General features: G+C 40.4%; 3 protein-coding genes across 9 annotated transcripts; all 3 read left to right on the forward strand.

Moving 5' to 3' along the window:
• The first annotated feature begins 14,141 nt into the window (after window positions 1-14,141).
• Window positions 14,142-21,970, forward strand: LOC129205085 (sulfotransferase 6B1-like). Its single transcript, XM_054822121.1, has 7 exons — window positions 14,142-14,480; window positions 15,975-16,114; window positions 17,034-17,123; window positions 17,766-17,892; window positions 18,697-18,791; window positions 19,311-19,467; window positions 20,030-21,970. Exons 1-7 carry the CDS (start codon window positions 14,210-14,212, stop codon window positions 20,158-20,160), a joined length of 1,011 nt encoding a protein of 336 aa, XP_054678096.1. The 5' UTR covers window positions 14,142-14,209; the 3' UTR covers window positions 20,161-21,970.
• A 3,082-nt stretch (window positions 21,971-25,052) lies between these two features.
• Window positions 25,053-33,700, forward strand: LOC129205344 (sulfotransferase 6B1-like). Its single transcript, XM_054822704.1, has 7 exons — window positions 25,053-25,340; window positions 28,151-28,296; window positions 28,758-28,847; window positions 30,969-31,095; window positions 31,529-31,623; window positions 32,041-32,197; window positions 33,352-33,700. Exons 1-7 carry the CDS (start codon window positions 25,139-25,141, stop codon window positions 33,480-33,482), a joined length of 948 nt encoding a protein of 315 aa, XP_054678679.1. The 5' UTR covers window positions 25,053-25,138; the 3' UTR covers window positions 33,483-33,700.
• Window positions 33,701-75,358: 41,658 nt separating this feature from the next.
• On the forward strand, window positions 75,359-224,891 carry SMOC2 (SPARC related modular calcium binding 2). Of its 7 annotated transcripts, none has more exons than XM_054821699.1 (13): window positions 75,359-76,003; window positions 120,150-120,321; window positions 134,074-134,180; window positions 135,278-135,377; window positions 142,881-142,928; window positions 147,298-147,381; window positions 148,234-148,308; window positions 174,971-175,157; window positions 182,254-182,336; window positions 216,553-216,655; window positions 217,580-217,854; window positions 220,367-220,478; window positions 223,243-224,891. In XM_054821699.1, the coding sequence occupies exons 1-12, from the start codon at window positions 75,926-75,928 to the stop codon at window positions 220,456-220,458; spliced, it is 1,404 nt and encodes a 467-aa protein (XP_054677674.1). In that variant the 5' UTR covers window positions 75,359-75,925; the 3' UTR covers window positions 220,459-220,478; window positions 223,243-224,891. The 7 variants fall into 7 exon arrangements, with proteins under 7 accessions (XP_054677674.1, XP_054677675.1, XP_054677676.1 ...); XM_054821700.1 differs by having other exon boundaries at window positions 220,367-220,410; XM_054821701.1 differs by having other exon boundaries at window positions 217,580-217,827.
• Window positions 224,892-288,358: the final 63,467 nt, after the last annotated feature.

Consider the following 288,358-nt stretch of genomic DNA (forward strand, 5'->3'; position numbering starts at 1 on the left):
TTTTATGTTATTTTACTCTTTTAAGCATGCAAAAGAAAATACAACTGGATAAAACTTATATGAATTATACCACGCCTATTAAAGCTCTAACTACAGCAAGGCTTGAGTCATGACTTCAGTAATTAAGTCCTAACCATTATGGCCGTAAAAAGGAGGGAAGAAACTTTTTTCCCAACCATTTTTCTCATACTTAGAAGTGGCAAGATCATTTTCACTCAAATTCTCATAAAAATATAGCCTTTGGCAACAAGTCAAATTCTTAGCCTGAAAAGCTTTGGGATGATTGACAGAATTGACATGATTCATTCTTCATAAAATAATACAAACCCATACTCACAGACCCTAAAAGTTCATACATCTAGAGTAGGCTAAACCCCTCTATTTTTAAGTATGATTGCCAGCTAAGCAAACAGAACAGTGAAATAAAAGACTGAAAACTCATCCTTTCACCAACTGTAACCTGAGAACAAGCTTAACTGTGTACTTTAAACAAACATTGCATAATATAACATATATTGAAGCTCAAGCCATATTTTAGATCAGATACTTTATTCTTCCATTACAGGATAAATATTGATTCTGGCTAGACTCCTGTGACATGAGGCCAAGTTAAAAGGACATTCTGATAGAATATGAGACCCTAATGTCCCATCTTAGAATGGACCAAAGGTGCATTTAGCTGTGTGTCCTATGTACAGATGTGGCCAACAGAAAATAACAAGAGAAGAGTATGGGAACATCCAGCATATAATAATAATTCCTCAAAATAGTTTCCGATTCTCCAACAATTTGTGAACTAAGGACATCCTGAATCTGGAAGAACTTGTATTTAACAGCCCTCTGAGAATTTCTCTTCCATGAGGTTGTTGCTGCCCTTGGAAAGCTTCTTAGCTTTCAGTACCACAGTGTCCTGCAGCAGGGTTTTGCTTAAACTGGTTAGATACTTTTAGGATGAATCCAGAGCTATGGCTCCTCTTGATTCTAGCGTGGCAGTTCTTCATTTATGTAACACTTGGAATGATAAAATTCCAGTACAAATTGCTAGCTCACCATTTAAAACACTTATGTATGGACCATAAACATTTTGGGTTACCTTTGAGATCAAAGTACTGCTGCTGATACACTTACCCCATCTTTGTATATCAGACCTGCCAGCACCTTTCCGTGCCAAGCAGGAACATTTTATTGCCTAAGTGGCAATAAAATGTTGACTAGTTCTTAGAATGGTTTGGGTCGGAAGGGGCCTTTATAGATCATCTAGTCCAACTCCCAAGTTGTTCCAGCTGATCTTACGTTTTAGGGAAAGGCAGGTGTCTGGAAAAGCAAACTGTGCACTTAGAGCCCATTGATCTGCTCTCTTTATCACACTGAGCCCATTGATCTGATCCTCGGTGACGATGCAACGAGTGTCCAGTCTATCAGCCATCAAATCTCTTTTCAGCGTCCTGGCAACATGCTGATATTCCTGCTGCATTCCCTGTCTACCCCACTACTCTTTGCACTTCTGAAATACTCAAAGCTATGGAGCCCTCTGAAGCCAGAAGAGAGAATGTTATCCTAGCAAACTTTCCTAAATTGGGTAGGTTTTTCTTGCAGCACAAAGAATGTTGCCATAATAATGCTGGTAATCAGAACAGGTATAACAATAGCAAAACCAATAACAAGAGCACCACCACCACAATAATATTAATTGCTACTAGTAATGTAATTCTGGTGTTGCATTTAGAACTATGAAATATTTATTTCAGGTTTTATTTGAGATTAGTAAGAAAGGCAAGTGACATTCCTAATTACAAATTAAAAGAAAAAGCACAAATTTTGTCATAAAACTATCTGATTTCTTTTCATGTGCAATACTGTATGTTGTAGACCTTTTTTCTCCCCTTCCTATAAACTATATGAAATATTTCTATCCTACCAAAATACAAATCTTAGCATTTTTTGTCTTAGGAAACCATAGATTCCACAGGAACTCAGACTGAAGAGGGACATGCACATGGATATCTGGCATATCCAGAGTTATTGGAATTAAATGAATAAATATTTTTGAAGGACATCTGGTTTTCCAGAAGGTAAAATACTATCCTTCATTTTTCTAATTGCTTAATATTGCATATCCCACGACCAGAACAACTTTCCAGTACATACGTGTGTGTAGGAAATTAGTGTAACAAAAATCAGTGTGAGACCTCAGGGAGAGGAAGATGATATCCATTTTAGAAAAATTCAAAATAAGTTTATTCTATGTATTTGCATTCATTCTCTCATACCTATATATTTTCAAGAAGCAAGGTGTTTGCATTTGAATGGTGTATCCAGGGTCACTTACGGTGTGTGACATGAAGGATAAGTTGAGTTCTTGTTATACGTCTTGGTTTGTTCTTGATTAGTGGTGACAAGCTGGTTTTTGGACAGCTCTTTTTTTTACCTTATAGGAAATGATGTTTAGTTCAGCGTGATGCTTTTCGTTCCAAATTTTGCTTATTTCAGCCTCTTTATTACAGAGGCAAAAGGACAAGAGACAAGTGGACAGCTCAATCCCCAGGTTTAAAGAGACCTTGCTGTGCGAGCTGTTCACAAGGAAGTTAGATACAGATAGTGCCAGTCAAAAACTTTTGTTATTGTATGTCAGAGTTCAGATCCTTGCTCACAACTTTCAGAGGCATTCCTTTTTCCCCTATCTTTCTGCATTGTTCCAACTTTTCTCCTTCCCAGTCTAATCTCATCTTCTTCCTTCTCTTGTTCACTCTTCTTAGTCTCAAGAGGCTCCTACATTTTAACTCCAAAAGGATGCATCCTTCTCAGCTCCCTCACCAAGATCCCACCCATTACTTTTAGGTTTCTCTCATCACATAAAGAGGAAACATGAACTCATATTTTGAAATAGATCAGAGGACAATTTTTCTCCCTAAAAAATTATTAAGAGCTTTTAGGTTAGAGTTACTGAAAACAGACAGTATTTGGTCCCAGGAAAAAGCTTAACAATTTCTCCTCTCCCAGATGAAATTTTTGCTAAGGGTTTTGAAACCCTTTGCATAAGCAAAGGATTTCAAAATATTAATACCATGTTAATTATACTTTATACTTTCTCTCTTCTCTGAATTTTATTGATGTGGGTGAAGAAATTACACCCAAGAAGACTTGTATGTACCTATATAGCTCCTCAAAATTTACCTGAGTCCATTTTCAAGAACAAAACTAAAGTGAGTGCTTTTTAAATGATTTATAGACCTTCTGAGTTCGGTGGATTTTAAAGCCAATTTAGATTTTTTTTTTACTAGTCTCCTACTGGGACCACTTAATTGTGGTGTTGCAAGAGGGTGGACTCTGAGTGCAAGTCATCCTGCAAAGAATACCAGCATTTTACCCAAATGTGACCCTTCTTGATCATTTTATTGTTTTATCTAGTGTATTTTAATAAAACCACTATTCACCATAAATATCTGAAAGACTTCATTTTCCTTCTGTAAATATTAGCTGAATACTCACCATTTACAATGTTGAAAAATTCAACAGATTTCCTAGCTTTAAGGGTTATTTCACAACTGTCTTATAACTGTCTTGGCACACAGCTTTTTGGACACCTTTCCTCTTTTAAAACTGTGTGCATCTGACTCACCAAAGTCACCTAATCTGAGACAGGGAGAGCCAGACGGTTAGTGATGTGGTAATGAGCTCTTTCCTCCTCTGTGGCAAAAGGACATTAGATATTAGATGACAGCATGACAGAGCTTGTCCAGCCATGAAGACCATTAAGTCCTTCTTCCAAAGAGGCATTTGCTTTTTTCTTTTTCTTTTTTTTTTTTTTTTTCTTTGAAGAAGCTATTGGAGATTTTGAGGAGCCATTGGCTTTCTGGAAAGAAAATATTTGGGTATTGCTGAATGTCTGTAAGCCTTTTCCTCCAGACCATCAGTACCAACTTATACTGAAGTAAGTCTAGAGTTACAGCCTTCATGGCAGGAATAACTAAGCAGCTGGTGAATAGTTCTTGAAATGCAGTTGTTGTCCAGCTGGTGTATTATAATGAACAAAAAATGAGGCCAGTTAACTTTTTTTCACCCATGTAACAACCCATGAGTTAGTCTGTGGCTCTTCACCCATCCCTGCCCCAAGACTGGGACCATCTACTGGAAGCCAGCATGCTGACCCAAAGCACATGTCTGTGTTCACCTGCTCTTCTGAGGTCCTCATGCACATTGGAGTCAATGCATATGCCTTCCCTGGGGTGTGAAGAAGCATCTCTGCAGCCTTATGTACCTGACAGAACTCAACATGTCCTGTGCTCATGCAGTGACTGAGCAGCACCATTTTCCTCCAGACCAGGATTAAAGGCTCTGAGACAGACTTTTTCCCTGCTACTGGCTGCTGCAGACTATGATAGGACAAGGCTCTGAGCCTGAATATGGGAACTCTGTCTTGCCTGTAGTCCCAGGAATGCTTTTCTCCTGCTGGTTCCCAAGCAGTGAGGGGACAAAATTGCATAGCTTAGATATGGAGAGTGCAAAAAATACCCCAACAAAGATTATTTGGAATATCTTTTGAGCCTCCAGACTAGGAGAGAGTGCTTCGAAGAAATCTGCAATGCATTTATGCAAATTTTCTTCTGCAATAGTCAGTTCCCCACATAGCAGATGACCTCTTTTGCTACCTGCTCTTTGCAGGGGTTGTATTAACATTTCTGTGGAGTAAATACAGTTCACAAATCAACTAATTAAAGATTCAATACTCATAAAAGTATTGATTATATTAATACTTATAAATATAAAAACAGTTTAGTATTTAGCAGTTATTGTCTCTCTCATGGGGGCATTTCCTCGGAGCAGGTCTGTATCCCTCTCTTCAAAGCAATGTTCTCCATTTCTCCCTCACCCTGCAATTCTCCAACCTGATAGTACTCAGGTTTGGGGAAAAAGATATTTTCTGCATTTCTACCAGTTTTCTTCCACATCTTGCTTTTACTCAGTATGTATCACCTTAACTGGAGATCACTCTACTCTTTTCCAAGTCAACAGCTACCAAAGGTTTGTAGGTAAGTGGGGGGGTTAAAACCTAATGAGGGAAACTATTGTTTCCCACAATATGATCTGATCTGTGTATAATAAGGCCTTGACTAAAGAGTTGTGCTATTCAATCCAAACTTCTTTGTATGATTTAGTAATTGTTCTTATTCTAAGTATCCTTCAAGTAAAATCCATTTATAAACTTAAACCTTAAAGATGTCATCAATGCATTGAGGAATAGGGTGATCCAGCAAAGGTAGTCTTGGCGGCCTCTGGTCGGTGTCCTCACTCCTTTCTGTAGGGATTCAAGGATCCTAGTTACCAAGCAGCTTCTGCTGCTGATCACAAGACAGAGACTAAGTGTGGGAACAGCACTGGAACTAGTCAGGAGTGAAAAATGATTTACTAACTTGGCAGTCTACACTAGCAAGAGACTTTATGTTGTCTTGTCGCACTGACTTTTTAAATCCCAGCAATTCTGATAAAGTCTGCAGTTACAACTGTTATAAAATTGCTATTAAAAATGGGAAGCACAGGTTACAAGCCATGTGATGAGATAGATTTGAAACTGGACCAGTTCAAGGTGTCTACCCTGTCTTACCATCATGAAGGACTCCTCCATCTCTGGCTGGAGGTAGTGGGGGAGACAAAGTAAGGCTCGGAGGACTGAGCTTCAGAAGCAGTTCCTGAATGGTATCCCTGGTACGTCAAGGAAGATACAGTCAGTTTAAGAATACTTTAAATCAGGATGGTAAAAGCTGCGGTTATTTAGAATTTTTGTTGTTAACTATGTTTTCACTCTTCAAAGGCAGCAACTGTGGGGTTACTATGATGTAGAACAGCCATACCTTTTGGCAGGAAAAGACTTAAATAAGATAAATTGCTGACCTAAAAATGAAAAGATACAGAAGTTTTGCCTTTTTTGAGCCACATGTGGAAATATATTTCATGAACAGATTAGTAAGTCTGGTGAGCTGTGCTACTGCTGACTATTTTATCTTGTTTTGGATGTAAAATCCCTTCATCTTTACACAATGAAGCAAATCTCAATATAGGGAATGGACTTGACCTAGGGAATGTATAAAGAAAGATGAAAGCTGAGGAATTGTGTTAGGATCAAAAAGGGGAGTGGTGAAGATGAGGGAGCCTTGAAACTAAGAAAGAAATAGGGTGAAATAGAAAGAGGGAGAAGCTTTCATGTTTTTGTATCTGTGTTCTTCCTGAGATCAAAGGGGACTGTGTATTTTGATTAATTCTAAGCTATAAAAGTTCCTCAGATTGCAGATTTGAAGAGACAATTGTCCAGTACCAGGTACATCAAGTGAAATATGAGTTCACCTTTCCCCTCTAAGAATGTATCTGGACGCACTGAATGGAATCTAATTACGGAAGATGAGAACCAAACAGTCCTGCTGGAGCTCAAAAAAATTAATTGGCAAAATGAATCAAACCTGCTGACCACATGAAAAAAGGAAGAGGAAAATCACGAGGGGATAAAAAAAAGGGTTTGGGTTTTGTGTTTTTTTTTTTTTTTTTTTTTAATGGATCAAGAAGGTGAGAAAATGGTAGAACATGGAAAAAGGAGGATGGAGAGAAACTTTATGGTGACAACTTGACATCTTGCCCATGGTGAAAGCTCTTCAACAGAGTCCCTCAGTAGAAAGTAGCGGAGCAGTCCCAGGAGACAGACCAGGAGGTGAGCAGCCACACAAATGGACTCACTGCTTGGCTCTAGGGTTTGCTCCCTGGTTAAGGCTGATGCACATTGCCTGGGCACTGCAGGGGAACATCAGCTAGTCTGGCACATACATCTTTGCAGAAATAGCTACTTATTCATGAGCACTGGGTTTGCTTGGGAAGAAAATGCAATGCAGGAATTTTGTCATTTGTAAGCAATGAGGTGCTGCATGAAGCAAGGAAGGAAAGCCAGGCAGTTATGATATATCTGTGTTCAGACTGGGAAAGTCTGATTATGTGGCTACCAGAAGACATACTGGGAAGACCGAGACAGTGGCTTTGTTAGCCTGCGTCTTGAAGGGTTTGAATTGCCTGTTTGGCGTCAGCTTGGTCCCTGAGGAAGTGATTAGGTGTCTCTGCACTGGACTCTGTCTCCATGTGCTTCTTCTAGCAAAAATTATTTGCTAATGCTCAGTGCAGTACAAATGCTGGAGCCAGCCTGGGTCCAACACTGCACACAGAGCACTAGGAAATGCAGCACAGACATCTGGAGAAGCTCTGCATGGAGCCATCTTGTGTTTTTCAGGCTTTGTTAGAGGTGATGCTATCCAAAAGAGCTATGCTGCTAAGTTTACCCTGGAAGCAGCAGCAAAGCATTTATCACACAGTAGTGTCTGAGCTTTTAACTCTTATTCCTGCACTAGCTACCATTAATCTTCAGTCTGGCTAAGCTGCCCATAGATGGTTGTGAACTGGGTATTTCTAGGGAAGAGATGCTCAAATTATTGTTTCTCTCTCTATTCCCTTACATCAACTCATCTCTCCTGTACCCTCATCTCCATAGCTTATGAAGGTAGGAGGGTATGGATACAAAGCCTTATGTCCTCCTCCCATGTCCCAACTTTGCTTCCAGCACTACACACTATAGCCCTTGTTCTCCTCCACAACACACCGTGTGGAGCTCAGTCAGCTCTCATAGTCCTTCAGAGGGCAGCAGGAGGTGAAAGAAAGTGGTAAATCATGTGCCAAGAGTAAATAGGTTGTTACTGGTGGTGCCCACATTGGCCTGGTAGCTAGCTAGTCAGCATCTGAATTAGCCCACAGGCTATTAGCTGGCAGTTCTTCTTTAAAATTTCTAAAAGATTAATTTACAATGTCATGACTGGGACTCAACAAAATCCATGGAGAAACACATTTTGAAAAAAAATCAGAGAAAAACACTCTGTAGTTATTTTTCCCTGACTTTCCAGTCCTAATACTACAATATTTGAATAAAACTAAATGGCTTTGATAAGTTAAAAACAGTTAAAATATGATCTTCAGACAAGGAATTAAATTATTTTCTCTCTGTGAAAATACACAGTTTTGACTTTATGCTTAAGACCTGAGCTGCATACTTCCAGCTCCTATAGGTATATATCCACTGATGTCTCATATGTTCTACTGAGCAAGTTGCATTTGCTTTGATAATCCTGATTTGTGCATTCAAATTCATATACTGAGAATTAAAATTGCAATTTTTTTTTTTTTTTTTTGCAAAGAATGTGACAGGACTAATTTTTTTTAAAGCAGCTGGATAACCTGTTTCAAGATACCTTTTAATCAGCTTTATTTAGCATACTTTACATTTGCATTTTATATTTTGCCTCATTTGTATTGCCACATTACACTTTGTTTGTATGACATAATTACTTCTCTGCTAAAGACTCCCGAGCTTTGACTATTTCAGGGGCATAAACCATAATGGGATTAATGGCAAGTTTGCAGGAAATAGGACATTTAGTGCATTAGAAAGAATCAGAAAGCCCTGTTTTCAGAAAGGTCAGTGAGTGTTTTGTGATATTCTTCTTTGCTCCCTCCTTCCTGTTTCTTCTGCTTCCTCTAAAATTTTAGTGTCAGGTTGTATAGATACACAGTGAGGCAACAGGTGACTTCTTGAGGTCACTGGCTTGAGTCCTCCAGCTGCACATTTATTTGGTAACAAAGTTCTAGTCAGAGACTCCAAATTTTTAAATTAATTTCACCAATACAGTTGGGAAAGATCAGATAAAACAAACAAGCAAGGAAATAAATGTCTCTTGGTGATGGTTCGAGGAGTTTGTTAACACACAGCTGACATTTTCAGATTAGTATAAGAAGATGATTTCTCCAGCACTGTGTGTCGTGAAATTCTCTGTATTTACTGGTGTCCTGGTTTTGGCTGGGATAGAATTAATTTTCTTTCTAGTAGCTGCTATAGTGCTGTGTTTTGGATTTAGGATGAGAATAATGTTGATAACACACAGATGTCTTTAGTTGTTGGTAGGCAGTTGTAGTGTCTACGCTAAATCAAGAACTTTTCAGCTTCCCACACCCTCCCAGGTGCACGAGAAGCTGGGAGAGCACAGCCAGGACACTGACCCAGGCCAGCCAAAGGGACATTCCCTGCCATGGAACGTCAGGCTCCGTACAGAACTGGGGAGCTAGCTGGGGGGCAGATTTGCTGCTCAGAAACAGGCTGGGCATCAGTGTTTTTCTTTCATAGGTGGTGGGCAATTGCATTTGTGCATCACTTGTTTTTTATTAACAATAACAATAATATATTAATTATTAATTCTTATTATCTTCCTTTGTTATCCTATTAAAGTGTCTTTATCTTAACTCACAAGTTTTTTTTTCCATTCTCCTCCATATCCCACTGGGGAGGGGTGAGCAATGGTGCTTGGTTACCAGCTGGGGTTAAACCACGACAACTGACATTTTCTTTCTTATCATCTAGTGGAGTATTAACAGAAGGGAGAGGGCAGTTAACCTTTGCATCTGTATTTTGGCAACTAGCCAATACATTAATAGAGATGATGAAAGCTGTGGAAAATTGCTTATTTCCTACCTTGTTCCAGAGAGGGAATTAAGAGAGTGGAAACTCTCCAGAGACAGAAAAGTTGAGGCTGAGAAAAAACTGAGAGAGGAAAGTTTAGAAGAGACGTGAGAAATTTTGGGTAGGAGAAAGACAGAGCTGGGTATACTTCTGCAGACTAGGGATAGCGGTCTAATCTGATGTTGTGACCAGCTTTGTCCTGATCAGGGAGGGTGACTGTCAAAAAGAAGACTTTACAATGCAAGAGGAAAAGAAAAATGAAGGAGGATCCTAGAAAATTTTACAACAGATCAGACCCTAGCTCACACAGTTTTTTAGAGTAGTCGAGATAATGAGCCTGGATCATAGAATCATAGAATCATAGAACCATAGAATGGTTCAGGTTGGAAGGGACCTCAGAGATCATCAAGTTCCAACCCCCCTGCCATGGTCCACTAGACCACGTTGCCCAAAGCCTCATCCAATCTGTCCTTGAACACGCCAGGGATGGGGCATCCACAGCTGCTCTGGGCAACCTGTGCCAGTGCCTCACCACCCTCACAGTGAAGAATTTCTTTCTAACATCTAATCTAAATCTACCCTCCTTCAGCTTGAACCCATTACCCCTTGTCCAGGTACTCCCTCATAAACAGTCCCTCACCAGCTTTCCTGTAGGTCCCTTCAGGTACTGGAAGGCCACAATTAGGTCTCCCTGGAGCCTTCTCTTCTCCAGGCTGAACAACCCCAACTCTCTCAGCCTGTCCTCATAGCAGAGGTGCTCCAGCCCTCTGATCAACTTTGTGGCCCACCTCTGGACTCTCTCCAACAGCTCCATGTCTCTCCTGTGCTGAGGACCCCAGAGCTGGATGCAGTACTCCAGGTGGGGTCTCACAAGAGCGGAGTAGAGGGGCAGGATCACCTCCATCGACCTGCTGGTCATGCTTCTTTTGATGCAGCCCAGGACACGGTTGGCTTTCTGGGCTGCAAGCGCACACTGCTGGCTCATGTGGAGCTTCTCATCAATCAATACCCCCAAGTCCTTCTCCTCAGGGCTGCTTTCAATCCATTCCTCGCCCAGCCTATAGTTGTGCTTGGGATTGCGCTGACTCACATGCAGGATCTTGCACTTGGCCTTGTTGAACTTCATGTGGTTCGCACAGGCCCACCTCTCCAGCCTGTCAAGGTCCGTCTGGATGGCATCCCTTCCCTCCAGCATGTTGAGCACACCACAGAGCTTGGTGTCGTCAGCAAACTTGCTGAGGGTGCACTTGATCCCGCTGTCCATGTCACTGACAAAGATGTTAAACAGTGCCGGTCCCAGTACCAACCCCTGAGGAACACCACTTGTCACTGTTCTCCACTTGGACATTGAGCCATTGACCACAACTCTTTGTGACCATCCAGCCAATTCCTTATTCACCAAGTGGTGCATCCACTGAGTTCATGTCTCTCCAATTTAGAGACAAGGATGTCGTGCGGGACAGTGTCAAATGCCTTGCACAAGTCCAGGTAGATGACATCTGTCGCTCTTCCCGCGTCCACCAATGCTGTAACCCCATCATAGAAGGCCACCAAATTTGTCAGGCACAATTTGCCCTTAATGAATCCATGTCTTGGCTGTTACCAATCACCTCATGTACTGAAGATTAATTATTTTTTACCTCTGTTTCAGTATTTGTGTATTTTTAAGTAAATGACAATAGTCTCATGCAGGCTGGTAAGTAATTTGTTTTATGGCAGTTTTCTCACACCTGTCATGTACTCCTGACATAATAAGTCCTCTGCAATCATGAAAGGCTCTTCCCCTGCATTCCTTAATGTGCTTATACTCCCAGACAGCAGCCTCTGCCTGTCTGCAAAAGGTGCTCCAGCACTGATCATCTTGTTGGGTCATCTTCACACCTGGACACTGGAGCTGAAGGTCACCTGGGACAGCCCTGGAAGGGGCCTGGATAGGGTGTACCTTTGAGTCCTTAACTTGAGTTCCTGCCTGTCTCCTTGTGCTCTTCTGGGCTTGTGTAGACAGGCCTTCGATGAGCTGATGGCCACTGTGGTGGGCCTGGGAGTATCTTGGCAGGGTATTATTTGGGATCCCCCTCCATTGTTTCTCTGTGCTCCTTTGTGGGTGTACAGACCAGCTTTTGTCACATAATCTAAGACATCCTACCATCCTGGTCACTGTTTGGAGGGTTTGATTTCCCTCTGATCAGGCACATGCTACGTTATTCAAAGGGAAAAATGCCACATATGACATTTCCATTGTAAAAACAAATCTACTTTAAGCCCTACTTTTCATGGATTCATTCATAGGATCCCAGGGAATGTCCCTCTCCCTGAGGTTTTTTTTGCAGATGGATGATCAGGGGGATTTAGAGTACCTTCATGGTAGATCCATCTTAAATCTTACTAGGTCATTTTGGAGGACTGATTTATGGAAGCCTTCTCCAGAGTTTTACTGAGATTAATGCAGATCATACGAATAGTTATAGAAACCCACCTCTTCTCATTTACCACCTGAGAGCACAAGTTTTGGGGGTATTACTTTCTTGATTCATTTAACAGGGAATGGATCTGCATAAGCAGATCAGTCCACTAGGCAACTGTCAGCTGCAGTGTCTTGCAGCTATCACAGAAAAGGTGACCAGCCTTGTTCTGCAAAGCTCCACAATCAGGAAAGATCAGGTCTGATAAGTATGGGAAGTCAGAAACCTTTAGAGGCACTGTGGTGGCTTGAACAATAAATACCATTAATCTGGAGATTAACAAATCCTTTAATCTGTTTTTAATCTCCATGTTTTTAAAGCTGTTTCTTAGAAACTTAAATCGACTGATGTTTTCTGTCAGTCTCCCAGCTCACTATGTGGCAGGATCAGAGCATCTTGGGTAACGTGTACGGTGCAAGGTATACTCCTCCCATCTCCCGGCTCAGGTGTCCTGGCTCACATTGCTAAATCTTAATCCTGCTTTTTTTTTTTTTTTTTTGCCAAGAAATTTAACTCCCCTCAAAATCCCTCCTCATGACTTATGTCTTCTAATTGGTTTTTCTCCACTAATACTCTTTTGGTTTTGTTTTTTTTGGCTCTGAAGGATAAAACATGCCTCCAAGGAATAACAGGCCTGACGGCCCTCTCTGGCAAAAATACAATGGAAATCCTCTGGATTTTCTCTATCAAAGTTTCTTTGGACTATTCTGTGATGAGTGAAGTGTAGGAGTGAAATGAGCTGTCTTTCTATCATGCAAATCCTATTCCAGCACCATACTATTGCATAAGATGCATTAATAATTTACATACCATTTTCCTCCTTTTTCCTTCCTGAGGGAATGCATACTGTCCCAGCCCTTTTTTTGTCAGCAGGTAAAAATAATGATTAAACACATTTTCTTAGCTTCAGTCCATGACAATTTAATGCCAAGGGAAGATAAAGGAAAAAAAATTAAGGCAAACTGCTTTTTTGTTTTGCTGGGGTGGCTGCTTACACTTCAGAATCAGCAAAGGTGCTGTTTCATGGTACAGCAATTTTTAGCTAACGTCAGTGAAGTGATGCAGGTGGTGCTAACTGGCTGCACTTTGCCACAGATCTCATTCAACAAATGGATTGAGGAGGAGTCATATGATGTCCACTTGGTTCAGATGACACCTGTACATAGGTGGTCTTTCTACATTGACATAGTTTTACAGAAAAGAGGAGATGAAGGCAAAAGCAAAAGGTTTACATGGACTGGAGAAAATTGATGTAAAAATGTAGGGCTAGGTCATCCCATGAGCACTGCAGCATGCCTCAAGGTCCAGGCGTGAATCCATCAGGGCGAGCAAATGGCAAAAGCATACAGGTATGCAGTCACTGGTCCTCCTGCTCCCAGTGCCCAACAGGCAGCATTCAAAAGATGGAGATAAGAAAGAATGATATTTAGATGCTTGGCATGAATTTTTTGGGGGAACTATTTTCTTGTTCCTTATGATCCATCTTCTTGCCAGAGACTTGAATATTAAACCTGGGCGTAACTTTTTTCTGCTGAGGTTAGTGCAGTCAGAAGCTCGTCACCTGAAGTGCACTATAAATGCTGATCATTGTAGCTGAGGCTATGTTATTACCAACTCAGTAATGACTGATCTGTTGTTAAACAATGATTGAGCTCATTAATGAAAGAACACGTATGAATGAGTCATTTCCGTGTAACCACCAGAAAGCCAGAACTCTGTACTGCAGTCCAAACGACGGCCAAAGAGCATATGTGTCTACGTGCCCTTCGGGGCACCAGCTGGAGGGGATGGTCCACAGTTCAGTCCCTAGCGAGTGAGAATGATGAGTGATATAACAGTAAAAAAAATCCCAGCAGCGTGAGTACTGAAAAGAGCAGAACTGCCATGAGGAATGTGATCGTGCTGTTTAAACCCCAGCCTGCAATTCACGTTGTTCTATTTTGATATATTTTATGAACTCTGTGCTGTAATTACAGATTTTTTGGCATGATATTTTAACGTTAGTTAAGCCATTTAACCTAGAAAGCAATTGTATTTTCTTGTTTTTCTTGTTTGCTTATGTTCAACTTCTGTTGATTTCAAAAGGTTCAAATGACTTAAGGTCATCGACTGGAGTTGCGTATTTCTTTACAGTTTCAGAAATAGTAAATTATTGCTCACAGGGTCAAAAAAAACCCCAAACCCAAACAAACAATAACCCAGCCCCCATTTAATGTGCTTTTTCTGCATAGCATTTCACACTGTGACAGAGCCTGTGTGTGTGAGAGAGAGAGAGGGAAGAATGGAGACACCCAGGAAAAAATTTACTGATATCATAGACAAGGCAGTCATTGCTGCTAACAAAATGGATCGTGACGAACTGCTTTTTTCTTACAAGGGGATTCTTTACCCTGTTACATTTTGCAGTGCTGAAGTATTCAGAGCTATGGAGTCCCTTGAAGCCAGAAGTGATGACATCATTTTGGCAGGATACCCTAAATCTGGTGAATATAGTTTACTTTCTTCATAAATAAAGTTATGTAATGACAAATAAGTAAGTTTGCACTAACTTTATGTAATAGATTTATATGATATATGATATATAATAATATATATTATATTAAATAATAGTATTAGAATTTTCACAAAATTTTGTAGAACTAATTTTGTTCTTAAAAAGCACAACAAAGTTATTTATGAAGATTTTATACAGGGAATTTTTCAAATTACTAAGAAAAAGACATCTGATTTTCTTTTCTATAGTATGTAAAGGTTGTTGTTATCTTTACTTTTTATAGTTATGAAGTTAAATGCAGAAATTAGAGAGAATTAAAGTACAGTTCTCACACCAGAGATAGCTAGATCACCTGATATTGCAGGATCTGCTCTCACATTTGTATTTGTAAAATTAATAGCTTTGTATGTTTTACACACAATGGAGCTTTTGGTACCTTCGCATGCCATGCTGCATATTCTTTAGTTTATTTCATATAGATGTCAAGAATATCTGAAATCCATAACTACCACAAAAATTATTTTTGTAACAACAGTTGAAGTGATCACACTGATCTTTGACTATTGGGAAATCAAGAGGCAATCTTTGCGAGGGTTGCGAGTTTACCCAGCATCTTTGCTCCTTCTGCCTGAAAGCACCCTATACTGGCCCATATCAGAGCTATACATTTGGATTAGATGTATCTCATATCCATTTCAATGTAGATGTTTATCTCCTCCAGCAATTGGATTCACACTGTCTTACGGTAGATAGTCACAGCTGTCAGGATTGTAAAGTTTTTGCTTTTCTAACATATTTTCTTTTTGAAGAAATGCTATGCACCAGAATGCAGTTATTAAGACTGTAGTGACAAAGATGTAGGAACCCAGTGTCCAGAAGGCAGGAAATGGTAAACTAAAGATGGGAGTTCTCTACAGTCTCTTTTTAATGTTTGTAATAAAAATATAATAAATCTGTATAGGAAATGTCACTTCAGAGAATTTTTGCCTATTGGTAAAGAAAATGAGCACATACAGCACAATTTTCAGATCGAGTTCTGCTCCTGTGTTGAAGTTCTGTGACCCATCTTTCCTCCCAAGATAATCTTGTGCAGCATGTCAGAAAACATATATAATATACCAGGGTTTGACATACAGGTTTACCACCCCAATCTCCCTTATATTTGTCACAATAAAAAATTATTACATTAATGCATGTTTTCCTATGTAAATCTTATTAGTTCTTCTCCTTTATTAGTTAATTTACAATATACAAGTTAATTTATGATGTACTGAGCTGTACGAGTTGGAGAAATGTATCCTTATAAAGAGCAAATGTAGTACCCTGAGATGCGACTGTCCAGATAGTCAGCTGTGATTGTATCATGTGAAAGGAGACCAGGCAACTCACCTGGTAGTGCTATCTGCCTCTTGGCTTTCCTGGCAAATCCATTTCTGTTTATTCTAAATGTTTTACAAACAATTCTGTATTTTTCCCCTTTCAGGCACAAACTGGTTAGGTCAAATCTTAAGTGATCTGGTAGCCATATTTGAAAAGAAAACACAGAATAAAGAAAGCAGCATGAAAGATGAAGAACTAGAAGAATTCCCCTACCTTGAAATTGGAGATACTGGGAAATATGAGGTAGGCACAGAATACATATGAAAGTTGTTGAAATTTTGTGCTTCAAATATTGAACACATGGTGTGTGAAATATTCCACTGTTTAATAAGAACTCTCCCACTTCTCTGTATGTGGCATCTGGACAGGAAGAATTTCAATTGCATCGCCAAATGCTGAGGCATAAATGGACACTTCAGAGGGCTTGAGAATACAACACGCTCATTAGATATGCAGAAATTTACTGTAGCGTGTTTTGTATTTAAGAAGAGTTTCATGGAATTTAAACTAAAAGAAGAGGGTAGATTTAGATTAGATGTTAGAAAGAAATTCTTCCCTGTGAGGGTGGTGAGGCACTGGAACAGGTTGCCCAGAGAGGTTGTGGATGCCCCCTCCCTGGCAGTGTTCAAGGCCAGGGTGGATGGGGCTTTGGGCAACCTGGTCTAGTGGAGGGTGTCCCGGCCCATGGCAGGGGGTTGGAACTAGATGGTCTTTGAGGTTGCTTCCAACCCAAACCATCCTATGATTCTATGATTCTATGAAATGTCAAATCCTGAAATACTGGCTTTTGTCTCTTTTGTTAGCTCTTCCTCCTCACTCCTTCTCTCTTTCCTTGAGATCCTTCAGCTTTCACATACCCCCAGGTAAAGCCTGCATCTTACCTTTAGAGTTGATCCTTTGTCTAACAGAACACGTTAAATTCATTATCACTGAAGAGAATTAGCAAAGCATAATCTTTTTCCAGTCACTCATTCTCAGGGGCTTTTGAAGATTAGAGCTACTCAGAGCAGTCCACTAAGATCCCAGGATAACACTTGCAAAAAAATAAGTACTTCTATCAGCTGATAAATTTTCATAAGTTTAGCAGGGCAATATTTTATCATAGGGTGATGAAAAGAATACTTGTACTAACTGTTCACTTTCCTCCTTCCAATTCTTAAAGCGAATGAACAAATTACCTTCTCGAAGAGTTATAGTCACTCATCTCCTTCCTGAAAATCTTCCCAGGTCTATCTTCAAAAGTAAAGCTAAGGTGAGTGCTGATTTTAATGTATCAAAAGCAAACATTCCAACAGATATTTTTTAATTTAGTACTTTTCTGCCAATTTTCAGAATCATTCTTATACTTAAGTGTTTAGCCTGGCCATTTCTACATGCCTGTTTAAGTACTGCCAGTCATCTCACTTAATCTCAGTTCATCCTTATTGACACCTTTGTGTCAGTCTCCACAAGTGAGATGGGAGGGTGGAACAAATCCTCCAGCAGTAAAATGTATTTTGACACAATTTCTCATGGGAGGCATTTTATGGGTTTGTCACATGCGAGGGCTTCAGTGTGTCAAGTTTCAGAGAGAATTTGTATTTTTGTGATTTTTCCCCACTACCTAAATAATGAATGGTGCTTGTATCAAGCAAAACATACTTAGATTCTGCATAATTAATTTGATTAATCTGTAAAAGATATTTTAAAAATTATAGGCAATCATCTTCACAAGGTACTGAAGCAAAGTGAAATCCTTCATCTTCTGAATTTAGAATGAAAATGCTACTTCTGCAAGTAGTATACAAGATATTAGAAATTTCCCAAAATGCAATTATAAAGTAGATTATTGCTTTCTTCATACTAAAATCTGTTATGTCTTTCTCTACAAATAAAATATTTTCATTTTTTCTAGATATTGTTGCTGATTCGCAATCCAAAAGATGTAGCTACATCTTTTTACCATTTTTCCAATGGCATATCTACTCTTCCCTCCTATGAGACCTGGGATGATTTCTTTGTAGCTTTCATGACAAAGAAAGGTACAGTATATTCTTCTGTCTGTGTCAATTATTCAAATGCTTTGACTTTGTCTAAAAACCTTGCACTTTGTAATTCAGCTTCACTAGGATTTTTTGGTTTACAGTACAAAAGCAGAGATTAAAGACAGAAAGTTAGAAATTTGAACTAAAGTTTGCAGTACTTGTCTTACTGCCTGAGGATAAATCCATATCAAAACTGCACTTCCATGATCTGCTTTAGCTTGCATAAACTGGTGTTTTCTCTGGAAGAAGCAGTTCCTCCTTATCGCTATCTTGGATGCCCTTCACCTCTCCTTTCCAATGTCCATCATCTTGCGCCCACATAGACGTCTGAACACCTACATGCCAAATTGGACCAGAGGAATGATTTGGACTAAGTCTAGTGTATTAAAAAAGAAAGAAAATAATCCCACTAGTTTAAAATTATGTAAATTCTTCAGTTTGGCATATCACATGGCCAGCAGAAGGGAGGGTTAAACAAGGTTTTAAACTGGATTAAGGGAGTCTGCAAAATGGATTGAGTACTGATAGCTCTTTGGTGGACTCACATCTGTCTTGAAATGCAAACAGGTTTTACTGTACCGACTTACAAACTGTATCATATGCCTGAGTCATGTGCACGTGTCAGAACAGCCTGGAGCAAAACCCCATAATTCTCACAGAAGGGTGTAAACTCTGGCAAAGACATGATTAATAATGCCTATGGCTGAGGGATCAATTTAAGGAGTAAAAGTTGGTTTATTTCATAGGAGGTTGTCTAATCTTCATTTATGCTTCATCTTAGGATTCTTTTGTTTTATTTAGTGCCCTGGGGATGCTACTTTGAATACCTTTCCAAATGGAACAAATATGTTGATGATGAAAATGTTATGACAATAACTTACGAAGAGCTAAAAGAGGTGAGGTTACCAATAGTTACACATATTTTATACTTCAGAGAGCATTTGTTCCAAAACCAATTAACCATTATATTCACGTAGTGTATTCAAACTGTGTGATACTGTATGAGATGACAGATTCTTGTTTTAAGGGAAGGAAAGGTGAAATTCAAACTTAAAAGCCTTTTTTAGAATTTTGTTTGTGAAAATGATTCTTGTTTTCTCTTTAGCTGTGATATAAGCCAAAATCACTGTAAATCAAAATACCAAGTAATTTTTTGGGGAGTTATTATATATTCAACAGTGTAGATTTTGCTCAACTGTAAATAACGTACTATCTTTTGTGATCTATCAAAAGACAGCTCATATCTCCTCTGAAATAATTATGGAGAAGAGAAACGCTATGCACCACTCCAGTCCTACTGAACTCTATGAATATTCTATATACGTAGCCAGCAGAGATGTAGGGAAGTGCAAACACCTCAGAAAGCACTGTAATTTGTTTGAATGTCATGTGGTATGTTACATTCCTCTCTTCAGAATCCAGTCCTGGGTGTCAAAAACATAGCTGCTTTCTTTGGGATTCCCCTGACTGAGAAAGAGCTTCAGAGCGTGGTAGAGAGGAGCAGCTTCCAATCAATGAAAAAGAACTCGCAGAAGACCCATGGGGCATTTGGCAGTGTTTTCTTCCGCAAAGGTAGGAAGCTCCAAGAGGTCCAGAAGTAGAAATGTCACCCATGTCACTTGAGCCACCCATCTTTTGCTTCTTATTTGCACGCATATTAGCATTACAGATTAGTATCAAGTAGGTTGTCACTGTTACGCTTGAGAAGACTAGTCAAGGAGCGCTGGTGAGGAAGAGACCCAGCAAGGCTCTGGCAGCAGGCTGCAGCCAGCACAGGAGGAGCAACTGCACAGAGCAAATTTTAGAGGCCCACAGATGACTGGCAGGAAGGAGGAACTGTCTTGTATCTGAACTCCTCTCCATCTCTGTGCCAGGATCACTGATTCTTCAGCCATGAGATGTCTACCTAAGCCAACAAAACTGGGCCAAACAGCCTGAGTGGTGTGATCACAATTTTAGGAGAGTGTAGGATCCCCTGACTTCACGAAATTATGTTGGTGCAAAAATGAGTGAAGTTTTATCTTGAAAAATGGACCAACTCCATTTAGGGTACCATGGAACAAGAATGACACATCTATAGAATAATAAATAATACAATTTCTTGTTTTTCAAGAGTTTCTTTGCTTCTTTGAAGGTGGTGTAAGTGACTGGAAGAATCTTTTCAATGAAGATCAGAATGCGAAAATGGACAAAGCATATGAAGAACATGTAGGAGGAACTAAACTGGGAGCAAAGTTAAAGTATGAAGTGTACTGTAAAGCCTGAAGAGTAATGAAACGTGGTTAGAGCAAGAGCTTTCCAATGCACTCTCAAATCATCTGAATGCTATATACTAGAAAACTATATCAAATGATCGAAGCGCTTTTGAATTACTGTAATAATCACATTGCAGTAGCCTTTACAGTGACAATGATGAATAGTGGGCTTTTGTTTTAAAGGTGAGATCTTTGGCTTGCTTGGGCTACACTCATTTGCTGAATAAGATGGCAAGTAACCATATCCAGATAAACTTAACAGCCCTGTTTCAGTAGCTGTCACCTGGAAGGAAATGCCCCTTTTCTCTTTCTAGTCAAACTCAGTCTTTCTAGCGTACATATAATTATTTCATACGTAGATTTTTTTTTTCCCCCAAAATGTTTCAAATCAGGCAACATCTTCACAGAAAAGATCACTAGCAAAAATATGGATCTGACACAACCTTAATTAATAAGAAACTATTATCTTCCCCATGACTTCAGCATGGATCAAAGCTAGAGGGAGGAGAATGAAAGGGAATGGAGGGTCAGCATTCTTAGGTATTTTAATCTCTCTGAATCATAATTTCAAGATGGATTTCAGATTATGGGCTGGTGTTAACAGGCAAGATCCACTCAGAGGCACTGCTTTCAGAATCATAGAACAGCCCAGGTTGGAAGGGACCTCGAAAGATCATCTGGTCCAACTTTTCATGGAAAAAGGGGCCAAGATGAGATTATTGCACCTTGAAAACCTCCAGTGATGAGGACTCTACTACATCCTTGGGGAGGTTGTTCCAGTGAATGATTTTTCTCACTGTAAAGGATTTATTTCTTATATTGAGATGAAACCTTTCCTTGTGCAACTTGTACCCATTTCACCTTGTCTTCTCCATGTGGTTCCTTGTGAATACAGACCCTCTGTCCTCTTTGTAGCTGCCCTTTAAGTACTGGAATACTGTGATGAGGTTCCCCTTGAGCCTTCTCATCTTTGTGGCCCTCCTTTGGACCACTTCCAGTCTGTCTATGTCTTTCTCAAATTGTGGTGAACAGAACTGGACGTAGCACTCCAGGTGCGGTCTGAGAAGTGCTGAGTTATGTATAATCATGAATAATTCTCTCTTTGTATCACAAAAATCCCAAATAATTTTCTTTTTAATATCATATAAATTTGCACTTCCTCCACTGAAGACCATGTTTCTACCTGTATAAAGGTTAGTAAAAAGCAAAATCACAAAGTTAATATCTTTTTCTTGTGTTTGAAGAGAGTCCTTAATCTATACACCTATGTGCCACTTCTAAGAACTGCTTTTCCATGCTCCAGCCATAAAATAGGAAAAGAAAATGTAGTGAGTACAGAAGATGATGTTTCTCACCATTAATGCCAGTGGAGTGCTCTTACCACAAAACTACAAGTAGCATTCTCTCTGTTCATTCTTGATTTACGTATGTGTCTACAGTTAAGCTTTAACTTAAATTAATATTTAAACACTGAAATAGATTAATTTCCATAACTGGAAATTCTCTGAAACTTGAAGATGCCAAAGTTCGCTGAAACTGGCTCTACTGAGAAAATGGGATTGCTAAAGGTGATGGTGCAAGACATTACAATACTCAGCTGGTTTGTACCAGCATTGGTATTTGGCACTGTGAACACAGTGTTTCAGACCTGTCCAGGGACCAACTGCACTTCAGCTACCTGTTCTAGAAAAACAGCAAAATAAGGTTCTTTAAATATAGTTGAATTAAAAACAGGAAAAAAAAACCCCACACCCAATTTATAGATACATCACTTAAGCATATAAGAAGTAAAAATAAAAGATACACTAGAAAAGAAAAAATATTCAATGACTTTTTGCTTCATTCTACTAAAAGTGTTTAATTCTGCCTGGACGTGTAGAAATGCAGAGTTCTGCAAGGAAATAGGAGTGCTAGAAATAATACTTACAATATTTAGAAAAAATGAATGAATTCAAAAGCAGAGCGTCTGAAAGCCCTGACACGAGCCATCTTCGAACAACTAGAAATTATCTGTAAGAACCCAGAAAGGTACCAGATGCCTGGAGGACAGTATACATAATAGCCATGTTTAAAAATATGAGAAAGAAGAATCAAAATAGAGCAGTTATGTTAACTTGATACCTGGAAATTTATAGCAAAAATGACAAAGCAACCAACCATGAAACATTTTGAGGATAATAAGGTGGTAAGTATGAACCATGTCAAAGCTATTCATGTTCCTTTGAAAGATAACTTACCTCTTGAATAAGGCATAGATAGAAGATACAGTACATGACAGCATCAAAGAGGTTCTGAAATTATATGACAAAAGAGACACAATCTAGATCAACAAATTTATGGCTTCATATATGGAGATGGCAACTTACAAATGTGGTTATAGAAATTAAGTTAAAGTACTGAGAGTAAATTTGTGTTCCCAGGAATTCATACAACAGTGACAAAAGGCATCTGGAAGCAGGGCCATCAGCAGCAATACTTGCAGCAATATCCACTTGTTTAGATCACTGTGCACTGATACTGCACACCTAAACAGTAGACACGCCCTTGCTCATCTGATGGAAAACCAGACCATGACCTGTTTCTGAAGCTAATCCTGTCCTGTGTCATCCCAGGGCTGTGGGTTCAGTCCCTTTCTGCCCTTACAATCCTTTGCCCTGAAGGACAGAGCTATTCAGAGCACCAGCACCTCACGTGCTTTTGCTCCATTAGAGACACTCTGTGGGCCCTTGTATTCTGTGGGGTAAGGAGGTGGGAGAGGGGAGGATGGAAAAGGCAAGATGCCATGTCAAAAAATGAATGTGGGCAAGGAGACTTGATGAATGAGGAGCATTTCGAGGGGGTGAAAAGTAAGAAGAGGTGAAGGCAGTGAGTGTGAGAATCAATTCAGAAAACCTGGGGAATCTCTTTTCAAGGTAAGACATAGTCGACTGACACAACAGCAGTGATTTTCAAACTTTATCACTGCTAAATCCTTACCAATTGTCCAAAAAAAAAAAAAAAAAAAAAAATCTTTTTTTCTGGTCTAGTCTTTTTTGTTACCTATGATTCCCGAAATGATATATTTCCACTGAAAATGATGCTTACATTGTATTTCTGTCTATTTGCTTTAAAGATGATGAAGAAACCAGAAGAATTATACTAACCCATATCCCACCTCAGGTCTTTCCCCAATCCATTTTCTGAAACAAGGCTAAGGTGAACCTTCTCTTTCTGTTGTATTGCAAATGCTCCTGCTAACAGCACTTCATCCAAGGCAGATTTTCATGTAGATGAACAACTCAGAGTTTTCCCTGGGGACCATGAGAGCAGTACCTCAGTCATACAGCCTCCTTGCAGGGTCACCTGCTTACCCCAAGATATTGGGCTGCTAGGCACACAGCGCTGGGACTGGGACTCCCGACAACCTCAGGACTCCTGGTTCCCCTGATCCTCTCCAGAGAGACAGGGCTGCTCTGAGCCCTCACCTCTGCAGCTCCTGAGCAGCCTGCCAGGCAGCTGTGACAGCATCGAGGGCCTCGCTCATGAGCAGAGATCAAGGTCCAAGGGTTAAAGGACCTGGAGGCACCTGTGTCCCCAGTGGCTCAGGTGACAGGTTGATAGATTTCATATTGAGGTGTTACAGTGATCTGGCTCCCTCAGGATTCAGGCAGCTGGCTCTGGAGGCAGGAGGAAAACTGCTAATTCCTTGATGCTCTTACTCTTTAGTATTGGGAAATGGGAGGAGATTTTCCCTTGCGACTCAGAGTAAACACATGGACATAAAACTGAAAACAATAACAAAGCTGGCAGAAGGCATAATATATGAATGGTGTCTCCAGATTTTATGAGTAAAATAGCACTGCTAGAGAAAATATTTCCAATAAAATGGCCTATTTTGATGGTTCTGCATTTTGGGAGACCAGAAAAATAATTTTAAATGATTCTTTGTAAGTAACTGTAAGCAATCTTCCAGGTCTTACAGTTGTGCTTTTGATTTGACACATCCTCATGCTTAATTAAGCTTGTGTATAGCGTCTAACATCCATTTACGAAGAAACAGACAAGGTTGTGATGCACAGCAGTGTGGAGCGCTTTGTGTGTTTGATATATGGGTAGTGAATGAGACTCATGCTATAGTCAAGGACATGAAAGAATAATTCAGGGTTATTCAGCCTTCCTATATTGCATGTCTTTGTTGGGATGCTCTGTGGAGATACCTATTTCTCCGTCTCAGTACTTCTTATCTTCTGGAAAGGCATCAGCCAGAATACCAACTCCTCCCCCATTAAGAACAATTTCGCCTGAAGATTAAATTATGGACATGTATAGAGAGAAATAGAACTGAAGTCATACCAGTAGGATTTGATTCATATTAACTCAGAACCTAAATATTAGAGCTTCACATGAAAGTAATTGTCCTGTAGGATTTGGTGAAGCAAAAGTGTCAAATGTGAGTATTTAATCAGGAGAAGTATGGCTTAGGTGGTGCTGTCCTTAGCTCTGGAGATATCGCCTGAAGTGATGATGCTACAGTGATTCACTGCAGGGTAGAGCCACCGTCTGGAAGGAAGTTGCACCCTTGGATGTGTATCCATCAGCGGAGTCAATAGCAAGCTAGGCTGAGATCCGCTATCCACACCTGCACTGCATGCTGCTTGTCCAGTTTGCAAACTGCACTGCATTGCTCACCAGTTAAAAATATTTCAGGGAATATCATTTATAGGTCTTTCTTTGGTTTCATTTAACATTTTGAATGCTGTTAGTTGTTGCCCCAATAGATTCCTGTTCTGAGTATCAGCTGCAGCAAAAACTCTATGTCACAACTGTCAGTCTCCAGTTCTGTAACTTCAAAAGGAGTTAACAGAGTACAGAGTTAATCAGTGACTTGTACCTTCATCCCTGAGTGAACGCCCTGTCTGAGTTGCTGATATGTTGCATAAAATTTTTCTGCATTGTGGAAAGACAGCCTGTATCTGTTTGTTTGAAAAGAGTTCCACGGGGATACAAACATGAGCAGAAATAGAGAAAGAGTAATCGAAATAGTGGAAAGTTCTTTTTCACAGAGTGACAAGATTACCCCAGAAGACATGCTGTTTTCCTACAGAGGTATATTATACCCTGCTACACTTAGCAGCCCAGAAACTTTGGAAGCTCTGAAATCCTTTGAAACCAGGACCGATGATGTGATTCTAGCAGGTTATCCTAAAACAGGTGAGTGGTGTTTTCTTGATAACTAGCCAAGTATACAATGCTGCAATCCAGAAGTTTGTGCCATCATTTAACACAGCACTAATACCTGAGAAAAACTTATGGTGACACCAGACTTCATAGGATGATGAATTTAAGTTGTAAGGCATCTCTGGAGGTCAAATAATACAACCTCCTGCTCAAAGCAGGGGAAAGACCTGACCTTCAAAGTTAGGTTTGGTTGCTCAAGGCTTTGTCCAGAAGATTTTTAAAACTTTGAGGGTGGAGATTCACCACTGTGATGGGTTGACCTTGGCTAGATGCCAGGTGTCCATCAAGCTGCTCTATCACTCCCCTCCTCAGCAGGATAGAGGGGGAGAAAATAAGATGGAAAAAAACCTCATGGGTCAAGATAAAGGCAGCTTAATAATGCAAAAGCGAAGGCCAAATGTGCAAGCAAAGGAAAACAAAAGATTTATTCTCAGCTTCGTATCAGCAGATGACGTCCAGCCACTTCCTGGAAAGCTGGACTTCAGTACGTGTCGCAGTTGCTCTGGAAGACAATTATTGCAATAACAAATGCCCCTGTTCCTCCTCTTTTGTCTTAGCTTTTCTTGCTGAGCATACGTCATGGAATATCCCTTTGGTCAGTTTGGGTCAGCTCTCCTGGCTGTGTCCCCTCCCAAGATCTTGCCCACGTACTGGTGAAGGAGGGGGGCGGGGGGGGGGAGGAATGTTGGAGAGACAGCCTTGATGCTGTGCCAGATCTGCTCAGCAGCAGCCACAACACTGGTGTGTTATCAACACCTCGCTGGCTACCGATACACAGCACAGCGCTCTGAGGGCTGCTGTGGGGAAAATGAACTCCACCTCAGCCAGACCCAATGCAACCACGCACTGGAAATCTATTGCAGTGTTTTCCCACTATAGTGTTTTGGGGGGGGATTGCTTTTTTGGTTTGTTTGTTTGCTTTTTCACTTCTATGCAGTCAGACATCCCCTTGTTGTGATTTTTAATATGCCCCTTTTGTAATTTCCTGGCCGATTTTCAGAAGATTTGACTCTGTCTTCATTATAAGCTCCTGTAGTGGAAGACTGCAGTGAGATTCCCCCTGCCTTAACTTTTTTTTCTCCAGCCTGAGAAAACCAAGCCTTTCTATGCATTTCATTTGCTCCAGCTCCCAGTGATTTCATGAAGTTCAGCAGGACTCTCTCCAGATTCTCAAAATCACTTGTGCTTCAGTGCAGGAACTGCACACAATATTCCAGTGGTGAACTCACCAGTGTTGGATAAAGCAAGATAATACTTTCATATTCTGACCACTCTTGGTAATACAGGAAAGTATGTTCGCTGCAAGGGCAATACAGGGAATAGATCCTGCTAATGAGGGCAGAAGAACTGCTGTTTCCATAGACTTACTGCATTGCAGAATGCAGGTGATTCCCATGTATCTTAAAGGAGGGAAAGATATGAATGCCACCAAGACTTGACTATTTCCTCTCTCTCTTTCACTATGGGCATTTTAGATTCCTTCATTTTTTCCCTATTCACTTCAGAGAAATATCTTAATAGGTCATTTGCAGAAAAAGAAGAATTGTTGATCCTTATCACATCCTCTTTGTGTGCAGCCTGTAGAGCTGTGCACACAGAAATGGTTTAAAGGTGTGAGGGTCCACCTGCACATCACAGAAGGTATTAGTTGAAAATTGAGACTCAGGTCTTCAAGCCCAGTCCCTCACACACCGGTTTTACCATGTTGCAGAGGCCAAGACGGCTAAGCCTGGTGCAAAGACGGTGACAGGAGCTTGACTGTCTGGTGGTTTGGTGGATGACCCCTTCTGCTGCCAGTTATGGAAGCCTAGCTGGGGGCTGGGAATGAGGCCAAACTGTGTTGATCCTGAAGAGACCGTAAACTGAAGCTAGTTGGGAGGAGGGAAAAGAGTGTTCCCAAAGACAGCGCTGTGGAAGGAGAGCAGAAACAGTCAAGGGATGATTCAGTTGGTCCTGTGCTGGGATCACCACTGCTCTTGAATAATTTCTGCAAGGAGTAGTCTGAGGTGACCAAAAAGTGCCAGAGCTGGAAAGAGCAATAGAGGTCTGCTTCTGTTTCCAGTGAGGGATGGAATGTGCTTCTAAAGCGAGCACAGTAGCACTCCACAACGTCTGGCTGACCGCTCTGTCCCTGATAGCTTTTGGCATGCCCTTATTGATTATTGCCCACTGTTGTGGTTCAACCCCAGCCGGCAATTAAGCCCCACACAGCCGCTTGCTCACTCCCCCTCAGTGAGAAGGGGGAGAGAAACACTCATGGGGTGAGATAAAGACAGTTAGATAAAGCAAAAGCCATGCATGCAAGCAAAGAAAAATAATAAATTCAGATGTTCAGCCATCACCAGGAAAGCAGGGCTCCATCACGCGTAGCAGTTACTTGGGAAGACAGCACCATCACTCCAGACATCCCCCCCCCCTTCTTTCTTCTTCCTTCTTCCTCCAGCTTTTACTGATGAGCACAACATCATATGGTGTCAAGTATCCCTTTGGTCAGTTGGCGTCAGCTGTCCCGGCTGTGTCCCCTCTCAACTTCTTGTGCACCCCCAGCCTACTTGATGGCAGGGCGGTAAGAGAAACAGAAAGGCCTTGGCTCTGTGTAAGCACTGCTCAGCAAGAATGAAAGCATCTCTATATTATCAACACTGTTTTCAGCACGAATCCAAACCATAACCTCATACCAGCTACTATGATGAAAATTGACTTTATCCCAGCCAAAACCAGCACACCCACCTGTTGACAGGCTAAGGTACAACATAATGCTACTGGCGTCTTTATCTTTTCAGGAACCAACTGGCTTGACCAAATGGTGAAAGAGTTGGAATCAACAGATGCCAAATATACAGAAGAAGAAATGAAAGAGAGAATAAGTGCTGAAAAGAAGCTAGAGACATTTCCACGTCTAGAATTTGGAGATCCTGGGGTATATGAGGTTGGTAGAGACTGAAAATATTAGCACTGCTCATCTTATAGGTAGCAATAGCTGAAAGACAATGGCTGATCTCAGAGGCAATGGAGAGCCTAGAGCCTTAACAATAGCTATGATCTGCACAAGTGGCATGTGCTATTGCCCTTGGTGTCCCAACACAAGGGCCTTAGAGCACAAACAGTGCTGAGGAGACACAGGGAGTTCCAGCCCTGGACCCAGTGAGTTTGATCAGTAAGACCTTTCTCTTGGGTGTCCTGTCCTCAGGCCAGTCTCATGTGAAATGGTGCTCTGTGGCCGAGGCTGGCAGACGCCTCCACCACCAGTGCATCCCTGCGGGTTTTCCAAGGGACAAGATCCTTCTTGTCTGGTCTCACCTTTTCTTATTACCCACAATTCCTGAAAAGGCACATGTCACTGAATAAGCTACTTCTGTCCTGTCACATTTCTTCCCACTTGCTTTAAAGAGGATGAAGAAACTGCCTTCCAGAAGAATTATACAAACCCATCTGCCACCTCATCTCCTGCCCCCGTCCATTCTCCAAAGTAAGGCTAAGGTGAGTCTTCTCTTTGCATCACACTGCAAAAGCTTTTCCACACTAAATTAGCTTTCCTCTGTCTGTGTGAGATGTGTTTTCTGCACTTTCACCTCAGCTGGTCAATGCACAGACCCATTTCCAAGGTTGAAGGGGCAGAGTGCTGTGTGCTAAGACTGTGAACAAACATCCTCTCCCAGCAGCAGCTTTGCTGACTCGAGAGGTTACTATCAGTAGTAATAGGTGTCACTGCCCCTTCAGTTCTCCTTCAGAAAGATGGTTCCAGGTTTGTGTCAGAAAACTGAGCAAGGCAAACAGTTATTCTATTTGCTTTAACTTGCCTCCAAGACCAGGGTACCTGTGGAAAGCCCACCAGAGGCTAGAGCTGAGATAGTCTTCAGTGGGAATTGCTGCAGAGAGAAGCAAGGGTGCACTCACAGCCTGCTTGTGTCTCTCCTGTGCAGTAGCCCATGAGCTCATTTCTCTGGATTGGAACTAGCTCAGAGCTATGTCCCACGGGCATCATTGACAAACTTCTAGATTTCAGCCTCAAGTTCACATCAGCAGCAAGTGGCCTGCCAAAGCTGTGATTTCTTGCTCAAGAAGAAGAATTAGACCAGCATTGTATGGTCTGGTGGGTGGTAGTGGACAAGTAAGTTTGCAGACAACATCAAGTCAGATGGGAATGTTGATCTGCTTGAGGGTAGGAAGGCTCTGCAGAGGGATCTGGACAGGCTGGATTGATAGGCCGAGGCCAATTACATGAGGTCCAACAGGGCTCAGTGCCGGGTCCTGCACTTGGGTCACAACAACCCCATGCAGCGCTACAGACTTGGGGAAGAGTGGCTGCAAAGCTGCCCAGTGGAAAAGGACCTGGGGATGTTGGTTGACAGCTGGCTGAATATGAGCCAGTAGTGTGCCCGGGTGGCCAAGAAAGCCAACAGCATCCTGGCTTGTGTCAGAAATAGTGTGGCCAGCAGGACTAGGGAAGTGATCGTCTGTCACGGAACCACACAAACTAGGCCAGTCCAGTTAACAAACAATCAAACAAAAAATATTTATTTTACAAGATGGAAGGGGAAAAACTAAGTTTTGTTCTAACTGAAACGACTCCGGCTCCAACAGACATTAACAATTCACAGGTTCAGGATGTTGGTTGGGAAATTAGTACTGCACCGCTGACTTAAGAACTCCTAAGGTTTATGGTGGATGACCCAAAATGCACAAAATCACTCACCCGTGTAAGATGAGGTCTCTCAATCTGTACAGAAGATGAACCGCAGGTGGCATCCCAACCCATGGGGAGAGCCTCTGACCGCAGACCCTGAGGGAGACAGACTCAAGGTGTCCCCCTCGTGGGACTCCATTTATACCCAATTTGAATCTGACCTGTGGTCATATATGGTCACGTAGGTCCCTATTGGCCAAAGACGTCAGCTTTGTCTCCCGTCAACTGAAACTGCCAATGCCCTGCAGGCATAATTCAAACTGTGGCAGGAAGGTTTTCCCACGGGCTTTGTCGGGGCGGATGCATCTGCCACATCGTCCCCCCGTACTTGTCACTGGTGAGGCTGCACCTCGGGTACTGTGTTCAGTTTTGGACCTCTCACTACAAGAAAGACATTGAGGTGCTGGAGCATGTCCAAAGAAGGGCAACGAATCTGGGGAGGGGTCTAGAGAGCAAGTCTTACGAGGAGTGGGTAAGATTGTTTAGTCTGGATAAAAGGAGGCTCAGGGGAGACCTGAAAGGAAGTTGTAGTGAGGTGGGTGTCGATCTCTTTTCCCAGGTAACAAGTGATAGGACAAGAAGAAATGGCCTCAAGTTGTGCCAGGGGAAGTTTAGATTGGATATTAGGAAAAATTTCTACACTGAAAGGGTTATCAATCATTGGAACACGCTGCCGAGGGAACTGGTTGAGTTAAATACCACCATCCCTGGAGGTATTTAAAAGACGCATAGATGTGGTGCTTAGGGACATGGTTTAGTGGTGGACTTGACAGTATTATGTTTACAGTTGGACTCGATGATCTTAAAGGTCTTTTCCAACCTAAATGATTCTATGATTCTATGTGATGTGTTGAGTAGATGGTGTTTTGGTCAGTCACCAAATCAGAACCAAATTGTGTGTTTTCTTCTTTCAGATCCTTGTGCTAGTTCGGAACCCCAAAGACACAGCTGTCTCCTATTACCACTTCTACAACAACATGCCAGTGCTGCCATCCTTCACCTCTTGGGATGAGTACTTTGCAGCCTTCATGAATGGGAAATGTACTTTGCCCTGCATCCTCTGGCATTTCTCCTTACATGAGGGGCATACACAGGATCCTGTGCAAGGGAATCCTATTCCAAAATACCATAGCAAGGCACTCCCAGGACAGGCGGTTAGGCCCATGTTATGGCAGAAACAGGGAGTACCAGAGAATCATTTTCTGTTGTATCTAACTCAGAGCAGAGAGTTCATGAGAAAGCTTTAGCCTGACTTTTCCATTCCCGCAACAGAGCTTGTGGTTCAGTGGTACCTAGTGGTCAGAGCTGGGGGATCCTGCGCTGATCTCAGCCGAAAGAACGAACGTGTTGAGCCAGTCACCACTTCACCATCCTGGGGCCACACTTAGAGAGCTATCTGGGCTGACGACTCTGATTTGGTAAGGGTCTGTTTTGGGGAATACTCTACCCAACTATGGCTCTCCTTTGTCTACAGTGGCCTGGGGATCCTACTTTGATCACTTAGTGGAATGGAACAAATACATCGACCATGAGAGGATCATGATGATAAGCTATGAGGAACTCAAAGAGGTGTGGCATCTCACCCAGTTCTTCCTTGATGAGTACCTTGTGCACCCCTCCTGATATGTATGGCTATGGGGAAGAAGAAACTCTTGGGTCAAGCCTGTTTGCCCCTTTAGAATGATGTGCCTTTCTGAGCTAGTCTTTTATGTTTGAGGGAGGCCTGTGGGGGTTAGGAGGAGGATGGCCTTGCCTGTTCATGGAAAGAGTCGTATCTGGCACAGGTGCAGTTGCTTTTGGGAGAGAAGAAAAGGCCTTGAAGCTGAGGCCACCATGTGTGGGTTCTGTCTCTGTTAGAGCTCTTAGAATTCCTTGGTGACACTGTGGGAGACGGCCTCCTCTGCTGGGCTTCCTACCAGATGCTGGCTCCTTGCCACAGCCACGGTGTCTTTTGATTTCACCTCTGTGCTGTATTCCTTTGGTCAGGACCAGATACTGGGAATGAAAAGGATTGCTGCCTTCTTTGGATTCTCCCTGTGTGAGGAAGATTTTCCCAGAATTGCCAAGAACACCAGTTTCCAAGCTATGAAAGAGAAATCCAAGGAAACCCATGGAAAGTTTGGGGACATCCTCTTTCGGAAGGGTAAGTCTCTGCAAATGGAGACTCTGCCTTCTAAAGTAGAACTCCAGAAGGAGTTCTGAGTAGGTTTCCTCACTTAGCCATGAATTCACTAGACTGCATAGGAAGGACAAGTGTGGGTGAGTTCTCTCCTGTGGCATCCTGTACAACAAGCTTCTGCTGTTGATAGGATTTAGGGGCTGTTTGTGAGAAACATACCAGAGTGCCAGGCTTAAGGTCCTCAGCCATTGCTTCCATGTTGCTCTGTTTCCCTATGGCAGCCCTGGTTAGTTAGGCAAATGAAGTGTAAAGGTGGGGGGCAATGCTGGTGTACGTTATACTAACAACTATGGCCCAAATCAGCTTGGGCTGGATGATTACTCTTTACAAAGGGATTGTGGTGTGGCTGTTGCCTGGCGGACAGGTGATGAGGCTGATCCTGGATTATGGATCCAGGCTGCATGTGTCACTTCATGAAAGTACCCTTTGGGAGGAGGAGTGCTAATGGGACAAGAGTCTCTTGAACCTCAGGGGAATGCATTGCTTACTGCTCTGCTGTCCACACAGGTGTGTTCTTGTTACGTTCTCAGTGAGAGCTGAGGAATAGTCTCAATATGGTTCCTCTTAATGGACATGTCAGTGGTGGCCTCAGAGATGGTCCCTCACAGACCTGGGGCCATGACTGGAGCTCTGACAGCCCAACTGCTCCTCATGGCATCAAGAGTCTTTGGTTTCTGATTACTGTGGGCATGGGCTTGCTTTAATCCCTTTCCTTCACCACTCCTTGGAGGAAGAAGGATTTAACTGCTCTCCTCTCTACCACTTATTTCCCCCCAAAATAACTTCCCCCTTCAGAGGGAGGCATTTTTGAATGAGCTTTCTCTTGTGACAAAACCAGGTTCCCCTCTCTTTTGTAAAAGCTTAATGAAACAACCTTGGAAACACTCTCTGGGGAGGGAAGGCATGCAGGCAGCCCGCCAGCAATGCTCCTTGTGGCGTGGCTGCATCCTTCACTTATCTTTGTCACCTTGCCTCTCTCCGGCAATCAGACCTCTCAGGGGCATAAATCAGATCCTCCCTGCCTCATGTGGGCAATGATTCTCCCCCATTGCTGCCTAGGTGTTATCCTCTCTCAGGAGCAGCTTCCTTCAGTTTCTGGTACTTCTTGTTGTACACAGGGGTTGTTGGGAACTGGAAAGATCTCTTCTCTAAAGCTCAGAATGAAGAAATGGACCAAAAATTTGAAGACTGCCTAGGAGGAACGAAGCTGGCAGCAAAGATGAAATATGATGTGTACTGCAAGGCCTGAAAATAAGCAGATGAGCAGCACGACAGCAAGTCATGCTCCAGATATGATTCTCCAAAGGTGGACAGTCCCCATGTTTCCTCCCCATGAGGAAAGAGAGAAACTCCTCAGAGATCTTCCTGGCACCTCCAAGCATTTGGTTGATAATTCTTAAGTTTGTGATGGTCCTAAGGCATGTGCTTTGCTTGATGCAACGCAATAAAACATGTGTATGTCTCCAGTGAATGCCTGGCATCCTTCCAGGAGTGAGACAGTGCACAGGCATCATAGCACCAGTCTGGTGGTTTCCCTGTGGCTGCTTCATGGCCTAAGATGGTGAATGAAGCCCCTACAGTGCTCAGTGGTGAGGCAGAGGGACCAACACAGAGCCTCTCCTCCTGGGACACAGTGGGCTTGACATGGATTTGTGGTGTGGCTTGGAACCCTCAGATGTCTGTGTATGGAGAGAGCATGATAGTCTGGGTTTAGATCCACCACAGCTACCATGATGTTGACATTTGTGCAGTGAGGTCAGAAAGGCCTTTGACACTTTGGCAAACTTCTCACTTTGGTGCAGGGTGGGACTTCTTGAGCTCCTACTGACACAAATTCTTCAGTAATGAACAGCTGTATGTTTTCTGGAGTGTTTTGGTCCCATTGGCCTCTGTGGAGACCATTAGGTAAATGGCAAGTGGGAAAAACCATGACTTTTGAATGGAAGGATCGGGGAAAAGAAGCCCCTTGGTGACCCTGTTGCTGAGCTAATAAAGCTGCATTTGCTTGACAATAAATACATTATGCTACATAGGTAGGTATGATTTCTACACCATCATTGATGGCGTAGATGTCCTTGCTACATCTGTGCAGAACATAATGCACAACCTCTTGACACAAACAGTCTTTGGTTCTGTCTGGCAAAGGCAATTCTGTTCTTTGGAAGAGGGATTCCTCTGCTGTATTCCCAGATACGTCTGCAGGACTCTCACACCACACTAAGATTAAAACCTGAGCAACCAGCAAACAGAAAAGTAATTAACAAAACTGGGCAATTCTCAAGGCCCTGTCAAAGCCCTTACTGTCCCTGCCCAGCACCCAGAGCTCTTCCCACTCTGCCCATAGCCCAGGACCCCGTGTCAGCCCCCTGGGGCCCATCAGCCCCTGCCCCAGCAATGTCACAGCAGGGCCGGTCTCCAGGTCCTAATAACCCTGTCCTGTTTGGCCATGGGCGCTGCCAAGCTGCACCCATCCACAGGCCCACGTCTTGGCCCATCCTCAGCCCATCACCGTCCCCAGGGAGGTGCCCAATGCCTGGGGCTGGGGCTGCCCTTTTTCCTCCTGGAAGCCCTGCTCCTGGCTGGAGTGATGGTATTGGCCCTGGCCTCCATACCCTGCCCCATGTCTCCCTGACAGGAATAATGAGGAGTGTTGCAGATTTGGCTTCTGCTTCTCCATCAGATTTTTTAAACTTCTGTGCAAGATCTGCCCATGTGCAATTGCTCTGCACAAAGAGGTGTGTTTGTTTGAACCTGATGATTCTGGGTTTGTAGGTTTTCATTCCCAGAAGAGTAGGACTTAATATAACTCTGGGCTTCCATGGATGAGAAGAGACAGGCCACCATGCCCCATAATTTTGGAATTAGCAACATTTTAATCTGTTCCTTAATACCTGCTCTTTACTATTTCCTACATGGTGATATCAAAAACTATCTAGATAACAGAAAGCAGTGTGCATCTCAGTGTCTGCAAGGAGTTGAACAAGCAAACAAGCCTGATCAGAAATGGGAAAACAGTCACTGAAATATTCAAAAGGCCTTTACTAAGATGAAAAGATGGCTTCTCAAGACCTGTTAGGTTTTTTCCTGCAAAGGCATTTTGTAGCCTAAGGGCTCTTAGCAGCCCAGAAACTCTGGAAGCTCTGAAGTCCTTTGAAACCAGGAATGATGATGTGATTCTCACCATCTTTCCTAAAATGGGTGAGTCTTTCTTGCTCGATGGAGTCCACTGCTGCAGTCCAGAAGTGCATGACTACACATAACACAGCAATAATGCCCACAACAGGTTGATGATGACTTCAACCTGCTGTGGAGGCACAGTAACAGGGGTTGTTTCATGGAGGAAGGCAGGAGGACTGGTGTTTCCACAGACTTCCCCCGCTGCAGGACATAGGTCATTCCTGTGTTCTGGGCACACCTGCCACCCAGACTCTTGGACCTTTTTCCTCTCCCTTCCCATGCCTTTCAATCCCAGCATTTGGGATTACTGAATACCTTTACATTTTGTCTTAATCACTTTGAGAAATACCTTAACAGGTCATTTGAAGAAAAAAAGAGGAAGTGATGTTTGATTTGCAGTACATCCACTTTATGCTCAACTTGAAATTTTTTTTTCTCAGACAGGAAAGGTATAAAATTGTGAGGCCTCATGTAAATATCAAAAGTATTTTAGATATCATTTGACATTTGAGTTGTAACATCTCGAAGTTCCAACTAATCTTAACAGAACTGTGTTAGAAAATGATTAATGTGACTCATTTTAAATGTGATGTGGCCAAGATTCAACCCACTTAATTAGATGGTGTGGTGGTGAATGATGAGTAAACTGAGAGAGATGCAGCCTAACTTTCAGCTCGACAGGGGGAAATGGCTTCTGGCTTCTAAACCAACATTTCTCACAGAAATTACAGCAATGTGACTTGGAGAGATGAGCTCAGACTCTCCTGCTGGTTAAAAGGCTGAAACTGGATTTGGTCATTAGGAGGTAATGTAATGGTTGCACACAAACACCTCTGAAAAGCAGTAAGATCCTTGAATGGGACCTAAATCCTTTTAGCATATGAAGACTGTTACTTTTGACTGATTCCTCCATTTTTTTTTTATTTTCTTTACAGAAATTAATTAATTATATTTTCTTTTGACTGTCATCATTCCAGACTGTTTTGCATTTGTTACTACAGATAGTCATCAACCTTTTCTGCTTTATGATATTTTATAGTTTCCTAACTGATGTTACCCAACTCTACTTAAAGGATTTTCTTTTCCAGAACTCTCAGTCTATGTATGCTCATGGGTGTACAATCTGGAAACCTTGGCTATAATAAAACAGCCCTTTCCTAAGATACTGTGGTGGGTTGACCCTGGCTGGAGGCCAGGTGCCCACCAGAGCTGCTCTCTCACTCCCCTCATTCACCAAACAGGGGAGAAAAGGCATAACGAAATGCTTGTAGGTCGAGATAAGGACAGGGAGAGATCACTCACTAATTGCTGTCACGAGCAAAACAGACCGAACTTAGAGAGGGAATTCATCTAATTTATTACTAGGCAAAACAGAGTAGAGGAATGAGAAAATAAAATCAACTCTTAAAACATCCCCCCCCACCCCTCCCATCTTCCCGGGCTCGACTTCACTTCCGGCTTCAACCTTCCCTCCCCTCAGCGGCACAGGGGGACGGGGAATGGGGGTTACGGTCAGTTCATCACACGGTGTTTCTGCCGCTTCTTCATCCTCAGGGGAAGGACTCCTCTCATCGTTCCCCTGCTCCAGCATGGAGTCCCTCTCATGGGGTGCAGACCTTCAGGAGCAAACTGCTCCAGCGTGGGGTCCCCCACGGGGTCACAAGTCCTGCCAGCAAACCTGCCCTGGCGTGGGCTCCCCTCTGCACGGGTCCACCGGTCCGGCCAGGAACTTGCTCCAGCGTGGGCTTCCCACGGGCCACAGCCTCCTTCAGGTGCCTCCACCTGCTCCGGCGTGGGGTCCTCCACAGGCTGCAGGTGGAATCTCTACACCCCCTCATCCTTCCTCCATGGGCTGCAGGGGGACAGCCTGCTTCACCATGGCCTTCACCATGGGCTGCAGGGGGATCTTTGCTCTGGTGTCTTGAGCACCTCCTCCCCCTCCATCTGCACTGACCTTGGTGTCTGCAGAGTTTCTTACATCTTCTCACTCCTCTCTCCGGCTGCAAAAGCTCTCTCTCTCCAAGTGTTTTTCTTCTTCTTAAATATGTTATCACAGAGGCGCTGATTGACTTGGCCTTGGCCAGCGGCAGGCCCGTCTTAGAGCCGGCTGGCATTGGCTCTATCAGACACAGGGGGAGCTTCTAGCACCTTCTCACAGAAGCCACCCCTGTAACCCCCCCGCTACCAAAACCTTGCCACGCAAACCCAGCACAGATACACAGCTCTTAATATTTTTTTCTTGCTTGCTTTTTTAAAGTTTTATCTATAGTCCATGGAACTATCTATTTCTAGTGAAAGGTTTATTTTGTATTCATTTCCAGTACCATTAAAGAGAATGAAAAAATTTTCTCATGTCCTGCCCCACTTGTGCTTTTACAAAACGAGGCTAAGGTGAATCTTCTTTTTGATTTAATCTGAAACTACTGTTATTAATAGCATTTGCAATACAGATTTTCCATTTCCCATGTAAAATGTCTTTTCTGAGATTGTATGTAGGCTTTAGAGGGGCAATTATATATTTCCAAATGTGAACTGATCAAATACTGTTTACACAGACTGTGGATACATGTTCTCTTCCAGCTGCAATTATAATGGCTTGGTAAGTTATTGCTGCCTTCTGCCCATCCCTGCCAAAGACAACTGCTCTCTCAAATTTCCTGGGGGAGCTGCTCCCTGGCCTCTTTCATCCCAAATAATCCTGACCAGGATCTCTTTAAACTAACTGTGAAAGGACCTTGAGTTGTCCATTAGAGGTGAGCTTACCTGGACCTTTTATTTACAGGGGACACACAATAATCACCCAAAGGGCTGTAAACATCTAAAAGCTACATTTAAGTTTAGCTAAAAAAGGACAATAAAAGTTTAAAGTACAGAAACTCAGTGTCTTCTGAGTGAGAATATAATAATATAATGGACCTTTTAAGCAAATCTCCTTTATCCGCACATTTTCTTGTCTCAGTCCAACAACACTTCATGGCATTTTGGGTTGCAGCAGGCTCCACACAGGCTAGATATTCCTGAGAAATTTGAGCTAGTGGCTGCCCCAAAGGCTAGGCTTACTTCCCTCTTCTGACTGTAGTTGTCTGCTCCTTCTTTGCATGAGCTCTTGTGCTTGTCTGACATCCCAGCTTTTTGAAGCAGCATGAAACACTAACTTTTGGTGGCAGCAAGCTGTCAGATTGTCCCAACTGTCTTGCACAACCTCATCCCTGGTGCCTCTGGGTCTCCAAGAATAATTTTTTTCTGTTGCTTCAGAGGCTTGGCTCTGTCATTTTCTGTATCTTTCAGGCATCTCCTAATATCTGCTCTTGCTGCGGGCTTCCTGCCTGCTGGGTCATGCACCCACTTTGCAGACAGCTTTCCCAGCTCAGGGCTCTCCTTCACCCAGAGAAGAGCAGGCACAGCACAGCAAACGGGCAACCCCCCTGCCCGGCCACGGAAAGGGAGCAGGGTGGACACAGCACTGGGCACACACAGCAGACAGACAGCATCCCTCTCCCTCGTACCTGGAGAGGGACGGCAGTGCTGACCAGTTGTAGATATGCTAGAAGTTATAGCCTTCTAGGCTGTGGGGCAAACCGGGCACATTTCTGTAAAGGGAACTTCAGACCTAAAATCATTTAAGGTTTATTGCATTCCCTCTGGTTGTTTTAGCAAGAAACTCACCCACTATTTGAAAAATAATGAATTTATACCTTTACTGTCAAGAAACAGCTTGCTAGCAAAGGTATACATTCAGTATTTTTTCAAATAGTATTGATAATTTTAGTAAATGTTAAAAATAGGTATTTTCTGAGTATTTAACAGCTTTGTAACTGGCCATTCAGTTGCATACTTATATTTTACTTCAGATAATATCCAAAACATCAAAGATGAAGCCATCTTTTACTTCTACTCCTGGGATGAGTACTTCACAGCTTTATGAATGGGAGACATACTTTCCATTATCTAGAAAGATTTTCTGTGTAATAGTGTGTACAGGTAAAAAAAGTGGCAGCTAAAGTGAGCCTAGCTTTTTGACAATTAACATGAAATTAGAATTTCACCTTGTGTTTGGCAGATACTCCATTTTCGGACACTGTTATTTATGTCTTCCCACCAGAAAAGTAGTTACGCAAAGACTTTAGCCCTGATTTCTCCTAGGTTTTGAAATAATTCTCATGTATTATTTTTAAGGTTCCAAAGAGACAGATGCAATGTGGTTCTGCAGTGAACCTCTCTTAGCAAATGACTGAACCAATGTTTAATAACAGGAGCAGTTTTTGTGCAAGTCTTGGTGCATTTGGCCGCTTCTCTCCAGCTAGTGCAGTACATGTTGGCTGCTGCACCTGGAACCTGATGAAGGGAGTTGTTGGGGGAGGCCACTGTACCCTCTTCAGCGATTCCTGTGCCCCTCACTACCTCTCACCAACTTTCTGATGGCTGCTAAGAAGCAGATCTGGGTTGCCTAAGCAATGTTTGTTCATCAGAGAACTGCTCTGCCAAGAAAAGAGAAGGCTGGCCTGAAATGTCAGTTCAGGTGGACATAGTCCTCAGACTTTTTGTTGGATGGTGTTTCCTAGGCCTTATTTATTGAGGACATGTAATCATTTACAACCTGTGCAAAGTACAACATCACAGCAATGAGACTGCTGTAATTGCTTGAAGACTTGCTTATATTAATAAAAACAAAAAATAAAAAACAGGTTAAAAACATGTTAGTTATGTATGATTCAGTACAAGCATATTAAAGCCCTGGTATCAAAAGAAAAAATTTCACCAGCTAAGATTGGTTTATGGTATGCACAGTTTAATTCATTTTTCCTGCTTGCGATATGGAGAAAATATTGATTATCTATGAGGCTTTGTTGTTACTATTTGTAAATATTCCAAAGACATGTTGAGTACTATATACTGCATAAAATGGAGCAGTAAAATAGTTGAGTGGCATTTTTTTGAGGGGAAAAAGGGATAACATGACAATGAGAAAGACTGTTATAATGAAAAAACTCATGTTCAAAAATGCTGAGATCAAAGGTTCTGACAGAGCATGTACTTAAGGACATAAATGATGTTAATTATACCACAGACATGCATGCTAAAACATTTGCAGAATTCAATTAGAAGGTTTTTCCAGAATTGAAATTTAATAAAGGACCTCTGAATATCCTCCTGCTATATAGAATATCTGCCTTCTATCTTATTCCTCCATAGTCAGCTTACTGTAAAGAAAACTAAATACAGCCAAGGAGTTGGGAACAATTCAGAATTCAATCTGTTATTCCCCCCCAACTAGTGCATGGACATTATGTTTCAGTGCTCCTCTGTTCCTTAATCCTTGCTTGACAGTCCAGGTCCCACAGTTGAATATAAACCTAAGGTCATGAAAGGAAGGTAATGGTGAATAATAAACATAGAATCATAGGATGGTTTGGGTTGGAAGGGACCTCAAAGATCATCTAGTTCCAACCCCCCTGCCATGGGCAGGGACACCCTCCACTAGACCAGGCTGCCCAAAGCCCCATCCAACCTGGCCTTGAACACTGCCAGGGAGGGGGCATCCACAGCCTCTCTGGGCAACCTGTTCCAGTGCCTCACCACCCTCACAGGGAAGAATTTCTTCCTTGTATCTAATCTAAATCTACCCTCTTTCAGCTTAAACCCATTACCCCTTGTTCTGTCACTACACTCGCTGATAAACAGTCCCTCACCAGCTTTCCTGTAGGTCCCCTTCAGATACTGGAAGAAACCCTTTCTTCTTTACATAATGCATCTTTACTTTCACTGTTGCTGAATACTTTTTTTCTCTTCAACAGTGGCTTGGGCAGTTAAATGAAATAGGCATTTCAGTGATGAATATCTAAGTCAATGTTATGAGGAATCAAAGGAAGTGGGGTTAATTTTATTTAAAGTAAAGCATATTTCAACTTTTAGTCAGCGTGTTATTGAAATCATGTCCAACAGATCATAATGACCGATTAATATCAGTTCAATGATGCTTCAAACCAGAAATGGTCAGAAAATTGCTATTCCTACAAGTGAAATTAAAAGAATGCATATTTATGCAATATAGTGGCTGCCTTTTGCTGAAACCTGAAATACCGAAACATATTTTTGGAAAAAAAAATGGAACATTTTACATAAAATTTTCTATTCAGTCAAAAAGCCCTTTTCCTCTTGGAAAACATTTTGGCAAGGGCTCTTACCATATACATTGAACTATATTTTGAAAGACTAAAAATTGGGTTTGTATATGACATAATTCTAATGAAATCCTTTTACAAAGGAGGAATTTTGCCAACTTTGAACAAAAATGTGCTAAAGAAGCTTGTATTAACAAGCCATATGTCTAGTGGTCTCCATAATGATCCTCAGCACCCAAAGAATGCACATCTACACATAGGTGTAAATCCCGTCTTTCGGCAGAATCAGGACAACTCTTAGAGGTTCACTTTCATTCCTAAGTTGTCTGGACAATGTTGGTCATACATGAATACAGTCAGTGGCCTCATTTTCAAAATTACAGCTCATTTATTTTCTGTGGGTATCAGTAGATGGTGATAGTATGGAATAGCTCTTAAAATCAGACCAGCTAACATCATTATAAAGATACATAAAGATACTTTGGAGGGAAATTTTGTACAATATGGCAATCATTATTATTCTTTTTTAAAAGGTCCAATATGTTGTCATGGAATTCAAATTGCCTGAAGAGTTAACTGCAAAATATATATCCTGTAGGTGGAATTAAAAACTGCATCACAGCAACATGAAATGTTATATATTTGGCGAAAGCATTTAACTACTGCTTACATGTGTCCTCTCCCATTGGTCTTACTTCAGATGAAAAAGGTCTTCTAAGAGTCTTCTTCAGAATGTCTGAAATAGATAGGCACGTAGGGGACGCTACCATGCCGTTAGCCCGCCTGCTTCCTAGCTCAGTATCTCCCCGTCCCCTGGGGTCAGTTCCCTGGGAAGCGTGCTTTCTGCTCATGGCCCTGTATCTTCCCAGAACACTCACTCTTAAAAATATGGGCTCATAAACTGCATCAATGAACCTACCAGAGTTTCCTGGAAGTTAGTGGCAATGCAGTGCATCCTACGTGCATCATTTTGTATGGGCAAAATGGCCTTGCATGAGGAGGAACCTCTGCCCACTGGTTCCCTACCTCTTCCGCCTCCTTAGATTTCCTCAGACTTTCCTAAAGACTTTTCACAGCAAGTCCACTCAGGGAAAACCGTGAAGCCTACAGAAACACTGTTGTAAGTCTGCCAAAGGTACAGCCAAAATATAATTCTGTACAAATTCTGTATCGGAATCAGATGCTGGGGATGAGAAGGGTAATTGAATTCTCTGGGTCTGCTTGACTGACGGAGATTGAAGCAGCTGCAAAGATGACCAGTTTCAAAGCTATGAAAAAGAAACACTCAGAAACCCAAAAACATTTGGGAATATTTTTTCAGAAAAGGTGAGCTGACAATTCTTTGTAGGCAGCTGTAAAAAAATCTGTTCTAATTCTTAGTACTAATAATATCAGAATTGCGCTTAGATAGCTCATGTTATACAGAAGAACGTATGGATTCATTGACAGAATGATACAAAGTAGCATTGAGGTTGCCTAGGTTTAGCTACCTAAAAATTAGGTATCTAAGTTAGGCTTGTGGTCCAGGTATCTTCCTAATGGAAGGGAAGTGCTTCCAGCGGAAAGTTCATTATGCTATTGTTAGACCTCTCTCTTGGTGTATTACCTTATGGGGGTACCCATTCTTCCCTGAGACTGTTTTACCCTCTGAGGAAGACTTATTGAAAAACAAAACAATTTATTTATTGCTTATTAAAGAATAAATTATTGGAGGGTTATGTTATGGGAAAATGATCCATATTTAAAAAAAAAAAAAAAAGTTGTGAATCATAGCTTGTCAGCTGAGCAATACTGATCATTTACTGCATACTCCTCACGATATTAATTATAGTTTTTTCTCACCAAAGCTAAGAAAATGGGTGACCTGCTGTATTTGAGCTCAGCAGAATGAGCTGGAGTCTCACAATTTTGTCTACTGGTAAAAATGACACAAAGTTTTTGTGAAGAAAAAAAAACCAAACAAAACCCCAACACTTGGATTTTTATATCCTGGTGACAAATTCCATTAAGTCCATGAATGATATGTTTGCTTTTAGATGAAGCTGTATGTGACTTACTGGACATGAAGAAGGATTTAATATCTTGAATTGAGTTTAAGCAAGAATTAAAGTACACAAATGTAATATTTTTCATCCTGCAAACCACAGCTCAGGTGCTGCCTAACCCCAGAGGTGAAATGACTCCGTTTTTGTCTTAAAGGTCTCTAGACACCCAAACTCTGCTTCAAGACATGTTCAGGAACTATTCTGTCTTAACAGGCTGTGAGCCCTGGGGCTTCTTGAAACTATGCACAGCTCATTCGAACTTCACAGTTAGATCTCATCATTCCCTCATAGTCAGCACTTTTGGAATACGAGTGCTCTTTATGAGCCTCCATCTGGGCCTCTCCAGATGGAAACAGCTGAAAATGCTAATCATTTTTACAAACCTTTTGCAAAGCTAGAGCATGTAGTGTTGATTCTCCAGAACAGCATTCAGTACAATAAAATACTTGCTAATACTGGTCTGCCTACACAAGCCCAGAAGAACGATCTTGGTTTTACTAAAATTTTATTTTTAGCCTGTCACTTTTAAAATGCTTTCTTCACCTCAGAATTACTTGCAGGCTGAATGGCTCACAACAGCTCTTCTGTTAATTGCAACCCGGTTCAAAGTTCTTGGCATTGGTCTGAGGAGATATGTGCCAACCTGGGAAGCAGGGTCTTCTGGTGGCCTGAGGGGGAACATTGGCAGGAGGCTAAGGCACTGTTGGGAAGGCATTTGAAAGCTAATGGCATATGAAATAGTGTATATGTCCTGGTTAATATAGCACAGCATAATTATCTGTGTTCTCTGCAGAAAGACTCGGGGAAAAAAAAGAAATTCCTGTTTCTAGTAGCTTCTCTTCTCTGAACCTAAGTTTACAGACTTCCCACAGAAACTTAATTTAAAGGCCACTTAAATCTTTATGACATTATGAATGCCAGCCTACATTTTACAGAGAGATGTGTCTGAGCACAATTTTTCAGCTGCTCCTTGTCTGGCATGCCGAGAGGTGCTGGGCAGTTCCACACAGAGTTCCAGTTTCCTCCCATTTAAAGATTATCTGAGTAATATGCACTTGGGGCAGCATCCTAAGCCCTCTCTGTAGTTACTGGAAAGCAATAAATCCCTCTGAGTGGCAAAGGATGAGTCTGATTTTAGATGCATTGAATCAACTTTTAGTCTCCACTGGCACTCCAGCAACTGTGTTCCTACTTGAGATGATGCCGATGCGGATGAAGATGGGGATGACTTGTGTCAAATTGTGCTCTGTACTAGCACTGGACTTCCCCTGTCTTCATACCACTAGGAATAAGCATTCCTGAAGTGAGTGGGTTTAAACTGCTGGATTGAAAGGGAAAGCAATCAAGCCTCACATATATAGAAGGGCAGATCTCTGGGTATTTTGCTGTCAGGAGACCAGAGGTCCAAGCTGTATGTAGCTGTAAAGGCTACACCTTCTATACATCTTTGGTTTTCCATCTTCCTGTGTGCCTTTTGCTGCAACTTACCTCCAAGAATACATCATTTTTAGAGCAAATCTTATCATTCATATGCTTGTTCTCAACTTCTCAGGCAGTATGGACCTGTCCTGCAGCAGCATAGAGTCACTCTTTCACCAGCATCCACAAAGACATTTTAGCTTACCATTAGAAATGTTCTTGCCTAGTTTTCTGCCATATTGAGAGGAAGAAAGGAACAGGTGAAACATCCTTCAGGCTTCAGCAGGTGGTCAACAATGGCTCCCAGCTGGGGGGGTCACATAGTTCAGCCTGTGTGATATACATACACACATGCATGGAGCAAAAAGACTGTCAAAGATGAGTAAACTCAGCTGAAGAATCAGTTGGAACATATTACCAGAAGAACCTTTCAAGATACAGGCAGTTTTTTGCACTGCTGCAAAGCCACCCCTGGTAAACCTTCTTTGAAAACATTTAGTGTATTTCCAGCCGCACTTGTGTTGTCAGTTCGTCTGTGCTTCATTCTGCTTTAGGGCCACTTAATCTGTACAACCTCTGAAAGTCTGCTTGTCATGCGTGCCTAGCCAACAAGGTGCATGAGGACCTTGCAGGCAGTGTATTCTGAGAGAAAGGGCTTGTTCCCTGCCCCAGACACAGAAAATCTCTGCTGCTGTAGCATCATTACGCCACGGGCAAGATGACTCGCCCCAGGACATATAACCCCCTGGACATCACTGAACAGTATTCAGCAAGGCATTGAATTCTGCTGGAGCTTGTGCTGGAGCTGAGTTGGTAACTTAATTTTATGTGGTTGAACACGTCACTTGGGACCCCCAGCTGGAATCAAAGGTCTGGGAAGATTCTCCTAGCCTCATGACTGTTTTAACCTGTTCTGCAATCCCACATATGCACAGATAGGATGAACCACACTACATAGTCTCTACCCAGAAGGAAAGTAGTATTAATATTTTTCAACTAGTTTTAAAAATACCTCTGATATTATATCCTTTCAATTTTTCCAGGTGGATTTTGTTTTGTGGGTGCTATAACTAAGGTTTATCAGTTGAGGGCTTTTATGGTACTAATAAATCAATTTATAAGAAGGGATGGATGGAACATTAAGGCAATGCAATTTTATTTTATCCCAGTTTTAAAAGATGATGGTACTGACAGAATATAGAAAATGTTCATAGAATTTAATAGGTATGAAACTAAAAGGGTTTCCTAAACTAAACAGGAGAGTTACAGGAGTTATTGTAAACACATAGAGAAATATATCCTCTCCAGAGTGTTTTTTAAAAAGTGAGCCCTATTGAATTCTGTAGCAAGAACAGAATTTCCTTGGAAATACTTGGAGAAAAAAAAGGACTTTCTTAAGTTAGACAAAACACAGAAAAGTTGTGCTGTGCTGAGCATATACGGCTCCGACCAACACTGACAGTAATGAGAGCACAAGCACACTGTGGAAACAAGCCCATTAAAATGGCTAGCCCAAGCTTTCAGTCAGGTGTTGGTTATTGAATCTAGTGGGTATGACTCTTGTTTCTACTCTACCAATAGACAATGCTCATTTGTGTCTCAGGGATCTGCATTACTTTCAAAAAGGCAGAGACAGAGGCCTTTAGTGTCACCTCCAGATCCTTTCATAAGCTGCTGGCATTTTGATTTCAGTAAAGCCTTGCCTTTGCTGTGCTCCAGCAGCAGCAAAATAACCATGCACAGCTGTCAATGCTTTTAAGACACATTCCTGTGTTCTAAAATCGTTTGCTGCAATGTTTCAAAAAGGACACCAGAGGGCAAAAATTACCAACTGATTTTCAGAGCAAGCAAGCCGTAGTGGGGATGCAGAGCCTTGCATGTCCTTGTCCCGGTGTGACCTGTGTTTTGGAAGAGGCTGACGGGGCCAGTGGAGTTGCTTTGCATGGATGGGCCTCACTGAACCTGGTGCTCCGGGGTCCTTCTGCTCCATTGCACTGGAGACCGGTCCTCGTCCTCCTGACCAAACTCAAAACAGATGACACCTTCCAAAGTGAACAAGTGCTTCTTTCTTTATTTAGCACAAGGGTAACCCATACGAAATGTTAAAAATGCAAAATACAAAAAGTGGCGTGATAAATGTAGTTCCGTGGCAAAGGAATCCAGTGACTATGAAAAGGCTTGTTAGATACATCTTGATAAACAATCAGGCAGCTTTAAATAGCCTGACCAGGAAAAAAGAAAGGAGGAGTACATTTTTCCTTTGAAGTTTTGTCAAGTGTAGCAATCACAAATTGCACTATTTTTACTAACTTCACTAAAAGTAGTTAACTTTTTTTTTTTTTTAAAATGTTTTCTTTTTTTTCTTCAAGGCAGCTATAAACAGACAGCATAGCCACTCACACTTTTGGGTACTCTGCAAAAAGAAATCTTGGAGAGGCTTTTGGATATATCCTCCCATTGTCTTCTGCATTGCAGTGCAACATGTGGGTAGGATTTCCTGTGCCAAAAGAACTGAGAGGACTCTTCTGTGCTATTATTATCATCAAGAATGACTGATTCTGTTGTAGCAATGGAAAATGTAAAATATCAGCCATGATGGGTCTGATTTTTCAATCTCATACTGGCGGGTACATGTGAGGAAAAATCATGGCTGCATATGATTATCTTATCTAGCACTAGATGACAGAAAATGCAGTACTTTATAAATCCAAATTACCTAAACCAAGGGTTTTCTTGGGGTGAAACCAGTTTCCCCCAAGTCAGACTTGTACCCTTAGCGGCTGGTGGCTGTCACCCCATAGATGGAGCCTGCCATTTGTACAGCCCCTTCAGCCAAGAGCTGAGAAAGAACATCATGGATGTTGTTTCATCTCCAGATGGTCTGTGTGACAAGTCCTCGCCACAGCTCAGATGAAGCCCTTTGAGGCCAAAGCATGACAATCTAAAGGAACACTGCCAAATGTATGAAAATGCTCAATGTATTTTACACAAATTTGAACACCTGTGGTGCTCAAAGAACATTTCATGGAGCTCTGTAAATATTGTTACATGTAATTAGCTTCAAGGCATGGGTACATTATTATCCCTGGTTTATGGCTAGAGAGATTGGCTCAGAAAAGATAAGCAATTAGCCCTTGAGAAACAAAAATATTTTATGCCCCAGAGGGAAGCAGAACCCAAGCAAGTCAAACAGTAAACCTGTCCACACCATTTTGTGGAACTACTATTTCTCATTTGGAGGAGATGGCAAACAACAGTTCATGGTTACAAAGTAGTGTTGTGTTTTATGGCAATAGAATGAGAAGCAAAATACATTTCTTATCAGATCTCCTTTTCACAGGTATCTAATAGCAATTGCCACTTCCAAGCACACAAGGTATAAATTCATGTAATTCAGTATTCGGGCTTCAAAAAGGAGATTGTTGTAAAGGCTGTGTGCTTCCTTTTAACAGGGTGTTTCTCTCTTTTGCCTTCTAGTTTCTGATTCTGTATGATACACTTAAAATATATTTTCAGTTTTTCTCCACAACCACTGGAATTAGAAGCATCATTACTGTTGAGAATGAAATCTGAAATCCCTTTCAGAAAGGACCTGGGGTTTTCTGAAAAAGGTGATTTTTATGAGGCTCATCATAGCTACCTGGCTCAGTATCATTTTTGCTTCCTTTGGTTAGCAGAATAAAGTTTTAAAACATCCATATCTGTTCATGAGCAACATGGAAAGAGAGAGTGAACAGGATCTATCTCCTGCTCTCAGATCACATATCTGTTAACACTTCCAGCTAGGATGTTCGACACAGGTCTCTGGGTTGTGGTCTGCTGACTGACCAGGCTGGAGATGTCTCCCATGTACTTGGCAGCCCACCCTGGCCCTGGCCAACACTACAATGTTCAGGGGGCATTGATGGCTGAAGAAAAGTTTCCCTCTGATATGGCTTGGGTACCACATTCAGGAAGTCCAAGGCTTCCCAGTACCACCATTTTTATGTATTTTATGTGACTTTAGTGAAGCAATTGGTGCTGTTTCAAATTTAGAAGCTGTGCCTTATCACACCTGTGCAACCTTCACTGTTGCCTGGAAATGCTCGGAGGCAACCAGACACTGAGCAGTGCCGGTTAACATGAGAGCAGCGAGTGCCCTGCCAAACATTTAGGCAAGGGAGTCCCAGGCTCAGGGGAATGCAGTTTGACCTCCAGATCCTAGCCTGAGCTTTGAGGCTGTTAAAAAGAAACAGATTTTTAAAAGTATCATAATAACAAAAAGGCTTTCAAATTTATTTTGAAACTTTTGACACCTGAAACAGTGTCAAACATCTGTGAACAGATGTGTTGGTCTTCCTGCATGGCAAGGAGCAGTCTCATGGATGTGTAGAGGTGGTTTATCAGTTGAAGGTGAAAGACGTGGAGTATCTTCACACAGTCCCATTCAATTTTACCCTTGCTGCAAGGGTGAAAAGCAGTGGGGCAGGGTGGTGGGGGATTTCTGTCTGAATCAAGATACATCTCCATACATGTGTGGTGGGGGAATAGGCAGCTGAGGTGAGAGGTCCCATAGTCAGGCTCAGAAGGATCATGGCAGTGGTGGATGGGCTCCAGGCCCCCCTTGACACCTCAGAATAACCATGGTAGGCCAACAGTCCCCCAAGTCCTTCTCCAGTTCCACCAGCAGCAAACAGCACCATCTCAAGCTGAGAGGAGAAGGTGGTTACAAACCCCAAACAGCTTTCTGGAGCCAGTAGTCAAAAAGTGTGGGGCAAAAATTCCCTCCTGAAGGGCTGAGCCCTGTTTTGGATGTGAGTTAGTGTGTGCCCTTCTCACAGCGTTAGGGGTGTGAGCAAATGGTCAGAGCACAGGTCAGTTTTACAATCAATAACAGGCAAGCATGGTTGCTCCTAGGAAGTTTGGGCAGGTAATGCAAGAGCAGATATGAGGTTCACGATCCATTTGGAGGCACAATACCCAATTTCTGTATACTGCAGTGTTATCAAAAATTGCTAATTAAGCAAGCTACCAGTTATGCCAGTTCTTTAGGGGGAGCTTTGTGGGAAGGAAGTGTTTGTCATTCCAGAAAAACCCAACAGAATCAGAAGAAATGGCATCTAACCATTGGAGATAACATGTTAGGCTGAGATTTGTTTCTGTGGAAGCGAAGCCTTTAAATGTCCCTTCCAGCCCAAACTATTCTACAAACTATTCTATGAAAGAGGCAGAGCTTGGTAAGTGCCTGCAGTCCCATTGGGAAAAGACAGTGCCCTGCAGACCAACTTTCCAGCTCTGGCAGAAAAAGATGCTTGCTATGGATTCTCTGTGGCTATATGATTTTGCACACAGGCTACAGTTCTCATGCCTTACCCATCTTTAGGATACCAGCCAGCTGTTAATCCCAGTAAATAAAGGCAGCAAGCTATGGGGGGGCTCCTGATTTTGTTTGTGGTGGTTTTTGGAAGAAGACTAGAGACACTGCTGGTTTTTGCCTGCTCTGGGCGGATTCCCGGTGGCTTGCACAGCATTGCGTGGTAGCGCTGAGGATATTGCAGAAACAGGCAGAAGGAAATTGCAGAAATGTGCGCTGCGGGCTGGAGCGGTGCAAACGTTGGTCTCACTGCACTGAGGGCTGTGGTTGCTCGGCAGTGCTTGTGCATTAGAGAGATGCGAGGTAGAGGAGATCAACTGATTAGTGGTGTCCTGCTTTTTGTGAGGCTCCTTCTGACTGGCCAGTGTCTGACATACATAGTGGCAGCAAAGTCACGACCAACCACACAGTGAATCCCACTGGAGCTACTACTTTGTAAACTACATGATAAACTGAATTAGGGCTACTCCGAATACTTCATGTTATTAAAGATTGGTGTGGCAGACTTTGAAACGTATTGGACAAGATAAGCCCTGCATTCAGGACTTTATCCAAAGCCATTTGGAAGGCTAGACCTGGGCAATGCTGTTTGAAAAGCCTCCCTAAGACAGGAACCCAAATGATGCTTTTATATTGAGCTGAAACGTGGCAATATGCCAGCTGTGTGACAAAGCTGCTGTTGCCCCTAGTCCTCCTTAGACCAGCACTGCCCCAACAGACCATCATACGAATGTTCATATTAAAGGGACAATCCAGATCCAAAAACCTATCAATACAGTGGTGTGACCACATTAACGATCTTGGCACTGTTATTCGGCATTGCGTAATAATGAGAACATATTCCCAGCCTGACAAGCCAGAAGCGGGGCGGCTCCTGCTCCAAGGCTACGAGCGCTAGGTGTCACTGCAGCCCAAGGGAAAGGCAGCCTCGCAGGGGCCCCGGCAATGGCCGGGGGAAAAGGTCGGGTTTATTTTTGCTTTTGAGAAAAAGTAGGTTTTGATGGTGGCAGAGAAATAAAAGAAAAAGACAACCATGTTATAAAGGCAGCTATATATACTATAAATTTTATGTGGATAGCATCTTTTATTGAGAAAGGAAACATAATTTGTGTGGCAATATGCAGTTTATTCCAGGATCATCTTTTTTAGCAGATAGTGATAGAGCCCTCATCTTGTTTCAGCTGAAGACTACCATCTTGAAAAGATCTGCTGTACTGAAAGTGCTCAATGTTATTTCCCTAATTAGCAGCAATTTTAGATAACTGATATATTCATTTCACACAATTTAGGATAAGTGGGGCACGAGAGATTAGGGAACACCAATACGTAAGTACAGAGCATACTAAAAAGAAACAAGCTTATGGGAAAACATCCATACCTCTCCAACACCTTAAATTTCCTTGTTCACTCATCTTAAACTTTTCAACCTTTTCTCCCTATTCCTTTCCCTCTGCATCCTAAATATCCTTATCTCCTCTACTCTTCCAATTTAAATGTGTTCTGAAAAAATTGCGGAGGTTGTGAGTTGGAAAAATGAGAGTGATGGGTAAGAAATACAAATTTATACTCAGAGCCAATGAATCGTTGTTTTTCTTCATGTCTGGATTTCATCATTTGCTGATTTATAATGTAGAAGAGCAGCGTGAATGAGAAACAAAGTTCTGGCAATCTTTTTTCTATTTTTCACCCTGTTTTTTAACAAATGATGGCTTCTGTCAAAATAACCCCCCATAAAACCTTACATAGTTCCCTTGTGAGTTCTTCCTATGCCAATTAAGTTCAAATGAAATATAGTGGCTTTTTATTTACTTTTTTATTTATTAAATTTGTCCAGACAGCCTCTGGCTACCATTAGAAATTTGCAAATAAAACAGACGGCTTGTTGATCTGTGTCAACTCAGCTCAGAGTCCCCTCCAGGATAAACTAGACATGTTCACCACCATGTCCTCAGCAAGGGCCTGAGCAAACAGATGAGCCATGCATCCTGCCCAAAAAATCAACAGGCTGGGATCCTGGCAGACCAATGGAGGAAATGAAATTCACAGGTAGACAGATCTCCAACCAGTGAGTAGGTAGGAGGCATTTCCATGCTGAAATGCCCCTGCAAAGAATGACAGGTAGAAGAATATCCCTGCTGACCTTTTGCAAAGAAAGAGAGGAGTCAGGAGGTAGTTTGGTACCTGCCATACCTTCTCCCAGCAGCGGGCTCAAAGCTGACAATCACCAACTGATAAGAGTACTTTCCACTGAAATGGGTGGGTAATTATGCATCCACAAAGGTTCCTTGCAGGGGTGAAGCTCAAAGGATGGGGCTGTTGATTTTGCAGTTGCAAAGGAAAGGATACAGATTGAAGGCCGGGTGAGGTGCTCTTTACCCTGGTTTGAGTAGGGGAGTTGAACTAGAGACATCTAGAGGTCCCCTTCCCACCTCAGCTATGCTATGATCCAGAAAGACTTTTCCATTTCTAATTGCTAGGTTCATAGCTTATGTTATAAAGACAGAGAAGTTGTGATTCTGGTTTACACCTTTGCAGAGGAGAAAAAACAGTGAGTTCAAAGATGTTCTGGCAGGATCAAAGCACTCCAAGAAAAGAATGTGACCTCATGGTGGCCTACCGAACTTGCTCTAGTTTAGTTTAGAAACTTAATCTGTTTTCACCCAGTTACTTCAAGTGCAATATTATCCTGTTAAGAATGGGTGTTAGCACGTTAAAGAGCTGCAGACTGATAAATGCAGATCTCCTCAGTCAAGCCTGACGAGAGGCACTTCCATGCCACATGAGCTGCCAACAGGACAATCTATCAACTCTGTAGGTGTCCAGACCATAACTGAGGTAAGCTGGCAGATGACAGGCAATTATTCATAAGCTGTGAATAACAAGATGTATGACACACAGCTAATATCAGATGATCTTTTCCTTATCGATGTTAAAAAAAAAAAAAAAAAGATTTAAAGATGAGCTGAGATAAACTGGAAAGTTTTGGGTTATTGGATTTTTTTTTTTTAGGGTCTCCAACTGTGCACATAATTACTGGGAGAAAATATCATATAGGTAACATGAATTTAACTTAAAATAATGTTTTTGATGATTAGTTGTGCTGTTTTATGACAAGGCCTACATTAAGGGTCCAGTTACTTGAGTAAGATGAATGTCTCACAAACCAACTTGAAACAGAGCATTTTGCTGAATTCTCCTTCTGACATCAATACTATTAAGTATGGATATGCTGCTTTCTTCTGACTAACTCAGTGATAGCAAGGTCTACTGTTTGTACGTCAATCCTCATTCTTTTATTATGTTTGGTGCCATCCCATTATTCTCCTTCTTCTGGTTTCTGTCCTGTACTTCCTCTCTTCTCAGCTTATTTTCTTTCATCTGGTCATGTTCATGTCTTTTCCATAAACTTCATGTGCTTTCCTCATTTTTCTTCTTTTCTTAGGCACAAGCTCTCCTTCACTAGGGCCAATTCTGTAAATATCTGAGTCTTGCTGAAACACTCATTAATATCATCCCCACAGACTTCTCTTGAACAACCGTTTCCAATAGCACATCAGCACATCATGACTGCCAAAGAAGGCATTCAAAGGGAAACACACTGTCACTCAGCATGCCCAGCATGACACCAAACACATGTGATGTCATTCCACAACCACAGGACTTGCTGTTATTTTGTTTTGATTTTCCCCAGCCACTGGTACTGCACTAGGAACTTCACAGAGAATGGTTATTTCATGGCAGCTATATAAGCCAGAGATACTGAGCTAGTAGTTTTAGAAATCTGTGGTTTGATTTCACCCTGCCCAGCCTGAGAGTTAGTGTCAAAGGACCTGACATGACACAAGCCTAGACAAACAGAAGACGTAAGACAGGGATTTCATAAAAGGATCTGAGCTTTTATAATAAGCTTAGGGACCAAAAGTTGAAGAGCAAAGGTTAAAGAGAGCATGTGGAAAGACACTGCCCACTTCTCTTTTAGGATAAATATTTGTCTTCTTTCTTCTAGCCTGGAGCACAACAGAGCTCTCTCCTTTCTTATTAGGTAGGAAAATCATATGATGAATCAAAATATGGGGCTTGATTTTGGCTATAAAGTAGTAATCCAGATGTATAGTCTCTTCCTAGCCCTCAGCCAGCAGTCACTTGAGCACTATCATGCATTATACATGGTAGAGTATTTAACCTACACCTTTTCAACAACATATAGCACAGCAGCTAAGAAAAGAAGATCTAGATCAAGTGGAGTGAGATAGACATGGTTGTGTAATGGCTTCTCCTCTAAAAGAAGGAATGAACAGAACCTGCTATGCTAACTTTCCCAACAAAAAAGACACTGTCATTAGTATTACCTGCTTGAGCTAAAATTCAGAGGAGATAAAATTGCAATCTCAGCACATTCTTCTCCGTGGCTTTCTGTAAAGGAGAGGTGCTAGAGAGCCCAATGAGCTCCAAAGTGAGCAGGCACTAGCACATACATGTGCCGTCTTTCCATTGACTTCGTGTCAGGAAACACCTCCTTCCAGATGCATCCTTGACCATCAGGTCACCAGACCTAGATCTTTACCTTGCTTACTTGAATCCATTCTAAGCAACATATGGAAGGTTTCTTATGAGGCACTTGGTCAAGAAAAGAAGTCCAAATAAGACTCATCTAATGGAAATATGACAGGAAGTGTTTAACTCCCCATTATTCATCAAATCCTAGTCCTCCCTAAGAGCCACAAAACTTTTATTTGTGGTACATGCTGTGCCATAAGGCTTTCTCTGCTGTTACTCATACAAATTCTATCTGTTGCCTTGTCTTGCCATGGTGCTTTTTGATGAGTGCTGCAGGGAAAGGTTAGGAATGTGCACTAACCCCATGCCTCCACCATGGCCAAACATGATATTCCCAGTGTTTATGATAGATTGAAACTACATTGACTGGTTTGCACATGTGCTCCAGGCATGCATGTACACGCATCATGGAAAGGCTCTGAAAAAAATTCCTATTAAGTGTTTCCTCTGTCACTCTGTGTTTTGAAAGACCCTTGCTAACAATTCAAAATATAAAGTATTTATTGCTTGGCACATCATCTCCAATTCTCAGACAATCCACAGAAATACCAAGGTTTTCACATTGATACTTTCCCCTGAATACACCTTCTTCAAAATTTGTATTCCATAAATTGTCTGTCTGCAAAATTTGAGCCTGGTTGTGACAGGTTTGTGGCATTATATGATATAATTTCTGTTATCTGAGTTTGATAAACAGGAAAGCATTTCCTGCAAGCACCATTGCACATGCATTCAACGAACTTTACTAATTCCTTTTCTCTGGGCATTCGTGCCAGTGAAATGTGATCACTTCAATGTTTAAGGAAAGATTGAAATGTCGAAGGGAAATAGACAGTGGCATAAGCGTATATATTTCCTTGCAGTTATAGAAGCTTCTTGGATTATTTTTTCAGTTCTGATCTTCTGGAATTTAAAATAGATTCATGAATTTGTATATGCCCACAAAGAACAAAATCTCATTTTACTTTCTCACACAAATGTAATTTATCCTCACAGATTTCATTGGAGCTTCATATTTCAGCTCAGGTTATCAGCACTAGAATCTGTAGGACAGAAATAGGAATGCCATGGGTATTTTAAAGACTGATTTGTTTTCTGCTGAGTTCACTAAACGTACAAAGAAATATGCCAAACATCTCTGCGTTTTAACCACAAATTTGCATTTTATCATTGCCTTGTTCCAATTTGCTTATTTCTCTTTCTTTCTAGAGTCCAAATGACAATTTTCTCTTATATGCACAAGGTTCTCATCAGAGCCTTTTATAAGCCATCAAAAGAAAGAATTCTAATGATAATATAAAAATACCTGCTTTGGTTAGGGAATGGACTATCACCTGTGAACAGGATATAAGGAATTGGCTGGATGGTCGCACTCAAAGAGTTGCGGTCAATGGCTTAATGTCCAAGTGGAGAACAGTGACAAGTGGAGTTTCTCAGGGGTCAGTACTGGCACCAGCACAGTTTAACATCTTTGTTGGAGACACGGACAGTGGGTTCGAGTGCACCCTCAGCAAGTTTGCCGATGACACCAAGCTGTGTGGTGTGGTCGACATGCTGGAGGGAAGAGGTGCCATCCAGAGGGACCTTGACAGGCTGGAGAGCTGGGTCCATGCAAACCGCATGAAGTTCAATAAGGCCAAGTGCAAGGTCCTGCACGTGGGTCAGCGCAATCCCAAACACAACTATAGGCTGGGCGAGGAATGGATTGAAAGCAGCACTGAGGAGAAGGACTTGGGGGTATTGATTGATGAGAAGCTCAACATGAGCTGGCAGTGTGCGCTTGCAGCCCAGAAAGCCAACCATGTCCTGGGCTGCATCAAAAGAGGTGTGACCAGCAGGTCAAGGGAGGTGATCCTGCCCCTCTACTCCGCTCTTGTGAGACCTCACCTGGAGTACTGCGTCCAGCTCTGGGGTCCTCAGTACAAGAAAGACATGGAGCTGTTGGAGTGAGTCCAGAGGAGAGCCACGAAGCTGATCAGAGGGCTGGAGCACCTCTGCTATGAGGACAGGCTGAGAGAGTTGGGGTTGTTCAGCCTGGAGAAAAGGCGGCTTCAGGGAGATCTAATTGTGGCCTTCCAGTACCTGAAGGGGCCTACAGGAAAGCTGGTGAGGGACTGTTTATGAGGGAGTGTAGTGACAGGACAAGGGGTAATGGCTTTAAGCTGAAGGAGGGTTGATTTAGATATTAGATGTTAGAAAGAAATTCTTCCCTGCGAGGGTGGTGAGGCACTGGAACAGGTTGCCCAGAGAGGCTGTGGATGCCCCCTCCCTGGCAGCGTTCAAGGCCAGGCTGGATGAGGTTTTGGGCAACGTGGTCTAGTGGAGGGTGTCCCTGCCCGCAGCAGGGGGGGTTGGAACTAGATGGTCTTGGAGGTCCCTTCCAACCCAAACCATTCTATGATTCTATGATTCTATGAATCAAAATAAATAATGAAGAAAAATGTATTTTAAAAGTTCACTTGAATTTGATAGCAATTTTCTATCCAAGTCAACATGTAAGACTCTTGTAGTGTTGTCAGTTCACACAACTTAAGCTTTAAAATTTCAGAAGTGGGTATTCTGCTGTGAAGCTTGAAATTAGCCCATTTGCAAGTCTTAGGCTGAAATATCACCATCACGTTGAGAAGTGTCCACTGTGTGAGCAAGTGCAAATTATACAATTTCTTCAGGGACACAAATCACCCAGCTGAGAACAGAAATGTTATCAGATGACTAAGTTTTGCACCAAAGAAACCCAACAGTCAACATTTACAAATTCCTAAACAGAGAACCTTTTGTATGTTAACATTGAAAGCAGGAGCGTTAAAATCACTGGGCACAGCACTTGCCACAAACATGGAAGACTGATGCATAAAAGAGTTAAAAAACCTCTCAGGAACGATTGCTTCAGAGAAGTGTGTGTGTGATCTATGTCTTTTCCCTCTGCAAGCCAGAGTGAAGAGGGAAGTTAGCACAGGGCTATTGCTATCCTTTAGTATAAAGACACCCACCGCTCCTTCCTGTAGAAGGTCCATTACTAGAGCACGACAACAGCTAATGCACCTATATATTGGATGTTGTGTTATTAATGGCCCTGCTAATAGCTGGTGACAGTGAGAGAGTGAATTTCCACAGTTCACAGCCCTTTGTAAGACTTCTTCTGGAACATTTCTCTCCACTATCATCACCCAGACTCCCCCTCTGACCTCTTTATCAGTCACTGAGTGGTACCAGAGGCTTAAGACACATAATCACAGCAGTGTGCCATGTGTGCTCTGCAGAGCGCCACAATGCAGAGGGAAAAATTTGGAAAAAAAAAGCATTGCTTTAAAAAATACCAGTTCCTCTTAATTCTTCATGAGATAATGTCATTTAGTTTCACCTTTTCCTGTTGTGCTTACTAACTTCACATGAATTTTCGTACTTCATCCTCAAGTGAATCTTCATATTTTTAGCTATGTAACTTGATCTAAAATTCACCATGGTCAGTGAAAGTGCTGCCATTGACTTCAATGGATTTTGGATCAAGTCCGTAGCTACCTTAGGGCTCTGGCTCCCTTCGCTCCTACCCATGAAACCAGAAGCTGAACCTGGCTTATCTACATAGTTGAGGAATTTAAAAGCAACATTAAAAGAAAGCACTATTGCGTTTGCTTCTGCTTCTGCCTCCCTTCCAAAAGAAAGAGAAGTAGCTGCTCCTTTCTATACATCCACAATGAAAGGTAAAATCAATAGCTACAGGTAACAGTTGATGTCAAACATGCTTTGTGCTCAGTAAACCTTAGAAAGTGAAAGCCTTTTGCTCCTGTCTTTTTGCTCCACAGACCAAGTGGTTGAGTGAATCCCAATTGTTTTGTTCAGATAATGTTACACAGATGTTGCTGAAGCACATCTTGGACTGCACTTGGTGTCTGCAGGAGCACCTGGAGTTTTCCAGGGCCTTCCAAGCCTTGCACTTGGCCTTTCACACGAACGTTTCTAAATGTGGTGACGCTGCTGGTGGCTGTAACAGGAAGGGTGGCTGTAATGTGCTGCTCCATGTGAGATAGCAGCGGCATCAAATCTCACTACTCCCTCTCTTGAAATTGCCAAAGCTTCTTTGACACTTCATTTACTGTTTGCAGTATTACTGGTTACTGTACTTCCATGGAAAGCCCAAGTTGTCAGGTGGGCAAACCCATCCTGAGTATCTTCTCTCTAAGAAAGTATAATAAAACAACAATGTAAGTACTTGACTGTCAGTTCTTAGTAACTCAGACTTTGAGCATGCATTTGAACTGTTCAAAGAGGTTTACAATACTCCTTTTTTTCAGGAGCATCAAAGAGTTTGTATTGCATAGCAATTTCCATAATTAAAAGATCAGTGAAGCTATTTTCAAGTCTGCTTTACAGTAAAAGTAACTTCAATATTTCTGTTACTCTTTTTGCTGTTTTTCAGCCTGCTAGAAGAGCACTTGAATGAATCACTTAGGGCATGTTCAATTTTTAAATTAAGTTCTTCAAGGAATCTTTTAGTTGGTTTGTTTCCTTAACACAAAATATGTATATAATCCTTATTCAAACTCAGAAAAGCTGTTCAATTATCATAATGCAAAGAACTACCCTGGTTTGCACAGTATTGCTGAGGCCTGGTCAAATGAGAAGAATCTATATACCTTTTTCCCTCTTTGTTTTGCTTTGCTTATTAATACTAGTGGTACCTTTCAGCTTTCTTGGGAGGCTTGGGGAATTGAGGAGGTACCCTTTTCCTAGTTTTCTTTCCCAGAAGTCCCAGGTCTAAGAGTCAGGTCAATGCATGTTGCACTCAGATTAAAGGCACACAGGACCTAGAAGTTCTTTTGAAAGCGCTAAGGCTAATATTGCCTGGCTCCCCAATAGCATGTCATGTCACTGAAAGTGATTCAGTATTTCAGCAGTTGGAGGATCCCTTGGCTCTTTCTCAGCCTCTATTTCTGGCCACCTACTTTAGTGAATTTGGAGTATCTTAATTTTCTCAGAGATTGCTATTCTTCTATCAAATTGATCGATTCAGAGGAGATGGGGCAGGAGGAGAAGTGAGAAACAACCATACATATGCCGATCGGGATAAATGTCTAATTTCTTTAGGAAATCAGAGTGAAAATCAGCTACCATGTTATATTTTAAGAGTTGAGATTTCCGCAGATTTTGCATGGGTAGCATACAGCTCCTTGGGCGGGGCTGGCAGGGAGAAGCCTGAGGTAAATGGTGATTTTCAAGCCCACCTTCTCAGCAGCTTCATGGAGAGGTACGGGCAGCTGCTCTGAGCCAGCCCCTCCTTTGCCCGGGACTAGACCTTTCCAGGTGCCACACATACTGGCCCCACTCCAGCAAAGCACTTAAGCACAGGCTTAACTTTCAACACATCAATTACTCATGGAGAAGTCAAGCCTGGAGAAGCTGCCGCTGCAGAGATAGCAGTGAAAAGGAAATGGGGAGGTGGTGAACTTATTGCCTCTCTTTCCCAATGGACCTGTCTACAGACATCATTTAGGGCCTGAGGTAAAATGATTGCAGAGGCTAATAGGTCAATGACCTACTCCTCTGTCGTTGGCCTAGCCCCAACCTTTGCAAAAGAGAGGGGAAGGGAGAGGGGAAGATCTGTACAGTTTGTCAGATGTTATCACACTTGGTAGGACAAAGCTTTGCTTTCAGGAATTTTTCTTTCCCAGTTTGCTATGAAAAAAGATGGCAACCCAGAGATCTGTGGTGGCAAAGAGGAAACTCACAGTCTTTTGTTCTTGCTCTGCCCATCACATCTGTGACAGGTTTCCTTTCTCCCTTAAGCTATTCCAATTTCTGGCTCTGCATGTGTCAAAATAAGTTTCCAAAGCAAATCACAAATGCATGGGGTAATTAGAGCTGTCATTTCGATGTCGGGGGAAAGTGCTCCCCTTCCCAAGAAGAATACGCCTCCTGGTCAGCAGCATATTGTAGTGATGATGAAGAATTTGGCATTTGTCTCTTTGGGTTTTTTTTGGGGGGTGGTTTCTTGGTTTTGTTTTTTGTTGGTTTTTTTTTTCACTTGGGAGATGGAGCAAGTAAAAAGAGAATTGCTTTATGCTGCTGCCATACGAGCCCTTCTCTGTTTCAAAAACTCTCAGAAAATGCTGCTGAGAGGTAGACAACTATGCATAACCACTGAAACACACAAAAGTGACCCTAGAGTCACCTCTTTAGAAATCTGGACATCTAGCTGAATTTAAAGAAAATTAAAAAAATACATATTCAAAAATAAAAATAAAAAAATTGAAGCACAGGAAATTGAAAGATAAGGTTCATTCCTTCAGATCTCTAGCAACATGAAAAACTCTTTCTACATGTTTGGAGGGGTATCTGTAAAAAGTCCTGTGACAAACAGGCACGCAGCCTAGATCCTCACTCTTCCAGAGAGACCCTCAGGGATACATCTGAAGCTCCCTTCACAAGACCGACACAATAACAACATTCTCCCCAGGAATCTACTCTAGACTGTTCTCATAGTTTGTTTTTAATGTGAGCGTTTTGTAATAGTGGCAACATATATGGAGATAATTATTTCAAAGACTCCTCCTTTTCTTTGTGGGAGTTTAAGTGCACAGAAAAAGAAATTCTTTTCCCAGCAAACTGCCCTGCTTTAGTTTCTGTACTCCTGTGCCATATATGACTCCCTGATCTCTGTAAAATCACAGCTTGCTCCCCAGTCTTCTCTAGGGCACCTGCAGCACCTCAGTCACAGGAAATTTCAATCAGAATTGAGTCAAAGCTATGTTTTACATGTGGAAAGAGTGAAAATTGTTGGAAAGGCATCTAAAATGCATACTGCAAGATGGGAAGGAGAATGGGCTTTCTAATTGAGATGCAGGACACTTGCACTCAGGTTTTGCTCCCTTACTGCTGTCTGATCCAGTTTGGGCGAGTTGTTCGCTTTCAGTGTCTCTGGGTCTCCAGCTCTGCAGAGGGGTTCACTGTGATTCCTTTCTCTCATCTTTCATGCATATTTTGCAATGCGGCGTTTCTTTAGTGTGCAGGGAGGTACTACTGTGAAGCACTGAGCATGGGGAGGGCCTTCTCTGAGGTGCAGTTTCGTGGTTTGCTGGTGACATCAGTTTAAGGACTCCTGCCCATCTCATCTGCTTGTCCCTGCCTGTGTACTGCAGTTCACTGCCCTGTCAGTTGTGCCATTCTGAATTTTACTGAAAGATGCTGAAAGCAGCTCAGGAAACTTATCTAGTTAAAAATAAGTCTCCCCTCACCAACATCATTTCTCATTCAGGTCAATGTACTGATTAGTGCAGTGTGGTCCCATCAACAGATCCTAGCACAAGCAAGTGGGCTGCAAGATATCATACAGGGGTGGAAACAATGACTTTGGGATTTCTTAAATTAGTTTAGTCAGCATGTCATTTCACTGCATCCTGATTAAAACTTTTTAGGCTGGAGAAGCATCAAGTATGGTTATATGAGTCTCTGCTGCAACTCCATTATGAAACTTTGCCCTTCTGCAGGATTTCTATTCAAGTGCCACAGCAGCTCTTTGCAAACATTAAGTGCTGTGTCCCTACAACACACCTGGCAGGCAGATACAGTATCCTCTTATCAGATGGGCAAAATGAGCTGCACGGTGATCATGTCTGGCTCAGCCACGCAGCGCAAGCCAACGCGAGAGGCAGCAAGAAGCAGAAAGTCCTGATTGCTGGACCGACGTTTTAATTACTAGGCTTCTGCTGGAAACCAGTGGCCACCGATAGAAACTGCCAATACAAAGATGCTTCAAGCACCAGTAAGAATGGGTTAGGAGTAACAATGATATGACTTGCAGATGGCTTTCATTAAATGGAGTTTTTATTGGATTAAAGACACAATTTGGAGTCTACAGTAGAACTGCTCGAAATACTTTAATCGAATCTTGGAGGCTTTTTGACCAAATCAAACATTCTGCTGGGAATTTTTCAACTCCACTGAAATTTCCTGGGGTATTCTTGGTTTGAAACAAAAGAAAAAAATCATTTCAAAACAGTCAAGTTTGTTAGTTTTATCACTGAAGATGAGATACATTTTATAGAAAATATATGTTTATACTTCCAAGAATAATTGTTACTGTTGCCAGCTCTTGCCAGCAGAAGCTTTGTCATGGATTATCATGAGTGACTGGGCTGCAAATACTGTTAAAAATGAAATGGTTCTGTATGTTAAAGCAGTAACGAGAAAATACTTATTTCAGTGACGAAACCAGCGATGATTAACCTCTCCTGAAAGAAAGCTTCCTTCACCTTATATTCAGTGTTTATATTCAACCTTTAAAAAATATCCCTATTTTCATAGTAAAACCAATTATCTTGTGGCATTGTTTTGACTCAGGTGTTTTGGGAGCAGGGGCCCAGTATACAAAGGATAATTGTATTTAGCCATTTGTTACCATTTTCACATATCCTAACAAGACCCTATCAAGGCACAAATTACCTTGATCTGCAATGCACAATCCAAATAAAATTAAATAAATGCTTATGACTCTATTTCCTGCTATATTCTAGGCCACTAACATAAGCTTTTCTTTTCTGGGGGGCAAATCCACATAGGTAACCTCACGGATAGGTGCTGAAGCTATGAGTGCACAAGGTAAGTAAAAGTTTGCCTTCTTTGAATAGTTTAAGGAAGTAAAAGAATTGCCATACTAGGCTTTTGAGCCTATCTGTGATTGCTTGAAAAACCAAGCCAAGTGAAACTTTAGATGCACTTTCCTTCTAATCTTCAACTGTTCATAATTAGCTGTGGACCTCAGGTTCCAGTACAAACAGACACCCAAAACCCACCTAGGCTGAATCCTCAAAGGCCAGAGAAATCCCTTTTGATTATGGTTCATAAAAAGAAAAATTGTTTATAAGCATGGAAAATAATATCCATATTTTCGTAACTAATGAGAACAAGTGGTGAGGGAGGTTAAAGGAAGGGATGCAGCTTGCAATTCTAAACCAAAGCAGCAAAAAACAAATCCAACAACCCCCTGAAAGGTTCAGAAGTCCCATCAGACCAAAACCAAATGTTTTCAAAATCTGCAAAAACCTTCTGGTGTGAAATAATTTCAAGTTTCAATGAGAATGCGGTTAGCAATAAACTATAAATCACTGCACATAGAGGTTTCTAACTGGCAAGTGGCAAACACATGAAGGCTCTTTCTCCATACTTTTGGCTTATTTGAATACAATTTTTTGAAGTTTTTCATAAGGAAACAAGATTTATATAATATCACTGTATTTCTCAGCCCTTTCAATCTCTCTGCTGGCTAACTCCAGCCCAAGCTGACAGACAGCTAGAGACTTGGAGAGACTGTGCTCCTAACTGCCCTGTGAACGTCACTACCCAGGTACTGTAGAGAGGCTCAAAGGGAGGTACAGAAGAGCTGTGGCGGGCCACCAGGCGCTGGCGTCACTAAAGAGGTGAGACCCGTGGTGCGTGTACCGACAGCAGGGAAAGAAGTGGCTGGAGCTCACAGCTTGCCAGGCACGGGGCGCTTCAGCTGCAGAATCCAGGCCAGAGGCAGAGTCTGCTGCTCACTGAACAGGTTCGGTATCTTGTCATTGGTGATATTTGGGGAAAGAACCTCTGATCACTCTCAGGTCTTCTCTTATATTGTTGGGGTTTTTTTGTGTTTTTTTTGTTTGTTTGTTTGTTTGTTTGTTTTTCCCCACTTTGCTCCCCTTTAGCTTCATCTTGAGAGAAAAGTTAAAGAACAGGAGCTGAGCGAACGCCCCTGAGTACTCGGGGATTTGGGCAGCCAGATGGTTTTGTAGCAGCTGCTGTATTGCTTTCTCCTTCACCTTCCAGAAATTCTTTATTCCATAGTGTTTACACCCATGAAGTAAAAAATTAAACATATTCCCAGTGTCTGCAGAAGTCACTGCTTGGATAGTATCCCATAAGCCCAAGTTTCACTGATTCCACCTGGGGACCAGAAGGCTCCTAGAAAAATGGTCTTCATAATCTTCCTCTCTCTCAATCTCCTGTGATAGCATTTCAATCACAGGCAGGAAAAGACTTGCCTTCCAGCAGTGGATCCATACGTGATAGTGGCAGGAATGGAGAAATGTGAATGCATGAAGGGCAGTAATTATCTGCATTATATGAGCCTCTGAGCCTCTGAGGACCCTTCCATAAGGGCCCATGAAAGTTGGAGTTCTCCCATAATATCTGGTGAATTAATTTTCAGATACAACCTGTACATCTATGTCACCGGCACTCCAGTTTGAAGTTGTTTTGGTTGCCACCTGCTGTATGGTGCAGACAGGACAGCGTTCAGCGCTGGCTAGCCATCGGAGAGTTTAACAGCTTCTCAGCAGGTTTTAAAAATTTTATACAGATTCAGGTTCAGCCTGCAGCCAGTGATATGCCTACCAAGTCCTGACTCCAGCTGGTCAGGAGTCAGGAGGTCCCTGAAATCTCACTGCCACATGCTATGGGTGTGACTGTATGGTCAGGCGTGACTTTGGGATGCTGGTAGTCATGGGCAGGCATGGCAAAGCCCAGGAACCTGAACATTGGTTCAATCCATAATGAACTTAAGAGGCTGTTCAGAAAGGGTCTTCATTGTTTTGGAATGGGAATTAGCTGCACAGAGAAAAAAGGATGACAGGGTATAGTGATGCAGAATTAAATGCAGGCAAAGAAACAGGCAAGAGAGAAGGGATACTCCCCGGGAGCATTCGACTGGAGTTCTGTATTGGGGGACAGAAAAGAAATGAGCCAGCTGAGCTTGATGTTGGAGAACAAATGTGATTCGCCTTTTATTAATAAAAGAGGTCTCCCCACAAAGCAAATTCCCATCTTGGCCTGATGATGTAGCACTAAGTGGAAATTGATACATGAAATGCCAAAGCCCATAAATCTCTAGTTACACTGGAGTAGACACTCTTTGGGGCTTGTAATTACAGGGAGTTGGCAGACAGACAGATTTCATCTTTGAGAGAGAAAAGGACTTTCTGCTCTCCTGCCAATTGGGATGACTAAGCTCAATGCCAAGCTGGCCATACCTTCCAGAGCATTTGCAAAGCAGTCTTCAGTTCTACCTCAGATTCTTTCGTTCTCTGTTTCTGAAAATGAACTAATAAAATATTTGTAATGGCACCTGCAGCAGTGAGGTATCTCGGAGAGAAAAGCCAAGTCTTGCCTCCCAACCAGAGAAAGGCTCAGTCAAGAAACAGCAATAGCTCAGAGCAGCGTAGGAGGGAAACAGGAAAAGTTTCGTAATGGCCAGGGCACAAACGATGGCTCAGGGACAGCTGATATTCCCGGGCACTGCCCTGACTGTGAGCACGGGTTTGCTCTCTGGAGCCATCCTAATGGCGTGGATCAGGCACTGATGTACCGAAGTTTCTCAGGCACTCCGCTGCAGGCAAGCTGCCCGTGCTGCCAGGGGACATCTGTATAGTCCAGACCTGTTGTAACGACACCTGGAAAGCCAGACCTGCCCTCTGTTGCTCTCTTCAGATTACCTCTGCACTTTTTCCCTCTGCTTTGTAGTACTAACATCAACCACATCAGGTCTGGCCTTGATGATCTATGCTGGCTGCCAAGGTGGCAGATGATCAGCTATCTGATATTTAGTTAGACATCTCCACATGAAATATGCAAAACTTGTGGGCAAAAGAGCAGTACTAATACTTTTTGGCCAAATTCTGCTCTCAGTTACACCAGAGGAATGCAACTGAAGTCAATATGATTTACAGGAATTAAGGACAGCACATGGTTTGTTTTTTGGGTGTTTTTTTTTTTTTTTTTGAGATGACATTTAGATTCTAGTTGCAGCTAATAAGGCTGGCCACAGTAACACTGTTGTTATGTTTTTCCTGCCTAACTCCACTGTCAGCCCCAGTCTAACAAAGCACCCTATAGTATTTGCTTAGGCACCAAATTTGTTAGCCTAACTTATTTTTACTGTTTATCCCGTGTTTCTGTAAAAATGTGTGAAAAAATAATCTGTTAATGCCAAATGTTCTCAAATACTCTTTTTCACAGGCATAGTGTACACTAGGAAGATCTTGCAAGTATAGCTATGCTGGAATTTTTATATCAATAAACCCCTGAGGGGTGGTGCAACTCCCATCAGCGCACCGGTTCCAAGGATGAAATAACACATCCTGGCAACCCGAGCGGTTTTTGCCAACAGAACTGCAAGACCTTTTTTTGCTGAGACAGAATACCAGTAAAAGCTTCTCCTGAGAAACCAAGCATGGACTCCACGTTAGCCAGCTGCTTGGGATGCTCCCCTGGCGTGCAGGAGACAAAGGCGCGCGTCCCCGCTCTGCCCAAATAATCTCCATCAAACCTGAGTTCCTCTCCTGGCGAAACATTCCCCCAGCCCTGGCCCTGCTGGCTCCCAAAAGATCCCTCCGCCCCCCTGTGCTCATCTGTCAGAGCTGCTCCAGGACAGTTCGATGAACTGGTGGTTGGGATGGGAGGTGGGAGAGCTGGGTATCGGTCAGGCAACACAGGAGCTCGAAGAGGGGTCTCCTGTACCTCCGGACATCTCAAACACCAGCCTTTTGGCTAGACTCGGGGGCACAGCTTTGTCTGTGTTTCAGCAGAAGCACTTGCTGGGGCCCAAGAAATCTTTCCTGACAAGGATTTTGTTGCAACTGATGTGCATCTGTGAAGAGAGCAGCTTTTTAAAAGTTGCTGTTTTCTGACACGAGGACCTGCATAATCGTATTTCACTGAAGAATTTCTGATCAGCTCTTGTTGTGAGCTCAGGAAAGGCCAAATGACCTAAGGGTTACAAGGTGCCAGTTACAGATAGTGTTTCACATTCTTTCTTAGAAAAATAGTTATGAAACTACTGGATTTTCTTTCCCTATTTTTTTCTGTATGTCTTCCAATGCAAAATACTTTGTTCTCCCAGTGGAAACCAATCATTTACTAAATATTTAGTGTAATTCATATCTCTGTCTCTCAAGTAGGCCAGTGTTTATACTTCAAAAGCAAGAATGTTTCTTCACATGCCATAGTCACTCCATAGAAATAAATACAAACCACAGAACCTGCACAAATCTTTGCTGAGGCACAAAATTTTAAACACCTTATGGATTAATGTTTATGGAGCCTGTCAGAGATTTAAAACCGCAACGAGAAAGAAAGGTTTTCTTCAGCTCTGAGAAACGGACTTTTTGTCTAACGTCAGCCCTACACTGAAAAAGCCTTGGCAGGTTGTTTGTCTAAGCAGACAGGTCCTTATTCAATTGTTCGTGATGTCTTTCCACTTAGCTCTTGCTATAAATTTGTCTCTTTGCCACCCTCTTTACACTTTACCTCAGTGTGCCTCAGAGACACGCAGAGCCAGCAGCTCACCACGAACTCAGCCTAAGGGGAAATGCTAGTAAGAAAGACCAGCCTGCCAAAATCCATAAAACTTGCTGCTTTTTGCCTCACTTTAAAACAAAAAAATAATATTGCCTTTTCTCTAAAGTGGTAAAGCAACACATGCCCAAATGAGTTCTTGACATTACACTACAGGATTTTTTAAGGGTTTTGAAGAAACCTTGGCACTTATCAACATGTTCTCCAAAATGTATGATTGTTAATTGGTTTAGTAGCCGGCAAAAGTAAAAAAAAACGTGGTGGCACGAGGTGCAACCAGTGGCTTTTGGTAAGGCAATGGGAAGTCCATGAAAATCACAGCCTCTGAAATACTGAATAAATCCAAAAGGAAAGAACTGATTGAAAGCAGAAAGGTAGTGAAGTCCACTGCCGTGATAACCTGCTGTTTGACTGCTGCCACTGTATCTATGGCAATGTACCTGTACTTACCAGCTGGGCAAAACCAGCTGCTGAAAATCATAAACACAAAGAGAAACGGGCATTTTCCCCAAAGCATGGTATTTTTTTCTTGAAGGTTTAACTGAGCTTCTTGCACTATTTGTCAATTTTTTTTCCTCTTTCTGAAGGGAGCTTGGTAAGAAAAGATGACTCTCAATGGACTAAAAGCCACTGCTAGCCATTGTAAAGCAGAATTTGGCTAGGTCAAGCATAGCAATTTTTGCACAGACCGCAGCATGCCGATAATGCCACTTTCCCACCAGAAGTGCCTGCTCAGAAGCACTCGACCACTGTCTGAGGGCATCTGCTGCAGACCTGCACCCCCCCGTAAGGCTGTCGGGCAGCCGTTCCCATTCTCCCCCAATTGTAGGGTCCTCCTCACCCTCTTGCTCATGTTTCCAGTATTTCACCCCTGCAGATGGGGCTGTTGTTTGTAGTCATGAGTTATGTTTTCCCACCTAGCACAGAAGATTTTTTTCTGGCTTTCCTTGGACAGTCAGTGAGGACAGAAATGAGAAAATACACTTTTCTTCCCTACGTGCCCCTTAAGAGGAGTGGGTAGGAAGGAAGGGGAGAAGGGGTGAGGAATAACTAACCTATGCCTGTTTGCTTTCTACTTCCTAATTTCTCAAAAGGCAGCAATCTCTGTGCAAGGTGCCACAGTAACAGCCCCGGAGACCGAAGCCCTCTGTTTATGTACGAGGCAGGAACGGCGCAGGAAGGGACAAGGGTGGCTGCCCTGCACGCTCAGGCAGCTTCGCCTCCATCCTGTCCTGGGCTGATCTCTGTCGGTGGTGACAGCGTGGCTCTGGCACTGGGCCTGTTTAGGCTTTGGCATCTGGGCTGAGATTGCTCGGTGTGGTGAAGGCTTCGCAAACACCTCGTGCCCACAGGAGGCTGGCTTCGGACCACGGAGCTCGCTTTGCACAGGGCTGAGGAAGAGGCATAAGAACGTAATGGGTTTTGGGTTACTATAGGTTTACAAATCTGAAATAGCAAGCCAGTACACAACATAAATGTCAATGCTAGTGACTGGAAATAAGAAATATTCATGCACTTCACCCAGCTTTTTACTCCACAGTTAGGCTTGCATGAAATTTCCACTGCTAAAATGCCACACTTTTCCTGTGAAAGCATTTCCATTTAACTCCACAGCAGATCTCTTCTTCTACTTCTGGGAAGCAGTGCATATGGGATGCTGAAGTAGCACATCTCTGGCAGCTGCCCAGGATCTTCCCAATAAGACTTCCTACATCTTCACATCAAACTGTTTGCTCCTTCTTTTATTTGTCAGTATAAAGAACTTCCTCTGGAAGATGATGAGCCATACAGCAAACAGGTAGTGATAGCAAAATAAGTCTGGTCAAGGAAAGGGAATAACAGTAATATGAGATAAGCACATTCTACTTGTGTGCCTAATGATTTCAAAGCTATTTTATGACTCACATCTTCTGGTGTTATTTTGTGCTCTGATTTTCTACTGCATCCTATGTCACTTTCAGCTACTCCACTAGCACTCAGACAAGCATTTTACAGCCAGTATTTAATTTCATGTAATAGCTGTTTTCCTGTATGATTTTCACAGGTAGTGTAAATCTAGTTACAAGTATTGAGGATGAATTTATCTCACCCCAGACATAGCTCTTCCCACTGATGCACACTTCTCCACACTATGGTTTGTTCCAAGGCTCCAAGAACGATGCAGAATCTCATGGCTGTTTCCAGAGGATCAGGCAGCAGACTGAGTTTGCCAGCAACATTTCCAAAAGGCTACTTTTTTCTTTTTTTTTTCCTTCCCTCTATCAGTGCTTACATCCTCCTTCCCATCCCAGGTGCTCCTTTAACTCAAGAGCCGGCTGGTTTTTCAGACTTTGCTCCTGCTCTCAACCACACCGTCCCAAGTTCTACACTCGGGCGAAAGAGGAGCGCCTCCGGCCACAGAGCCGTGGTGATCCGGGAGGGTGATGTAGCTGTGAGGTGAGTGAGTGAGTCAGCCGCGATCCCTCTCTGCGTTGCAACAAGCAACCTTCCTTCTGAGGAGCCTAAACACTGTGCTGGCGTCGGGCGGGGAGAGCGTGGCAGAAATGTGTCTCTGCCAGGTGGGAAAGGTACTGGCACTGCTCTGCTCTCTCACCCCACAAGACGCAGAGCAGGGTTGCGTTGATGTTGTTGCCCTGGAGGATTAAGTCCTCTTCCTCATACTGACTGCTCCCTAAAGTGTGATAAAACTCCACGCAGTAAGCTCTTACTGTGAAAAATGCAACATGTTGAAATTGGAAAGTCTAACTGAAGGATGACGCTTTTCAAAGGTATCTGTGTTTCCCAAGCACAACCAGCCACACACGGGCCTGTTCCTCCACAGTTCTGACTTTACCTCTACATTGTGTCCCCTTTCTAAAAGGCTGGTTTGATAACTTTATTTTTCATGATCAAATAATGCGTGGGCCTTGGTGGTTTGGGTTTTACACAGGTTTGGCTCACCTGTGTAGCTCTCAAAAACCAGGATCTTGGCCCCTGGTTCCCATAAACACTTTTAAAAATTTCACCCCGCGTTTCATGTGGGACAGAGCACAGCTCAGTCATCAGCTGCTTGCTCATAGCTGTGTTAAAACAAACTGCGCATTAAAGAAGTTTGCGAAGACCATTTTCTACGTTAAAAAAATAATTAAATTAATGAGTCATTTTTATTTTTTGATTAAGAAGTCTCACAACCTCCTACTTAACACCTTGGGCTCCATCTTCCCTACTACTCACAGCAAACACAAGGAAGTAAGACAGCAGAGGGCTTTATTATTCCTTTAAACTAAACATATGGTCTATATGGGTTATCACCCATATCAAGTACAAAAATCTGTGAATACAGTTTAATGTTACCGCAAGCACAGTAGGGCTAGAGTCTCAGATCGCTGTTTGTGAGCTTTTCATTCATATTCATATTAAAGCCATGGGAGACTTGCCATTGATGTCAGTTAGTTTTGATTTAGTACCTTTGTTTATAAGAATCTAAGTGATAATGCTCTACAAGTAAAAAACCTAATTACTTTTGTTTTGTTATTATTTGCTACAGACCCAGTCAGTCTCTGTCACTGACCAGGACTTCACGTTGCTCAGTAATGTAGAAACCTAGGAGAGGAAGCCACACAGCATAGGAACAGCTGTTCTGTTCTTGTTTACCTGTGTGTAAATGCCTGTATATTCTCTAGGTATTAGAGGAACTGCTTGCTTGACTTTTAATATTATTTACCATTATTTTTTCAAACTTTAAAAATGAATCAAGCCTTTCATATACCTCAAACAAGGCTGCAGAATGCATTTGCTGCTTGAGAAACAGTGAACTTGAAAAGCAGGTAAGAGCGCGGGGCAGTTCTTTAAAAGAGGGTGCCAGGAATCCATAGGAGAAAAAGAATCTCTAAGAATTGCATTATCCTCTGCCAAGCAACACCTGATCCTGCTACGAGAAGCAGACTCCTGAATACTTACATACCCCAGCCAAGTAAGACGGCTTGGATCTAGCAGTCCATCCCTGTCGTGACAGTACCTCATTGAAACCTAAGAGGATTTACTTTCTGTAGCCTCATTAGTTAAGAGCCAGATAATTCCTCCTTTCTCACAGTTAGAATTTCCATGATCGTTATTGGAACAATCCTGTTGAATTTAATGCAGGATGGTCAACCGTCCACAGGATTTTAAAGCCTGCACAGTTCTATAGCAGAGAGATAATTCCCTTTTGCTTCTTCTGGCCTAATTAAAAGCATGAAAAGAAAGCATTCATGCTCTAGTAAATTCTGTATTTCCTGTATATTTGTATCCACTGTTGATAAACTATACAGGATTGCTCCATGAGGCTCACTCCTACAACAGTTCTAGAAATACTTGGGGGAAGAGGAGAAAACGTGGGTCTCATTATTAGAGCAGGAAACTTGGGTACAATTCCTAATGTAGCACAGATCAAGTCTGGACATGGTCCTGGTGTGAGGTGGCAGCTAGGTCAAAATTGACCCCGACGCATGACCCAGAACATGTCTGGGTCTGTATTGTTGTGAACGGACCTATGACTCCTTCTGGAAATCTGTCTCCTTTTTAAATGGGAGATCAACACCTGTAAGGAATACTGATGTGACTCATAGTCCTTCCCCAGCTATAATGAGCAAAACCATTTATTTCCCCTTTTATATCCCTTATCTAATCAGACTGGAAGTTCTTGGAGGTAGGTAGGTTTCTTACCACCACGGTGCTGGCTAGAAGCTCTGCCTGTTAAAATCACTCTGTCTTTTACATTATAAAACACTATTTTCAGTTGCTCAAACCTTGCCAGTTTTTTATCACTTGGTTGCACATTTTCCTTTAAAAATATTTACTTTAGACTGAATTATCTTCTGGGTTGGGGGGTAAAGAAAGGGAAGAAGAAATTTTAAGCGGCATAGTCAAGTCTCTTTCGAGAAAAAAAACTGGGGAAATGACAGTGGACAAAATAATAGTGTATATTTTGGCAAGTCAATCTTTGTTTTAAAACCATAACGCCACCAGTTTCTGGACTCCAGACTTCCCTTCGTACAGATTTTTGGCCTTTTGGCTATTGCCAACTCTGAAAATCCACTCAAATTTGACTAAGTTATAAACTCTCAAGAACCTGCAGCTTGTTTTTATTAGATAAATTTCTTATCTATCCTGAGCATAGATTTTTGTCCTGCAATGTCAAATGCAAATTGCTGGGTCATTTTGTAGGTCCTGACAGATAAACTGAGAGCAAAGGGACTGTCCGCCCTGAATCGCCTTTTCCCAGCTGCGTGCCGGCAGCGCACAGGAGGACACTGAGCTGAAGGTGAAGGGGCTGTGGGCTTGGCAAGCTATAAAGAGCGTGGCAGAAGGCAAAGCAGGCATGGGGCTGTAGGGCTGCTTGGTGATGAAGCGGGCCCAGACCCGAACTGGGAGACAGACTGCAATGGACTGGCAGAGGAGGAAGAGGACTGGGAAGATGATTCTGGAGAGGTGAAACTGATTGCATTGACAAGGCAATGGGAATGAGAGGTTTGATGAGGGGAAAATGGGACGAGGTACATGTGGAGAATAACTTAAAGGTATGAAGGGGGCTGGAGTCACAGTCACAAGAATAAAATCTCCTTCTGGCTCTGACAGAGAAATCAATATTGCCAAGTTTCACCACGTCCCAGCTGAGAGGAAAGGACTGTGAAGCCCATGCTGGCAAAATGTCCTGCTCTGCCTGCTGCAGCAAATGGCAATCTGCTGTCTCTGTGTGAGATGCTGCTAGTTTGAGACTGATGGAGGTCTGTGTGGTGCAGTGAAGGGTCTCAAACATGCTCTGACCTGGGCAATGCCATATGGTAGCTTTATTATATTTTCTTTTTCCCATTTAAAAAGCCCAGGAGATGCTATGGGCCATGCATGCACACACGCGTACACACACACACACACACTCTCACATACTTTGTGTCGATCAATGAGTTGTTTAAAACCAAACTTTTTGAAAAGGAGTCTTGCCAAATTCTTGTGACTCAGTTGCTCAGTTGAGACCTGGAGAACCTGAGACTAGATTTTTGGCTGCATGCCTTGAGCATCGTAGGATCTGGAAAAGTCAAGCAGTAGGTGTCTCAGGTAGGGCACCCAAGTCTGTCTGTAATGGATTTCTACTCCTCTCTGCTTTGGTTCACTGTGCATGCTCCCGGAGAGCGCGCTCCATCCATCCCGAGCTCTGGCTGAGGCAGTGTGTGACTGCCAGGTCGCATCTGGGCGCTTGGGGAAATTGTCGCTTGCGTGCTGGGAGTGTGCCACTTTGCAGCCTCCCTAAAGCCCTTTCACGCCTGGGTCCTCTCCCACAAAAGCGCACACCCTAAGAATAAAGCAAGCTCTGATAGCTTCAGACTCCCCGGTAGCACCACTAAACCGTGGGGATCTCTGCAGGCTGGCAGCGAACTGCGGGTCTCGGGAGGAGCGGGGGACTCCTCCATTGACAAAATTGCAGTAAAAGGGTTTCTTTCAGGCAGGGGGGAGGATATCCTCTGGCGGTTCACAGCAAGGAAATAATAAAATTCCTCTATTTGGCTCCTAAAGATAAGCGAGAAAAGCGCAAAACTGTCGGCAGGAAGGTTTCACCTGGCATTCACCGCACGCGTAGCGGCAGCCCCGCAGCGACCCGCGTCTCCCCGGAGTACTCCGCACCGGGCAGACAGTGCCCGCTCCCCGCCGTGCCAGAGGGCCTGGCAGCCCCCAGCGACGCCCGGCTGCCACCCCCCGCGCCGCAGGGCGCTGCTGCCTGGCTTTTACCCCCGCCAGAAATCTGGCTGCCTCGGCCCCGGCTCCCCTCCCCGTGCAGTGCCCGGCGGGCGGCGGGGCGGGCGGCGCGGCGCACCGGGCGGGCGGCAGGGCCAGGGTCGGGGCGCACGGGGAGGGGGTCGGGGTGCACCGAGTCGGGGCTCGAGGCGCCTCTCACCCTCCCCGCCAGGGGCTGCCGGTATTTGTACATGTTGATTCAGCAGGAGGCGGGGGTTGGGGGGGGGGGGGGAAATGAGCCTTACGAGGGGAGCAAGCCGGCGTCCCCCCGGGAGCACCGGGGAGGGTTAATCGGCGAGGATCTGTGGGTCTGGGAGGAGAAAGAGGAGGCCGGGCTCGGGAGGGGGGAGGATAAGAGGAAAAGGGGAAGAGCGGCTCGGTGAGGTCGCACACCGCCAGCCTCCGCAGCCGCGGCAGTGCCTTCCCGCGGCCCCCCGCCGGCGGCGGACACCGGAGGGGTGGTGTGGGAGGGTCCTCCCTTCCCGTCCTAACCTTTTCCTCCCGCTTCCCCTGCCACGGGGGAGACGAGGCTGGAGAGGAAAGAAAGCGACCCCCTAGGGCTAGGCAGCAGCCCGTCCGAGGCGGAGGGAGGCCCCGGGGGAGGCGGCGGGGTCCGGCGGATCCCCCCGGCAGTGCCTGCGCGGCGGGAGGGCGCCGGGAGAGGAGAGGCTGGGGGAGCGTCTCCGAGCCGGGGCTGACTCTTCAGGAGCGAGAGAGGGACAGAGAGAGGGAGAAACTGCCCTCAGCCTCTCAGCTATACCGCCGTCCCCAAATTTCAAGGGGTGGGGAAAAAGAAAATAGAGGACCTAAGCTGGGACCTCCCAGCGGGAGCCATTGAAAAGGAGCCAAAGCAGGCGTCGGGGGGGGGAGCGACATCCCAAGGAGAGTCCCCCTCCTCCGCTTCCCGGAGCCACTGCGTGCCCGCCGCCGCTGCCGCCGCCTCAGGATGTGGGTGCCGCTGCTGCTGCTGCTGGTGCCGGAGCTGTTCCCCGCCGTGCCGGCCCAGAAGCTCTCCGCCCTCACGGTAAGGCCGCCCCGCCGCTGGGCGATGGGCGCCGGGCGCCCGGCGGGTCGGTCCCCCGGGGCGCACCTGAGCAGGCTGATGCGCTCCCCACGGGCCCCACGCCCCTCAGCTGCCGGGCAAAGCGCTGCTCCCCGCTTTGGGCGGAGGATGGAGCCCCCAGCCGAGGTGGGCAGCTCCGCCGCGGCTTGTCCGGCAACGCGGGGCGCGGCGCGGTGAGCAGCCGGCACCGCCGCCCCTTCGCGTTTTTTCCAGGGGAGAGCACGGCCCGTGGCAGCTAAGTGGAGGTTTACTGTGGGTCTCCGCAGACCTTCTGGCCAATGTTAATGTCCGTGTTAATGCTTTTATATTCCCGAAGAGGAATAATGCTGTAGTGAAGTCTGCTTTTGGACCGTCTTGAGTTGACCGATTTTACTTTATTTTTAATTATAAAGCGACGTGAAACAAGCCTCTTTGGCTATTCCAGGCTCCGTGATGCTAAACATGGAACTCTGTGTAGAGATGGGTGAGCCAATTCATTAGGCTTGCTAAATAAGCCATAACCACTTCTTTAGCCAAGACCTGAGGTTTGCAGCTAATAGCTCAGTTCAGTCGTCTTGTAGAGCTTGCAGTGTTTGCAAAGCTATAATTAATGCAATCTGTAGAAATAAAAACATTTTCCTTAAATGTGTTTTTAAACAAGTGCTTGAGTAAACATAACGGGCGGCGAGGACCCCTTTCAAGCTGTTTTTAAGTGTTTTGGTGAGGGCTGTGCCCTTTAGAGTTTATTATGCTAAAGTTACAGGCAAAGTGAAATAGACCCTATTTTTGTCTCGTTCTTTCAGAAAATTTCTGTAAAATACTGAGAGTCGGCTTTTTTCCTTTTTTTTCAGGGTTGTATTTTTTTTCTTTTCTTTTCTTTTTGAGTTGGGGGGGATAGGAACAGCTCAAGGAGAAACGGCGGTGGTGGATGGCTGAGCTGCTCATACCTGAAATTCTTCAGAAAAAGTTTTGCCTTCTCGTCTAGTTTTTTTTTTTGGAAATTACTTGTAGATTAGAAGCTGCTAATTGAAAACTTTAAAAGAATGAATTTTCTCCATGAATTTTATAGTGTGTGGCATTTGAAAGTGTGGGACAGATAAAGTCAAGTGATTCTCATCTTTTGCTTTTTAAGAACCACATTTGAAGCACCCATTGACTGCCAGGTGGTATATACTATTCTAGTTAACAGGTTAACATTGCAATTTAATTCCAAGTTCATTTTCACAAATGTGTAAACAGAATTTACAAGAGATTACATGTTATATTCTTTGTTCTCTACATAAAAAAAATCTAAATACTAGCATGGAAGTAAACTGGAAATGCTACCAAAACTTAATTTGTCCAAATGTAAAATAAGAGTGATTGTGACTTGTATCATCTGTAAAAGATTTGTGACTCAAATGATGCCAAAGCCTTTTAACAGATGTATATAAATCACTGCTGAATGTAACTGTCATTCAGTGAGTGGTTGCTTGCCTCACAAAAGGGAAGAAAAATCTGGCCAAGGGCACTTGGGCAAACTCTTTAAAAATTAACTGTCATAGCCTTATGCAGATGCATTTGACCTCACTGTTAGCTGAGAGATGTCTGAAGTCCCTCTTGCTCCCTCTTTCACCCATCCAAAGTGTGTATTGTTTGTTTCTCTACCTTATAGTAGTGTGCATTTTTATAAACCATGACCAGAAAAGTTAGTCCTGGTGGAATCCCCACCCTCTGCTACCAAAAAGATAATGGCCTTGGAGACTTTAAGCTTTCGGACGGAATTAAACTTGAACATTTTGGTAAGGGTAGCTAGCCTTGTTAGTAGGGGACTGTAGGTAGTGAGCCTGTGCTAGTATTTCTTCTGCCTATGCTCTTCTTACAGGGATGGCTAGCCCATATGAATACTAGCCTACATTAGAAATCCTTCCATAAAGTGGGTAATGAACAGTTAGACACCTGTAGGAAGAAACCAACACACAGACGGACTCATGCACACCTACTTTTTACATTTTCCCACAAGACTAAATTTTGAATGAGGCAGGTTTATTTCTACTATTTGTGTACTTCCCTATTTAAACAACAACAAAAAAAGCAATGCTATTACAGCAACAAATACCACAGCACTAAATCATTCTTTACTCCTACAGTCATTTTGCTTATACACTCACAGACTGTATAACCCCTTCCCATGTCTACCTATCTCAAATATTCACGGACAGTATCTGCATAATTATAAGGAAAGCCAAACCCAAGCTGTGTAGAAAGACCAAGAAAATACAGGACTTTTTTTCATTTGCTGTTCCATTGTGTGATGACAGAGAACTACCATTCCTTTCTACACATCAGATTAAAATTTTCTTTTTATTTGTGGTTGAAAGAATAACAGACTGACATTTTCATAAATAACCAGAGGCCACAGGGACAGAGCATGTTTCACTGTGGACCTGAGTTTCATGAAAACTGCAGGATGATTATGGGGAGAGTGTGCACATCCCTGATGGTATCACACTGTCATGGGTATATGCAGCTTGCCAGGTGGTGGCAATATCAGGGGCACAGTCTCCTTAACTCCTCCTTACCAGGGGTAAATCTGCCATAAGATGAACCTTAGCAACCATGTGATAATAAAATTAAAGTTCCTTCTAGCAAAAGCAACTCTAAAGTTAAGGTCATTTTCTGAAAGATGACTACATGGATCGGAATTTTTTTCCTTGCCTCGGTGTTGAACAGCTCTGAGTTCTAAGTGAGAAACTGGATGATGGCCGAGCAGGGAGGTGGGTATCAGCGTCTGGCTTTACGTTTTTCATCTGTCTAAACAGATTTTTGGGCTGTTTTAACTTTATGTCCTCACTAGCTCCAGAAGCAGAGCAAGTATTACTTTCAGAGAAGACTTTCAGTAGTTGACAGAGCTGTATCCCCATGTAATTGGGAATAGCATTTTTGCATTTCCCTTGGGCAGAAATACCCACAACAACCACTTATGTCTATAGGTGAATATGTGGTTTTTCAGATGTTGGAAGCTTTGCAATAGTCCAAAAGCAAGAAATCACACAGTTTTCACACAAATAACACCTCCAGGAGATTTCTGATTGCCAACAGTCATATGATGATGGCTTCCTACAACCTTCATAATAGCCATCAGGACAATTTCTGGCAGATGGATGCATCAGAGTAGTCAACAGGCAGTTGAGATACCTCAGGCACTCTAGGGTCTGGTCCTCATGGTTACATCTAAAGTGAGTGTATGAGTGTTTTAACATGTCTCTCTCTGCCCAAACTGTGGACCCAGCCAGAATGCACTTGGGTCCCTGGCTGTGTGCCAGGGTAGAGGAGGAACATGAGGGATGGCTGATGCACACTTGAATCTTTACTGGGGAGCCATGATGTGCACCAGGGTCCAAGAGTTTCAAAGTTCTTGTGGGTTAAAGATAGCCCAAAGCTACTTTGGATTTGTAGAAATCTTGGCCTCTTGTGGTCAAAAAATACTCTTTGCTAAAGTTGCTCCTGGACCCATGTCTCCTGAGTAGGAGCATATTGCAATAACAGACAAAGTGAGGGGAAACATAGTATTCCAATTCTGAATTGCTAACTGAGCCACAGGGATGCATGAGGGAGGAGAATATTATTTAGTATTATATTTACTGTTATTTCAAATAAACAAACATTGGCAACAGAACAATGGCTTTCATTCTGGGAAGGTAGTCTGAGAGCTGTCTCATAAGAAACCATGAGATCTGGAGGGACTGTAGCCAATTTGGCTGCTCCTGGTTTTTCCTCCCCTTGTGTCAAATATTAATGTAAAACATTCTTACTTTCCAGAAGATATCGTAAGTAGTCTTGTTCTTTTACCTTGTTTATGGAAAGGCAGGTAATAGTCTGCAATTCTTGTAACGCATTGTTGGAACGTTTTTGCAATGCTGTATTTTTATTCTGCTCTGTGCGATGTACCCATTCTTTCTGGATGTATGAAACCAGTTGGACTTGATGATCTTAAAGGTCTTTTCCAACCAAAATAATGATTCTATGATGAGAGCTGAGCCCTATTGGCATATTGTATTAGGGGAACAGTCATATCTTGAGGATGTATTTGTTTTGAAACACAGTGTTTTGAAGAAAGCTCATTTTGTTCCTCGAATAAGTAAGTTTAAGATCCCTGCACTTATCACCACACTTACTTTGGCATTGTTTATGCTGTATTTTTGGAACCATCAGCTTTTATCTCAGTTGCAGTGTTGTGTGTGTGCATGTACTTGTACAAACAATAGGACACAAGTGTTTCTTATTTTAAAATTTTGATGACTTATACCACAAACTAATTTTAATCTTTCAAAGCCTTGCTGAACCATGTGTCCTTCTCAATACAATATTGATCTTAGATCTTACAAAGGAAGAAAGTTTGCTTGAAATCGCTTCTTGAAATGAACACCTCTGCCTGTTAAAAGTTCCTTTCATCAGAGGCTGAGTATTTCAGGGAACAATTGTTTTCTTTTTCTCCCTTGGCACATGCTTTGTGAGTATTCAATAGCATTTAAAGTGCTGGATAGCTTCCACAACACTCACCAATATAAGATGGACCACTAAGGTAGTTCAGTAAAGGGAAGCTAAACACAATCAAAGCTTTCCAAGTTAAGGACCCATTTAGATGGCGCCTGCAAACCCAAACATTTGGAAAAGTTACTCTAATTGTGACTCAAAACCCAAGCCCATAAATAAAACTGTAAGTGGCTCCAGATCCTAACAGCATTGTTACTGCAAATGGGCATTGGTACAACCAAGGGTACATCAGCTCTGAAAATAAAACACTTTCAACAATACTTCCTTGCAATAAACTCTCAAGACACTTCTCACTAAAGAAACAAAAACAAAACCTATGAGGGTTATTATTGAAAGAGTCAGCAAAACTTTTGATCAGGAGTTAGAAGTAATTTTTCTGCTTGCGGCCAACATAAACTCCACCTTATAATGTGAAAGACATAATGGCGATGGCAGGTTGACTGCACACCCATAAGATTTTAAAACTAGAAGCGAAGAGTAGAAGTGAATGTGGGTGGGAAGGAAGAGCAGGATAGGGGAAACAGAAAGAAGCAAATCATGCATATTTTGGCCAGTTGTGATGCTTTCGTCCATCCCCTGTTGCCCACTGAATACTTCGAGGAACGGCCGTGTGTATTCCTTGACAGTTGGCCAACTGCGGGGCTTGGTTCATTTTGAGATGCCTCCGAAGGTTTAGCTGCTATCCAAAACCTATCTGAACCGTATTGGTTTGGAAATCGGGCTACGAATCTTTTCAAGATCTGGCTCGCTCAGGACTTTGCTAGTGTTTCCATTTCTTCAGCCAGACCAGCCTCACCACAGGCGCAGCCATTTTCACGGTATTTTGGTACTTCCATTTCCTGTCAGGCCTGAGACCAGGAAGTGCAGAGGCGCCTGAAAATTAAAAACTGAGTAAGTAAGAGTTGGGATCAAAGACCTATTTTTGAACGGCAAATGAAGGTCTGAGTTTGGTTCAGGAGTGGCATTTTTTATCTGAACAAATTCCTATGTTCTTGGGGAAGCTGCATAGTGAACAGAGGTTACATTTTGCAAAGGAGTCAGGGATTTCCAAACATTTTGTGTTTTCTTTTGGATCAAAACCCACAAGCTTCTTAATTTTCTGTTTGATTCAATATTGTGTTTTGAGGTAGATTTTTAAAAAGTTCAGATGAAAGATTCACGATGAAGGTCATTTCACAGTGAAAAATGGGAACACTTTCTTCAGAAAGAATATAGTCAAAATAGTTTTTGACTGTGTGAATACTGCCCTCCCCTCCTCTGCCCCTCTACTGTCTTCTACAACAAAATTCTTGCGATGCTAGTCATTTTGGTCTTAATGCCCTGCATATTGTCACGGGGTATGCTTCTGTTGACATTTCTCTATGCATTTCTGGTTATTAATTGATAATCACTGCCTTCGTATTTATCTACAGTTGTAGATAAAACACTTTCCAGTACAATGTCAGCTGAGAGTCTGAAAAGACAAAATGCTTCAGGAAAAAACTTACAGTTTACAATATGCTGATGTTACACAGAATAATTTATGTCAAAGGAAAGGAGGGATAACTTAAGACGTAGCAAGAAACTGGCCATAAGCAATACACAGTAATTCTCTTCAGGAAAAGGACTGAGCAGAGGGGAGCAGGTACAGCATAATTAACTGCATTTTTTCCTGCACTTTTTCGATCTTTGCATAGTTGCCCCATCTATATAGGGAATTGATCTGAATTACCGCCATTGGTGTAATGCAATGGTGTGCCTGGGGTACAAGGGTACAAACTTTGGTGACGGAGAGGTGAAAGTTGCCCAAAAGCATATGGACTAGTATTTAGATTGGTGTGGTAACACTTTGTATCAGATGGTTTCTTAATATGACTTTTCCAAATTATGAATGGTCTTCAAAGAAGCAAAGTTAGTGTAGTGTCACATCTTGCCACAGAACCCGTGAAGTAAGTTTGTGTGGAGTCAGTCCCCCAAACTGAAGTTTTAGCCAGTCCTTGCAGAAGAAATTACCTTGATGAGTTAGTAACTGCCCTTCAGTGAGTTCCCCCCCCCCCGCCCCCCGCTTTCAAATTTATTAGCTTTTAAGAATGACCACTAAGTATTTCATCAGCTGCTGAAAATCCAGGCTAATAGAGAATACATCCTAGAATTCTTGTCGGGACGGAAAGAGAAAACATTTCCTGAAGGCAATCCTTTCCAGCTCTCTCCCTGGCTTGCTCAGTGTGCCGCTAGAAAACTTGCTCAAGAATGTTTACCTCATACCTATCCAAAACCTAACTTTTTTTCTTCATTTACTTTAGGCTGCTTGTTCTGTCATCTTCTGAGGCACTGAATAAAAATCCTTTTTTCTTTTGTGTTACCTTAATTTTGTTCTGAGGATGTAATAGTATACTTTCCTGTCTCTTAGGTGTTCATTTTTAAACGGTATACAAATTAGCTGTCATACATATGCTATAAATCTTTGACTTTCTGTCCTAGAGCACCTAAAGAGTACTTACATGAAAACAAAGAAAAATTCCATTGCTCTGGAATGCTCTTTCTTTATTTATGTCATGGCTGCGTGCTGTATTTTACAGATTTTTTAGGATACAATTGCTGCCATAAAATGCTCACAGTCTTTTGGTTGGGCTAGATTTGTCATACATTTATCAGTATTCTTTGTTCAGTGTTAAAGCAAGATACTGTCAGTGAATAAGCAGTGTAAATGGTCAGGAGAGGTCTATACATTTTTTGAAATTAAAGTAATGTCAGATAAAGAATCATTTTAATGGTACTCAGGATGGACTGACTATCATCCATGTAGCAAGCTGCAGTACAGAGTTTTCTCTTCAAATCGAGGGCATGCGTGGATGTCAAGGAGGGAAGGCAATGACTCAGTTTCATTATCTGTCTCTTGCTCTTATCTGGAGTAAAGCGGAAGAGTGTTGGAGTTTAGTCTGAGTAAAACTCTGCCACTGAGTCTCCTTACTACTTTGAAGGAGGGAGAGAAGGGAGAGTGACATTTTGGTGGACACATGAACCATTTAATCATATTTCGACCACAACATGACTACGTGAACAGAAATACTGTGAAACCAGACCACATGTCCTAAAGTGTCACAGAGCACAAAGTGGGTGATCTGCCTGGGATCTAGATCATGCAATCTAAAGAACTGATTCCCAAACTTTTTTCTTTGCTAGGTGCTGCTCTTTACAGTGGCATCTCTCTGCTAATGATAGAGTTTAGGGTCTGGGACTCATTTTTGGAGAATACAAGGTAGAAATATGGCATTGGTAGCATATCAGAAAGGCAGTGATATTAAAATGTGAAAATCTCTTCTCAGTGAGGCTGCTATGTGTGTGCCATGCTGGCTGCAGGGGGCTTGCCTTCATCCTGACTTACCATTGGTATTCAAACACAGTGGATTCCTATTTGGGACCATGAGGTGAACCTAGGGGTCTTAAAAGGAGACAGGAGGCCAGTATTTTAAGGACACGTTGAGCATGGCTTCCAAACTGGCTCTGACTCAGTTGCTCCAGTTAATGTATTTGTCCTCCTATCCGTCTGTGTAGGTGAAGAATTATTTAATGCATTTAATCACAGAGTTTTAATCAGTTGTCATTCACTTTAGCATCCACACTGATGCCACTTAGTGCAGCCAGAGGGGTGCCCGTGAAGCTGACCCAGGCTCTCCAAGGCTATATTTGCAAGTATTGTGGTCACTGTGAGCCATTTTTTTATGCCAATAGTGCTGTATAGCACTGCTGAAGGCCAGAGAGTAGCCATCATGTGGACTGATGTGCCTATTAGAGTGAAAAATCACTGTAGCAGATGTCATTTTTAAAGTAAAAAATTCTATGAAATAAATGAAGTAAGTGAAACCAGGTCCCAAGTATGCTACGTTGTAGTGGAGGATAGCACATGTTCTACAGACACCTTTGTCTCCACAAGAGAGTACAGAAATGAAAAAGACTGGCAACAAAGAAACTAAAGAAGGCTTTGACTTGACCATACATTTATTTGTTTAGTAAATTGTCTCTGGTCTGTAGGATGGCTTACTTTTGGGAGGCAGCCATCAGAGACTTCAGAGATGTAAGATAAAAAGCAGAGAGGGGATCTGTACAGATATTTCTCCATTTGTCCTTCTGCCCATTTCATTGCAAATACAGTCCGGTGGCACCACTTCCGCAGCATCCTCAGGGGCAGGGAGGTCACCTCTCTTCTTCTATGACACTTTAGGGATCCACCACGGGAGGGAGTGCAAGAGCAGCGCGGTCTGCTCTGTCCCCTCTGGGAAGGGCTGGAAGTAGGGGAATCCCTTGCTTCTCTACCCAGCTGCCTAAGTCTGGAGGGGAGGAGGGGGAAAACTGGGGGCTTTCTTTTTTCAGCACTTGCCACTCACTTGCCCATCAGATAGACCCTCAAATGGGAAAAATATCAAATGGAAAAAAACCTCAACAGAAACTATTGAAAGGTAAAATACAGTTCTGTAAAAAGAAAGTGTCTTCAATGACATAAATTGCCTTGACATTAATTAATCAGTAGCACTGGTGAGAGCTCAGACCAGGCTGGCATGGACAAGAGGGGAAATATGGCCCAACGTATGAGCTGCTCTTGACTGTGGGACACCAGGAGGGGTTCAGCCTGCAGAAAGCATATGGCCTGTTCATTTCATTGCCTGTATCCATACCATTTCTTTTTGCAGCATTTATTACAGGAATTCTGGTGAGCAAGACAAAACAAAGTGGACAACTTATTTTCCACACTGTATTTAATGAGATTATGTTTCAGACTGTGTCCTCCTGGGAAGGCAGTTTTCAAGCACGTCAAATTTTTGATGGATTTCAGCCTAAGTGGATTTAGTTGCAAATCTGAACTTTGTATGGGAGGTTTTATCTTTCCATCTTGTTTCCTCCTTGAAAGGTTCCATAAATTACATTTCTGAGAGAAAGGGAAAGATTTTTTGAAAGAAGTGTTCATTTGGTAAATTGCTCTTCTGTTTGAATTTCCCCTTTCCAGGTGCTGGATGACTCCCAGAGCAAAAGTTCTGTCATTGCTTGGTGATGGACTTCCATTAGTTTGCGATAAAATTACAAGGCAATATTCATGCACTGATAAATGATTTCTTTCTGAAAGAAAAATGGCAAAAATCAGAGCTCAAATGTCTATTTGTCTGCACCTAGTGCAGTAATTTTCTCCAGTGCAAAATGGGTATACAGTGATCTGAAGTGTCAGTGTTTTACATTCACTAGACACAAGGCCAGAGAGATGCAAGGCAATGAGAGAATCGGAGTATTGCCTACTAGATGGCAAAGTCAAATCTGACACCAAGATGACATGGCTTGAATATCGCTGAGAGATTGCTTTATGCATCTGGATGGTTGGTGACAAACCCACAGAAGCACAGCAGACACAGCACTGCTGATTTGATAGAGTGACCAGTGAGGTAATCACAGATTCATAATACATGTAGTGAGGTAAAAGAGCTAGCAGAAACCCTGCTGGTAGGAGGAAGCCCAGAAGAGCTTGAAGATGGCATCCTTTGTGACTCATGGTTTTGACTGGGCTGTCTCTGGCCTCTGCAGATTTTGCTCCAAACTGCTCCTTCCCCATACAGTTGATCTTCTCTCCTTAGTACATCTTCTTCCCCAGTGCCTTGTCTATTTATAGACTGTAAACTCTTTGGGTTTGTACCATGTTTTGGGCAAAAGAGCCTCATTCTTGGTTAGCCTTCTTGGTCTACTATTGTTATCAAGTTCAGTAATAAATAAGAGTAAATCTTGAATGACACCTGCTTACAGACAAGGCTGAACACACTGTGCTGCCACTGACTGTTGCAGCTGTGGCCACAGTCTTGTTCTTTACATCCTCTGCATAGTATCCACGCTGGCTACTTTTGTATAGACTTTCCTGTTTTGGGTTTGGGTTGGATTTTTTTGTGGAGTGTTTTTTTTTTTTTTAATCTTTTGTAAAGAATTGGAGCAATCAATTCAGCACTACAGGAAGAGATGAGCAAAAGGGTCTATTCCCTGGTCTTGTCATGCTGCTGGCCAAAGGGGATCTGCATAGTGCAGAGGGCCGAGTGTCATCTGCTTGGTATTTCCTGACTTGTGAGAACTTAGTGTTTCACTCTTATCATTGCCCTAAAGCTGGGGTTCTCAGGCTGTGGTATGTGTTTCCTCTCATGGTGCAAAACTCCTTCTCCCCTAAAGGAAAAAAAGCCCTAAACCAATGCAGCCTGGTCTTTCCTGCAAAGAATAAAGGGAATGTTTGGATGCCTCTTCCTATTTTTCCATGTAGCTCAGCATGGAGCTGGGAGCTTCTCTAACCACTGCCCTTCCCTACCTTTTCTTGAGGGAGAAAAGAAGATGGATCTGGATGCAAGATACTTCCATTCTGTGGATGCAGACCAAGGAGCTGAGAGCTGTTCTTGCTGCTACGTTCACCACCTCTTAAATGTGCTCTTTTTCTATGGCAGCAGCACCAAGAACCCTCTGGGAAACGTGGCCCAAAGGGTCTCTTGACAACCTCAGAAAGGCATCAAGCATTATCAAGGAGCACAGATCTTCTTCCTATAGGCTACCTCGTGCTTCAAAATGTTATCCATCAGCTGCAATAAATTCTCTAGATTGCCATCTCCTATCTTAAGACTACCCATGTCGGTCATATCTGTGTATGCAGGGGTGAACTGTATACATTCCCATGCAATACTTTTCTTCCTTTTGTTTTACAACAATGATTGGAAAACCCCAATAAATGTCTAAAGTTCTCTTGGGGCTAATAACTAGAATTTCAGATTTTTTTTTTCTTGAAGTTTATGCAATTTGATCTGACCACTTTGATCTGATTTTTTTTTTTGCTTGTTTGTGTGTTTTTGTCTAAGAAAGGGGATGATGCATAGGAGTTTAGTGTTAGCTTTCATTTGACAAGATTTCTAAGTTGCAAGGTTTTGACTGTGTTGGAGATGCTGCAGGGCAGCTGTGTTTGGTGGTTGATAAATCTGTGTTATGTAAAGACTGAAAAGAACACCATCTCCCTTGAAATTTCAGATCAAGTCCACTTCAGGAACTGCCTCAGGTGATAGTTTTATTTTAGTAGCTCTCTTGACTAGCATCCTAAATTATGAGCGAGTAGAGAGAGCTTTTACTGCTTGAATTCCTCATTATGACAGGAGCAATCAAAAAGTTACACAGTTTCTCTCCTTGACACAAAAGTAACTTATTTCTTTAAAACTGCTATTCTAAATCTTCTCCACACACCTGCGGGGTGAGGAAACTCCAAGTGAGATTCATTTTACAACCATGTCAGGAAATCATGCTCATTTAATACAAGTAAGAAGCAACCAGAAGCGTTCAATGAAATTAGGTGGTTACAAATAGGACTAATCACATGTAAAAACTCACTATTTGCACCTGACAGCAATTAAACTAGTGTCAGAGATGCAATGAAATTCCCTCAAGGGATCGTCATATAAATGAGTAAACATTAGAAAGAGTGTGCATGATGGATGGAAAAGCTTGAGAGAAATGACAAGTCTATCAAAGCTGAAGGGGTCACAGTTCATATTCCACTGCTATTTTGTGGTATGCAGGATGTCTCTCAGGAAGAGCCCCGCAGCTATCTGCTCTCAGCAACAGCAAAGCAGGTGTGCGCGTGTGTCTGAGGGAGGTAGAAATAGATGCTTTCTATTTCCCAGACCTGATGTTTCTTGTTTGAATATAGGTCAACACCTTTTAAACCTTTGTGATTATTTTTTATTGTTTCTGGTTTTGCTAGAACACTACTGTTTAGTGGAGTGACATGTAGAAGTTGTTAACAAAGTGTAACTGGAGCTGATTACTTAATTTCATATCAGTTTTTTGTGGCTGTAAAATGGCCTGAGGGCTGCAAGTGTCACGTCCACACATTCTGTGTCCTGCGTTGTTTAAAAAGCGGTGGGATGTGTGCCAGGTGTCTGCAAGGCAGTTCAAGTAGTGGAGAAGCGTGGGTGAGGCGAGTTGAGATGGTTTGCCCCCCTAGTACACCGTTTTGAGGGATCAGAAATAATTGTGCCTCACCATGCTGCAGTCCTTCCTGATGAAGGGGGGGGGTGTCACAATCACAGCTTCTATCCTGGCCCTCTGGAATATCAGTTTGCTTTTGTACACCCTCATTTGTCTTGGAAAGAAGACGTGCCTGAGACTGGCACTCAACAGAAGTAAGTTTGGAGCTCTCCGATCATGTCACGTGCGTCATGGGTAGAGGAGCTGCAGGTGCGGCTGTACATGGGTGCCCGAGGGTTTATATGATGGCAATGCAAATAGTCCACCCTCTTTGTGATGGATGCGTCCAACCTTGTCCATTACATCCTCCTGAGTCCAGTGTGAGTTTGAGCAAGGCAAAGTTGGACATGTGTCTGCCCTCCTGACTTTGGAACAAGGGAAACATTATTTGCTCTCCTGAAAGGAATAAAGGAGAGTTAACTTGACTATGGGTCTCCCCTGTAAGGGCAGGAGCATGCAGAGGAGCTTGGAGATGATTGCAATATCTGAAACTGATACTGTCAATGAGCATGTTTTGATGTGAAGCCTCAGATACGTGATAAAATCTGTCACGTACATGTCTGTCCCTTGAATAAAACAGAAACACTCAAAACTGGGAGTGCTAAGGTGGCTGTTATTCGTTCTGACTGCATTATACAGGCAAGCGCAATCAGGGATCATTGATTTCATGAAGCACTTTATTTTCCAAGCTCACACCTCTCCATCAGTCCTGCTGCTCCCCCCGCCTCCCCGTGGCCTGAGCTGGATTAGGATATGTAAGGTGAGGCTCCTCTCAAGCAAGCGTGCTTACCTGCTACTACCTTAGCTGAGAATCTGCCTTGTTGTCCAGAAGTGTTTGTGCATTGTGTTAAAACTCCTTCTGCAGATTGCATATGGAAGCGTGCAATGCGGGAGTTTGCATTTTCAACAGCCAACCTCCGTTTTAGTAGCTGTATGATGCATGAAACTGGTTAATGCTGTTATTTCAGTTAATGTGGCCAGTACTCCCTCCTGTCCATTAACTCGAAGCTGTGAATGGTGTTATGAAGTGAAGGGTCGGTCTTTCAGTGTATGGGTCACTTTACATTGTTGCAGCACATTAATCAAGGTTTCAAGCTTTCTCTAGGGCAGAGATCTCTTTGCTTTCTCAAACAGCTGTTGACTACATGCTGTCTCTCAGACAGACGTTTTTCTTCATCACGCTTTTTCTGTCAAAGGTGAACACCATTGCACTATTGCTATTTCATTTTCCAAGTTGCATTAGGATCTGTGCCATGGGAATCCATTTAACTGTTATGATGTTGTTCAAATACACTGCAACTTGAATCGAACACTTGGCAGATTTAGCCTGATAGACTGTGAATCCAGATGTTATCCTTCTGCTCATCTCCTGATAAAATATGTACCCAGTACTTTGTTACCCTAGCGATAATTTGTCAGTTGCACTCGGCTTCATTATGGACCCTTCCCTTACCCTGTGGAGGGTGGCAGATCTGCCTGGTGGAGAAGTGTAGTTCCAATGTGCTTAATAGGTCATTTGGGAATTTGTCTGGGCACCCCTTCCTCCTAGAAAGTGTACATTAGAGCTTGGGAGCTAGTCCTGAAGCTCTGATAATGGCCAAATGAGTGCCAGTGTGCCTACAATGCCTCTCAGAAGCAAAGGAGACAGGTTTGATTAAAAAAAAAAAAAAAAGATTGGGCAGATATTTCTGCTTTATTCCCAGGTGACTGGTAAATCACTGCTGTGTTTCCGATTGAATGGCTAAGTCTAAGAACAAGCTCACACACAAAGCGCAGTTACAGTTGCCCAGTTGTTCCTGTTTATTTACCACCATCTCTGTAAAGCCTAGTTCTTTAGGAGCCAGTGGAAAGAGTTGGTGAAAAGGATGGTTCCCTCACCTACTAAAGAAGCATTTGTGAAAGGCCAGAAAAGATATCAGCTCTAAGATGGGCTGAAAAAACAGGGAGAGAAGAACCACATATATCCAAAGATAGGTGCATATATATTCGAAGGATCAAAAAAAGAAAAGCACAAGAGAAGAATGTTTTAATCAATATCATATACAAGATAGCCATCTAGCTCCAGGCAGCCTAGAGAAAATGTTCCCCTCTTGCCCAAGTCATGTACATGCATGTACTGACTCCTTTGGGTTTTTTTGTTTTTAACTGATTTCCTTCTTTAATGGATAGATGGCTTTTCATTATCAGAGATTTAAAAATAATTGTTATCAATAACAAAACAAGTAAAACCTCTGCTAGCCAATCTGATTAGCTGAATGGCAAAATGTTTTCTTTCATGATAAGAATTATGTAAGCAAAGCTACAAGTGATTAAAAATGGTATTAGCATAAAGAGGGAAGGAATGGAGAAATTTGGGCAATTTTTTTATAAGTTTTTTTAAAAGGCAATTTCCCTATGAAATGTTGCATTTTTAAAGAAACATTTCTTAACAAACAGCTCTTCTGTTTGAAAGTTTTCTATAAACTTTGTGGATTTTATTGAAATCCTGGGTTTATAGTGCTGATGTTCTGAAAGAGACAGAGAAGTAGTCATTATATTGTACTCTAGAAATACGTAGTAATGCAAAGGAGTTTTGTTTCCTAAAAAAGCTGAGAGAAGATAAAAGTGCAGGAATTCTAGCAGTTTTTCAGTAGAAGGGGGTTTTAACTGGAAAGAACTTCAAGCAGCTATAGTATTTCATGTAACATGGAGGCAGCTACAGGTTACTATAGGTATGTGTATAGTTTTGTGGTGTATCAGTAACCATAGCTAAACAGGAGTTAACACAGTTTTAAAAGTTTCATGAACTGAGTCCACTTCTGTGAACCTTATCTAATCTGAAAGGTATTCTGCAAAATTTACAAACTCTTCAACTTCTCTGACTTAGCTCCTTATTAGCGATCACACCAGCTTATTTCGATATTGAAGACAATACAGCAGTACTTAGTGTTGCCCTTTTTTGCAATTACCCTTTCTCCTTTTGAGAGTTCCTCTACCATTTTTAATATGAGAATATACATTTCTGATAAAAGATTTGACATATGTCAAGGATGCGGCTCATTTAAAAACCAGTATATCAAGCCCTCTGTTCATAAATCCATAGCTTCAATACAGAGTGGCAAAAATGTCCAAGGATTTTGCAGATTTTACAGAATATTTTTCAGCCTTGACAGAACCTATAAAATGAGGCTCAATTAATGAAACATTTGAAGGCATAATAAATACTGTTTAATTGTCATGTCAATACAAGTAAACCTCTCGGGTACATCTGAAGTATGGGCAAAATTGACATTTGAATTTTGAATCATTATTTAGCATGACAAGAGACTGAGATATGACAGGTAAAGCTGTTGATCGTTACTTTTGCTAACTTGTTTTCTGATCAGACGTATTAAAATGCTCACAGACAGCTTCAGATTTATCCCTGCAGAAATAGGGGAAAAAGATAATATCCTTATACAACTATCATCAAAGACAAGCGCTTATAAAATAAAAGTGTTTATTTTATTCTCACGGATTTTTTACCTGTTTCATACTCAGTCATCTTTGCATGGCAGATAAGATCATCTATAGAAGTTTAAAGATGTGATTTGGGGGATGTCCCCAAAAATCCATTCTTCAAACATGCCCTTGAAAAATCCCGAGCTATTTCATTTATGTATTTTTAAAGATATTTTTGGTGCTATATAGAAAATTAGTTTTCAGGTTGCTTGTTTCACTGGGTAAGCATAGTTCCTTTACATTTATATCACTTGCATGATCTTAGTGTCACAGTGACCTTACCCATAGTAAAATCTTTAGTGTCAAAATAGTCCAATCTTACAACTGTCTTCTCTAATTACCCTAATTACTCAGTGTCAAAACATCCCTACAACCCAGTCTAAATACATTTGAAGCCAACAAATTAGCACATGCAAAGCTTTTTTCTCATATTATTCAATTAAAAATGAATTCTCCTTCCTCAGTCCAAAGCAAATCATTACACATCAGCTCTCAGGGGACCAATTCCTTTCTACTTGAACCACTACAACTGCCAAAAACCTCTTAATATGGTAAAAAATGTAATGTGAAAGGCAAGCAGTCTACATTGGAGTGTCAGGCGCTGTGAGGACCAGGAAGTGGGAGCGGTGGGGGCTTCCCAGGGGCAGCCAGAGCCCGTCCCACCCCCAGCCAGGAGCAGGCAGCCATGGGGGACTGGGGCAGCCCCAGCCCCGCGAATCGGGCACCTCCCTGGGGATGGGCTGGTGTCAAGGTGGGAAGTCACCCACAGGTTGGGGTCTGGGTCTGGATGAGCAAAGCCCTTGGCGAAGCTGCAATGTGGTGGGAACAGTGGATCAGGCAGAGGCCAGGCAGCAAGGGTTTGGCTGAAAAGCAGCTCCCATGGGCAGGGGCCAGCCCCAACTGGGTTGTCCCCCCACCCACCGCTGGCCTGGGAGCCTCTCCCCAGGCACACCAGGAGAAGAGGGCTGCTGCAGTTGTGCTGTCTCTCTGTTGACCCTGAGCCCAGGCAGCCAAACCTTTATGAGGGGCGTGCTTTCAGGACCCGTACACCGAGATCCAACATCAGGTTTAAGTGCTACAATCCAGGAGGCACCCTAAAAAACAGCTGTATAATCTGTGAAGTAATTCTTCCAATGAAAAATCCTAGCAGCCAGATTTTTGATCTGGAAAAGGTGACAGAAACCAACTTAAGGCAAGCAGAGGCCAAGCTGTTGTTTCCATTTTTACAGGACAGAAGCTGTGTTGGTTGGCTGCGGTGCAGGAACCCCAGTAAACCACCTCTGCATTCTACTTCGCACTGTGTAGCATTGTACTTTGTATAATACAAATTGTATAGCTTTAAATTGCTATGAAATACACGGGCAATAGAGAAAATAAACTTCACACATATGTTATGCTGAAGTTCCTTTGTTATTCGTGAATGAAGGCTTTTCCCTCGGAGAAGAATAATCACAAACAAGAAGATAAGCACAATACCAAACCTAAGGATTCCATCATCCGCCGAGTAATGAAAACAGACTGAAGGGAGACCCTGAGGAAATGAATCCCTATGATCTGGGTGTAAGAAACTATAGAAGAACGCAACCATCTGCATAGAGGACTGTCTCCGACAGACTGCGGAAGCAATGTGTGTCCAGCAGTCTTACAGCTCATCACCTAGTATGTCTAGGGAGCACTAGTCTTTGTAGGTTCCCACATCATATTGAATATTTTTGCAAGACAGCAGTTACCAGACTGTTGACCACTCATGTTAATATATCTGACATGATAGCCAGCATGCAGATAAATGTCCCCCATCCACAATATCCTTGGGTGTGAGCTGGAGCAAGCTATAACAGGAATTGAATAAATTGCTTTCCACATTGCTTTCCCTGCTTTCCACACCATGTAAAGTGAAAAGTGCAAGCAAACCTTGTGAAAGCTTGGGTAGGCTGCCAGAGACAGAAGCTGCAGAGGGGACACGTCCGTGTCTGTCTGTGTGCATGCCTGTGTACGTGTATATGGGCGAAGGAAGCAGGAAGGATGCTTTATGACTGTTTTTGCGCTGCGCAGCTGAGTGTTGTGCAAACACTCCTGAGTTGTAGGAGACCGCATAGCTCAGTGTAACTGTGTTATCATGGCACAGTGCCCAAGCTGCTACGGCTTGCAGAGCCGTGCAGCATTGAGTAGACGTTACCCACCTACAACAACCCTAATGTGGCAGTACAGTTCTCCACCAGCCAGTGCAGGGATGCCATAGATTACTATGCTTGTAATCATCAGATACATTTTTCCATGTTTTCAAATTTCAGAAGACTAAACTGAACAAGCAAGTTGCAGGTAACTAACAGACGTGATTTGCCTTCAAATGTTCAGCCCGGAAATGCCTTAGTGAAATAATTTTCTATTATCTTGCAAAGCCTGGTCAGAAATAGCTGTGGGACCACAAGAACTGATCTCATGTTGACAAAAGATCAAATTTCGTGCCTTGTATTTGCAGTTATGAAACAAAAGGTACTTGCCAGCATCAGCTTTTCTGAGACAACAAGAAAACTCTGAAGGACACTTCCTCCTCACTGAAGAAAGAAAAAAAAGAAACAAGTATTCATTTCTTGCTCTAACAGAAATGATATTTTTACTTTTGCATTCTTAATTGACCATATCAGGATTTTTTTTCTGGACTTTAGGAGAAATCTTTACACTGAAAGCATTTGCAAAGTAATTTGTGTTACTGTCATATCTGGCCATAAGGGTGGACACTAAATAAAACCCAGTTTTAGGATTTGCAGAAGTTTTTCCATTCATAGTTAATCTCTTTGATCAACTTGAATGAATAAATGATAGGAAGAAATCTTACAGTTATCTTGGAAATTTTCATTGCTGAATGATTTTTTTTTTTGGCGCAGAAGGCTTGTTTGACCTCCTTTGATGTCTGTCTTGGGGCTAGGCATTAGCTCTTGAAATGATTAAAGGTTTGATACAGGAGCTACTTGGTAGGAGTATGTGTGGGGAAAAAGTTGCATCAGTAAGTGCTATCTGCCTTCACAATAAATGTATTAACCTTGAGTGATTCATCCAGTTCCTCACTGAGATTCTCTGTAGGTAGTGCAGATTTTGTCACCTCATTGCAATAGCCTTGTTTTTTAAAATAATGTAGTTAGACTTGCACTTTTTTAGCAACACATACTTTTGAGTAGCATATCACATGGAGTGATGGTATGGATTTAATGGGGGAAGGGAGGAATAAAACTTATTTCCCATTTGCACCGGTTCCATTTCATGGAGATCAGCTGCAGCTGTGCAACTACCTAGCCCTCTCCCCAGCCTTTTTACAGCTGGTGGTGCTAGGGAGCCTGGTATATTAGCCTGGGAGGGGTCTGGGTGAGCTCTTGGAAGAGCTGAGGTGTAGGGAAGGGGCTAGTTTATCAATGCATGTTTGCCTCAGTACTGTATGGGCTGTTGGCTCTCGGTTTCTCTTTTGCACAGTGCTGCTGGTGACAGAACAGACTGGGATTTCTCAGGTGAGCTTTCAATGGGCTGTTTCTCTGTGACTGACAGCTTTTATCTGCTAAGGGAACAGCTTCTTTTGGTGCTTGTTACAATATTTGATATGTTCTGCTTTGAACTAAATGTTCAGGCTAGAAACAAAATCTAGTGGTGAGACCATACTTAATGAAGGCTGTTCTTAAGGTGATGGCTCTTGTTGAGGTGATGTTACAATAGTTTTCTGCCTTGGTGCTCAGAGCTTCGTGGTTGCTCTCAGAAGATGGAATTTTCCTGCAGTAGTGCTGTGTGGGATTTGTTCCACAGCTTAAGGGTTGAAGGGCTAAATGTCACCCCCCTTTCTGGGGATGGTGGGAGGGGGAGCATGTGAAGAATGTTGAAAAGATGTTCCCTAAACCACATAACAGAAACAATGGAAAAAGGAAGAGTAACAGCTCAAGCCATTATGTCCCCTGTGTATGTCTCTGAGTTCACCCAAAATTGCTGTGGACACAGTGTCAGTATTCTTAGCCTAAGCTACTGCTGTGTATTTAAGTTGTGTAGTCCTTGTTGAACCCTGGAGCGTCCTGTATTAGTGAATTTGCAGCACATTTCCCAAAAGGGTATTTCTGCTGAATGCCAACCCCCCTACACCCCGCAATCCCTCCACCTTTTATTTTACTGTTGTGATAAAAGCTGCTGTATATGTACAGTAGATAACATGAGGAAAAAATATTCCCTGTTATAGCAGTGAATCTTCATTCAAATGAAAGTGGTTGCACAGCTGCAACTTGAAAGTTTGACCTATAGTATTTACAGATGGAATCACAGTGATGGCTTAGTGACATCTGCTATTTATCTTTGTCTTCTGTGAGATGCTGCTGTGTTTAGTGATGATAGGCAGCATTTCTCAGTGATTCTTGATGTGCCCATATTATTCAGCTAGTAGTCAAACTGTTCAGCTATGAGGCTGAAACTAGAACAATTAAAACACGCTAGAAGATCCTATATTAAATAGGGACTGTCACCATAGGAAAAATTGTACAATATTCTAAGGCATCTCAGGATGAAGCACACATCTTTCCTGAAAGGAAAAGAGAGGTAACACTTTGCAGTCTGTGCTCATTCTAGGATTGGGAGAACAAACCCTACTGAAGGCTGTATTACAAACAGGTCCTTGCAAAAGTTCCTCTGTTTTCTTGTCTGTTAATAACAGAGGAGATCCACATCCACCTGGCTCCTGAAATCATGAAGATCGTACCTATCTGAGAAGAAAGGCACCATTGTTAGCAGCACTTTACTGACTCCTGTAAACTGGATTGAGTTCACTAGTTCCAAAAAACGCAAAGATTGTGACCATGGAGCTTTTCTATTAATAGAATCTAAAAAGCATAAAGCACAGGATAAAGCAGTAGATTGTTTCTTAGCCTTTTAGGTTGCTAGGAAAATTCGTGAAGCTGAGCATTTTCAGCACAAATTCTATTACCTGCACTAAAACACATAAACTGAAATGCTGTAATATAGTTTAAGTAATTTTCGGCTTACCTGGGTAGGCTTACAGTTCATAAATCCTAGGTGATGCCTGGCTCTTAGAAATAACAAATTGCAAAATAAAAACAAAGAGGATTTTATGATGAGTTATTAGAAAAGTAACCGAAAGTGGATGGGGATGCCTTCCTGTGCTGAATCTACAGTTCAGAGAAGGTTTAAATCTTGATGTGAGAAGATGTATAATTCATTGTGTTCAGGTCTGCTCCTCTGCAGGTGCAGTGTGTGTTGCTAATGCTTTTCTTTATTAAATATAACAAATAGCCATTGGCTGGACCAAAAAACCTTGGACATGGATCTCACCTGGAAACTTTAAACTCCTGATCTTGGGAAGCGATGTCCTTGAGATACCAGTGCTGTAAAAAGGATGTTTATTTATCTTGTCCCATGAACATACTGATCAATCTAGCTAATGATTTATACTTTAGGGAGTCAAATGAGTTTAAAACACAAGCTGCAAATCTCTCTAACTGTATCTGGTAGGTAATTATATTTCCATTGAGACAATAGCATAGGGAAGGTTGTCAACTTACTGGAGGAAAATAACCCTCTGGACTTGAGCAAAAGTACTGCTCATCTGAATTATGTACCTTGCAAGAAAAAGCAATAGCTGCATATGCTGATGTAGTTTACAATGGCTTGGTGCAGAGTCTAAAAACCAGAATTAAGAGAAAACCTGAAATTAATCAGTTACTTGGAAAAATATTTTTCCAAATATATTAAATTCTTGGGAAGTTATCTTCTCTGATGACAAATAGCCAGAAAGATCACTGCCACTTAGATAGAGATGGGTCTTCTGAGTCTAACAGCTAGCTGTGGTGTATAAAACTCTTTTCCATGCCAGGTAACACAGATGGACTGTTCTGCTTCACAGTTGTGTTTTTGCAGATGGCACACTGACAGTTTTGGGGAAATTGTGTTTTGTGCTCATCAGTCACAGACATAGTTGGGACTTCAGTTCCCTGATTCTCTGAGCCACAATAACAGACTGTAGAAATTTTTGTTCAGCTGGTTACTGCTAGTGTGTGAATTCATCACTGTAACTTTATTCACACAAAAGCAGTTAAGAGTCTCCTGTCTGTGCCAGAGTGAAGAGTCATTGCAGACATGCTTGGGTTTTCATAACAAATGCTTATCACCCTTAAATGCAGAAAGAAAATTCCAAACAGCCAGAGGTCAGAAAAATCAAAACCAACTACTTCCAGAAGCCTGTATTTTATCTGTGTGTATTCTCTTAAGATACAGCTGGGCAGAGAAAGGGTCACCTAGTCTTCTTGGAAACAGTTGATATTTTCCCACTTATTTCAGTATTGGCTTGAAGTTTTTAATCAAGCTCTAAGTAATACTTGCAGCTATGGGTCAAATATAGGTGAATTTTCCCACTTCTGCCTAATGGAAACAAAGTTGCTTCCTACTTCCTAACTACCTGTTTGAAGAAAGATACTGGTAATTAATTCATCTTACTGAACACACTCTCTGGGCAAAAAAATACTTTCCCTCACTGCTTCCATAGTGAACAGTCTTTTCTTTACTGGAACTGAACAACAGCATGCTGAAGTCACTGAAATAATCTTTCTTTTTTCTATGAACCTAACTTTATATTCTTTTCTTGTATAGATATACAGAATATCTGTAAGATATAAGAATCACAGTATGAGCAGTAGTAAAGCAAATTTCCCGTGCACTTCTTTGGCAATGTGACCTTGACTCAGATACCCTTTAACTGAAATAGTTCAATCTCCAGATCTTTCTGGGCTCAGAGTTTCTTGATGAGGTACTCAAAAAGGTGACTGTAGCAGGGCATATAGTTTGTACAAAAAAACCCAACTTCAAACAACAAAACAAACAAACATCTGGTTTCATGTGTAAGCTAATTCTGAAGAGGTAGATATGTATGCAGATATATGCATAAACAGACTGATGTATCAAAATCCCCTATTTAAACAAAACCACCAAAACAGTCTTCCCAACTTGTGAAAGCATTGAGTTTGCTGCTACAAAAGCAACCAAAACCATCTGGATAGGAGAGGTATTGCCTCCGAGGCATCAGAGTTAGTTTATGGATGTTTGGAAACAAGTACAGCTTTGGTAGTTTTAATCTAATAAATGATGTCACTGTTGATGTGGAGACTCAAGAAACCATATTTCTGTTCACCTTCTTCATGTTTAGTGCTCAGATGACAGTAAGAGGTATAGCACTACTTGGTTTTCATTAAAATACATACTTTTGTCATATAAGATTGTCCACTGGGGCGGACAAAATCGGTTCATGTCCCTGTAAGGGATGCTGTTTTTCTGGCTGGCATGAGGTAAGGCATCCAAGATCTGTTTTGGAGGTTGCTGTCTTACCCCCAGACACTTGTTCCTTTTGCTACCCCAGGGAAATCTATGGCAATGGGGTAAGTGGCTGGATGGGAGCAAGCGGACAGGATATTCTTACGTTAGGAGAAGATGAAATACTGACTAGTTGTGAAAATGTGTTGAGAAGCAGGCTGGCATCTTGTAACTGTAAGTACTAACAGCCAGCATTGAGTTTGAATTTTGCATTTTTACTCTTCAGTACTGCTTGCTGAAGAGGATATGAAACTGTCTGACTACAGTGCTATGAAAAATCTTCAAATTACTAGATTGCCATAGCTCAGAGTGAAAGGGGAAATGAAGGCTTATTCTGCATATTCCCGATATTTCTGAATTGTCAGCTTGGTTGGCAGCATATACCAGCTCTGAGAGAAAACATCTGTGGCTGGAGTCAGCAGACCTTTGACTCAATTGGAAAGCACTTTCTCAAACTTGGGATTCCCGGCCTAGACTCTAGGAAAGAAACCTCTTTCCCACAACTAGCTGCATAGTTGATTTATTTTGGTTTGGACACTGCTTCTCAAGAGTGGGAAGATGAGTTCATTTTATTAGTGGGTTAATTACTTCTTATACAACTAGTTTCAGTATATACATTTTAAAAATGTACACTTTCAAATCCAGAAAAATATGAGGCTATTGGTTATTAGAAGTATTGAGTATGTACATAATCATAGATGGGTTACTCTTGTTCTCATTCTCATACATACATAATGAGTATGTAAATCCATCTGATAAACTACCTTTCTTATTAAAAGGTAAATTTTATTTGTATTTTGAATTTTTCTAACTTCAGCTTCAAGTGATTGGATCTTTGCCTTTGCTGGAAGTTAAGGCAGACCCCTTGAATGAGGAAGGTATTTTGCTTGCTTAATACTTTCTTTAAAGTTTGTTTGCATTTCAAATGTTTTCAGAATAGGTAAGTTCTGATTTCTAATGTATAAGTGATCAATGACTTGTCCTATGGAAGGAAATGAGATTGCTGCTGTTAATGACATAAACAGAGTTCAGTCCCTCCCACAAATATTTGAGCAAGGAAACAGCTGAGGTTGATGGATAATCTTCATGGAAATAGACTTCTAACTTTAAGCAGAGACTGGTTTTGGAGCTATAACAATTTTTTCATGCTGGAAATTGTTGGGTTCTCTCATAGGTGTCCCTACTACTTAACTCAGGTGAGTTCTTCTAATTATCACATATTTGCTGATATAGCAAATCAATGCTCACATCTGAGTCATGGACAATGGAAATTATTATTTCAGTGGAACATCAAGTCGGCACTTGCCTGTTAATGTGTTTATTTTCCATGTTTCTCTTTTGTTCTAGACCAGTCCTCATTACTGTTCATGTTCCACAACTTAATTTACCAGTTACCACAAAGCCTGTAAAATCCAAAGTAGGTGCTGATCTATTCAGTATGATATATTAATTAAAAAATCACAGCAAATTGTGAATTGCTACAATTTATATAGACAAGGGTCTGAATAAAAATCTTGGACCTAAAACTCACTGTGCTTGAGGATGATTTGGATTCAGATCTAAACTCTGTGGTTTGGGTTTTTCTTTAATCACATGGTGTTACAAACATCTATTTCATGTGTCTAAACTGTCCCAGCTGTGCAGAGTATTTCCTTGAACACATTGGACTTATTTTTTTACACAGATGTAAATCAGGAGTAACTTTGCTGTGCCGGTGGATGATGTGTGAGGAAAGGTCTGTGCTTTCCATATGATGTCTCTGTATGCTAATAATATAGAAATGATGTGTATTCTTTGCATCAGCTTTGGGGGAAAAAACCCCAACTATTTGCAAGTCTTTGCATGTGCACGAACATCATGCAGATATGCTAGCAAACACAAGATATAAAGGAGTTGGAATGCAGCTCTTGGCAATGGCCATATGAGACCTTTCTTTTAAGGCAGGCCTCAGTGCCATTGCTGTATCCTCCTTGCTGTCTTCCCCCTGCCTCACTGGTTTCTTCCAGGCGCTGCTACCAGCAATGCCTTCCCTTCACACTTTCTGTAGCTGTGTCCTGCTGCACCCTGTCAGGTGTGCCATTTGCCTCTCACCTTTAATGCTGTCACTCATCAGCAATTAGGAATCAACATTATACAAGTATTTGAGGTAAAGAGAATATTAGATCTGGATCAAGTGTTGATTTCCACTCCAGCTTTCCCTATTGAATTGCATAAAGATTGCAACTGAACTTGAGCTGTAAAGAAATCCAAGCTTTTCTTTAGGTTGGACACAGCTTGCAAGAGTCTTGTGTTTTTGTGTTTGTCATTCCCCACCCCCTTCATTATTCTTGCATACATATCCAGTTCCGAATTAAACTGTGGCTGTTCTTGTGGTATTTCTTGTCCTGGCCAGAAGCAGGAACTCCTGGAAGCGTTGCTGCAAAATCCTTTTGTTGAGTGTTTCTGTGTAGTTTGCCAGGCTTGCTGAACCTAATCTTTGTGTCTTTTCAGATTCACACTGGCTGAAAATGAATCACTATTCCTTGTGTCTTTGTTTGGATGCAATTGCTGTTTTTCCTGTTTCATCAAAGGAATGGGCTTGACTTATCTGTCCTAGTAATGAAGTGGTTTGACTTGCCCCGTATTACACTAGCAAGGAGAAACTGCCTTACAGATTTTTTTTTATTTTCCAAAGATGATATGTGGTCTTAGCACAGCTGCAATTCCCCTAGAAGAGGATGGTCAAACTTCTCCTTGGGGGTTGTTCATTCTTACCTCATCTAGCCAAGAATGATATAAACCATGGTGAATCAAGAGTAAGCTCTGTGTAGTTACCAGTTCAGTAATACTTAGCATGAAAACATAATCTACTAAGGGAGCAAGAGAGAAAACAGTGAGGCCCATGAAACCTCATGTTGCATACTCTATCAGATAGAAGAAACTGGTACTTCAGATAGCTCTGGGCTGGCAATAAAATAGAGTGCAAGAAGATGATTAGATCTATAGGCTCTTCTTCAGCAAAGTATTAGGTCTTGGCTAAGGAACATACAAATCCTGACACCTCCTTTTAAGTTGCCATTCAAGTTTGTAACTTTGAGGCAGGCAAGCATGAGCAATCATAGACTGCCTCCCCTTGAGAACAGCAGTATTTCAAAGCTTGCAGACAGTGTGAATCCTTTAAGGAACAGCAGGGATCTTCTTTTCGTGTACATAAAATACATGACTAGTTAAAGCCTTTTGAGAACACAGGCAAACTTTGTAGCAGTTATCAGTTGTTCTTTCAATCTCTTGAGAGCAGCTTAAACAGATACCATAGAAAAAGCAAGTCTGTCTTGGCTCTAGTTTTTATGATTTCCATGAGACATCATATATGGATTGTCATGATTTAACCCCAGCCAGCAACTAAGCACTACACAGCCACTCACTCGCTCCCGCCAGCAGGATGAGGGGGAAAGAGAATTGAAAGGGTAAAAGTGAGAAACTTGTAGGTTGAGATAAGAACAGTTTAATAATTGAAATAAAATAAACTAATAATAATAAATTTTAATGAAAAGGAAAATAACAAAGAGAAACAAAACCCAGGAAAGACAAGTGATGCAAATGAAAACAATTACTCACCACCAACTGACCAATGCCTAGCCAGTCCCTGAGCAGCACTCCTCTGGCCAACCTTCCCCCTAGTTTATTGCTGAGCATGACGTCCTATGGTATGGAATATCCCTTGGGTCAGCTGTCCTGCCTGTGTCCCCTCACAACTTTTTGTGCACCCCCAGCCTACTTCCTGGCAGGGCAGTATGAGGAGCAGAAAATGCCTTGATGCTGTGTAAGCACTGCTCAGCAATAACTAAAACATCCATGAATTATCAACACTGTTTGCAGCACAAATCCAAAACACCCTCACACTAGCTACTCTGAAGAAAATTAACTCTACCCCATCCAAAACCAGCACAATGATTCATCAGAGGCGGATCATATTCAAACTGATACCTGTTTATGCTGTGTCAGAACACATCTTTATCTAAAAAGTGTTCAGCTTAATATATTAAACATAAAGAAAAGAGGAGCAGAACTGGGGAAAGCTCAAAGGTAAAAGGAAGCACAGAGTGATTGGGGGAACTCATACAACCCTAAAACTTTAAAGCTAGGCAGTTTTATAGTGGTTAGATAACAGTGTGTATTATCTCACACCGATAACTAAGGCAATCCAAGTTAGGGCTTAAAGGTTTAAATTAGAAGACTGTTCATTGCTGAGAACCACGTTTCTTCCAGACTTATCACTCACTTTCTCTACTGGAATTTAATGTATGTTTAACAGTAGATAACTTCTGAAATCCATCTTCTTTCTATTGGAGGCACCAGGTCACCTGCTCCTTTATCTGTAGTTCAAGATTCAGCTTAAAACCTCACATTTGTCTGTACTACTACAGCAGGAATTGTTAGATATAGTCTTAAAATTCACTAGTTAACTTTACTCGTAATACTTTTCTCTAGTTTAAATAGTTCTCTGTCATTTCTAGAGTTTAAGCTTTGATATTTTCTGGATGTGACTTTACTATAGCCAGATAACAAGATCTTAATTTGATTCTCGTGCAGGGTTATGTCAGCCTTGCCAAATGGGCTTGGAATATCTCTTGATTGACGAGATTTTTAGGTTTAGAAATGGGAAGAAGAAAGAAGAATGTACGGTAGCAGGCAGCAACGCTTTATGAAGCTGTGTATGCAATACAGCTACCATATGAAAAAATAGTGCATTTGTCTATTGTTTCTTTGGGTGTTCTGTGCACGTGAAAACACAATATTATGTTTCATTTCCATCTGTACAAGGCTGTTTTTCTTTTGAGCTAGGGAGAAAGGAATCATATGATAAATGGAGCTTTCTGTGCTTCTTTGTATTTGCCTTTTCTCAAAGGTTAGGGTTGGAACGTTGTTGTGAGAAGCAAAACTTTGACTGGACTTACTTAAGTGGTAAGAGTGAGCTGTTCTTTATCATATTAATTTCAGTTGACTCATGTCATTTCACCTCCCAAAACCGATGATGGTTGGTTAAGATTATATCCAAACCAGTCATAAGTTACCAATGAATCAGTAACAGAATATTTTGGGCTGGTATACAAAAACATCTCTTGCTCCATATTTAGTTAGCTTGGATCCTCTTGTGGTTCAACTTCAAGCAGAGTCCAGTTCCCTTAATAAAACTTCTAGTGCAGGGAGGGCAAAGAGTTTAGCCGATTTACAGCTGCATTCCTCTTAGAGCAGCTAACAGACATACATCTTGCATACTCTATGTGCAAGACTTTCCACTGTCGTTTATCTTGATTATCTGATAGATGTCGTGATATTAAAAGCATGGTATGCAGCAGATAAATCATCATATCAATTCCTTTTCATTCTAATCCTCTCTGCTTTTCCAACTGGGAGAAGAAAAGATTGAAGTATTTGGCTATGGAAGCTATGCTAAGGGACATATCCTTCTTGGGTGGAGTATTTGCTAATTTTCTCAGGTAAACATGTAATTTGGTTGAAATATTGCTGTTGAGAAGCACTATGGTACAGCTTTTAGACAAATTGATGGTAAGGAAAAATGTTTAGAAAAACTTTGAAAAATATACCTCTGTCTTAACAGTAACAGTTATCTATAGAAACATTAATGTATCACACCTATTTTGTGTTTTGATGGATATGTTAACGATGCTGTCATTGTTTCTACATGTCTGACAGCTACATCAAAGAAGTATCTGAAAACTGAGGTGTTCCTAAAGCTAAAAAACCCATAACTAAGTAAAACACTGTGCTAAGCTGTCATAGAAAATCCAAGTAATACATGCTCAGCAATAAATAAGCCCAAGAGAACTAAAGTGAAAGTCAAGCCTGTGGCCTCATTCAGAGCCTGATCTTGTGGCTTTGGCACTTACTTAATGTTTTGCTCTTATATTGCATTTTTCATTCATGGTTTATGAAATGCTTTACAAAGACAAGTAATAATAGTCTGACTTTTTGGATGAAGGCTAAAGAAGCATCAAGAGGTAAAATGGCTTGTCTGTGATTTAGTCAGTTCATTGTAGATAGAAAGGTCAAAGTTCTGACTCCAAACATTGCCTTGAATTTTAGGTAAACTTGGTTCTTTTAAGGAAGGTACATTGCAGGTATATGCCTCTTACAGACTAAATGTGTTATTGCTCTCCTCTATTCTTCTAGGCTCAGAAATGGAGGAGATGAGACCTTGAATTCAGGACTTGGCCTGAAAGAGCTAAAACACCAATCAGTACCACACTGTTTTTCAAAGCTTGAGAGAATTAATGACGTGCAGAGCCAAAACAGCTCAGCCCATGCTTTTCCCTTGGAACATCATCCTAGATCCCATTAAAAATGACCTTCAGCAAAGATTTTTTTTTAATGGAAACAAAGAAGGTCATAATTTAGTTTACAAAACATCCTCAAATGTTTTTAACAAGAAAATCCACATGCCAGTTTTAAAGGATTCATAGAGTTTCTCTTGCTGTGTCCTTGCTTTGTTAATGAGCCGGACCTTTTTCAGCCATGACTAAATCATTTTGTAGGAAAGAACGTTTGGAAGGATGATGCATGTGGTTAAAAAACAGGAATGAGTTTCTGGAGTCTTGGGTTTAATTCCCAGCATTGCCACAGACTTCCTCTGTGACTTTGGACAAGCTACCACATCTATGTGACTAAATTCACTGGCTGTAAACTGATGCGAGTGGAATTTATCTTCTTCAGAGGCAAGTTGTGAGGAGAATGTATACTTAGGTATCGACTGCAGCTGCAGAGGACTTATATTTTTAATTGTCTAAAACATGTGAATCCAAAAGAAGCATTTAAAGGTGTGACCATTTTCTATGGATTGTGTTGATAATGGGAAAATGCCACAAAGTAATTGGAGTAATTTGTATCAGCAATCTGTGGTACTTTGGAACCTCTTTCTGTTGGACAGGTTCACAGGTGAACATACTTCCTTACTGGGAGCATGAGTCCAAGCCAGTGACAGCAAACTGATGGCAAATGTGTCAGAGTCAGCTAATGACACTGCTCTGAATAAGTTGTGGCTGGAGCTGTGGTGTAGGTGGCCGTAGCGATGGACCTCAAGGAGGTCCACTGGAAGGTCTGGCCCTCAGGTGCTGTAAGATGTGACTAGGGATATCGGTCTCGAGGATGGTCATCCAAAAGGTCAAGTGATAGACTGTGCAATGACAGAAGAAAACTTAGCTGATGTATCAAGGCAATCTGTGCTAGATTTGATGGTGGACAAATTCCCAAGCCTGCACCTTAACTAGAAGAAGGCGTATCCAGTGGTAAATATGGATATACTGAATTCATGTAAAACCTTTACTCTTCTGTTTTCTGAACAGTTAATCAGTGAGTTACGCTTGCCAAGGAGCCTAAAAAATCCCCTTGCTCATCTAGTCCAAGCCATATTCATGGCTGAGTATGTTTAAATTGACATTTGTGTTATTTATCCAGGTTGCTTTTTAATGTCGTCATATACTGTCCACAGAAAGCATGAGTAGCCTGTGGTGGACAGCTTGTAATTCTGTTTAGGTGCTTGGCCAGCCTTTCCCTAGAGAGGAGGAAGGTGAATGAGCAATTGCCCTTAGGCCAGTCACCTAATGCTCCTTTTCTTCATACACGTTGCCTAAGGGGAGGTGAGAATGCCTTAGCAACTACTGTGGCGTCTACCCTTCCTCCTCTCTGAGGCAGATGGCAGGGAGCAAAGATTAAACTTTTTAAAAAATGGCTTCGCTATTTCTTTTCTTCCTCCCACACCAATGAAATTTGGTCAAAATTAGCCATCTCACTGCTGGCTTTCCAGGCCACTACACGCAACAGAGAAACAAAGCTGTGGCTGCGGTTGCTCTGCTTGAGCTCGCAAGCAACAGAAGACAAAATATGATTGGCAAGAGCCGGGTCCCAGACTCCAAGAGAGACAACAAGTTGTGCACAGGGGAGGAAGAGGATGTGGAATTGGTGGGATCCGTATGTCTATTAGAAGCGGATAGGCTGTGTTTTCAATATTCTTCCAAATGCTATAATCTGTGCAAAATTTATCAGGGAGCTATTTTCCGCAGTGAAAATAGGAAAATATTTCATAGGTGCCACCCTGTCCATATTTTGCTAGTTGGTCAGTTCCATTTCATATAAACAATATCTGTAACATGGAGTAATTATATGCTCCCAACAAAAATAATCTCAGAGGATAAGATTCTTTGATTTTTCTAGTATGACTAGAAGCCACAAATATAAAATATTGCATCACAGAGTTTGAACTCCAGAAATCTTCATCCTTGCATTGTAGAAATATGATGTTTAGATAAGTTCTTGGTAAGAGCTGGAACTTGCTGGGCCTCAATTCTTCTACGTTAGGGGGTGTGAGAAAGTCTGACTAAAATAAAATACCTGTTCTTTAGAGCTCTGTTTTTTTGTGTTGTATTTTCAAAGTACTTGGAAGAGTTTTCTTATCACTAATACAAAGAGTGTCTAGGCTTCCTTTAGCGTGTAAGAATTGGTTCTGATTGCATCCCATTTAAAAAAAAAAATCTCAAAAAATATACAATATAGGTGATTTTTATCAAAGGATCCCAACTGACTGATATAATCTTCTGTCTGTTCTCAGCTCCACTGTCTTTAGAAACAGCATTTTTTCTTTTTTTTTTTTTTTTTACTTCTGGAGTGCAGTAGTCTCTTCTATTGTTGATTCTTCATCCATAATACGGTATGTGTGACTGCCATTACAGCTTCTTTGAGGATTTTTTTTTGGCACAGTGCCTGCTGTGGTGGGGTCTTGGGTCACTGAACTCAAATGGAAACTCTGGAAATTCTCCTTCGTCAGGTTTCTCATCCTTAACAATTCCTTTCGCTATCAAGAAATCTCATATATAAGGGTCCGTGGTGGAAAGGGATTAATGGATTGAACTGGTAGTATGATGATTCTTTAACATTTTCTGGTATTGCTGGATAATCTTTTAAGACAAATTTAAAAGCTACTGGCCAACTGGTGTGTAGAAGGCAAAGAACAGCAAGGAAAATGTGTCTGCTACAAATAAAGCAGAGGCCACTTAAATTGTGACACAGAACTTGGAAAAAAATCTTTTTTATTCTGGTAAATTGCCTGGTTTGGATCATGGTTTGTTGATCCCTCTCCACACTTTTAGATACGCTCAAAATTTTGTTTTTCATATTTATGGGTTTTTCTTTTGCAAAAGTCCTCATAATAATTACAAATAAATGGCTTCCTAATGACTTTTTTCCTTGGAAAACAATGGTTTAAATTAAAGGAAAAATGTTTTTGCCCAACATACAAATAAACATACAAGAGTTCCATAAAACCCCGAAGTTGGGAGGAAGCAGAACTGCCAGTGGTTTGAGAAAACCACAGCCAGGTTCTTCTGTCCCTATGGAAAGTGTTTTTTTCTCATTAGACTGGCTTGTTAAACCCTTGTATATTCCAAATGTGTACTACTTAACTGTTTGCTTTTAGCATGATTTCTCATTTTAAAGATGACAATATTTAAACCTAGCAACATGCTGTGTTAAGATCAACAGTTTAACAAGAGCAAAATCTGCCTCCCAGACTCGGCTGCCTGCCTTTCTTCCAAAATACTTTGTTCTGAAGAAGCTGATGGCAGTGATAAATGTAAGAGAGTTAGAGCTCTGCAGTTATTGTCAGCAAGTTAGCTTTATGGGTTAGGGATTAGACCTTTGATGTCTTATCGAGTTTCTGCCCTGCGTGAATCAGTTGCTTACTTGATTTAAATTATAAAAAGAAATGCTCTGTTGTGATATTGTCTCATACTGTGTCTTCGTCATTTGAGATGCCCTCTGTGTTCTTTAGTTCCCCAGGAAGAGAAGGCAACCAGCCATATGGAGAGTGGCCAGTTGCCTGCTGATCACGATAGGCATTAAATAGGGTTGCATAGAAACTCAGATATAGAAAAGCTCTGTTTAGCTGAGCTCTTCTGTCCCCCCACAAAGGGAGATTGTTCCCTACAAGTCTGTAATACAACATGCAGTACTGTTTCACGTTAGCTTTTGGGGGGGTCCCCCTGTTCCCTTAATAAATGATTTCCTTTTCATAAGAAGGTGTTATGTCAGTGAAGTTGTATTTTTGACATCCCCCAATGTAATTGCTGCTGGACTGGTATGGAGAGCTGGTGACTGCCTGGGCGTGTGGTAGGAAGAGAACTGAGGTGGGAAGGAGGACTCCCTTTTGCAATTCCAGGGAACAATGAGGATGGCAATACCTTGCCCTGGAGACAACAGTTTGAGGCCATGTAGAAGATAATTTTCAGGGTTTTGCATGTCCTGTGTGCTCTACTAGGATGAGGAGATTTCTGGCCTTTGACAGAAGTTCAACCTGACACTTGTTATTTTGAGTTGTAGGTCATTGCTGTTAGTTTTATTGTTTTAAGCTACCTCAGACACTTTAAGACCGTGTGTGGATATTCTTTAATCCTAAAATAAAGCCCTCAAATATAGAAATGTTGATCTGGCTTAGATTTTATTTGCATTTTAAAATAGCTTTTCAACATTTTAGAAGCCAAAATATTTTTCATATGAGCAGCCTTTGAACAAGATTAAAAAGTAGAATGTGTCTATTTTCCCAAATTGTAGCTGTCATTATTAAAGACGCCAACCAGGCAGATTAGCTCTGTGTGAGGAAACTGGCTAACAGAATGGTTGTGCTAGCCCACTTGTATTCTGAAAGTTGGGTCAGTACTCATGAAAATCTTAAGTAAACTAAAGGATAATTCAATACGTAGACAATGCATCCCACTGTTTCTCTGTTTATTTTCTCCCTGTGCGACTTCTGGCAACTGAGAAGAAACACTATAAATGACAACAACCCGCCAAAGAAAAGATTATGAATAACAATACCACAAGAATGAAGGGCATAAAGTTACCAGTGACTTGGGAAAAATGCAGAACGCTGGGCAGATGACCCATGTAGAAACTAGTGGATGGCAGTACATACAGAACAGAATACCTTCAGATTAGAAACCCTTGCAATTTGAGTTTCAGTATAAATTTATGGTAGACTGTTTTGTCTCTGGTAACCCAAGGTCTATTTATCTGTAGGTGTTTTTTGACTCTGTTGAACCCCTATACTTTGCTGGTAATACTCTGAAACCAAAAGAAGTAATGTCACTGGACACAGAAAAAAAACTATATATTTACTGAAGAAGTAAAAAGGCTGAGGTCTCTAGCAGTCATACATACACAAAAAGGACACCACCTTCCTGACAGGAGTTGTCTTTTTTTTCTTTACCACGTTTTTAACGTGCTGCTTTCAGCACTGTACTTAAGACTGTCAAGCTTTCCATCCCATGCTTTCCATACCCAATCTACAGTTCAATTTTCAGGCAACTCATACTGCAAACTGATGATACCCTAAGTTTGGATACCATTTAACTTTTTTTGATTGTGCAAAATGAAAGAAACCAGCTGTTTATGTTAATCTGGAGTTCAAAATAACTATAATAAAAATCACAAGAAGATTTTTTTTGATCTCTGGAAAGCCAGGTAAACTTTTTTAGAAGGAAAAAAAAGTTGCAGTCTATTTGTCCTTGTTCTGGTGCACTTTTATTACTTCTAATATCTACAGTATTAAATAGTGGGCTGTTTTCAACTCTAGTGAATGCACTAGGCTCAGTTTGCAAAAATGAGTGGTTTTGTGAAACATGGAGGACTCCTAATCTTGGAAGTGAATGAGTGTAGTCAGATAATAGGTGTTTTAGTGTCACTGACAGTGTTCGTCGTGTCTTAATTTTCAAGACCATTACTTCATCTTTAGCTATATGGGGTCAATGCCAGCAAATTGTTCATATATTGTTTCTGTTGCTTAGACTTGGCAGCTTTGGGCATGACTCATTTGGAGTGAGTGCTTTGTGCTTCCAAAGACCATATTGTAGGAGCATTCAAATGAATCAGTGAAAGGTCCTTCTGAAAGGGTAGTTCACCAGGGCTGAGTGTTACTCAATAGGAGCCCAAACCTGCTCCTATTGAAGTCTGTGTATTTACTTTAGTAGGGATGGAACCAGATCCTAGAATTAAGCTATTCAAGAGACTAGCCCTTCAAGAGGTATGACTGCACTACCTTGAAGTTTCTTTTCAAGACAAAGCCAAGTGGAGAGAACAAAGAGAAGAGTTGGACCCCTTGTTCTTGTAGTGTTTCATCAGATTTCCTGGTATACTATACTCAGAATGCTTAAACAGCACAGAATGCTCTTTTGCTGTAACTTCCCTTATGCCTCCAGACACCAAAGCAATTCAGTTCATTTTTGATGAAAACTATAATAAATAGAAGAAAAATCTGCTCAACTGGTACTTTTGAACTCCTTACAGTCCATTCCCTCCTCACCTCCCAACCCTTCTCTAAATTGGTTGTTGTTCCCTGCCTCCCTAGCCTCCAAAATAATTCCTTCATAGTAGATTAGAAATACTGAAATAGTGTTGAGCCATGCAATCACCTGAAATATCTTTAAGTTGGTGAGCTGTTGGAAGGAACTTTTTTGTGATATGGTAATGATGAAACTTGGGATTGCATGTATAATAAATTGATGTCCATTCTTTCTTCAAAGCAGGAACAAATGTGTATCACTCATTTTGCTTCAATTTCAGCTCAGTTATGCAACCATGTAAACTAGGAAGGACTGAGATGTTTTGCCTTTAGTCATTTGTGAAGCAGCAGTAAAAGGAAGTGATGGATGTGCTGACATTCAGTGCCACCATCCCTCCATCAATACAGCAAAGTAGAGTTCACTTAAAAAAATACCGGTTAAAGCAACAAACATTTAAAAAATAACATGCTAAAGCAAAGCATATTAATCAAAGCACAACCCTGTTTAAGAGTCAATTTTCTGTGCTGGTCATAACAAGATGATACTGTAGTTTTGGCAGTGAGTCTCCAAGAGCTCCACTGCCCTGTGGGCACTGAGGGAATAAGGGACATCACTAATTGATAGGTAATTTGGAGCTGACTTTGGGCACTGACGTAAGAGTAAGTAAAAAAAAAAAACCAAACCACAAACAAAAAAAACCCCAAAAAACCAAACACCACCACCACAACAAACTCCAACAAAAAAACCCAACTCATACCTTCCCACTCAGGGAAGTTGCATACTCTACCTGTTTTTTTTTTTTCAACCATCCTTGTTAAAGTTTACGTGGAAAGAGGTCTGATGTCATAAGTTACACATCAAGAGTTTAATGAAATATAATGAGGCAAAGGGGTCGTCTGCATTCAGAGATTTAACAGGGTCCTTTTCAATAAAACAATGTTTAAGCAGGTACTAGATGCAATTCTCCCTCCTGTGTGTCCCTGCAGATGCACAGAGAGCTCCTGGAGACCTTAAAGTTCTTTTTGAAACCTAGAGCCCACCTCTGTTTTAGTCATCTGGAACCTGGGAATGTTTCTTCCCCCCCCCCCCTTTTTTTTTTTTTGGACACTATGGGCTGGATTAATCTCATAGGACTTCAACCATTTACAGGAGAGCTAGTTGATCAAACTCTGCAGTTCATAAAGTGGAAGGGATATGTCTAGGGTATGATAGATCTTATTCTAAGTCAGGTGAATCTTATCCTTAATGTGCCAATTTCTAGTTTCTCTAGTCTACACAACTAGCTCCACATTATGAAATCATGATCAAGGCTTGCTGTGCTGGAGAGTGCTGCAGCATTGTGGCTGGAATACTAATCTTTTTGTGAATAGGGATAAATGAACTTTTAAGAACAACTGTTCATTCTTAGATGCCTGAGATAACCTTACTGAAGTCTGTTTGCTCACTTGACTGGTAGTGGAACATAATGGAAAGATTCTGATTTACACTGAGAACCTTTACCATTGAGAAGAGACAGGGAGATATTTTGATGTGGTAAGTGCAAACAACTGTGCCCACTATATAGCAGGAATGGGCACATTCTAGCTCATCAGAATGGTAACTTATTAGTCCCGTGTGTGATGTCTTTCTGTGTAAATTCTTTCATGCAAACTTAACCTTAATGGTGATGTCCTGTATATTTGGAAAAAGGAGGTCGTCACAATTTAAAGTTGGCAGCTCTGGGCTTATCATAAAAGAGTCATAAAGGACTGTTTTGCTTCAGTGGGACAGTGCAAGGTGAACTAATCTGTTAAAGTTAGGTTAAATACAGCAGTTATACAGAGTTGTCATTTTGAAGGTATCTTCTGGTACTGTTCTAAATAACTCAATAATAAGGATAAGGAGAACTTAGGTTTTCCATACATTTCAGTACTAGAGTTGGATGCTTTTCAGTAGCATTGGGATGAGACTTGGGTTTGTTCTGTACATGTATGATCTGCTTCATTCCTTCACAGAAGAGTGATTAAATAAATATTGAAAAAATGTATGGTTTTTTTAATAAAGCATTTTTAACTGAGACGGGCTAGCTGGTTAGAGTGCTCTCTAAGGCAGACCGTAGCACGTTGATGTTTAAACATCATTGCCTTTGAAATATAGATATGACTTTACATCTTATAGCCTGCATGTGTGGATATAGATACAGTGATGTGTGTGTATATATACACATGTACATACATGTACATATACACGCACACATATGTATTACTATTGTTTAACTCTTTTTCCCATTGTAGATGAGTCCAGAGGGAACAAAATATTCCTAGCTTGGAGATTTCCACATCTGCCCTTCAGGCAGCTCTCAGACAGGAACAGCATGGCTACATAAATCACTGTAAATCAGCACATTTTTCAACAGCACAAAGCCCTAAGCACAGAGCCACTTTAGAGCGTGCTGCTCCATAGTCTGTTCACAGACCTCCCGTGCCAGCGGCAGGGAAGTCAGACTGTTCTATTCAACATCTTACAGTAACCAGATGCAGGATAAAGAAATTGCTTTTCAAAGCTATAGTCTGCACTAGGCTTTTCCAAGCAAAACAGTGATGTCTAGCATCCATCTTTTCTCTTTTGCTTGTTTTTCAGGCCTCTTTGGCCTTCAGCCCCCCCACGATGAGGTGTTATTTTCCTGTTTTGCAAGCAGGCTTGAACTTCGTTGTAGCTTCTGACGCAGTAGTTATCATTTGGTCAGAGGGAAAGTCCGTATATCAGTTATACGGGGTCCACAAAAAGCAACAGAATAAAAACCTGTTGTCAGTATGTTTAAATACCTACTGTCAGTGGAGGGTATATAGGTCTAGTGGAAATTGAAGGGGTCTGTAAATTGAAGAAAGGTTGAAAACCTCTGATGGACAATCCAAATCTGTAAACTTCTATCTCTTTCTTTTTCCTAGTGCACAGATTCCAACCTGATCTCACAGAAGAGAATGGAATTTCTCTCTACAGATAGAAAAGAAGCAGTTTCTGAGTCTTCAGCTGTAGTAAGAAAACTTACATTAGGCCAAAGTTAAACCAGGTTCAGCATAGGGTGCTTTGAGTTATGCTTTGTGTGCAGCCTGTTTGTGTTAAGGATGTCACTGCAGGGCTGCGAGTAAGCTTTCTTAGAGTTAAGCTAGCCCAAATACAAAAATAAATGAAATCAAATAAAACAAAACCCAAAAAGAGGTTGTGGAACCCTCCCCTGTCTTGCTTAGATTAATCAGACAGTGGCCTCTGACCAAAGGCAATCCACAGCTGTGCACTATATTGTGACATGTAGAGCAGAGCGTTTCCCATTACTGTTTAAAAGGCTGTGAGCCAGATTTAATAACTAATCTTTACACCTCAGCCTAAGTGCATCTGTCGTCAGCTTTTGCTCCAATGGAGGGAGATGCCTGTGTTCTCCGTGACCAGACTGTAACGCTCATTTCCACTCTTCTGCTTTCTGGCACTGGCAATTGGGCTTGTAGATGTATCTAGTTGTTGACTCTCTAGCCATGCACCATTTCTCTCCCAGTGTACTCTGTGATCTGCATAGGTGGAGAGTTGGTCTGCACTATAGATGGTTGGATCCCAGATTTGTGCATTGGGAATGCACAAATGTCCATGTGACTCAGTTTCATCTGAAGACCTTCTCTGTCCTAGCGGTGATGTGGCAGCAGGATGTAGACCAGAGGGAATGACACTGAATCCATGCATAAGAGTGGATAGCATAAGGTAAAGAGAAGATAAGTGTTATGCCATAGCAATGAACAAGTTTACGGACATGTTATTTTGATAAATGGTTTAATAGCACAGTAAAGAAACCATCAAATGCCTACTCTTGAGGTACTGGAAAAACTTTCTCATGGACTGCAACATGTTGCTTGTGGTTGAGGAAATAAGCATCCTGACTATCCACAGCCCAGATTTGGGACCAGTGACAAGATCAAAGCTGAAAGTAAAGCAGAGCAGAAAACAGAGTAGAAATAATTTTCCCCAGTATAAGCAAGGTTTCAGGTATCTACTGCTTCATACTCTGACGATTCTAGTGTTACCAAACTCCAGTAACAGAGGGATGAAAGGTTGCTGGGACAACAGGGGGGCATGTTTCAACCAATATTAAGAGCCTTTAGTGTGTGACATAGGAAGGAAAATACTGGAATTCCATGATGCCTGAAATACATGACAGTAAATAATATTTTATCAATGCTTCTATTTGTCAAGTGAGTACACGCAATTTATAGTGACTTTGGTTTTATTAACTGAGGTAAACTTAATAATCAAGAATTTTTCTGCTATAGTCCCATTATTGTTTGTTCTTCTCAGAAATCTTACATGAGATTTTAAAGCAGTAGCTAGTAAAAAATTTTATGATATTAAAATGTAAAGCAGAAGATAAATTAAAGCAACTACAGTTGAGGAGTCATGCCTGTTAATCTGTAGCATAAGCTCAAATTTGTAGTTGAAAACAATTTTCTGAAACTTGACTAGGCTGGTTTCTGTGTTATTAGGGGCAGGAACACCTCTCTGTTAAAAGTGGTTTGCTTTTTAATAGGGTTTAACCATAATTGTCCGGTTTTTGCTGGTTGTTCAAAATTCTTCCATGTCAGGTTGGTCAACTATTGGCTTCATCTCAGTTGCTACCAGCATTCAAAAAAATGCTTCCTTAAGCTTGTCTTTCAGTGAATCACATGTTTTTACAATAACAGATTTGTTTGTTAAATGAACTTAAAGACAGAAATGGATGAGCTACTATTCAGGGTGAGTCACCTTCTGGTCCATCTAGAACCATCTTTTTCTCCCTCCAAACTGTCCTATTTTAATCAAAAGGAGTATTTTCACAGTAAAGTACAGCTCTAAGATGAGTATCAGAATGATCCCAGTTTTTGTGTCACTGACTCTGCTTGTTTCTGTTTAAACAAATAGTAAATCCCATGAGAAATCCCATAGCCCTTGCTTATTTCAGCATTTCTATTAGTTTTGACATATTTATCTATTCCTTTGGCTACATGTGAGCAAGCAATGCTGATTTGGACTTGTATTATCTTGTGCTGCTGTAGTAAAGATGACAATGGAGTTTTTTCTAAATGTCAATAAAATACTGTCTATTTTTTTTAAGTACATTTGCTAGTCTTTCTTTTATGCTATCTTTTCTCGCAGTTACTTGCCTTTTTGTCCTTCCTGCTCTTAAATCGCTCAGTTACACTAGCTTGGTGGAAATTGTTTTAATGTACAACCCAAATTCTCCAGTGAGGTTTGGCTAACCAACAAGCTATTCAAGTGGTTTCGTCTCCCGGGTATGTCTTCATCCTCTGCTTTTCCAGGTTGCTTGAATATCCTTGAACCCATAATTTACCCTAATCTCCTCTAAGGCTTTGAAATAATAAAATACTTAAATAAAACTCTTTGGATAAATGCCCTTTAAAATATAGCTTTATCTGTGAACTATCACACTCTCAAGGGAGTGGATTTTGTTCCTCAGACGATTAAGGGGATTTTCTGTCCACCGTGTTACTGTGGTTTGTCCACTGCGATCAGGCATACCCATCTTAACTCGTGCAACAACTCAAAACACAAAAGAGGAGAAAAGTCTGGGAGAAAAGTGGGACAGAGGCTAGACTGTTGCTCTGTGTGATATTTTTTTTTTTTTCCTGATGCCTGGATTCAGTTCCCTGATCTACCACATGATTTTCTGTGGGTCACGAAGCCTTCCTGTGCTTTTGAAAAATAATTCTCCGCTCAACGGGGATGTTGCTGAGGATAAATTAAGGGTGGCAAAGTGCCTAACCATTACAGAGGGATAGTCTTATGCACACAGAAAGGCTGTACTCAGATCAGGCTGTACTCAGATGGGAATAGGGAGGTCACTTGACTTGCCATCACGAAATCCACAGGGGAAGTCTGAGGCAGAAGCAGGGGCCTGGGTCCAGTTTTTCTGCCAGAGGCCCCATGTGGTCCATTTTTCCTTGAAATGTCCTTCTTGGAGTCCTGCAGATGCTTCCCAGGCAAGAAAGGGAGGCTTGGAGGACCTCACTGGGGGCTCCTGCGCTGCAGCTCATCAGGGCACCTGGTCAGGCCCTGGACACCAACGTAATTTGGAGATTGATCCAAATCATGGAAGCTTGGCTTCACTGTTGCTCATTCTGCAGGTGAAGGGAGATAACTTCAGTTTTTCTCCCTTCCCACTCAGTTCAGCTAATTATTAATTTCTGTCAGCAAAAAGGATCTGCAAAATAACACCGAAGGGAGGGAAGGAAGGAACATTTCTTCCCCACTTCTGAAGCTCTATAGCTAAATTCCAGGACTAAGGGTTTAGGGTTTATGTGCTAATTATTGTTAAAAATGAAAAATTGCTCAAAAACATCGGGAAAAGGAAGCTTTCCTTTTTATGTTACTGTGCCAGAAAAACATAAAAATTCTGGTCAAAATCCAACCATGTGACTATTATTTTAAAGTAATACTTTTGAGGTTGTCTCTCCATTTTCAGGCGTAGTCTCCAGAAAGGCATCTGTATTTCTTCACATTAAGTGATAGGAAATGCAAATAGACCACAGTTTAAGTATGAAGATTACAGAGATTTATGACTCTCTTTATACATTTTTTTGTGTAATAAAATGCAGGGAAACTATATGTAGCAAATATTTTCTGAATTTTTTAGCATGTACTACTCTTTCCTGATCACATACTACTCTGTCCTCTTTTTTTGCTTGAAAATTTCCTCCTAGTGTTCTTAGTTTCTAATCCGAAGTTCAAAATTTTCTGTACCCAAGGTTTATGATGATGAAGTGGCACCAATGAAACCAATGCTTCAGCTGGATGGAGACCTTTTCTCAGGTGCCTCCTAATGCTTAGGAGAATTATTATCTCCTGGTAGCTATATGCCTTGCTTAATTTTGTGCTTATTCAGAAACAGCAAAATGATAGAGAAATGCATCTGAGGACTGAGTTCACCTCCTCCCCAGTCCCTGCTTTTCAGGAGCTCGTAAGATAAAGTAATATCTTTGGTTTTGGCCGGCATGCAGTGGCGTCAGAATCAATTAGTTTTTTGGCAGCGTGTTTCAGGATGAGCAGCTCCTGCTTTTCACAGATCCAAGGATGATGCCAAACTCATCAGCTGTGCCTGCAGTCTTGGGGTGGAGGGATGAACAGTTAGACCAGGTTCAGCGTGACTTCGTGGCAGAAGTAGAAAGGGGAACATCTGTTGAAATTCATAATGGGAACAACCTAAATTACTTCTGTCAGCCTATACCCACTCACTGTCTTCTGGAGATGAGATTGAATTTCTGATGAAGGGAGAATGCGTGCTGCAGTGGGCAGAACTGGCAGGGTTTGAGTAGCAGAGGCCTTGCAGGGTTCTCCGGTGTGAGAGGAGGACACGAACTGCCCTGTGCCAGTCCAGAAAAAAAAAAATACCGTAGCCCACAGGTGATCCACACTGGCCCGAGGAGAGCCCCCAGGGACTGTGGCCCACAGGCAGCCCATGCTGGGGCAGGGACACGCCTGAGGAGTTGCAGCCATGGGCAACCCATGCCAGGGCTCAGAACATGCTCAAAACAGCAGTCAGAAGTTTTTGATGGTTGGTAACAACTTAAATAAAATTGACTCCAGACTGTTTTGCACACAGCCTGATTCAGGTTTTGTCTTTTCTGCTTGCCCATGGTGGGGCACTTTGGAATGGCAGCTGAGACTCCATCATGTGTGTTATGAGTGGTGTCGGTGGAAAAATTGCAAGCTATAACATTTCCCTCTTCAGTCTTGGCATATGTTTTTATAGGCAAGCATATGCACAAATACAAATATTTTTATAAAATGTATCTGAAGTTTCTGCTTTGTTGAGGAGTCTTTAGATTTTGAATATAGGCATTGCAAGAATAAACAATTGTTGTGTTTCATAATGTGCTTCATAAGGTTCTCCTACCTCACTCATTTTCTCTTCCGGTCTCTTGCACTGCCACTATTGGACATATTATGGGTATAATTTTAGATTAGTATTGATGTTAAAAATCCTGTTTGCATCTGAGAACAGACTTTTCAGCTTGTTATTGTAGACTAGTTAATGTATAGCTAATAAAATAGACAAGTTTCCATTGCTGTCGTCTTTTCGTTGTGAAGAATGTTTCTGCCATCACTGGTTTTGCTCTAAAGACTCCAACCTGCAGTTTTCAGCTTTGCAATGGTTTTTGCAAAGGAGATTCAGAGATTTCCCAGTTGTGATAGTGGAATTAGTGTATGTTACAGAAATGTTGCAATCACTACCATTTCAAAGCAGCAGCTGAATAACCTCAGATATAATGAATCAACTATTATTTGAATAGGCTAAAAAAGCAAAACTTTCTTTTCAGTTTTGGGTAATATTTATCTGTCTTCCCTGTGGAAAGGGGATCACAGAGCAGTCTTCACATGGGAATAGCATTCCTACAGCATTAATTTATTTTTTCTAGTTTTTGAGAGTGGACCAAGACAAAGACAGAGAATGCAGCCTGGACTGTGCAGGTTCCCCTCAGAAATCACTCTGTGCATCTGATGGAAGAACTTTTCTGTCCCGGTGTGAATTTCAGCGAGCAAAATGCAAAGACCCTCAGCTGGAAATAGCCTACCGGGGCAACTGCAAAGGTGAGCAAATCAAAGTTTCTCTTGACCATAATGAAAAATAATAGACTTTAAATAGTTTTTGAATATGTCTGTGTATTGAAATCTAGGAGTGCTGTACTTGAAGAGTTGTCTAAAAACATGTAGATTGAAATCCATCCTGTTAATTCTGTAACAGCAGCTACATAAAAGATAAATGAATCTTTATCCATCAGCAAAAATGAGACTCCCGTGCTCACTTACACTATAATAAATCACTGTTAAGGAAATTGTATGGTCTCTGTTCTGAAAGACCATATCAATGATATAGGATCAGAGTAACTCTCAAGATTGTTATCTCCCTTCAGTTTCTTGTCTACTGCAGTTTAATATTTTGAGTTAGAGATGGTCAAATTCAGTCTTGTGTTTCCCAATTGCAATCCTTTAGTTAGAGGGGGAAAAAAAAAAAAAGAAAAAAAATCTAACTGGTTCCTGTTGTTTTGGTTTTTCAAAAAAATATAATCCCCCAACATAAGTATGTAGACTTCACAGGATTTTTTTTTCACATAACTGAAAAACTGAAAGTTGTGTAAAACTTTCAGTTTTACCCTCAAATGGTGTAATTCTGAAATTCAGTGAATTTGCCCTCACAGAGCAGTCCTACCGACATCATCTACTCTTTTACCTCACAGTTTAGAGAAACTGTGCAACACACAACCCTAGCACTTCAGTTCCAATACATATAAAGGGTTCACAGTTAAGTATTTTCACTTTTAGAGTAGCCCGGTGCAAGTGAACACAGTTCCTTGTTGAAGTGTAGGGTGATTCCCAACATAATGATCTTCTTTCTAAAAGGTAAGAATAGCAGTGGTCATAAAGATTTACTTTCCCTTTCCCTCTGTCCGAAAGAGAGGGGCAGGGGAAGAAAACCCCAGGGACCACACCAATTCAACCTCTAGGAGGCAATTTTCCACATCATCTCTCTCCATTAGCTCCAGTAAACCTCTGAAGCATCAAGACTGCTTCAAAGAGACATTCTGTCTCATCTTCTGCCTAGATGAAACACTATGCTCATTCTTCAGCACTTTCATAATAAGCCATTGTATTAGCTGATGGATCTATTTACTTTTGCGAACAAGGATAACATAATGAAGCTACCTGAGCCAAAGCTTTTGTTACACTCATGAACGACAGAGAGAATTATCATGCACTTTGTATTTGTTCATTTTATACTTTACAGCATTATACACTTTTATGAAAACTTGCGTTACAGTGTTTTTCTTTATTGTTTTTTCCTCTTACCATATTCACAATGTCATCTGCAAGGATTTTTTTTCCATAAGGATGCATTGAATTGCCCTACTGACCATGTTCCCAGCAATGCTGGCAAATTTTTCTGCAGTCAACAACTACTATTTGGAGAAATGCTCATTTGCCGTTTATTTATTAATGGGGGGTGTGTCAGTACAATTGCAGACTTGGAATTAGACACCAGAGGCAGCTTAAGTATTGCTAATAGCAAGTAGACATCATGCCCTCATCAATCAGATGCTTTTAATCTTTCAATTAAATGAATGCAAACATCACTCTAATGTTTAAATATTTTTTCCTTTGATTGGCAACAGACGCATGATTGCCAATAATATACTTGGTCAATATCAGCAAGAGACCAGTGCTCTTTTAATTTTACATTTTCATAGTATTTCTTATTCAGTCAAATCAGTCTTAAATTTTGAAGTGACCAGTGTCTTGTTTCCTACCCATGGCTGCAATCGTCAAAAATATTTCAAGCTGTAAAAACAGGTTTTAGAGAAGAAAAAGATGATTTGCTGGCCTAGCTGCAGTTTCAATTTTAGCATTGCTAGAGCTGCTTTTGATAGTCGCATCAAACATTCTTCTGAAAGAGCTAAGGAAGTCCTCAGATTAAGACCTCTTTTGAGCCAGTTGCTTTTGAGTGGTGAAATTTGTTGTTGCAGGTGATGCTTGACCAAAGAGAAGAGGGTTGTTTTAGTAGGGCTAGCCAAAAAGTGATGGTTCCATTTCAGGGCAGCTTTTAAGGTTTCAGAACTTATTTTTATTCCGTGTTGGAATGAAAGCAAATCCTTTCGGATGTGTTCATCTGTCCCCCTAAAAAACCAGACACCCCACCACACCCCCACTCCCCATTAAAACATGGTTTTTGAAGCAAGTTTTGAGGTTGCTAATGCAGGAAAAAGGGAAAGAAACATGCATGCTTACGTGTGGAAGTTATGAAGGGAGAAAAGATGATTCCTGGTATAGGATTCACAACTTTATATCTGTGTCTGAACTGTGATTTCTTTTTACATCCATAAGGGAGTTTGAACCACCACCACCACCAGACTGATGGCTGCTTTTTCTGTATCTTTTTTCCTGAGAAAGTCAAATTTAGATTGACTATCTTCTCTCCTCCTCACCTATTCTCAACATTTGTCTCATCTATTTGTCTTTGATCTCTTAAATACTAAAATTACAAAGGGATAGTTTGCTTGCTCTCCTTTCTGAATTTAAGTTTCGTTTACAGCAACAGTGCTCAGTCCAGGTAATTCTTTAGCGTTGCAAAGGAAACCATTTTTAGATCCTGGATCTTAAAACTAAATGACAGAAAACTGGCAGAATTTAGGCCTTTTTCTTTTCTCACACTCCTGTCCTCCTAGTTCCTGATGGCTACAGCTGACATCAAACCAGCTGAAACCAACCTGAAAATGAATGGAAATATTTTTCAGTTCTGAAAAGCAACTCACCTATGTCAAAATAAGCATCAGAATAGACAGTTCTGATAGTGGGCTTTTCTGAAGACATTACAAAGGTTTATAATTTTTTTTTTCTTTTCAGTCCGCTTCCAGGCAGTGCTGGAATCCATTGCTAAGCTTGGAAATGCTATAAGAAGTTACAATCTTGTAAAATTTACAGCCTGCTTTTGCAATTTCAAAGGTCTTAAATAACCTGCATACACTGTAGGTGAACATTCACATTTTTAGACAGTTTTTTGAACAAAATCTAAACTCTGATGTTCTGAAGATTTGCCGCTTGCTTGACCCAGACATTTAATGTGCAATAAGATTATGAATCTTATAAATAAATGTATGTTGACAGCTGAGAAACATTAGTTGTGTTAGGAGGACTGTTAAAGTATCACCTGTAATGGGGATGCACCACATACACATGCAAATGCTTCATAGTAAATCTGACCCAGCATAGTCAAAGAAACAAAACATACAAGAACTGGAAGAGCAATATGATTGCTTTTAAGCTGGTCAGAAAGACAGAGAGGCTACAGTATGCACAGAGCCACCTTCTTTTAGGGGTTTAAGGTATTTCAACCTGAGAACTGAGCCTAGTTACTCTTACAGGACTGCCCTGATATGTGTGAGGGTAGATTATCTCATGATAATGAGACTGCCTGAAACAAGTTGGTTTGGTTTTTTCACGGAGCATCTTATACATCCCATATGAAAAAGTCTGGCTGTTTTGTTTGTTTTGGTGTCGTGTCCCGCCCCGCCCCCCCCCAAAAGTGTTCAGAATTACTCTGTAAAATTTAGTCTTATCACTGTAGAATGGCATTGTAGAAAGAATATTCAACTTTTCTATTGTCATGAAAATTTTGCATTATAAATACAGAAACAGGAGCAAATGCTTCAACTAATTTCTGCAGACTCCTATCAGTTTTGCCTATGCTAAAATCAATAGAATTTTTCTATCAGGTTTGCTACCCTACTTATTCCCCATTATTGAACAAGATTTTTCCCATGAACTTTGAAAATGTGAACTCATATTTTTTCCTGCAGCAGTTTTCAAATAATTTTAGGCTTTTCAAATAGTTTTCCATGACAGTAAATAACATGTATTAACTTTTAAACCTGAAATTATGATGCTGGGTGGAGGCGTGTGGCATTGAAATTTTTTTTTTTTCAATGAAAGTGTGCCTTTTTTGGACATGACAACAAGCTTTAGTCCTAGCTAGGTTAGTGGAAGATCTTCCTGCGGGATCGACTGAGTTTTTCAGAGTTCCCCTTGGACAGCTTTTTATCTCCCATCTCAGCAGCTTCAGGTCTCAAGTGTAGAAAGTCTGCTAGCTGCTTGCGTCTTGTTCAAAGCGAGCAGCATCTGTAGCAGGAATGTCTGGTGGAACAACTGCAGTTTTTCTCTGCAATGGGCCATCAAGCGAACAGTGACTATTTGCCAGCAGCAGTTCAATTCGCAGTTTGGCTACTGGTGTAAGGGTGAATTGGAACAGGTGGCACTGTAGTTCATCTGGGGCAATCTGAACTTTATTTAAGCTCTTCTTGTAAGGAGGAAGGTGAAGAGCATGTGCAGTGCCTGTGACTGAATTTTGGACGTCTGTGGCTACTGGGAATCTTTCAGCTAAACAACAAAGCCTCTATCTCCCATGGAGATGTCTCTCTTAAAATTAGCTAAGAGGAGTTCCTGTTGGTTTAACTAGAGTTTACCCTGAAAGTGGTCTGCGAGCATTGCAGGATAATGCACTCAATAATACCTTTTTTTTTTCTTCTTTTTGTCATCTTGTTCCTTAAATAACATTAAGAATGCTTGTTCCCTTTCTCAGTTTGTTTTTAAGTGAATGTACCAGGCCCGTAATTGGGGTGTTGGAGACTACTATTCTGCATGTATTAAGCAAGTGGCTCAGTAATAATATTTGGTATTCCGACATTGTGATCAATGGAAAAACAAATTCACATGTACAGTCCTGCCAGCGTACCTCTGCCCTAACCTACAGTTCTTGAAACGTGGCAGCTAAAGTGCTTGGATTTCTTGGCTTCTCTACCAACACTTCACTAAAATACAATTTTTCTAATGGCTGGAGGTTCGATACAAATTGTTGATCGCTGTAAAATTGCAACTGCCAACTCGCATCACGTTTCCTTACTTCACTGTCATTGTGTAGCAGCAACCTGGGTTTACAGGTAAATTTTAAACTGGACTTGGGACACATCTCGGAGCGGTTCGTACTCAAAATGGCGATGTAAGGAGCTTTACACAGAGCGATATGTCATAAGTCATGAGAGGCTTGGCGTTTAGTCTGGCTGGCACTCGGGGTATGTATTCGGTATTTGCAGAGGTGGCCCCAGCAGGGCCTTGCTGCTTCGTGAGCACACCAGGGATAGCCATCACACACAGTAGTGTCATTGTTATTCTATAACTATGTAGATCCCCTTTCTCCATTGGAAACCCTAGATAGCTCATGTTTAGTTTAATTCGTTTATGGTATCTTAAAGAGCCTGGCTGTTTAAAAATGCCATTCTTTTATGGGCTATCATAGACATAACAAAAGGTACTATCTTCATTCTCACGATTCACATAAAGAACTGAAGCACATCAAAATATGAGTGGAATTTCCCATAAAGAGGTATTTTACTATTTGCTAGTTACTTTCCTTAGAGAAACACTCAGCATTTGCTTCATTTAAATGAGGCTTTCAGCAATAGTGAAAAGTTTCACTCATTTGAACTATTTGTACAATGAGTTAATGAATGAATGAAGGACATGCTTAAATAATTTCAAATGGTATGAATTAAGGTACCTTTCTGTCCTTGGATAAACATGCTGATATGATTTTTTTCCCATTGCTAGAAGAAAGGAGGACGTTACTGGGCAGTAGTTGTTTGGGGCTCATAGGTAATGAACCTAAGCATACTTTGGGGAAACGTTGCTGTTGCCTCTTAGATAAAGAACTGGTTTGTAAATGCTGGACGTGGTTTCTGAGCGCACACCTTGTCCTGTATTCCCACAGAGGCTGCCCTCAAGCTCAGGTTTGCCTGCGAGCCGGGTGTGAGCTCGACGTGTGCTCGCAGCGCCTGAGGATGTCCCTTAGGTCAGCGTGTGGGCAGTGACGTCGGCTTGCCAGTGCACCTGCTGCTGGAAGGCAGCCCTGTGGACTGCCTTTGGGAGGCACAACGTGCTCCCAAGATGTTTCCTTTGGAGAGAGAAAGATGTAGTGAGTAGGTTTGGTTCTTCTCCTAACTGAAATGAGTGAAAGGTGTCAGTCTATAAAATAATCCTGAACGCGCATTGAGAGCTTACACCATCTGCAGACTGAAAGCAGAGAAGTTTTCACTTGTCCTCACCTCTCACTTTTCTCCTCTCCCTTTTCTTCTTTTCTATTTTATGAGGAAAAAGGAAAAAAAAAAGAGATGCAGGGATTTTTTATTATTTGGGAAAAAATATATTAAAATGAGAATGTATTGAGAAGTGGTATCAGTTTGGTTTTTTTTGGAAAAGAAACCTTCTGGGAAAAAACTGAATATAGGGCAGATTTTTGTCTTAAAAATACTTCTAGCTAGGAGGCTATCCCCTCCTTTTTCAGACATATTTTCTCACTGTAGAAACTATGTTTAATCAGTAGGATGAATGCACGTTTCCAGACTGTAATGCTGGCAATCCTGAAACAAACACTGTTCAGACCCAAGCTCATTTTGGTTTTGAGTCTTCATTTATGTTATGTGTCAAGCTGTTATGTATCAAGCCACTGTAGTAAAAGTGTTAATTTGAGAAACAAAATATTCATCTTGGTGAAGAAAAGATATCCGCATACAGAAGTTATAATTTATGTAGTCTCTGAAAGCAAGAGGAGTTGGCTTCGATTATACTTTCTAGTAGTTATTTAATGGGGGTGGATAAAGTTTTAAGTACGTTTGGAATATTTTTTTGTGGAATATCCTTTGCTCTCTTAAATGTGCATGCTGGTACATGGAACAGAACACAAGTAACACTGAAATAATATCCACAGTTTGCTGGAGGTGGATTTTATCTCTTTTTAAAATACTAGATTTTTCTTGATATATTTCTGCAAGCAGAATTTACTAAAGCCAGACTAGACAGAAACAAGGCACATAAGGGCATTTTTAGGAAAAAAAAAAAGGTATCTTTTTAGATTCACATATGCACTACTTCAATTGAATGAAAGTAATCTTTTTTTTTCATTTTGTGGAGTTTTCATTTCTGCTCATGTATTTTCAATTTAAGTTTCAGGTTTAATATAAAATGTACATCTTAAAGCAAGTGAAGTAGAAACTACTAGTGCTAAAGCAGTAATACTGCACTGAAGACTAGGAACCACAAATAGTTGCAAGCCTTCTCAGATTTTCAGTGCAAGTATTATAAATCGGCCCATAGTAGACTTCTCCAAAATATCAAATCTCTGTTCTGCTCAGAAGGCCTAGTTTGTCCTTTGGTATGTAAAAAATCAGAAAGCTGCAACTTTAGTTTTTTATTATTTGGAAAAAAAATATTAAAATGAGAGTGTATTGAGAAGTAGTACCAGTTTGAATTCCTTTGAAAAGAAACCTTCTGGGAAAAAAATGAATATTTGATTCAGTTCTAGTCAGACAGTATCTCTCCAAATGTGACTGTTAGCAAATCGAGAGAAATATTATTGTACCAAGAAGGAATCTGGCACAGCATTCCTTAGTTTATCTTAAAGCTTAGCTATCTAAATTGCTGGGTGGTTGCAAAATGTAAAAAAAAAAAAAAGGGGGGGGGGGAGGAAAAAGAAAACAACAGAGAAACCCCACACTGCCTGCCTGTTAGATGCCAATAAAGGAGAGTTTAGGCTAAGATTGCTCTGCTGTTTTGTTTGAATCCAGAATGCAGCAATAAAAATAAATAGTGAAAGGCTCGGCCAGCCCTTGTCACGAAGCAGCAAGTCTTTATTTTACGGCTGTGTCAGGCTAAATGTCTGTACTGACATCCTTTCCAACCCAAGAGGCTAATAATATATGCATCTTTGAAACTGAAACTTTGAGCTCGTATAGCTTACTGTGTGTTTCCTATCACTAGAGGCTGTGGCTATTTATATGCTTTGTTGGTAGACATGATCAGTTCTTTTGAATATACATTGACCTAGGTCAAATATCATAGAAAATATTCGTGTTATGAGTAGTTTATACCATATAAACCAAATCGTGTCTTGTGCTCTGAATAAAATATTTTTGTGCTAAATTAACTACAAATTAAGACCATTTGACTTATATCGCTACCAGTTAGCAAAAGGGTATAGCAGCAGGAAAGAAACAGAAGGAGAAAAAAAATCTGGTTCATTGTTAGGACAATTCAGTAAAGTGCTTAGGTGGATAGCTAACTTTAAACAGCTTGATGCACTGCATATTTCTAAATTTAAGGGCAAGTAAGTGTGTAGAGATATTCTGCCATAATGGAGGGGCAATAAGGGAAACCTACAGAGAACCAGAGAGAGGTATTTGGATTATGCATGTCTATACTAGGCCTGCTTGTTCACATCTATGTGACTTTAGAAAAACTTTCTTTTTAGCGTAAGAACAGCTAAGTATCTGTGGAAAGCCCTCAAGGGAACTTTTTCTTCAAATTATTAAGTTTAACCACTTTATAAGTAGTTTTAACAAAGTGGTAAATGTTTCTGATCTGTTCAGTGGGATATTCCATCTATAATAAAATAACTAAATAAACTGTGAAGTGCATTTTATGCATAAATACATAACAAGCCTGTGTCACACACAGTAATCTCTTTGAAAGCAAGCAAAGTCTGCTCAGTGTATTGGGACTGGGAAAGGTACTTTTATTCTTACTGAAATATATATCAAACCAAGAAATACCGGATGAACTAAATCAAAATCTTTGCAGGAGATTTATCTATTCTTTTGGCAAGCTGTTTACTTTTCCATGAGAGAATCTGGGTTAGATCTCCCTGTGGAGCCCCGAAGTTGCTGTAAATTCAATTGTATTAAATGTCACTTTAGAAATGGTGTTTACACCCTTCATGAGTTTGTGTCATTGTTTCAAAGATAAACTTCTACTTTGCAGTAATAAACTTCTCTCTGTGTGATATATTATTCAAGGATTAGCTGGCAGAGTTGAAGTTGATGGATGTTTTCTTTCTTTTCCCGAAGCTCAGTCTTTTCAGTGCCGTACTGTTGGAAATAAGGTATAAAATGAGATTAGTTCCAAGTCAGGCCTGTGTGTTTTTGAGGCTAATTCTGTTTCCAGAATTTCCTTGGGTACTGAGTTTAGCGCTGTCGCAGGAAGTCCTGTGCTCCCAGGTGCCGTGCCTGACAGAAGCTGGTTCGGCATACTGCAGCAGCGTACCGGTGCCACTTCATAGGTGAAAGTCTTCCCTGTTGCGTATAGAAGCTTAGTACAGAATTAAGATGGCTTTATATTTCACCTGTGGCTTTCCAGACACTGGTCTCCTCTGGAAGCCAGAATTGTCACCAGGGCTATTCAGAAAGACTTGCCCAAACAGCTACAGCTCTGTAATCTCCTCAGTTCTGTGTATTTCTGTCCGCTCCAATGCACCCATTTTTGTCTTCTTTTGTTTTACACCCCAAGGTGTACTTGTCGTCTTAAACCTCTAGCTGCCTTTGCGGTCCTGGTGCTAATTCACAGTGGTATAATTAACACACTGGCCAACATGCTGTGCTAAAATGCATCTAGCCCTGGACCAAGCCAGTTTTGTAGCTAGCTAATACAGTCCAAGTGAACTAATTTAAGGTAAACTCATGCACCTTCATGCTCAGTTTCTATGCCAGGAGAACTTTTTTCCCCACAAGCTTCTGGGACATAAAAGCCCATTTCCCTGGAGTTGAGAGGATAAAGTCTCCCTGAGACATTGATATAATTCAAAATTACAGCTGGGCATATGTATCTGCAAAATTAGTTTTTGCCATTGTCTGAGTATAGGCAAATAAGGCCTCGTTTCAGCCGGCTTTTTACAGGTCTTAGAACCAAAAGATCTTTTCACCAGGTCACCAGATTCCGGCTTGAGCCTGCTGGCTCCCTTATTCATACTTAAGCTAGGGAGAGAAGTAAAGTATAGTGGGAATTCTAGTCAGAAAACAGTAACAGTTTCAAGCCCCTTATTTTTCCACTAGATGGTTCCAAAAGTTTAAACAAAAGCAGATTTTAAAAAAAAAAGCTGCTTTTTTTTTTTTTTTGAGCTAGAATCCAATATAACAACAGTGAAACAGGGCTGACTTGTTCCAGTGATGCACAGCATTGCACAGTGCTTTTCATCCTTCCAACACCTTGCAGACTTGGAGTCCCCTCTGCTCTCAGGTTCCTTGTCACCAGTGTGACACCATTCACCCCAAAAGAGTTTGGCCTGCTTTGATCAGGGTCCATGAAGATCAAAATCAAATTTGTGGACTGATCAATTAGAACAGAGGTACCAGGTAAGTCCCACCACCTTTCATTATCAGTCTTCATTTCAAAATAATCAGGGTCCCTCCTGATCTGAATTATTCCTGGTCTAGGTGAAGAGGAAGGTTGAATCTGTATGTGAGAGACTTCACTGGTATCCCCTTAGATGTCATTATTCCTATAAACCTCCTTCTGGCAAGCCACTTAAGCCCAGACTCATCCTACTAATTTGAGATTCACGTCAGTTATCTTCATTAGTTACGCTTGTGCAAGGTGCACAGGGGGGCCTGTAGACAAGAATTGTTTGGGCGCGCTCGCAGGACTTTGCACAGTGCTCCCAGATTTGGCTTCAGTGAGTGAGCATGAGCAGTGGCCGTTGGAAGGTTCATTTTCCTGTGGGTTCGGACCTCACCCATCACTGACTTTTGCCTGTTAGGAGCTGCAAGGTCTGTCTGCATCCATATCTTGTCTGATACTTTTATGTGAGCTCATGTTTCAGCCTTTCTCCCAAACATGGCAAGAATTAATTTTCTTGTCCTTTTTCAACTGTTATTTTACATAAACGTGTAGCACTTAAATCTCCTGAATTCTTCTTTTCCTTTAGAAAATTTGTTTGAAATTGCACAGTAGATTTAGAAGGTATTGAAACCAGAACACAGAGGCAGGTGGTGTAATCTTACAAATTTATTATAAAATGTATAACTTCTTTTGCCTTCACTGATTGGAAGTAATCACTTGGTTTTACTTGGAAGGAATTTAGCTCCTCTGAATCAATAATTTAATGTTCATTAGTATTCTGAGGAAGAATGTTTTTATATGACTTTTTATCTTGACCACACTATTACGTTTGTTCTGTCAGGTTTGGACCACATCTCTGTGTCATAGTTATTCCCCTGTGGTAATACCTTGGTGAAACAAAAAACCAGAACTAGGAATGATGTTTTGACTATACACAGTTTCAGATGCTTAACTTGATAAGAGGTCTTCCTCATGGGTTTATTTTGGGTGTACTGAAGCACAGTAATACCCAACAGCTTTAAAATGTTTCCATGGTTATATAATACAAAATAAGGCCTCAAACGTGAATTTTATATTCCACTAAATTTTGTCATTGTTGATTTTAAAGCATATTAGATCATCCACAAATAGGAGGCCTTTAGAGCATCAGACTGTTTAGGAACAAGTGGTGGACAGTTTTGGAGAACTTCTCTTTCTCCTTGGCATGTTTTTATGATAATTCAAATATTGGAGATAATTTACAACGTTGCTGGTACCATACCAGAGACCTTATGTGGTGGAATTTATATCACTTTCCTTTTAGACATTTAAACCACATGTCATTCTAGAAAAACGAGGACAGAGGTCCAACAAAGGAGTGATTTATTTTCAGTTAAAATACTAGCTACATTAAAACCACATGTTATTAAGTACTGTATAACCAAACCATACTCAGAAGAAGGCTTATGACACTAAAGCTTGCTTAAAATGTTTCTTTTTTTTCCCCCAAAAACAATCTTTGGCAGTGCATACATTAACAGACTTTACCTGAGCTGCACAGGACATTGGCTATAATTTTCCCTTGATGAAACAAGTTATTAAAGTACCAGAGTACAAATTAATTCAGTTCCTTATTATTTTTGTCACATTTCTAGATGGTTGAACTTTTCTGTCCATTTTAGGTAACATTGCATCTCTGTGAATACCCCTCCTGAAACAGCATACTAGGATTAAGGTTGTTAAGACGGAAACATAGTTTTTCAAAGTGAAACAACTTGTATTTTGGGCATTTTACCAACGTGAACTCTTATAATGCTCCTGTGAGAAGAGTAAACTAATGCACAGAAGTAGCGCACGCGAATCCAAGACCAGAAGGTAAATCAATACGAAGATTAGAATTAAGGGGTCATGATTTTGTTTTCAAGATGCAGATGCTGAGGACCAGTTTCTGTCCTCATTATGCTACACTTCCACAACAGATTGCCTAGGACTTGAAGGGAATTTTTTACGCTAATGTTCTCAGGTGAGTTGTCCAAAGCTTAGTGGAGATGACCGGTGGATTCATCCTGTACAAAGGACTTCTGCAGTTGCACCAAGCTTCCGTGCTGGTTCTGTGCATGTGTGCCTGGATAATACTGGCACGGAGAGGGCACTTGAGGGGCTCACCCGTATGCTCCTGGGAATTGTTAGATGACAAAACCCTGTCAAGATATGCCGGTAGCAAATGGGGAAGTGTTATTGCCTCATTGTTCAGATTCTGCTTAATGTGCAACTGGCATGGACGAGAAAGCCCGTCCCCCCCCGTGCTTTCTAAGAACTGTGCGTTCATGAATCAGCACAGCACCCCTGTCCCACAGGTAATCGCTGGACAGTTTTAGCCCTAGAACGGATCTAGCCAGTTACTGTCAAACAGTCTTTAAACAAAGCAGGGACCAGAAGCAGCAGATTTCTCTGCTTGTATGCTTGAGATCATTGTAATTCAGATGTTACAGTCACATCTTGAAATCATTAATATTACCTTAAGCTTGCCTGGTATTCTCATTTGTCCTGAAACTGCTTAGCTCAAGCAGATCCTGAAGCACAGATTTTGCATCAGCAGCATGCTAAAATTTGTAGCGGCTTTAAACAAAAAAAAGTATATGGTATGTGACTTTTCTCACCCCTTGGCTGCCTGATTGAAATGTAGTATATGTATTAATATTATATGTTAAACTATAGAAACTTTACTGAATTAAAGCTGTATAGTTTGCTACCTTGTCTTGGATGGAGAACAGCACCAAGTAACACAGGAGATGGTGCAAGAAACCACACAGTGGACAAAGGACTATGTGGTAGGCTTTGACTTGTGCCACGTCTAAATCATAAACTGTGATAGTAAATTTTAGCATAATATGAATTAAGCATGTCCCAAATTATTATTGAATCACCTCCCCAACAAGCCCCTCTGCTATACAGTTTATTTTATTTTTTTTTTTACCAGCCTGGTTGGCACACCTGTAGTCACAGCTGAGATAGCTACCTAACTGAAGTAAATGGTGTGTAAACTGACAGTAGGAAATACAAGGCAGCTGTACTCCTGCCGCCTGCTTTGCCTTTCCTGAAGCACTAGAAAGCCGGTGCTGCCACTAGTACTGAAAGAATATTGTGGGGTACCAAGTGGCAGCTTGTTCGGGCTTCTGTCCTTTGGCAGCAGTTGGAGCAGCAAGGATGTCTCTCCAGGCATCTCTCCATCTCATCTCCCCTCTGTGCTTCACTTTGTGGCCTCTTCTTTGTGGTGGCAAAATTTCAGTTTTGTTTACTCTGCTTGGCAGCATGAGCACATTTGGGCGAGCCGAAAGAACTTACAGGTTGGACATTCAAAGGTTGGAGGAAGAACATGATTATACTAGTGATTCACATATGATACTCAGAAAAAAATGTTATTATCATGCAGGTGAATGAGGTGAATTAGGACACTATTGCCCAGAAGTTATTGTCATCCATAGGTTTCGTTTCCTAAAAAAATGCAAGTGATTGTACATTTTCCTGATTATAATTCCAATTCTCTTTACATGGGTCTCAGGGCCTTCCTCCTTTTTCTTAATTTAGGTTATCATCTATCTTTTCTTTATATTGCATCATCCAACTGACTTGTCTTCTCCCTTTCTCTAGATGTTTCTAGATGTGTGGCTGAGAGGAAGTACACCCAGGAACAAGCTCGCAAGGAATTTCAACAAGTGTTTATCCCAGAATGCAATGACGATGGCACATATAGTCAGGTTGAAAATTTTTCATTCAGTATGTTGCATGGCTGGAGAGTCAGACTATGTGTGTTTGCAGAGGATGAAGACAAGACAAATGTAATGAAGTGAAATGTAATTTGAAAATGAAATGTAATTTGTGCTAACACTGACGTTAAAAAATGGAAGGAAAATTCATGTTTTGTGCCGAGTCCTTGTTCTTTTTTTCAGAGTTGGCCAGCAAAAAAGCCAAACATTACTGTTGTTCATGTGATACACTCCCTGTTCTTCTAGGCTGAGGCAGCTGAGTCATTCTGGTAGCCCCCTGAATACTCATCAGATGGTAAAATGCTTGGAATTTCTGATCTGTTCCTGATCCCAACCAGAAATCTTATGACCAGAGTCCATATCTCAGTCTTAAAGCATGAATCATGCAGGATTCTTCCCTATTCTCAGCTGAATTTCTGCAGGTCTGAGACTAATTTACTTAGGTTAGATCATGGAATTCAGAGGGATGCAGTTAGAAGCTTGTCCTGTGATATATATCCCAATCAAGATCACCTTCTGCTGCCTCTGTACTGCATTTCACTTGTGAAGTTGTGCAGAAGACAATCCTTGGTTTAAGGGAGATGATATTGGCCCTCAGGAAATATAATGCAATTGATTTCTAAGAGGAATTCCAAGAGTTTCCTTTCTGACAGCTTGGGATATGAATAATGCTGGCACAATCACTCTGTCCTGCTCCTTCAGTGGGTGGAACAATATGTTCTCTATGTGGAAAAAAGCTTGAGATTGCTTGCTTCAAGAACAGTTTATGTGTCCCTCGAGGAACTTCACTGTGAGGTTTTCATAACACCTGCACCTCACTCTTCTGAAATAGGATGTAAACAACCACATATTTCAATAGTTTTCTCTTCCATTGGATTCTGAAGGACCTACCACACTTTGCTTGAAATAAGCTCTTCTTTATGCTAAAAAAATCATATTTAGTACTGAGATTAGGTCCATTATGGTTTATTGTTCTAGGTTTGTCAATGTAGTTTGCTGGACTAGTCTTTTACACTCATGTGTCATGAATGCTGTGGGATAACAGACACATCTGACAAACTGCATGTGTTTCATGTAATTTCTGACAGGTTCAGTGCCATAGTTACACTGGATACTGCTGGTGTGTCACTCCCAATGGTCGCCCTATCAGTGGTACTGCTGTGGCCCACAAAACTCCCCGGTGCCCAGGTAAGACTTTGACTGCCCAGGTTATAGCATTGTCTCATGGACAGTAGAGTTTATCTGTGGCATCTGGTTAGACTTAAGGAAAAAAATTTCTTCACTGGAAGAGAGGTTCAGCACAGAAACAGGTGGTGGCTGGAACTGTGGATGCCCCATCCTTGGGGGTTTGCAAAACTCTACTGGATGAGGCTCTGAGAAAGCTGGTCTGGCTTTTAAGCTAGCCCTGCATGAGTTCTCAGGTCACTGCCACCCTAAATCTTCCTGTGATCCTATGATCCATCTACTTTATTTGTACTATAATCTAGCTATTGAAGGTGTTTTTTGCAATGATTATTTGTACAATATTTATGTGTCAGTATATGAAACCATGCAACTGACTTGCTGTGGTAGTCCTTTCTTTATGATGAAACTCTCTTGCATGTAAACTCATTGCAAAAAAATTTCAGAGGGCTTTGCCTTTTTGATATTTTAAATATTTAGAGTATAGAAGCCCCCTACCCCCCCAAAAAAAAAAAAAAAAAAACACCTGTGTAAATGTCCTGATTTGTAACATAGCCCAAGGAGAGAACTCCTACAGCAAACCCCATGAATCACCAAATCCAGAGGAGAAATAAAAATGAAACAAAGCATTAAGAACATCATGGAATCATTGTAGTAATTAATTGGCAAATCAAACTCATTTCCATATATTCTGCCTTTTCTCTTTCATCAGGACAATTAACATGTTCACTGTTTTTTTAGGAAGTTGTTTCTGACCCTATTTCATTGATATTGATAATAAATATAAATTCCCAGTCTATGAACAGTTGCCAGAATTGCTATTCACCTTCCTTGAGGCTGACAGAATTGCACAGAAATAGCTCTAAAAATACTTGAGTTCTATGTATTGCGTTTCTGTTTGTGCTGCAGCACCATTGTCTGTCAGAGAATGGAAGAAATAGCTTTAAAATGTTATGTAAATGGAGCTGGGGAAAAAAAAGTGATTAGGGCCTTTGAGGGAATTCACCTGGTCTGATCTACTTCAGTCATTCAAGCACAGTATTGATGTTTTTAATAAATAGATGGAGAAAGGAAGAAACCACTGAGAAAGTTCAACAAAGATGATAAAAAAAAATTCCACTTTTAAGTTTAAATAATTTGCAGAATCTTCCATGCATCTTGTCTGTAGGTCCACTTTAGCCAGAAAGTACTCTTCAGATTAATCCTTTGATTCAGTCTGAAAAGTCACTGTGGAATGACAGTCAATTGTGAAAAATAATATAAAATGTTCAGAAGCCTTAAAATAGAGAAAAATGTGCATTCGTTTAAATGTAATTATTAATTATAACTGGATCACATTTTCAGAAAACACATGGTTAGGATAGCATTTTGGTGCTTCAATGTATTCTTGAACAGGGGTGCTTTTGCACGTCCAGAGCCAGGGCTTCTCTGAAAGCGTACCTTCACTGCTTTCTCTGCAATAGCAATTTGTAGCTTCCTCTCTTTCACTGACATCAGTGAAAAAGGGGTTATGCTTATGCTGAAAGTGCAACAAGTCGTTGTCTGGCAGATGTGTCACAACATATGGCATTATGTTTGGCTCAGAATGTTGCCGAGTTAGTTACTGTACTTTCATTTTTTCCTATTTGAATTCAGTATTATCAAGGGGAAGCTGCAGTGTAGTTCCAGGTTAATTAATAGATTAATATGAGAATTATTCTATCTCTACAGGAACCAAACCCTAGTTCCTCTTGATATATTCATGTGCCTATCATATGAACCGCCAGCCTGCTTCAGCTCATTTTTGCAGGAGTGGGAAGGGAAGTTAGTTTTACAGAAATGCTAGGAGAAGGTGAGAGTAGCACTTGATTTTAATTTTGTAGCTCAGAGATAAATAGACTGCTCCAGGGCCCAGGTGAATACGCAGAGTCTGATTTTGCTCCATGGAATATCATGGGTAATTTTCCAATTGTTATGAGACCCGTTGGGATTTTCTCTGCACATTTCCTCTCCTGCTTGTATCGGCGCTCTCATGTTTTACGGCTCACCACTTCTCCTTTGTCCTTCAGGAAAGAAGTCCAGCTACAGCTGAGTTTGGAAATAGATTTGAAGTACTAGGGTATTTTGCAGTAGTAGTGGCTAAGGGCTCAGTTTTAAGAGGTCTGGAGAAACCTTCTCATTCAGCAGAGAAGGCAGCTACAGATAGTGTCAGAAAGTTATGTGGTATAATAAGGCAAAATTTTGCTCTTACGTTGGAGAATGAAAGCCTGAAGCACAACTACACCCCTCTCCCATTTCCCAATACGTGTTCAAAATTGCCATCTGTTTAGGATAATAGAGTTTTTTCTCCCCAGAAGGACTGTTGATGTTTTCCAGATCACCACTCATTCTCTTTTATACTTTTTCTTTAGTACCACTATGCACAGGAATTGCAATCAAGATATTAGTGGTTAAAATGAAGTTAAGTAGATGTACTCCTGTCTTAACTAGTATTTCAGGGATGCCATTTCTTCCGACACACTTGCTAACCTCGTTGTAGGATTAGCTTGCTGGTTTTTGATATTGCAGGCAGATCTCCTGTAGCGGTGGCATCCTGACATCAGCATGTTTATGTATTTTCACTTAATTCTGTGTATTCTGCAGGCATGATGCTATAGCTATTCTAAAGACATTAATGCAAATTTCTCAGTTTGCATGTGCCAGACTTTCTTCTCCCAAGATCACTTTTGCCACCTTTTCCCTTTAGAGCAGAACGTGGACAGACAATCAAGATGGCAGGTAGAGTCAATTGTGAACGTGCTTTTGTAATTATTTTCTCATAGGAAATGTGATACCATGGAATGTGTGAAAATTTTTCTTTTTAATGAAAATTTTCAGTGTTTCTTTTCAGTCCTAGGTTAGTTCTTCAGTAACTTCAGATAAGGTTTGAATACTTGCCTAATCAACTGTTCCTAAATTATGATATAATTTCTTACCTTTCATTTTCTCCCAGTAGAACCACCTTTGACTTTGGTGAATATCCAGAAATAGGAAAGAAGAGCATGGCAGCCTGGAAGAAGTTGGATTTTATTAGAGGAAATATGGAGCAGAATTTAGGATGGGCCAGTTAGGAATTTGGTTTCCCAATTCCATCCCCTATCTGTGCCTCACATTTACTATGTGATATTGGATAGGTGAAACAGCCTCTAAGTTTATCTAACTGGTAATATTGGTTAGCTGCATAACATGATGCTATCTCAGGTCCTGGGACAGGAAAGTGTCACATGTATATTTTTTATGTATCTAAATAGCTATATGAGCCATTTTTTACTCATTGTGTTGTTCTGGTTGCTCTTACTGAAGCTATCTTTTTCACTAAAGACACGAGGTGGGGAAGGATGAAGGTTATAAGCAGCATTAAAAAATGCAGGACTCTCCAACCGATATGGTTTTTTGCTTTAATTACTACATATTTACCTGAAAGAGGATCTTCCATCCTTCCCAGTTATTCCCACACCAACACTTGGTACTGCTAAAACACACATGATAAATCTCAGAATGCCATTTCACTCCATAGAAATAATCTCCACTGTTGCAGAAGCAGTGGTGAGAAGGAAAGTAAATCAAACACATTCCCATGACAGCATTAAAAAGAAAGCTCCTTAAAAATGATGAATGTGCCCCAATACTTTCACTAAAGAACACCAGACATAAGACAGACATTTTTACAACTCCCCATCTCTGTTATCAGCACTGCAGGGAACTGCAGAAATTCCACAGGCACAGAGTCCTGGGAAATGTGGCAGAAACTGAGAAGCAGGTGTTAAATTATCATTGGAAAATACAATGTTCACCTATTGTAGGGTTTTCATGCCATATTAACTCTTCTCGGTTTCAGCCAGACAGATTTCAGAGGTATGGACACATGGTTTATTATTCTGTGAAGTAGTTTTACTACCTTACAATTAAGATGCCATGATCCTCTTTTAAGGCCAGAACACAAGTACTTTTAAAAATTCAGGACTCTTCCTGTATCTATAGTCTTATCATCAGATAATATGAAAATGAATATATTTGGGAAGGCAATACATTTTTTTAGTTTACATTATATTGCTTTTGTTAGCTGGGAAAAATATCCATCCTTGAATTATCTAGTTCTTCTGTCCGAATACATAGTACTTTCCCTATAAATACAGTCAGACACACACGTTTCTGAAATATAGAACAGCATGGGAAGTTTAGTGTCCCGTCTCTTGATATCTGCATTCAGTGATTACATATCAAATATTCTTTAGGAGGAGATCAGAAATCATTATGTAAACTGGATAATAGTAGACTTTCACCTTCTCTTTTAAAGCCCAGGCACATATGATCAGAACTATAGAAAATGGATATGCTAAAATCATAAACTACAAAACTTAACATCAAATTCCCTGGAAGATTTATTGTGCCTCAGAAGTTGTTAGACTGAAACTGGGCAGAATTGTGGGGTTTGCAATAAACTAAGGCATAAATATTTCTGCTTTTTTCTTTTTTTTTTTAATTCATCAGACTCATAGATGTATAGATGGATAAGGAAATGTGCAAGCTAGAATGGTACTAAATTGTTCTTGTTAAAATAATGCTGCTGAATCTAATATCCCTCCTTGCCTTCTCCCCTTCCGTAAATGTATTTATGTGGTCATTTGGCTGTTTACAGTGCACTGGAAACTTGGAAGCTGATTGTATTGCATAACTTTTAGATAAGTTATAAGTTGCTGTTTCTGTTTCTTGCCTAGCTGAAAATGCGGGCATTCGTCGTGAGTATTGAAGATGCAACTTCCTAGAAACTTGCAAACTCAACTTCCTATCGCCATTTAAGCTAGAAGTATTTCTACCTCAAATATATTCAGAAAATGGTAGAAAAAACTGTTACGAGCTCAATAACCCCTCCTCATGTCCAACTTGGAGGCAACAAGAAAAGTTTCTGCTGCATAAATTGAAAATCTCAGGTGAAACTATTTGAAGGGTGCAGATTTCCCTTTGTAGGAAATTCTGTGAATATTTCTGTTAGCTTCCTAAGACTATTAAAAAAAAATAATGTTAGCTGAGTGAAACTAATCTTCCTAGCATTCATCTAATTTCACAGTGAAAATAGATTTCACTATGATAAACTCGGCCTTTGTGAATGTCACTGTCTCCCTCTATCCATCAATTTTCCATCAAAATTCGGGGTTAAAAAAAGCAAAGCATAGAAAAAAGAATTAAATTCTCCCTGAGTGTACATGAATATCACATAGTCATTATTCCTCATAATTTTACATACAGGAGGAGTAATCTGAAGGAATCTTGCTGTTAATGAAATCTGGAAAGATTTTTCTGCTTTTGGTTTAAGATGAGGAATATTCTGTAAATTTCACCAGTGTGTTAAATTACTTCTGTATAAACTGAATTTAAGTTAAATTTTTAATAGTGGTTCTGAATGTACATAGAGAGACAACACTGGTGTCAAGCTGAAGTTTTACTGAACACTCTTTTGAGTGCAAAGAGGCTATCAGTAGCAGTTCATCACACGCATTCCCCATGCTGAGACCTCATTTCTATTCAGAAACTGGTGGTGTCATCCACGCTTTATTGTGGATGACAATCAGACCTAAAATCTCTATATTTGCAAGAGAATTATAATTATACTCCTGTGCATCAAAATTAAATTGAGAAACTACAGTGTTAATTGTAACTGGATGAAACTTGAGGAAAGATTGGATCACTGCTATTTAGTGCAATTAGGAAAACCTATAAATTTATATGCAGTACTTCCTAAAACTGGAGCATCTTAATCTGAGTTCAAGCTGAACCTCTTACCAAATTCAAGCCAAGCACCAAAAAGCTCAGATGTTCTGGCTTCAGCTAGCATAAATGCAAGAATCTGCCTCCTCTTCATAGTGAACAGCACAGATTAGTACTGCAGTCCATCTAGAGCAAGGTATCCCAAACAACCTTGGATATAATTCCTACAATGATAATGACGTTGTTTTTCCTGTCTGAATTAATACTGATGCATCACTAAATGTATTGAATTTCTGGTGATTCAAACATGATACAATAAAAATATTCTACCACCAAAAAAGGAAACAAGTCTAAACTAGAATATTTTTTATATGGATCTATAAAACCTGAATCCTTCAGCAGGTAATATCAGCTTGGCTGCATTATCATGATTTCTTTTATGCAGGCTTTAAAATCAGCGTGCCAGATTTGTGAAGTTAGCTGTCTTCCCTCTGGCAGATTCCTGTGTCTAAACTTGATGCTGATGTAGCCATCAGTTCAGCATGGTAAACAAGACCTGTGATTTAATGGGTTCTCTTATTTAAATTATCCTTTTAGAACAGATTTATTGTGCTGCAAGGATTGGGTTTTTTTAATTATTTGTTTTAAACCCAGTGAATTTTGTTACTCCAGAGGGAAATAAATTAAGAAAATTAAGGCCCAAATTATTTCACACACTTCTGAGCATCTGTCAGATGTGGATTTGGTTTTGGGGGTTTGGGTTAGGGTTTTTTTTTCCCATTAATACAGGTGTTTGTAAGAAGAGAGGATGTGGTAAGAATTGGTAGACATTATGCTTTTTAATTTTCTCTTCCGAGAGAAAAATAGTGCTTTTAAAGATGTTTTTTAATGTGTTGATAAGTGGCTAGGAGCTAGAGTCATACAAACGGTTGTAATAATGAGACATCAGTGAGCAATAAGGAAATATTTCTATTTGAAACCCTGTGGACAGCTAGCTCTTGTAAAAACTACTGAGAAACCCAGTGGATTCTCTGTTTCTTGATGACTTGGAATCAAGATTGGGTGCTGGGTTGGAGTCCAGGCTGGTAGAATAAACCGTTAAAATACATCTCCTGCCAACTTCCTAACTCCTTCCCCGCCACTGCTGTTGTCTCCTTTCCTAAGGGCCACAGCTCTGAGGACATCTCCGGCAAGCAGCTCAGGCTCAAGTTCACAATAAGGCACCGTCCCTGCCTCCCCCAACACGCACACTTTTCCACACCAGCACAGGGTTTCGGGAGGGCCTTGTAGGAGGTATTTAAAGCATAAAGGGGCAGTTTTTAATCTGAGCCAGGACTGGGCTAGAGGTTGGAGAAGCCCCACGGAGCAGCTGAGGTGCACGGGCAAGACTCCGTGTGTAGGAAGGGTGCTGCCCTGCATGAGGAACCGCGAGGGAGCGGTGCTGTGGCGATGCATCTTACTGCAGGACCTCTCCTCGCTGGGTCACTGGGGAAGGGACACGTTGACTCTGCAGCACGTGAGCATGTTCTTGCACTTGTGTCTACGTAGTGTTTAATGTTATCTCTTTGTCAGGTCCTGCGGTGGCCAAGAAGTAGCATCTGATAGTAAATTGGTGGTACACAAATACAGAAGTCGGGCAAAGCTAAAATCTTTGGTTTGCAAGGGAAGAATTTGCTGATGTTTATTGCTGTAATAAACAAAAATGAATCATTAAAGCTGAACTTAGAAAACATATTAAAAGTGAAAATAATATTTTTCTGGTTAATTCCTTTTTTCCAATTGCAGGTTCAGTGAGTGAGAAGCTGCCACAACGAGAAGGTGCAGGAAAAACAGGTAAATATCTCAGTCGGCCTTTAAATAGAAACTAAAATAGCTGTGGGATACACCACTGTGATTTTCCACAGGTTTAAATTATCAACATACATTTATCACATATTATATATGCATATATAATATGTATACATGCATATGTGCTATTCATTTTATGTCTGCATTGTAAATAATTAGTAAACTTATGAGTATAAAGTATATGTACGTGTGCATGTATTTGTCTATATATGCATAGACATTATATTTTGCTATTCTCAGCCCTACAGACGTTGCTATTCTGTGCTCTTTGGAACATAACTTTTCTTCCCATAGCTATACTCTGAAATATTTTCCCATACTGTTTGCTTGCCCTGGAGGACCGATTATTCTGTCTGTTTGATAAAGACAGCATTCTACAGTCCCAAAACCTCGGGAACTGGAGTCCTTACTTTATTTCCATAGCAATCACTGCTTGAGTCATCTTGGACCCAGCACTATGCTCTATATTGTGATTAAATCATCTGATGGCTTACATTTGTGGCCAGATGATTGTTGTTAGAGATAGATCGTGGTGTATATCTTGTTGGCAGGACAAAATCCAATGCGACTCTAACATAGCTGGTAGATTTAAATGAGGGTGATGTCTGTGCTTTAAACAAAATTAAAGCTAACACTCTCCAAACACTTAAAAGAATTTTAAATTCAGCTGAAAATAACATACTAAATGTTGCTGTCAGTTACAGTGGCATAAATTAATTTTAAAGTTATTCATATTTGTGCTAATGTTAATGACTATCTGTTTGGCCCACTGTAAATATAATTGAAGTATTTTTTTTACAGGAACTTTTGCAGCATTGTAGTATGCCACATTTAAATAAACTATTGTGCTGTTAGGTTAAGAAAATCAGTACTTCTTTAAAGGCTAATAATTACAAAGTACAAAGGAAAACTGTTCCTTCATGTATTTCCAGACAAATTGTGGGTTCCACTAACCCTAAGGTACCCATTTGCTTTAGGTCAGGACTTTCATTTTCATCTTTGAACTGAATGAACTATCCCATATATACAACTTGTCTGGAATCCTTTTTTTTTTTTTTTTTTTTTTGTGACTGTGGCGGCTGAGCTGCTGAACCCTGAACGAACAATCCTAGAACAAGAAGCTTAAATGTAGACAATTTATGAAGTCTCCCTTTGCCTCACATGTATTCTAAAGTGACACGGTTGCATTTTACTCAAGCCTTGTTTTTATTCTCCAGCACAAGCCTGTGGTACGAAGGGCCGCTGACCTGGTTCCCAGTGGTCCCTGCCTCTTCTCCGATGCTGCTAACTTCCCCTCCCCGCTCTTCTTCCAGCCAGTCACTGCTGTGTGCTTTACATAAAACAGCGTTGTCAAACACATCACAACCTGTTCAGAGACCGTCACAGAGTACTGAAGAGGATCAGCTATCTGAGTTAAAGAGCTGTGCTTCGGCTTCACAGTCAGTGTAGTAAAAATATTTTGTAGCTCAGTTTGAAAGAGCACAGCAGTAGTTTTCAAAATAACCATAAAACTCCCTGCTCGTCTTTCCTCTGCATGTTCCTGTGGAATAACCGGGGGTGGCTGGATGGGGGTACCTGCCCGTATTGTAACCCACCAAACTTAGGCAGGTTCACCGCATTCTCCCTGCTGCAGAGGACATGCTCCAGACCTTCAAGTGTGGTCTTGAGGACTCTACTCAAGAGACAGCGTAGCCTTAGCCTGAGACAGTCTCTTCTTCCAAGATGTCCCACACATACTCACAGGAGAAGATGACCTGGCAGGCCGTATCTGTTGCAGTTGTGCAGCTTGCTTTGTCTGGGTATTCCAAAACTGAAAGAAAATTTCCAGCTGCAGACTTTGGAGGTCCGGAGCTTTGTTTGCAAATTTGCACATTAAATCAAGCAGGAATAAAGCTTAAAAGATAATTCCTAAAGTCTCTTCCCCGGCCCCCCAGTTCCCTCCTCTATCCAAGGAAAATATTCAGGCTATCTGAAAAGCACAGGCCTCAGAGATGGGATCGCATCCCTTTTTTTCGGATTTTCAGCTGACTGCAGGGCTATGTTCTTGGTGACTTACCTCTGATAGAATTGTTTCTGTTTAAACTGGTATGCATGCGCCAGCAAGGAAGGCTTATGAAGTTAACCTGTAAGATAGCTAATTAACATGAAGATGAGCTGCTCTACAGTTGTGACTCTCTATTGAATGTTGTGTTGAACAGTGAAATGCCACATGCCTCTTCATTCTTAACACAAAATGCTTTATGAAAAGATGATGTACCTGACAGAGTGCAAACAGAAAATGAATGTGGATGTTTTCCTGCAGATTAAGGGTAGTTCAGGAGCTGTTGTAGCTCCTCCAGTTCTGGAATGAAGTAAATACCTTTTAGATTATACAGATATCCTTTACCAAATGTTTGGTTTGTTGATGACCAAAAGCAAACTTCTCTCTTTTGGGTGAGGGACACCTGAGGACAGTTTTGTGACTCAACCATTAAACATCTGTTGAGTTTAAAAAAAAAAAAAAAAAAAAATTGATAAACTGTTTTAAATGCAGCTTGAACAAAGTTCAAAAGGCTAATTTTGATTGGGCTGATAACACTAAAGTTACAGCATTGTATCTAAATTTCAGGTGAGAACATAAGATCAAATGTGTCACAAACTGAAATTGTGTACTAAAAGATGATTAGAAAAATGTCATTTAAACTCCAAACCGAGTTTCTGGCTGGGATCTTGGTAATATTTGCCTACTGTAAGCTATCCTCTGAAATTCTGGGCTTTCTGAATCACATACTGATTGATGATCTAAATGTATGTCTTGATTCTCGGAACACTAGGATACTTGATGAATCCCCTCTGAAATTAATCAATGGTCTTATTCCACCACCCAGAGGACACCACAAAAACGCCAGCAAAACTAATGAGGAGTGACAATCTCTTATGGCATTGGAACAGAGTATCCTGTCATTGTGTGGACATGAAGAATGAGCGTTCTTAAAAGATGTCTCCTTATGCTTTGGTTAAAACATTTTGCAGTGAAAACAAGTTTCTATTGCTGCTGCTTTGGTTTTGTGAAAAGCATGGAGGTTAGTGTTCCATGGCTGCAAATTTGGTTTTACCTCCTATCAGTATTTACTTGGTATCTGTATTTGCTGTGAACTAGGCTGTGGCTTCCAGAGGGGAAGGTCAGAGTGCCTCCAAATCCTCTGCATGATTTGCATAAAGACAATACAGATTTACACACACACACACCCCGTGATGGTGACGACAAAACAGGAGGAGGCTGTTCTGAATTGCAGTAGCAAGAAGAAATGGAAACAGGTAGCGCGTTAGCCTTAAAGCTGCCGCTCGCTGTTACCCTGGTAGGGCTTCATGCAAGAAGAATCTTCTCAGTTACCTTCGGTTCTAGCTTCTATGAAAATGCCAGGAAAACAGTCTGGAAACTATGTTGGTCTGAGATCCAGTTGTGAAACTGCAATAAATGCTAATAAAACCCTTGCATGGAAGATGCTATTTACTGCAGAACGTATTGGTCTTGGAATTAGCTCCATGATACAATGAAACAGCAATGACTGGAAAGTATGTTCTAGCAAGGCCTACTAAGTCATGTTTACCCAAACAATTACCTTAATTTTAAAATATGAAAACGTCATAAGGTAAAGATAGGCCTTTGGGTACTGCTCCTTCTCCCAGAATGCTAACTTGAATAATTTTTCATATGGATTTTTTCTTTTCCAGCACTACTTCCACTCTGTTTTACCGAACCTAAAATTACCCACATTCTCTTACCATTTCTGTAAATTTTCGTCCCTCTTTTCTTGCAGTAATGGCTGGTAGTGGATGGATGGAGATGGCTGACTGGAGGATAAGAATTACTCAAACAATATTCTGGTTCTTTAATCTGTGAATCTTGCTTATAAAGTCAACTCGACTCTTAAATAGATCCTGCTGTGCCAAAAGAAACTTTCCTTTCATTTTAAGGCGTCAACATGTCTGCAGCCACTCGTTCGCCCCAGACAGCTTTTGCTTTCACAGGTCTTGCCCCTTTTATTCATTTCTCTACTAACTTCTTTAGAAATTCTGATTTAATCAGTTTTAACCTATAGGTATCCATGTGCAGCTTTAAAAATGAAGAATTAATGTCCAAGGAGCAGCCTGATCACTTCTTGCCTCATCAAAGACCCTGCAATCTTTTCTTCAGCCATAACCTCAAAAGCCATCCATTTATAATCCATAGTCTGTAGATGTAATATATCTATGCTGTGTAGTACCTATAAGTAATGTTTAAATTATTGTTTGTTTACCGGCCGGGGCTATGTGCAAATCATTAGCATCAATCATGTATGTACACTTATTTAGCTTACTCTCATAATTGTAGTCTCCTTGCAAATCTTTTCCATTCTGAATTCAGATGATGCCTCAGCTCCCGCGCTGGAGACTCAGCCTCAAGGTGATGAAGAAGGTGAGCATCAACAGGGATTTAACAGTGCGGTACTGAACTATGCAGTACGGACCGTGTACCACAACGTAAAATGCTACCTTAGAGTTAGGGCAACTGCTGGAGCAGTTGGAAGAAATTGCAAGAAATTGAAAGCATCTGTATCTTTTTTGCAGATAAAGAGAGCAAACACAGTAGAGTCTTTACTTACGAGCAACAAATTTTCTGTGGCAGTTTCGAGATGACACTGTAGCTGCGCAGTCTGACGTTAGCGATTTTAATTGTCACTACTCAGGTCAGAGACAGGTTTTAAACTTGAGCCAGAGCGCAGATTAAAACTGTACAGCTAAATAAGGAAGTTAAAGGGTAAATTCTGTCCTTAGCATATTGCCTAGTAATGTTAGAGTTGATGCTTTGTCAGGCTTATTTGCCTCTGGGGAAATTCAGTGCTCGGTAAATGGAAAGCTGAAGGCCTACAGGGAATGATAGTCCCGTACTGTGGCTGCCTTACCGCTCACTGCAAATCTCACGGAATCTGATCTGAAGTTATTACATATTTTGGTTCCACACTGGGAATTTTTATTCTGATTAAACATAATTTTAGTCTAAAAGTATTTATTTCAACCTTTCATATGAATGGGATAAGGAAGGAACTATTCATGACTTTGCACAAGTGCAGGTTGTTACTGTCCCAGTACAAACCAGTGTGCCTTTTTCTTTTTTAGATCCATTTATCTTTAAAACTAGCCACTTACTTTTCAGCTGCTAGTAACTTGGAACATTTATTTATTTAATTTTACATTACATATAAAATTGTAACATTTACAAACTTTTTTCTGTTGTTGGTTTTTTTTGTTTGTTTGTTTTTTACCCTAGATATAGCTTCTCGTTATCCTACATTATGGACTGAGCAAGTAAAGAGTAGACAAAACAAAACCAATAAAAGCTCAGGTAAGAACTTGTGTTGTCAGTTTGCAAAGCTCCTGTGAAGGCATGCATTTATCCTTGTTAAAACTGAAACTGTTTAAGTGAAAGCCATTTTAGTAACCACTGTTTCCACTCTTATATGACAGCAACTTATTGATTTGCTTTGTGATGGTTTTGTAGGCTCACGCATTTTACGTGCCTTTTGTATGGAAACATTTTTGGCCAGGCTTTATTAGGTGTAAATTGCCATTACTGCACTGATGTCTCTGACTCACATCTGTTTGCATCTCTGAGTGGATCTGACATTTATTTTTTGCATCCTCTTTAATTCTCTATCTCTTTGTTATCTACTTGTATTTTCTTTTTCTTTTTTTTTTTTTTTTTTGGGTGATGTGTTGCAAGAAGATGCTTGGGAAATGACAGGGTGGATTACATGTGTTTGGTGGTAAATCTTAGTAGGCAAACCTGAAAAGCAGCAAACTCCCATCAGAAACCAGCTATCAGTTAACAGGAAATTGGAAGGACAGTGTTGCTGCATCACTCACCTGTTATTTACAGACTGATCACCAGTTTAGTGTGGATTAATTACGTTGCCTTTTTTATAATTGTTAAATTTTGGCTTTATTTTTTTCACAACTCTGAAGAGTTGAGCTTTGTAAACCTGGACTAGGCATGTCAGGTGAATGTCTTAAGACTGAAGCCTCTAAAATATTCAGATACATTCAGTGCTTTGGTGGACTATAAGTTTTGATGCCTTCCTCGCCGTTCCCTCCTTTCAGTGGAATAAACTTCAGAAAAACTTTCTGAGTTTCCTGGTTTCTTTTTCTCTGGAAAAAATGTTTCGTGTGAAAGGAAGCATTAATGATACAGCCTATGACTTAGTAAATCACCCAAAACCACACTTCAGATCCAGTGGAAATTGAGGTTGTGCTTTACATTAAGTACTGTGCTTAAGTATTTTACTGAATTGAGACCCAAAAGGATTTAAAAAGACAAGCGATAATCACAAGAAAGAAAGAAAGAAAGACATATCCTTACTAAAAGATTTACAGATTCCTTTACATAAGCTATTTTTAACATCAAAGCAATAATTGTTAATACTTTTTCCTCTCCTTGATTATCCAGTAGGCACTTAAGGGAAGGACCTTAAACACAGTATAGGCAAGAAATTGGAGCAAACGCTTTGCGTGCTGGAGATTTATTCTATCATTTCTTTAGTAAGTGCTAGCAAAACCAGAATTCCTTTGTGATTTCTGCCATGTAAAGTAGTGTATAGAAAGATGTCACTTTTAAGAGTGTTTATTTCATTTTTACAGTGCTAGAGAGTAGCTAGATCTAAAGCGAGAATTCTTGAGCTTGCAGTGCAGCTGCTGGAAGTGAAAGCTTAAAGACATACACAAAAAAATTAGGAAAGCGTGTAAGAAAAGGTGTGTTAATTACTGGGAATTTGTAACCTCCAGTCCATCTAAGGACATATTTACAAAGGAAAAGAAACCAGGAGCATAGTCTACCTGTTTTATGATTGCTAGTCCATGGTGCATGAGCATCAAAAGCATGACCGCGTTGGATTTGCTAACAACAGGACTTGCTCGCTACCGTACTGTGTACAGAGGATCTCTGGAGGGCTAGGACAATCTGTGTTGCTGTACCCAGACTAGGAGGAGTAAGTCAGCCTTGTTGTATTTTGTTGTAGCCAGCCCTGCTGTATTTTGTAGGCATACCTGATGCGCTAGAATGGACCACTGCTCTCTCTGCTGTAACTTCTCTTATATATGTAATATGACATAATCAGCCAAGATGAATGTAGATGCTAAAAACAGTGTCTTCACCAGGCTGTGCTAGGCAGTATCTCTCTTCTAGACTCCAAAAATAGAATGTGTGGAATGTGACCATATATTTCTAAGTTTTGAGCCTCACTCATAATCAGTAAACTGGTCTTTTAAGGTCTTGAAAAAACTAGGTTATGTTTTCCCCTTATTACTTCTGAGATTGGTGCCAAGGCTTTTGGGAACATCCACAGAGAATGAACTCTGGGCTGCTATGTGTACAGAATAGGAAGGACCTTGTGACTGAATCCACTGGATTGTAAACTAACCACCTTTGGACACCCATGCTTCAATATAAGGGATAAATACAGATGTCTTTACTCAGTTTGCTTAGCAAACTCTGATTCAGACTTAGTCATACAAACACCAGAAAGCTTATTGAAATGTATTTGTCTGACTAAAATAAGGAGAATTTATGTCTGCATATGAACTGTGTTTATAAAACAAAATATGAAACCAAATTTATTGATAAGGGACTAATTTTTCCTTTGTTGTTCTATAGTAACCCAAGTGCTTTCAAAGAAATTCTTCAGGTGCAAATAACACTATGACCTAGCCATGCCTGTAGAAAATAACTAAAGAAAAATAATAATGCTAAAAATTTCAGGTAAACTCCAAATATCCTACTTAAAAGCTGGCTATTTTAGTATGTATTGTTTTTCGTGTTTTTTTCTTCTTTTTTTTCCCTCCCTAGCTTTGACCTGAATATATGGTCATGGTCAACAAGTCATGGTAATAGAGAAACTTGTCTCGACCTGAGAAATCAATCTCCTTAGGAGAACGTTGTTGTGAATTAAGGAACACAAATGAATACATTAAATTTATAGTACTCATCATGAAATGGTTTGCTTTGCTACTCTAAAAATGACCTGCCAGTTGCAATTATCCAGTAAAATCAGCATAAGATTTTAGGTTTTGGAAGATAGAAAATAATAGTTCAGGAAATTCTAGTTTATATTAATTATCCAGTGCTTTCATTTGATTAAATCAGCCTAAATTAACCTAGCACAGAGTATTGGCATTTGGGAGACTTACAGATGCAGGCATGAAATTACTGGATTATGTATCCGTGCTCTATAATGACTTCTAGTGCATATTCTTTTTCTTGGTTCAGAGAAATAGGCCTTTGCTGCTCGCTACAGACATCTGTAGAGTGGAATTTAACCTATTAGCTTTTGATGATAAGATGTTATTGCAGGCAAAATCCCCATAAACTTCGGATCATGTAAAAATGGCTCTGTTTAGCGTGGTGGATTTGGGTAGAAACATCTCCATTTTAGCTCTTTTTGTACATTGAAGATGATTTTCAAAATTTTTGAAAAGTCTTTTTCCTGCTAAAATAACATAGTGTTTGCTGAGATTATGTTTTATACATATGCCTTGGTGCCTTTGCAGGTATTTTGCAGATTTTTTGTTTCTTCTGGATTTCTGTTTACCCCCACACTCCTCATTTCTTCCTCTGTTTCACAGAAAATATTGTGGGTTTGCCACATCCGATTGACAAAAATAAGAATTATAACAGCTATCAAAAATAAACAGAAATGCATTGAAAACACTGAACATGGGACTATATGGGTTCTGATTAAGACATCAAAATGTAGCAGCCTACACGCTGCTGTCAGTACGTGACCTCAGTGCCTGAACTCCTGCTGTAGTTTGTGGTGGAGATGGTGAGCGCGGTCGGTGGAGCCTAGGGAGCAGCCCACCTCATCGTAAAGCCAACACCTGCACTTGGCCAGCTCACTAGATAGCTGGACCTCACCGAGGGCGGTGGCTAGTTTAGATCTCTAGCCTACATGAAGATATTTATACTTTAGAAGAACTTTATCCCACCCCAGTATCAGCTGAAAATCTAGGTAGTATTCTGTAAGAGCTTTTGTATTTTGTAAGGACCACAGGACAGAAGGGGGTTTTGCTGTGAAGAAAGTGGGTATGTTGGACTATGTCCTCAGCAGTTGCCAGTTACTGTAGCTTCAGGGCTAGGTGCAACCTTGATGTGGGTGGAGAACACTACATGACAGTGCAGATACTTTCCTATCACCTAACAGGGAAAGTACAGTTCCCTGAGGAGAGCTCAGGTTAGGCTGCAGATCTCTCAGGTTCTCCTTGCTACATCTTCTCTACCAGCAGTTTATATTCCTGTGGGATTCTTGGGAACGAAATGTGACATTTTTCAGAGGATGTATGCCCTTTTTTGAGTTCGAGTATAAGCAAAAGAAAGATAGTTTAATCCTTTTCACAATGGCCAGTGAAGCTTAGGATTCATTTTGTTAGCTTGAATTTAAGAGCCAAATTTTTCTAATAGTTTGCTGTTGGAACACTTCCATGAAAAATACATAGGGTGAGTTTAACTGATAATATTGTTAATGTTCAAAAAAAATCTTACAGTACAGAGTAATTTCTAAGTACAGTCTGTACACCACACAAATGAGAATAAATAATACTCATTAATTTTACAAATGCAAGGATGCAAAAAGTCATCCATATCTGAAATATACTTACATATGTGCTTCAGGTCTTTAGAGATTCTGATGATAATATAATTCAAGTTGAAAGAGCCGGGGTTAAATACTGTATCATTGGCTAACACACAAAACAGTTTCACATATTTACTATTCAGTTCTATTCTCTTATTATTAATAATTTTGTATTCTGTTTCCTTAAAGACTGAATAGGATGGCATTATTAGCACTAATGATTTATATGTTCATTGATCAGTTGCATATTTCATTTAATGAGCATTGTAAAGTGATTGAAAAAGCGGTGTTTGTTTTGTTGATAATCCGGCATGACAGGCAAAATAGAACCCAGGAAGAAATTGTTGCATTTCTCTGTACTTTACTGAACTTGACTTTGATTCACGTGTTAAATTTTAAACGCACGAAATGAGTGGGTAGAAATTTAGGGCCCCTGGCAGTCAATGGCAGAACTCCCAGACAGCGGCTGAACAACCATTCATACTCTGACTACATGCTACTAGTTCACCCTGTAGTTCACATTTCATCTGGATCAGGCACAGACACGTGATGTAGTGCTTGTGCCAGCTTCGTGCTTCCTGCCAGCTTTATGCTTATATGCTTTAAGCAGGTGCTAGAGGACAAGCCATACATGATCCAGCATAAAATAGGGTCGGCCCAGAGGAAACCCTGTTCTAGCATAAAACCTGCTGAGGCAGGGTCAAGCTGTCAAAATTCTTAACATATCTATGCAAAAAGTAGTGGATCATACGATTATGACATTTTTTTTGTTCAGAACAAAGAACCCTTATTAGGAATTCATCGTCTCCTTAAACTATGACTTTGGTGACTTCAAGAGTGCCCAGATTTCAGCCACTGCACCTGGATATTCTGGAGATGTAGAATCATCTTTGATTGCATTTCTGGCTTTGGCTGTGCACACATGAAAGGAACACGTAGCTTTTTATTTAATTTTCTGACACAACGGAGTAGTGTTTTATTGCTGCCATTTTACTACAGACCATCAGTTTCAAGGCTTTAAAAATCTGTTACAAGATTTTATCAATTAGCCGCAGAGGGCTCGATCCAACAAGAGTTTAATTCTCAAAACGCCATCTGGGAGAACACTGGAGTGTACATACAGGAATGTAGCGTAGACTGGCTGCAAATGTAAATGAAAACAGTTAGTATAACATCTACTGTAAATACATTCTTAACAGACAAAAATAGGGCATTTAAATTGATAATGTAACCAGCAGTTATGTGTCTCTATCTATACCGAATATCTGCTTGCATTTGTCTGTCCATATAGTCTGAATCTGTTGGCAAAGTCAGCCAGTGAGACTGAGCAATGTGACAGAGTGACATTCTAAGATCTGAATGCAGTTTTTATTGCCTTGTCATCTGAATGCTTTAAAGCATTTGTACATATGAGTTTTTCTCACACGGAAACTATGTTGGTTGTCAGTGAAGTTTCTGTTTTGTTAGATTGCTTTGTTTTGTTTCTCAGAGGCAATTGTTCCAGTGGGATCCCTGTGCACTGATCATTCCCTGAAAGTCACCTTTTTAGAAAGGACCAAGACAAACCTTGTTCCATACTCCAATGCTTATGTTCATTCCAAACTGAACCTGGCTAATGTCCTCCTGCTATGCTTATCCTGGCAAAATTCAGCCCTGAAGTTAAAAAAGCCTGCATGAAAAAAACCAAAAGTAGCAGTAAGAGTTTCTGTGTCTGCCCAGTCACATTAATTCTAATAGCCATTCCTGTCTAAGCATAGGACAATGAGTAACTTACAGACAGGAAAATGAGTAACAGCTCAGTGACTTTGTATTTATTCTAATTAATTGTTGCATTTTCCAGATGTTGCTTTTACTATTAACTGAAGATAAATTACATGCAGTTGAAGATGTGCGAACTAGCAAAAGAAAAATAAGATCCAGTTGCGTGTTCCCAGCTACATATTTATTACAAAGCAATTAGAAGTTTTCTAAAACTATTTTGAAGTAGCCTTATTTTGCAATGTGAAGATTTGAGATACGAAACCAGTTATAACAGAAGGAAATAGAAATGGATATCATAATAAACTGAGAAAAGAGGGGGAAGAAAGTGTTTTAAAAGCTTGTTGCCTCCGTTTTGCAGCAGGGATTCCTGGTGAGTCATGTGTTGACCTGCAGAACCCTGCCCAACCTTCTGTTCTCAAATTTACTTGTTTTCAGCATTAAAGGAGAGGCAGGTGAGGACTTTAGAGCAGAATATGCACCTATGTCCAAAGAATCCTACTCCCTCTGAATGCATTACGCCTATACTGGACACTCAGAAATTGAGTTTAAATGAATACATAAAGTAGATTTGCATAGGACAATATCCTGATTAGGAGTGGTTCATTAATTGCAAACCACTGAATTACATAGGAAAACCAGTGTTTTTTTCCTCATTATTACTTCATTTCAGCCCTGAAGACACTGTTTCCTTCCAACAATTGGTGAGATGTCAGCTACACTCAAAGATAGGATTTGCATTCCCAAACTTGTGTTGTAAATACAGCCATTAGCTGTAGCTGGAGAAACCAAGATCATGGTAGTAAGTTGCTGAAACATAGGCATCTCATGCCTTCATATAGCCTAGGGTATCTGGTGTCTGCATGGGCTAGGAGACATGACAGCCTCCTGGAAATCTGTGATGTTGTGGCATGTAGGTTTGATAGAACATAGTACCTGAAATGGCATTGAATTAAGCTCTAAGAACCTCAATCCAATCCATGAAAAAAAAGTGGAAGGAAGAACTATTGATTTTAAATAACTCTTGAAATGTAACAATTGGCTATTAAGTCCACACGTGGATTCTGTCGATGGGAGCTCAGTCCATTACAGATGGGCAGTCAATCTCTGCTAAATTTTGGACAAGTTCAAATCCAGATATTATTAATGTGAACCTTACAGCTTGGGCTTATCTGCAGGTCAATTCCCTACACAAGAAAAGGCACTAGCATTTTTTCATGACATCTACAGCTGAAGTCTGAATGTTTTGTGATGGCTGCTGATCTGGCTTTTGGGCCTTGTAAAATTTGTGGGTGCTGGAAGACATCAGCTGGTAGAATATTTGTTGTTTGGCCTGTTATCTCAGCAAGTTGTGCACAGAAGATAAAGAGAAAAGTGTTGTAAGGAAAAGTAAGAAATACTGATACAGAGGAGGACTGGAAGCTTCCAGGCCAACAGTCTTATGGCGTCCTCAGACTCTTTGGATTGGCTCTGGTTGCTAACTCATTAAACATTCCCTTTAGAGTTCCTGAATGAACTCAATTATTTGGCGTGAACTACAATTTGTGATTTGTATTTTACTATAAAAACAGCATTGTTAAGAAACTGTTGGGGAGGGAGATGTGTGAGGTACTGTCACGTCTTGTTATATCCCCTACTGTTTTATTTTTAAATATTTTGAACAGTAGGAGGTAGTTCTCTTTTCTTTATTCCATTTTTTGTTATTTTTCTGTCAAGAAAAAGAATAGTTTCAAAGTAGTATTCTCTTAGAATACTGGTTTCAAGGTACTCCTTGGCAGCTAAAAAATTAGTGGCTTTGAAACCACTGATTGTTCACACCATCAGGGCCTATCAATAAATGGTTGACTTAGTTCCTAATGGAGAACTTTGTCTTACTTTTCAGTAACAATTTTTAATGATATCCTAGTCTCGATTTAGCTATGACACAGAGAGAAAACAGTACTCTTCACCCTCTTCACCTGTGAAAGAAAATTACTCTTCATCCTCTGGTTCTCTTGCCTTGCCTAGCCTTTACTTGCCTTGCCTTGCCTGTCCTAAATTGGTAAAGGAAAATTACAGTTTTCTTTCAGTTCTTTCAGCCTCTTCCAAGAAGATAAAACTGTCCAGACCTCCTCACAGTGCTTGTATATTATGATACATTCTTTATTTGCAGGCTGCCGGATCATGCTTATTATAGTACTGTCCTATCTTTAATAATCCTTTTCACAAGCATTTTCATTTATCTTCATTTTAATTTTACATATTAGTTCAAAACCTTTATAAAGATCAAGCACTGACATTTCCAGTTTTTTCCTCCCACTACAGGGGAAGATCCTCCCATCCTAAACCATTAAAAAAATAGAGTTCTGTTTCACATCCGATTGATGTTCTTTATGCTCAGGATGTTCCAGGGTTTTATAGGACCCCCACTGTGTGTGTGGGGGGGGGGGGGGGGAGGGTGGAGAAAAAAGAAAAAAGAAAAGAAAAAGATCTGTTTTCTGCAATGTTGATAATTTCTATTTTACTGCATGTGTTTAAATTGTATGCCAAAAGATAGTAATCTTTCCTGACCATTTTTAATTGTATCACATTACTTTCTGCAGCAAGTAACAGTCCTGCTTGAAGTTCTCCTTTAGTTTTCAGACATGCACTTCCTCACCTACCCATAGCTTTCCACAGTTTGCCAGACATCAGATTGCATAATCATAAAAGCATCAATAAGCTTCATAAATCCTAAGAGGGATGTCAGGCTAACAGTCTATATATTAATGACAGATGCAAAAACCCCCACATAAATCATGTTAATGCACAGAAACATATTGGCCTGGATCATATCTAAAGACATAATCTTTCTGGGAAATAGATAAATCTTCCAGTCAAGACAGTCTGGATCTGGCTATGGCTATACTATGATTGTCGGGCAGTGTATAGACGATAGGTCTTCCAAATTTTGCAGGCAATTAGAAGTTCAGCAGGGTTGACCGTAAGGCTGCCAGGCCTTCTGTCATCATCCCAATGACCTGATAGTTAGCAGAAAATGTCTATGTGCCATGCAGAGATGCCTTCCCTTTCCTGTCTCCCCACAGCCAACAACCATGAAAGCAATGAACATAGACGGTAACTTTTGCATATCTTTTTCAATACAGTAAAGGCAAATTTTTTTCTTGGTTCCAGTGCACTTTCATGTGTAAGCATATAGAATTAGGCATCTAAATTTGCAAACTGGCATCTAAACAATTGTCCTGTTTTTTTCTGAAATATTAAAAATCCAATACTACTCTTGAGATCAAGCCAATAAAAAAAACATGGTACAAAATGAAAGAAACACCTGCAATGTCAGAGAGCTCTGAGACTCCTATTTCAGTAAATTGGTCATTGTGCTCCTGAACAAGAAGAAACCCTGCTTGGAATATAGATGGTGAAGAAAGTTATCCCATCACTCCAAGGATATACATCAAGCTCACTCCTACATTTTGCAAGGTTAAGAACTCTTTATGCCTTCATCTGTGAGCTGATAAAACCTCTTGAAAATGCTAACATTGAGAAAACCAAAATTCTAAGTTTTGCTCTTAATTTAAATCGAAGTCATCCAGTGAGCTGTTCTGGCAAGTTTATTCTTGTTTTATAAGACAGACTAGACTGTTCTGAGGAAAACAATTTTCTCTTTCTTCCATGAGGACAAGTCAACCAACTGTCCACCGTTCCAATAATTGAGTGTTTTAAAAAAAAAGCCAAAATAATATCTTATATGAACTGTGGAATTCCACTGCTTGGTCTGGCCACATTTTTCACAAAAAAACCTCTGACTGCTGTTAATGGCAGTACGGACCATGGAAGGACTGGTAGCCATGTAATATGAATCAGCCCTGGTGGCTGGAGTCAAAGTTTTACCTCAGTTTCCTGACATGTACATTTCTAACAGTCTCAATTCATTTCTAGATGTTCCCTGGTGGATCAGGTTATGGGCAGTCACAGTGGTTTAAATTCGGAGGGACTTTTAATGGGATTATTTATCACTTGTGACTTCTAACTTACTTATTTGCTAAACCATGTATCTCTGAACAAATTCCCTGAAAAGATTGACAGCTTGTGTTACAGTTCATGTATTGATTAACTATTTTCCAATAAATTCTTGGCTTTTTCCTTTAATTCTTGAAAACATTGCTATGTGATGCAGCAACGTTTCGAGGCTTCATCAATAATGTTAGCATTTTCCATTTGGTACGAGAAATTAAACTCCTACAGGGACTTCTGTGGGAGGAGTAGAATTCACTCCAAAACCTGTGTGTTGGCTATGTGTCTGCAACGCAGCTATTGCATAAGTCCAAGCCTTTACTTCAGCATCTTCTTTTATGGACTGTTAAGGTCCCAGTCTAATGCTGTCATCCACGGATCCTTTCCCCTAGCCTGCCCTTAATGCAATACACTGGCTTTTCTGTTTGGGACCGGTGTAGAGTCTCCTTTCCCTGAAAAGCCACACCAAGGGTCATAATAGGCACAAAGGAACTTGTTCTAGTCAAATTACATTGCTAAAGTATGTAAAACCACTTTGAGATCGTTTCATCTGCAAGATGCTGTATATACCCCAAGTATTGTAGTATTACTGGCTTGCTTTCCATTTCACCCTGTCCATCATGTTCTGTCCTCTGTCCTAACAAACTGTTCCAGATAAATGCTAGACACTATGTTTCTCCTGCATTCCGCACTGCCTAGAAATAACATTAACTATTGTTGCCATAATGCACTAGATTTTTGTGTTACTGGAGAAGAAGCAGTGGTTGAAGAGACAGACCACTGTTTTTCATTAAGTTATTTTTAATACCTGTTTTAGTTTAAGAACAGCAGGCCAAGTATCTGCATTCAACCACAAATAAAACTATGTTTAAATAAGATTAAGGTTGTAAATTAAATTTCAGATCTTAAATTTTCTTGGTGCATTACAAAACACAAAAGAGAGGGCAAAGCTTAATATACCAAACTGGTTGAAAAAGCAGCCTTCTAAGGAAAAAAATGACTTCTTAGGGAATTTCTTTGAAAATACATGCATTTTCAGCTACAAAATTGTATTTTCAAGATAAAAATTCAAATAACAACAACAACAACAAAAACTTCAAAAAGCTGAATAGTTTTAGCTCAAAACTCAGAGTCTTGATTGGTCATTGTAATGCCTTGTGGGAGCTGTAATTTTGAAACTTCATTAGTTCCTTCTTTTTCAGCTCCTTAGGCTGACTATACATGCAAAATATAACGGTCTCCCCTTTTTAAAAACTCAGAGATACCTCAGAAAACTGGTAGGCATCTTGGATTTTGTGGTTCTCTGGGAAGTTCGACAGAAAGAAACAACTTGTTGTGGGTTTTTGTTTTGTTCTTATTGAAAATCGCAGTTTTTATGAAAAACAAACACTTTGCATAAAAACTCCATCTTTTCATTTAAAGACCTGGTTTTGCACCAAAGACAGTCACAATTAAATTTTTCAACCAATCCTGTTATAGTCATAACAAGCTATGAAAAAAATATATTATCACCACTTAAGCAATGGGTTACCTTGTTCCATTGTTTCCCAGTGAGATCTTAATGTTATTTTAAATTGCCACTTGTATTGTCCTTCAGTGAGTAAAGACAACTTATCAAAATGAAAGGACTTTTATTGTCCTCTATTTGGATGACTGCTTAGATACAGATTTTTTTGGACTAGAATGCATTATAAATACATAAATTCCTCAAATGTGGATGACCTGTAATGCCCTTGAATTGTTTTCCAGTGCACGCAGTTAGATCAGGGCAACAGACTGGTTGGTGTTTGGTCTGGGAGCAGAGGAGTATAAAGTCAAATTAATGCCTCTTGTGATAGACAGGCTGATCCTGTCTGAGTATGTTTACTTGTCATTTAGTGAATTCACCCACAGACTCCATTGCAATGGAGACTCTTAACAGAGGCAGGGGTGTGATTAGTTGCAGAGGTTCATTACCATCACACGTTGTCGTGCTGCGGTTCACCCTTCTTTCACATTGCTGTGCCCAGTTACTCTGGCTGGTGAGGAGGAAGGGACCCTTTCTGTTGGTTTTTACTTACCTCATTGGTTTGGGGACCGGAACTGTAAGTAACTTCTGATCTTGCATATTTCTCCTCTGACTTTCCCAAAACTACCACCATGTAGCTAAAGCCATGATCTCAGTAGCCCTTACTGCCTCAAGGTAATGAGAGAATCATTATTCTCATTGCTCTTCTGTTTGGCTGAAAAAAGGCTACATCCCACCTAACTTAAGGGACTTACAATTTTAGTGTTCTTGCAGTTTCTAATCAGGTTTAAAAAGCAATTTAAGATCATTTTTAGGACATGAGTTTTAGTTCCTTTGAGTTGATACAACAGAGAAGCAGCAAAGCCAAAAATATCAGTATAAATGTTAGTGGTTTGAAAAGTCACTTCTCCCCCTTTCCCTACCAACATCCCAAGTATGAAGCAGTGACTTCTAATGTAGTCACGCATCCTGTAGTTCATCCCTTAAACTAAACAGTTCAATATAATAATAGCAAATGACTGTAGGAGGAGATGGTTTCGTTTCAGCAGGCATGAAGCCTCATTTAACTCAGAGCAGTGTAAATAGGAGTGACTCCACTGCAGCAGGAAGGGTAACACCACCGGAAGCCTTATGAAAAGAGAATCAAGCCTGGAGGTTTTTTTTTTCAGTTTTCTTTTATTTTTCCTCTAAACAGGGACTTTAGTGGTACAGGGCTGATGATGGTGTTATTTCCTCTCTTGGAAACACAGTGCACAGTTATTTCTTTAAGTAGCTAGTATGTGGTAAATCAGTCTGCTGGATCAGTGATAATAGGACAGTCCACCCCAATCCTGCCGCTATTGCATAGCTGGAATTCCTCTCGATGTTAATGGATGTGCTGTCAGCACAAGGGCTTAGCTACTCCACTTGTATTGCCAGCTGAAAGAGTGAACAAAGTATTTCTCTTTACTACCTTTCTGTACAACTTCATTCTCTCCAGATAAGGTGACATGTTTTGCACGTTGAAGTCATATTCAGAAGCATTGAATATTCATGAATACATTCATGCATGTCTGAGAATATAATAGCACATAACTAACCATAGTGTTAGCCTCAAGGATGTCATGGTGCAGTTGCCTTTTCAATACACTCGTCAAAATGAGCCTGTGTGACTTTTATGTGGAGCATCCACTGTCCACAGCAAGGCTAGAGGAAAAATGCCTTGCTTCAGATCTGTTTTCCCCCCGTACAATTGAGTAAGAAAGTTTGTGGGTCAGAACACTTAATTCACCTTTTTTCACACCTGCTTTTATTGGAGCCTTATTCAATTTTATCATAGTCTCTGTTATCTCTAGAATGATTAATCATCCTTACTGTTGGTTGCACACACAATTCCCTGTCCTATTTCCAGTCCTTTCTTTGCTTTCTTTTCTGTCAATAGCTGATCTTCACTGCATATTTCTCCATTTTTGCCTAGGTATCATTCTGCAATCTCAAATGCTGCTGTTTAGGCTTTTCTTGCAACACTGATTTCTCATCTCTCTATTCTTCCACCTTCTCTTTTTGACAAAGGCCGGATTGGACACCAAAGAATAAAGGCTGCAGATCATGCTATGAATTTGCAGGCTGTGTTCTGAAAATGCAGTAACTCCAAAAACAAGCTGAGAGTTCTTAGGAGCAACCAGTTGAACGGTGCAATGGATGGGAGTGATAGTTTGATTCCTAGATTGAGTAAGCATGGAAAGGTGTCATTACCTATCTGTGCAGGATTTCAGAGTCTATTTTAGAGATACCTTGTCCAGTTGTGGTATCCATACTGCAGCATACCAAACTCAGGGAGCAACTAGGAGTTTGATCCTAAAGCTAGTGGAGTATATGCTCAGCATTAATCCAGTGCTTTTCTAAGTAAGCATGTTTCCATAGTCTGTGAGTTTTTTCTGGAAGTTCATTTGTATTTTTCAAATAAAACTCAATGCAAGTGTCATAACATCAACACTGTTAGTCTGAATGACTAGCGCTATCAGATTCTTGGCCTATATTCTGTGCCAATTTTACTTCCTCAGGATGTCACTGGGGAGACTTAACCAGCCTACAAAGTATTGTATGCGCAAGCATCTGACGTCAGCTGGTGCAGAGAGGCAGCATGCTTTCATTGCTTACATTCGTGGCAGCTGGCCAGGATCTCCAGGGCTCTAACCCTGGTGGCTCAGCTTCTGGGAGGGCTGCTGCAGTCTGGACACATCAATGCAAGCAGAAGCAAAAGTTTCAGCAGAGAGATGGTTGAGACAGCGTCTAGTACAGGACTGTTGAATACAATAAGGAGCTTTACAGACTTCCATAGTATAGGAGGTGGAAGCAGAGAAAAATATGTTGTACTGACCAGTTGAAATAGTTGCATTTCTCTAAATGAAAAGGCACAACCTAAACCCTTTCTCTGTTTCAATTTTGCATCTAGGCTTTTGCATCTTGCCTTTTGTTTTATTTGTTGGTTTCTTTGTTGTAGTCGCGTGAATCATGACATTGGATTTTCACCCTTTTTCCTTGGAACTGATTGACAACTTCAAAGATTTCTCCCCTTCTTTGGGCAAACTGTACGTGCCATTGCATGATTGCAATATATATTTTTATATATATGTAGAAGACAAGCGAAAAGAGGATGCCAGTGACTTTGGTGCAAGGGAGGGCCTGTGTCTTCACCTCCATATTCTCTTTATCTAAATGAGCCTACATGTATAAGGCAAAATTTCTAGTACTTGCTATTCAATGGTACTTGCTATGGGACTGTGCTGTAGTTATTCACAAGCGTGACCCAAGGCAAGCAGGTTTGTAAATGCACAGGCTTTTCCACTCTTCTTTAGCCTGTGTTTCTTCCTCCTGTTTGATGAAAACAAGTCCCACTAAAGGCCCTTGTAGACTTCATTAGTTATGCCAGCGGTTGATTGGTTTGGCACAGAATGCTTTATAACAATAGACAGATTTAATCAGCAACAGCTCCGGTTGCAACAGCTTCACAACCTCCTGGGAGCATCATGCACTGAGCTTCCTCGTGCGTTGTTTTCAAGCCATCAAACAACCTTTAATCTTCCCAAATTAAAAAAACCCCAAAGCATACAATGTATAATACGTAGAAAGAATAACAGAACTGTCTTCACATAAGCGATAATAAAAACGTTTCCTTATTAGGTGACTGAATGCCAACATTGCTGTTTCCTGTGATGCTGGTTATCTGGAAAAGTTAAATATTTAGAATCTGTTTTATTTGAACAGTTCTGCCAAAACCAGTCCTTTGGATTTTCTCTGTTTGTCGTAGAGAGCTTCAAAATAAATGAGGCCTGAGGTAGATGTGCGTGTGCATGTGGGGAGACAGGATGGGAGCAGGTCTGAAAGGGTTGAAAATATTTGTGTGAAACAAGCGAAGCAAACATTTTGAAAAATAACACTTTCTGAAACCTATTCTTTACTCTCACACACAATGGATTGTTGGGAAGTATTTATGCGAGGCTTATTCCATTGATACAGGTCATTTGTGTGGTACGTTAAACACTTTAATAATCTTCTGAGCACTGAGAGTAACCTTGGGTTGTAAAGGATTAAGGATCATTAGTCACACTTTAAAATTCTAATTTTACTGGTTCAAAAAGTCTTTAACTTTGCTACTATGCATCATCTAAAAAGCCTTTAAAATTGTTCTGGATATGCTGGGAACTGACTCTTATGTTGGTGATGCCTACTGGTGATTCCAGTTTACAGGAGCAGAAATTGTGGCCTGGGATTTTCAATAGGATAGGGAGTCTTCCATCCTTCAGCAGCATAGGGACGTTTCACTATCACACCGTATTTAGCATTATCTACAGTTCAGAGAACTATTTCTTTTTGAAAACAGAGATGAAAGTGGAATGGAATTAGCATTTTTATTTTTAATTCAGATTGCTCTTGTTTTTCTCCAAAGTTTGAATGTAAAGCCAAGCCAAAGATTTGGCTTTGCTCTTGAAACCAAAGCACAAGCTGAGCTGTTTAACCATGGCCATATGAGAAAAGAAAAAAAAAAAAAAAAAAAGAAAGTGCTACATAAGAGTATATTAAAAAGTTGTTGGAGCTAAAAGAAATAGTATTAGAATATTCTTATTGGCTTTTCTTCTTCTTTAGCTCATCCTCTTTATTGCACAGAAACCTTGGCCAAAATCAGTAAACAGTCTTCTGTCTGAATCCCGTCCCTCTCCTGTTGAGAATACTGACTTCCTATATGCTATATAAACAGTGTGTTTCGGATATAAAGTGCTGGCGGGGGGAAAGACCTGTACGGCATTTAATCTAAGATGAGCCTTCGGATTTGTGCGGGTTAAAGCAGTGCAGTTACCTTTCGACCAGATTTCACGTTCATTTCATTTGTTGAATCTTACTGAAGACAAGAGTTAATGCATTCCGGGAGCAGCGTGACTCAACAGATGATAGCGCTTTACTGAATTTGCTTCTTGCTCTGTTAAAAGACCTTTCATTGCACAACACAGTTCTCGTAATTAGAGACATGAACAGTAATGTGTGCATGCTCATTTTCCACCTGCTTCCTGCCTTCTTTTTGACAAGATAAAGAGCAAGTCAGTATAAAAGTGGCCAGGTTTTGATTAATCTGTCATTAATTAGCTTTTAAGGGTGCAATTATATTCTTAGCGTTAGTACAAGTTTTAAATGTTGGGATTTTTTAAATCAAGTAGGTTTGAAGGGTACGTATCTGGGAGCCCTGGGGGTGGAATCATTCTGCTTAGTCACAGAGGAGGCAGTGGGAATGACGGTTGCATAAACTTTCGCATTATGGCTGTCAAAGTAACACTCACTGAAACACTGAGGAAGAAGGAATTTGTTTCAACAGCCTGTTTAAGCTCTGTATTCCTGCCCAGTGTCAGAGAGCCAAATCCTTACCATTCTGTATATAATGCCCATCCAGTCTGCTATGAACTAGACAGAGGTGCCTATTATATTGACCATTTTGTAGGATACTCTGAGACAAGTAAGGGAGAACTACATAAATGCAAAATAATATTCTCTTATTCTTTGAATATATCTGCATATTTTTTAACTCTGCATCTCAGATCACATTCCCAGAAATCAGCCAGAAGTCCTCCTGACTCCTGCTGGCTTCTACAACAGTAGTCAGGGTTCTGTCTGTAAGGTGGCTGGAAATGAGTTGATATTTAGAAAATAGAGCGTAGATGGAGTGCAGCCACCTCAGGCAGGAGTTAAGCAATAAGGCTGGAAAACACCGCGTGGTGCCGACAGTATCAGCAGTGTGGACCAATGGCAGGAACTTGGCACAAACTGCAGCCAGAGGTGCCACTGTACACCTCTGAAATGAAAATTACTTGGATGCCTAAGGTCAAGTATCCAAAGTCATATCCAGGCACTGATGTAAGTATCTCAGTTTCCCAAATGGCGAACAGAGACAACTCCTGTTTCACTGAGGGGAAGCGCTGGCTTGAAAAACATTCCTGTAAGCTGGCTTTATTTAAGTGCCAAAGTATGAATTTAGGCACCCCAGTTTGCACATTTTGTTTTGTAATTTTTAGTAGAGCTATTCAAACAAATACTTACCCTCAGCTTACCTGGCAAAGACTTTCATTTTCACAGCTCTGTGGAAAAAGTGAACCAGCTTTATTTTCACTTCAAATATTTCTTTAAAAATGAGAGATTTTTCCACTGGCAGAAGACTAACATTTGCTGGTCAATATACTCATAAAGCAAGAATGGCAGCTTTGCGCAATTTTATTTAATGAATGAGCCTTTAGATTGCTATAGCAAACTGGCCAGCTAGCCACTGTTTGGGAAAAGTTAGTGATTTTAATTTGCTATAATTTTGGGTGGCGGCTTTTTTCTTTGGTTGGTTTTGCAGTTTGAACGCTATGGTGCTGCCCTGCTTTGGCAGGGTGAGGCAGCCATACCTAGCAATAATAGGAACCGATGTTTCCTCTTACGCAGGAAAACTAGTTTTCATCCCATTTGGCAAAAAACTGCTTTCAGAAGTATCCCTGCAGGATGGGGCTGTGTTTTGCACAGTATCCTCTCTCATTTTAGGGGAGCCAGGTTAACAAGGTCAACCAAGAGCACCTGGTGATGATAATCCACCCTCTCTCCAGCCTTGTAATTGAGTGAATGTCCTCAGCTCATTGAGCAAAAGGGGATGAGGGACCTGATCTCCTTAGAAGACCAGAAGATTTTTCACTCTCCTTGTGAAGCCTGATGTCATGTGATGGACCAGCTGGCTTAAAAGGATTTTTGATTTGTGTTAAGGTTGCATTCAAAAATCCATTATAGAGGTTTGGGTGTAAACAGTCCTTGGATCAAGTCTGGCCAATGCAATCCCCTTTGCAAAGGCTTGCTATCACTTTCACGCACTGCTGTTAAAGATTTAACAAAAATGTGCTACTCTTGGTTCACTGCTCTCTCACATTTCATAGATATTATAATAAATGTTTGACTCAGGATGTTCAGGGTATACATTTTGGCGCTAATGCAAAATGCATCTTTGAAAAAACTCAGATTTATAATCTAATGTATACTAAGTTCATGTTTCTCTGTCATTTATCTACAGCAGGAGTAAATGCTAATACTTAAACATTTAGAGTCAGATTCTGTCATGCTTGTAAGTGAAGACTAGCTTCTCTGTGATTTTTCATCAACTCAGTGGATTCACACTACTGTTTTATTCAATCTAAATAAGAATGGCAAAATACAGAATTACATTTTGTTTAAAAACGAATAGCTAGTTTGACCCCTTATACTCTGTACAGTGGCAGTGTGAGAACTCAGTAAAGGAGAAAAAGGAGTACAAATGAATAACTGAGTAATTTAAATTAGTTATAATTCTGTGAGGGGAGAAATTTGAATACTTGCATAATATTTCTCATCTCTTTAACCAAGAAGTTGGGCTAAAAATTAAACAAACAAGCAAGCAAGCAAACAAACAAAATGCTAAAATAGCAGGCTTTTGTGGCAAAACAGTTCTTTTTCTTTTACAGTGTTGTGGTTACAGTCTTTCTCACAGTACTCCTAGTATTTCAAATTCTAAAAAAAATAGAGAGTTGCAGAGGTATATGCAAAACCTTCCCTAAACCAGAAACTATTTTGAAAATTCCAGTAGACAAGTAGGTTTGGATTTTGGTTAAAGAGCAAGTCCTATTTTCATCTGAGATCTTTGTCTTACAGGCCCCCCAAATTTTCGCCTATTGGTAGAACCAGAATTTGTGTATTGCAGAAATCTTGATCTGACATAATGCTACTTGGCTATTCAAACCCAGCATGAAAGCTGAGAAAATCCTGGTGTATACAGGTAGATTAGATTGTCTGTGATCATGTTCTTTTCAGGTAAAGCTAAATGGGGGCTGGTGGTCTCTGTGTTTTGGATCTTTGTTTCGATGGGCTCAGTGCATTTCCAGATGATCCTCCTTGTGTATTGCAGTGTCTTTGCATATGAAACCACATAGATAAATGAGAGCATCTGTCTCTGATTTATCCTGCTTTGTTCAGTAAAGTACATAAATTAATCTTTAGGGCTGTGTTGAAGCCATGAGCTTTGTGTTTAGCCACAGTCATCTACCCAAGCTCCAATAGTGCAAAATAGTGATCAGCTGTACATTGAGAGCGCTCTGCAAATACACTCAAGAGGCCTGAAATATTTGGTTCCCACAAGTTTTCACAAGCAAGAAAAAACATGAGTAGGAATGTTGCCAGCTTTCTCCAGGCCTTGAGAACCCTCATGCTGATGCATATCTGAACCTAACGTAAATCAAAACATGTGGCGCCAGATGAGCATTAATACTGTAATTTAGTCTTAGGTTTTGGTTGTCATCTAGATATTGGGACTAAGGTTGAGTGTCTGTTAATGTTACCTACTCCTTACAATCAGTACTTGGTCCATGAGCAAATACTAGGCTTAACTGGAAACATACGTGTGTGTGGATATATTCAGCTGAGGCCTGATTGAATTTAGTCCATTGAATTTAGTGGGTATTTTTCCATGGATTTCTACTGGAGAAAGATTGGGCCACATAAATACTCTTCATTTGAATTAGGTTAATGAATAGTCTTTATAAGAAGCTAGTAGCATAAGCAAATTAATTCCTGCATTTGTTTGTAGCATTGAGCTTCACTTGATTACTGTTAGAGTTGAGTTTATTTGAAACCATCAAGAGAGGGCAGGCAGAAAAATTCTTGGAAGAACAGGTCTTCTTAAGTAAGAGTAATGTGAGATGCCCATACTGTGGCCACGAGGGATGAGGAAATAAAGGGTATGAAGTTGGCATCTTAAACTGCATTATACCACCTCATCTACATCTTCAGAGAAGGAATCTGTCATGCTAGAGAAATGTCTAAATGAAAGCTGGAAACCCTGAAAGAATATGAAGCCATGGAGTTGCACCCTCCTTCACTAGAATGAAATCATTTAGGCAATTTTTGTCATTTGTATTAGCTGTGTTTATAGCAGGAACAGACATGATGGATTCTGGGTGATAAAGTTGGTCAGCTACAGGTAAAGAACCTGCTAGTTTACCTGAAGGTTCATATTTGCTGGAGTTAGGAATAACAGGGCTACTGCTGTAATGGATCATTTTGCCATCCTGTCAATGTAAATCCCTCTGCAGGGAGAGCATAGCTTGAATAAAAATTATCCCACATCCCACTTTCTAAAGTGAACGTTTTGGTCATATGTGGAAATACAATTTGGTGTAGTGTAAGTGGAAATCCAGTCAATGAAATTTGAAGACTATGAAAACTAGTTGAAAATATAAAAACACATTGTAATCGGTTTCCTCAGGGCCTATTAACTTCACTGGTTCAAGGAGGGTTCATCCTAAGCAAATGGATCAAATTCTTATCCCTGTGAGAAGCGAATTTGTTTGAGGGTTGCATGGGTGACAATGGGAAGATTATTTATCCATCCTAATTATTATGGGTTTGAAATAAACTAGCCAAAAACTTGTGTAAATCAGTGTTTGAAGTATTCTAAAGGAGTACCTAAATTAGGCTTAATTAACTAGGACAGACAGATGATTTGCATAACATTTTGATTAGCAGAAATTGTCATACAATTTAAGTCTCTGTATATTGAAATTTGGACATTAATATATTCTGTCTGCCTGCCTGTCCTCTCAGAAACATGGGAGAACTTCAATATTAACTGTCTCTAATGTTACACTGCACTCCTCCAGAGCATGCGTATCACTTTTCGGAGTATTTTTGTTACAGGTTTCTTGTTACCTGCTTTATATAGAGGACATTGAGCTTCAAGCCCTAATAAAAGATCCCTTTACCCTGGAAACCAGGCTGTCTAAATTGTCCTTTCATGCCCCATTATGGTAATGAGAAGAGGAGGGAGAAGGAACCAACTGAAAACAGAATTTCTTGGAATGGATTCTGTTTGTCATATACACATTGTGGGGTTAAGGAAATTGGAAGGAAATGTTTGTATAGTGGCAGGAAATGTTAAAGTAGCATACAGACGCCTTTGTAATTTTCTGCAGATTTGGCAACTTGTTTCTGCAGAACACTGAAATTTAGACACAAATATAGCGATTGACATTTGAGCAAAAAAATTAAATATTTGTAATTATGAAATTCCACATGTTGGGAGAAGCTGTGATAAGACACAGCACAACTGCCAGAATTTCTGAAACAAGGGACTAAAACATCTCCTGTTACAAGACTAACAAGATGATTATCATAACTTACATAAGGCAGTGCTCAGTGTTTTAGATGTGCTACAGACAAATGCAGTTACATGGTTTGTTCAGGATGACTTTTCCATAAAAGCCACCTCTTTTCTTCTCTAGGACATCCCCTAGTAAACATTAATTAACAGTTTAAGTAACCCATCAGAGATGAATAAATGGAGTCTTTCATAAATAAGGATTTAAAGTGTTATACCCTACTACTATTGAGGTATTTTTCTGTTCGTGTAAATTAACTTGATTTGTTAAAATTCAGACTTTCTTAGGGATAACTGGCAACAGGAATTGACTGAAGATTTTATATGAAACATGAAATTTATCTACAGAGTTTGTCATTAGCTGTAGTATCTTTCTCCTTGACAGAAGATCCAGCATTTCAGCTGATTGGTTGTAATGGACTATGAAGGCACCTTGAACCAGTACAGGAAAAGTATATTTAGTAACTAATATTTAAAGTAAAAAGAGAAGAAATGGAATAGCAACGTGACATGGGAAGAGCAACATACATTGCATTTAAAGCAGGTTTTTAAACTCATCCGCAGTGGTGAGCAAGAGTTTTACTTCATCATTCCAAAATTCCTTTCTCAGAGCAAGTAGACAGCCATTGGGTGGTACAAAGGCTCTTGGTATAAAACTGGGCAAAAAGGTCTATTTCCTTACATGATTGAAATTTGTGTGTTGAATCACTAATAATTATGACCCCGAAGTAAAATATAGTTTTGGGTAGAAACTGCAGGAAGTTTTATTGGCCTGAAATTAAAGATCCCAACTGAGTTACTGTGTGGCTGGCTAACATGGTAGACTATGTGGAAAGCATTTTTCAGCTATGTTTAACTATTTTATTGAACTAGCATGCTTGGAAAAGCCTGTCTTTTTTGCAGCAGGACAAAAATGAAGAAATTAAGTGAAATAACAACAGTGTTACTTCATATTCCCTGAAAAGAAGAAGCTGGAGTGTCAGTGCTTTTCTCTTCCCAGAAGGAATGTTATTGCAGTAACACATTCCATAGACAGTCTGATGCATTGTAATGATTAAGGTGTTTATCCTACTTTTATTGTGGCATAGATCTTTTTCCCTACTGTTCACTTTGTGAACTTCGGGCATCCATCTGTTATGGTTCCAGATCATAGTTGTTGTCAGATTGTTTGGACAAACTGTCAGGCGTTTTCTAAGTTAACAACATTTATCACTGGTTCTCCTGGCAAATGAATGTTTCTTGACCATGACTCTTCTGACATTACAAAGGCAGTTATTTGCAGCGGTATGTATAGTAGCTCTGTCATAAGAGCGCTTAGTCATCACAGGGCTACAATTGCATCTTTCCAGCACTCCTGTTGTAAATAATTGAAAGAAAAGTTTGAAAGGGAACGAATGGTTCCCTCAGAGAGGAAATTACACAGACGACTAATATTCTGGTTCTGGGAAAAGCAGGCAGGATTATAGGTAGGCACTTAGAGCAGTTTGTGTAGGAAGAGGGTTCTAGAGGGGAAAACAAATAGGGAAGTAGTAATGGTGGCACAAATGGTCATGTCAAAAGCATTGGACTCTGCAGAAATTACTTTCTTGGGCAGTCACTAAGCAGATTGCCTGATAGGAAACGTGCAGCTCATTAGCCACTGTGTAAGGGAGGAAATTAATAAACTGTTCTGCACTGTTGGTGAATAAAATGAATGAACTGGGTTCAGCAGATTTGTAATAAGGCTCGGTCATTTGACACATAGAGACCTGACAGACATAGTGTCCATCACACTAATTTCTAATTTTTTCCAATTTGTCAAAAATAATCTACATTTTATCTGACAACTAATTTCGGACAAATGATAAATTCCTCTTCTTGTTACAGTTTCCCATCCATAGGGGAAGGGTAAGAAATTCAAGGTTCCAAGAAGGGAAAGTCCTTCCTGAAAATACCATAATTTCTTATACATATATATATATACTTTTTTTTTTTTTTTTGGTCTTGTATGCCTATGCTGATGCTGCTCTTTAAAGGTAGGCTTTTCATCACTAGGGAGTCCTCTCAGTTACAGGACTTTAACCTTGGTGTTTGGTGTGAATCCTGCTTTTTTGTCAATTTTTCATAGACTTCTGCCATTAAGAACATTCCTATTTAACTTTAAACCTTCCTTTGATTACTGTCATTGCTTGTCCTGTTTCCAGTCTCACTTGCAATGTTAAGTTCCACCAGCCTTCTGACTGTCTCTCCTAAAGCCATAAGCTGCATTTACAACCCTCCTTTGACGTGTCTCCCATAATACTGCTTCTCTGTACCTCTGAGACTTTAAATCAGACATAAGAGAGAAAAAGGACCAGAACAAACCTGACATAGGGCAAAAGAGACAAATTTCTATCTTGAGCAGCAGCTCGTAGAAAACCTTGCCTCAGCAAGTCAATCAGGAGAGTAAAGACCGTTTATCTAGGTCTGTAACACCTGCTCCTAAATTACCACAGTGCAGGTGACTGCACTGGCCCATGATTCCAGTGGTTTTGAGCCAGCTGTGCAGTCCTTTGCTGGTTGTTTCAGCTGGTGGAAACTAGAGCTGCCCAGAAATTAGGTGGTGTAGCTCATGCTCACAGCTGAAACAGCCCGTATCTGCTTCTGCACTGGGAATTCTCCATCACACCCTCTCCGTACTGTTACCTTTTGTCTATCCGGATGACCCGACTACGTAGTCTCTATATGCCAATGTATTTTCTAAACAAAGCTGAGACCATGAAAATGTATCGCTCCTCTGGGTTTGCAAGAGATAATAATACCTCCACGTCTGCCAGACTATGTTGCTAGTTACAAGGATGTAAAATGAGAGAAGGTCACAGTAGCTAATGGAATGGTCCCAAGGTTTATCACTATGAACGAGAAAAGAATTTAGTGGAGTTTAAAAAGGAGTAATGATTTCCTCCCTCTCACTGCAGCTGCTTCACCCCATTTGCTCCTTTTTGCTTGATTATATACAAAACATAAAAAGTGAACAACTAAGCAAAGTGATGTGTTTTCCAGGGTTGTCGTACCTTGTAACTTGATAATCATCACAGGCCAGATTTACCGAGGGAAAGATTTATTTTGGCTAGTCTAAGAGGATGCTGGTGATGGAATTCTAATTTGTGAAACCATAGCTATTTCTATGAAGGTTTTAACATGCAAATAATTAGCTATTTCCCTCTTTTAAAGGAGCCTTTCTGTCCTCACTACACAGATTCTCTATGTACAGTTTATTATCTAAATACTGCTGCTTTGAGAGCTATACAATCTTTGATTATGTCAGTGGATAGACAAAAACATGCGAAATCAATGTTTATCTAGCTGTCCTGCTGAAATACTGTATGAAACAAGAGGCACAGGGAAAAAAAAAAAAAAGAAAAAAACAACCAAAGAACTGAAAAACCACTCCATCTGTGCCTTGTAATCAAGTTAGCAAGTGATATGCTTGGTTTTTAAACCTTTTACATGGATTGAAACAAAATACGTTGTTTTGGAAACCAGGCCATTGTATATATGGAATTGTGTGCCATTTAAAGTATGAAGGTGTTTAACTTCCTGCCACCTTTTCCCCTGCGCCAGAAGTCTTACTGATTTTAGTCATCTGCATTTGCAAGAAGCTAGCAAGGAGCAGTAGCATTCTGGACATAACTAGGGACTTTCTGTCAATTTTTGCCTACAATTTGCAAAGCATTTTCTGAACCCTGTGGATAAGAGTAAATGAGATTAGACTGAAGCTGAAACTCATTACAAATGCACTAGAAAATCCAGTCAGGATTCAGCTTGTTCTTCTGTGGGTTGAACTGTGAAAAATCGAGAAGTAAATCCTGCTAGAGATTCAGAGAATAAGCGTGTCACTAGTCTTTAACTGACTTGAAAGAAGAGCAAATATTACCCATAGATTTATTTTGTAATATTAAAATTATTTTTCTTCAACTGAAGAGAATCTTTTAAAGATTGAAATTCTAGAAACTTGACATTTTTCTGTCAGTAATTTATGTGTTTGTAGAGTGCTTATTGTTATCAACATTCTTGGTTTTCAAATATTTAATTTTTGTTCACTGGATTAGTTTGGGAATTATACAGAAGCTGTTCATCTAAATTTCACATGATAGGAGACTGACTTAAAAGTTCCTGGAGAAATAATAATGGCGTGAGCAAATATCATTTATTATCTCTGTGGTGCCACATATACCAGCTTAGTAATGATCAAAAATCCTCAGCAGAGGTGTTTTTTTACTGATTGGTGTGAACTGACTGGCATTCTCAGACCCTGGAGTTTCTACTCGTTGCCCCCTGGTTCATGGATTTCACATAAAGATGTGAAGACATGTGTAGACATGTAAGCTTTTCTTACATCCAGAAGTGATCTGGGACATTTTGTTAATGCAGAGATAAAGGTGTAATACTTTTTCTTGTGGGTTTTTGATCTCCAGAGCAAATGATACATCACCAATACCTGAATCACCAGAAAAGAAGGTGAAGAATTTTCACTGTATTAAGAGGTTGTTTCAAAACTGGAAAGAAAGAGCAGAATATAAACTTCTAAATCAATATCTAGATGGATAATTCATATAAGGGATCCTAAGTAGTTGGATTTTTACTGTTCCCTCTGAAAAGAATCAGTGGTTTAGGGACTGTGGAATGGGTGAGGATTTTTTTTTAAGGTGGCAGAGAGAGTATTTGATTATCCATGGATTATATCTAGTATAGGAAAGAAGGTGTCAGGATATTATTAGGACTGTATTATGAAGCAGCTGCATGAAAAGGAAACTAAAGTTTCTGACAGTGTACAGCATAAACCAATGTAGCTAGTATTTGAGCTGCAGCAAGCCTCTTCAAATACATTTCTTACATGCAATCAAAGAAAGATATAAAACCTGTTTGATAAATCTAGTAGCCCTTTTCCATATAACTTCTTCAGTATTTTCTGTTTTCCTTCCAAAAGCATCATCATGTGATCAAGAACTTCAGTCAGCCCTGGAGGAAGCCAAACAGCCCCAGAAAGACAATGTGTTCATTCCAGAGTGTGCTCAGGGCGGCCTCTACAAACCAGTGCAGTGCCATCCTTCCACGGGCTACTGCTGGTGCGTTCTGGTGGATACGGGACGTCCCATCCCTGGTACATCAACCAGGTAAGGGAATATATGTTCAGTGCTCAGAAGTTGTAGTGAGAAGATGCCTTATTGTGCATGTACTAGCATCCAGATTTCTATTGCTGGTGGAATTCTATCCTATAGGTTTTTTCCACTATGAAGATGAAGTGAAATATTTCTAAGAGCCATCAAAGACCATATAGCCAAAGACTGTTTCCCTGCAATGTCACAGGCAGTTTGCTCCCCGAGTCCTCTTTTTTACTTTCTATTTTGTGCTGGGAAGCCAAGGCTCAGAGCAGATAATGAATAAGCCCAGAGGAAACCTCACACTCCTTAGTCTGAGTATAGCAGAACCAAGTAAGATGGTCTATGACAAAACCCACGTCCAACCTCAGAAATGTTCAGTTATTTTTCCAGCAACCTCCTCAAATATTTCATATGACTCGCTTTGATGGAACAACTGCTTGGGAACCCATAGAGAGGAAATATCATTTTAGCGTGTTATTAATAGAAGCCTGGAGTTCAGTCATCTCAGCTGAGCCGGATGCATGGTAAAGTATTGTTAGCCACATAGAGCAGATGTAGGCAAGGCAAGTATCAGGTTCCAAAAGATGTTATTTAGGCTGGTTATTGAGGTTTGGCCCTTGAAGGAATTCTATAGAAGCTCATATAAAGCTGGCGGGCAATATGGGTATCTTGATGCAATCATAAATCTTTTCAAGCTTAAGCCAAAATAATTTTTTGTCATTTGCATAAGGTTTGTAAAAAAAAACATTATAAGCCACTTGCTGTAAAGTATCATATTCATGGGGAGTGCTTTTCACATATTCTTCAAGTGCTGATTTACTGATAACTGTTTATACCATAGTCTAGACCATACCAATTACAGTACCAGCTGAAGTAAGCATGACTTAAAGTTACTGTTGATCTGCTGTTTCTTGCAAGTTGAGATCCATAAACTGTCAAAACATGTCAAAATAGTCCACATTTGGTCCTGAAACTGTAGGATCAGTACACATGTTGTGTGAGGACCTAGAGATGTCCTCTAGAGATTCCAGAGGCTCCCTTTTCTGCTCTTGCTCTGTTCTCAACCTCTAGGTTTATTCACTGTTTCTTGGGTTTAGTGCTAATCCTTCTTTGCATTATAGTTTAAATCATTTTATGGAGCCTTAGTTCCCATTCTCTAATTGGAGTCCAAATTGTCATTTTGTGCTCATCAAGCAGTAGGGCTTCTGCTGATTTTTTTTTTTCAGTTGTTCTTTATGAGTATCATTTTATAACAGAATCACAGAATAGTTGAGATTGGCAGGGACCTCTGGAGATTCTCTAGTCGAACCTAGAGACTCAAAGCAAGGTCAGCTAGAGTAGATTGCTCAGGACCATGTCCAGTTGGGCTTTGAGTGTCTCCAAGGATGGAGAGTCCACAGCCTCTCTGGGCAGCCTGTTCTAGTATTTAATCATCATCACAGTTAAAAAAAGCTTTTTCTTAGGTTTAAATTAAATTTCCTGTATTTCATTTTGTGCCCATTGCATCTTTTCCTGTCACTGGGTATGACTGAGAAGAGTCTGACTCTGTTTTCTTTATTTTCCACCCTTTGGATATTTATAGACATTAATAACATCTTCCCTGAGCTTTCTCTTCCCCAGGCTGAACGGTCCCAGTTCTCTCACTCTTTCCTTATTATATCAAATGCTCCAGTCCCTGAATCACATTTATGGCCTTTAGCTAGACCCACTACAGTATGTCCATGCCTCTCTTATTTGGGGAGCCCAGAGCTGGGCCCAGCACTTCAGATATATCTCACTGGTGCAGAGGAGAGGGGAAGGATCACCTCCCTTAACCTGCTGGCAATTCTCTTCCTAATGCAGCCCAGGAGGTTGTTGGCCTCCTTTGCTGCAAGGGCACATTGCTCCCTCATACTCATCTTAGTGTCCATCAGAAATCCCAGGCTCGCAAAGTTGCTTTCCAGTTGGTTGTTGCCCATCCTGTTGTGGTGCAGGGGGTTAATCTTTCCCAGGTGTGAGACTTTTGCATTTGCCTTTTTTGAACTTTATGAGATTCCTCTCAGCCCATTTTTCCAGCCTGTTGTGGTCCCTCTGAATGGCAGCACAACCCTCTGGTGTATCAGCCACTCCTCCCAATTTTGTATCATCTGCAAACTTGCTAAAATTGTTCTCTGTTCCAGAATCCTGGTTATCAATGAAGAGGTTAAATAATATTGGCTGTAGTATTGAACTCTGCAGCATTCCGCTGGTAACTGGTTTCCAGCTGGAATTTTTGCTGCTGGTCACAACTCTTTGAGACTGACAGTTCAGCTGGTTTTCAACACACCTCAACTGTTCATTTATTGTTCATTTATCTAACCCATACCTCATCAGTTTGCCTATGAGAATGTAATCAGAGACAGTGTCAAAAGCCTTGCTAAAATTAAGATAAACAGTATCTTCTGCTCTCCACTCATCCACTGAGCAAATCATCTCATAATAGAAAGCTGCAGGCTTGGCCAAGCATGATTTCCTCCTCAAAAATCCATACTGACTACTCCCAATCAACTTCTTGTCCTTCATATGTTTTGAAAGAGCTTCTAGGAAGATTTGCTTCATCACCTTCCCAGGAATTGAGATAAGGCTGACTGGCTTGTTATTCAGCTCTTCCTTGCCCTTCTTGAAGATAGAAGTGATGTTTGCTTTCTTCCAGTCCCGAGGAACCTCCCCCAGTCACCAAATATAATTGAGAGTGGCCTCACAATGACATCAGCCAGCGCCCTCAGCACTTGTAGGTGCATCCCATGAAGTCCCATGGATTGTTTGTTCAAACGATCCCTGACTTGATCCTCCTCCACCGAGGGTTAGTCGTCCTTGCTCCAGACTTTACTAGTGGTCTCAGGGACATGGGATTCCTAAAGAGTGGTTTTACATGTAAAGACAGAGGAGAAGAAGGCATTGAGTATTACTGCCTTCTCCATGTCCTTCATCACAAGGTCCCCTGTCCCACCCAGCAGCAGGCCCACATTTTCCCTAGTCTTTTTGCTGCTGATATGTGTGTAAGAAGCCCTTCTTGTTGCCCTTCATGCTCCTTACCAGATTTAGCTCCCGGGGGCTTTGGCTTTCCTAACGCCATCCCTGCACACTTGGACAGTGTCTACATATTCCTCCTGTAGCACCTGTCCCTGCTTCCACTTCTTGTATGCTTTCTTTTTATGTCTGAATTTTGTTAGGTGCTCCTTGTTCATTCCTGCAGACTTCCTGCCACATCCTGCACGTTGGGATGAACCATTCATGAAACTGTGAGTGGTGTTCCTTGGAAATCAGCCAGCTCTCTTATTCATATTTATACTGTGCATGCGGTGCATATGATTTTGGCTTCTACTGGCACACCAACTGGAATTCTAAGTCTTCCCAATACCTTGGTGAATCACCTATGGATCTAGAATCAGTCTCTGTCATCTTTTCCTGTTTGGGCTGCCGGCCTTTTGTGTTCTGCAAGTACCCAGTAACTCGGCTGCCGGAGAAGAGGTGGCAGGGAATGTTTTCACTGTGCTGCCTGTCTCCAAAGTTGGAAGGCTGGCAAGTTGGATTCGATCTCATGTGTATGATTTAGACACAAATCTTCATTTTGCTCGATGAGTGCTCTGCCTGATGCCTAGTACTCCAAAGGTCAGCTGCTGTGGTCTTGACCATTTCTAATTTGTTCAGCTTTGCTGGACTTATGAGGAGTCCTCAATGGAGCTCTGATGAAGTAATATTTCCTAATATCCTCAGAGAGAACATTTCCGAGCACAGATGGGTAAGTGGAGTACTCAATTTTAGGATTTTCATACTAAATAAAGAATGACTAGTGTATTTAGGAATCTACAGTGCTGGTAAACAAGCAGGTGGGATTACTGCCTGGAGTTTAAGAGGAGTGTCTAGGCCTCATTTCTCGGAAAGATTTAGGTGGGCTGGAATCCCATTAATTATTTTTTTTTTCTATGTTGATAAAATTATACTTTTTTTCCCTAGCAGAGGGAAGTAAAAAATGGATCAGAATATGATGAGAAATATGCAGTTGTCTTTTTGTAATTATTTCTTATAGAATGGAAAGGGTGAACATGTGAGTCTTTCATAAAGAACCAGGTGCTCATGCAAAATGGTGTATGCTATCTTCTAGTTTTCCACTGCAAAATACAAATTAGAAGAGTAGCTGTTAAAACTCTACTGCAGGCAATGACAATGTTAGGAGTCCTGGTAGCAAGATGGATGCATTGCATCCTGGAATCTCTGTTCTGCAAATCTGGATCTAATCACTAGGGGACAACAGTGAAAGGATAGAAGGATCTGGGGAGCTGTTGCCAGAACAGCTTAGCATTTTGCATGTTGTTTGTTTTGAATACATTCATGAGGATTAAACTTGTCATATCATCAGGCTACAAATACCACAATAAATAGTAGTCCCATTAAATTAGACCTTCAAAATGAAGGGAAGTTATTAATACTCATTGACCTTCTAATGCCCTGTCATCTGAAACAAAGATAATTCATTTGTCAGTGAGGGTATTCCAGAAAAAATATATAATTCTAGAGTTAAAATAAAGATATATGAGTGAAGCACCACTCTAGGACATTTAAGACAGTAAAACTTACAGGAAATATGCAAAGTAGTGGTATATAGCTAGCTTTTATGAAAGCCTTGAGGAAACGTCCATTTGACTTGAAGGAGGTAATGCATTTAAAGGGTCTAAAACCATTCCCCTGAAAGTCTATCGGTATGGTCCTTGCCAGCTGGCTCCCGATGCCTCCTCAACAGCGCAGTGTGACGCTCAGCCTTTTTGCTCAGCAGGGCCATAATCCTGTGTTCTCACATGTGACTTTGTAGCAACCAGGATCATGGGCAAAGTAATGCCCAATCCACTTGCACAGGATTCTTCAAACTTAAAAAAACCCTTATATCAGCTGCTTCATGAGGCTGCCCACACTAGAATTCTTGTGAAACTCTCCATCCTCCACTGCTTTGTACACCTCAGTAACTCTCAGTGCTTTCCAGCGGACTGCTCAGAGGTATAAAGCAGCCTTCATAAGCTCTTGACGACTCTAGATATACATTCACTGCTAGGGATTCTTTCCCTTTTAAAATTCAAAAGCGTAACTTGGGATGTCTTTTGACTACATTATTTTTAACTTGACAGTGCTCCATTCTGACATGCTATCTCTTTCCCACTCTTTCCCCATGAAAACTGAGGCAAGTGTGTTTTTCTTATCAGTTTTTAGCATGGCTGTGCCTGTGCGGTAAATTTCTAATGATTCATTTCATCTTTCTTCAGTTGCTTTAAAGACTTAAGCATGCACTTTTCATATGATAGCATTTTAACACCTATCAGGCTTTAGTAGATTTAGTTTGTATATGATGAACTACATGTGTATTTGACAAAAATATAAGCCAAAAAGGTGAAAGAGTAGAGACCAGAAAAGAAAGTGGAGGCACAGAGCCGTAACAGTAACGGAAGAGGACGAGGGGAGTGCAGAGTCAGGTATCAGATTAATCGGGGACCAGGCTGGTTGCCAGATACTGCATTAGTGAGTGTTACTCAGAGATTTCCCTTTCACTCTTTTCTTGGCTGATTGAAGTGGTCATCCATCAGGTATCTGAATCCAACCATTGCTATCAAAGCAGCTTCTATTCCTGCCGTTCTTTACGGGAAAAAAGTGCCTGTAGCTCTCCCATGTCCATGAAACAACACTGTACCTTCTTGCAGCAGCCAGAATTGGATGGGCCAGTGGGCAGTTTCATTAGATGATGTGGAAATAAATTAAGTGCTCAAAGGAAAAAAAGTTGATCCCCCCCCCCCCCATTCTGCCTGGTAATTAAGGTATACTTAGGTATGGTTCTTAGGGGCAACCTGGCCTGGACCCAGGACACTTTTAGAACAAATATTTTGTTCCAAAAATTTGGATTAATATATTTTAATTGGACATTTTAGTATGCTACTCAGTAAATGTCATTTTTGAGAACTCTAGAATAGGAGAATTTCAAAGAAAGAAAAGCAGTTATATAAAACATGAAATAACCTGGATTCAATGAACAGGTATGTATGTGCAACACATGTATGTGGACACGAGTCATATTACTAACTGTTTTTAACTGGGAATTGAAACTTTCTCTGAAATGCTGCACACTAAATTCTGCAACTGCAAGCTACTTTAGGAGAATGAGAAAGTAACATTTCTCAGAAAGAGATTCTGTCAAGCTGAGTGAAAAACCACCATGCATCAATAGTGGCACTGTAAGAAAAAAGACCAGATTCAGCAGCAGATGCTCCCATGCCTCCCAGCCTTGCATAAAAGATGTTGCTAGTGGTGTTGCATAAGTCAATGTTTGTTAGAAGTACACATAGCACAGAGTTTCTTCTTACCAGCTGGACTAACAAAGTGGCTTTAAGTAAACTTGGAAAGCATAGAGGAACCAGAATATGCCAGTAGCAGGTGGAGATTCAGTCTTTTTCCCAATCCATTTCAAGCTGTTCCGGCCCAATTCCCTTCCTTCTAGAAACCCTGTCAGTTCTTCGCTCTTCAAAATGTTAGCCGTTCGTGGCTAGCCCTTCTTATGTGAACTAACTTTTTTTTTTGAGAGCATACAGTAGCATATGGTTTTAGAGCTGCAGCAGCAACTCACTATAGTACCTGCCATACTGTGATTTTGAAATTGCTTCTCTGGTGTTTCCCAACATGAATACCGTGTCAGATTGCAGAATTTGTCATATTGTTTATGGCTTTTTGATTTGGTAAGTAGGAGGAGAGTCTGACTTTGGTTTTGTATTTTTGGTGGGTTTTTTCTTAATTATTTTTTATTGTGTATTACATTATAGCAATTCCCCACAGTTTTCTCCTCCCTCAGTTTTCCTCCCTGTAGAATGGGCTTTGGAATATCTAATAATTTTTTAGTTTGGTATCAACCACAGGAGAATAAAGATGTGCTGTCTTCTTTGATGTAAGTGGAAAATAGGCAGATGAATTTGCATTGCCCCTTCTGAATGAAAACCAAGCTTATTCCATGAATAAAAGAAGGTACAAGTTTAATTTGGACTACAAAATTGCAGATAAATTAGTTCTAAATCAAATTAACCTTGGCTTTTTAATTCTCTCCCTACTTGTTCTTTAGGTATGAACAACCTAAGTGTGATAATGGTGCCAGAGCTCACCCAACCAAAACAAAGGATTTGTACAAAGGACGCCAGCTTCAAGGTCAGTGAAACAGATAAATTTGGTTTCATGCATTCCAATACTTTGTTTATTCACTGCAATAAATTAGAAAGCAATTTCTTACCCTATATCAAAACAATGTGTCTTTTAGATATCGCTATATTGATTTGCTGCTGACAAGTCTTTGACTTTGAAACAGTGTATGTAAATATGGGTCTTGGGATGTTGTCAGAGAAAGTAAGGCTCATTTTTCTCAGTAGTTTACAGGCAATCACATTTACTTACTGAAATTATTTCTTGCTGTTGTCATACCAGAGAAGTCAGCAAATACGTCCAGAATAACTTGGCCCATACTTCATAATCCTTGTTCTAGCAAGATGCATGGGAATTGGCCTCTATCCTCAAATCAGTCTAAAAAATGTACCATCTACTTACTTTTTTCCAAGAATACCCTTGTCAGTTTATCTCAGAATAATATGACTTTGTTCTTCTTTGCTGTAGGAGCAAATCTTGGTGTTTATTAGATTTTTCTTTTTTTTTCACACTTTTTATAAGGGTGTGAGAGATCTTATCTCTGAATAGTTGAGCTACACCAAAGTCAGTAGACTTTCTTCATTTTTTAAATGGCCTTTTAGTATGTTTGAATAACTCGAGGTGTAGCAGGGTTAGTGATATTGCACATGTTATGAGGGAATTATGAATCACTTTCACCTATTGTAAAGAACCAGAAACAAGCAAATAATGTGGGCAGATTTTTTTGTGTCATGAAAAATATTTCAGTTTATCCACCCAGAGAAACATCTAGACAATAGTTCTGAACTAAACACGCCCATTGCTGTTGAAATGCATATTGAATGAAGCATGCATTAATATTCTCTGTCATGAAACAAATTTAATTACAAGGTATAATAAAAAAAGAAGTAAGAAATACGAATAATATGTTATTATACCATATATAATTATATGTTGTGTTCTACATAGAAAGAAGTCAGTGATAGGATTAACTGTAAGCCATCCAATTATTGTGGCTGTAAAAATGGTGTGTGACCCAAAACCATATCTAGCTACGTGTGGTGGGACAGACAGACAGCAACAGGACAGAGAAGGCAGACAAGGAAACATTCATGCCATTTTAGATAGCCCTATTATTTTTTGTGGATTTTATCTAGAACCATTCTGGTCATGTGTGTTTGGGAAAATGGATACGCAGAAGTTAGCTAGCACTAATGTGTCAGGGAAAGCAGCTACCTTCTGAGAGAAGGCAGCTAGCATTTGCTTCATGTAGACAAACAAGATGAAGTCCGGATGTGATACTGTTCCTCTGAGACCATGAGGAAGTGAAACTGCTTTCCTCAGTGACAATTTTGGCACAAGAAAAGTAGATATGAACTACCTTGAATGAATTTCATCTGGGAGCTGTAAAGTGGTTTCCAACTATTAAAGCAGTGAGACAACAGCCTTCTAAAGGACTAGTAATGGGGCAAAAAATCTGGTTACTTTTTTAGGTAGATCTTGATTGCTTTATGAAAGAGACGGTGGGAGACAGGGTTGAATGAATGAAGTACTCCGCATTAAGGCTTATCACTTAAGATGCTGAACATGTATGTCTACTAAGAGATGAAAAGCTGATATACACTGAAATTCACCTTGGAGCATTAATTTCATAGGTCTTACCAAATTATCTCCATTTCTCTTCCTTCACAAAAAAATGGATGGAGCATGCCTGACTTGCAGTTTCGCTATTTAGCTGCTCACAGAGTTCAGCTAGAACGGCATATGCCACTTAAATCCTCAGATATGTGGTAAATACACCTCTGTTGACAGTCAGATTGATGATGTTTATCTGTCATTTTATAGTCAGTACTGTCTTATAGAAGTTACTTACTGCTGTTGTAACTTCAGGGAAGTTAGCAAGTATTTCAGGGATAATTTGGGAAATATTTCGGACCTTATTGCAGCCCTTCAATACTTAAAGAGGGCTTATAAGAAAGATGGGGGCACATTTTTTAGTAGAGCCTGTAGCAATAGGACAAGGGGTAATGGTTTTAAACTAAATGAGGGTAGATTCAGACTAGATACAAGGAAGAAATTTTTTACAATGAGGGTGGTGAAACACTGGAACAGATTGCCCAGAGAGGTGGTAGATGCCCCATGCCTGGAAACGTTCAAGGTCAGGCTGGATGGGGCTCTGATCTAGTTGAAGATGTCCCTGATCATTGCAGGGGGGTTGGACTTAGATGACCTTTTTGACGTTTGTTCAACTCAAACTATTCTATGATATCTTACAATCCTTACTCCATGGAAACCATTGAAAAGTTGGCCATCTTCAACAATTTATTTCAAACAGCACTTGCATAGTTACCGACTTGGATTATTACTTGATTTTGTGTGTGTTTTTTCTGAGTGAAAAGGACTTGCACTTGGAAGAGAGTATACCAGAGCAGAAGCTGAAGAAACAAGTTTTGCACTAAAAGATATCACTTGCTGGTCACTCCTACCTTTTGCTAAAAATTTTGAAGAAGCATTTGCTAGCTGGAATCTTGGAGGATGGGCAGGTGAAGGGTTCTAAGGTTTCACACATCTATTTTTTATCCAAACTGGTAGTGCTTTTATAGAGTACAGGAATAAAGATTTATGTAAAGTGAAGATACTTTGCCAGTGAAACAATTAACAAGAACTTTCTGTGCTGTAAACTTCTACCTGATAAATTCATTTTCATTAAGTTAGAGAATGGTCTTTTGATTTTCTTTTTCTACTTTATGGTATTTTGCATTACGTGAGCTTTAGTCCAACAAACCACTGCAGCAATCTGAGCTCATAATTTTCATAAATTAATATATATGACATGGATTTGCTCTCACATATCTTACATTGCTTAATCTTTGCTTTCTAAATGCTTTAGATTATTTAAAATAAGGCAAATACCAAAATTTCCTAACATTTCTTAAATACTTATGGGTTAGCTAGAAAAACCTCTCCCTTCTACTCTGCAGCAGCATAAAGTAAGTACATGCCTGTAGAAGTAACAAGGAGAAGAGGTTACTTGACAGTTGCACTTGTGTTAAGGTATTTATTTTTCTTTCTCTCTCTTAAGGCTTCCTCTTCTCTCTCTCAGCTAGTCTATTAAATGCCCAAATCCTCAGCTGGCAAGTTTCTCTCTTGTCATAAAAACACTACATCAAGCAAAAATGAATTGAGTTTACTTTAGATAGTTTTTGGAAAAAAGGAGGTTGAAGGCGGATGCTACACAGGTGTGGCTAATTGTTAACAAATAACGTAAAATTGCACAAATGTCTAATACGAGTCAACTTTTTAGTAGAAAGGAACCACTGTTACTCAAAGTTTCTCTATTGTAAGCAGTGTTGCAATAACATGTTTGCATTTGTGTTATGTAAATTTAAATACAGCATCTGATTACTGTGTGGTGTCAGGATTGAATTAAAAAAAATGTAGATTAATTGTGTGCTTACTTTCAAGGAATAATACATTTTTGAAAGGATGGGTTTGCTTGATTTGCAGCTTATACCCACAAAAATGCAGTAGCCCTGGGTGAAACCACTGTGACTGCCTGCCATGTAAAACCAGGAAGATTTAAAAACAATAACTTTACTACTGTGAAGGATCTTAAATAGGATAAAACCCACTGGTACATCCTCAGGTGGATTAAATTGGCATAGTTCTGCAGCTACACTGATTTATACCACCTGAAAATTTGAACCCATTACATGTTAAGCCAAATATTTTTAGCAATAATTTGCAAATAAATCAAGATTCAGTTTTTGGCAAACACTGATATCTTGTTAAGGCAATATTGTAGAAGGTAAGGGCCCCTTGGCGTCTGTGGCAAAATTCCCACTGATTTAAACTGAGCTAAGAATATATCCTTACATCCTAAGGGTAACTTAATATAAAGCATATGAAATTGAAGGCTAATCTAATGTTTGTAAGAACGATCCAAGCCACCTGTATCTGTTAGATTGAGCTGGAAGTTATATAATAATAATTCTTCCCATTAGACTTCTAGTCCCTTTTTTAAAGCCAAAGCATTTTTCTGAGCTTACTTGTGGTTTTGATCCTTCTCAGAAACTAGTTATTCTGAGATAATGAAAATGAACCCAAAATGGAGCCTAGAGAATGTCACATACAGAGGAAACAGAAGGGTTTCTTAGTTTTCTCACGGTCAGTTTTCAAACGTTTGTATTTTGACCTTTTGTTCTCCTCTGTGTTATACAGTAAAATGGAAGCCCTGTGATGAACCGACATATTCTGCAAAGAGTATTGAATGGTTTCTTTCAAACTTTTGATTAACTGGTGTGTTAAACAGAAATTCAGATTTCTACATAAGCTGGTCAAGAGCATTTCAGGGGTATAGAGTATAGCATGAAGGCTAGTTAAGTTAAACCTATATTATGATGGAAGGAAGTGTAGGTGTCCCCGCATTTTCCTAAAATCATGAGTGGTGATAGGTGAAAATCAGCCAAGCTGAAGAAATATCAGTTCATGGAACTGTATTTTTTCCAGGCTGGGTCTATGGGTGAAGGTATTATCAGACATTATATTCAGCATGCACCCTCAATAGAGGTATATTTATTTATAAATTGTATAGATGTACTACTGTACTAATATGCTAAGTACATTGTAAACCATACCCAAATATAGACATTAAAAAGGATAAAATAAAGCTGAAATAAAAACTTTAAACATTTTATTAATAGTACAAAATTTTCTTCCTGCACTCCAATTGATTGTCTTGTGCCCCCCACTGGGGTATATAAGCCCCACTTTGGAGACCAGTGTCTTTGACTGTGGATAAGCTACCTGTTCATAAAGCTAGTCTTGCCTGTGCTATAAACAACCTGGAAGAAAAGGACTTGGATATGTAAGAGAGCAAGACATGATAGTATATTGAGACAGTGCCAGACCACTCAGCTAATTTCTCTCAAGGGCAAATCTTTTTCTTATTTAAAAAGTATGCATCGAATGCAAGAAGGCTCTGTTTCAGGCTCCGCTGTGTGTGAGGGCTGGATAAACTTTGGATAATCCTTTATATAGTTTAAGATTTTTGTATTATTACTTAACCTGGGAATTTGTCTGTTTTTCCTGTTATAATTTTCATTACCAAGACCTGAAATTTGAAAAGAAAGTGGAAAATTTTGAAAACTGTTGTGGGAAATGTGATTTTACTCACACAACATTCTTTAATCCAAATGAGTAAAAGGCACACAAGCTTGAGAGAGGGACACAATGTCCAGTTGGATTTTCAGACTTTACTGGGTTTCTATAGTTTTGTGGCTTTAAATCAGACCATTATTTTTGTTTACATTTCATTCTGGTTTCTTTAAGTTTCTCTTTTCTTTAGTACAGTATGTTTTTTGAAGTTCCTATGCTTGTGATACTTCCTCTCATACAAAAGGATAATTCGGCGGGGGAAACTGTAGTTTGGAAAGGACAGTGCCTTATAAACTGTAACAATAATATAATCCACTGACTTGGGTAAATCATAGAATCATCATAGAATGGTTTGGGTTGGAAAGGACATCAAAGATCATCTAGTTCCAACTCCCTTGCAATAGGCAGGGACACCCTCCACTAGCCCAGGTTGCTCAAAGCCCCATCCAACCTGGCCTTGAACACTGCCAGGGAGGGGGCAGCCACAACTTCTCTCCTGTGTCACAACTTCTCTTCCAGTGCCTCACCACCCTCACAGGGAAGAATTTCTTCCTTATATCTAATCTAAATCTACCCTCTTTCAGTTTAAAACCCTTACCCCTTGTCCTATCACTACATGCCCTTGTAAACAGTCCCTCTCCAGCTTCCTTGTAGGCCCCTTCAGGTACGGGAAGGCTGCTGTAAGGTCTCCCTGGAGCTTCTCATAGAAGAGGTGCTCCGGACCTCTGATCATCTTCGTGGCCCTTCTCTGGACTCGCTCCAACAGCTCCGTGACCTTCTTCTGTTGCGGGCCCCAGAGCTGGACGCAGTACTCCAGGTGGGGTCCCACGAGAGAGGAGTAGAGGGAGAGAATCACCTCCCTCAACCAGCTGGTCACGCTTCTTTTGATGCAGCCCAGGATATGGTTGGCTTTCTGGGCTACAAGTGCACATTGCCGGCTCATGTTAAGCTTCTTGTCCACCAACACCCCCAAGTCCTTCTCCTCAGGGCTGCTTTCAATCCATTCCTGCCCCGCCTGTAGTTGTGCTTGGGATTGCCCCGACCCATGTGCAGGACCTCGCACTTGGCCTTGTTGAACTTCATGAGGTTTGCACAGACCAACCTCTCAAGCCTGTCAAGGTCCCTCTGGATGGCATCCCTTCCCTCCAGCGTGTCGAACACACCACACAGCTTGGTGTCGTCAGCAAACTTGCTGAGGGTGCACTTGATCCCACTGTCCATATTGCTGACAAAGATGTTTGACAGCGCCAGTTCCAATACTGACCCCTGAGGAACACCACTCATCACTAGTCTCCACTTGAATATCAAGTCATTGACTGCAACTCTTTAAGTGCAACCATCCAGCCAATTCCTTATCCACCAAGTGATCCATCCCTCAAGTCCATGTCTCTCTAATTTAGACACAAGGATGTCGTGCGGGCAGTGTCAAATGCTTTGCACAAGTCCAGGTAGGTGATGTCAGTTGCTCTTCTCTTATCTACCAACGCTGTAAGCCCATCATAGAAGGAGACTAAATTTGTCGTGCATGATTTGCCCCTAGTGAAGCCATGTTGGCTGTCACCAATCACCTCTGTACTTTCCACGTGCCTTAGCGCAGCTTCCAGGAGAATCTGCTCTATGATCTTGCTGGGCACACAGGTGGGACTGACTGGCCTGTAGTTCCCCATGTCCTCCTTTTCTTCCTTTTTAAAAATGGGTGTTTTGTTTCCCCTTTTTCAGTCAGTGAGAACTTCACCGGACTGCTACAACTTCTTGAATGTGATGGATAGTGGCTTAGCAGCTTCACTCACCAGTTCCCTCAGTACCCACGGATGCATCTCATCAGGTCCCATGAACTTGTCCACCTTCAGGTTGCTTAGATGGTCTTGAACCAGATCTTCTTCTACAGTGGGTGGTTCTTCATTCTCCTGGTGCCTGCCTTTGCCTTCTGCAACTTGGGCGGTGTGGCTAGAGCACTTGTCGCTGAAGACTGAGGCAAAGAAGTCATTGAGTACCTCAGCCTTCTCCATATCCATATCCTGGGTAACCAGGTCTCCCATTTCCTTCTGGAGAAGGCCCACATTTTCCCTAGTCTTCCTTGTATCACTGACGTACCTATAGAAGCTTTTTTTGTTGCCCTTGATGTCCCTGGACAAATTTAATTCTATCAGGTCTATAGCTTTCCTAACCTGATTCCTGGCTGCTCCAACAGTTTCTCTGTGTTCTTCCCAGGCTACCTGCCCTTGCTTCCACCCTCTGTAGGGTTCCTTTTTGTGTGTGAGTTTGTCCAGGAGCTCCTTGTTCATCCATGCAGGCCTGCTGGTGTTTTTGTCTGCTTCCTCTTGGCTGGGATGCATTGCTCCTGAGCTGGAGGAGGTGATCCTTGAATACTAACCAGCTGTCTTGGGTCCTTCTTCCTCTGCAGATTCGGTAAGTCCATCTGCTAGAAGTCCTGAAAGTCTCCCTTTTCTTTTTTCTCAAAATAGCATAGCTCTTCACTGCTGGTTATTTTCTTTTCCTGAGATGTTGATCTCAGTTAGCCCAGCTGGAATCCAGTAGAATGCACCAATTGCATTGAAATTACTGTAGATTGCTACTGGTGAAATAAGATCAGCATTTCACTCTTGTTTTTATCCTTCCTGGCAATCCTGCAGCTCTCTGAAAAGCCTCACTTCAGATGCTTCTCATTACAATTTTTGATCCTGGAGCATTTCTCCAAAAGATGAGTATTTTGCAGTTTTGATAGCTGAGTTAATAAACATCTGAAAGGTTTCCATTTTTGATGTCTGGAGTTTATTCAGTGACACAAGAAGGATCTGAATTAGAACAGTTGACAACTTTGCTCAGCCTCTCTGAGACAGATTTAGATTTCTCAGTTTGGACAAGAGTATAGACCACTGTCCCCTCCTCCCCACAACCCAAAATCAAAAAACAGTGCTTTCCATCCAGGGCCTAAGCTCTGCTGATCACTGTGTTGGTACTGCGATGGTCTACAGTTTAAGTCAGGCTAAGAATGTTAAAATATTACTTAATTTAAATGTCTTGATGCATGTCCTTTGTATAGTCAAGCAACGTACTTAATAACAAAAAATTAATTTAAAATTCTTCCTTAAATACAGTTGTGTTGAATTACAGGGTTTTTTTTCTGATTTCACAGCCTACTAGTGACTCTGTTCTCAGCTATTCTTTTGTCCTACGGATCTTCATAAGCTTAGTTTAACCTTGGCATTCAAGTAGTTAATATTTTATCCTGAAAATCATGCATGAGAGCTGTTTAACTCATTTGTTTATATCACATTTGTATTAGTTAAGAGAAACAAAAGTATTCTAACTGCCCAATTTTCTTCCTATTGTAATGGGTTTATTTACTGTGTTTCTGATGGGATAATCCAGCAGTGACCCTGAACAGTTTATATTTTGTGGAGCAAAACTCATGATTTAAGTTATGGGCGAATTATGTGTGGATAAGTACAGTTTGCTTTTGGTTGTTGGCAGTGCATTTTCTTTTTCCAAAGTTAAAGAGAAATAATTAGAAATGCTCAAACCACCATGATGCAAGACCCACAGCCAAACAGCCATCATATAAATTGTCTTACTTCAAAAGCATCTTTAAAAAAAAGAAAGTGATAGAGGCTGAACTGCTTTTCCTTCTGAGTTGTATTCCATTATACTTTTACAGTTGTTCCGCTTTTGAGCATGAGCACATCAGATTTCATAAGGTATCAGACTGTTTCTCAGCTGAAATGCTGAGGTACCACCACTCACCTACCTAATCTTGTTTACTGTAGTTTTACATAATTCTTTGCTTTCTCTGTGGAGTTCGGTACCAGCACTGAGTAGAAAATAATTTTACCTTACTACATATTTTTAACATTTGAGTGACTAAAACTTTGCTTGTTTTTAAAAGTATCAATTAAGTAATTGAGTATTTCTGGTCATAATATAGATTATATACATATGCCTGCCTTCCCATGAGATTCAAATTATTAGGTCAATTGGCATGTAACTTTCTCCACTGAGCTGTGATTTAAAAGGATTATATTTTTATGATGTAACTAGCTTTTTGGCTGCATGAGCTAATATTTAAAATATCCCTTTCTGCTGTTGAATCTTTAAGCTCTGAGTTGTCAAACAACTATTTGAAGTTGCTGGCTGTTTTGAATGAGCCTGTAACTATTGCCCTGAGCCCTATACTGCTTTATTTACCAAGAGATACTTGGCAAGAAGGCTCTATACAGAGCAGACCTGGTTAAGTGTTTGAACTACGACCAGGAAATGTTGGTGCAAAGCCGGTCTGAACCTTCACGTCAGTGACGGCAGAACTGAATAGCTGTGTGGCAAGGATGAAGGAGGGGGCCTGCAGGGAGGACAGGAGAGGTGAGGCTCAACAGCGAGTTGCAGAGGAATGCTGGAGGGCCAAGCTTGCTCCTCCTCAGCCCCGTCATGCTGGGAGAAGCAGGGAATGGCTGCTTCCCCTTCCAAAGCAGCAGTTATCTTCTCTAATGTATGGGCCTGCAGGAGGAAGCCTGATATTCCAGTCCTCTGCTCTCCTGAGCAGCTGGATGCCTTCCCAATACCATAGGCTTCACATAGGTTAGTGACAGCTCGGTGAAGGGCCCTTTCCACATGTTACAGTCCACTACAATTATCCCGTGCTGGCAGCTTGAGACAGTGGTGGTGGGGGATGCTAACCGTGCAAAGATGTGCATGTTGAAGAGGAGATCTGCGTGTCCGCAGTGCAGTAAGGTTGATGCCACGCCAGCGTGCTTGATGGTTGGGAAGAGGTGGGTGCACGCAGGGTGCAGGCTGGTATCGCAAGTACTGGCTCAGTTAGGGTGCCCAGTCTGTAACACAAGAGGTTGTTTGAGTATTGAGTAGTGATGGCCTGGGGAGGACGTTGGGCTAAGGCAGTACTTCTGAGTGACTTCTGAGCCACCATCCCTGGAGGAGTTCAAAAACCGTGTAGACATGGCACTTCGGGACATGGTTTAGTAGACATGGTGGTGTTGGGATGATGGTTGGACTGATGATCTCAGAGGTCTTTTCCAACCTTAAAGATTCTATGATTCTATGATTCTCACAACCACATAGGTGTACTGGTCAAACCTCCCTATAAAGAAGGAGGTCCGCAGCAGCACCTCCTGTGTTTCCTGAGGCCACTACAATGGCTTCAGAGCAGCTGAACCTCCAAAGAGGATTCTGTCTCTTTAACCTACAACAGTTTGTTTGGACTTTCGGATTTAGTAGCTTCAATATTATTACCCTATTGTCTGGTGACATGATTATATTGTAGTCTCCCAGCAGGCAGTTTTGCTCTAGAGGAAGGAAGGCCTGTAAGTTATTTTTCACGGCTCTGCAGATCACATTTATTTCCTGCATACCCTCTTCTGTCCATCTCCCCATCCTGTCTTTAATTGCTAATGGTCTGGCCACACTTCTTCGTATTGCTTTATTTTTGCCTCAACTTGTAGTAATTTCTTAACAAAACAATATTTTCCCCCAAACTAAAGCAGAAACACTAATATCTGAAACAAAAAAGAAATGCTCAGAGAAATAACTTAAGAGCTGCTGTAGCTTCCAGTTACGTGTGAATTTGTGTAAAAAAAAAATCCACTTAAAGCATGCGAGCTACTATAAACCACCAGTGAAAGACACAGCTGTCACAGCTAGCAAAAGAGAAAAGTTGGCTAATTAAAGGTGATGCTACTGGCTCAGCAATAGCATTTCATTCATTGCTCTATTTAATATTAACCTATAATTTTATGTTTATTTTAAAGGGCTACATTAGGACTAATAAACACTGACTTCATTTGCTTCTCAGCATTAAAAGAAACACTGGAGGCTATGCCAAAGAATATAAATTCTGTTTCTCACCTCACTTGTTGCTGTCCTCCCTTTCCAGCCAAATCCCTTGTTAAGTAGAGCAGTGTTGCCTGCTGTGCTGCTCTGTGCCATTGGGTCCTGCTCTCAGTGGGAGCTGAGAAAGTGCCTGCAGTGGAACACCTCCAGGGGACACATGCCCAGAAAGGGAGAATGTTCTCCTATGTCTGGCTGGCTTCCCAGGAGGTTGTCACCCCGCAGCTGTGCAGTCACTGTCTCTGCACCAGCACTCTCCAAATGAGTTTCTGATTGCGTTTTTTTGTCTTCTGGGCCAAAGAATGATTAAGTCAGAGAATGCTTTCCCCCAGAAAAGCCTTTCCTAAATCCAAGTGCACAGAAAAGTTCCACTGACCTTCATGACAGTTATCCCATCGAGGGTGTAAATATGTAGACAAATGCTGCCCCCCTGCACTTGAGGATTTGGCCATTGATTCTGATAAAGATGAACCCTTTTCTTCCATCTTTACTAGAGGAAAGAGTTATTTTGGAGTGAATGTATATATACATACACATATATATACACAAAAATACACATGCATAAAAAATATTCGTTTTCTTTCATAAGAAGTAATAAACTAAGTGAAGCATTCATTCTTACCAATTCAATCAAATGGTCATTTTTGTAATATCCAATGGTAGAATAGAGATTTTGATATATAAATATTCCATGAGTTCAGATTCTTCTGCTAAAATTATGTCTCTGTGTCTCATTGGTATCTGGTTTAGATTGAATCTCTTTCTGGAAGAGCCTGTCTCCATTGACTGTAGAGAGAGCAAGTACGACTAACACCAGTGGTTGAATATATTTTGATAACTCAAGTTAAATGACATAGTTCCCACCTTACCTGAGCAGATCATGAAAATGAACAGCTGTGATATTCCACAAGCAGTGCGATACAGCCTGGCTTTGTCTCTCCTGTGGTCAATGGTATTCAGCTGAGATTGGATCATGTAGATATGTTTTTTCTTGCACTGTTCCACTCTGAAGTGCTTTTAGCAGGGAAATAAGTCTGACAATACTAATAGGGTATGAAAGCATCTGTTTGAAAAATGGCATTTTTTCAGATACTCCTTTATCTCACTGAAGTATTTGGAATATTACCCATACTGTGGATGTGAGGTCAGGGGGAGGTGGAGAGGAATGACTAATGGCTCCCTGAAACCAATTTAGTCTAATGAAATCTTAAATTTCATTCTCCTTAAACTAGCACTTCATGTAGACTGCCCAGCCCTGCTTACTGATGACAAGCCCTGAGCCTCTGTGCATGGACTAATGCTCTGTACTTCAAGAGATTTCTGTTGGTCAGCGTTCAGCTGTTCAAAAGCACATAGCATTGAGCCCTCCCTGGGGATACGCAGAGATGCTCTAGAATTGAGAGCTGAGAGCCCTTCCTTTCTACTGAACATTATATTTACTCTCCTTTTATCTTTATTCTTTTTTTCTAATACCAAAAAATGAAGAAGGAAATGAATTTATGTGAAATGTTTTGATGCAGAGATTAGCCTCATCAAAAAATTCGAAAGAAAGTGCAAAACGGTGCATGTTAAACAGCTTTGTTTCTTTTAGCAAGGGCTCTGCAGATATGTGAGTATTAAGGAAATCAGAATACTTATTGTCTTTTAAAAGAAGTCTGAAGTTTACAAAGAAAATACCTCAGACCCTTTTAAAACAGCTGCTTGTAAGTACATGACTATAGATACTGAGGTATTGTCTGTGCCCAGTATAAAATCCTAGCATAAGCAGAGTGAAACTTTGATCACATTGGAACCTAAAAGGGATTAAAATATTTGCCCTCATTGAACAAACTTTGATGCTCTATTAGCTTCAAGAAATGCATTTAAAAAATCTTGAGATAATTTCTGGTACAGTGAAGACATGGGAGAGGTATCTCATAATAACTTGGGGCAACTGGATTGGAGTTCCTGGGTGAGGAGTAGAAAAAACAACACAAGAAGAGGGGAAGATTGATGTAGAATAAACTCAGTGTTTTCTGCTAGAATGCCTGCAATCATTATCATCTCGCAATCTGAAAGACAGCAGTAAAAACTCATATAACTGAACGGAAAAAGCAAAAACCTTGTGGTGTGCCAGGGCTGTAATCATAATGAAAAATGACACCTGAACTTTATCATGACAGTGAGTGGAAGTCACATAATAAGACACTGTTTCCTCTAAGACGCATACTGTGGGGCTTCTCCTTTTTCATCTGATAAACTGAATAAAAACATGCCATTGATTTGTAAGGCTGTTCTCTGCAAAATGGATGTCTTGCTTTGCTGTGTTTTCATACTTGGATACAAGTTCTCCTTGATTATCTGTCAGAAACAGCTTTCATGTTTAATCTGTGGTCAGGGAAAAAGAAATATTTTCATTTCTGAATGAATGTATATCTGCAGCTATATTTTCAAGAGGGAGCAACAATGGTTAGGCATTTATTCTTTGCATTTAGTCACTTGGAGAAGTGTTCCAGTTTTCAAATAAAATGAACACTTAGTTCCCAGTGAATTCAGTGCAATTTTCAGTTCCCAGCAACTTTGAAAATACCTTGTACTGATAAACCACCCTTGTAATTTTGTGTTTTATATCAGTGACTTTTTGAAATCCAGGCAGAGTTATGAGGTTAGGCCTTGTGACAGATGGGGTCCATCTGTCAGAGAAGGGGAAGAGCATCTTCAGTCATAGACTTGCCAAGTTGGTGAAGAGGGCTTTAAACTAAAGTTGCCAGAGGAGGCAAACCTCAATCCATCCCACTCCTACCAGTTTGATGCCAGTGCCAGAAACAGATGCCCAGATCCAGAAGAAGGACACCAGGTCAGCAGGAGAGCACCTGAAGTGCAGCACAAAGGAATTCCAGCCACTCCAGCCAGTCAGTCAGCTTCACTGGGCACCCAACTTAAACGCCTCTAGGCAAACGCACACAGCATGGGGAATGAACAAGAGGAGTTACAGATGTGCGTGCGCCTACAGGGCTATGATCTCATTGGTGTCACGGTGATGCAGTGGGATGGCTCCTATGATTGGAGTGTTGGAATGGAAGAACACAGGCTCTTTAGGAAGGACAGGGAGGGGAGACGAGGAGGGGGTGTTGCTATGTCAATAACCAGCTGGAGTGCATGAAGTTCCACCTGGGGATGGATGAGGAGCCAACTGAGAACTTATGGGTCAGGAGTAAAGGGAGGGCAGGGTCAAGTGACACTACAGTGGGGGTCTGCTACAGGCCACCCGACCAGGAAGACGGAGTGGATGAGGCCCTCTGTAGACAGACAGGAGCAGCCTCACGTTCACAAGCCTTGGTCATCATGGGGGACCTCAATCACCTCAGTATCTGTTGGAGGGACAGCACAGCAGGGGATAAGGAATCCAGGTGATTCCTGGAATGCGTTGATGATAACTTCCTTCTCCAAGTGACAGAAGACCAACAAGGAGAGGTGTCATGATGGACCTTGTTCTCACCAACAAGGAGGGGCTGGTGGGGAATGTGAAGCTCAAGGGCAACCTGGTTGCAGTGACCATGAAATGGTAGAGTTCAAGATCCTCAGGGGAGCAAGGAGGGTGCACAGCAAGCTCACTACCCTGGACTTCAAGAGAGCACACTTTGGCCTTTTCAGGGACCTGCTTGGGAGAGTACCATCAGACAAAGCCCTGGAGGGAAGAGGGGCCCAAGAAAGCTGGTTAGTATTCAAGGATCACCTCCTTCAACCTGAGGAGCAATGCATCCCAGGAAGGAGAAGATCAGGCAAAATGCCAGCAGGCCTGCATGGGTGAACATGGAACTCCTGTACAAATTCAAAGGTGCTGTTTAACATCTTTGTCAGCAATATGGACAGTGGGATCAAGTGCACCCTCAGCAAGTTTGCTGACGACACCAAGCTGTGTGGTGTGTTCGACACGCTGGAGGGAAGGGATGCCATCCAGAGGGACCTTGACAGGCTTGAGAGGTTGGTCTGTGCAAACCTCATGAAGTTCAACAAGGCCAAGTGCGAGGTCCTGCACATGGGTCGGGGCAATCCCAAGCACAACTACAGGCGGGGCAGGAATGGATTGAAAGCAGCCCTGAGGAGAAGGACTTGGGGGTGTTGGTGGACAAGAAGCTTAACATGAGCCGGCAATGTGCACTTGTAGCCCAGAAAGCCAACCATATCCTGGGCTGCATCAAAAGAAGCGTGACCAGCTGGTTGAGGGAGGTGATTCTCTCCCTCTACTCCTCTCTCGTGGGACCCCACCTGGAGTACTGCGTCCAGCTCTGGGGCCCGCAACAGAAGAAGGTCACGGAGCTGTTGGAGCGAGTCCAGAGAAGGGCCACGAAGATGATCAGAGGTCCGGAGCACCTCTTCTATGAGAAGGCTCCAGGGAGACCTTACAGCAGCCTTCCCGTACCTGAAGGGGCCTACAAGGAAGCTGGAGAGGGACTGTTTACAAGGGCATGTAGTGATAGGACAAGGGGTAAGGGTTTTAAACTGAAAGAGGGTAGATTTAGATTAGATATAAGGAAGAAATTCTTCCCTGTGAGGGTGGTGAGGCACTGGAAGAGAAGTTGTGACACAGGAGAGAAGTTGTGGCTGCCCCCTCCCTGGCAGTGTTCAAGGCCAGGTTGGATGGGGCTTTGAGCAACCTGGGCTAGTGGAGGGTGTCCCTGCCTATTGCAAGGGAGTTGGAACTAGATGATCTTTGATGTCCATTCCAACCCAAACTATTCTATGATGATTCTATGAAAAATTAAGCCAGTGCAAGACTTCCCACTTCCTAACATTTTGAGTAAGTTAATGTGTAATACAGAAATAGCATCATTTTTTTGGCTGCTGAGTAATGACTGAAAATGTCAAGCAATGGGGTTAGCTCAGTTGTCAAGGAAAATGAACAAGATGTAGAGAAAATTGTTGATACTCTGATCTCATATCAGTAGGTATATTTTTCTGAAGAAAATATTTTGATTTTAGCCTGCTGCAGTAATCTCTCTGTTCACTTACTCACTTTTGAGAGAAAGGCTGTCTCTGACAATCAAAGAGTATATTTAGTTTTCTAGATACTAGCATGGCTTACCTGGGAAGACCAGTGGAACTGGTCACCAGTGTAAGAGGCAAAATCAGTGGCACGCTCTTACTGAGTTTGGTTTTATTTTAGAAAGTAAAATATCAATATTAAGCAGAGTTTGCAGCTGAGGCTCAAAGGTAATCCCAGGTTATGTCCTCCTAGTCATGCAGGATCAAAGACACGATTGACTATACATGCTATGTCTTGGTAAGGAAGTGCTTCAACCTTGGCGCAGCCACAGATAGAGGATGGCATACCTGCTACTATTAATATGGAGAACCTGGGACCAGAAATGAGCTTGGGAAGTCTCTGTGCTTAGTATAGTTAATTGTTTCTATCACAATAGTTTATAGTTTTATAGTCTCCGATTCCAGTGTTCTGGGCACTGTGCAAACACAGAATAACAAGATGATGCCTGGAAAATTTGCAGTCTAGCTGATTGCAAAGCCACTTGGACAATGGGTGGACAGATGCCATCAGCTGAAGAGGCAGTGAAAGTTCCTGCCAGTTCCTCAAAGTGCTTCAGTCTGCCAACATGTGTCACCTCTGTTTCACACTGGCTGAGTTTAAGCCAGCTGGCTTTCCTCCAGGTCTCTTGTTGCATCAGGTATTTAGGCAGCAGAGAATGCATTTCTCTGGGCTCAGTGAAGAGATGTAGAACAAATATTCTTGTTCACAAAGATGACAGTGTATACAAGACTATCTCAGTGGTTTTCAAATACATGATGTTATTCTTCAGGTTCAATACAATTTGTAGGCCTCCACAACTGAGGGCCCTTGAGGAGGAAATGAAATTACTCCATACAAACATCTGGGAATTCTTTCAAAGGATTCAGAATGCTTCACAAGTTTCAGAAATTTGCTTCTCTATAGCTCAGCAGGAGTGCTACTGTTCATGGATTCCTGATGTTAGCATATGGCAAAAATCCATGAATAATTTTGGGAAATAAATTATTCACAATTTCTGGCCTTTACACTTTTGAAGTTCTTGAATTTGTTTGCTATCTAGAAATGTCTTCTGGTAAACCTCTTGCTCTCTAAGTCATCCACAAGCAATTAATTGTAAATATTCCTAAAATACAATTCATGACCTACTGAACCCTGATCCTGCAAACACTTACCCACATTCTTCTTGTGATTAGTTCCATTAAAATCAAAGGAACCTTTACATGTGGTTGTAAAGTTAAGCCCAGGCATAAGTGTTTGTAGGACGAAGGTTTAGGTTGGTTCTATAACCCTTGATATTTTATGTGCTATGTAGTCTCTGATTGCTAAATGAGATGCAGGCACTCAGAACCAGTGGAAAGTCAGAGTTTTTCAGTCCCAGGGTACTACTCCTGTTCCCTAACTGGAGACTTACAGAATCTATCCTTAGGAGTTTGAATTTTGGGTTCTTTGAGAACATAATCCAGATTTGCTGGTAGTGATCCAACTTGAAATTAGCTTTGGAACACTGTTAAATGCAAAACAAAGGTTATTGAATCAAATTCATTTAAGAATCAGAGTGAATATTCATCGGCTTTTTTTATGACATTCATCACTACAGACCCTTCTGTGCTGTGAACTTTATAATGGGGAAAAGTACCCATAAGCAAAGAGTTCCTATGTTTCGTAGCCATCTACAGTTATAACAGAAAATGTTTACTAGAGCTAATCAGATTTGTTCACAGAAAATAAACCTGGAGTTTGAAAAATTTAGCTAGCACTCTGAAGTGAAAAGCAGAATCTAGGCATAGCTATTGACTTGTGTATTCAACTATGTAGTTAGCTGTATTATATCTACTATATATCTGGTGGTGAAAAGAATAGACTGCATTTTGGATTTAACACATAAATTGCATTTGGTATTCAGTTCTACAGTCTCACTTGCCATTATTCCTATGCGTCTCTCATTTCCAACATTTCAAGCAGGAAGACATCATAAAAAGTCCCATTAGTTGTGTATGTATGTGTATATGTGTGCATCTAAATAATCATCAGTGACTAAAAAGAGTTAGTCCTTCATGTATGCTGGAGAAGTCTATCCCCTTAATTTCAGTTCAGAGAAGTAATATTTAAATAGTCATGAAACAAAATCTCTGAAGCACCGAAAAGAGAAGATTCCTGGTTTTCCATTAAGATATGCAGCACATATTTCCACCCTTGGAAATTTTTCAATATATTTGGTACTTGATCCATTAGGCTTTGAATGCAGAAAGTCAATTTTAAATTATTTAGAGAAGTATTTTATTGGAATTTTTATCTCCCTCTGAGATTATATCTGAATTCACAGTATCAAAGAAAGAGCTGGAAGGATACAAAAATACTGATAATAAAATGTTTTAAAACTCTCTAAAATATTTATGCAAGAGAGTTTTGGATTCTTTTTCCCCCAAATAACATGTGCTTGTACAAGGTTTGTGAAGGTACATTGGAGTCTAGTTTCTACTGATGTTTGTTTGGGGTGATGTGTGCTTGTAATTTCACCATGCAGGAATGATGTGTGTATGATTTCTGTACATTAAAAGCTTTTATATGATAGCTTACACAGCCCTAAATTTAAATCTGCGTTTCTACTAACACGCACATGTGTGCACAGAGATCCTCTTATGCGTCTCAACTCACCCTCCTATGAAAGGGTCTTCAACAGGTTCTGCTTACGAATGTACCGAAGCCAGCTCAATAGACAGTTTTCTCATGTACTGAATTGAACTGAACCCAATCTGTGAGCTGTATCCTATTTCTGCATTTACTTTTGAACTGTTGTGACATCAGAGAAACAAATTACAATTTTCCTTAGCCTCGCTTAAGTTGACTGTACTATTCAAATGTAAGAAAACAGTGGTTTTGCTATCAGAATTTTAAAATTTGTTGGGTTACTTTATTAAGAATAAGAAAAATAAATAAATATATATTATCCAATACTTCCTCTAACATTAGCTGATATCATCCAGTTGATTATAAAGATAACTTCTTGAAAGTAGCTTTGTAATTAACTTAGTAAATAACAGTTTATTGATATGCTTGGCAGTTACTTGCTCTAAAGAAAAATTTTATTTTATTTAATCTGTAAAACTACAGTTCAAATTCTGCCACTAATTCATTGCATTGAATTGAAAATAATCTCAGTGTAACCAATTCTGTTAGGGTTTAAAGTGGTATGAACGACACTGATAACCAGGACAATGGGCCTACGGATCCCTACAAAGAGCTCAGTCTAAAGTGGAGAACTCTATTTTCATTAGTATTTTTATTGCTTTTTATTTCACAGAAGGGAAGAAATAAGCAAGGTTCAGTAGCAAGGGTTTTCAGAGGGTTTCAAGAAGTGTTGGTGTTACAATTCAGGTATCTCTCACAAATACTAACTTTTCCTGGAGAGTGGTGCTGGGAGCTGGAGTGTAGATGTCATGTCTTCTGCTCTCCAAGCATCTGAGTGGAGGTTCACTCCTCTGCTTCTGCTCTCCAACTCTGGAGCAAGGCAGCTTAAATGCCAGACTCTGGAAGGGCTGCAGGAGGTGAGGTTGGGGTGACACCAGCTGTGTGCACCCCTGTGCTGAGATGAGTTGGGACAATCAACTCCTTCCGTGTGTGGCAGAGGCCAGCTTGCTCAGGCATGAGTCTGGGCTGGGGGCGAGATGTGATGAATGAGCTCTTTGTGTCTTTTGCTGTCAGTGAGACCAAGCAGGGGTTTTGAACTATTCCCCTGCCAGAAAAGGGATGAGCTGCTGTGGCCAGCCCACCTTCCCTGTAGGCACATGTGTGTGCCTGCATTGCTTGCATAGAGGTTGTAGTGTGACACATTCCTCCGGGGGAGAAGAGTTACTCTAGGCTTGTGTGGTGAGCTCAACGGCCTCAGGCGATGCCGGGTTCACTGCACATATGATGTGACTCCTTGAGCATGTCCACACTCTCCATTTATCAATGATTTCCATGCATCTTAAAGCTACTGAGTGGTAGGTTACCATGTACAGCACTAGAAATGGCCACATTTTTCACTACTTTGTATCTGCTCTGCGTACTTATCTTTCAGATTTCCCATGCAGGCTTTATTAACAAATTGGAGTCTACTTAAGTATGAGAGAAATTTTAACTTTCCTGCCCTTAAAACTGTGTCTCAACATCTTATCTCTTAGAAAAGCAAGAAGATTGCTTCTGAAAAAATATGATTGATGCATCTTATGCTGTATATATTTCAAAGGACTCGTTTCTGTGTACAGTATGAGGGTTTTTTTCCCCTGGCAAGCCAGGACACTTAGTTAATTAAGAACTTTTGGTAAATATCTCTCTTCCTCCTCAATTGTTTAGTGGAATCCAAGTTTTCCTATCTGCTTGTGCAAAGCATACTTCAGTGTAATGAGAACACCAGCTGGGCTGTAGAGGCTGGGATTATCTAAACTGCTAAACAGCACCTACAGAGAGTTCATGCTCTAGACGTCATTGCCATTGCCATATTGATTTGAACCAAAGTCATGGATAAAAATAATTAATGTTAGATACACAATCCTGATGTCAGATTTTGAAAGGAAGTATGTTTCCATGACTGAACTTAGTCTGGTTCCAACAGAATCAAAGGAAGCTAGTCTCTCTAATAAAAAAAAAAGACTTTGTTTCCTGAATTACTTTAATTTTTACTATTTTTTTCATTTTTTAAATTTACTGAGCTAAGTTTATTTTTTTACAAACACTAAAATGCCAATCTGTTATGAGCTATTTGAAATCATGTTCTTTGTTTTGACTGTCCACTTTCTTTAACACAATACTGATTTCATCCTTTGTCTGCTTTGCTTCTTTTTCCCTTGTTCATGCTTCTTGATTAAAAAGTCAAGGCAAACAGAGCCACAACATCTGTCTCTCACATGTCTACAAAACCATTTCATTAATTCTATGGGCTGTGCAGGTTTTATACATAGCATTTTGTTCACTAGATGTGTTTGTCTATAGGAAAAGTTTAATCCAATAGGCATTACAAAAAATCACTCATTTGAAGGTCCTATAAAAAATCAATTTTTGAGACAGGTATTTTGACCCCTGTATTAACAGGATGCACAGTTCTCTTGGAGCCAAGATCATGGTTCAAGGCATGCATCACACAACCTCATTGCAAACTTGGCATCTAAATCAAGGAAAGAGATTAATGTGCAGTGCAGTGGCTGGACATGTAAAATCCAGGAATCAGGCTTTAATTTACAGTTCCCAGTATAGCTTGGTAAAAAGGAAGGCATGCTGCTGTGGTGCTGGCATTTCCGATGTTTAGAAAAACAGGGCTCACTCTTCATCGCAAGTTGTTTTTACTTTTGAAGTTCATTAATTTCCCTGACATAGGCAGGTGGCTTGGTGAAACCAGGGTTATTTGGGAAAGCAGGACTCTTCTGGGAGAGTAAAAGCTGTATGGTTTATTCTACAGTGAAACCTTGTTTTGTCAAATTCCTCAGCTGCTTGAGCTTTAAGCTTGGAGACCTAGCTAAGCGTTCCGGTGAATGCTTTGTTGTTGCTAGCTCTCGTTCATATCTGGCTGTGGGGTATCTTGCGGGCAGGCTTCACTTGATAGTCGCTTCGTGTGGAAGGCTGTGGGGGAAAGGAGGAATGTGAACAGATACACACTGCTCTGATTCTTTGCAATCCTCTCAAGGAAAGTCGCCCTGGGAAGCAGGTCAGAAAACTCTGGTTTATGTGAGAGGAGAGGCATGCATTTCTTATCATAAAACTATTACCTGAATGAATCTAGTAAACCTGGACTCCTCATCCCAAATCAAACCTGGTTTTCTGGAGGGAGGGTGAAAAATAAACCGCATTAGTTCTTGCTCTAACTGTAATGTTACACCATTTTCTTACTTCAGGAAGATATGGCTGATACATAGAAAGTGACCTTATTGTGGGGTGCAGTGAATGTCTTGATGCTGAACTTTTCCCTCCTTCTACAAAGAATTTCAGAAATTGTTCAACTGTGTGGAAAGAGAAGGGTTACCTTGCATGCCTTATATCTCAGATGGCACTCGTAAGTGGGCCCATTTTCAGTCCTAAGACTAAGGAATACATTCATTTTTGGAAATATTTACAAATGTATTTTATATTAAAGTAAGGATTCATACCCTGCACATAGGCTCAAGTCAAGTTTCCCCTCACAGATTTATTTTCTCAGTTGTTTAGCTTCAGCACTTTCCCTTAGTAACACTTGTAATTTGGAGACAAATAAGAATTAATTGTGTTAATTTGCTTGTAACTAAACCAAAATTTGAACTCCTTTCTTCAACAGCAAGATACATTCCCCAACCCCTCTACCCCCCAGTTGCCTTCTTTGTGTTTTATCTCTGTTTACAGACAAAGCAGAGCGCTGTTACACAGGACAGATAAAGTGAGGACATTCTATACTCATTATATTTTCAGTAGAGGCTGCAGATAAATGCCTGTCATAAAGAAAAGCAATTTATTCTTAAAACGTGCTTTGATAACTAGGCAGTTATATTCTTTTGCAGTGTTTCCTGGTAACCATTTCAAAACACATCAGTGGCATTAATGGAATCTCTCAAATACCTGAGAGATGAAAAGTGATCCTTTTCATGCAGAAAAAACAGAAAACTAAACGTCACTAAAACATTATTGTAAAACTTGAATTTGGAACTCCCATCCTCTCCCCTTGTCTTGATGGATATTTCTATCTTTATACATCCATGAAATTCATAGATCATATTGATTGTGCTCCACCAGATCATAGGCATCAGAATGACCCAAGATATGCTTAATATTACAGACAATCCTAGGCACTTTACTAAGTCATGTCATTGAGCATAAAGTGTGGTGATGTTTTGGAAGGTACTATGTGAGAACCCCGACTTCCCTTTCTGTTTAAAATTTAGACAATTGAATGAAACCTTTTTCATGAAAAGAAAAAAGGCAACTGAAATGAAGCTTGTACTCTGTGTTGTGAATGGAAATATAACTATCAAATTGAGATAGAACCACTGAATTACCCTGTGCTTTCTGTTGCCTCTATGAATGATCTTTCCTTTTTTTTTCGCTCTTTCCCATGATGTCTGAATGTTTGATTCCGTCCAGCTCCCCTATTTTTTCCACTGTGCTCTGAATTCAACTTTATCCCACTGGAAGTTGTATTGTCTATCCTCTTTATGTCTCTTAAGTGGAACATTTCTTTTGAGTAATAGACAAGTTAAACACTCAATTTTAAATGGAATGGATTTACAGTTAGAAAATAAAATTCAACAGACTTAATGAGTTCCTATATCAAACAACAGGCTTCTCTTGTGTATATGCACTGCTGAAAAAAAAATTAAACAGTGGCTTATAGTATGGCAGAATGATAAAGTGCTGCTTAAGCATCAGTTCCCACAACTCTGTTGTTTGGTAAGGCAGAAAGCCTTGAGTCCAAAACATGCAAGGCAGAACACTTTTTTACTGAGAGTTGGACTCTTCAGTGTGAAAAGTGCAGTGGCCTTGATCCAGCAAAGCACTGAAGCCCATGCTTTTCTTTAAGCTCATGAATTCATTTGATCTAGTGAGAGCACTCTATTTGTTGACCACTTGCCAGGCTTTTTGGAAGATGTTGGTTGCATTTCTCTACACCATGCAGGATTAAGCCCTAACTTAAAGAACATGCTGTTCAGTCTGATGCTATTGTTATTTTTCTGAAGAAAATGTTTTAATGTAGCAATAGAAGTGGTTTCTGACACTCTCTTTGTTCTGAAGAATTTGCTCACAACAAAAGGAACCCTTCTGTGGACACACAATAGCTCGATGATTAGAGCACTCAGCTGAAGAGGAAAGGACGTAGGTTAAAATCCCTGATCCAAACCAGACAGAGCAGGGAACTGAACCTGACTCTCTAATGTCAGAGATTAGGGTACTCCGCTGGGATAACAGCAAGCCAGGTTTCAACTCCCTGCTCTGTCTGGTTTGGATCAGGGAGTTGAACCTTAGTCTCCCTCATCTCAGCTGTGTGCCCTCATCACCAAGCTATTTGGCCAAGATGGGATGGCGTGTTTTTTTCTTAAAAAAAAAAAAAAAAAGGAAAAAAAGCTCATTCTGCACCAGAGTAAAATCTAAATTACCCAATCCTGACACTTTGCACATGATGGAATTGTTGTTTCCTGGCCAGGCCTAGAGAGATCTACTTCGTGGTCACATACCAAGAGTGCCAGAAGCGATAGGCAGATATAAAACCCCTCTGTCCCTGCAAATGCAGCTAAAGATGCAAAGAGATTCAGCCATGTTATCCACATGGCTTTGGCAGAAGCAGAGAAAACAAAACCGGCAGAAGCAGAGAAAACAAAACCACCAGAAGCTTACTCATGTGAACACCAAAGCTATCTCAGTGAACTACGGTTTTGTTTGGAGGAGAATGGGGGAAGAAGATTAATAGTCTATCAGTGTCGGTGCTGTCGGAGGTGTCTGTGTCAGAGCACAGGCTCTTTGTGTGAGTTCGCTTGAAACGTCAAGCAGCTTTTTCCCCCACTGGTTTCCATGCCTCTCTTCTCTCCCTTGACGTTCTACTTGGTTCTCTCTAATTTCCCTGCTTGTCTCTTCCTTTCACTACCCTTACCATATATTCATGTCCTGCTTCTCATAAATTGTTCTGGCTTAAGCTTTGTTCTTTGTGATGTCACACATAGTTGAACCCTGCTGCAAAACCCTCTTTGAATGTGCTTATATCAATTGACAGAAATGAATGGGTTTTAACTGTTTATCTTGTCCTTGTAAACCACACACACATATTGAATTTTTTAATCTAATCCCAGGCATTTTTGAAGATTTAAGGATCTTTTTTCTCATTACCTTCTCTTCTGCCTTCTGATTTTAACCAGCAGTAGACCACCTATTGATTTTTGAGAATCTAGCATGTGAACCCTTTTATAGCCATCTGCAGAGGGCTTAGTTTATTCCAGTCATATAAAGTTCATGGACTGAAAGTTTGTGTCTGTTGCAATTTGCAGTGTTGGGTATCTCCAAGTATGGAGTGTGGGCCTCTAATTTTGAATAACAGTGCTTTACATTCATTCACTTGAGATGGAAAATGACTGCTGTTTACTAAATCAACATTAGAGTATGCATATTTATACCAAAGAAGTATTCACAAGAGAGTTAGAATGGAAATGCGGGGTGTATGAATTATAATCAGAGTCATTATTTCAGTTCCATTCACCAACAGGCAAGCACTTACTGTTGCAAAATGCATGGCTGGAAATCAGGTTATTATACATGCTGTTGTACATTCAGATTGTATTTTCCCTTATCCCCTGCAATGCCCGGGGCACAAAGATATAATGTGATGTCTTGTTTCCACCTCTCTCCATTTACGCAGCAGCAGACAGCAAGATGCATGAGAACCTCCTTCGTGTGTTGCTGTTGCTGTGTTACCAACAAACGACATTTCACGGTCTGGTCCAGAAATAGGACACACACACTCCTATAATTGTGTACATATGCTCAGTTTTGCAGCAGTCCATGTCGTGTCAGCCTGTGTATAAAATGGGGTCATGGATTGGGGGACCAAGCCTGACTGCTGGAGGGGTATGACAGAGTATTTCTCTCTCTCTCTTTGTTTCCTCTTGAGTCCCATGGTCAGTAATCCTGAGATGGTTTTCACTTTTCAAGAGCCTTTCTCCTCAGTCCAATTGGTTATTACCTGTTAATACCAAGTGACTGACTCTGGGCAACCTCCTTAGCGTGAAAGTCCATGACCTCTGCTGAAGTAGACAGGGTGGGCTTCTGCACAAATACAAGCAAATCCAGGCCTTGGCACGGCTGCAGGGTACTGCTAGCTGGGTTCCTGACCAAATGCAGGACGTGCAGCACACGAGAGAAACTGACCACAGTGTACACAATGAAACTAGCTAACATTGGAGTGGTCCAGCGAGGAAACCATCCTCACAATCCATAATGGAGTGCTATCATGTAATTGGATCTCCCTGCTGTAAAATGACCGAGGCACTTTGTAATCAAACTGCACGCTGTAAACTTTTTTACATGAAGTCAGCTTCATTGCATCCTTCCTGGCAGACGCTCTAGAACCATAATTACATTCATCTCTATCTTTAATTTACTCCATTGTGCTTTTGTCATTGCAGGATTTTTGCTACCAAGCCCTATGTGTTCATTTCCTCAGTGCTTACTGTAAATTGCAAATTAAGGGTGGCATGATTAACTCTGAATTGCCCTGCTTTTTGTGGGATGAAGTCAAGCTCATCATTACTTGAACATTGGTTTATTGTGGTTTAATGAGGTACACAGTATTATATTTGGCTTGGGGAATCCATTCCAAATAGAGGTCAATTTGCAAAGAAAGTTGGTTTGGAAACCTGCTGAGATCTCTCTCTGTCAACCCTGGAGAAGTGAGCTGGGTAATAGTGAATTAGGAGTGGACCTTCATTTTTTAATTAAATGAATAGTGTCTAATTATTAAGGCCTGAGCCTTTAGTCTGTCATAGTATGCCCACTTCCTTCAGTAGGAACTAAAGGCGTTTAATTCTTGTGTAATATCATACCTTGTAAAAGTTTCGTATTAAGGAATTGTAAGACTGTATTTATGCTTTTCTATTAGTCATTTTACAACTTTCTTATTTAGCAAAGGATGAGCCAGTGAGATTTGAAATGGTATTTGCAGAGGAAATCTGTCATGTTTAATGGAAAGTGTCCACGAAGGTAACACAACTGCCAATCCCAAATTAAATACTACATAAAGAGAGAAATAGATTTTCGTGATGCCAGGTTTCCAAGGACTGTTTCATTCCATAGTGTTCAAGTAATGCTTTAGTGGTTCTTGCTGACTCTTGTTTCACTTCAGTTACTTCCAGAATTTCCATTTTATAATCCTTTTTTAATCACTGCTGTAAAAACTCATTCTGAGTTAAAATTCAGTATATAGTTAATGTTCCAAGAAAAAGCCATGCCTGCCTCCCCTTGTTACTAGCTCCCCTCTGTGTTGGAAATCCAATTTCTAAATCTTTCATTTGCCAGTTATGTGAGAGAGGGAGAAAAAATAATCAGATAACATTGATGAAAACTTGTCTCCTAATTCACATTCACTACTTGTAAGTATCTGTATAAGCAAAATAAAGCGTGGGTGAAGATTCTGATACTTCACCTGACTGCTTGCAGTATAGCTAGATCTTCTGCTTCCTTTCTGCTCCTCCCTTCCCCATGTCCTTTTCCAGCTCACCGTACCCCATCCAACAATATGCTTTGTGCCCTTGTAGTAATGACTTAGCTTCATAATTGGTGGTTCTGCCACTGCTTTCATTTCCAGGATAGAGAGACACCAAGTCACTGCATCTGTGGGATGCAGGTTGGGGTTGCTCTGTACCATCTACAACTGGGTTAAAAAAACCCTCAAAACCAAAAAAACCCACACTGTTTCAAAGGTGCATCTGAAAAAATCCATCATGTGTGTAACACTCTTTGAGGGACTGAAAGGTATCTTTAAGGAGTGCTGGCCTTACATCTCCATCCATCCCCTGTTACGACGGTGTAAGAACCACAGACTGGCATGAAGGTTCTGCTCTTCTCTCTGAAAACCTGGTACCACTCTGTGGGCAGGGACTCTGTGAAAATAGCTCTCACATAAATGTGTGCTGCTGGGCCGACAGTTTCTAACTCAGCTCTGAATTGCCTTCACCTTTTGCTTTGATGACCACTGGTTCTTAGTGTCTGAATAGAGAGCTTTTCTGTGGCTTTAGCTGAGAGGGGATGCTTTTGGGATTTCCAGCTGATGCCTCTAATGGTAAAAGTCTCAGTAAGAAATATCCAGAAAGGTTAAAATCAACATCAGTTTGTAGAAAAGACTGTTTTTCATGGCACGTTTCTAAGAAGCAGGGTGCTTAGATTAATTAAGCGATGTAAAAAACATCCCCACTAAGCAAGTCCCCATAGTTCAATTTTTCCAGCAGGAGACCAGAATTATGCACCTTATTTCTGAGGTCACTTCCATAATTGCAACAACATACATTTTTTGTAATAGCTTTTCCTTTTTTAATGGATATTTAAATGCAGGTAATTAAATATGGTTATTTCATACCCATCTCCTGAGAGGAAACATAACAGCATGATGAAAATACAAGTGAATTGGAAGTAATAAATGTCTACTAAAAAGGACTGCATTTTGACTCCCTAAGTAATATCGGTCTTTAATTGTTAAGACTCTCAGAGTGATAATGTGGAGATTCAGGCACCTGCCATACTATACAAAACCAGATTCCAAAATATTTCAATTTAATAAGCTATTTTTGAAAGTGTTGCTGCAGTCAGAAGTACCAGCTGTATATCTCAGGGCCAGGCAGCCATGAAATAAGGTGTGTAAAGCACACATATAAACTTCTGAAAATCTGATCCAGTTGCTTTTCTCTTCTGGACCTTTTTTTAGGCCCCCTTTCTAGTCCTGAAACTCTTCTCTCTGTGTCCTAATCAGTGGGCTGATTGACTCGTGTCACTGTGCCAACACTTCAGTCAGATACGTTGTGTTTCTTACACTGGAGCTGGACCCACGTGGCTATATTGCAGGTCATGTTAAACGTAAGGTGACAAGCCTCTAAAGGTTAGGAGTCTGCATTGGCACAGGCTGAACCTAAATGCTCAGAATTTCAGATTCTTCTCAACATACTGAAATGTCTTTGGCCTTCAAAACGGGGATAGATGTTGTGTAGGCAGTGATTACCTAATAAAAAAATCAGCTGCCCTGTGTCCAGTTAGGCAGCAAAGGAGCAAGATCTCCTTATCATCTGAGTTTTCAGACCTTTTTCCTGTTCCCAGTCAAAACTAGAAAGGTAAGAGACTACAAAAGAATGTTTTAAAAAAAGAAAATAAGGCCCACAGACCTTCTCAAATTCTGCTTTGAGTTTTGGATGGCATCTGAGCGTATTACAGTTTTCTAGCTGGTTCATCCCTGCCTGTTCTCACAGTGACATCTCTGAAGTGTTAGCAGCAAGAACTTTGCTTCTCAAAAGCTTCTCAAACTCTTATGGAAGAAAAAACAAACTAAAAAATGGTAATCAAAAGTTTGTCATTTCACATTGCCTGTGTTATGCTGTGGTGTTCTGATTCTCCTTTTCTTGTTTAACAATAATATTACAAGAACTGAAATAAATATAATGAACTGCTTTTTCAATCAACAAGTGCCCTAGCCTAACTTTGTCACTCAGTTGCCTGCAAAAACTGTTTATAGGATCGTATGTGTTTCTGCTATGAACATTATCCCCTCCTTCCACCACATTTACCCAAAGAATAACAAGAGTAGTTCGAGCCTAAATGAACTTACAAACCAGATACTTACAGAATTCATCACAAGCAGTTTTACACCACCTGAGAGTGTAAGTTAGCTGTCTGGGCTTTCTCAGTAGTTAACGGGGAAGAAGAGATACATTTTAAGGGACATCCTATCCTGTTCTAAGAAAAAGTCTAAGGTAGTTGGGAGGAATGCCTTCTGAATGTGTTCCTTTATACTGAGCTTAAATAACTGTTATGGGTGAGACACTTCATTTCAGCAGGCTCAAGTTCAACAAATCCCACTCAATGCACTTTGGTATGATATGAATGCCTGGGATTGAAGGGTAGGGCCTTGGAAAAGCATCCTTTGCTAACTCTTTTGTTGCCCCCCCAACCCCACCCCCATGAAATTAGAAGAGAAAGATCATTTTAAAATAGTAAGAAAAATAAAGTTAAATATATGTGGAGAACTGAAGTCTGCTTCCTGCCCTTCTCCAGAAATAATACTTCTTGCCTGTAAGACATAGAGATCTGGGGCTACAAAGCAATGGATCTGTAGCTCCCCTCCAGCTAACATCTGTTTTATTCTATTTTATTATTTCTGAAATTTGGGTAAGCACAGATAAAAGAGAATTTGGCTCTGAGTTTAATTCAGTTCTTTTAATTGGTAAGAATATTTGAGAGAAAAAAGAAAAGAAAAGCAAAAAATGTGTGCGGGATGTTAACAAGGAGAGATGATAATTTCCTGAACCCCTCTAGGACAGAGAAGAAGAGGTAGATAATTACTGTTTGTGAGAGGTTACCAGGAGGTGCAGTGAGGGAAAAACTGCAATGAGCCATAAAACCTATGACTCTGTTGAGGCCATGATTTTTAGTCTCCAGCACAGTTACAAATTTCAGTTTGTAGGCTCATCTTTTGAAGGGCTTTTTTGCTGGAATGGGGCTCAGGGAGAGCTCAGGAAGTCCTCCAAAAAATGAGGAGGCATCTCAGCATATCTAGACAAACACAAACTTGCGATTTATATGGATCAACAGAAATAAACTCATGAACTGTACCTATATGTATGTATAGAATAAAAGTCCAAGAAAAAATGTTTTGCTTGTATTGTCTGCTCTCCCAGCATAACCAGTAGCACTGACAAACTGCAAATTCTTTTCTCCTGTATACCACTATGTTTCAGTGCAGTCAAAACTGCAAAAGAAACATGAATAGTTGTGATCATTCTGATTTTTGGCAGATAAAAACTTATTTATAATCTTCAGAGGTATTTCAGTGGTCATTGTATTTGAGTGCACTGCTAAGCCTGATGTTCATATTAGCAAGTAGGGAATAAAAAAGAAGCTTTAGATTTGCTAATTGGAAGTTGTCATTCCTTCAATTACTTGAGTGACTGACTCAAGACAGTTTCCTCTCTTGCAGGAAGATTAATGTAAATGCCCTTTTAAAGTGATTAATCTTATCTATTGTATTCACATTTTTACAGAAATCAACAAAATACTTTTCTAGCCATGACTTCACATGTGCTGTAAAAGATAATCTTCCAAGATTGACAGTAGTAGATTGTTATCAACCAAGCAGGGAGCTCCAAGGCACTTGGGTGCATATTTTAGAAGGTTTATAGACAACTGCCTCACACATTTAACTCCAAAAATCCATCCTCAGTACTAAAGGTAGATATATTTATAGAGACACACGTGTACATATGAGATGTATAGTGTATAATGATGATTCTTTGATTACTTTTATATTATAGCTGAAATGAGGTGTTTGTATATTCCCGTCATTTGTGGTATGTATTTGTTGGTCTAAGGTCTACTCTGGGTAAAACTATCCTTAAAGCAAACACTCAACTCTGTGTTACATCTCTGAACCTGTAGATTAACTCCATGTGGTTTCAAATTCAACCTTTTAGCAACCAATTATTATTTATGTAAGCTGTCAAATCCACACAGGACAAGCAGCTGCAGAAGAAGAAACTGAAGCACATAAACCTTAGTGAGAAGCATAAAGCTCCCATAAGAGACTAGTCTTTCCCTTTCTGTATTCAGTCCAGTAAGAGTGAATTATTCATTACAATCAAGCTAAAGCTCCCCCGGTCTTGCCATTTCATCCACAAGTTTGTTGAAAATTAAAGCTCAGCGTGAAGCCTCCTGAGAATTATCCTGAGTTAATAACACCTGCAAAGAACAGAGATTTCACTGTGAGGTAAATTGCTGTGTGATTGCCCACACATCAGCAAAAATTATAATTGGGAGAAACTGAATATTTTCTCTGTATTTAACTGGTGAAGATTTTGTGGGGTGTCATTTTACTTTAAGTAGTAGAGTTATAATTTAGAATGTTTCACAGCAACCGATTGTGTTTGTTTTAACAGCAAGATTTCTTTTCTATGAGATTTCTAATGCTGTCAGCTGCTATTGCAACTTTGTGCAACACACATTTAGAAACCTTTCTTAATCTTAGGGAAAATTATCAGAGACAGGCTTTAAACTATGGAATTTTTTCCCCATGATTTCTTGTGAATTTAGAAGTTGATACATTCTCCTACCTGGCCGTTTCTCATAAATAGCAAGCTAAGTCATGATTTTGATCTCTACATCTGTAGCGTACGTACACTTAGCAGCTCCCTGGACAGCAAGGGAAACTACCTAAAGCATACATTTTTGTTTTTTCCAGATGTTTCAGGAATACACTCATAACTAACATGAAAAATTCAGGTGGAGCTCCTAAATCAATATCAACATTTTAATCTATCCAAAAAAGGACAGAGAAAGAAAAAAAGTCAAATTGTCTTGTCTCCATATTGTGCTGCATTGTTATACACTGAAATAGTATTGTCTACGTTTTCCACGAGCCCAGTATCAATTCACAACTCAAGTTTGGAGAAGGATTCAGGCTTCTGCCTGATGACAGTAACACAGCCCCAGCACAAAATGGATAAAGCTTGTATCATTCAAGATGATAGGTCTACATGGAGAGCCTCGGTCAGACCTCTTTTTGCCTGTCCTGTGAAGAGAACCAGCTCTGGTCCACAGGCCAAGCATCCTTGCTAGCGAGGTGCAGTGCTGAACTCAGTAGGATGCTTGATTCAGGCTGGTCGCCACGCTGACACGGCTGGATGTGCCTTCCGCGTGGGAAATGCTTGGGCTCTGCCTGCTCCTCTCTGGGCAAGTGTGCTTTTCTGACTTGCAAAGTTACGTGGCTTCATTTAAGTCACAATGCACGATTTACTTACATGGTTGCAGTGTCTGAGCCTTACTTACCAGCAAGCTCTTTGCTCTAGAGAATATACTTTTGAATATGCTCTGAATGCTGCCAGCAACCTGTTGGTATAGTCCTCTGTCCCTCCCTATTAATCTCTTGCCACCCTTCTCATTTCTGTGCCTTTCAGAGGAAGCTCAAGTGCTTGTCTTGCTGAACTCAGACAGGATTATAGTCATAGCTGTTGGGTTTTTTGTTTTGATTTTTGTTTTCTTTTTTCCCAGTTGTAACGGGTAAAAAACCAACTGGTTAAAGGTTAAAGGCTAAAGGAAGAGGAACATATCTAGGAGAGTGACAAATGGTTTCAGATGTGTACTTTCAGTGCAGTGAAACTTGCTTCAGTGAATTCCTGTTATACGCCTTTTACGATTACTGGAATAAAATGTCCCTGGTGCTGAAGGCAAACACATGAGACAGGGAACTCATAACTACATGAATGTGTTAGACAATAATATGTAGTGGGTGCTGCTGCTATACATAATAGCTGAGCTATTCTTACTGCAACACAGCTAAGGGCTAATATAACACTGGTTCATTTCCTTGAATCGACATGGGATGTATTAAAAAATAATTCGCTGGGCAAGATGAGGCTTTTCAAGCTCAGATAATCCTACTGCCTGCTCCAGAGGTCACTGAGAAGTGTAATGAAGTAACAAATCCCTACTGATTGACTAATCTTCCTTTTCCACAACACTTCAAAGTGTTTCCCTTTTTCACTTAAGAACAGAACTGTGGGTAAGCAGGCCTTTAGCAAAGAATTGTCTGTGAAAGTCCTGTCGTGGACTCATGCCTCAACCTTGTCATCCCTATGTCACTGCTCGTGGATCATCCTAGAGTTTAACTCAGCTATTACAGCGCAAGGGGCAGACCTGGTGTTTGGCTCAGGGCACTAGGGAAGAGGAGAGGAAGCAGGTGTGTTGTATAAGCAAACCTCCATGTGTCAACATCCATGCACTTGTCAGAAGAATTTATCTGCTCCAGCTGCACTGCTCTGAGAATGGATCTTTCAGTATATATTTATCTGACGTATTATGTGTCTGAAATTTGCTGTCAGTTTCTTTCAGAGAAGAACTTCGTGGCATAGGGAATGTAATTATGAGGATGATCTAGCATCACTATAGGATCCCACGGTATGAACCAAAGTACCAATTAACAGCATCCGATTGGGCTAGGTGCTGTATAGTGGGACTTAACCTCTGTCCAAGAAAAAAGTGAAAGAGGCAAGGTGTTGACTGCCATTTTACAGAGGGGAAAACCAATGCACTAAGAGAATGTGTGTTGTCAAGTCAATAGTAGTTCAGAGGAGCAAAAATGGAAATCTGAAAGAAGTGCTGTGCTATAGGCTTCTAGTCTGTGTTTCAAAGGGTCTGTGTCTCAAAGGGTCTGTGTCATGTACAACTGTTGTTGTACAACTTCTGTTGTTTCAAAGCTGTTCTTTTCAAAATGTGACACCCATGGAAAAAATGTCTTAAAGAAGGAAAAATAATGCCAAATTTGAAAGAAAGGGACCCAAGGTATGCAAAGCAGATGCCCACTTGCGTAAGTTCAAAAGGATGTTTTTTCTATTTCTGCTCTGTGTTACAGATATGTACCTGAATTTAGATGCTTGTCTTGAATTATGAACTTGTCCACAATTTACGGGAATTTGTGTAGAGGAAGTCACATCTATCTATAAGTTTGAACTATCATTGGAATTTAAATGTTGTAAAAAGAGAAAACAAGAAAAGAAAAAAAATCTGGTTTTCTAGGTTGTCCTGGGGCCAAGAAGAATGAGTTCCTGACTAGTGTTTTGGATGCCTTGTCCATGGATATGGTGCATGCAGTCTCTGATCCATCATTGTCTTCTAGCCGGTGGGTTTCAGATCCTTTTTGTGTGTCTTTAAAAGGATTCTGGCAGTGATGAACAAATTGTTGAGGGCTTTGAGAAGTAATTCTTCTTCTGCCTTCACAAAGGGTAAATTTCCAAGAACTATCTAGGAGAGTTTACTTCAAAGTTGCCACTGTGTTCTATGTCCACGAAACAGAGATGCACTTGACAGCTGAATTTTCAGCAGCAGCACATCTCAGAGTTTATCTGTAGCTGCTGGTGCAGCTGTGTCTCAGTCTTTGTTCTCATCTCAGGCTTTACTTGATGAATGTGTGCTACCTTCCGGATTCATATTTTGCCTACTTGCTTGTAAAACAAACCAATGCTATCAACAGTCAAAGGCAGAATTAAAAATGCGTAAGTGCTGTCAAACTTGGGGTGTCTGCGGGTCAGGTGCTTATCATCTGAAGAGGAGGTGGCATTTATTGTCATAATTTACTCTGTAATTCAATACATTTAGGTGTTCTATCTCTAAGAGCATCCATCATGGGTTGTAACTGGAGCCTAGGTATTTGGCGATGCTGAATGTTGATCTACTTTAGTTGGGTTTATTACATGTTTTAATGTGTCTGCCATCTATGAAACTGTCTTTTTCTCTTTTGTTTCTCTCTCCATTTTTCTCTGTTTCAGGAAATGAAAGGGGAAAGTACTGTTTTCTGAGTACGGTGCTGACCTCAACACAGTTTCAGAGAGTAAACTAAGAGCAGATTCCAGCCCTTAGTGTAAAATTTAGGATACGGTTAGCCAAAGTGAAAAACGAGGGATTCGCTACAAGAAGCTAGTGGCCAAAAGCAGGGACGTTTATGTAACAAAGCATCTGATGATAGTGATTTAACTTTTCTGAAATAAATGTATAAACTGAGGTTTATTTATCAGAATTAAGACTAATCTTTTGTTTTATGTTTCAGGGTTTCAGAGCCTGATCCAAATCATACTCTGGAAGAGAGAGTGGTCCACTGGTATTTCAAACAGCTAGATAAAAATTCCAGTGGTGACATTGGCAAGAAAGAAATCAAGCCATTTAAGAGATTCCTAAGAAAGAAATCAAAACCGAAAAAATGTGTGAAGAAGTTTGTGGAATACTGTGATGTGAACAATGATAAGTCCTTGTCAGTTCAAGAATTAATGGGCTGCTTGGGAGTAACAAAAGAAGAAGGTAAAGCAGAAACAAAGAAACGCCATAGTAAGAGCTTTTTCTAACTATATTTTCACTAGATTCTGCAAAGCTGATGAAGTCTGGTGTTTGTATACGCCAGAAGTATTCAAAATAAAAGAATACACCTGTCTGTAGCTAATGCAGCTGTCGCTTAGGGCAGGTGGCAGGAAAGCTGCTTCTGTGTAGGCAAATCATCGCTTTGCTCCAACAGAATCAAAAACTTCCCGTTGATTCTGACCATTAAGTGTATTACAGTAGGAAACCTGAGAGGATACGATAACATTAACAGTCATCGAAAAGCCAGTTTAATGTTATTACAGTGCTATGTCCTGAATGAGTAGAAGTATTACACCTGTGCTTTTTGGATTCCTGCTGGGAAGGAAGCACATTGCTGAACTTTCTAATGGCTTCTCATTTCTCAAATGTGGTTTAGAGATACAGAGAGGAATGTGGTCATCTGCCAAACAGGTGGAACAACTGCTGGTACACTGCTACTTTACCTTGCTGCCAAACTGGTAGAAAGGGGAACAACTAAGTACAGTGTATAATGGTCCCTGCAGAGTTCAATCACACGATTCCTGAAAATGAGGAAGACTTGAAAAAAAAGAAGAAAAAAAGTTGTAAACAACAACAGTAGATCCCCATACTGTAAGAAGTTATAGAATATGAATATAGGCAAATTGTTTTGTTTGTCTTGGACCTTAAAATGAAGCCAGGGCAGTAAAATAAAGGTGTCATGGGAAATGAAAAGCAAGTCAAGTAGGAAATGCCGTCAGAAATAAAATGGTTTCCACAAAATTGATTATATTCAAGTCTAGAAAGGGAATACTGCAAAAAAATGAAATCAGTCTACATTCTACTAATAAAGTAAATTGTCTATGGCTCACAGAAACAGATCTCTTAAAAATATCAAATCGAGGATTTTTTTTTCTGTGATTTTTCTGGACTTAATAATAATACCTTGCAATTTTCACTTAGGTGATGGAGGTAAAAAAATGTGTATGAAGATGGATGACTTGTTATCTTTATGCTATAAATGTGGAAACTGAAATGTAACATCTTCTTTTTCATACACACTATTTGGCAGACTAGTGTTTTAAAGTGCAGGCCATTATGGTCACTTCATATGTTATCCTCCATTTCAAGATACTTCTGTCCTGCTACAGCTGGCACTCCTTGGTCTGTTGTTGTAGATGAAATTTGAGTCTAAAATCATTGCCCCGGGACATAAAGAAAAGCTATAGCAAGATTCAAAGCAAGATCCAGTGTTTCCTGTGCCCACTCCAGTGAAAAAACCCCAAAGATTAGCATAAACTTCCTGTTTTGGAAAAGAAAGTTGTAAGATGCATGAAATTATATGAAGACCACACACAGCTTTAGCTAAAGTAAAAATTACATTCACCATAACTGGAAATTTTTAACAGAGCTTCTCCAAAAAAATGTAGTCAATAATGCAAACATTGATTTTTGGAAGGGAAAAGTATCTTAGAACTTTTGCATTGAAAAACTAATGGCATCCGGTTGGAAAAAAATTCTAAAACAGATTGGTTGCTTTCCTAGAAATACATGCAAAGACAAGACAGAAAAAATTACTTCTGTTTTGTTTCTCCTGCTTGATAATTAAAGTTTCTTTTCTGGTAATCCTTTCACTTGCACAAAAGAAATCAATTGCCACTTCACTACAGGTAGGGTGATATTTCTAGGAATAGGTGAGACCCTGTCACCTGAGGTGTGAGAGCTGAGATAAGGAGGGGGCTCTGTATCATTCTGTGTGAGTCCCAGGTGTCTTGTGAGAACCATTTGAAGCAATATAAAAGTCAGAGAGCTGCAAAACATACTTTTGCAGGGGAATACTAGTTGCTGCAGTATTTTTCAAGGTCCAGTTTTGTTCCCCTTTGTCCCAGCACAGCTCGATTGACTAGCAAACTGACATGGAAAACCAAGAGAGAGAGTTCCTTCCTAGCCTCCCAAGTTTGCTTGTAAAGTTGAATGAACCAGCTGGGTAGCAGGGTTTTTTTTCCCCATTTAGAGCGCTGTCTTGGACTTTGCCACTAATAAACTTAAAAACCAGTGATAATCTCATTGTTTTACAGACTAAACGTGAACAACGTCTTTGGCTCGTAGAGCTATTCCTGTGCAATATCTTTCAGCAAAGTGAATGCTTTCCAGACGGTCTGCTTCTCCATGCTTCTTTCCCGCAAGGGATAATAGGCTATATTTACTCCTAAAGATTTAATAAGTTAGAAATGCTCGATGTTGACTAGATGCAATCTGTCCTAAGCAAATGTCACATATTAACTGGCATGAAATGTTGTCATTCAACTTTTATATAACTCCATGAAAGAAGCAACACCTATATTGAGAACAGAAAAAAGCGGATATTTCAGTGAAAGATCTGAAATCTTTTATCTCATTTATTGAAAGCTATGCAGTTACCCTGCTGTAGAAAACACCCTTTCAGAAGGAGGGCTTCAGTTCTTGGCCATGCTACATATAACTTGCAAACCATATTTATAATGTTTTCTTTTCTCTCCTTTAGCGGCCCCTAAAACCAACACTGAGAGCACTTCATCCAGCAGGCAGGTGAGTCCTAAGGAGAGCAAGATCTCCATTCCTGCCTTGCCCAGCTGAACTTCTTTGGGTTTTAGCAGGTATCATTGCAGCTTCGAACCGCATTCATTTGCCATTCTACAGACCTGCCAGGAAAATGTAGAGCAGTATCACAATTAACAAATTTTGACTTAAGTCCTATTTAGATTAGAGCTTATTCTAATATTATACTTATTATACTTAGTTCTGTTTCCTTAGGGAAAGTTGAATCAGTGAACTGCAGGTGCAGAGTAAATATGCATAAATGCAAAGTGGATTAGGCCTGCATATGGATGTTCCTAGTAAAGTGTAAATTGGCATATAGGTTAGTGATAATTAGATGAGTGTAACTGAGCCCTCATATGAGTCTTCTGCACTGCTGAGTGACAGCATTCCCATACACTTTTAAATGTGCACAGCTTTATCTTCATTTACCTTTTGCTTTAACTGAATTCCGTTAACTTTCCTGTGTGTCACACTATAGACACCAACTTACATTGATTGAAATTACTCTTTGTGAACAAAGCCATGCATTTCCCATGCCCTATGAAAATCTAAACATTTCACAAACCCCACTGAATTATTGTATGGTGGCTTTAAACACCTTTTAAAATCTTAGTGTAGAGAAAGGAACTGTCACTTAAAATGCCTTTGCTGGCTGAGCAAAATGATGCTGGAGAACTAGGATTTGCATCAGTCTGCTGATGTATGTTAAAACTAAAATTGGTTATGTCTGCAGAATGATTGTAGCAAATAAAATGTCAAGTGTCCTGACAACATAATCCATGATTTGTTTTTGCATCAGTTTTCTGCAAAGACTTGCTTGTGTTTCTCTGAATAACACCAGTGTATGTCATTCATGGAGTTTTGGCTATTCGAGGCATTCAGAGCTACAAAAGGCACAATAGCAGAATTTTTAAGTCAAGGAAAGGTACACGTTGAAAAGGAGGGACTAAAGTGGAAGCTCAGGAAAAAGGCTAAAAACGGGTTTCTCATTTGTGTCTGTCTATTTTCATAATCATTAATCCTAAAGATTCATTTTTCTGGACAACATGGGCACAACTTCCTAGCTCTTTTGCATGGGTCTGAAGAAGGATTTGTGAATCTGCCAGTTATTTGAATTGGTCTAGTAACAGAATCATCATACTATTCTTGCCTCACTTTTGTATTAGAGGAATTAAATTATTAATGCCCAAAAAAGCATCAGTAAAGGATGAATTGTTTTTAAAAATATTCATATAAAAATATTAGAGGACCAGACCAGGTAACCCTGCAGCTGCGAAAATAAGAATTTGGCTAAAAATATCTCAAACCCATAGTTGTGGTTAATGTCTTCCCATCTGTCAGAAAGCTAAATCAATTTGTTAAAAACTGAACCCAGGGTGAACCTCCCCACAAGCCAAGAGAAATCTTCTTCTCATTGTTGCTAGTCAATTTGTTACTTGCTTTATCTCTGATTTGTTTGATGTTAGGTTCACACTTCCTAAGGCAAGCTCAACATTGGTTGTGGGTTCTACCAGAGACCTCCTACATACCTTTGATGGAATATAAAATATTCTCACAGCTAGAGGGATGTGATAAGTTTCTGTTTGTTTAAACAAAAGTTTGTGGTCTTTTCAAGTTCCCCCCACAAATCACTTAGGCTTTAAACAAGGCAGCCTGAAAACAATTATCCAGTCGGAACTCAAAAACATTCAAAGGGGTTATTTTAATTATATAATGGCAATTACTGGCACACGTGCATTACACTTGAAGCATGACAATCCCTCTCCCCTTTCTTGTAATCTGATCCTGACTTACAGAATCTGTAATAAAAGTCTCCTAGAGCATCTATGTTTTTTAATTTTGTCCAATAATTTTGCTGACTCAGCACCAATTATTTTAAAAGCTGTTGCTGACAAATGATAGCCTTGAATTAAGGCTGGCTCAGCAACCCATCTGTTGGCAGTTTCATACTCAAACAATACAAGGCTGCAAGTGCAGAAGATGGCTTTCATCACAAAAGTTTTCACTGGAAAGGAAGTTACTGAAAAGCAACTGGGCTGGGTAGGAGCACCCAAAGGAAAGCACCCATCTAAGAAGGAGTGATTTGCACCTCTCAGGAGACGGGCACCCAAGAGCTCATTTTCTACTAATTTATTGCAGCAGTTCAGTTATATATATGTTTATATATGCTTAAGCATGTATTCCTGAATAATTTTTTTTTTACATATGTGCACATCTGTATGTGTGCACGCACATACAAGCTTACTGAAAGAAAGCAGATATAGGTACATATACTTATATGCTAACTGAGTCTCAGCTGTGGTTGCTCTAAAAGAGGTCAACTATCTGACAGAACTGGGGTAGTGGCCAGGCATAGTTCCCTTGCTCAGCTCCGCCCTGTCCAACAAACATACACATACATGCACACACACTGTCAATGAGACCCAGGGGCTCTTCTGCAGCCTAGCAAAAAGTTTACAAGGAAACTATAGATTGTTCATAAGACTTTGGCCAGCAGCCCATTCCTTATACATCACATGGCATGGAAAGGTATATTGCACCAGGGACTTGCCCAGGCAGTTGCTAAAACTGTGTTTGACGGGTATAGATTTAAAGAGGCCGTAGGTAAGAAATAGTAAAGATGTTGCTTATACTCTCGTTCATGTATGCTATGAAAGACTACAGGGCAGGGATTTTTTTTATTCCCCATATATATTTGTGAAGAACTCTTCTTCCGATAGTGGCATATGGACGCTGTTGAAAAATAGAGATGAATGTTTATACTTGATTACTTGAAAACATCACTAATAATGCAAATTTTTCCAACTTCCTTTCTTTCAGCAAGTTTCTAAGAAGCAAGGGTGAACAGCTTACTGATCCCAGGCAGATCTCTTTGACATGTGGGAGATTTCCTCACCAAAAGGCAATAAAAACAACTGTAGTATTTGCACTTTGTACTTAAAAATGTAAATTCACTTTGTAGAAATGAAATATTTAAACAGACTTTTTTTTAATCTGTGAAAATGTAATGGCTAGTTTTGAAAAATTATCACATACAATGTATGTGTATTCTTTTGTTGTCTGAAATATGTAAAACGTGTTGGAGATGTAAAAGTTTGCATTTAAACCTTTTTTTTTTTAAAATAGCCTTTTGGCAAATAGTAGCATAGAAACCTGATTCTATGTATTTTGGTTTCAATAGTGTGTCATGTTTTTCTTTAATCAATACTGTCATTTAAGTAGAGTTATGCTGAAGAGTCTGCTGTATTCTCAATTTTGTCCAAGCAGCATTGGATGTTTTGGGTCTGCAGAACTGAGGGAAGTGTGTAAATTGCTGTTTACTTGGTTTTGCAGTTTTTAAGTGAACAGATTTTTCATTGGTGGCAATATTTTATTTCATTTTGGGTTTATTGTTATTATTATGCTTTCCAAAGATCATGCAATGAGAATGCAACCACTAGTGGATTCAAAACAGTTATTCTACAGTTGGGAAACTTGCAGAAAAATGTAACCTTTTATCCATTTTTGAGGTGCCTTCCATTATAAGTCTTGATAGGATTTTCCCCCCTGTTTGTTTTCACTTGGGTTATTAATACAGCAAACCAACAAGGAGTAAGTTGAATTGTAATGTCATTGCGGTCTGGTTCAGCCTGAGCCTAAAAGCATGTTTCTCTGGCCAGTGCAAAGCAAGAGCAGAGTTTATGTGGGTCAGAATTGTAAATCTAACTATAAAGAGACAGGGAAGGCTAAACAGATTGTTCAACCTTTTCTTCCCCTACACCTGGCTGCCCCCATCAACTCTTCGGTTTGCCTTGGGGTCCACTAGAGGTAAAGCTGAACAAATTATGAACAGTTGCCATCAGAAGGGGCTACTCACATCGCCCCTGCCTGAGGCTTTTTCTTTGCTGTCTGAAAGAAGTTATCACAAGTTTTCATACCTTCTCTGTCATTTTTCCCCTCAATGCTTTTTTGTATGTGTGCCTGAGGGGAACGAGAACTTGCGGACGTGAATTTAGAGCAGGGGACCCAAGTAAAAAAGGTTCAGCTCTTGAACAACTGTGAGTTACAAGCAGCTGGGTTGATTGACGCAGTGGTAGGTGGACTGCTGGCATCTAGGAGCTGACATGACAGGGCAAGAATGTTGCAACAAGCAGTGATTTCATTCTGGTTTGTTTAAATTACGTGTGGGATCTGACATGTGACTAGCTAATCATAATAGCACCCTGGCTTGAGCTTGTACCTGAAAAAGCTTTTTTGCAAATAAAAATGTTTCATTTCAAGTTAAACATATGCTGAAGTGATAGGAAACACTGTACGCAGTGGAATTGTACCCCAGAAATTGTGTACTCTAAGCTTTGGCAGCAGGAGGAACCAAGATGCAACTGTGTGTTATCTTGTATTTTTGTTTTAAAGAGTATTTGTTATCCTTTTATACTGTTAAACTTTGAATTTAATCTTCTTTGTAGATTAAAGATCAGTATGTTATCAAACTATGGTGGTGTTTTTTCTTCTGCAACACAGATAGCCATGTTTGGAAGCAGGTACGCACAGACTTCACCACTGTGCTGAGTTTACAAGAAACCTCATGACCTCACATTGTGTCCATCTTCTTTTCTTCCCTTGCCCCTGTATTGAATTCTCTAAGGTTGTTCATGCCTTATTTGTACCATTGCTTTCTCAAAATAGTGATTTGGAGGGTAGATCCTTTGTCGCTACTATCTCCTTATAGCTTCAGCTTGGTCTCTTGCCTCTTCTCAGCAACGTGCAATGTAGCATAGATAGAGATCACACCTTTTGCCCTCGGCATGAGCGTGAGCTGCTGCGGAACTTTCAACCTGACTGGAAACAGTGACAGGAGAGAGGCAAACCCTGAGAATACTCAGCACCTGGTTAGGAGGGCACGGTATGGTTAATAGCAGCATTTTGTAAGAAGCATCTAATTCCATCACTACGGCCTTTGGAGACAATGTACATGTAGGCAATCAAATATTTTGCCATGTCCATGCTTTGAAATGGCAACCATTTAAACTGGGAGGGTGTGTGGGGAGGCAAATTTGGACTAGCCACTTGATTATGTAATGAGTAGCCTTAAACGCTTATCAAAACACAAATAAATGCTATAGGCATTCCCTTAGGTATCCAAAGACTTCAGCAACATAGAAGCATTTAATGATTCCACAATGACTGAAACACGAGGTATTTAATCTTTGTACATATTTCTGTGTTGTCACATTTATGGTTAATTTCAATTTCCAGCCATTACACCACTTGGCTATAAGCACTATGGATGTCCCGTAGTTCCAGTTAAGAGTCCAGATCCCTAACTGGAACACACTTGAAAGCCTGCTAAATTCACCTTGGGTTCCTGTATCTCCCCTGTATCCACAGGATAGTTAAACTTGGATAAATCTTGGCCCTTCTAGTTGTAACCAAGCATGGCCGTGATACCAAAAAGGAATCCGTGTGGATAGGCCCTTAGGCTCACAGTACAGTACCAGTGTTTATTTAGTTCCACAGTAATTAATTAGTTCTAGTTTTTATCCTATTCCATGTGCAACAATTTAGTTTCAATTTTAATTCTGTTCTTATTGAAAGCACAACTTATATTCTGCTTTTCATTGACCAATATTTGTTCTAGTTCCAGCTGTTGCTGAACAGATTTATTTAGAGCTTTTATAAAGTTGTAACTAAAAGACTATTAAGTTTTAAAAATGTGGATTTGTTCAATGATTTGTCCAGCCTGTTGCAATGTCCATCAGTCAACAAGCCACACAGTGAGAAATGTTCCATGTTTTGTCAACACTTCGGATAACTTTCTCATCTTGTTCCCAGCCCTAGAAGTAGGCCAACTACATAGTTCCAGTTTTACCAAAATCACTTCATTCTCAGTCTTCTAACAAAATGCCTAGCTTTCAGGTACTACTCATTTTGCAGAACTGGGACCTAGATGATTGTTCGGAATACCAATTTTTCTTGCTAATATCATTTCAGATAATGAGAGAGCAAAAAAGCATCAAGTCATATGAGTGTAAGGGAGAAGACTTAAACTAAATACTCACCGCATATAAATCAAAGAATACATTGTACTATTCTCATCTGGAGCAGGCTTTTGCCCTTCATAAGTGCCATAAACCAATGGAGAAAGCAGGCATTCCTAGAAAGCTGGAAGGAGAAACAAAAATATAGATTGCATCATTAAAGACATTTAAGTGTGTCCAAGATTTGATAGATTTAATTAATATTTTCCTTTTACAGTAGTAATAAAACATGGATTAATAGAGGTTAAGAAATTTTACCTGGCAAAGATAATTTAGTTGTCCCTTTTAAATATTTACACTAGTCTATTATATTACTAGGTTATAGAAACTAGTGTGAAAGAGTCTTTAATGCAGAAAGTGAAAGGTTTATTACTTTTGTTTTCTTTGGGATGGCAAATTGATGTCATTTTGGAGTAATTACTTTGACATTAAATAGCAACGAACTAAGTTTATTGATGTCTGAAACATTAGAATTATTATAGTAAATTACTGATACAAACTGTACTTTGTCCCATTTAATTGTTTCAGTTCAAGTTGTATAAGTGAAATGTCCTTTGTTTAAAAGGCATAAACAATACATGTTATTTTTTTCTTTAAATAAAAGCTCATGGTGAAAGCATTCAGAACAACACATTTCTCTAGAATATCCAATGAGGGGGGGGACAGGGAGAGAAGTCTGTGTTTTATCTAGGTTAGCAATAGAAATATATGCAATATTTTCCCTTTCCTATGATCACCTTCCCTATTTCGTCATACACTTTGTCCTCTGACTAATGTCACTGCTGAAATAGCCTATTGGAAAGGAAGATAGTGAAAAGAGCCTCCATTCTGTGCACGTGAACAATCTTTTTGATAAAATACAGTCAACTGAGGCATCCTTTCCCTAGAGAGTCTCTTTATTCTTGACATCAATGCATAGGATTGCTTGCTTCTTATCAAATACAGAATTCTTCTTTGCACAGGCATGAAATCCATTCTTGGCTAAATGGATACTTTATGAAGAAAATCACTGATAAAAGATTAGCACAGTCTGTGAGCTTGTAGGTGGAAGGCTGCAATTTTGTATTACACCACAAATAAAAAATTATAAAAAATTTATAAAGACCACTCAGTACCTGAAGAAAATCCATGAAGATGCCTATATCTATTCTAAGTTGTCAGTCAGGATGAAAAAAAAAAAAAAGGCAGTGAATAAAGTTTCCATTGAGAAATACTGTTTTCACTAAACCATGACTGACTCATTTCATGCGATTGAGGATTTCCATGAAATTTCACTTTTAAAAGTATTTTTTGGTTTAGTGTTTATCTGAAAAGCATGTAGTGTCAACATTGAAAGGAGCATTTTGAAACCAGGTTTATCACAAAAAATTAGATATTGTGAAAGGTAGCAGCATTCTTGCTCTTCCCCCAACTTAAAAAAAAATAAATATTTGTTTGAAAGAAGTCAGGTTTCCAAACATTAATATGTCATGCTTCATCTGAGTCTCATTTTACAGTCTTTGAGTAGCTTTCTATCCTTGTATGAGGCAAAGAAATGCTACATTTCGTTTAACAGGACTGGATCTTGATGAGCTGATGGATTTAGCACTGTATGCACACAAAACATGAAGAAAACTGCAGTATAGGTAACGGTATTTATACAAGTTTGTATCTATGCAGCACAGTTGAAGGACTGTGAATTAGTGACCTGCAGAAATACATAGGGCACTTTTCCAGCTTGCAAAACAAGCCTGCAATGCAAAAACCCTCCAGCCTAAAATAATCGCCTAGCATATCTCTATCTTTCACCAGTCATTTCACTTAAAGGCTGAGGCGTGCCAAACCCCACTCTGACCACCACCTGAAGAGCAGGTCTAGCTCCGTTGGTGTGTAACAACCCAGGTAGTCTTCCTGAACCCATAGCTTGGGTTCAGTCTTCTGAGACCCCAGACTGTAATGCCAGTGGGACCAAGACCCAGAATAAAGAACACAAGAAAGACCACAATGACAGATACTGTAAATTACAAGATATTAATCCAGAGCTCAGATTTTTTTACCCTGGTGGGCTGTGATCCACTGAAAACTTCTGCCCTGTATCATCAATGACAAACCCTAACTTCTTGCTTAATCCATCAAATCCATACTCAGAATGACAGAACATCGTGCTTCAACAGAGTGGGAGTCAATGCAACTCTCAGCTAAGGAGTTTTTGAGAAATACTGTGAGCTCTCCACAGATGCATGTGCTCAGTTAACTCCCATTTAATAATTCCTTTTTCTGCTCAGCACCCTGTGATGGAGTAGTGTCTGCACACATCAGCTTTTTAGTGCTCTGCAGATGGGAGGTGTGCTTCTTTCAGTCTGTAGTTTGTTTCTTTATGTTGAACGCCCAAATTGAGGGAGGAAGCTTGTTCTCTAGCCCATCTCTTGCTGTTATCCCAGGAACCCGAATTGTATTGTTGCTGCTTTATATAGGTTTCAAGAAATATTTTACAAGAGAAAATATATGAAGGTGGAAGAAAAAAAAAAGTTTAAAAAAGACTAACAAAAAAAAAGAGAGAGAGAGAACTAAACATGAAGCAGAGGAACAAAGGAAGGAGAGGAATTAAAGGAGGAACATGAAGAGACCACAGTGGAACTGAGGAGGGCGGCCAAAGCTCTGTGCTAAAGCCACATGTGGGAGTGAAGGAGGAGCAAAGAGACAGAACAAGTAAGGAAGGAGAGATAGCAGGTAGAAATGGGAAGAGAGGGTAAAAGCAGAGGAATGACAGAGGAAAGAGGAAGGAAACAAAGCAAGGATAGAAATGGTAAAGACAGAAAGAAACAGAACTGCCCATAAGATTTCCATGAGGAGGAAAAGTCTGAGGGACAAAGGAGAGAAAAAGAACAGAAAGGAAAGAGGTGAAAAGAAGACCCCACATTTCCTTTCCCTGGGCACAACATCTCTGTCACACAGCATCACTTTCTGACCTATACAAGAGGTCCAGACTGCCCTTGGATTTCTTCCCTGTCCATGCATAAGGTCTGAATTTGGTCCTCTGTATCCCAGTGGCTCCAGCACTTTGTTCCAAGAGACATTTGTTTTCATGGCCAATCCCAAGGCTTCCTTTAGATCCAGGAAGTCTAAGCAACATTTAATGAAAATGTGAAAGCAGAAACCAGCATATTTCTAAATTAAGAGCAGATTTCAGCAGGATGAGGAAATCTGAACCACAACAAAGATAAATTTCCTTTTGTATTTCTTATTCAGTAAAGATGCAAGCAAAGTGTAATTAGATTTTTTTTTTTCTAGTTTTTTTATTTCATTCGTTGTACCAATAGATCCTCTACAGGCTTGGCTGATACCCTACAGTTTAACATTTTCTTTAATCAACACATTGATTGCAAAGGATTACAAGAGAGTGCTGGCTTCTCATTGTCTTTTTTTTGTGGTTGCCTTTATGTTCACTTTTGGGGTGGCTAAAAACTAATTATTTAAATACTTCTCAAAATCCTTAATCTTTAAGGTTTGTATCTGTGCGAGAGAGAAAAAGGCAGATAAACAGCATGCAAGAAATATGTTCAAGAAAACTTGCCTACAGAAAATATCACAGGTTCAGACTATAATTTTTTTCAAGGTAACAAATGTTGCAATGACCTGATGACAAGAAGTTTGACTTCATTAGCCTTGAATAGTCATCTGAAAAAATGATTTGGAAAATAGCTAATGACAAGAAATGCCTTATGCTTCAGATTTTCAGTGATGCAGTAGAGAAGGTAAAGAAACAAGTTCATCACGTGCTGTCCTAATGCAAATAGTTAACTAAGGGAGGCTGGGACAGCTCTCAGGAGAGGCTGGGAAGGGGCTTCACCCAGGTGCAGCTGGGGGGAGAGAGCCAGCTACATGCCCACACACAGCTTGGAGGAGGATGGGGCAGAGGGACCGGGTGAAGAGAAGGAGGCTGTCCCTGAGGGTACCCAGCCAACCTGTCTTACGCCCAATGCCTGCTGCACTGCTTAAAGCCCAGAGACTTTTAACTATCCAGAACCTACATCCTGGCAGTAAGCAGCGTAGCCAGTCCATATTGCGGTTCTCAGGACAATTTCTGCCTGGAAGGCTTTCACATTAAGCCAGGCAGTACAGCAATAAAATGCAAGAAAATGACAACTGGCACAAATTTACTGGTTACTTGCAGTGCACACAGGGGTGTGTGTGCTGGTTTTGGCTGGGATAGAGTTAATTTTCTTCACAGTAGCTGGTATAGGGCCGTGTTTTAGATTTGTGCTGAAAACAGTGCTGATAACAGAGGGATGGTTCAGCTGCTGCTGAGCAGTGCTTACACGGAGCCAAGGCCCTTTCTGCCTCTCACCTCACCCCACCAGCGAGCAGGCTGGGGGTGCACAAGGAGTTGGGAGGGGACACAGCCAGGACAAAGGGATATTCACAGAATCATGGAATGGTTACCATATGATGTCATGCTCAGCCTATAAAGCTGGGAGGAAGAAGAAGGAAGGGGGGGATGTTCGGACTGTTGGTGTTTGTCTTTCCCAGTCACCGTTATGCGTGATGGAGCCCTGCTTTCCTGGAGATGGCTGAGCACCTGCCTGCCCATGGGAAGTGGGGAATGAATCCTTGTTTTGCTTTGCTTACGTGCACGGCTTTTGCTTTACCTATTAAAGTGTTTTCATCTCAGCCCACGAGTTTTCTCACTTTTACTCTTCCGATTCTTTCCCCCATTCCACCAGTGGGGAGGGAGCAAGCAGCTGTTTGGGGATTAGTTGCCAGGTGGGGTTAAACCACAACAGTCCGGCATGGGGCACGAAGGGTATGAGATAACAATCGATTTGATTGGAATGTGCTAGATTGAATTTACAGCTGTTATTGCTGTTTAGCTATTAATTGGCAGGCTCCTGTGCTTGCCATGGGGCTTGCTTGCCTTACTGTAAATTAGAGTCTAGCGCTCATTAGTGGCTGCTTTCGCTGCTCCCTGTAGTGCTGTACTGCTGCTGATCATCTGACTGTGCTGTGCCTGGGAACATTCTGATAACAGCAATGGCGATGCGCCTGGGCTGGCAGATGGCCGAGGCATCGCTGCTGTTTCTGTGCTGCTGGACTGGACAGGCTGGAACTCCTGCGTGAACTCAAGTCGAAGGGACTGGGACCTGTGGATGAGTCCACATGGGAGCAGGACACCCCAAAGCACCTGTGGCCATGAGTAAGACCATGCCAGAGCAGGTACATCTCAAAGTGTCTGTGGCCGTGGTTATCTCCGTGCCACAGTGTAATCTATGACATGCAACTTCCCAGGGCTCCGTGTCCTCTTCGCAGTGGGTGTAGGCACTGGTATGAGCCAGGTGTCTCTGTGAGGAGATGGTCCAAATGCCACGGCTGTTTAGTCAGAAACATTAAGCACTGTTTTTAACTAGAAGCTAAACACATAAATGAATACTGGAGCATAGAGACTCAACCATCACATACCCTGCCCCCTGCCCCCCCTCCTCCCCCTTTTTTCTTTTAATTTTCAACCTCACTTTTGATGGATTTTGTTTAAGAAATTGATGATTATGGCCTGAGCCATAGAAATGAAACAGTAAGTTTCAGAGATATTTAACCTTATAGGTCTTGCTTTAGTTTGTATTGCTAGTATACAGGCCTTGTCACAGGGGAGAAGCCAGTAATGGGTGCTTTAGCAGCCTTGGTTGATTATAATTGTTAGTGTATCTTTTATTTTATTATTTTGTCTTGTGGGTTTTTTTTTTTACTTGTGGGCTTGAAACAGTATTTCACACCATGAAACACCACACTTGTACCAATTGCTCTTTTTATTGAATAGTGTTGCCAATTTTCTTCTGGACAATAGAAAACACAGTTGAGAGAGACCTGGCAGGACATCTTATGCAGCATCAGTATATTGGTGACAATGCTTTGCTGATTATATTTTCACATTTTGCTCTTCATACATTTTGATTATATTTAGCTTCCATCACAGTTCTATTAATTGCTACTTTTTAAATAAGAAACAATGAAAACAACAAAAAAAATCCACATATTTTAGGAAAAGCAAAATTAAATTCTGCCAGGGAATTAACTGTATCACAAGGTTTATTAATGTTTATAATCTTTTACACACATTTCCATAAGCAAAATTAAGCTCATGCTGATCTATCGCGTGGTTCTGTCATGCTACGAGATTTCGCAAAAGAGCTTCCCATTGCTTGAGTGTCTGCCATAAATATAAAGGAGTTGACCATTTTTGTCCCAGCCCACGTGTGGTTGTAGTATATCACAAAACTATGAGATAATTGGATGTGGCTGACAGTCTTTGTTTCAAGGACAGCAAGGAGTGGAATACAAATGATCCAGGTGGAAGTGCAAAGACAAAACTACATGTAGAAACTTGTAAAATGCCGCCTTCTGCTATTCTTAAGCTTGCCTTTTGGTGAACTTTCAAGTCAGATTTTTAAGAATATTTAATAGATAGTGAAGTGTGATACATATGCTACAGGAAAATGTGTACAGATGTTTCTTCATATAAAACTAATGCCCTCTGTCTAATATCCTTTGTGAATTGCCTCCAGTAAACACTCAGTGCTGTGGTTAATAGCATTGTTTATTCAGACAACCTAACAAAAAGGCAGATTTCTCTTCCCACATAAAGATCGCTACCTTTCTCTAAAACACTGTGCAGACCAGCTGTGCTCTGGTTCCCTGGGAGCATTTAGCCAGTGTTCAAGACCAGAGTCTGGGACTCTAATGAGAATGGTGTGGATTTAAAGAGTAAGACAGATTTGAGAGGGGAATGGAACCATCACTTTATCACGTCTCGTACCCGTGCGAACCAACATACAAACCTCTCATAAGTAGTGAGTTAAGGTGCTCTGAAATACAAGTATGCCCATTTCCCTGGAACCAGGGGCTGACAGTGCAATGGGTGCAGTCTGTGAGCTAACCTGTTTGCAAAGTGCTACTGCCATTCCCCCTTCCACCTCAGCCTACAGTGCAGTGAGTGTGTTACTCTGTGATGCTCCATTTGCTTTGGAGTTCCTCCTTATGCTCTTTGCCTTAAAAACCTGTCAGGAAGGTGCTGCTAGATGGGCTAAATGCACATCTGGTTAGGCACCAGGTTTAAATGTGGTGCTTGGGTCCATTTCAAAGCAGGGCTCCAGCGCCGTCGCTTCAGATCTTGGCTTTGTGGGCTACTGAGCACTGAGCGAGACTCCGGACAAGCCCCAGCATGAGTTATCCCTACAAACGGTGCCAGGCTCAGAGCAGCCTTTCCATCAGGCTTAATAAGTATGGGCATGAACAAACAGATGAAACAGATGGGACCTACTCTGTATTGCAGAAGTGTGCAAGGACTGGCTTCCATGAGCAGGGAGGAGAAATGGTCGTTTGCCAGCACTAAGTTAGGGCAACCATTAGTTCAACTTTAATTCACACACTAAGACCTCAGACAAGGGCATAGTTGGCCCCAGATACAAAGGAATGTATCTGTGCTTATTGGCTGACTTTCTGAGTAATGAGGAATATGTGAATCCAAGATAGGGATTTCAAGAACAAGGCAATGCTGGTTTTATGGACCGTATATATTTTTTTTAATTTGATTTTTTCTCATGGGTGAAGCTAGGATCAAAGTATCTAACGCATAATCCAGACATCTGTACTGATGTAATGGTTTAGGCCATCATCAGAAGGAAAAAATGTTGATCCATGTATTGTGAAAAGTCAGCAAATTGTAAGTTTTAAAGTGAGGGATCTTAAGAAAGTTGAGTTAGGAGCAAGTGCATAATCTAAAACTTCAGGGTCAATCAGCAAATTAGGTTTATCCACCTCTTTCTAACAGTGGATAAAATCTGTCCTGCTGAATAGAGCCACAGAAGTTATATGTAGTGCTTATATCCTAGTTGAATTTCACCATCCTTGTATAAGTCTTCTGAGAACCTGCTTCCTGTAACAGAACAAGGTTGGCAGCCCAGGCTATACACGCGTCGGTTTCCAGGAGCACGGCAAATCTGGAGTTGCATCACAAACTGGGTTGCACATGTTCTAGAAAGCCTCCGGCACTGATTCTGAAGAAAAAAAAAAAATTAATATGGGTTGGTTTATAATGGTTTTCAGCTTTAATTTATTTAGTTATTCTGAAAACAGTTTTGTATGTAATTCTCAGCAAAAGTAGAGAGACTGAAGGCTTACCATAAAGCTTTTTGACTGCGTAGAGTTGTGGTGAAGTTTGTGGTGAATACCAAACTTGCCCCCAGAAGGCTATGCACAACTTCTGGTCAAGTTTGACAAAGAGTATTGGCCACCAGAAGACAGAAAAAAAGTATTTCTAGAAAATAAAAATGAAGGCATATTAACTTATGTCTCAGCTGACTTGAAGGGTTTTTTGTTTGTCTGCCTGACAAGCACATACATCGCACTGGAGATTCGTGTTTGGTTCTATTTTCCTCTTGTGTCCTGAACAAATAAAATACAAGATCTATAGCAGCAAGTTCTAGGTAACTTTCCAGGTCATGAACAGGGGTGAAACCTGAGAGGTTGTGCAAAACACTAGAAATTATTTCAAACAGGATTATGAGTGTAAGCAACACATGGAAAAAGATCAGTGAAGCAGAGGCATTGCAGTGAAAATGCAGGTTTAGCAGTTACACCTGCCAATTCTATTGCTCTGGGCAATGGTCTGACACCCTCAGTGCTAATCTATTGTCCTCCTAATTTAAGGCTATAATCTACATTTCCAAAGAGATAGAAAGTCCCACCTACTACAGCCACTAGGGCCACCAAGCATGCAACATATAGTTAAATCCAACACTTCCAACAGTACACAGGGGATTCACTAGATTGGAGTCTAATGTCTTTAAGCCAGCAGGTGTGAAAGCATGTTATACATTTGTGACTTTATAGTAAGTAATTCCATATATTTCACCAGATTGGTAACTCAAATATGGATTCAAACAGTACCATTCTTCATGGAAAAATAGTGAATGAAATTTAATTTCACTGTAACATTCTTAGGACAAATGGCATTTTTTCATAATCCTTTTATGCGGGTATTTTTGAAGTTTGTTAGATCTACATCAATTTCTCTTCTGTTTGTCTCAGCTTGACTTCTCTTTCAGGGGTCAACTGTCCTATTAATTTGCTAATGCAGGGAATAAAACAAAAGACTCCTAAAACAGTAGTTCCTAACCTTTTTCAGTTTGTAAATCTGATTTTTTTCAAAGGAGGTGCTTTCTCTGGTTGAGGCAATACAAGGTACTTACAGTAGATATTTCTTGACTATGTTTCATGGATTTCTTAGAAACAGTCCATGAACCATGAGCGGATACAGTTCACAATTTAAGACTACCACTGTAGACAGAGAATACTGGTATTATAGGTAATACTACTCATGAATCCACTACAACTCATTTTCATCTGCTAATGCTTATTCCTGCACCTTGGAAAAGAATCAGTTCTGCCATGAGGTCTATTGGAAAATCTGATTTCTCCCAGTTTGCAAATTAACTGACACTGCAGCCTGGTAAATTTTCTGGTTTGTGTTTTGGTATCTGTAGCAGTACTGCTGATTGCCTAGATTACAGTGTGTTTGTATGTCATTTTGAATCTATCTCTGGTCACATGTAATGAAATGAAGAATTACTCAGAGCTCTAGAGACTAACCACTTCATCAAATAACATCACTGCAGACCCCAAACACAGAGATGTGCAAAGAAAGTATCACTAGGTTCCTCTGTATTTCTTCACATTTGCTGAAAGTTTGTCATAGCCAAATCTTTAGGTAGTAATTATATAGGCAGGATGTGGGGAAGACTTTCCATATGCTTCTGTGGGGACAAATCAAGGTTGGTGTATCCCTGAAGATATTCACTGAGTCAGCCAGAATGCTGAGCCTGGAGCACTAGTGACTGAGTGAGGGTCTATGTAGATCCCTATGGCAGGAAGTCAGACTGTGGATTATGTGGTTCTTCTTGGCTTTCACAGCTTGTGAATATTGAAATAGATGTGTAATACAGAGGAAGAAAGGTAAAGTACCTTTAATGCCACTCATTTAGGGTCAACTCTTCAACATAACTTTTAATTAGAGGTAAGAGCTGCCAAACTTTACCGATGTTTGTTTTTCAGAGGGAAATACTGGCTCCAACATTTAGTTTCAGTCAGGCTACTTTAGAATTCATGTTTCTTTCATTCTCTTTAAAGTGAATAAAGATTAAAAGTTTGCACAATATTGTGCTGTTTCATGGTTATCAAAGTCCAATGGCACTTTTTTGCTTGTTAGCTGAAAGCTAGAAGTGGGAAAAACAAATACTAAGCATTCTCGTTTCAACTGATATTGTGAATCTTCGCTTTGCTTCTCATTTTATCTGCCTTTATGCAATAAGGTGTAACTGCATTGGGATGAAAGCTTTGAGAGACTGGGACCCACTGACCAACAGAGATGGAATTGGCCAAAGAAACTTTGCTTGTTCCCCTGCTCCCTGTCTATAAGCAGGCAAAGTTGCCCTGGACCATACTAAGAGCTGCCCATCACTGCAACTCAGCAAATCAAACAGAAATTTTCTGAAGCACTTGCTAAGTGAGACACTCTGGGAAGGGCTTGCAGATTTAAACAGCCAAGATCCTACATCTGGACTCCTCACCCATGTGTGTCTAGCTGGGAATCTCACCCCACATCTTACATTAACTTGTTTATGCATTTCCCAGGAATGCAAAGAGGTCCTGACATTTGATGGAGAAGTTTAAACAAGTTTCATGAAGGTAATTATATAAATAGACATGGAACCAAATAAGTACTGGAAGGACGCTTATAACAAAAAAAAATTAGTATTTCTATGAGCAGTGGATAGGGTCTGATTTCTGATGGTTTGACATGTGTCATTGAATTTCCTGGTATCTAGTAAGGTACAACTTTAAAGAGACTTGTGGAAACAATATCTTGAAGATCCTCACTCCTTTGTCCTGAAATTGTCTGAGGAGTTCAAGATTTACAAGGAATACACATAAAGACATCACACTTGCCTAGGAGACCTGGCTAACAATTCATAGGAAGGAACAAAACGTTTCAAACTTCGACACTTTAAAACAACTATCTAAAGACATGCTGTGAGGCTCAGGTTTTCTCACCATTTCTACAAAAGGCATGATTGAGTACTCTTTAAAAAAATCAGGTCTCTTCTTGTGGTGCCTAGCACCACAAATATGAATTCTTTGTCCCAAAGCATAACTTGCATTCACCGATTGATTTTATAGCAAAATATCAAAGCTCAGCTAGCCAGAGAGTGCTGATCATAGCATCTTTCAAAGCTTTCCTCCAGATGAAGCATCTGTCCCCCCGCTGCTGTCCCAGAGTCTATAAAATACACTATCACTAGCTCACAAAGGATTTTTATTGTGTAAAATGAAACCAGAAGTCTGTTGTGGTTTAGATTATTGTTTCATTTATTAATATTAAGCATAATTTCCCAAACAGGACTAATAAATGAGAGCTGGCTTGTGCACTATAGCTGAGATTACTGTTGTTAGTGCTGTAGGGGGACAGTAACACAGCAGTTCTTCAGAATTCAGTCTGTGTTCAAGCTGCTTAGGATCTTTAAAATATCAGAATTACAGAGTTTTTTTAATGCTTAGCAACTCTGGAAGAAATAGTTTGTTCTAAAGAAAAAATTTATTATTGGTCTTTGGCTAGGAACAATCATATACTGTTCAAGTGGCTACATATTTTTCCTAACCAATATTAAAATACAATGTCTTATCTTTCAACTAAAAAAAGAAAAATCCATTTCTTTTCTGTTCTTTTCTTTACCTTCCCCATCATCTGACATACAATGATCAGTTTAGATCGGTAAAATATTCCTTCCTGGCTTTGTTCAATGCATGATCTACAAAGTTACTGCACGGTTATTTTTGAGCCTTCATGTTTCCCTATTTTACCTTTAAAAATAGAGAAACTGTCACTAGTATGTGTTTCTTTAATGTTAAAACTCCAGCACGCGAACTTTATATCCAGCTGTTTGATGGAATATTCCATTCCCCTCCTACGGCAGCAGTGGAGCCATGGCACAGGGCTTCCTCAGAGAGGCTTCAGCCACCTCAGCAGCATTATGTTGTTACTGTCATACTGTGAAGGATTATATGAGAAGCACAAGATTCCTAACTTTCATGGAGCCAAGGCTATTGTTCACATCTACAAATTTATACTGTGTTACACCCAGGAGAGTCAGAATGATTCTCTGTCTGAGGCTTAAGGATTTCAGGACTGACAGAAGGTAAATGAACAACTTTGATCTCATGAGACCATAAGGATTTAATGAGGACTTAAACACAGTTCTTCCACCTGGCCCTGTAGAGAACTGAGTTTCAGCTTGTGTGCTAAATGCCTTAATCTTGTGCTAATTGTCTTGCTCAGTAGAGAAAATGATCACTGGTTTCAGTAGGAGTGAGATCTAGCTTCTAAGCCTGTCTGTATTACGAAATGAACTCATCAGGGAGTTGCCTTGATGTGGCATTTTTGTGCTTCAGCTACAGCACCTCACAAGCAGCTTCCATGTTAACTTCTGGTAAGTTAATCTATCAACAGTTCTAGACAACAACCGCTTCTCACATCTTGTTAGGCTAGTGGAAATGACTGTTTTCTTACCATACCACAAACCTGAAAAATCAATGAGCATTTAGACTATAATAGCATTTCCAGAACATTGCTGCCACAGTTACCTTTCCTAGCAGCTGACAAGATGTTCGACAAACTAGAGCAAAGGGAATCTGCTCAGCTAAGTTCTAAGAAACATTCACCCAACGTCACTATAGTTTTGGTTAAAGGTACTGAGTGACATGAGAAACTTTTTCACTTGAAATGATCTGTTGTCTTCAATGCACTGGAAGGCAGCAGAACTCAGCTGTTCAGCTAAGCCTTACCATGATTTACCTTCTACTAAGCTAGATTTGCTTTAATTTTAATTAGAGTGCCTGATCACTCTTCTGTATCTAATTCAATTTGTGAAGAAGAATCTCAATCCTCTATGACTGCTAAGAATAGATCCTATGCCCGGTATGCCTTCTAGCAACATGCCTGTTCCGGTGGAGGGAGAAGCCTCTCCATAGCAATTAGTCATTTCTCTTAAATGACAACATCTGCACTTTCTGTTTGTCCCTTCAGTAAGGACGATCTGAGAATATACTTTGCTAGAGAAGGAAAGGAGGCTAGGCAGAAGTAGCAATTTCAAGGTGATTCATGGCACGAGATTTGTCACCTGGACAAGGACATATCAATTTGGTCACCAAAGCTGAGTATTTTATAACACTTTGAAATAAACCCACTTCCATGCTTGAGTTGCCTAATGATGATTTTCTTGCGAGAAATACATCATGCTTTTGTCTGTCCTTTTCTTTTCCAAGCTTCATTCCATCATTGAGCACTAAGAATAACTTATCCCACAAAGCTGCCAGGTTTAAGAGTAGAAGGGCAACAAGCTTGACCCAGAGGAAAGGGAGAACCAGGTGTAATTCATAGCAAGACCTGTTTATCTGTGTTAGGTGGGTCTGGTCAGACCTCAGACAAAATTTGGTGGCATGGCTCAGGATCGTCCAACATGGAAAGAGCAGGTCTGTTCTGCATTACACACAAGGTGTTGTTCTTATGATTTTGTAATATGTTTAGCCAAGTGTACTGAAGGTCTCTGCATACAGTGGACCAAATTCAGGCGTGACATTAACTGGCACAATTTAACTGGAGTCTGCTCAGTCTTAAGGCAGTTGAGTGCACATAAGCTGAGAGTACGTATCTATATGCACTTCCAAACCAAGTTTAATACATGCCATTCTGCAATACTATCAGCAAATCTGAATGCATTTTAAAACAAATTAAGCCCTGCAGTACCTCAGCAGAATTCAGTAAAAAGAATAGCTACCTTCTGTATAGAAGCAAAAAATAAGTAGGCATGGAATTTGCCCAAAGAATAAGTCTGACACCATGAAATGGAAGCCTGGCTTTCTTCTGTCCACTTTAACTTCCTCCCCACCTGCCTATGTTTATTACATGTCAATAATTAAGTGGGGCTAGAAAATATCACCTTCATTCTTGGAAAAATTCTAATTAATAGATTTTGTATGTGGTTTGCTTAATTCCTGTAAATAGATTTGCTTAGGGAGCAGTACGCACATGAAAATTAATTTGAAACCATAATCACCCTATGGAGAACACAGTGCAATTATTCTTTCCCAGCCAAAATAAGCTTCAAGAAATTTCACGCTAGTTTTCTTCTGTTGGGACAGAAGGATGATGAACATGATTATTCTTTCCAAGATCAGCATACTTTCTTTCCATACCTTGTGTTGGACAGTTGCCCTAATTCTTCTGTTGCTGTTCTGTTTGTAATCTGCTAAGACAATTTTTTTAGGAAATACAATAAATTAACTGCTCAGGAGCTTGTCTGCATCTGTGCTGTGAAGAGCATCGTATTTTCTCAAAGAAAAGATGCCAGCTGCATTGGTATTCTACTGATGATATTTTTTTTCCTGTTGTGTGTTTGCTCTTAACTACCAGATCTTCTCCTGGGACACATTTAGAGAGGGATTCATGCACAGTGTGGGTTTTTTTATTACTAATCTGCCAAGAATTGTTACATTGTTATGGAGATGCAACATACATGAGGAACAGAGATTCGGTCTAATCTGAGACCTACGATTCACATATAGCACAGAACCTGACGTTTTTGCCTACAGTCAGACTCGGGCTTGATACAACCACCACATAAAGCAGATCCATAGGGAGTCAAATCCAGACTTTGAGTATGGGAGAAACATTGCTCCATGTTTGCTTCCAAAGGAGAAAAGCCAGTCACTTACAAACACTGCTCTGCTCAAGGCAGGTTTAGTTTAATTGGGATGACATTGAACTGCAACTCCACAAACTTGTGTCAGAATTAGTAATTTCATACCTGAGCAGTAACAAAACTCCATTGTAGTATTAAGGTTCTTCAATTCTTTTCTTGTGTAACAATTGACACATATTATATTTTATTATAGTCATTAGGACTAGAGAAATATGCTCTAGCCAAAAGAAAAGCCAATTAGGTGGTATTGTTATTAGTACTATCTGATTATATGATCTGCAAAAATAATGGGTACATTTTAAACATCTTGGATGAAAATATTGAAACTTGAAGGCATAAAGTTAGCATCTAAATTAAAGGCCTGATTTATTTTTTTTGTAGAATGCCAAGCTGTTAAACAAAGCCAAACCCAGTGGCGTGCCAGTAGGCCCACAATCTACCACGAGAACAATTTCGGATAGATTTATGGTCCCTCTGCCTGAACCTTCTCTCTTTGAAGATGCCTAACTTAACTCTGCACCACGGGTGGCAGGAGTGTGAAAGAGGGAAAAGGCTGCAGCGCTTTCCTAGTCCCTCCTTCAAGGCAATGGCACAATAGCACTGGTAGCCTGTGAGGGCTCTCTACATATTAGGAAGAGTCAGACAATCTGGCTCCTCCTGTTCTAGTCAGAGCATTGCCTTCTTAGGGAGTTGTTTTTCTCTGCTTGAAATGTTACAAATAATAAAATGGAGCATTATTTTCTAATCGGAAGTTTTTAGGGAGTGGAGGTGATATAAAAAGTCTTTCTGACTGGAAACTGAATTATTTTCCCTTTTGCTGTTTTAACTATTAGAACAAAAGAAAGGAGGAATCACACTAGAGAAAAAAATAAAGTAAAAGGTGGGGGAAAATGCCTCAAACATTTTGGTGGGTAAGAAAATAAAAAAGAGGGAAAAAAAGTTTTACTTTTGGAGTTCTTGAATCTTTCTGCTGGAAACCTCAAAACAAAATATCTAGATAATTTTTCATGATAACTGTAGGACAAAATCCCCTTTACTAGCAGAAAGATTACACTCAAGCTTTTTGACTAGTTCTACTTCACATTTTGAAGGTATAGCCAGGCCCTCCTGCCTGTATTTCATACTTGTTAGGAACACAGGAACTCAAGGGAGAGATATTCTTGAGTATGCTCTTTTCCTGGCAGTCATTCAAAACTGGTAGGAGGAAAACAGGCATCCTGCAGTGAGCCAGCATTGTCCTCTCTGCTTTCCACATCTGGCAGAAATCTCTGCTGCCACTCCCACCCCATCCTATTCTACCTCCCAGTGGAACCTATGCGGAGGGTTGCTTTTTATCATTACTGTAATTAGTTATGTGTACTTCTTCCTCCTTCTGCCCATATTTCTCCTCTGAATACCTGCCTAGTATTCTAAAGGTGCCTTTTATGCCCATCCCTGTATGCCATCAGGATAAAATGACACCAAGCTGTGTGGTGCGGTTGACATGCTGCAGGGAAGGGATGCCAAGCAGAGGGAACTTGACAGGCTGGAAAGGTGGGCCCGTGTGAGTCGCATGAAGTTCAACAAGGCCAAGTGCAAGATCCTGCATGTGGGTTGGTGCAATCCCAAGCACAACTATAGGCTGGGCGAGGAATGGATTGAAAGCAGCCCCGAGGAGAAGGACTTGGGGGTATTGATTGATGAGAAGCTCCACATGAGCCAGCAGTGTGCGCTTGCAGCCCAGAAAGCCAACCGTGTCCTGGGCTGCATCAAAAGAAGTGTGACCAGCAGGTCGAGGGAGGTGATCCTGCCCCTCTACTCCGCTCTTGTGAGACCCCACCTGGAGTACTGCGTCCAGCTCTGGGGGCCCCAGTACAGGAGAGACATGGAGCTGTTGGAGAGAGTCCAGAGGAGGGCCATGAAGGTGATCAGAGGGCTGGAGCACCTCTCCTATGAGGACAGGCTGAGAGAGTTGGGGTTGTTCAGCCTGGAGAAGAGAAGGCTCCAGGGAAACCTTACAGCAGCCTTCCAGTACCTGAAGGGGCCTACAGGAAAGCTGGTGAGGGACTGTTTATGAGGGAGTGTAGTGACAGGACAAGGGGTAATGGCTTTAAGCTGAAGGAGGGTGGATTTAGATTAGATATAAGGAAGAAATTCTTCCCTGTGAGGGTGGTGAGGCACTGGAACAGGTTGCCCAGATAAGTTGTGGGTGCCCCATCCCTGGCAGTGTTCAAGGCCAGGTTGGATGGGGCTTTTGGCAACCTGGTCTGGTGGAGGGTGTCCCTGCCCATGGCAGAGGGGTTGGAACTAGACGGTCTTTGAGGTCCCTTCCAACCCAAACCATTCTATGATTCTATAACTGCATTTATACAGTCTCATGGAGCATCAGAAACCTAATAATGTCATGACTGTACCTTGCATTGACATACTGAGATAAAATTCAATACTAAAAACATTTTTATAAGCATGTTCGTCATAATTTATAACATTCCTGAACAGCAAAATTACCTGAATGACCAAGAAATACTGTACTGAATCCATCTAAAGGGTGAAATTCTGTACTTTCTTACATCCAAAGCCATTTATTTCTTGCACAGCTGTTCTGTAGAGCTTTGTTTTAGTTAATTCAAACACAGAGTAGGCAGAGTACCTACAGATCTGCTCTAATTCGTACCAACTGCCTTGCTTCCCTTGTCTGTGCCTAACTCCCCATAAACCCCTACAAGTCTGATGTCTGCAAGTTAGACTCTGGGTGGTTGACTAGACAATCTCAGTTGCATGGGATGTTATTGAACCTGCACCCTACCTCAGCACAATCAGAAAAGCTTTTGGGAACTATTTTTTGTCCCCACTTTTAGGAAATCCACACAATAAAACTAGATTTCCCACCTGCTGTCATAGACCATATATGATTTTCTCTGACTCCCTATCTCAAGCTATGGCCCTGGGAATAATCTATACAAATGCCAAAAGAGATTAATCAGCTGAGTAATCAACAACATTTCTAACAAAAATAACAACATGGTGACTTCAAATTCTGATCTCTGTGCAAGCTGAAAGTCTTCCGTTTTCAGAATAATCAAAGAACTATAAAGTACCCAAATTAAAACAAAAACATGGAAGAAGACAAGCAGCATGGGAAACAATTCTCTTATACTGGAAAAAAAATTGAGATTTTTTTTAAACTCTCTTCTCCTTATTTGAGTCAGTTGGGGGAAATTTCACTGAGAAAGGAAAAAAAATAAGTCATTGAAGGCAGATCTTTTATTTATTTATTTTTTTTAATTAGAAGACTTTATTAAAACTGAACTTAAATGCAGAAAGAGACATCTACTCAGAAACACAAACTTTCTTTACAAAAGTTAGACTTTTTTGAGTTTCCAATTTTTTTAAAACAGAAAATTTGGCTCTTTGGAGAAATAATATGACTTGCTGCTTCTTCCCCCCCCTCTCAGAAAAAGCCAAACTGTTTGACACATTATAATTTTTTCCTTTTACTCAAATAAGTCCCTGATTTTGTCTTTTGCTATCAGGAAATCATGATATCATGTCCAGCAAGATCATCTCTTGTTGAATTCTAGTGCCTTAAGCTTAAGCAGCAGCATGTCCTAGACCTAATTTCCACCTGTGTTCTGATCTACACTTCCTCCTATTTAGCCAAACTTCCTTAAGAGACTTCACAGCCACTGATTTTTTTCTATTAAGAATAAGCTACCTATGATATAAACTTCTCTGCCTACTTACTCTGTCAGATCATTTCTGCTTTCCGAGTCAACCAAAGACAAGTTAGGGCATCTGAATCTTTCAGATGTTGAAGCTGGCCAATAAAATCCTTTTAACTCAGACCATGTACATTTGTTATTCTAGAAAAGAATTAGGCACATAAAACTTGTACATACAATATTCTGTAGCAGAGAGAATTTACATTTTTACTACACAGTAGTGTTGCAGAGGTTTCAGAATTATGGCTGATGTTTTATATATAACCAATAAAGTCAAATAGAAACAATCAATTGTATTGGAATGGTAAAATTTATTATGATTTTATTGTTATGTTTAGACACCAGGGAAGATTGTAAGTGGCTTCATTGCTGTAGGTAAGACAATTAGATGAGTATAGTTTTAATGTTGCTGTGTGTGGCAGCAGCCTGGAAATTATTAAACTTAAATAATGCTTTAGAATTTATTGACCTTTAAATACACTTCACTTTCAATCAGGATATGTATTCAACCTGATACCATGATGCATAGATGCAAATACTCCCATTTTCAGTTGTGCTTTTTCACTTAATAGGAGACCTCTCTTCATATCTTGACTGGCAAATTAATGCAACTTTTTATACCAGTTTTCGCTTAAAAATGAAAAAAAAATATTCCTGAGGATGTCACCTCTCACTGTACTCTTCAGTTTCAAGTAAATGTTTTTTGTTTGGAGCTATTAGGAGAACACTGCTCCTTCTCAGCCTTTATGAATGAGAATCACATGCTGGTAACTTGGGATCTCTTGGAGATCAGCAATGCAGTTTCTGCTACATGATTTTGCCTGTTTGCATTGACAGCTACCTCAGGGGAAGTAATGTAAAGCTCAGAATGACAACTGTTCTATTACAAATATTATCATCTTGGGAAAGAGACTGGAGGAGAACATAGTGAACAAGAGCAATATTACCTAGGCTTCTTTAAAATGAATCCTTCATCATGAATAACCAAAATATATTAAGCCAACATGAGCTGTGACAATCGTTTAGATTCCCAAGTAGACAGAGTATGCAGCTAGAGGTGAGACTTAGATTTGCTTCATAAATAGAAAAGGGACAGGATGATTAAGGTGCATGTGTTTTATTCCCATTGTGACCCACAGTGGGAGTTGGGGTTTCTTGTTTTTACCTTCCTGAATTTGAGTTTGCAAACCTATATGTCTCCCAATATCCCTCCCTCCTTCCCACCTTCCCCAAAATCATGCAAGAATGCCAAGCATTAGTACCATGTACAGATTGCAAAAAACAGGAAATATTGTGTTTGAGGGTGGTACGCAACCTGTTACTCTGACATCCTGAAATGCTGGCATTATTATAGCCTTACTGAACAGGGCATTTGTGGGAATGCCAGAAAAAGAACCCAATTCCTCTGAGTCCTAGAGCAGGGCTTTAAAATATAAATATTTATATATTATATAAAAATTAGCATTTACATATATATATATTTTTAATAAGTTCTCCTCTGCCCTACTGTCTGTGCAGTGCATAAAACCAGATTTCTAAGAAGCAACATGTGTGTTGTCATGTAAAACCATGTAATTGTGCATATATGCACAGAAGTACATGGTTTTGTCCCATGGTCAAGACATGATAGTTATTAATTCTGGGTGCACTGGGATTGACATCAGCAATATCATTTGAGTACTTTTTTTTTCACATGGATCTCCTACTTTTTCTTTTTATTCAGTAAAAGCAGGCTGAAAACAGCACTTCAACCTAGTAAAAATATTCTGAATCCATCTTGAACAATATGAGAAAGAAGAATGTAAGACCCTTCAATCTGTAGCATAAACCTAAACCAGTTGAAGTACCAAGCAGCTGGTAGCAGTGGTGTGCTAATACTTACAGTGTGGACCAGTGCTGGACAGAACATTGTGGGGGTTTTGTTGAGTGACAGAAGATTAAGAGGAAAAAATAACAGTGGTTTCTATTCTTGTCTCTTGACAGGTCTTTCTAGCTCATTCTGTTTGGCTTTGGTTTAGCAGTTTTGCTTTTCATAAGTGGGATTATTTTTTATTAAAATGAATTAAATTAATTTCCAATTAATTAATTCAAAACTAAATATGAATTAAGGGTACTGAGGGACCTGTGCTCACCAAGCCATTTTCAATCATTTATCAGCAGTCCTGGCTAACCAGGCAGGTCCCAGTTGACTGGAGGTTAGCAAATGTGATGCCCATTTACAAGAAAGGCCAGAAGGAGGATCCAGGGAACTACAGGCCTGTCAGTGTGACCTCGGTGCTGGGGAAGGTTATGGAGCAGATCATCTGGAGTGCCATCATGTGGCACATACAGGACAACCAGGTGATCAGGCCCAGTCAGCATGGGTTTATGAAAGGCAGGTCCTGCTTGGCTAACCTGATCTTGTTCTATGACAAGGTGACACGCTCAGTGGATGAGGGAAAGGCTGTGGAAGTTGTCTACCTGGATTTTAGTAAAGCCTTTGACACCATTTCCCACATTATGCTCCTGGAGAAACTGGCTGCTCATGGCTTGGATGGGCAGACTCTTTGCTGGGTAACAAACTGGCTGGATGACCAGGCCCAAAGAGTTGTGGTGAATGGCGTTAAATCCAGTTGGCAGCTGGTCACAAGTGGTGTTCCCCAGGGCTCAGTACTGGGGCCAGTTCTTGTTAATATCTTTATCAATGACCTGGATGAGGGGATCAAGCGCACCCTCAGTCAGTTTGCAGACAACATCAAGTTGGGTGGGAGTGTTGATCTCCTTGAGGGTAGGAAGGCTCTGCAGAGGGATCTGGACAGGCTGGATCAATGGGCTGAGGCCAACTGTATGAGGTTCAACAAGGCTCCGTGCCAGGTCCTTCACTTGGGTCACAACAACCCCATGCAGCGCTACAGGCTTGGGGAAGAGTGGCTGGAAAGCTGCCTGGCAGAAAAGGAGCTGGGGGTGTTGGTCGACAGCTGGCTGAACATGAGCCAGCAGTGTGCCCAGGTGGCCAAGAAGGCCAACAGCATCCTGGCTTGTGTCAGAAACAGTGTGGCCAGCAGGACTAGGGAAGTGATTGTCCCTCTGTATTCAGCACTGGTGAGGCTGCACCTCGAATGTTCAGTTTTGGGCCCCTCACTACAAGAAAGACATTGAGGTGCTGGAGTGTATCCAAAGAAGGGCAACGAAGCTGGTGAAGGGTCTAGAGAACAAGTCTTATGAGGAGTGGCTGAGGGAACTGGGGTTGTTTAGCTTGGAGAAAAGGAGGCTGAGGGGAGACCTTATTGCTCTCTACAACTACCTGAAAGGAGGGTGTAGCCAGGTGGGTGTTGGTCTCTTCTCCCAGGTAACAAGCAATAGGACAAGAGGAAATGGCCTCAAGTTGCACCAGGGGAGGATTAGAATGGATGTTAGGAAAGATTTCTTCACCAAAAGGGTTGTCAAGCACTGGAACAGGCTGCCCAGGGAAGGTGTTGAGTCACCATCCCTGGAGGTATTTAAAAGACCTGTAGATGTGGTGCTTAAGAACATGGTGTAGTGGTTGGGCTTGACAGTGTTAGGTTAATGGTTGGACTTGATGATCTTAAAGGTCTTTTCCAACCTAAAAGATTCTATGATTCTATAATTCTAAAACAAATTTTAGTAATAATAATTTAACTACCCAAGATTTATTACGACTGGCATAACTAATTTAACTTTATAACCTCTTGTGAGGCCCACCATTTGAGCCATCTTGTAGGTAGGAATGCAGAATAAAAAAAAAAAAATCTAAATTAAAAGAAATGGCACATAAATTTTCACAGATAAAATGGAATAGGAAAAATTTACCTAAAGTTTAGCTGCATTTGCCAGAAAAGAATAAACATAAGCATAATGTTTTTTGCAAAGTGTGGTGGCTAGCTGAAAATGTTCTGTTTGAACTATTTTTGAAAAAAAAAAAAAAAAGAAAAAAGATCTGAAGCAGGTGAAGCAAAAGCATCTGTTTTGCATAGAAAAATGAACTTTCTCTTAAAAAAGAAATATCCAACAAACTCAAGATCAGATTTGGAGTTGTTGCCACATAGGTGGCACATAGGTGGTTTGGGTGCCTTGGTCTCCTCTGGCCAACATGAGAGCTGCAGCAGAAGGGATGGATCCTGTATGATGTATACCACTTTATTGTCTGGGAGACCCAATCTGGCCAGTAATGATGAAAGCAAATGAAAAATCAAAAACAATATATCAAGATGACATTTCCCAACAACAATATTCACATTTACTATGGATTTTTGGCCCAAACTGAACATTAAAGCTTTGACTAATGCTTAATGTTTGTCTCTTTCCACCTATAGCATAACACTTTTGTATGTAAAAGGCCCTAGAAATGAGCGTGGACTTGAGGGACTCTTTGGATACTTTCTCAGCAAAGGCAGTGTCAGTGCTTTCAAATCTCCATCAGAGACTGGAAGACTATGAATGGCATACTCAGGAATCTCCATACTAAACAAGAGCATGTTCTTGAAACAGCTCAGCTCTCCTTTACATGATGGGAAGGTCATGACCAAGGAAAAATGGCTCTGAGCCTTTATTTAAACAGTATCTACTACAATAAGGATTGTCTGTCTGTTTCTTGGCTACTTTAAACTGTTCCAGAAGTAAACTTCAGTCAACCCTGTTTGCAAATAGAGCTGCAAGGTAAAGCCTTTGTTTTAATTGGCAGTGTTATCCTTGATACAGAAAAGACAATGTGAATGGGATAGGAAGAGGCAACAGACCCACCACAGAGAACGTTACAGTCGCCTTGGCATGCACCGCACTGGCTGCTGCTACCGCTGGCATTCCTGATATTTCCCCCCCATTTTTTCCCCACTCTCTTTTTTTGGGAAAGACTCTTTGCAAATATGAAATAGTTTATGAATAGGGACACCCACAAATATTTACTAGGGCTGATAAACAATGGAAAACTCAGTGAACGATCTCAGCTCATTTTTATGAAGATGAAAAGCTGTTTGTGTTTGCCAGGTCTAGGAGCCTCAGGCCATCACCATTAAAATTAACGAACGCATCATCAGAATAAAAGGGACTTGAAAATGGACCTTGTCTCCACAGCAAAATGCACCTTTTTAAGTAACAATATGGCTTTCAAACCACATTACTCAAGCGTACATGAATGTCCGGGTGGGCATTTATTACATTGGTCTATCAGGCAAATATGAGCCTCTTGGTGAAGCCATTTCCAAAAGGATCTTTGGCCTCTTACCTGTCAAGACGAACAGACAGGTAATATTATCTCTGTTTCTGATATAGATACAGTTTGTAGGAAAGCGGGGGTGTGCTTGTGTATTGACAGCTTTGAAAAGGCTTCAGAATCAGAGAAGGTGCAGAAAAGAGTCTGAGCTGAATGGCTATAAAATTACCTTGCAAGGTGAAAAGTAAACAGTACAATATGCTTAGATGATCAAACAGAACACAGAGAAGCGATTTAATTAGCATGGGGTATCTTCCTGGGGAAAAAATGCCCAGCGCTGTTCTCTTGAATCTGCCAGTCTCAGGGCCCTGAAGGGCTAGGGGGCTGCCCGGGGGGGTCCATCAGGGCAGGGCCTGTCAGCCAGGGCCTGTCCCACCCCTGGCCAGGAGCAGGCAACCGGGGGCACCGGGGCAGCCCCAGCCCTGGGCATCAGGCACCTCCCTGGGGATGGGGATAGGCAGAAGCTGGGCCGGGGTGTGGGCCTGCAGCTGGGCCTCGCTCTGCAGGGCCCATGGCTGGGCAGGGCAGGGCTGTGGGAGCTGGAGACCGGCCCTGCTGTGGAGTCGCTGGGTAAAGGGCTGATGGCCCTGGGGGGCTGACACAGGGTCCTGGGCTGTGGGCAGCGTGGGGGGAGTCCCGGGGGGGTGGGCAAGGACATGGACTACTAAGGTCGCTGCTCTTTAGGATACTGATGTGGAGAAATAAGACATGTTTTAATAGAGAGAGTGATCAGCCCCAGTACAACCCAAGGAAGTAGAATATTCACTATTTTTGTAGTATTCAAATGAATCCTGAGTCACTTTTCCAGAAGATATGATTTTGCTGTTGAAAACGTGTAAGTCAGACAACACCTGTTGGTGGTTTATGGTCTCACAGTCTGTGGATCTCCTGTCCTGCTTCATTTTAAACTTGGTTTCCATTCAGCCTAAATCAGGTCTTCCCTGCATCAGGAACAAATAAAAAATATTATGAAATATCTTATCTTGGTAGCAAGTCCGTATGGACAGTTACCTCAGTTCAACTAAAGCCAAGTAAATTTTTATGCATCTATGGGCTCATGTTTGGTCTTCAAGCTGAACTTAGGATGAGTTCAGATATGGTCTGAACCAGGGTATCAGATCATAAAATCCTAAATTAACACAGAATATCTTCTAACACCATTTTTCCTTAGGTGTCAAGCAAAGACACGGTAACCACTGTTGTGTGCTTCATTGGAAGAGTCTGGTCAAGGACATCAAGCAACAGCAATTATTATCTGCCTGCAGGAGGTCTGGTGGAAGCTCGGACAGGAGTAGGGGCCGTGGAGATTAAGAGAAGCTTCCTCTTGACCACTTCATTGCATGGTGACCCTAGCCAGGGCATGGTACAGTGGAAAAGACTTTTTCTAAATGAAGCTCTCTCCTGTATGATGTAGGGCTCTGACTTGTCATGTGATACAACACTGTTTGTGTGCATTTCTGCCCAAACTCAGAGAAATTAAAGGCATTTAGTGAAGCAGTTGTTTATAAAGCCAAGTATTTTTGAGAGCTGGTAAGCACAATTACTGTACTGCAGCAAAGGCTCTGGCACTTGCCAGAAGCTCTTCTTCAACTGACTGCCAACTGCATTCATGGGACCAGAAGCTGGAGGACTTGAACGCTTTTTGGCTAGTCTTTCTGCAGAAATCAGTAAAATTGGAATTGTCATTGCCTTTTGCGCAGTGGTAGGTAATGATGTTACCGCAAATCTTCCACTACCTGTTAACATCTACTTTAAAATGCCACAAAGACTTCAGAATTTGTTTTGAGAGTTTTTAGGATTTGCATAGTCATTTGACAACTTGCAAAATGACCGAGAAATACTGGAAAATGGTAAAGGGAGGAACAGGAAATGTTGTTTAAAGGTTGCACCAGATGATCCTTTGAGGTTCCTTCCAACCTGGGTTGTTCAATGTCTGTTTCTAAAGAGAAACAGAAAAATTGTGGCAAAAGCAGCCTGCAAATACCTGGGAATGAGGATGCTTGAAACAGAATCACAAAATAGTGTAAAGAGCCACACACACATTTGCTGTGCTGTGCTGGTACATATGGACCCTCAGGGAGAAAGCAGGTTTTGAAAACATAGATTCTTAAAGGCCTGAAATGGAGATTTTAGTAATTCATATGATACCAGAGTAGTGTATGAGACCCAGATGGTTTAAATACCACAGTGGCAGCATGGTTTTCCTGTGGCCCAGAGACTGTTCTGCTGCAAAGTTCAAAATTTCATGCTGCTGGCCTGGGCATTTCTAGCTTGAACTGTCAAAGGGGTGTGGAAGGACACCTCCATCTACTCTGCCTGGGAGCGACCGGGCTGCCCATTGCAACACAGGCAGGCTTGGAGGCAACAGGGCTACAGCTGTCCAGGCTTGTGCATGAGAGACCTGGGAAGTCACTATTTGAAGCCTACTTGAGAAAAATTAAATGATGTAAAAAGCTTTTAAAGAGTTTTCCCCTGATTTCAACATCTCAACAGTACTTAATGAGTCAGATGAACTGTTTTTTTGGTGAATAATCAGTTAGTCATTTCTTTCTTTTGTTTGTATGGGTCTTTATGGTTTGTTATTCTTGTAATATTTTTCAATAGGGAAAATGTGAATGTAAAATGATCAGAAAAAACCCCTGGCATACCTTATTAGTGTAATACCTGAAATTACTTATAGCTCATTAAATGAAAGTGATTAGATTGTAAATTAACTGCAAGGTTGATAGAATTGTGTATATTTGGTGTCCATGAGACCAGAAAACAATGAAGGGTGACACTGTAATGAAGTTCACACACTTAAAATGTTGCTGTGGAGGAAAGCATTGTTCTTGTCTTCCACCAAGGATAGGAACAGAAATTATGAGTTTGAACTGTAGCAGGAAAGATCTAGGTTTGACACCACAAAACCCTCTACAGTAGCAGGGATAGCGAAGTGCTAAATAATGCAGGAGAGGCTGATGCATAGGGTCTTAAAGAGCAGACTGTACATGTAGACAAGAATCAGACATGAGTGATTCTCACCTGGGCAACGGGATGGAGCAAACCATCTTATGTTCCCTTTCAGCCTCTTTTTCTACCATTCTATAAATCTTTTTGCTTTAATCTTTCAGACTGTTAGAGTTTAACTTTTGGGGGCTGCTGAGATTTTTTTTTTTTCCCCTGAACAAACGTATCTAACTGCAGCTCCAGTCTCCAGCTTCTGCAACTTACTGCCTATTGGTATAGTTGGTCCGGTTCCAGAATGGCATTGCTGACTTTGTCTCCAGAACAACATCTAAATGTCATCATTGCAGAACTCTCTAAGGGTTTATGTAAGCAAAGGGCTTTCAATGCCAATAATTCTTTCTCTTTCCTATCATAGGGTTACCATTAGAGTGCTAGTGTAGATACAGCACCAGCTGGGACTGGAGCTTTAATATCTTTTCTATTCTTGTTTCCTCTGAGCATACTGAGATAATGTTGCATATAGTGTAACCTGGCATTACATCTGTTACAGAGCTCCTACCAGAGGACCTGAACCATTAGTAGTAAAGATGGAAAAAAATCAGGGAAGACAGAAGTTCTTCGTTCATCCCAACAGCTGCTATAATTAGGATCTTTTTACTTGCCACTTGAGCTGTAGTTGGTCTTTTCTGGACAGACAAAATATTGCATTTAGTGCTTCCTCTCCCCTCCACCCCCCCAGCCCCCCAAAAAGCAAACAAACCACTAACCAACAAAACCCAAACCAAACAAAAAAAACCCCAAAAGTTACCCTTGGATACATTTAGAACAAATAGGAGTGTCTTATCTTTATTCTCCCTTCCTTTGCCCAATCTTAACTTTTCAGAGGGTATTTTAATGTGTGGCCTTTGTGTTTTGGGAACTTGTCCACATCAGTGAAATTTCGTGGGAAAATTTTATCCGGAATTAAGGAAACTGTGCCAACACTGTGGCTTTACACAAAATAGGTCTGGCTCTTTTAGCCAGCTTGACTCTGGTTGAGAGGCAGTGAGGCTGAATTCCCCCTGGTTTGGGAACTGTGGCATCTCGATCACAGCCAGCTCTCTGATCCCCTAGGTTATTGTGAATTAATCAGGTGCATTCATTTCTCTCCTCCTCATCATCCCCAGGCCTGCCCTCCACAGAGAATCCACATGTACAGGCTAGTATTTATGAGCTGTTGAAGAAACATATGAAGATAAGGGACTCAGAAAAGATCTGCTGGCATTTTGATGCCTGCAGATGACATAAATCCACTCCACTTTTAAATGTGGTGGACTTTGCCACAATTTTTTATGTGTCTCACAACAATTTCCACCATCCTCCTCACCTTGTAATCTGGAGCCTGGATGACTGCTTATATGGCAAAACTTGCTTCTGCTGGGGCCATCTAAGAAATGTCACTTTGACATTTTTCTAATCCAGTATAATGAAAGAAGCACTGTGGATAAATTGGTTTTAAGCCATGAGCACCAGATAGCGTAGGTGCTGACTTCTAACACTTTCATTAACAGCTCACTTGAACACATGCTAGACCCTCCTGAAGACTATGCTCAGGAACATGGAAAATAAGGAGGTGATTTGTGACAGCCAACACAGCTTCACTAGGGGCAAATCGTGCCTGACAAATTTGGTGGCCTTCTATGATGGGGTTACAGTGTTGGTGGACAAGGGAATCATCTACCTGGACTTGTGCAAGGCATTTGACACTGTCCCGCACGACATCCTTGTCTCTAAATTGGAGAGACATGAATTTGATGGATGGACCACTCGGTCGATAAGGAATTGGCTGGGTGGTCGCACTTAAAGAGCTGTGGTCAATGGCTCAATGTCCAAGTGGAGAACAGTGATGAGTGGCTTTCCTCAGGGGTCGGTACTGGCACCGGCACTGTTTAACATCTTTGTCGGCGACGTGGACAGTGGGTTCGAGTGTACCCACAGCAAGTTTGCTGACAACACCAAGCTGCATGGTGTGGTCGACATGCTGCAGGGAAGGGATGCAATCCAGAGGGACCTTGACAGGCTGGAGAGGTGGGTCCGTGTGAGTCGCATGAAGTTCAACAAGGCCAAGTGCAAGGTCCTACATGTGGGTTGGTGCAATCCCAAGCACAACTATAGGCTGGGCGAGCAATGGATTGAAAGCAGCCCTGAGGAGAAGGACTTGGAGGTGTTGGTTGTTGAGAAGCTCCACATGAGCCGGCAGTGTGCGCTTGAAGCCCAGAAAGCCAACCATGTCCTGGGCTGCATCAAAAGAAGTGTGACCAGCAGGTCAAGGGAGGTGATCCTGCCCCTCTACTCCGCTCTTGTGAGACCCCACCTGGAGTACTGCATCCAGCTCTGGGGGCCCCAGTACAGGAGAGACATGGAGCTGTTGGAGCGAGTCCAGAGGAGGGCCACGAAGGTGATCAGAGGGCTGGAGCACCTCTCCTATGAGGACAGGCTGAGAGAGTTGGGGTTGTTCAGCCTGGAGAAAAGGTGTCTCCGGGGAGATCTAATTTCGGCTTACCAGTACCTAAAAGGGCCTACAGGAAAGCTGGTGAGGGACTGTTTATGAGGGAGTGTAGTGACAGGACAAGGGGTAAAGGCTTTAAGCTGAAGGAGGGTTGATTTAGATTAGATGTTAGAAAGAAATTCTTTACTGTGAGGGTGGTGAGGCACTGGAACAGGTTGCCCAGAGAGGCTGTGGATGCCCCCTCCCTGGCAGTGTTCAAGGCCAGGTTGGATGGGGCTTTTGGCAACGTGGTCTAGTGGAGGGTGTCCCTACCCACAGCACGGGGGGTGGAACTAGATGGATCCCTTCCAACCCAAACCATTCTATGATTCTATGATTCTATTTCTGTTCCCAGTGAAGACTTTCTGTATTGCCAGTCACTTCTTTTCCATCACCATGAGCTGCTTATCTACTTACGGTATTGTCATAAATCATAACTAAATATTCCTCTGCCATTTTGCCTTGTCTTCTTATTTGCCTCTAGTCCCTCCCCCAAATTACATGCCATTTCTTCTCATTTTACCTGCCTTTTGCTTTCAGCAAGACTATAGGTTTTGTAATGCTAAAAGACAAGCTGTTAATTTTTTGCATGCCCAAGTGGTTTGCACAGTAGCAGACTTGGAAGAGTGCTTTGGATGAAATGCAAGCCCACGGAAAACAATGAAAGTTTTGCTATTGATTTCAATAGAGTCAAAGTTAGTGTTGTTTGTCCAAAGCACATTCACTTCCCTCTTACTTCCATAAGTGGTATCTATTCTTAGAGATTAATAATCTTAGATTAACTATATTGGTCTGTGAATGTTGCTTTTTATCATGATACACTAAATACGGCATAAAATATGCCCCTGTCTTCCTCTCAGATTTTCCTTTCCTGGATTCACCTGGTAGTTTTCCAGTCTTTTAGTATAAGTATTTTATTTTATTTCGCTGAATAGGTCTGGTGCCACTACAAAAGATGGCGGTGGTCTTTTTGACTGTTATTTTTTATGACTTTGAAGACAAATGAAGTCTTGGGGCATGAGGGCGGACTGAGTGAACCTTTGTTCCATCACCTACATGCAAGGTATTTCTCCCTCATATACTGCCCAGGGCTTCCAGTTTTAAATACAGGCTCTGCATTACACAGCATCACTTTTCGATGAATTCAGCATGTTGTCTGCAAAAATATATTTCTTGACACCTATACATGAAAAAATTGAATTAACAGAAAGGCAATACCTCCATAAAATCATAGTAGAAAGATCATGGGGAAGGACAGGGCATGTCCTTTTTCTTCTTTCCTCTCTAATTTCTATGGTGGTTTGTATCATTCAGAAACCATCCCCACAAATACATCAGTAACAGGAAACTGGATAGAGGAGATGTGAACATCGGTCCCAGTGGTTCACATTGCAGAGGAAAATGTATATATGCTTAGTGTTAGATTGTCAAGTATTTTAGACCATGTTAAATCCTCTTCCTTCTCTCCTGCATTTATTATATCAGGTCTTTGACACAGCTTGACCTACTGTCCATGGTCTGTGCCTGGCTTCGTTTATCCCTGGGCTCACAGCCACCTTTGTTTTGTTTCAAGGTAGCATTGAAACAGAAATGCTGAGATAAGCAGGGCAAAGGAACACTTTGCTCCCTCCCAACACCCCTGTGTAATAATAAGAAAAAATGATAGTACTCTTAGGACATTTGGCTAGACTATTACTATGAGAAGATTTTATAATATGGACTACCTTGTCCTAATGCAGTATCTTTCCTATAGCAATTTCAAACCATTTCATACAGTTAAGTACATTTTTATGAAACAGGAAGACAGAGATGAAGTCCAAAGTTGAAGAACAAGTCAGTGGAAGTAGCAACAGCAAGTCAGGAGCAGTGAGAATTGACCACATATTTCCTAACACAGCAGCAACCATCGTTATGCAGAGCTTCAGAACCAGTTTAATTATGTCGGTGCTAACAGTTTAAGCTATTCCCTGTTATGGCTGTGCATCTCTGTGACTCTCTTGTTACAATTTTATGTTAGAAGCAAAGCAGTTTAGGCTCAGTATTAAAGACTGAGAAGTGCAAGTTTGCATATCAATATCAACTCCATGTAGCCACAGCTATTAAAATATAGCACATTTTTCATGATTTTGATACTTTTATAGTCAATTAACTGTTAACAAGCTAATAAAGAATGATGTTTGCAATCTGTCTTGGATCTTCAGCAATAAACCACTTCTCACCATTCACATCTCTTGCACATTACAAAGTAAGGTTTTTAAGTGCTTTTTGGCACCGAGGAATGCAACCAGAACCCTTCACTTCAACAGCATCCAAATGACTGTGGAATAAAGAGGCTTTTATTTCAGAATAACATTTCTAATGGAAATTAATCTAGAATTTATTATTACACAATATCTGTATGATTCACTTTTCTCATACAAACTCTAGACTGATTTAGTTAAATCAGTATTCAGATTCTATGTAGGCCAGATCCCAGGCTTCTGTTCTCAAAATATAATGTATTCTGGAGAAAAAAAAAAAAAAAAGGACTGAAGAGATTAGATTGGCCTGGAGATTTCAGTCTTCATACATTTCACCATTAATTTATTTTAACAGAGGACCTACTTGTAATTAAGACATCACTTAGCCGATTCTGAAAATATTTTTTAACTTAAGAGTAAATACAAAGTCATGCAACAGAAATATATAGCTGCTCTTTTGTATGCTTGGTAATCAATGCTGCTTTGGCCTGGCTGATTCAGGAATCCTGTGGGACAACCTTCTTTACAAAACATGGTCTGACTTCCCTTCCTTAGTGACTATACTAGCTCCAGAGGTGTGCTCAGGAGAATAAACAACTCAGCTTTTCCAGACCTCCAAATCTGACTTGTTCTGTGTTTTGGGCAAGTGGCCATGTAGGCTTTTATTTTATTAGACCTTGTTTATCTATTATTAACTGTTAGCTATAGATGAGCACAGGACTGTGGTTTTGGTCTGTTGCTTTGTTGTTGTTTTTTAATATAAACAGCCTTTTGAACATCATGCTTTGCCTTCAGTGGGCTGGGGGTACAGAAGAAAATTAAACAAAACAAAAAATCAAAACAAAGAAACCACACCAATGAGCAAATAAATAATGAAACGCATGATGTTTTCTGTATGGAACTAGCTGCAGACAAGTTCATTAATTAAATCATCCAACATGAAATGTAATGGATAGTAAAATTTAGGCTAGTGGTAGTTTCTCACATTATTTGTCTTCTTTTATTTAAAGTATTTAATCATTCTCAGGCTCTCTTTCTCTCAGACTAGTGATTTTTTGAATAATATATTCCAAATGACATGAAGTTAACTTTGGAAAACAAGCCTGGATCAGCCTATGAGCCAGACATCCCTCCTAAATCTGACTCCAAGGAAAATATAGAATTCTGCAGGGCCTTCATCTACCAGGACACAAACACAGGCATTTAACAGGGGCCAGAATGTCAAGCACCTTCCTGGAGTAAAGTTTTATGTCAAATTAGGTATTTACTGTCCCTCATATATCGCCATAGGACTTGCCACTGACAGTTAAATACCAGCGATAATGGCAACCTAGCCGGGAGGCTTGCTCAGAAGAAACTGGGTGTGCAAGATTTCCATACCACTTGCCAAGCAAAATATGAAGGAAAAAGAGTCTGCTTGCATGGTTAAGAGAAGGGGAGAATCTAAACCAGCCTGGAAAAAAGCAAACAGAAAATAACAATAATCGGGATGAACTGGGCATTGATGCAGGCAAGTTGTGCTTAGCAAACGGCTGAATGGCTGTAGGCTGTGGGAAGTTTGGATCCGGTGGGGAGATAATTCAGGTTGAAAACTGGAGGTTTTCTGTCCCTCATCCCTAAGAATTTTGCCCCAAACCAATAGCAGCTATTGAGGTTTGGAGGCATTCAATACTTGCAAGGGTATAGTTTTGTGAGGAAACATCCTGTTACATGCAGGCTTGAAAGAAGCAAGAATTCCTGAGACTTTCATGAAAAAAACACATGATGAGTTTTCCAGGCAAGGTGTGCAGACACAAAAGGGTTAGACCCTTCTGAAGAGTTTCAGATAAGGATACAATTCTTCAGACTAAAGATGAATACCAAACCTTGTATTGTCCCCTATGGGGGAGTTTAAATGGCTTTTTTCTCATTTTCTTTGGGAGTTGGTATTTGCCTTAGCATGGAAGAAGCCAGAAATTCTGGAAGAGTCATTGCTGGAGCTCACAGGTCCATGGGGATAGACACCAGCTGCTTGGCCTCACTGGCTCTGGCTGGTGCCTGAGGAATAAATTTTCCCCTTGAGTCCCTCTGTCCCTCCAGGAGATTCCTTCAGTATTTTCGCACCCCTTCTGAGCCTCTGTGTGGCCCCTCATGGGAGGCATCACAGCACAAAAAAAATGAAAAAATAAAAAAAATAAATACTGGGATAGGTCAGCATCGCTTTGGCCAGACTCATAGTCTGTGTAGGGAGAGGCTTAAACACACCCTCCAAGAGCATACAGGATCTTACAGGCCTGAGCATGCTGGTCAGGTTAGCATGCCAATAAGGATGCTTGGCAAACTCTCTGCAGCCTGTCTGTGAGGAGAAGGGAGCACACCATGATAAGAAGCGCTCTTAATTTCTTTGCCAACATTGCCACTCTTTTCCCTGCTACCAGACCAGTTCCTCAATGCCCACTGGGACTGAAGCTCAGGTGCCTGTGGAGAGACATGTGTCTGTGGTGTCCAGCTGGGTACGAGCCCACTGGGACTTGTAGGAACTTTTCCCCTTTTGCAATGGACCCCTTCAGGCATGAGCTTTGAACATTGGCACCCCTTCTTTCAAAGCTCACTGCAAGGTGACTCTTGTAAAGTCCCATGCACAAGCTACCTCCTGCCTACAGCGAAGATAGAAAATCTGACCACAGCTTTGTTCTTTATCTGTATCTTCCTAAGATACTCCCTGCAGCTGATGGTATTCATGTTATTTAGGGAGCCAGGTTCAGTTCTATGTCTTTTGTAAGAGCATGTAGAAAGAGAGGTTGATGAACTAATGCTAAAACATCTGCAGTTTTTTAGCAGTTTTACCTTTGAATTATTCAGCTCAGAGGTTTACAAAACAGCAGTTAGCTTGTCAGTTCTAGTTGTACTCTTATTCTTTCTGAGTCTTTAGAGCCTTTCTTTTACTCTCTCTGTATTTGTTTTCTTACTGGTTTGTGCATGTTGTTGTCATTGTTACATTGGCTCAAAGGTAATTTTTCCTGGCAACATACCCTTTTATTTGGGGGCTTATGCTTGTGTTGTCTTCTGAAAAGATTTTCCATTCTGCCTGGCAATTTTGAGCTCTTTCAATGTTTTTTTTTCTCCTTTCATCAAGCAAAGACAATTCTGTTGTGGCTAACTTTCCTGACTGGTGTACTGAAAAAACAATAATATACATATTTTATATTTTTATATATACACACACACTTATGAGATACACACATATATATATGATACACATGTATATATGTATGTAAACTACATATATGTAAACTATATACATATGAGATACACAGACAACCAGGCTAGTGAAGTATCAAGGGAAAGGTGACCTGCAGCTGATTTTGTGCACGCCCAAAAATTGCCGCCTCCAGTCCATCACCACACAGTTGTGCTGACAGCATGACTGTAAATGTCCTGGGCCTCGTTTCAGTCAGGGACTAGCAAAGAACACCTGTGTACATCTCATAAACCAGAACTGTTCGCTTGCCTTGCAGAGGTCACTCTATTTTGAAACAGCTGAGGGGAACAGGTTAGATGTAGCAGTAACCTCCAGCTGGGGGTACATGATGGGCTGGAGGAGAAGTGGGGTGAGTGGAGTGAACTGACAGCTCTGACTGGGATGAGTTGACTCGTGTAGCTAATACAGATGCAGCCTGATGTGGAAGGATGCCCATCAGCAAAAGAATGTATCTGCGGTACTAGTCTGAGAAGAGACATGGGATGAGTAGATGGCACTGCAAAAGTGCGAGACAAAGCTGACTCTTCATCTTTGTTTCATGGGAAATGGGTCAGAGCAAATGCTTCCAAGTCCTAGAAAAGATTACAATTTAAGTACTTTAATAAGAGCTTAGATTTACCCTGGAGTCTGAGCCACCCAGCTCCCATTGAAAACCCTAGCCAAGACTAAATGGATTTTTTTAGCCAGACTGAACATTCAGACATTACAATGACAATTGGAAGAAATCCTAATAACATTGGGGTGGGGCGGGGGAAGGGAATGTGGTTTTCAGAAGTCACTATTTAGTACCTCTTTGGCAAAACAAATCATGTCTACTCTACTCACCCAAACCAACATAATTCCAATAAATGATTCATGCTCTTCCACCTTGTACTCAGTCATAGGTGGCTTTTTTACACACAAATGACAGAAAAGCATTAATGAGCACAGCTTCCAAATTCCAGTAGATCTTGTACCCCTAACTTTCTAAGTCACTTCAGAAATACTTGAATGCTGTTGTAAGCAGAGTTATAAGAATAATATTCCTCATTTATACACTAACTTAGCTTGAAGTATGAAACACCCTAATAAAGTGCTTGTAACTCCTCATGTATGAGCTTATTCATATGTGGGAAGAATCAGGGCCTAAGAGTAAGGGAAGACATAACTCAGGTCTCTCCACTTCCAGTGTCTCTGTAACTGTAAACGTTGTTTTCTTCCACAGGTAGATTTTGAAAAAATTAGGTAAAATACATTCACAGCTGCTGATTGAAAAGCAGTTCGTAGTGACATAAATGAGCCCATATGATGTACAGAATAAAACGATTATGAGCACAATGGGTTTTATGGTAGATTTGAAGGCAGAAATTATGTCTCCACTCCCGCATGGCTCTTCAAAGCTCCCCCAATGCACTGGAGCAAAGCACATCAGGCTCAGGTTGCCTGGAATTTATTCCTGTCTGGACTACTGGTTTTCCATTTTGTACTATTGCATCTCTGTGTACATTGGCTTCCCTGCTTGTAAAAAAGGGTGGAGATATATGCCTCCCTTTGTAAAGCCACTCAGGATGCACTGCTGGAAAATATCCTTTAAAAATGAGGCATTATTACTGAATTCCATTCATGTGAGGGTAATTGCAGGACTGGGATTACTGATTCTTTGTTGGGTATTTAAATAACCATAAAAACCTGAACTGGTACTGACTGCTCCTGCCCTTATCTGCAAATAGATTCTGACTGTATTTGCAAGGATTAGTACTGCCTGTGTGGGATTGGACCCACTTTCAGCAAGGCCATACACAACCCACAAAATAACTGATTATCAGACATCCGTATGCTGACTTGCTGTCTTGTGATATATTATTAGAGGTTGGTGCTTAAGGGAGGGGTGCAGTATGCAAACAACACTTAACTAGCATTTCTGATATTGCCCTGTATATCCACCACAGAGCCAACACTAATAATTTCATCACAGGTCATACCTTTTTTTAATGTATTCCTTGTAGCATTGGGGTATGCAGCTCTGTGATTACAGTAAAATCATTGCTGTCAACCTTCAAAACCATTGAGTTCCTTGGCCTTATTGCTTATAAATAAAAGTTTACTAATATGAATTTAAAAGATCAGAAGCTGGGAACAGTGAACATATCCCACTGCTTAGATTGTTCAATCTGGATTTAGGAAAACTGAGAACTATTCCAAGGGGTCCCAATAGCTTTCTGTGTGATCCCCAAGCCCCTCACTCAAGTTTCGGAGATATTTAAGCACCTAACACTCACTGGAATCCAGCAAAGAATGAGATGCCTAATCCAGTTCAAAAATCTGGACTTCATTTCTGTGGTGCAATTCCTCTTCTGCAAAGTGAGGATTGTACACCCCCTATAGTTCAGGGAAGGGTTGAGGTATGAAGCCCAGCAGTGCAGGAATCCTCTGGGCATAGAAATAATATGCAACAAATAGAAATCCAGAAGTTTTTAGCTTAATTGGCAAAAATGTCCTCACCAGTATATGCTGGTAAATGTGAAGATCACCGTCTCCAGGGTGAGGACCAGCCATGTGAGGAGACAGAGATTCTGTTTCCCCAAGCATGGCTTTTCTCTGCAAGTGCTTCTGCATGTGAGGCAGTGGGGGATGCTCCAGGTCCTGTGCCAAGAGGACAAGCCAGGGTCGGTAGGATCCAAATCTTGGCCAGGTACTCTTCACAAGCATTCTTTCCCCTGACATTTTCCTGTGTGTTTCTTTACCAGTTGTGTATTAGATCTGAACCCTGTTTCTGCTGTTCTCATTTTATGGGCAGTGAAAGATATGGCTCCCCTCCATTTCTGATTCCACAAAATTGTAACCAAAACCAAGGATGAGTATGTCTTCCGGTATAGTATGATGTATTGTGTATCATATCATTATCTTTTGGGTTTTGCTAGCTAGCAAAATAATAATAATACTTAGCATTGACATAGCAATTACCTCTTCAGAGCCCTTTGTAACCATTGGCTAGTTCAGTGGTTCCCAAACTATGGTCCGTACACTGGGAGTGGTCTGCAGAGAGCTGTGGCCTCATGCTATTGACTACCCATGCTTACCACTACTGTACTACATTAAAGACAGCTACATATATGTTTAAGTCAGTGATGTAGAGTAGCAGACAGGAATTCTGGTACAAGGAACGAGTTGGGGCCACCTGCCAAATTGCACACCATGTTGATAACTTGGCACCTGGGCCCCTTTAGCCTAAGCCTGGCACAACTGTTGCTTACATGCTACAGTAAACCCAAATTTGCTTTCACATGAGCAAGTGCTCCAGTGGCTTCGGGGATGTTCTGTGACCACTCAAGTGAAGAGAAATGGTCTCTAAGACAGCAAGCAGGAGGGCTTTTACTACAGGTTCTGTGTTCAGATGAAATTGGCATAAGAAGAAATGTATTCAATCCAGAAAAGTAATTTCATGCAAATGCAAACTTTTTGCATTAAAGGATCAATAGTAATCCTTTTTTAAAGGACTTACAGTTCTAAAAATAACCATTTTAAATTTTCAAGTATCCAACTGGAACAAGGACCCCAAACTGGGCCTTCCTAACAGCAGAGCCTATCCTAACAACCAGATCACAGTTGCTCGTAATCACTCTGACCTAAACAAAACATCTCAGTGTTGTATATAAGTGGAATAGCTTCAGCAGGCACGCTACTAGCATATGACAAGCCTTAGTTCAAAAATATCACTGTTCTTGATCACAGAACAAAGAAAGAAGAAACCAAATCTCCTTAACTGGGGCTATATAAGGAAGGAAGGGAGAGCACACCTATTCTGTAAGCAGTACTTCAGTTTTCTTGCAGCTTGTATCTTTGGGTTTCACTAAGTGTGCCCAGAAGCAAAAGCATTTTTTTCCCAGAGGAACTAAACAATAAGCAGGGACAATTTTTTTCTTCTGATCTTTCCATATATCTAAAAAACCCAGAGAAATAAGCATATAAACCCCCTAACATTAACCCCAAATATATTTAAATTTTTATTTGGCTGCCCCAAAGTTCCTGAAATCATGTGACTACATCCAGGTAGCAGATGCCATCATTTAGAATTGATGACATTTTGATTTCCATCAAATGTACTTTCTGCTCTTAAGAAGAAACACACAAGGTAGATCAAACAGGCATAGGCAAGGATGGGCACAAGCTCTGAACCTTGATCCTCTGTGCTGTGGAAATTGTTAGAACAGTTCCTGGGACATAACTAGGCACAGTTAGGAGTAAGCACAGGCCAGCAACCATTATCAATAATCAAGCTGGATGTGGACAGCCTGTTTTTGGACGAACAGGAGCAGCTAGTCTAACCTACATGATCTCAAGGCCAAAGAATGGGCCCTAGCTGTTTTTAGGTTTTTAATACACGTATATCCACAAAGGTTTTGCATGTGGATTTTCGAACCTCTGTTTATCTAGATGTGTCAAAACATATCAAGCCAGGCTGTGTCAAACCAGATGGGGCTCTGGGCAAAATGGTTGGTAACAGAGCAGCTGAGTTATTCCCTCTAGTGCTGTAAGGACAAAGCCAATTAAGAAATTGAGACCAGAAGACTAAAAGAAGTGTATGAAAACTAGAATCTCAGCTGCAGATTTCAACACATCTTAGGAAGGGATGTGCTCAGGAAAACTTTTATGCATGTATCCTTGAAATTCATTTTTTTTCCACACAGTTCTTGATGGATTCCAACAACCAAGTGCTGCATGGTATGGGCATGACCCAGGGATTAAAATAAGCAATTGAGTCAAATAAGTATTGCTCCAGAGAAAGAAGTCCTGAACCTCTCCCAATCTTGAGGATGCAAAATTTCCACAGAGTTCATCTTGTGGTAATTCACTGAGGACCCTGTGAAACTTGATCATCTTTTTGCAGCCCTGCATATTTCTCTGTGAGCATCTGCTCTCAAATTAGAGCGGAGATGTAACCTCTCAGAACTTTGCCGTACAGCAGCCACATCTCCCCGGCATGTACGAACATACACTTTTGCATTGTTCTTGTGCAAAACTGCATTGCTTTAGCTTGCAATATGAAATAGTCTTTCGATATTCTTGTATATCTTCAAGCTGACAAGAATATAGCAACTTGGAACTACAAAATTAAGCTGGAAGTCTCAAGAGAAAAGGGCTGTTTTGTAAGGTTATTAATCCTTCCTGTTTCCACTCTGTCCAAAAATACCACAATTTCAGTTTTGGTCATGGCATTTCAGCACTTCTTTCCCAGCCAAAATCTCAAAATACTCAAATGCAAGGAAAGGAAAATAATCAGGAATGATCTCAAACTTGCATCCTCTGTTCCCTTCTGTCCCCTCTTCAGCTTTTCATACTGACCCTACCTCTCCCATCCTCTTTTTATTTGACTAAAAAACCATTTTTTATTTGAAATTAAATTTGATCCAGTAGTGCTAAGCTTTTATGCTTTTGAGGAGAGAATATATTGAAAAATGTAATTTGTAAAAAATAAAATAAAATAAAATCTGTCTTGCATAAAAAAGGTATCTGGGAAACAAAAAGTTTAACAAAACATTTTGATAGCTAATATTTAAGTTCATTCCATAAAATGTGCATGTATATGATTAGCCCAAATCAGAAATAACTTTCAATGTATTGCTACAGTAGAAAGTGATTCAGTACAGACATTTTCAGAAAACTGTTTTAACTGATGTGGAGATTATAGTGGATAAGAGCCATAGACAAGCATGAGGAAGGGTGTAAACAGAAGAGGGACAGTTAGATGGGTCTTTTTCTCTTCAGTTGTTGGACTTCAGTTTCTAGCAATTTAAAACCTTGCAACTTTAAACTGTCAAATTCAAGTCTTTCAGCCCTGCAGTTTGGTACGTTTAAATGATGGGATTAGGGGCCCAGGAGCTTCCAGGAATGCTCTTTACAATACCATACTGACAAATTTGTTCTAGCTGTCTAGCCCTCTGGGTAGGCATGAAAGAACTTTTTGTAAAATCTGTTCATTGTTTGCTCTGGTTTACAAAAAATCTTTCAGAAATAAAGAGAGTGACATACAGCTAAAGGCAAATGTTTTCTTTATTCATAAGGCAAACTTCTGTCTTATTTTATTGTTGTTTATGAGAGAGGATAGTAGACATCTGCTTCTGTAGAGACAGAAATAGGAGAGGAGAGGAATGCATACCAATATGCAATCTAAAGTAGACAAACCAAACTAGAGTACCATTTAAACTAAGTAAACAGTAGAAATTCAAATGTTCTGCTTGTAATAGCTAAAAAAGGAGGGGATGGCAGTAGCAGTGGGAGGCATCTGCCACCTGCCTTCTCTCTCTGTTCTCTTTTTAAGTTTTTTCTCTTGTCCTGGGGACAGCTCAGCAAAGTGGGAAAGGGCTGTTTGGTCCCCTTCCGTTTCCCCAGAATAAGTTAACAGTTCTCTTAAAAAAAAGAAAATGTTTCTCTGAAAAGAAAGGTGTTAAAGGAGTGGGTAGGGGTAGTAAACTCATTTTACAGCTGGGTGACCTGCTGTCTGACATTAATCAGGTTTGGAGTCTGATGGACACTGGACTTGGAGGAACCTTTCTGACCAAGTTAAGATAGTGAATTATCTCTGAGATGGAACTGCTCTGTGTCCCTCTTACCACTCATATCTGTTAACCTGGTTGTTGTTATGTGTAAGACCGACTTAAACTTGCAATGCTAATTTTTTTCCTGATCACTGCCAGAGAACACAGCACAGTAACAAAATTGTGCTTTACAAAGCTTGAAGTCAGCACGAGCAGCAAGAGAACAGGAATCCAAAAATGGTAAATTGAATGGAGAGTACTAAACTGCCACAGGCCAGCAACCTGTGCAAGTGATATAACCATATGACGTAATGTGGAGTTATGACTCTAGACACCAAAAGCAGCATGGTCAAGTTAGAAATATTGCTGTGGACATACATATTGCACATTAGTTTTAACTACATAACAACATGTTTATGTGCATCATATGCACAAGTGAAGGGAATTAAGTTCTGTAGATATGTGCAAATCTACTTTTTCCTGGCTTCCTAACATCTAACTTTTCAACCTAAATCATAACCAACTAGCAATAACTTTTATTTAAAGTCTAATACAGCGTATATCAGATGTCCCAGGATAGGCATGTGTTAAAGATGCACTATTTCCCCAAACAGCAAATGTATCATGTGACCTCTCATCTGCTAAAATAATCAGACATCTTTTGGGAATAACTAAACATGGCATACCAGAATGTAAAAGTATGTTTAAATGACCTGGGCGCATGTTCTTTCACTTTCATTCAAAATATTTGGAACAGCTCAGATGTACCAAAGCCTAGACCACCAGATTTGTTAGCATTTTATATTACTTTGTGGTGAATTTTAGCTCCTGGATGTGGTGAAAATGAAGAGATTTCCATCAAATCTTCTTGCCCATTCTAGGGCTTCTGTGCTTATGGATTTCAGTATTTAAGTGGATGATCAGCTGTTAAGAATAGTCACCATAAAGGACTAGCTTCAGCAGGCTTCACCTAACTTAAGGTATGTATTTGGCACTCCATTGTCATCTCTACTGCAAACATACTACTGGAGGCATCTCCCACGATTAACATTACAGCTATGAGATGCTGTTTGAGCAGCATAGGAAATACTGTCATCTTGTCAGTCAGCCCAGCACTGCATTTTCCTTTCATCTCTTTTGCAGCTGTCTTTGAAAACAAAACCTAATACCTCTTTCATGATTCACAGAAATGGATTAGCTCTGCATGAAAATGCATCACTGGTCTTTTGGATTAATCAGTTAATGATATCTCCTGTTCCCAGAGCTATAGGCAACTCAGCAGCCTTTGGGAGTTCTAAGACAACCAGTGTTTTTCATCTATTGGTTTTAAAGCTCTCTGTAAATGAGAGAAGTATCTTTTGGGTGTATCATGTCTTATAAGAAAACTGATGAGATGGAAGCTGTAAAAATTGACAACTGATACCCTTCTAAATTATCAAAAGGAAAAAGTCACAATGAACAACAAAAATCCTTTGCGAGTGTTAAGTGTTCGTAAAATATGCCGCTCATAAATAGAGCATTGAAGTAGAATTCAAAAGAGACAACATTCACAGTATCTTAATGTGGTTTTGTTTCAATACTGGCAATTTAAAAAACCCTCTATGCAAGTTTAGTTCATATTCTTAATGATGAAAACGTACTGTACACATATAATTAGGACAAATTACAGGAAAAGCTCAGAAAGTGACTAATGTTTATGTCTACAAAAGATTAGAAAAAACTGCAAGATCATATTTGTTTCCAAAGAAGGTACTTTTCTACATGACTTGTTGTGGTGTATTCAAACAAATGGGCTGCACTAGTTGTGGTTTCATCAGAGATGGTGTTACTGTCATTCTTGTCTGGAAGAGCTAACAGGTTGAGCACAAATACCATCACTATTCATCCCTATAGTTATTTTTTCACAGGTTCCTTTCTGAGGGGCCTCAAAAATCAGTTTCAGGTTGATTGCTCACCCTGTGTGAGATTGTGCAAGACATGTATTAGTGACATACAAATTATGCATACAGTGAGCTTGTGTCTTGGCCAGGTCTTTCTTATTACACATTATATAACAAAATACAAATGTTTAGGGAATATAAATATAGAGGTTTTTAATTTTCTCCACTTTCTTCCAGTTTTATAAACCTATGAAAAGTTTGGCCAGTTTCCCCTTAGTATGCAGACACATTATTTACATATTTGCTTTTTATATACTTACACATTTTCATTTTTCCTTTTGCCATTTGCAATCACTGAAACATGACAAAGTTGTTCAAAGAATAATAATTTTACAATCCCCATTGTATGCAAGTAGGGATTTTTCTAACATTTTGTTCCAGTCAAGTGATTTCTTAGCTATCTCTTTGCAAAAATATATCTTAGAAATTATTGAGACTCTAAGAACAAGGCATGTCTCCTCATGCTTTAACCAATCTTGTAATGACCGGAATCAGGCACACTATTTTTAGAACTGTGCCAAATACAGGAATTCCTTGAACAGAAATAAAAAACTTCTTATTTCAGCTCAATATATTCTTATCCATGCAGTTATGGAACATGCTATTCTTTACCCATAGTTTTGCAATACGATCTGCTCACCACAGCTGATCAAAGTCAGGACTTTATGAGACATTTGACACATTCATATAACTCTGAGATACATTTTTTGCTCATTAATGCATGATTTTATATGAAGTATCTTTAAAAACTCTTATGGTTTCCTTGTACCCAGCTCATAGGCAATTCCCACTTTATTATCAGTACTCCCACTATCATTTTTTCATCTGCAAATTTGTGAGAAATGACTTCACATACTTCTCCAGAAAAGTAATACAAATGGAAAACAATTTAGTGCCAGATCATCCTCTCTGGACCCCACAGAAACCTGCACACTCAGACATGACTTCCTGTGAACAATTACTTTTCAGTTACTACTCAATCAACTAGTTTCTATGATGTTTTTATTTTCTTTTTTTGTGCGTGTGTGTGTGTTTTTGTCATTGGTTTATTTAATAAAGTGGAACACATTAGTATGTCAAAAATTTTACAAAAGTTTGGCATATTGTATGAATTCTTGGATTTTTATCAATCCAAATGTTGCTATGGTTAAAATACAAAGTCTTTTGTGAAAATTCAATTTCCCATAAAAGCCTTGTTAATTGACTTCTATTTTGTCACCTCTCAATCTTTAGTGATGAATTATTTCATCAGCTGTTTAGTTAGCTGGACCAATGTTTGTTAAGACTAGGGTTGTAACTGGTTCATCCTATTTATCCTTTATGAATATTGGCATAACATTAGGATTTTTCTGTTCTATTGGAACTTCCCTACTCTTTCCAAACTTACTGGAAAATAATACTCACAATTTAAACAGACACTCAACCAGCTTTTTTGTAAAATCTTGGATGCAAGTTAACCTTTATTCACTGGTTGAAATGTCAACTTTTAGTAGCTTTTGTTTAGTATCTTCTGTCAAAGTGGAAACTATTTCATCACACTAAGAGCTAATAGGCATTTGCCAAGAACAAATCATGCCTAATTTCTTTCTCTAACACAGTAACAGAACAGACAATACACAGAAGATGTTGTATATCTTACTTTTAATTAAGTTTTTGACTGTCTTATAAGGATACTAGGGAAATCTGGTGTTGACTATAAACTGCACACAAAATCAGATGCATAGCAGTTTCAGACAGTTGCTACGGTCCCCAATCAGTGACAGGACATATCCAGTCATGTGCTGCCCTGGATCTAAGTGTGCTGAATATTTTCATGACTGACTGACCTTCAGGAGGGAAGAGAGAACACGCTGATTAAATTTACAGTTGAGTGAAGGCCAGAAGGTTAGGAAGAGAAATCAAAATGATCTTAGTAAACTGAAGAAATGGTCTGAAAAAAAGACAGGATGAAATTCAACAGTAACAAGTGTAAGAAAAAATCAGTCATGCAGATATAAGATGGGGAAAAAAAAAACAAACGCCAAAAAACCAGGATGGTGGCCATGTTTTAGGAGCTGATCTGGGGATTTGAGAGAATCATAAGTTGAACACAAGTCAGAAATATTCTGATGTTGCAGACAGACTAACATCACAGTGGGATGTATAAAGAAAACAAGACATATGAAATAATCCTTCTGCTCCACTTAGCACTGCTAAAGCCTCAGCTGGAGTTCAGTTTTGAGCAGTGCATTTCAAGAACGATGTGGAAATATTGGAGGTAATCCAAATCAGAGTGATGAAAATGATCAGAGGTCTAGAAAACATGACCTATGATGAGAGAATAAAGTAACTTGATTTGTCTCGCCTAACAAAAAGAATACCGAAGTGGGCATAACAACACTGTTCAAGTGCGTAAAAGAGTTTTGCAAGGATGAAAGGAATAATCTGTCCTCAGTGACCATGGTGGATTGGACAATAAACAGTGGGATTAATCTGAAGCAAGAAATAAAAGATATTGGGAAAGGTTAGATGGGAAACAACTTTATATGGGCAAGAATAGGAGAACAATAGAACAAATTGCCAAAGGGTACTACAGAGTCTTCAGTGCTGGAGGTCTGTAAAGACACATTAGGCAACAGCTGTCATGAAAGAGGAAGGTATTTTGGGGGTCAGGAAGTGCACTAGATAGCCTCTTAAAATCACCTCAAGATGTTTTTCTATGATTTTTCTGTGATAGCTGTGAGGTATTAGAGCCTCTGTTTTTCCCCTATGTACTGAATGTGGAAACTGTTGAAATTCTCATTTTAATGTTCTGTTCAAGCTTTATCTGATAGCATATTTCCTGAACATTTCTGTCCTTTTCATACTACAATTAACAATTTTACCATTGACAACTAGAAAATGATTAATACTGCAAGGATTATATTTGTTCATTACAGTATTTAGTTTCCCTAATCAATTTTAAGTCTTAATTTCTGGTTTACTTTAATTTCTGCCAATTATCCTCATTTTCCAATAGCTAGATATATTTTAAATAGATGCTTTAATTTTTCACCATCAATCAGGCTTTTTTTCTAAACAGTGTGGCCTTCCTTTTGGATTATGGGATTGCAGCTTCTTGACTAACAAGTGAAAATATTTTTAAGCAATTCCCAATTATTGTTCATGTTTTTCTGCTTAAAATTATTCCTACAAGCTGATCTTGTTCAAAACTGCTTTGAGCTTTCTGAAAGTAGTAGTGTTAAAGTCTCATATAGTACTAATTTTGATTTTATTCTGTTTATGTCTATGATGTATTGGGTGCTTGGGGTAGCACAACTTTTTAGAGTACTATGAGAATAAATTATCTTTATCTCTAGATTTTTTACTCTAATTTTTTGACCTGGGAATTGTTATAGGTGCTGGTGGAACATTCTGAGGACGCTTTGTTAATAGCTGCATGAGCAATTTCGTCACGTGGTTCAAATCAATGATCTTCCTCTTCCTTTTAATAGAACCTATTTTTCCTACACAGTACATACTTGTCCTTTAAGCATTGGTAATTGGTAATTCACATGGAACTGCAGACAAGCTGGCTTTAGATGCAAAGTTTAGAGGAAGCTACCCGAGTGCACTGGTATTGCTGCTTGAAGAAATTCTGTTCATAGTCTGCAACTCACTAATGTGTGAGTAATGTCCTGTGTGTATCAGAAATTAAATCCAAAGTGGAAAGCCTATGATAGTCCTGAAAAGAGCTATATACAAATTAAGTGCAGGAACGAGCACATTTGCATACTTTCCCCTCTGCATGCTGCAACCTTTGCCCCAGTACAGTCTGTTCCTACAGATGCTGTCAACTCTTTGATAGTTACTGTAATACAGAGTCATGCAGAGATTTTTAAGGCTACCTTGTAGTTGTTGTAATACCCCATTCAGCCATCAAAGCAGTCACAGTACTACAGTTATTGCCAGGATACACATACAGTACATGGAGAACAAACTTTGGGTATTTTTTTCTTCTGTTGTTCAAGGGCTCAGAAGCATCCCCATAGGTGCATTGAGCTGCTAATTATTTCTTTTTACGCATTTTGGCTTGCTCTGTAGCTATGCAATGCTTGGGCTAACCCCCAGGACCGAACACAAGGGATACGACTCAGTCTGAGATCGAGCCCTCAACGCCAGAAAGGCTGTGGGGGTCTGTGAGCCTGGGGACCTCACCTGCCTGGCAAAAATACTGAACGAGTGAAACAAAAGCAGGCCAAACCATGACCCTGCTGTCTTCCATTGCAGAGAGTCTCTTCAGCTGTGGTCTTTTTGTCTACCCAGTCAACCGGCTCCCTTGGCCTCACCCCTCCTGCTGCTTTCGAGGCTAGTTTTCTGTGGAGATGGGATCCACATGTGAGCAGGTACAGGCATGGATTCAACATACTTGCTGTAGGTGGAAAGATATTCCTAGACAGGTACAAAACCAAGCTTACTGTCAAGCCTGTCCCCCACTTACTGGTGTCCCACTTAGACCAAAGCAGGCCATATCGCGATTTCTTCGGCATCAGTGAACATGGGAGGCACAACAAAAAAGCAGAGGCAGTGCAATGGCATAAGCTGTGCGGAGACACCGGCATCAGCAGCACCGAGAGCACCCACGCCTTTGTGGACCTCGGCTGCTGGCTGTCAGCATACTGCCAGCCTGGGAGGAGCAGCAGACAACAGCAAGCAACTGCTTAAAGGGAAACTACTGGCGGATTTTTGGCTGCCATCACCTTGCTGATGTTTTAAACCAGCTGTTAGGACTTAGCCAGCTAACATCACTGGAGTGCCTCTTCCCAGAGCTGGCTGTTATACAGCATGCATATAGAATTAAGGCATAGGAACTCTGGATGTGTTGTGAATCACGTTCAGATAAAAATTAACAGAATGTGAAATGGTGATATGCTTTGGCTCCACATTTTTTTAAAATATGGTATATTCGGCAGAACCAAAACCAGGAAAGAGAATCGAAGAGGGAAGGGAAAGGAAAGGATTAATTTGTTTTAAATTTTCCTATGAAGAGAAACTCACCAAAGCCTGAATGGCCTCATAAATGTGTGAGTCTGAAACTCTAGTGTGATGGGGAGAAGCAAACACGAGAGATGGGCTTGAACTCTGGATTCGCACTTAAATCCTGGAAAGCTGTCTTGTTTCTTCATAGCAAGATGCACAACTTCACCAAAATACTTCTTGCAGCAAAGGTGCTACAGTACGGTTAAGACCAGTTTAAAGTCCTGTTCCAAAGAAGGAGAAAGAGATAGATGGTGTGCAACTCTTGTATGCACATATGTTTAAGTGCCAGCTTAAAACCAGATCTTTATTCTTCCAGCAAGAAAATATATCTGGAAAAAAAGCCACAATGACAGCTATACAACAGGATATGTGAATCAGCGAGAGAGTGTTTTTCTTACTACGTTTGCTCATTCTGGAAAAAAAAAAAAAAAAAAAAAGCCCAGTCCTCCAAAAAACTTCTTTCCTAACTATGTAATAGATGCTCCAATCATTTTCTAAATTTCAGTCTTTTGCAAGAAATCCCTCATAAATATCAGTTTTCACATCTTTATGTTTTCAAAATATAAGTGAATGTGACCATTTCCTCCTTGGAATCACTCTGGAATGGGTTTTTACAGCTGACACTATTTATTTGCACTCAGTCAGGAAAAAAAAATATAAAAACCCAACAAAAAAGCCTTTTTTTTTTGGTAATGTATGGCTAAGATCTGTAGAGGTGACTGGCAATTCTAAGTGCTGAATTTATTACATTGCCTTACAGCCTTGAACACTGGATGCTCAGCATTTTCTGAAAATTAGGTATGTGGAAAGTGTCATAAATTCAATTCCTTCAAATAAGTAGTTATTTGGTTATGTACTGGTCAACTGCTGAAAGTATGGGAATACAAAAGTACATATGCACATCCATTCATATAAATAAAATATAGACAGATTATGATGATGTGGGAATATTATAACCATTTATTATAACCATTTATTTAGAGTGGCCTTTTTATAGAGATAGTTACTGAAAACTAACATTGTGCCACATTGCCACATACACTACATTAGATACAGCAAGTTAAAAATGTCCTAATTAAATGTGTTTTCCATATTTATCTCCCACAGAATAGAGCATCTTTATATTAGAACTATTGCCCTTGGTCTTGCTTTTAGACAGAAGAGAACATTGTAACTCAGCAATCCAGGAAACAAACCCTGGCTGTGGTCCAGGAGAAAGGAATGAAGCAATTAACTCTCTTTGCATGAAATGGAAATGGTGATAAATGTGTATTTCATTGAATTTGAGTATCAAAGTTGAAGGACCTATCTACCCACCCTTTCCTAAAAAAAAAACCAAAAAACCAAAACCAACCCAACCCAAAAACAAAACAAAAAAACCCCAAAACCCAAAACAAAAAAAAACCCACCATGCTGAGTAAGTACCTGGGTTGCTTACCTTCATTTATCTCCTGGATTCTGGAGGAGGTTTATATTACTGTTAGTTCTTTCTGACTATTAGGAGAGTCAATCAGTGGGAAATATCTAAAGCGTCAGTGAATTTGTGACTGACACAAGATTCCTCTGCACTGATGGAACAGCGTATTATCTCTTTTAGGTGTTTCCAAAGCAAATGAAGCATAAGGAGACTCATTGCTGTCCAACCCATTAGCACAGGTTTGACACTAGCAAAAAAACAAAAGAGACAATTTGGCTGTCACTACTTAAATGTGCTTTGTTATCTCAGTCCAGAGAAAAACCTACTGAATCAATGGGATTTGACAAATCTGTTTAGCTAACATAATCCTGCAAATACTCCACCCCTGTGTTTCATCAAATCCCCTTGTGTCTTTCTGTACTGTACTGCAAGGAGCTTGCGGGCCAGGCCAGTGGAGTCAAAACCAGGTTTAAATCCTCCCTGCGATCTCTGGTTCCTGACCTCCAGCCTAGGCAGGCTGAGCTGCAGCAGCCTCCTGGGGTTCCTTCATCCCTGGCGTTGCTGCGATTTGCTGTGTATGCCCGGGCTTCGTGCCCCTCCAGATGATGCTTGCTCTCACCTCCCCGGGCTGCTCATCCTGAGACTCTTTGTGTCTGGCTCACAGCTTCTTTGGCAAGGGATTCCTCAAATAGCCAGAAATGGGGCATCTATACCATCACAGCTTTTTTGCAGCGTGAAAGAGTTAAAATGCAGGCTGTGTTTATCTCTGTCTCCTCATTGTAACCTGTTTAAGTAAGGAGCCAGTGTCCATCTTCCCTGCTCTTTCTGGGGCTACCTTAGTTTTTGTAGCCTTTTCCTGGATTCTTTGTTTCATGAAACCAGATGAGTAGTTTCTTCCCAATTCTTTTCAGCTTTTCCAATCTCTTTCACAGAAAAAGGTCTTTGGTACTGAAGAATATTTTAAAACACATGCTTCATAGTTGTGACCCAAAAAAAAAAAAAAAAAAGAAAAAAAAGAAAAAAGACTCTCTTTTGTGTGTCCCCACAAAAAAAAAAAAAAAAAGAGGGACATTGCTGGTTTTATGAAAATTATGTGACATTAACTTAAAAATCAAGCTACGTTTGTGTTTTCAAGCCACTAGCTTGAAAGATGACACATTATATACAAACTTTGTTAGAACTGTCTGAATGAAGGCACTGACCTGGAGCCCAAGGAAACAAATGGTTTGAGCTCACATGGGACTCATACATGGAGGAAAGTCCTGCACTCCTATCTGCAGGAGATAGGAGTGCATTTGAAGCAGATATCCTTCACAAGCTCATTTAGTTTTGTTTCTTGATTTTCTCAAATAGCAATGGCAGCAAATAGAGACAGGAAAGACAAAGGAAACAAGCCAACAAAAAATGCTTTTCTGCTGAGGTTATACTAGCTCTTTTCAATAAGAATATTTTCAAATGGAGGTTTATGAAATATTTCCTTAAAATAAAATCACTGATGAAAAAAATTCTGTGTCTTCTAGCCCATATACCTGAAAGGAAGGATTGCTCCCATTCGAATATTTTTGGCCATATGTCCACTTTAGTTTTACAATCTTAAACACTGACATTTCCATCACTTCTCTGAGTAGACTATATTGCTGTCTAATAGATATCCTTGTCACAGTAATCATCTTACCCCCACCCCACATACTCTAATTTTTTTTTAAAATCATTGACAGAACAGACACAAAGAACCCTTATGCAGATATTCTCACTCATAAATGCCTACATAGAAAAACCACTCGCTGAACAGAGGAAAATGAAGTGCTGCATTTTTGGCAGTGGCACAGAAATACATAATTGCTTCACTGAGTTTTGCAAAAATAAGGAATTCATTTTTGCAAATAATCATAAAAACAGTTTTCTATTTTGTTTCAAGGCAGCCTGATCCAAATTTTGCTTTGCCACAGCCTTTTGTGGCAGAAGAACAAAGGTTGTTAAATACTTAATTACCAGGACAGTACACGTGACTGATGGATTGAGTTGGATCAACGAAGCTGCAATTATTTCACCACAGTGTGGCTGACTAAGATTGATACTTGGCCTTCACTCAATGGTTTTCATCATTCCACCAGAAATAAACAGAGCACAGACTATTCTCAATATGTTTATGCATCAGTAACTTATATTACTTTTGGAAACTGTGAAACTTATGCCAGTTGGTTGTAAAAGAGAGTACAGTTTTCATTTTTTTCTCTTGTCCCGCAACTCAGAATCAATGTGTGCACAATTTTCATCCTCCTTACATCACATGCTGTTCCTAAGAGCAGAGGCCAGGAAATAAAAAGATGTAATTACTTTTCTCCATCAAAATCCTAGGTTATTCTGTCCCTTTTCAAAAGATTAGCAATGTGTCTTGAAAAAAATTAAGGTATGAGTCCAGGTCTTAGTTTCTTTGGACAAATACATTCAGAGTCAAGAATTTGATTAAGACCAAAGCAGGCTACTCTGCCACAAAAAATTTGGATTTGTATGCTAAACCTTCTACAAAGTCTAGAAATATGGGGGCACAAGTGAGCTCCAGCCCCAGTGCCGTGTAAGTGCCTGACAGCAGGATGGCTCATAGAAATGAGCCATGTCTCCCAGTCCAGCAATGGTTTATGTACAGCCAGCTCAGAGGTCCAGCAAATGATAGGGCTGTTATACCTGAGCATCCTCATCTGCTTTTAGTTCTGTATCCAATTTAGAAACACAACTCTCCCTGCAGAAGCAATGGTGGGGATACTGGCAAAGACATGAAAACAGTGATCTTTGTCCCTCCTTCCCACCACGTCATCCAGCCTTGTTCTGAGTCAGATGAGATGAAGAGATGATGAAATCCAGTTGCCTTTTATATACCAATGTCTCCACTGTGATACCAGCATGGCAGCTGTAGAAATGCTGTTTCAATGACAAAACAGTTAAAGAAAATGCTCAGCATGGACATGACCACAGAGATACAGCAAGCTGTGAAATAAAGGCTAGAGTTCATGAAACTGTCTTTAATACTTTTTTCAGACTTGCACTATATTTTTTGTAAAGAAGCTCATACGGTCAGAGTCAGAATTAATTAATTTTGGGCTGTATTCTTAGTGTGGTTTACATGTATTAGTTCAAGCAAGGACAAGCATAAGTCTCCTGAAGCATATCTCTGACTTTCGCACACAGGAAGTCCAATTATCTCTGTTGTGAAGACTCTGCATTTCTTTTATTAATTGATTTTCTGTAATCTGAATGAGGCCTAACATAAGTCTCACTTTTATTAGCCACTCCAGACAAGGCTATTGTTCAATGTCACATGAATAAATAATTTCCATATAGTGGTTTTCTATTTACTTACCATGTTCCAAAAGACATCTTTTTTTATGTGTAGCGGGTTAGTTCTGAATCTGCTCTAAGTTAGCAATATCATGTGCTCCATATGTTTGTATGACTTTTTAGTTCAGTTTGGGATTTTTTTTTCTTTTTCTTTTTTTTTTTATCATTAGGATTAATTCAAGAAGGGATTGGTATGCAGAAAGCAGAAGAATACCATCTCAACTGGTTTATACCCTAGCTCTCAGTCATCAGTGGTCTACTCAAACCAGTCCAAGAAGCTTGAAGGCACAAGAGAGAAGAGCTGTCTGATTTTAACAATGATGAGATATATTCTCTGACATGTGAAATACAGGTCATAGGGCTAAGGAGAAGCCAAACTATAGGGAGAGGCAAGGTAAGAAGGACTGACCTAGGAAAACTAGGAAGGTGGATATGTACACCCTTGGGTGCATTGGAATTAATATTTTAAATTTCTTCACTAAATTCCTTCAAGACAGTTGTCTGGCCATAGTACAGTACTAATCCCACCTCCTGAAGGAAAGATTTGCAGGTGCTAAAGCCAGATGAACTTTCCGAGTGAATGTGGTTGGCATGGGTTACCATGGTCAAAAGTCTAAGAGTGGAAGAATTACAAAGCTGAGCCTCAGTACAGGTTTAGGTAAAGGCCAGCCTTAAGGGGAATATGTTACTGAGCAAGGCCAAAAGGAGGAAGAAAAAGGATGCCATGCCTATATCTACAGGGCTGCTTCTTCATAATTACAAAGTAGTTTCAAGACACTTATTTCAATGTTGGACTCAATAAAGTTACATTTGCAGTACAAATGACATAATTATTTTTACCTGCTTACCCAATGGAATCAATAATATTGAAAATAATTAGAACTGATTAAAAAAACCTAAACCATAATTTACTTTCTGTTACTCCTGGTTTACTTTTTTCATTTTACTTAAGAGTTAAACCAGAATAGTTATTTGCATGTATAATGTATCTCTGATTTTATGAAAGTATGTGCTTATTTGAGTTAATTACAAAGTGTTCCAACTAGCATCAGTAATGTGATGCAAGTGGTTAAAGTTAGTAAGTATGACTGTAATAAGCTAGCCTTGGTCAGTTTGAGAAACTGGCACTCAAGCATTAATATAGCGTTCTCTGTCTTGGATTTCAGAATATTTCAGGAAATTGTTTTCTTTGAAGTTTTCTAAAAAGCCTGAGAACATATGTCAGTACAAATTTTTTAATCTTCGTACTTGAAAACTCCTGGCTTTTTGTATACAAGCTGCTTAAGCCTCCTTTCAACACTAAAGTAAGTCTTTGATAGGTAAATTAAATGAAACCAGCTGATATCATTTAATGCAGTTAGTTATTCATCAGAACTCAGTTTAAGAACATGCCACTTAGCCTTATAACTAGAAGCTTGTAATTAGAAAATACACCGAGGCAATAAAATATTCTTGGAGCAAATCAAGGACTATGGGAACTATGAAGGCTTATGCAGCGTGGCGCTACAAAGGCAACATATGTAAATGACAAAGTATAAGCAAAAATAAAATAAATCAATGGGGTATAAGCTTGACTTTCCTTCTTTCTATACACCAGTTTTTGTGGAAGATACAGTGTGGATATTAAACAGCAAGACTACAGTTAGAATGCATCTCCCATGAATTAAGCCTGTGCTTCCACAGTTCCAAAACCTCTTATCATTTCTGATTTATGATGTGTCCATCTTTGACTTCATGACCCTCCCAGCACCTTTAAGTTTCTCAATTCCTTTCAATCTCCCTTTATCTCTCACAAGAACTGGTTAGAGAACATATTAAGAGGTGTGCAACTAATGTAGAACAGATGACATGAATACCCACAATGGTAAAAAAAGAAGGGAGTGGAGAAAAAAAAGAAAATTTACTATTGAGTTTTCTTCTTCCTAATTTTCCTTTTCTCTAGATCTGATACACAGAAAGAAATGGGGAGAATATTTTAATTTAAACGTTATTATGTTTGGTTAATATTTCTCTACAGATTACTTGCTTGGAAATTTTAATTTACAGCATAAATAATTTTATAATCCATATTACATGTCCTCGACAGGGTATTTTAAAGGTTACTAAAATTAAGTTCTCAGTGCTTTTCTTCTAGCAATCAACTGTTCAGTTCTGAAAAACATAGACCTGGAAATGTGAAGAATAGTATATAAACTAATCTCAATTTCCAGACTTTTCCAGAACAGCTTTCCTGGAAATTTTCTGAATAAAGTGTCTTATATAAATGCAAAGTGACTTAATTTATGACTAAACCGTCTATATTATTTGCAATTTCCTTTAATGTTTTTGCTTTTATTTCTGTTCACTGCAGCCACTGAAAAGAGATAGTCAAATAGAAGGACACTTCATAAATGCCTTTAAATTTATGTTGTTTCAGTTTGTCCTGGTCTTCTATCACAGCAGGATTGCTCTAAGTTACTCAGAAACTTCTCAGTAAATAACTTTCTATAGTATAAAATTTCTTTCATGTCCTTTACTATGATAACAGGATGTACATTCTGCACAATGATAGCCATTTTCTAGAGATTAAAATTCACCTCTTCAGAAATAGCAAAGTTGTCACCTGTGTACATATTCCATATAAAGAATAAATAGTTTTGAAGGTATTTTTTATTATTAGAAATATTCTACGATCTACACAGAATTGGATTTTACCCTTGAGAAGCAGAATGAAAGCCAAGCAACTGTAGAGGCTAAAACTATCAACTTCAAATGAGAAGACTGTCTAGGCATCCATTATACTAGATGATTACAGAGCTTTCCTCTGACTTCATTCAGGCTTTTCATGCTTACACTGGGCAAGGAGTGAGTCTGGTTGCTACTGCCCAGTCTAGACAGAGAAGAAGTCAGGCTTAAGCTAAAAGAAGCGTTCAACAGATGAGCCTGAAGTGGGACAGAATTTGAAAATTTCCCTATTCTGGTAGTGTTCAGAACAGGCTGCAGCTCTCTTGTCTCAATGAGTGTGGTAATATAAATCCTAAAACCACGCACACTTGCAAGACTGGAAATACCTGGGGGAGAATGAATTCCTTTTTTCCCAATTTCCTTGCATTATCAGTATGAATCAAATTATCTAACACTGAATTTGCATTTCTAACTCACACAAGGTTGCGTACTGAATTAGCCGAATAATCATCATCATCAAGGTTTTATTTTGAGAAGAGCAGAGTGCAGGACTGAACCTCCATATCAGTTGTATTTAAGTTAAGTTACTCACTCATTCTTATATTTCCATCATTTCCATTTTGTGGTTCATGAAAATCCTGCTAGCAATTCACCTGAGAGCTAATCATAGAGACACAACTATTCATAATGAGGCACTGAAGTGATGCCAAAGCTATTGAAACTTTTTTTTTTTTTTTTCCCTGCAGAGGGGTGTTCCTAATAGAGGGTGTTTGCTAGTTAGTGAGTACTGGTAAAGGTAAACAGGGTGATGTGGGAGATGTTTATTTGTTGCATGGTCTCTTGCACTTCCATATCCTCATTTTGCCACTTGTTGGTACAAGATTTAACCACAGCCTCAACTGGTATTAATTTCCAGGTTATCCAAAGCAGATGGAAAACAGCGAATAAAGAAGCAGCCATTAACGCCTACATGATGCCTGAGACAGTTTGGGATTGTTACAGTGACTGAATCAGTGTACAAACATAATAACTGCTACAGAACAAACCAGAGAACCATCTAATTTGACCTTCTGTCTTCAACTGAGCTGGTGCCAGCCATCTCAATGTAGACATAAAACCCCCTAATACACAAAATTGTGCAATGGTCTGTCATAGAGGAAAATTATTCCTGACTCCAGCTGTTGCTCAATTATGTCCTGAAGCGTGAGGATTAATGGTTCTTGTGACTTTTGTCCCAGCATGAGTAATTGCAGATGCCATTCTTATTCAGATCGATGGATAATTCTGCTCTGAACCTTCCTCAGTGTTTTTCCTTGTAATAATCTGTGACCTTAAATGGCAGAAAATGTCGCATCATTTTAGAAACACATCCCAGCCGTATCCTGCCATGGACTGAAGAAGCAGATTCTATCTCAGTGTGAACGTAAATGTGTCTGCAGAGAGATATTAACTGAGATGATCAGTTATGCAATCATTTGGCTGCTGTTCCTACCTACTTTTCACTCAGATCAACACATTCTGCGGTCGGTCACCCGTGTCATGTTCCACGAAGGACAAGGAGTTGAGATAGGACGGGTGGGAGAGGAGATGTTGGCCCAGGTTAGTTGTTAGCTGCTGCCTGGAAGTTGCAGTAGATAACCATGGCCCGACAGCGTGTTTAACCAGCCAGGTGAGCAGGTAGTGCCATGAGTGCTGGGACGTTCCCCTGCACAACCTGCACCTATGTTAGTAAGTCATGCCTGTTCAAGATAGACAGTTGTCACCTAAAGAAACATTCTGTAGCATGCTGTATTTTGTTTTCTCTTCGCTGTTAGTTATTAAGCAGAAAGGCATCCTTTAATGAGCTAAAAATGTGTTGATCTGGTGATTTTACCTAAAGGTACACTCACTGAAAGGGTAAGGAAAGATAAAAACCAACTAAAAATGCTGGGGTGTCTTTGAGTTAGTTACTAAAGACCTTTCAGCAAAGTGTTTACTAGGAGTCTGTGACTCCTGCTTTGTATAAGGTTAGTTTGTTTTTAAGTAGAGGCAAAATAAATGAGCAAAATTTGTCCAAGAGTCATTAAAATGACCAGAAGAATTGGCTGAAGAGGTACACTAACTGGTCAGGGTAGAAAGAAAAGACTGAGACATTTATTATGGATAGATCAAAGAAATTAAGCAAATATCTGCAAAGGCAACATTTCTCACTACCCAAGAAATGACCGTTGCCAAATATTTTTCTACACGTGCTGCATCAGCAGGTTTCTGGCAGGTGCCTTAAGGAAACATTTCTGCACATTCTCTGTTCCCGTTACGAGACACTGTTCCTCAGACTGCCATTTGGGTTGTGTTTGGCAGCCACAGTGATTCACCAGAAAATGAAACACATTTTTGATTGTATAGAGTACACTCGGGTCTATACACATGATGATTTGATCAGGAGAAAAATGGTAGAAAAGCAAGGCCAGATGCTCAGAGCCACTTTTGGAGGAGCCAGACCTCTGACCTAAAACAAACAAACAAATAAAACCCCCATAGTATAAATGTCACATCAGAGAAAGAAGAAACCTGGGGAAAAATAGTTACATGCACAAAAAAATCACGGTAAGTTTAAAAGTACCATCACATACCTGTATTAGGACACATGGAAGGGAACAACCATCTGAGAGCTAACAAGCAAAAACGTTCAGTGCAAATGCATGCAAATCTGCAGAAGCAACTGAAAAACAAAGAAGCTTTTTAATCGTTCCCCAGTAAGTATAACTCTGACTTCTTCAGTCAAAAGTGGATATTGGCACAATTTTCATCTAAAAATATAGTCAAAATTGGAGAGCAAGGCTGGATACCTGGAAGCTGCTAGCAAAAAGTGGGCATCTTTGTATTTCAATATAGATGAGTTTAGTCATAGCCATTGCATGGAGAAAGGCGCTTTTCCTTTGTTTTGAAATAGGAGGCCTGTAGTAGCTGTGTCTGGAAGACAAAAAAAAATCTATTTTATTTATTTATTTAGTCATATGTTTGTTAAGTGATTTTCTGACAATATGTAGGCTTACTTTGCCCCGCAGCCCATACCTGGGCATTTGCTTTCTATTCCTTCTGTGATCCAAGGCCCATTCTGAGCATTCACTGTTTGTGAGCCGTCTTTTCTACATGGGTTAAGAAAGACTCTAGTGGACTACAAATATAAAGATACTAATTTGCAAGCCACAATAGTTTGATATGGGCTAAGCCAGTTTAAAAGTGGCTTTAAAGTCAAAAGGCTTCTACCTCCTTCCTTGCCAAAAAATAAAATGTTCGAGTAGGATCCTGCTCGCATTTCTTCTAATGACTCTCAGCCCCTTAAGTGCTTTCTCTTCTCCCATTTTAAATTTTTCTAACACCTTTTGAATTTTATGTTTTTAGAAGCCCTCCTCAGCTGCTTTTGCCATCTTGCAAAACTTAACCACGCTAAGTGCTCCCATCACAGATGCTGATGCTAAGATAACCACAACCACAACCACTGTCCTTGCTTCTCCCTTTCTCTTACCAAGAGTCTTTTGGTAATACTTTGAGCAGAGCTAGTAAGATGTAAATTGTCACTTCATTTCCATTCCTTAAGCAAACTTTAAAGAGACTGTACTCAGATAAAATGCCCACCATATGTTAAATGGATGTATAAGTTTCTTATAACCTGGGTTCTTTCTGGTCTCATAAAGCAAGGCTGCCTTCTGTCAGTGGAGTTTCAGAGAGCAACAATATTCACAGCCTGCTCAAGCTGGGTACGTACATCTGGATCTGAAAATGCTTAGCACAGACTAAATGACCTAGGTCAAATTTAAGAGCTACATCAACAGATGGTAATGGCGTGGAAAGGATTATTTGCTAGCAATAGTTCAAAAATGGCATAGTATCTGAATCTAAATTGCAGATTTCAACTTTCTAAATACTGTGTAAGTCCAGTGACAGTGGAGTGACTCCAGGCATAAATAAAGGTGGTTTATATAGAAAACTGTCTCAACCTGATTGTATCAGTTTGACATGCATATAATGCAGTTATTGTCAATAGAATTAGTTTTGAGCAGTTGTAATTGTGTTCAAATAATGCTTGGCTGTAGCAACCAGATACCACGTAGCTAAACTACAATTACAGGTAGCCCATAGAGAAGATTATATTTGAAAGGCACAGGGGAGAAGATATTATCTGGCATGGGATAAAACAGTTTTTTGGTTTGGTTTTGTTTGGTTTTTTTTTTTTTTCAAGTAAGGATTATTTTTAAATAGCAAAATTTAAGCTTTTTATCAGGAAAAATATTCTAAGTATGATTTCTTAGTTTACTTAGACAAGCATGTAATGGTATAGTTTATACAATAGATATACTGTGTACTCCATTGTACTAAAATGTTCGCATAAATGTAGATGATGCTACAGCAAATGTAAAGAGGTTAAAAATGAGTTTTACAAAACTAAATGAGAAAAATACTATAAAGCACTGTAAACTTATTTGCTTACTACATTTGCTTATAACTGTGAGGTGTCATACGAGGTGTAGCATCACCCTGAATGGATCAGCTTCTGTCTGCTCTTGCTGTTAAGATGGAATGTCGCAGAGTGCTTGACACAGCCGACAGCTTGTAGAATAGCCGCTTAATTCTTTTAATTCTTTCCTCTGTAAATTGGTAATGATAGTCATGAACACAAGGTAAACCATATTTCTGGGACACTCAAAAACATGGATGGTCCTGAAAAAACTTTTCTGCCTGTTAACAAAGGGCACTGAGATAACACTATAAGGGGAGAAACTCTGGCAACATGCTTCAATCTTTTTTTCATGCCTTGGAATAGGTTATCTTGAGGCACTCTCAGTAGCATTACCTGCACCCAATAGTCATTCTGTGTCTAATCTAGTTCATTTAAGGGTTAAAGCTGAAGGAATGTGCTTGGCCTGCATTATTCTGTGCTTGAGAGAAATCATTCCGGAGATGGCTGAGGAAAAGACCACATCCACAAATTTGTAACCTTTAATGAAATTAATGCTGATTATTATGTCAATGGCCAACCACCGTCACATGGGAAAATTTATTTGAAAGTTTCATTTGCCTGCTGAAATCTCTCCATGCTCCATCCACTACCAGGAAGATGTGGAAAAGAGGAGGAGGGAAAAAATAACCAAGACATATTTCCATCCCGGATACTGGGAAAAAGGGATGCGTGAGAAAGAACAGCTCTCTGGTTACCAGAAAGATGGTTCTGCAAATCAAGGTTTCAGTTATGGATATTCCTTTCGAAGACTATTCATGGAAAAAAAAAGAATATCACTGGTCAACAAGCTATTTGCTGCAGTTTACATGTGGGACAAGGAGGCCAACTATATGAATATGCATAAAACATGCAGGATTTTCTCTGCAAGGCCACACAGTCAAAAAATGTAAATGTGTGCGGGTAAGCCAATGCTGAGCTTGTTTACACATGAATAAATCCTAATTAGAGAAATGGAAAAATGTCTGAATCTAAATTTAAAGTAGAGTCTGTTCATGAGAGTCATGGGTGACTAAAAGTAATTAAGGCCATCACTTAACTAAACAGATGTGACAGATTAACCATGTGTTTCTATCTTTGATGTAGATTTTTTTTGTTTTGGATACAGTTGCAGTTTAAACTCCTTTAATATTGCCTGAGATACATCTGCCATTATTTTGATTTGGTATATTTCTTGTTGCAAATGCATTTAGCACTAGCTGACATTTAGTTTGTATAAACAATCGAAAGTGTTTACAATGAAAAGTACTTGTTCAAGCAAGCCACAGTACAGAGAAATACATTCAAAATGCAAGACAAAAGACGTGCAGATAATAAAACACATTTTCATGCTTCCTTTTGCTCTGATTTGTGTTAGAGACAGATTTAGATAAAAGTAAAGGAAGCACACTTTCATCCAACACCTCCCCCCCAAAACCTAGTCACTTTTCTTCCAAAATAATATTTATTTTTTATTGTGTTGAGGACTTTTGTTATTTGCATCCCTGAAGAGCTCAGATGTGCTAAGTTCCTAGGAGTCATCCTATTCCCCCAATACTTCTCCCCCAAATGGAAGAAAGAATGGCTATTGTTTAGTACAGCTTATTCTCCTGAGCTTTCCAGCCCAGGTGAGAGAGCTGCACGTAGTAAACACGCTCAGATAACTGCATGTGCAGATACAGCTCTATGAATTAGCTTGCATGTTTCACACATCATACATTGAAACTGGAGCATTTATGCAAGGCTTAATTCTCCTCCCAGTACAGGAGAGGGGAATGTCATATATGTATTACTCCACTGGCTTTAATAGAGTGATGCCCACTTTACATGTGTGTGCGTGAGAGAAACAGGGAGCTCTGTGCCTCCGTGTGTCTCTGGTTTCACGCTTGCTGAGGCAATGACAGACCTGCCTGACACAA

Source organism: Grus americana, chromosome 3 (genome assembly GCF_028858705.1).
Source record: "Grus americana isolate bGruAme1 chromosome 3, bGruAme1.mat, whole genome shotgun sequence".
NCBI lineage: Eukaryota > Metazoa > Chordata > Aves > Gruiformes > Gruidae > Grus > Grus americana.

Excerpts from the sequence above, each read along its gene's own strand:
- LOC129205085 (XM_054822121.1), top strand. The coding sequence starts at position 14,210 with ATGTGCTTTTTCTGCATAGCATTTCACACTGTGACAGAGCCTGTGTGT. Across the intron at positions 16,115-17,033 it reads GAGATACTGGGAAATATGAG|CGAATGAACAAATTACCTTC; the intron begins GTAGGCACAGAA and ends CAATTCTTAAAG. Across the intron at positions 19,468-20,029 it reads CAGTGTTTTCTTCCGCAAAG|GTGGTGTAAGTGACTGGAAG; the intron begins GTAGGAAGCTCC and ends GCTTCTTTGAAG.
- LOC129205344 (XM_054822704.1), top strand. The coding sequence starts at position 25,139 with ATGAGCAGAAATAGAGAAAGAGTAATCGAAATAGTGGAAAGTTCTTTT. Across the intron at positions 28,297-28,757 it reads GAGATCCTGGGGTATATGAG|AGGATGAAGAAACTGCCTTC; the intron begins GTTGGTAGAGAC and ends CTTGCTTTAAAG. Across the intron at positions 32,198-33,351 it reads GGACATCCTCTTTCGGAAGG|GGGTTGTTGGGAACTGGAAA; the intron begins GTAAGTCTCTGC and ends TGTTGTACACAG.
- SMOC2 (XM_054821699.1), top strand. The coding sequence starts at position 75,926 with ATGTGGGTGCCGCTGCTGCTGCTGCTGGTGCCGGAGCTGTTCCCCGCC. Across the intron at positions 147,382-148,233 it reads GCCTCAAGGTGATGAAGAAG|ATATAGCTTCTCGTTATCCT; the intron begins GTGAGCATCAAC and ends TTTTTACCCTAG. Across the intron at positions 148,309-174,970 it reads CAAAACCAATAAAAGCTCAG|CATCATCATGTGATCAAGAA; the intron begins GTAAGAACTTGT and ends TCCTTCCAAAAG.